Here is a 288358-nt window from a genome sequence, read left to right as displayed (position 1 = left end):
GCCCCCCTCCGCCGCGTTCCAGCCGGCTCCGAATTAAACACCAACTTCACCGGATTGATAGTCTGGTTCGGTTGGCGCGCATCCAGCGCGTCCGGCATTCTTGCGACGTGTCCGGCCCACCGGATTCGGCCAGCCTTGGCGACCTTCCGAATACTTGGCTTGCCGTAGAGTTGCGCCAGCTCGTGGTTCATCCTTCTCCTCCATACAGTGTTCTCACGCACGCCGCCAAAGATCGTCCTAAGCACTCGCCGTTCGAAAACTTCAAGCGCTTGCAGGTCCTCCTCGAGCATCGTCCACGTCTCGTGCCCGTAGAGAACGACGGGTCTTATCAGCGTTTCGTACATGGTACACTTTGTACGCCGGGAAAGGTGACCAGACCGTAAGGTCTTGTGGCGTCCGTAGTAGGCACGACTACCGGTGATGATGCGCCTCCGAATTTCTCTGCTGCAGTTGTTGTCCGACGTAACCAACGATCCGAGGTACACAAACTCCTCCACAACCTCGAACTCGTCACCGCCGATCGTCACGCTCGGTCCTATGCGAGTCCTAAGGGACTCGGTTCCTCCTGCCAGCAGATACTTCGTCTTCGCAACATTCACCTTCAATCCAACCTTCTCTGCTTCCCGCTTCAATTCGGTGTACCTCCTGGCCACCTCCTCGAACGTCCTGCCGACAATGTCCATGTAGTCGGCATAGCAGATGAACTGGCTGGATCGGTTGATAATCGTGCCCCGCATGTTGAAGCCCGCCCGCCTCATAACACCTTCAAGCCCAATGTTGAAACAGAGGCCGGAGATACCGTCGCCTTGTCGCAGTCCCTTGCGCGATTCGATCGGGTCGGACATCGCTCCCGAAATCTTCACGCTGCACCGCGCCCCGTCCATCGTCGATTTCACCAGTCTGATCAGCTTCCCGGGAAAGCCGTTCTCGTACATGATCTTCCTTAGCTCTTCGCGATCGACCGAGTCGTACGCGGCTTTGAAATCGATGAACAGGTGGTGCGTCGGGATTTGGTACTCGCGACATTTTTGGAGGATTTGGCGTAGCAAAAAGATTTGGTCCGTCGTCGATTTCCCCTCCACAAAACCGGCTTGGTACGGCCCAACGAAATCCTTTGCTCGCTCCGACAGACGACAGAAGATGATCTGAGACAGCACTTTGTAGGCCGCGTTGAGAATAGTGATGGCTCGATAGTTCTCACATTCCAACTTGTCCCCCTTCTTGTAGATCGGGCATATTACTCCCTCTTTCCACTCCTCCGGTAGCTGTTCTGTGTCCCAGACCTTGACTATCAGCCGGTGTAGACAGGCCGCCAGCTTGTCCGGGCCCATCTTGATGAGTTCAACACCGATACCATCCTTACCCGCTGCTTTGTTGTTCTTCAGCTTCTTGATGGCATCCTTAACTTCCCTCATCGTGGGTGCTGGCTCGTCCTCGCCGTCCACCATACCGCTGACGTCGTTTCTCCCGTCGCCCTGGTACTCCGCCTCTGGGCCGTTCAGGTGCCCGTCGAAGTGCTGCTTCCACCTTTCGATCACCTCACGCTCGTCCGTCAAGATTCCTCCGTCCTTATCCCGGCACATTTCGGCTCGCGGCATGAAGCCAGTCCGGGATTGACTGAGTTTCTTGTAGAACTTACGCGTTTCGTTGGAGCGATACAGCTGTTCCATGTCCTGGCACTCCAACTCTTCCAGGCGGCGCTTCTTGTCCCGAAAGAGATGGGTTTGCTGTCTTCGCAACTGTTTGTACGACTCCTTGTTCCCACGGGTGTTGTGCAGCAGCCACTTGTCCCGCGCTGCCTTCTTCTCGTCCCAAATCGCCTGACATTCCTCGTCGAACCAGCCGTTCCGTCGAACTCGGTCCACGTACCCGATGGCGCTCGATGCCGCTGCGTTGATGGCTGCTTCCATATGGCTCCAGCAGGCCTCCAGAGGGGCTTCGTCGAGCTCACCCTCGTCAGGCAACGCAGCTTCGAGTTCCCGCGCGTACTGGGTAGCGACCTCATGGTCCTTGAGTCGCTCCAGGTTATACCGCTGCGGGCGACGGTACCGGATCTTATTGACCTCGGACAGGCGTTGGCGCAGCTTTGCCACCACCAGGTAGTGGTCCGAGTCGATGTCAGCGCCACGGTAGGTTCTGACGTCGATTATGTCCGAGAAGTGCCGACCATCGATGAGAACATGGTCGATTTGCGTCTCCGTGTCGTTTGGTGATCTCCAGGTGTACTTGTATAGGGAGGTGTGCTGGAAGAAGGTACTACGTATGGCCATGTTTCGGGAGGTAGCGAAATCGATGAGTCGTAGGCCGTTCTCGTTCGTCTGCTGGTGAGCGCTGAACCTCCCAATAATCGGTCTAAACTCCTCCTCCTGGCCGACTTGAGCGACCGACTTGACAATGAACTAAAAAAATCTCAATGCATTTGACAATTGCTATTTTTTAATTAAAAAAAACTTTAAAAATTTTAATTTAATTAAATTATTATTTATAATAATTATTAATTATTTATTAATAATTAATTAAATTTTAATTTTTTAATTTTTGAAATTTTTTAATATTATTTTTAATTCTTGATTGCTTTAATCTTTGAGCTATCTAAAATACTGGGTAGCCCTGGCCATTCAAGTCGGGAATTTGTGATTTTTTGTCAAAAAGTCGGGTATCCTAAGCATACTCTTTGAAAATTATACAATTTTAATTCATTCAATTCTTCCTAAGGAACTAACATTAAATTTAAGGTTCCTTTCACTGTTTCAATCTACAGTAGTTGTTCGGTAACTGGGCGTTGTTTAACTAGGCGCTCGATAACTGGGCTGTAGCCCAGTTAAAAAGCAGACAAACGTAAAAAAAACCAAAGCCAAACCGAAATGACCGAGGGGTTAATAGATGCAAAAAACATGTTCAATAAATAAAATCAAAAACATTTTTCAAACTTTTATTTAATTTCAAGTCACAATTAAAGAAATATGAAAAATAATAGTTTTGTAAATACACAGCAAATTTTGGATTGCAATTTCATTAAAATAATTAACTGAATGCGATTCAGTAATCATCACTTTTGTTGAAATTCGGTAATGAACAAAAACATTGCGGAAAAATCATTAACTGCATATCCGTCAAACTGAAATGTCACTTATGACTTATTGTTTGGATGCTGCCAAGAGAAAATCCTGTTGTTGTGTTTTTTTTTAATTTTGTATTTTGATCTTTAGAAACCAAGGTAAGAAAAATGTTAAAAACAAATGCCTCGATGCTAACCACCTGATTTTTAGGGTTGGACGATTGATGAAATTAATGTATAAATAACAGTACTGGAAACATTTTCAATGACAAGCAAGATCAAATTTTGATAACTGAAATACCAGCAACGATTGCTGAATCTTCAGCAAATGATCTGTCAAACTGCCACAAGAAAATTACTGAATTTTCAACAAAATAATATGACGTTTCTTTTGCTGAAATTTCAGTTGTTTTGCCAACCATTTTACTGTAATTTCAGTAAATCATCTGTCAAAGTGACAAATAACAGTTAACTGAGAATTCAGTAAAATCCAAATTACTGAAACGTTTACTGAAATTTCAGTAGATGAAAATTCAGTAAAACTTTACTGAATTTCCGCCAAAAAATTTGGTGTGTAAATTTTATTAAATTTTATTTTTATATTTCATCAGGAAAATATTATGCATCGGTGGTCCCCTCGTTATTTTTCGTTCAGCCCAGTTAGCGAGCAGCATTCGGTGACTGAGCTATGCTCTCAGCCCAGTTACCGAACAAGTACTGTATTTGAGAATGAAGCGGTTATTGAGGATATTAAAATTAAAATATATTAATAAATATTGAATGCATTTGACACAGAAATTCATGATATTTTTTATGAAACAAAAGACATTTATTATTTTTGTATACCAAATAAGAGGTAACATCTGTCTTAAAACAAAGTTAATGAAAAACTAATATAAAAATAGAGCCTAATTTTAATGATTATGTCCAGCGTAAAATTATGATTTCGGTTATGATTATGATTTTTTTTTCAAATTGATCGAATGTCTGAAGAAAGATTTAAACTTCAGTTTGGAGTTGATTATTTTAAAATTTTCCAATTTCTAAAAAAAATTGTAGATAACTTTAAAAACTCCTAATAATTTTAAAATTATTGAATTTACCAATCCCTTGTTTTTCAAATGTTTCTGTTTTTCAATTTTATGATTTTTTCATTATTCAGTTTCTGATTTTGGTAATTTTCTACAAGTCTGAATTTTATTCTTTTTAATTTTTGGAATGTTTGAGTATTTTTAGTTTAAAATTACTTAATTTTTCAAATTTTAAATTTCTAAATTTCCAAACTATGATTTTTCTTAATTTTGGAAACATGAAATTTTTGGAAACAAGCTCGAACACAGAGATTTTTTTCGATCGTCATTCGTAATTTGTCGCTGGTAGATCGAGAAACCACGATCGAATGATCTCAATCTACTGTCGACAAATCACGACCTACCATTGACAAATTATGATCGCAATATTTCGATCGAGGGCAATAATCACCACAATTAATTTTCAATCCGGTAAACTGTGATGTTATCCTATCACAAGTATTCGAGTTAAGTTCAAAAAAGTTTAAGTTCGAGTAAGAGTTTTCAACAAGTGCAGACAAGCTGAGCTTTGTAGCACTCAAAGATTGCTAAATTCAATTTAATTGTAACTTCGTTGTGAAACCACTAACTTTTCCTGTCCTTTTGAAGTCACGAAATGGCCGAAATCGCAAAAAAGTGCTGTTAAGTCCATTACGCAACTCATTTGAAAAGGTGAACTTTTCAGAATGCTTTCAAATTTTTGATTATGAAAATCTAAATGTTTAGTTTATGCAACAAGTCGCAAAACGGAGATTTTTTCAGCACGAGGCGTACATTTATACGACAAGTGCTGAAAAAATCAAATTTCGCAACGAGATAAAACATTTGTTGCAATTCCGAAAAACACCCTTTGAATGGAATTGTAAGTCAAAATGTTCATGTATTTGGTCAAACCACCGTTCAAATCAAAACAATGTTGAATATTTTTACTTTTCGGAACAAGTGCTGAAAACGACGGAATTGCAAAAATCGTTAAAAAAGAATGAAAAACTGTGATAGAGGCAACGATTTATTTTTTCGGATGATCTGAATTTCCGAAGATTCAAAGCTCCGCATAACGTTTGTAAAATCCGTATTAAGCGGATGCAACAAATATTCTACACGAATGAAAATTTATTTTTAAGTCTTTGTGAAATTTGATGTCATATTAAAAGATTTCAATATTAGCTAGCAGTATTCGGTAACTGGGCCATGTTCTCTGTCCAGTTACCAAACAAGTACTGTACTACAGTTTTAGTCAGCCAGCATGGTTTATCGTGGAACTATCGTTTTCACAATAGTAATTCATCTTTTTTTATTATTATTTTTACTCTGAACAAACCAATAAACTCGTGATCTTTCAGAGACAGCAAGTTACAACCACTTTTGAGACGGGAAAAGCCATAAAACAGCCTTTATCGTAAAGAAATGCATTTTTAGTAGTGTTGAAACTTCGTAGCCTGGTAGAATGAAACTTCTCTGGAGTAACAAAAAACAACATTTTATCCGGTTTTACTTGCAAAAAGGTAGCCAAAATACACAAACCATAAAAAGTGCTCTCTTTCTCTCTGGTCGCTGAATTAACGAAATAAAGCTATTTTCGCTAGATGTATTAGACAAGTATAAAGGATAATCAAAAGTAACAAATATACCAACAAAAATAAACAGTAACCAGTTGAATAATGAAACAAGTGCACTAAACAAGTAAACAAGCAAAAGATCACTATTCTGAAAAAAGGCTCCGCTTCGAGAAAGAAAAGAATAAAACACCGTTTGAACTTTGATGTTACGCGAAAAGCTAAACTAACCCGCAGACGAAATAAGCCAAAAATCACACAAACTCACGTGAAAGAATTGCATCTTTTTTAAAACTATTTATTCTTAAACGCAAATGTTACACACATGACTGTCTGTACATAAATATACGACGAGAGCTCGGTTCGGGAACGCGCGCGCTCGTTCCCGGATCTCTGTGTACCAGCAAAAAAAATATACTTCTTATATTTAAACCAAAGCTAGAAAATTCAGTTTGATTTTCAGTTCGAAAGATCCTCAAACGTACTAACAAACACGGCCAGCAACCATCCAAAGTGGTCCCGCTGAAAAGAGACGCTGAAACAGAAGATTTAATCCTCCTCCTCACTGCTGTCGTCATCGTCGTCATCTGAAGAGTCGCCGTCCTCCTCGACAAACTTCCGGTTCGTGTTGCGCACCAGCCCGTCCGCGTCCAGATCGTCCTCGAGTTCGCGCTTTCGGGTGAATCGCTTGGGCCAAACGCCCTCCTTCTCGAACAGCTTGATGTGCTCGGCCGTCAGGATGCGGCAGATTTCCGCCTTGACCTTGTTGCCCTCCTCGATCGGTTCCACCAGCACAAAGTCACCCCGCTTGATCCAGACGTTTTTCCGGAACTTGACCGGCATCGACACGAGAAAGCGCTCCTCGTCGCCTTCCGCCGCCGATTCCACCTCGTGCAGGTTATTGCCCCGGCTGGCCACGATCCGGACGACGCTTTGGTTATCCTTTGGCACGTCGAACTCGTCCGCTTCCTGCTCCTTCAGGACGTGCTTGATTTTGGTCACTCGGGACATTTTGAGTTGGGCAAGTGCTGGAAATGCAAGAAAAATACTTTTAACTACGATTCCTATAGTATAGAATGAAAATTTTTACCTATGGTTTTATTTTTACTAGTTTTAACAAATGATTATCGTCGCTGATGGGTATATAAATCATCTAACAACTTTTATCGGAAAATCCAGCACCAAGTGCAAAAACACGCGAAATTTCGAACTTTTTGTTGACATCGGTCATTTGACACATACATGCGATATTTTTAGTTTTGCCCACCCTTCTTGCGATGTTTTCGATACACGTTGGAAAAGATCAACTCATTTAATTTATCGGTAAAGTAGGTTTCCCAAATATCACAAGCACATCTGACGTACGCAAATTGCGAACATCAATTTTTGTTGATAATTGGGTACTAAAGCCCTATGTCAAATTTTATGTACAACGGTTAAAAACACAATTAAAAACCATTTCTGATCACTTTTTTCATTTTAATGCAATTTTTTTTTACAAGACAACATTTTTTCGATGGATCAACTATGGTCCCCTTGGAATGCGCTGTCAAGTAGGAGCTTTTCTGTCAAGAAGGACCGCGAGGTTAATTTTTCAAAATTTATTTAAAAATCCATTTTAAACTCTTTGTGGTCGTACACAGGGTCATTGTACTCAGAAAAATAAGCTTTACCGCTGTAAACAATAATATCAGCAATCAATGCTTCATTTTAGGACCCAATTGGGTACTAAAGACCTAGTCAATTTTTATGTACAACGGTTAAAAACACGATTATCATTGTCACCGATCTCGGCAGACGGCGGCGGCAACGATCAACTCCTCCACGGGCTTCCCGGCGGCCGGTGACCAACGACACGCTTATGTGCAAGTTGCAGTTCTACGACGACAAGGAGACCAGCACGTAGTCGCTGCACAAGTTTTCCGAGACGTAGGCCTGCCTGACCGGATCGATGAATACACGAAGCTGTAGAAAAGCTGGAGAAAAGTGAACAACGTCATTGCCGCCCTGTGTAAATTTTGGTCCTGGAACGTAATCCTTGACCTCGATATCGCTGCACCACCCTACGCGAAGCAGCCTGCTGGAACCAGGAGAGATCGTAACCATTTTCCCCAAGGAACCAACATTGATTACCGTGACAAACTATCTTGCACGAAGCTTTGTTTTATAAAATATGAACCTGTCATTATATTTTTGTAATTATTATCAAATAATTCAATAAAAATGCCGTTTAGTTGTTTATCAATTATTTACTGCAATTAGTTTAATTACTAATTCAAAGAAAACCCCTGAAAACGCCCTTAAGTAGGCAACCTTTCAACCGGTGAAATATTTCCCCACGCTCGAACTCGACAAATCACGAAAATCATGATTTTGCCAGTTCGACCCACTTTACCAAAAAAAGTGTTATCCGAGTTGAACTCCAAAAATCATGATAATTACCATTTTTTTCTAGGGGGCGGACATATAGGTTAATAGATCATTAACACATTAATATAGATAGTTAAAGTATTGATATTTCGTTAATTTATTGACGCGAACTCACCTTTTTATTTTCACCATTTTGAAAAACCTTGGTTCCCACCCTAATTCTTTGAGCGTGTGAAAAAAATAAATGCGTGTGGGACGCCATTTTTGTTTCAATGTTGTTGTTGCGCACGGACAGTAAGGAAGTTTTGTAAAAATGTTTAGTGTTTTTTTCTTAAAATATGTAGTTTGAGTTTGATGATTCCCCTGAAACGGTAAGTAAATTTGTGTGCCAGCAAGGAAAAAAAATATATTCACGACAGTAGGTGTCGGAAACGACCTAGCCGGAGAAAATGCTGTCAAGTCGAACCGCTGCCATTCTCGTCACAGAACCAACCGCAATCCACTTTTTTTTCGTGCAGAATGCTGCGATAAAAAGTAGTGCAATTACTCAATACTTCTAGATTGATACTAAAATTTCGTCTTCAAGATCTGGTGGAATTTTATTTGATGCAGTTAATATTTTTTTTCTAAATTTTCAGGTTATGTTACGCTAGGTGTTGTAAGCTAAGATGCTCCCCGAAGTAGAAGTGGTGCAGGGACGCTTCTGGAGGGCCCTGGACGACAATCCCAACCTAGCCACGGACAGCGCCGGCCGGAAGATTCCGGGAATAACAAACCCGCAAATGATTGTTACGGGACCAACACCAGCAACAAACAGAACCAGCGATGGGTGTTTGAAAGCGGCCCGTTGAGAAAGAGCAGCTGCTTGTGGCCAAAGGAACCGTTGATGGCGTTGTCCATGAAGAGGACAAACACGAGCAGAGCGACTAGGGCAACATTGCCATCCTGTACCTGCTGCAGGGCATTCCAATCGGGCTGGCGGAGGCCATCCGATGATGTTGCAGAATCGCGGCGACAGCTACAAACAACAGGTCCGTGTTGGAGGTTGGGCCGGTGATGCGTCTTATCTCGATGGGGTTGATATTAGATGAGTTGGAGGTGTGGGAACGAGTCGAGATCCCAGAGTTCGAAGACGGTTCCGGAGGCGAGAATAAACGCGTGTTTTGCTTAGGGAAAACTAACAGCTAATGTTTATTACTTCTAGAGAAAACGTGGTTGAGAATGACAGTTCATCTGTGGTTGGCAGTGATGCCAGAAAGGCGCGGCGGTGCACCACATAGTCCCCTCCAGTTACGCCAGGAACCGAACGCGGTGTCCGGATGGCGTAACTTTCGTCCTTCCATCATCTTCGTCCGACTCCTGGTTGCAGACGTAGGCGGGCTTGATGCGGTCGATGGTAATCCTTCGTTTTTGGCCATTTATCAGGACATCCATGAACTTCTCGTGTCGTTCGATAACCTGGAAGGGTCCTTCGTACGGGTGCTGGAGAGGTCGTTTCACTGCGTCGATCCTTACAAACACACTTTTGCAGCTTCGCAGGTCTTTCGGGACGAAAACGGATCGTTTAGCGTGATGCGAGTTTTGGATCGGGCTGACTTGCTGCATGGTACGACACAGTTGCTTCGCAAACTCTGAGCGGCACATCTCCTTCGTTGATGGCTCCAAGAACTCACCGGGAATCCGTAGCGGCTGTCCGTAAGTCATCTCGGCGACAGAGCAATCGATATCTTCCCTGATCGCGGTACGTAAACCGAGTAAGACCAACGGAAGCTTCTCGCACCAATGTTTCGGGTCGACGCAGGTGAGCGATGTCTTCAGCGTGCGGTGGAAGCGTTCGATAAGACCGTTAGCTTCGGGATGGTATGCCGTAGTGCGGATCCGAAGAGCACCAAGAAGTCTCGTCAATTCCAGAAACAACTCGGATTCGAATTGGCGACCCTGATCCGTCGTGATTGTTTCCGGAACGCCAAAACGAGAAATCCACCCTCCACAAAACGCTTTGGCCACTGTTTCCGCTTGCATGTCCGGCAACGGTACTGCCTCAGGCCACCGGCTGTACCGGTCTATCATGGTTAGCAGATACCGGTTTCCATTTGAGATCGGCAGTGGTCCCACCAGGTCGATGTGTACGTGGCGAAAGCGGCTCTTGGGGAGATCGAACTCGTTGAGGGCAGCAGATGTGTGGCGATGAATCTTGGATCGCTGACAATCGTTACAGGACTTGACGAATCGGGCGACGTCCCGGTTCATTGATGGCCACACGTACCTTTCAGCAACCATCTTTCTCGTCGTTCGAACGCCCGGGTGAGAAAGGCCATGAATGCTGCGAAGAACTTGTAGTCTCAGCTTCTCTGGAACATACGGCCTAGCGTGTCCGGCTTCGGAGACGTCACAATACAAAGACTTGTCTGTATGTGAAGACGCCCTCTGCTGTAGATTCATCGACGAAGTTCGATCGGCCAACAGCTTCTGCAGTTCCGGGTCATCCTGCTGGGCTTGTGATAGCAGCTCAAAGTCCACTGTTGAAGGAGCTACAATCGCGTCGACTCTGGATAAGGCATCAGCAGCAGAGTTGTCCTTGCCACTGATGTGCCGAATATCTTTGGTAAAGCTCGAGATATACTGCAGATACCGTTCCTCGTGTGGAAGATGGTTAGAGTTCGAGTTGAGCGCGTACGTGAGCGGACGGTGATCAGTGTAGATGGTGAAATCTCTGCCTTCGAGGAGGTGCCGGAAGTACTTCACGGCCAGCTGCATCGCCGTCAGCTCGCGGCCGAAGACAGAATACTTCTTCTGGGAGGGCGAAAACTTCTGCGAGAAGAATCCCAACGGCTGCCAGGCTTCGTCGACATACTGTTGCAGCACCGCCCCCGCCGCGGTATCCGACGCGTCGATCATAAGACCCATCCGCTTGGAAGAGTCCGGGTAGCACAGTAGGGCTGCCGTTGCCAAACTCTCTTTGCACTTCGTGAATGCTGTTTCAGCTTCGGTTGTCCACTGAAGTTTTCGCGTGTCGTTTTTCTATTTCCAGGTATCAGCTCTTGCAGCGGCCGTTGCAGCGAGACGGCGTGTCGAATAAAACGTTTGTATCCGTTCAGTAGCGCCAAAAATCGTCGCAATTCCTTCACAGTAGCGGGACGGCAGTAATCGACGACGGCTTGGACTCTACCTGCTTGGGGCGTGATGCCAGATCCACTTATGTGATACCCCAGAAAGTCTACGTCGTTTTGAGCGAAGTTGCACTTATCCAGATTCAACACCAGGCCGTTCAGCTTGAGCCGTTCGAAGACAATCCTCACGTGCTGGCGGTGTTCTTCTTCGGTGGACGAGGCGATACAGATGTCGTCGACGAAGGCCACCACGAAATCAAGATCGCCGAAGATACGATGCATAAAGCGTTGAAATGTCTGGCTCGCGTTGCACAGTCCAAATTGCATCTTCGTGAACTCGAACAGCCCGAACGGAGTAATTACTGCTGTCTTGGGTACGTCGCTTTCCTCAACTGGTACGTAGTGGTACGCTCGTACCATGTCCAAGGTGGTGAAGATTTGTTTACCCAAGAAGTTGTTGAGTAAGTCGTGGATATGTGGCACGGGATATCGGTCTGGCACGGTGATCCGGTTCAAGCTCCTGTAGTCGCCGACAAACCGCCAGTCACCGTTCTTCTTTGGCACACAGTGGAGAGGGCTTGCCCAGCTGCTGTTCGACGGACGACAAATGCCAAGCTCCATCATGGTCTCAAACTCCTTCTTGGCGGCTTGTAGTTTGTCTGGCGGCATTCTGCGTGGTTTGCAAGCGACTGGCGGACCGGTGGTTTGGATGTGGTGCGTCACATCGTGCCGGACTTCGGTGCGCATCGTGGATGGGGCGGTGATTTCTCGGAACTCTGCAAGGAGATCCCGGAAAGGGTGATCAAGTGCGATAGTTGTGACGCCGTAGACTACAGATTCCGTCAAACCACAAACGGTGTGCAGTTTCGTATCTCCATCGATGAGGCGTCTGTTGCCGAGGTCCACGAGAAGGCCGAAATGTGCGAGGAAATCGGCACCAATAATTGCAGAGGTAACTTCCGCTTGCAAGAAATTCCACGAGAACTTTCGCCGTAACCCGAGGTCCGTGGCCACAAACTTGCTCCCGTACGTCCGTATTCTCGTTCCGTTTGCTGCGTGGAGTACGAATGGCGAGGGTCCTCGAGATTTTTCAGTCCTGGATGCTGGTATTATCGACACATCCGAGCCTGTGTCGATGAGAAACCGAACGCCCGAAGTTTTGTCGAAGATCTGTAGACGGCGGCTGGTTCTGATCCGCCCACCTCGTCGATTGCGGATGGGCGGGAAGTTAGTTTTTTGACTGGTGGAACTTGCACGGGCTTCGACAACGGTCAGCTTGGCTGCCGTACTTGCGATGATACCAGCAGATGGTGCTTTCATCGTCGCGTTTGCGGGAAACGGAACGCGGTCTTCTGCGATCAGGTCCTTGTGCCTTCATGCGCTGCAGCTCAGCTGTCAAGGCAGCGACTTGATCCGCCAGGCTTTCCTGCGAATCCGGTACGGCAAGGGTTTTGACAGCAGAAGTTTGTGGAACCAACTCCGTCATTTTATCGCCCATTTCCGCCAGCTTCGAGAGACTGCCATCGTTGATGCTGAGTACTCCACGGATGTTCGCCGGAAGTCGTTGTAAAAACAGCATTCTCAGCAGCGAGTCGTCGACCTTGAGTCCGGAAGCAAGCTCCTGCATCCTAGCCAAGAGGTGCGTGGGGCGGAGGTCTCCCAAGTCGCAAGAACCGAGCAGCTTTTCCATTTTTTCCTGTGCCGTTAGTTCGAAACGGGCGATGAGACGTTCCTTGATGGCGTTGTACTTTCCGGTCGCAGGAGGCTTCCTGACCAGGTCAGCTACGTGGCAGATTACTGTCTGGTCGATTTTGCAACGATGTGGTGAAACTTCGTCTCATCCTTGTTGACTCCGGCCAACACAAACTGGGATTCAGCTTGTGCAAACCACATCGCCGGATCTGACTTCCAGAAGTCCGGAAGTTTTACGGCGACGGCGGCGGAAGCAGCGGGAGCCTCGGTGAGGTTTTCGGTGGACATTTTAGCGTAACGTGAATTCGTCGGCGGTCACCAATGTGGGAACGAGTCGAGATCCCAGAGTTCGAAGACGGTTCCGGAGGCGAGAATAAACGCGTGTTTTGCTTAGGGAAAACTAACAGCTAATGTTTATTACTTCTAGAGAAAACGTGGTTGAGAATGACAGTTCATCTGTGGTTGGCAGTGATGCCAGAAAGGCGCGGCGGTGCACCACAGAGGCAATAACAATTGTTAAACATTTCAGGCCAAGTTCAGCAGTAAATATGAAGCTGCTGTGGGCGCCGATTGTCGACTCGCTGTACTGGTCGCGCTTTAGCCGGCGCAAGTCCTGGCTCATCCCGACGGAATACCTGATCGGGTTGTTTATGCTGATTCTCAGCTTGCGCGTGAACCGCTGGCTGGAAAACTCCGAGGGTGATGATGTGGCGTCCCACGTCGCGCCCAACATTCCCATCCTGATGGTGACCTTTACCGCGCTGAACTTCCCCGCCGCCACGTAGGACATTGCCGTGGGCGCTGACGATGCTGAAGCTATGCAATATAGGTCACGCGTCCACTTGCAACAGCGTTGGCCAAACGGCAAGATACTTCTTGGGCTACGTTGCGTTCATGGCGCTGGAATCAGCCGAGTTTTGCAACAGTTATCTTCGCTCGGAACCGGTGGATGAAGGCCTGGTGACGCTTCCAGGCTTCCTGTGGTTCTGGGGATTGGTGTTTCTGGTGACGACCATGTTGATAGCCCTGCTCGTCGTTCCCTTCAATCCGCTCCAGATCATCCTCCCGCTCGTCTTCAGCAAGTACACAACCGGCCCAAGACCCATGGAAGTCAATCTCAAAACATAGACGCAAGGGAATGGCCCTACCAAATCGCCCCAACGCTGCTCGCCGCGGCCGTCGTCTGGTTCACCCCGGCCATGATCTATGACCACCATGATCAGATCGCACTCTATGTTTGTTGCGGTGATGGCGTTCTTTGCGCGAATTAGCGACCCGGCCGTCGGCGAAACGTACATGACACTGCTCAACACGCTAAGCAATCTGGGCGGAAACTGGCCCATCATCGTGGTGCTGTGGATGGTCGACATGCTGTAGTAGCCGCTACTGCTGGTGAGGAGAGGAAGGAGGAACAGCCTACGGCCGGCAACCAGTGGCGACAGGGTAGTGGCCGGAGCCGGAGTACGCGTATGCGATGGTCCGTCGGCAGATGGGTTGGACCGATCTGGGACGAGTGAAGCCGTTGATGAACTTCTGGAGGATTTGCTAACGAAGCCGATTCAGCTGAAGAACATTACGACTCGGCAGCAAACCCTACCCGTAGCACAAGCTGCCCTAGACCGAGCGATCCCTCCGGTGCCGCCGATGCGACCACAACATGGCCAAATCCAAGTACAACCCCAGTTCGATCAAGTACTGCTCTGCAATGTTCGCCGCGTACCACGTTCCAGACGTTCGCTTTATCCGGTAACTCAAGCTCAACCAGAAGGTCATCAATCAATCCAACCATCAACGACATGACCATCACGATACTGGAACTGCTAACCGACGAGGAGGAACGTCTTATGATCGAAGAGCTCAAACTGTCCTCGGAGGCGAACTTGTCGGTCGCGGAGTTGATCTCGAGTACGAGTAGTTTGGCCTCCGAGCAGGCGGTACTGCTGGAGGACCCGCGGATGGTGCAGAACGCCAACGGAACGTTCAGCCTGCACTTTTTCAACCAGAACTGAAACCGACCGGTTAGCGAGATACTTTCCAACGAAACATCTATCGAGATCACGGTGATCAAATTGTTCACTGAATAGCAGGCGAAGAAAAAAGCCAAACGAAAACTTGAAAAAGAAACACAGATACGGATAATTTAATCAGTTTTATTCATAAATAAACTAATGTTTCCGCTTTTTATTAATTAGCTAATAAAAAAAAGGGGTGAGGAGGGGTATGTTTCCATGTGCATCCTGTAACAGGCCTTGAACACCTTGGCAAGAAAGCTAGCGATGATGGTTTCTTGGCCAGCGGACAAACTGCAACTTAGCCTAAGCTACACCGGAAGTCGTGATGAGGGAACTTCCCATGACTGCCTGTTCTTCCTGGCAGTATTCTTCAGATTACACATGTTGATGTGTAGTTCTGAGCGCTCGGGGTTCTGAAGACAGTTCCTCAGAAGCCACAGCAAAAGTCCAGCTGGGGATGCTGGAAAAAAAGGGGAGGAAATTGTGGGGGAACGAAATAAACATACTAGTTTTCCTTTTGCTCTATGGTCAGCTTGATGGGCTCCAACAGAAAGGCATCTGAAAGATGTTTTTGACCGCAGACGGCTCACGCAGAAGTGGTATACGAAGGTGCCGCTGGTTCCGGCCCTAATGTACGTCTTCTGGCACTGCACGATCCAAACAGCATAACTGTTGACCGTTCCGGATGCTTCCACCGTCCCCGTCCTCGTTTCTTGGTAGAAAAGTCTTCTCCTTAAAGCGGCCACCACCATTTCCCCGTCCACGTCTTTTGTAAAGATAGTTCTTCCTCCGACGGCTCAGGTTAAAATGGCACACATAGATTCCGTTGATTCCGGATCAGATCCGTTTTCAACTTTCTTTTTTCCCTTTTTTCTAAACCAAAACAAATCGTGGGTACATGTTATTGTTTATCAGCTGTCAAATTCAACCAAGATTTATAATACATGGTGGGAACGCTAGCTCAACTATTCGTCAGTCTATTGATAAAAATATCAAAACCCCCGTCAATAGATTAACGAATAATAAAAACATTAATTCTGTCCAACCCCTAGGGGTACATGTTATTGTTTATCAGCTGTCAAATTCAACCAAGATTTATAATACATGGTGGGAACGCTAGCTCAACTATTCGTCAGTCTATTGATAAAAATATCAAAACCCCCGTCAATAGATTAACGAATAATAAAAACATTAATTCTGTCCAACCCCTAGATTTTTTTGGTTTTATTTGGTAAGCGTGCACGTTGGAAAAGATCAACTCATTTAATTTATCGGTAAAGTAGGTTTCCCAAATATCACAAGCACATCTGCCGTACGCAAATTGCGAACATCAATTTTTGTTGATAATTGGGTACTAAAGACCTATGCCAATTTTTATGTACAACGGTTAAAAACACGATGAAAAACCATTTCTGACGAGATTTCTGATCACTTTTTTTCATTTTAATGCAAAAAAAATAATTGACAAGACAACATTTTTTCGATGGATGGTCGACTATGGTCCCCTTGGAACAAGCTCTCAAGTAGGAGCTTTTCTGTCAAGAAGGACCGTGAGGTTAATTTTTCCAAATTGATTTAAAAATCCACTTAAAACTTTTTGTGGTCGTACAAAGGGACATTGTACTCAGAAAAATAAGCTTTATCGTTGTAAACAATAATATCAGCAATCTAAGCTTTATTTTAGGACCAAATTGCGAACTTCAATTTTTGTTGGGTCTAAAACTCTATGTTAATTTTTATGTACAACGGTAAAAAAAACCATTTCTGATCATTTTTTTATCATTTTAATGCAAAAAAATAAGTTAGCAAGAAAACATTTTTTCAATGGATCAACAACACGATCAACAATGGTCCCCGTGGAACGAGCTGTCAAGTAGGACCTTTTATGTCCATAGTCATAGTCCATAGTTGATCCATCGAAAAAATGTTCCTTGGTCAATTTATTTTATTTATTTTTTTGCATTACCCAATTAACCGTGGGACTGTATATGGTAGCTTTAAATCCCCTCTATATCAACATATAAAGTATGCATACAGAGTCTCAAAACTTTATATTCACTTTATACGCATGGAGGTAAAATTTAGTGGCGACTGATGGTAGAGTTGATATAGAGTTATACCGCGGTAAAACGTCAAAATACTACCTTACCGACAGTATTTGAAATAGAAAAAAAAGCTTTGCGCGCAGCTCTCTCTCTCTTGGGAGAGTGCTTTTCACGCTGGGATGACGGTTTTTGAAAGCTTGTTTGCGTTTTTTTGCTGTGTTGTGCTTCATTCGAGATTCTAAACTGCGTGTTGATTTGATGTTCAGAGATGTTTCACCTAGATGCCCTGCGCCAACCGTCTCGCCCGTCCTGAAATATGTTTCACGTATGATTTTTGTCGATAGAGTCTTCCTTCAGGGAGTAGCATGAAAAAAGAATACACTAGCCAGTTTGAAACAAAGTACATATTTATTAATCAATACACTTCATACCTTTACAAGATATTGATAATCTTCACAATATTCATCGACGAACGGGCTAGGGCACGGAGCACCGATTGCGCACTCGGTCCCGGGGTCTTGGTGCAAGTTCCGCCGGCGGCACGCAGCTTCATGTGCAGCGAGGTGATTCCGAGGGACTTGCACTTTCCGCCTACGTACAAAGCGGCCACATAGCAGCGTAGGGCGAGCCTCGTCACGATCAGCCTTGACCTTCATGCCGCCGGTGCTCCAACAGATAGTTACTTGCCCAAAAGATCCGTAACGTGGACGAAGGTATAATTGAAGCTGGCGTAGACGTATGCCACTCCGAACACGATGTCGTCCGAGACCTGGACCTCCTCCAAACGATTTTTCCTGCATCAACAAAAATACCACCAAATACTGCCAAACTTTCTTTGCTCTCACCAATGTTGAGTTAGTGTTTTGAAACATTTGAAGAAATGTCAAAGTGTGATGTAACTTTAAAAGCTTACTTTACATTGATATATAAAGCTTACCATTAATGCTTTGAAACATTATTGAGCTAAATGCTTTGAAACTTTAATTGGCTGTTCTATATGTCATTATACAGTAGATAATAATGTTTCAAGCTACAAATGTTTCAAAACATTGGGAAAGACTATTTAAAGTGTCATAGCATCGTGAAAGTTTATTTAGAGTGGATTTAGAGTTTTGATTTAGTGCTTCTGGTTACTTGGGTAAAATGAATAAAAGTGGGCAGAAATGGTTTTCAATCGTGTTTTTGCTGTTGTACATAAAAAAAATACGTTGAGCTTTAGGACCCTACATACATTCAAAGTATGTTTACATGACAGCTGGACGTTTGTTTGCATCAGGTTTCCTATCTCTTTCTAGCAAAAAAAATTTGTCAGGCGACTTCTAGCTGGGTTTTTAACTGACTGCCCGATATGTCAGCCAACATACTTCGCAGGGCTGTGACAGCTACAGCTCGATCTTTGTTTGCATCAGGACACTGTGACGAGGAGTTCGTCATTTTTGAGTAAAATTATATTTTTTTCACTGGGCCTAGAAAGCCTTATATATCTGGTATATATCTGGAGTTTTTTTTTTTTTTTGAAAAGGTTCTATAAACCAAAGTGTAAACTAACAGGATATCGTTACCAAATAAATTACAATTTCCAGCTTTTTGAGTTTTTTTGAAACCGCCTTGAAAACACCCAAAAAGCAAAAATTCAAAATTTGGTTTCTTGGACCTTTTCAAAAAAAAAAAAATCCAGATATTCAGTTCATTCTGTTCAAAAGGTTCAAAATCTTCTAAATTCTCTCTTTGAATGATATTTTTTTTGTGAATGCATTCATGTCACATTGAATTAATTGGTCAGTGACTCAATATCCATTAACGTGTAGCAATTTTTCATCAACCTGAACTACTAATTCCACCGCAACGTGTGAAAGCTTCAGTCAAAATCGAACGCGCCAAAACTTCGCAGTAAACATTCCCGATTTTCCTGTTAATTCGCGTTCTGCCGCATCTCTCGCCGATTCATTCCATCTTTCCACTCACAAACCTAATAAAGATGGACTTTGAACCGCGTACGATCGTAAACGGTGCCCAGCTGAAGCACCACCCGGGCAAGGCGGTCAGCATCCACCTGTTTGTGGACCGCGCCGAAACGGACGGACGCAGCTTCACTGGCCGTTCCAGCGACGGGCTGAACATCCAGGTCGTGCTGTCCCAGCCGCTGAGCGAGCTGCTGCACGGCTGGGTCGAGGTCATCGGGATGGCCGGCTCCAACGAGAGCGTGCGGTGCAAGGAGGTTTGTTGCCCCGAGCGGGGGGAAATGCTAGGTTGAGGGAGTTTCTTTCTAATATGAATTGGATCTTTGCAGATTATCACCTACAAGGAGACGGAGGAGAGCGCGTTTGATGCGTTTGGCCACGACGCGCTTTGTACGTTTCTGGCCAACTGCAAAGACATCTTCCAAATGTCCTAGGTTAGTTCCAACAGCTCATTTCGTGATTGTATTTTTTTTTTGGCTACGACATCCGTTTAGTCAGACTTTGTATTCATTAAAACCATGTTAATTAAAGATCTTGAATATTTTGTAAATGCTTCCGAAAGCCCGCGGTCAACGCGAGATGTTTGGGGCCGATCTGGGAGTCGGCCATACAGGCGAACCGCACCTCTCCGTTGAACCGTTGTACCGTAATCGACACGCTCGTGTTGGACTGCGGCGGTCTAAAGTAGATAATGTCCTTGATGGTGTGGCCCAGCAGATTGCGACGTTCCGTTACGTTTGGGTTCTCGATTACCTCGGTCATGGTCACGGCGAATCGTCGCGAAAGGTAGTTCATCAGTAGTTTCATGACCACAACGGGAAGGGCGTTCGTTAGGAAGTCGTGTTTGAGCTGGGCGATCGTCAAAAAGTTCAAGATTATTTGCTTTTGTCGAATTTGAGCGATCGAGGTGCGGATCGATCGTAGAAGAGTCCGCTGGTCCAGACTCTCGATGGGGAGATTGAGCGAGATGAAGCCACTGTTTCCGGTGCGGTAGTTGGTTGTTCCCAGTAGGTAATCCTCCAACATGCAGCGGCCGCTGAGGTGCATCATCCGGGGGATTTTGCCGTCACCTTCATAGCAGAGGGCTTGCAGGGATTTTGATAAGATGGCCAGCAGGATCTCAGTTTCGTTTGGAGGGTGGTTGGAGTATCCTGTAAATAGGATTGGAAAAAAAACTTATAACCATTTTTTTTAACTATTTTGTTATTTAAAAAAATGTTGTTTTTTTTTTTATTTGTATTTTTAGATATTTTTATGTTTTCGTCATGTTTCATAAAATACAAATTTTGATGCATTACTCAAATTTTTTTATGTCTTTATTTTTTTTTAATTTTTCATGCTTTTATTTTTTTAAATTCTTAAAAATTTTAAATTTTTTTAATGTTTTTAAAACATATTTTTTTAAAGTTCTTGATTTTTCAACATTTTTGACACTTCCAAAAAAAAAATTTTTGAGTCCTTAAAATTTGCAAGAATTTTCCGCAAATTAAAAAAAATCAAGAACATATTTAAGAAATTTCAAAATTATAAAAAAATATAGTTTAGAAGTTTCTTAAATATGTTCTTGATTTTTTTAATTTGCTAAAAATTCTTGCAAATTTTTTAAATTAAAAAAAAAATCTTCTAAAAAAATATGTTTTGTAATTTTAAGATTATTAACAAAAATAAGTTTATAATTTGTTTTGTAATCCTTATAATTTTTTTTTAATTTGCTTGTTTTTTTTTAATTTTTAGATTAATTTTTTCTATATTTCTTAAATTTTTAAACACTTATAATGTTTTTTTTTGATTTACTGTTTATTTTTTAATTTTTAATGCTTTCTTCAAAATTAAAAAAAAAATTGTAAAATTTTTAGATTTTGTTTTTGTTTTTAGAAATTAGTAAGGCCGTTGCAAATATTTTTCAAAGTTTACAGACATTAAACATTCCTGACATTTTTAAAACTTTTAATTTTCTGGAAATTTTTAAAATGTGTAAGAATTTCAAACTCTAGATTTTTTTAGACGTTTTTGCATTTTTTTGATTTTTTTTTGCGTTGTTGATTTTGTTTTTTAATGGTTATTACAAATTTCGATCATAGTTTCTCAATCCACGATTGAGATTTATCGATCAAATTTCTATTGTAATTTATCGATGGTAAGTCGTAATTTGTCGATGATAGAACGAGATTTGGCGATGGTAGATCGAAATCTTACTACAGTCCAGAATCGATTGCACGATTATCCGAAGGTTTGTATGAGACTTATTTATTTTCCCAGTTTTAACACCAAGTTCAAGTTTGCGACCCCGTTTTCAGCCCAGCTTGGAAAACATCGAGACTTCAAGGACCATGTCGATCCGGCCCGGGGTGTGGAAGTTCAGGTCAGCCAGCTAGATGTCTGCAGGAATCGGCCAATCGGATGTGCTATTCGGACCAACTGAATCATCACGATTACCTTGAAGACGTCAACGTCAACCGTGAAGCTGTTGTACCGCCATTGGAGCTGGACCGTCATCGATTCCGCCGATGGGAACGTTTGCGATTTGTATTCAGCCGTTTTATCATCGTGTAATAAAGTTGACCTGCGTTCCATTGTCGAGCACCAGCCCGCATGGCACAGGTCTGTCCTTGTCGTCCAGAGTTGGACAAAAGCCGTCAGCAGCATGGCGGTTTTCATCGCCTGGATGTGGTTGATGGCCAGTGGGTTGAGGCACTGGTGGCTGGTTGACAAGATGGTGCAACGATCTGCAGGTTGACTGGTTTCAGCACAGGTCTTTCAACCGCGTTGTCGTGCAGCAATGTGTGGTGGCACTTTCCGCGTGTACTTGTACTTGCATTTCTTCCAGCTGTGGCCGTTATGGAGGCAGTTGAGACACAGATTCTTTCCCATTATCATCAGCGTTGAGCCACCGTGAGGTCAGCGAGGGTATCACATTTGTAGGTTAGATGGGACCCTCCTAAAATCTCGCAGCGGAAATCCGGGTTCGACGACACGGTCTCACTGCTCTCTAAGACTGAGATGCGGTTCTTCAGGAACTGAATACATAGCCTTGTCGTATTTCGGCACGATGCACGACGAACTGCGTCGACATTCCAAGAAACTCTTGCTTCAGGCTGATCACTGTCTCCACAAGCGCTCGATGTTCCATGTGGCTTTCTGGACCTTCAGCAGCCCGCGATGTGAATGTCAACCATTTTCCAGTTGTCTTCGTACCGTTCTTCGAGCAACTCCCAGGGGCCTTTGTAGGTGCTGTCCTCAATCGCCTTCTCGTTTAAAGTCCCTTTAGCCTAGCCAATAAGGGGCTCCTTCAGACGGTACAGCTTCATTCTGAGAGTTTCGTTTAAACGGTCCACGACGTCACGAAACATCGTCGTGAATCGCTTCCAGTTCTCGACTTTCCGCCGAACGTGGGTTTGTTTAGATTTAAAAATTAAAAAGTTTTATATCCCCTTAGATATACACACAAAATTAGGTAAAAACATGCAGAAGTTTAAAGTTTGACCAACCTAGTACAACGTTTTGTCCAGTAAATCGTGCCGAACTTTTTGCCACAAAGAGCTATAATTTTTTAAAGTTACATAAGGCCGTAGCAAATATTTTTCAAAGTTAATGTTCAAAAAATATTTGCAATGGTTTAACAAGATTTTGAAATATTTATGAATATTAAGATTTTTGGTTAACGTGGTGATTATTGCATTCGATCGTAATTTCTCGACTCACGATCGAGATTTCTCGATGGTAAGATTTCGACTTACCATCGACAAATCTCGATCTACCACGACTTACCACGAGAAATTAAGATTGTAATTTTACTGTTGAGAAATCTCGCTCGTGGATCGAGAAATTACGATCGTAATTTGTAATACCATTTTTTTTAAATATTTTTTATTTAAACGGCATTTTAATTTCAAAAATTTCAAAAATTTCAAAAAAATATAAAAATTTTAAAAATTTCAAAATTTTAATTTTTTGGAAAATTTCATTTTTTTTTTAAATTCAAAAAATTCTTCAATTTCAAAAAATCCAAAAATTTCCAAAACTTCAAATTTTTTAAAAATTTCAAGATTTTTTAAAAAAATATTTTTTTTTTAAATTTAAACATTTTAAAATCATCGAAGATTTTAAAAATTTCAAAAATTTTACAAATTTTAAAAACTTTGATAATTTTAGTATTTTTAAAATTTTTATTTTTTTAAGTTTAAAAAATTTCAACAATTTTATTTTTTTTTTAATTTCCCTCCGCACGGCTGGGACCTTGCCCCCATGGAAAGCATGGGACGGTCGGAGGGCTTGTAATGCACTTTACCAATACGGAAAGAGCAGGGGAGCATTTTTTCCCCATACTAGCGCCAGTCAAAGATGTTACACATTGATCTTGGCCGAGTGGTGTCTGGAAATATTAATAGTTCTTTATTAGTTATTTGAAGAATATTTACAGTGCCACAGTTTTGAAGAATAAATCCAGACGGAACCGAATGATCGAATGCTTCCTGTCGTCGAAAAATTCGGAACAACTGGAGCGTACCTAGCGGCCGGGTTGTGTAGCGTAATGGAACTCCGATTTCGATATGATGGTACCCACGGCGGAGCTGGTCAAAGGACAAGCAGGACAAACTCGTTACTGGCCAATTGCGACTTATGCTGGCGAAGGTGATCGAGGACATCTGACGGCGGTTGCGGAGTCGTCCTCTTTAAAGCTAAGTACTCATGCATGATAATCGTATTACAGGCCTGCCTTTTCTGGTCATGTTGAAGGTCACATAGTAAAAGTTGAGGGTCACATAGTAAAAGTCCGTTGGTGTGTGGATAGTGTACCCCGTTCGCTCGAGTTCCTTGGGGTCAGTTCTGTAGGTTTTAACAGTCTCGACAGTTAAAACCTACAGTACTGATTTTGGGAAGCTTGTGCGAATGGGGTTTTTAATGAACATTGGGGGCGGCGATTGAGCACGAAGTTTCGATTTAGCTTATTTACATCATTACACGATTACATACTCTCACAAACACAATCTCATTTTAACCTACCCAATCATGTCCTCAATCCCCGCTCCCATGGAGTGCGAGCGATCCGCATGTGATTGACACGACCATTACCGTTCCTTTACACAACCGGACTTGGACTGACTTGATCCTGGCTATCCCACCTCGATCCGCAAAAAAAAAAAAAAAAAGTTCAAGTTTGCGACCCCGTTTCAATAAAATTTAAATAGCAGATAGCCTATAAAATTATAAAATTAATTTTTCAATATTCGATTACTCGACTTGAATTTTTTACATGGCCTTCGTATAATCGAGTCTGGACTGTATCGAGAAATCTCGATCGTGAGTCGAAAAATTACGATTGAGTGCAATAATCATCACGCCGATCACGTTGAGCAAGCTAAAGGAACCGTTACGCTCAATGAAGCGCTGTTTTTGGAGTTCAAAACGTCACTCAACGGATAATGGTGGACGCTCTGGACGTCGTATCGCTGGCCAGAGGTAAATTCCCAAACACATGGAAGAACACGTTGGTAATTCCGATCCCAAGAGTTCCACATTTTAAGAAACATGAAGATCACAGACCAATCGACATGCTGCCGCTGTAAAGAAGGTCATGGAGACGATCGTGAAGGAACAACTGGGAAAGGCAGCTGAAAAACAGAAGTTTTGTTGGTATTACCTGCTTTCCGTCCAGTGCCTTGTTCCACCAACTTCAACTCATCCATCCGTATCTTCTCGGACCACGAGACTACTTTCCGCCCACAGAGCGAAACATTCTGTAGATAGTGCTCCGTGTTGTCGGATCGACGCTCAAACAGTTCTTCCGCGACCAACCTGGGTGCCGTATAAAGCAGCTTAATTCCGGTGAAACACTCTCCCAGTCCACCGTACAAAACCGGCACGTACTCCAGCAGGAATCCTGCGACGGTGTTTCGATTTATTTTTCCAATCAGCATGTAGATCCGCATGGCTTCCACTTCCCGGTAGATGTACCAGGGAACCATCAGGGTGATCGTGGCTCCGATCTTCCACAGCAGGAAGATCCACTCCTTCACCACGTTGATCGGATCGAGCGAGCTCAGAATCGCGTTCCAAATTGTACCCAGCGTCAAGTTCCGGCGCTGAATCTCCCGATCGATCAGTGACTTGAGATAGTCGATCTTGATCAGTGGATTCGCGGAAACCTTTGAATAACCGCGCACGAAATCAGACACGATCACAACCACGCCAATCAGTAGCATCGACAGCAGCTGCTGTATTCCCTTGATCTGCTTCTTCTCAATGTCAGGCGACTCGAGCGGATCGTGGTTGTACACAAATTCGTTCCACTTGTTGCTGATCGACGCGTTCAGATCGCGCCACATCTTTGGCAAATAAACGGGACCCCTCATCATGTTGGCGAAGATCGAGTTGCACCCGGAGAGGCTTCCCACAGTTTGAACCGCTCCCTGCTTCACATCGACCAGCAGTAAATCGGAGATCTTCAACCGCGTTTGCTCCTCCAACAGCAAGTGATGAACCCGGTACAGCAGGTAGTAATAAGGTGCCACACTGTCACACTCGGCGGCCACTCCACTCCCGTCCCGACCTCCGGGCGCCATCGGAATGCAAAAGATCTGCCACGGTGGAATCTCCGGCGGCATGTACTTGGAGATGAACTCGCTCACGTAGTCCTGCAGGTTCGCCTCCGTCAGCGGGCGGCCTCGGTGCAGCGTCGGCGCCAGAATGATGTGGTTGTCGATGTTGAAGTCCTTGGTCTTCTTGACGAACGCGTACTGGCCCCAGCACGAGATCAGCGGGAACTTTAACCGGCCAAAGCACAGCCGACCGTACTGATCGCGCCGGCTTAGCACCTGATCGATGAACTTGGCCTTGATCGCGTGGATGTCGCAGGATCCTGGAAGTTGAACTAAGTTAGTGTTGATAGGAAATAATAAGTATGTGGTTCCTTCGAAAACCTTCGATTTGGAGCAGCACGTGGAACACTCCGGGATTCCGGGACGTGTCAACCAGACTTCGGATGTTGTTGGTGCGGGCAAACTTCAGGTACGGGTAGCGATTCGCCAGGAATGCGATCCATAGTTTTCGGGTTGTTGAAACCGCTGGAAAGATGCAAGTTGGTGTTGGTTATACAAATCTCTGTTGCAAATAACATTCAAGAGGAAAACCAAACGTTTCACAAATCCAAATCAAATGGCGTTTTCTGGAGTTAGGTACAATCATTTTTTTTCGAAATGTTTCAAATCAAAATGACAAACTTCTTGACCGCGAGTACAGAAAGGTTGTCATCGGCGACTTAAACGCTCAAGTCGGTCAGGAGGAGGAGTTTAGACCGGTTATTGGGAGGTTCTGCGCTCACCAGCAGACGAACGAGAACGGCCTACGACTCATTGATTTCGCTACCTCCCGAAACATGGCCATACGTAGTACCTTTATCCGGCACAGCCTCCACTACAAGTACACCTGGAGATCACCAACCACGTCACGGAGACGCAAATCGACCATGTCCTCATCGATGGTCGGTACTTCTCGGACATAATCGACGTCAGAACTTGGTGGTGGCAAAGCTGCGTCAACGCCTGTCCGAGGTCAACAAGATCCGGTACCGTCGCCCGCAGCGGTATAATCCGGAGCGGCTCAAGGATCCTGAGGTCGCTAACCAGTACGCGCGGGAACTCGAAGCTGCCTTTCTTGACGAGGGTGAGCTCTCCGAATCATCTCTGGAGGCCTGTTGGATCCAGATGGAAGCAGCCATCAACGCAGTGGCATCGAGCGCCATTTAGGTACGTGGACCGAGTAAGACGAGGAATGTCAGCAATTTGGGACGAGAGCAAAGCAGCGTACGACTCGGTCGATCGCGAAGAGCTATGGAAGATCTTGCACGAGATCGGCTTTCCCGGGAAGCTGATCAGAATGGTGAAATCAACGATGGACCCAATCAAATCGCGCAAGGGACTGCGACAATGCGACGGTATCTCCGGCCTCTATTTCAACATTGGATTTGATGTTGTTATGAGGCGGGCGGGCTTCAACATGCGGGGCACGGTCGGCTATCAACCGGTTCAGCCAGTTCATCTGCTATGCCGACGACATGGACATTGTCAGCAGGACGTTCGAGGAGGTGGCCAGGAGGTACTCCGAATAAATGCGGAAAGCGGATAAGGTTGGATTGAAGGTGAATGTGGCAAAGACGAAGTATCTGCTGGCAGGAGAAACCGAGTCTCTTAGGGCTCGCATAGGACCGAGCGTGACGATCGACGGGGACGACTTCGAGGTCGTGGAGGAGTTTGTGTACCTCGGATCGTTGGTTACGTCGGACACAACTGCAGCAGAGAAATTCGCTTCGTCACTGGTAGTCGTGCCTACCATGGACTTCACAAGACCCGACGGTCTGGTCATGTACGAAACGGTGATAAGACCGGTCATCCTCTACGGGCACGAGACGTGGACGATGCGCGAGGAGGACCTGCACGGATGATCTTTGGCGGCGTACATGAGAACAATGTAGAACAATGAGGAGAAGGATGAACCACGAGCTGGCGCAACTCTACGGCAAGCCAAGAATCAGGCAATCAATCCGGTGAAGTTGGTGTTTAATTCGGAGCCGGTTGGAACGCGGCGGAGGGGGGCGCAACGTGCAAGGTGGTTGAACCAAGTGGAGGAAGATCTGGAAAGTGTGGGAGTTCCGCAGCGGAATTGAAATGTAGCAGCTTAAGACCGAGTCCGAGGTTGTACGAGCAGTAAAAGTAAGCCAGGGTTGTTACGGACGGCGCGTATCGCGCGGATCTGGCGCGGATTTGCTGGCTAATTTTGCTCAGGCGCGGATTTCGCGCGGATAGCAATTTTGATAAACAAGATAATTGAGAACACTTTCTAATTACAAAGGAAAATATTATTAGGAATTAAATTAATTCAATCTTTTTCGTTGAGTGCGAAAACATCAATTTCTAAGAAGTTGTTAATGAAGAAAATTTCTTCTAAAAATTATTGATGTTTTTTTTTTCTTAATACGCAGAGGCGACTCGTCCACCTGTTCAACCTGTTCATTGAACAGGTAGCCAATTTCAAGCGGATATTTTTTTTTATTTATGTGCCATGGTGCTTTTTTAACCAGCAACATAAAATTACAATTTTTGTTTGAATATACGTTAACAAAATCAACGCCCTATGTTCAGCAGCGCTGCATGCACCGAAAAAGCTTTGGCCCGCCACCCTTTACTCTTTTACTTCTCTTTACAACCCACCAATACCAAAGCGAGCCAGCCTAGCGGGCCACGCGCAAATGCTCGTCGCGTTCAACACCGACCCTTTGAACGTCGGGGAAAAAATCTCCATACAGAAAAAAATCAACACATGTAAAGAGCTTCCTATTCATACGCAGCGGCAGTATCGATGTGTTGGTAAATCTGGTTCAATCTGAGAGCGTGAACTGACAGCATTTTTGGGAGAGAGCGAAATGCCACCCCAACCCCAGCCGACTTAGCTCGCTCAGCTCTCCAGGGAGCTGCATGCAAAAGGTAAACAAGCCAGCGCGTTGACAGCACGTTGAGAGCATGAATAAATGAGAGAGCGCGAGAGCACGACAGATATTGCTCTATATTTGGCGCACTTTTAGGCATCAGGCTGTTTTGCGCAGACTGGTGATGGCTTGTTTTAGAACTGGAACGTTCAACTGCGCGCGTTGAACCTCTTCGATCTTCTTGGTTACTAGTGGATTCTTGCTCTACTGGAAAGTCATGTAATGTTAAGTTTAGATAGTGTGATTGATAGATTGAATTGAAACAATTGAAAGAAAAAAGTACTGTGCTTTTCCCAGCATTAAAATTAGAAGCATTAGGACACATTAGAAGAATTATGACAGTAGATCAGGGAAGGGTTTTAAGCACCTTGTTTTGCAAAATATCAAAGGTGCCGTACTACTGAGTAGATTCAACCATGATCGTTATTTTATTTTTCGGATGGTTCTATTTAAAGCGGATGCAGTCCTAAAAAGTTTAAGATTTGATGCCATTAAGGCCGATGCAATTATTTTTCAAAGTTTTTGTCCCTCGGCTCGGGCCGGGTTCGAGGGGGGGAAAAAAATAAAAAATAAAAATATTGAAATAACAAGCCATAGTTTCAACATTTGCACGGAAAAGTTGTTTTAAAATGCATTTACACTAGTTCAGTTGTTTTGCAATCATTATTTTTCAAAAAATATAAAATTTGACGAAAACCAAAATTTTTGCGAAAAAAAACTTTTTGCGATAATAAACATGGAAAATTTTCAAAAATTCAAATGATTTTTAAATCAACCGAAACATGCTAAAAATGATTCTAAGCGCAGAGGAATGCATTCAAAATTAATTTCAACTGATTGCACTTAAATTTTCATTGAAATATTAGAGTTTTTTTAAAAAAATATTTTTTTTGCCCCCAGATTTTTTGAGCCAACTTCGAAGGGGGGGGGGGACAAAAACTTAAAATAAAATTTGTACCAGCCTAAATGCTCCAAAAACGACTGTGTTTATTCAGACTGTAGTCCCGGTTCACTCTAGTTGTATATATTATTAGACCGATTCTTAGCGAAGCTACACCCAAAGTCACTTTTTTCAATTTCCAATTCGAATTTTTATATGAAAAATTTCATTTTTATTATGATTTGAAAATTACAGTGTTCTTTAAATACGTTTTCTTACCCCAAACGCCAAAAATATTGACCAAATAAGGTCTGCAAGCCCATGAATAGGAGAGGACATTTTTTTTCATAAAACTGCTCCTTTCGTTGTCCCGTCACGGAAAGAAATGGCTGGCAAAAACTCAAATTTCAACCAATTTGTTCAGTCCAAGGAGCAAAAGATTCGTTTTTCAATTTGTGATAATGTGTAGAAGAGCAAAAATTAAAAAATAATAAGCTAGCAAAACTGTAGCGATTTTCTTGGTGTGCCTTTTTAAAGTCCAGGTTTTCGATGTTGTCCCGTCACTCAAACGGAGATGTTTTTTTTTCTGAACATCCTGATGAATACTTTTAAAATTCAGTATAATATTCAATAACTTCCCTTTAATTTTGATAAGGATGGCAGAGCGATTGCTCTATTTTTCCACATTCCCCACGCTAATGATTAAGTCTTAAAAATACATTTTAACGAGATAAAAAAAGTCTTAAACATAATTTTAATTAATTATTTGCATAAACAGAAATTTATAATAGTATAAAAATAATAAAACGTAAAAATAAAAGCCATTCGAAAGAAAAAAGCTTTAAAAAAATGTTTTAACATTGAACAGGTACTTCATTCGGGCACGAGTCGCCTCTGTTAATACGAAACTTTAAAATAATCTTCACGGAGCGATTTTTTTAATGCATTGAGATCTGTTATATAAATTTAACATAACATTATAACTCATTATTTTTAAAACATCTGCTTAACAATTCAAATAAATACCAATTTTATTAAAATCAAAATAACAAAATTCGAAAAATTACAGAATTTTAAAAATTTGAAGCTGTGAAACTTTTTAGATTTTCTATGTTTTTTCAATATAAAAATTTAAATTTTTAAATTTTTGGTTCATTGAAAAAAATAAAAATTCGGTTGCCACTCTGATTCAGGTAGAATTGATTCTACTCCCAATTATCAACATGACGAAATCCACTTTGAATTATGAAATTATGAAATTATTAAATTATTAGATAATTAAATTATTAAATTATTAAATTATTAAATTATTAAATTATTGAATTATTAAATTATTAAATTATTAAATTATTAAATTATTAAATTATTAAATTATTAAATTATTAAATTATTAAATTATTAAATTATTAAATTATTAAATTATTAAATTATTAAATTATTAAATTATTAAATTATTAAATTATTAAATTATTAAATTATCAAATTAATAAATTATTAAATTATTAAATTATTAAATTATTAAATTATTAAATTATTGAATTATTAAATTATTAAATTATTAAATTATTAAATTATTAAATTCCTAAATTCTTAAATTCTTAAATTCTTGAATTCCTAGGTTCTTGAATGCTGCCGTTTTTGTTACCATCTTAGATTATAGAAAACCTGATAAAATTTGAAGTTTTTTTGGAGTTTTTTTTCGGTTAGAGAAATTTTGAGAAGAAGATGTAGGAAAATTTGCTTCGATTTTTCTAAGTGACGCTTTGGTAAGATCATCGAGTATGAACTGTATCTTAAATTTAAAACCTCAAGATCGACAATTTATTACAATTTTTAAATATTATTATTTTTTTTTAAGATTTCATTCAGTTTTTAGATCTGAATTTCTGAATGTTGAAATTTTTGATTTTTTTTGCCAAAATGTTTGTTTTGGCTTTTTCCTCTATTGTGTTTCATATGTTTATAGGACCCATTAATAAAAACTCTAGATTTTTTGGTAAAGGGCAACATTTAAAATGGGAATGGATCGCAGTAAGCCGGGCGTGCGGGCAAACGTGTTTTTTCTGCTGTCGTTTTTTTTTCTCTACGATCAGTTTTTAGAAAAAAAGTTTACAGAAGTATTTGAATCAACGCGGATTTTTGGATTAAGCCAGTGGTTTCGGCAATTGCGACGCTGGTTCCTGTGGATTTATAAGAAGCTCGTTTTTGGATCCTGGAAGAAGCACTGGCACGATGAACGCCATGAAGGCCACGATGGGTTATGTACCGGAATTCTTTATGTAAACTAATGTCAAAAACAAAAACAATGACTTTTATATCCCGCCGTTTGACTGGTGGATTGGGGTCATCCCGCCAAACAAATCCTAGTAAACTGGGGTTGCGATGGCCAAAATATACTTGTCAAATATTTTCTGTTTTTGTGTTGAACCACACGGTTCCACTCCGGCGTAGAAAGTTCAGATTAATCCTGTTTTTTTTTTTCAGCGTCAAGGCCGCTATTCTTGATGTCTGGCTCATCCCGGCATGGCTCTACGAGGCACGAGGACAAATCGCCCACTATCCGGAATGAGCGAAAAAGATAATAGGCGTAACCTAGGGCGTAGCTTACTACGGATGCCGCTCGTTCAAGGCAGGTGTGGTTGCCGATTTTGACGAGCCTGGCTACGAAGATCATGATATCGAGAAATCTCATTTCTTAGATTTTTTAGATCAGTTGTGTCTTTCTGTGACTAATAGTAGAGATTTATTAAAAGATCACGGTGTTTTTCATCTACTATGACATGAAATTACGCACCACCCAAGAAAACCCGTTATGAACAAGTCCAGTGAAATCATAAAAATATAAAAAAAACCTTCATTGAAGTAAAAAAACCGCACTTCTCTGTCTGAAACATAAATATTTTAGGGAATATAAATGTCTATTTCTTATTTCCTTCAACTGGCTGGATTCATCCAGTTCTGGTCGCTTAACCGATTTTCTTCGATTACAATTCAAACAATACACTTGAAACTTTTTTCATTTGTTTTAACATAATTTATTTTTTTGGATTTGATTGAAAATTATCAAATTGATTATTGCAATTGAAATAAAATTGTAACCATTTAATTAAAAGCATTCTTAGAATTTTCGGTAGGAGCAACGACAATCCACATCCCACTGAGAAATGTAACGCCCCGATCGGGACGTTACATTTCTCAGTGGGATAGGTGATTTTTGCGAAACTTCCGTCCGTTACGGCCGTAATTCCAGTTTCACTGATCCGACCATGGATAGTTGGATAGCTTGCGTTTTAATCCTGTCCAACGGTGGCCATCTCCTGCTTCAAGGGCAGTTGCTCAACGAAAAGTTCGCTGGTTCCGGCCAAAGAGGTTCATTGCCTGTGTAAATCTTCCATGGTCCGGCTAGTGGAAAATCTGTCTTCCTACCACAAGCCACGATGACCTGGACATCACGATCCGTGACGCTGAAAAAAAAAACAGGATTAATCTGAACTTTCTACGCCGGAGTGGAACCGTGTGGTTCAACACAAAAACAGAAAATATTTGACAAGTATATTTTGGCCATCGCAACCCCAGTTTACTAGGATTTGTTTGGCGGGATGACCCCAACCCACCAGTCAAACGGCGGGATATAAAAGTCATTGTTTTGGTTTTTGACATTAGTTTACATAAAGAATTGTCCGAACTACAAACCGGTGCAAGAGATTGCTTCAAGGGTGCGCGTTGCAAGCTGCTGCTCTTGGCCAAAGATCCGGACGGTGGACCCGCGACCAGACGCTGAACAAGGAACAAGCCCAAGGTTGGTTTCGTGGCGCACATGATTTCGACGACCATCGTCATCGTGGAAGAGTTTTTCGCCCATCTGGATGTGACGGAGAATATAAAAATACGGAAACGGTTGCCAGCTGCCTGGAGCTGTTGAATCTTGACTTGGTGAGATCTATCCATTTTATCTATCATTATTTGATAGATGATTTTATTCCCTTATTTTATATAATATTCTATTGATCATATCCATATTATCCCATTACCACCTTCCTTTTCTCCTATCCACATTTCCTCCCCCTCACCTCCCCCCCCCAATGACCCAAAATATTATTATCTGCCAAATTTACACTTACACACCACACCACAACTGTTTCGGAGCGTTTGGTACGGTATGTCCACGCATCCTTCCTCCCCTGATGATTCTATGAAATGTGATCCGTTCACAGAATCTGTCTCTGCGGTTAATGCAACGCAGTAGGCCTGGCCGCTTTAATTTTTGCTGTACATTTTCGGGGTAACTCGGATGTACTGTAATCATTAATATTGACAAGAAAGGACTTGAGGCGTAATCTTACCACAAGTTCTTCCAGGATGCTTTCTTCGGACTGGCTGCGCTTGTGTTCGATTAGATTAGATTAGAAAGGGCAACATTTAAAATGGCATCATCAGATAAAAAAACATAGGACAATTTTATGGTTGCTCATTTTGGATGTTCGATTAGAAAAAAAAATGGTTGACAAAATATTTTTTTTTAAGTTTTTGCAGAATCCATCGTTAAAAAAATAAAATAAAAAAGTCATTGATTTTTTTTTCAATATCTTAAATTTCTAGTATTCAAAAAGGAAAATGCATGAAACCATAAAAACGCTCCAAACAATATATTAGTAAAAAAAAGAAAATAAAAAATAATTGGTGGTCTGGAGAGGTCAGGGAAAAGTCAGGGAATTTTATTTTGGGATTTGGATCGACACCATGTAATATTGTTTCAGAAATGGCAAAAAAGGTTCCATTTGATACAGGTGGGATATGAATCCACAACTGATCAATGGTACTGATCCAAATGCCTTCTGTATTATTCTTTTTTCGTTTAAAATTTCATTCATTATGTTACTCTCTTATATGTTTGTCGCGATTTTTTTTTTATATGGCTCGGATTTCGCGCGGATTGGGTTTTGGGGTCGGCGCGGATCTGGCGCGGATTTTTTTTCGACTTTTCCGTAACAACCCTGTAAAAGTAAGCAAATCAAAATTGAAAATTTTAAAAGTTTTTCTTTGTTAGTTGCTCTCTGATTTTTGGGAAAATGTTGAGGGATGGGAGACAAAAAATTTAAATTAAGCTAACTGGATAGGAATTCCCAGCATGCTTAGTACAAGAAAGCACAGAGGCATCGATATATCAACGGTGCAATAGTTTCCACTTCACAGTATAATCACAATAATGAGTCATCTTCAAATCTTCTGTTAATACATTTTATTTCCTCTCAATCCAAAGCTCCAGCTGATCGTTATCACCGTGATACCCACGTGGCAGTTTCAAAGTCCCGCCAGACTCAGTCCCGTCTCCCGCTGTGGCGTAATGGCGCAATCACGCTTGTTTTGCTACATTTTCTCATGCATTATTGTGCAGTTGCACCTTTGCACCGAATCCCAACCAGAAACTCACTTGCATAACTGATAGCAAAGACCGGCAGGATCGCACAAAACGCCACGAAAAACAGGAAGGTCTTCACGGTTGACTTGGCCGAGGCCCACAAACCGCCACCCACGACCATGCTTTCTGCGGTTTGTTTTGACTGCGAGTTTCAAACACCGCGATTCTACTACAAACAAATAATAATTTAGCCACGCGCGCGCGCTCGACGTCGGAAAAATTAGAAATAGAAATGACAAATAAACGAAGCGCAAAGTTATGGCTTGAAACCGAACCGTTCCCGTCGAGCAATCGCTCGAAACTGACTGATAGGATGCTGCGGCCACCACCAGCAGGCAGGAATCCGCATCCTTATCAAGTTTTGACTGGAACATGCACCTTGAAATTTTAAATATTATGAAAAGCTTCTTCCTTTTTACGAAACTGATTGGGTCATTCACCGCCAAGAGGGGAAAAAAGTTTTTTATATTCGTTTTATTTGTGCCCTTTGTTCACACAAGAGCAGTCGTGGCCGAGCGGTTAAGGCGTCTGACTAGAAATCAGATTCCCTCTGGGAGCGTAGGTTCGAATCCTACCGACTGCGGTTTCTATTGTTTTTGTCTTATTAAAAATATTACCACTTTAGAACATTTTATAGTATTTTAATAATTATTGTGGTCGAAGGATCCGAAAAAAACTCTTCGAACATTACAAAATTTAGGAAAATATAAGAAAATAATAATAAATGGAAATGTTACTGACACAATCTCCGGGCTTAAGATACCAGTGGAAAAATGTTAAAACTTAATTTAATGAAAAAATAGATGTAATAATTAGATCCTGCATGGTTTCCAGCTTCTAAAACCAACTTTTTCAATGATTTATTAGCTTCCATTTGACGCAACTAAAATATCATGTTTTCAAGCACCTCAATCAACAAAAAACACCTCAAAACCACCTCCGGAAACCCAAAATATCATTGAGCGTTGAGAATTAACGTTACGTTACAACGTAAGCAGGACACCCTTTTTGTAAAAGTCTGCGTTGTAACGTCACGAAATGTATACTGCCGTTCTACGCATAATTGTCCCATGTCAGTTTTTGACGATTCTGACTTTTTATCATTTTTAAGTTCAGTTTTACGTATACTTTAAGAAAAACACATAAAATCTAGTGCTTTGTTCAGAAAATCATTGAAAACAACACCAAGTCTGTTTGTCCCATCGTTGAACTTCTACGCATAATTGTCCCGCCAAGTATTTTCAGTCACGAAATCATGAGTTTTACGTAGCATTTTGTCTTGTTTACCTGTTTACCTGTTTACCTGCAAGAGGATTACAAATAAGGGTAATATAATGTTAACCGGGGTGATTAGGGACATAAAGGGCGAATAGAGACCCACGGAAACACAGGAATCGATCGAAAAATTTCAATCGCGATTTTCTCATTTGCTCTTTTTTGAACATGGGACAATTGGGTCCTAAAATGAAGCTTAGATTGCTGATATTATTGTTCACAGCGATAAAGCTTATTTTTCTGAGTAAAATGACCCTTTGTACGACCATAAAGTGCTTAAAATGGATTTTTAAATCAATTTTGAAAAATTAGCCTCGCGGTCCTTCTTGACAGAAAAGCTCCTACTTGACAGGTCGTTCCAAGGGGACCATAGTTGATCCATCGAAAAAATGTTGTCTTGTCAAAAAAAAATTGCATTAAAATGAAAAAAAGTGATCAGAAATGGTTTTTAATCGTGTTTTTTACCGTTGTACATAAAAATTGGCATAGGGCTTTAGTACCCAATTATGCGTAGAACGGCAGTATAGAGGCTGCAAAAAACAGCAGGTTTATGGATGGTCCCATTAGCTCGTAGAACAAAAATCGAAACGTCAAATCCAAAACCCAAAGTTGGTTCTTATGGCAAATTTAACGTACTTTCAGAATCTGTACAAATATTATGTTTTTTTTTTACTTTGAAAAATATTTACATCGGCCTAAATCGAATAGCATTTCTGGAGTTTTTTTTTTGAAAAGGTCCTATAAACCAAATTTTCAATTTTTGCTTTTCGGGTGTTTTTAGAACCGCCATGAGTCAGGGGTATTCAAAAACACCCAAAAAGCAAAAAATAAAAATTTGGTTTATAGGACCTTTTCAAAAAAAAAGGCTTGGGTGAGTGTCTATTATAATTAAATAATGGCATCATAAGTGCGCTGACCACGAGGACGCGCTGTCTTGTTTTTGCATGCTTATTTTCATTTCTTTTGTGTCGATGTTTGTGTGCTTGGGTGAGTGGTTATTATAATTAAATAATGGCATCATTAGTGCGCTGACCGCGGGGACGCGCTGTCTTGTTTTTGCATGCTCATTTTCATTTCTTTTGTGTCGCTGTTTGTGTGCTTGGGTACGTGGTTATTAGGGTGGTCCAAATCCGGACTTTTTTGGGGCTACCCCCTGAAATCAAAGATTGACCCATCACTAGGCTAAATTCCAAATTTGAGCTCATTCTGACCACGGGAACCCCTCCCTCCAATCGCTTAAAGTTTGTATGGGAAAATTCGTCAAAATGTATGGAGAAAAGCAACTGTTTTACCTTTTTACCTGTGGAAGGCGCCATAATTATCCTATTCTTACCAATTCTCAAATGTAGAACCTTCATTATATTTAGAACAACTTTCCCGAAGACACCATATTTTTAGGATTTTTTCCCGCGAAGTTATTACCGCCCAAAACTGACCCTTTTTGCGCGGCCAGCTGTAAGGGGCTACCTAACAACGATGTTTATTTCCAATTCGTACACGCACGTGCTCTCTCTCAGGTTCAAATTCTCTCACGAGCTTGCTCGCCTGCCTGCCTGCATGTTTACCTACAAGCGCGCGCTCTGTTTCTCTGCTTGGACTTTTGTCGTCGTCGTCGTTTGCTATCCGCTGCGCTGCGTTTCTGGCATGTTTATTATGATTTGCAACTAAAATAGCAGGATTGTTTTGAGATATATTTAGCATATACATTCTTAAATTATGTCAAAAATAAAAAAAACTGCGCTAAAAAAAATGTTTAAAGAAAAGACAGCTTAGGCTCAGTTAACAAAATACAGCAAATGTAATGAGAACAAGGTTTGTTTGTTTTCCCAAGCATTACACGCAGTTTTTCGTATATGCTAAAGAAACATGATAATGATTCAATTGTTTTAAAAAAATCAGGTAATACAAATGTTGTTCCTTTAGGTAGTCTGCTTTAACAAAAATATACTTTAGTACAAATCAAGGCAATTTCACAATTATTGCTGCAAATTCTCATTCATACTCTTTAGAGAGTATGAATGAAAATTTGCAGCAATCATTGTAAAATTATTATTTAAATTTTTATTTTAGAGTTATTTTTTTATTCTTTCTGGAAATTTCTTTCTGTGTTCCTAGACCAGACCTAGCAACAAATATTGCAACTGTTTATCATTTTTTGTCAGTTTACCTGTACATTTTTCGATTCAGGAAACATCTCTTTCTGCACAATCGTTAACTACATTCAGATCAGTTTAAAAAAAATCTAAAGAAAATTCCTTCCTTTTTTATCTAAAAAAACAGCATGGTATTTCTTGTAACGAAAGCAGATAAATTAAAATCCAAAACGTTTGCAAATAGGTTTGGATCAGAACAGATGACGATTCATGGATGAACTAATTCATCAAATTTGTATTCTCTCTCACACGCTCTTATAACATGATATCTATTGTTGTGTTTTTTTTAGTTTTGTTGATCACATATTACATTGAATTTTATATCTCAAAACAAACCTGGTATTTTAGTTCAAAATTATAATAAACATGTCAAGAACACATCGCAGCGAATAGCAAACGAAAACGACGACGACGACAAAAGTCCAAGCAGAGAAACAGAGCGCGCGCTTGTAGGTAAACATGCAGGCAGGCAGGCGAGCAAGCTCGTGAGAGAGTTTGAACCTGAGAGAGAGCACGTGCGTGTACGAATTGGAAATAAACATCGTTGTTAGGTAGCCCCTTACAGCTGGCCGCGCAAAAAGGGTCAGTTTTGGGCGGTAATAACTTCGCGGGAAAAAATCCTAAAAATATGGTGTCTTCGGGAAAGTTGTTCTAAATATAATGAAGGTTCTACATTTGAGAATTGGTAAGAATCGGATAATTATGGCGCCTTCCACAGGTAAAAAGGTAAAACAGTTGCTTTTCTCCATACATTTTGACGAATTTTCCCATACAAACTTTAAGCGATTGGAGGGAGGGGTTCCCGTGGTCAGAATGAGCTCAAATTTGGAATTTAGCCTAGTGATGGGTCAATCTTTGATTTCAGGGGGTAGCCCCAAAAAAGTCCGGATTTGGACCACCCTAGTGGTTATTATATATAGGTGAAGGGATTTTATTAAAAGATCATTATATTGCATTATTATATTTAATTGATTATATAACCACACTATATTTCACACTTAACACATTATACAAAACACATATGAAACTGTAAACAGGAGCGTTTGTTACGGTATGTCCACGCATCCTTCCTCCCCTGTAGATTCTGTGAAATGTGCTCCGTTCACAGAATCTGTCTCTGCGGTTAATGCAACACAGTAGGCCTGGCCGCTTTAATTTATGCAATACATCTTCGGAGTTACTCAAGTGTACTGCAATAATTAATATTGACAAGAAAGAACTTGGGGCGTAATCTAAACCCAAGTTCTTCCAGGATGCTTTCTTTGGACTGGCTGCGCTTGTGTTCGATTAGATTAGATTAGATTAGATAGGACCTTTTCAAAACAAAAAAAAAACTCCAGATTTCTAGACTTGTTTTGATTGGGTCCTTTAAACAAATGCTTATAACTGTAAGCCCATACATCCAATTGAAATGTGGTCAAAGCCAAACTTATGGGAAATTAGACGAGCTTTCCGGTAAAAATATCGAGACTGAAAAATCAAGTCTGTCATATAGAACTTGCCGAAAACCATCGAATACCTATTTTTTCAACATTTTTATTTTTAAAACCGCTGTAACTTCACAAGGATTGAACTTAGGACAATGGTCAATATGTCGTGTTCGGTTATGAAAATATTGACGCTTAGAGCACTTTTCACAAAAAAACAGTTTCAGTAAATGATTTTTGTATTTTTTTAGGTTTCTATCCTGTATTTTTTTAGGTTTCTATCCTGCATTTTTCGTGAGTATTATTGTAACATCTTTGGCTATTTTCACAAAAACTTTGGCTCAACTTTAAATTTGACAACTTAAAGATCAAAAAATCTCATTAAAGTGGAGCGTTTTTTTCAGTGTATTTTTTCGGAAAGCCCGTCAATTTCCTACAAGATTGTCTTTGACCACTTTTTGATACGATGCAACGGCTTCGAGATACAGCAATATTTAAATTACGAAATACAAAAATATTTAAAACACTTACGCCCTTCTCAAATGCCATTATCTAGTGTAACTGGCTCCATATACACAAAAATGGCTTATATATGCCTAGGATAACATGTCTACAAAGTTTCATTGAAAGTGGAGAGGGTCGAGAAAAAAGTTCCTAAAAAATTCCTGTTTTGGGCTGGAATTGCTCTACGGCGTTATAATTAGGGGAGTTTGGGGTAATATGGACAGTGGGGGTAATTTGGACACCCCTTTAAAAATCACTTTTTCTTCGGATATAAAGTGAAAATGGCAATTTAAGTGATAAGGCTAGTACTAGTAATGGCCTAGGAGTATGGACAAATAAAAAAAGATGGAATAGGTTAAGTAGTTTTGGTATAATGTGTAAAAGTTTCCAAAGGCCGGTTGGCACTGCCTTAAATTCTAATATTTGAAGGTTAGGAAATAAGGTTTTGCAGGGGTTATATGGCAAAAAATTGGACAATTCTTGTTTAAGGGGGTTGCTTGGACGATGCCTGAGATATGTACGTATAAAAATTGTGCATTTTATTTATTTTTATCATCAAAAATTGCAATTTATGATAAAATATGCTATGGGGGTAATTTGGACATGGCTTGTGGGGTAATTTGGACATACCTGAAAGTCTACCTGTCAGGCAACAAAAATGTAACTTTCATGGTTGGATGAGTTTTTAGAGCAATTGAGATAAATTCAGAGGGATTTAATAAGTCAAAACAATCAAAAAGGAATGTGAGCAATGAGAACTTTCACAAACCCCTATTTTTAATTCAGATTAATTTATTCCAATATTCGAATTGATGAAAATCTGATTACTGTACATTTGGCGTTCAACAAGACTCTAATGTTGATTGCCTTTAATTAATTTCTTTGACTTTTCTAATTTCTATGCTGGTTTACAATAATATTTAAATTTGAAGGGCTACAGAATGTAAAATTAAAAAAAAAATGATATTTTCAGGCTAATCTAGGATCAATGTTTAAATCATTTCAGTATTAATGATTAAATTATGTATACTACACTGAACTATTTGTTATCTTCCTATTGAATTATAGTTCTATCACAAAATCATTATTTAAACCTTTGATGAAATATTGTGAGCAAAACAACATTTCAAAATATAAAGCAATTACAAAACCAGGTTGAAGGATAAAAATCATGCTCATAAAATCAAATGTTAAACTTATCCTTCAACATGTGTCCAAATTACCCCACAAAAGGTGTTCATATTACCCCACAAGGTATGTCCATATTACCCCACAAGGCATGTCCAAATTACCCCACAAGGCATGTCCAAATTACCCCATAGGGGTGTTCATATTACCCCCACACAAAAGTGTGGGGGTAATTTGGACACCTTTTAATTTTTGCGATAAAAATGGGTTTTTCATCAAAATTTATCGAAATGAATGACATTTTTCCATCAAATATGGTCTCTATTATCCTCTGGTGTCATCCACATTCCTTTAAAATATCCATACAGCCCGTGACAGAGCAATTTCCTTAGGGTGTCCAAATTACCCCACACTCCCCTACTATGAATAATAGCATCGTGTAAACTCAAAACAATAATAATGATTGTAATTATTTATAAATTTAAGCATCAGATGTGTACACAATAAAAAAATATCTGATCTGTCATCAACAGCTTACTGTCACATGCAGAAAAACTTCTAGTCTTTCGTCGTGCAGTCGTGGCCGAGTGGTTAAGGCGTCTGACTCGAAATCAGATTCCCTCTGGGAGCGTAGGTTCGAATCCTACCGGCTGCGAAGGAAATCTTTATTTTGTTTGCTCAATGATTGTACGTTGATACAGTAGTACTTTTAGGCTCTGAAAGGCATCATTCCCGATCGGCCATTTGGCGGCCATGTTTGTTAAAAAAAACATTCAAATCATGAATCAGAATGTTTCAATCAAAAAATGGGTTTCTTTGTGTTGTTTGTAGAAGCATTTTACATTTAGTGATAAGTTTTTCATTGTTTACTAAACCCTGATTTCAGAACCATCACTGACAGTCTTTATTGCCCCAAAAGTGAAAAACACCGTCTACCACCTTAATCAAACAACACGATGGCGTTAATTTTGACTCATTTGACGCTTAAACTTTTTACAAATCCAACAAAATGTTAAAAAATAGCCATGGTGGAAAGAATGTTGGGATCCAATATCCGTCCACCAGCAACATCCTCTAACGGCCAGACATGCCGCTTAGCGTTATCCGCAAAGATAATTCTTTGAAACGGATTGCGTTTGAGCAATTATATTCTAAAACAATACAATTTTTAATCAACAGGGGAGGAAGAAACAATTTAGAAGACTCATTAAGTCTCATTCATCAGCCGTTTTTGACTAGAGCAAATGTGTCGTAAAGCCGGGTTGTCAAAAACGATATGGCACTGTAATCCGAAATGTTCAAACTCATGACTAATTTAGATTTGAAAGTCATTTCGATTTCGATCTTAATTTTTAATAGATAAAACTGTCCGTTAAAAAAAAGGTAATTTTGTAGAGTGAGAAATAATGAACAATGTTTTTGTAATCTTTGAACAGAGAAACCGAAGATTTCTTTCTTTGTTAGTAAAGAAACTATTTTTCACGTCAGTTTAAACTTCTTGTTCATGTTAAGCTTTATTATCGAGACAAACAACAAAACCTCCAACTTACAACAACTCCTCACTGATTTCACTCTCCCTAATTCCAAACATGCCGGCCATCAGCACGCCGTGCGTCACCGCATTGGCCACCGTCACGCCCGCCGGGGGCATCAACGGACCGCTGTCCCCTTCGTAGATGAACGGCAGCCGTAGAATCCAGTACGCACTTTGGCTCAGCTTAATCGGCTCGGTCAGGCCTGTCGTGAAGGTGAGACAGTTCTGGGTGGTGCCTTGCAGGATTCGCACCTTTGGCTCGACAATCACATTTACCGGAGCCTTTGGCGTGACCACGTGGACTCGCATCAGCTGGGCAATGTTTGAGCTCCGGCAGGGACACGGGAAGTAGATGGGCATGTCGTTGAACACGACTTTGCTGCCACTGTCACGGACGATCGAGCCGGAACCACCGCGGAGGACGGTATCGGGACCGCTCATGATGAAGCGATGTCCGCGAAGACACTCGTACTCGACGCCGAGGAAGATTTTCAGGGTGAACGTGTTGCTCGATTCGCTGGACTTTGATTGGGAGGTGTTTTTCTTGCGGTTGCGGATTTTTTCGTAAGACGCGGCCCACGACTGGGCGTGTTCGAGACGGACGCTGACGTCCCACGGGAGCAGGAAGTTGGCGCCGGACAGGAAGCCACTTTGGACGTGCTCTGGGATGCCGCTGTTGTGAGTGTAGATCGAGCTGGGTCCAAGGCAGACCAGCGACCAGGACGGAAATTGGGGCAGCAAACCTGCGGGGCTGGCGGCGTGCAGCATTCCGGGGAGGTACTCCGTGGTCGAAGGTTGCCGCAGAATGGCTTTGTCTTCGGAATGTTCTCCAACCTTGATGACGATCTCGTTGACCGTTTCCTGCTCCAACGTTTCGTCCTCGTCTTCGCCTTGAGTGCCAAACTTTTGCGACTTGTTCTCTTCGTCCCGCTTTTCGTCCATGCTGAAGGTGAGATTCGATGCGCTGTCCTGGCTCTTTTGACTGCCCGACAGATGCGGTGAGTTGTCGTTCGTCATCGGCGGATGGGTGCTCGCGTCCGGCGTTCGGTTCGAGTGCTCAAACGACATCAGATTCGACAGATTCTTGTTGATAAACTCCGCCGCCCGGAAGTCGTTGCTGGACGGTTCAAACACGGGGAACTTTACCCTTTCGAGCACATTGCAGCTGCTACAACTCTTCGCTATGATCTGGTAAAAGTCGTAATTTCCCTGCCGGATCGTGTACGGATCTTCCCGGTGGCCCTGAGTCCGCCCGCAGTTACACGCCGAAACGAAGATCACCCCGCTGGAATGCTCCGTCGGATCTTTGACCTTGTGCTTGCCCAGCGCGCACGGATTCCCCCTCAAGCTGGGATACTCGCACTGCTGCTTGCCATTGAGCCAGATCGAGTCGCAATAGTCCTTCAGCTTCTGCTCGTGCCGCTCCACTTCCGGCCCGCGGGCGTAACGCGTAAACAGCTCGTGCGCCTGTTCGTACTTTTTCTCGTGGAACGTGCTGCTGTAGTGATGCGGCAGCATGTCCTTGTAGTTGACCATGGCCAGCTCGAGACCGTGCTCGCAGATTTCCGCGAAGAAGCGCTCGTCAATGTCGATGATTTTGTGGAAGTTTTGCAGGAATGCTTTCTGGAAAAAGTTTGTGATTTAGAAAGGTGTGATTTAATTTAAGCTCGATTTACACACATAATCTGGATCGTTGGTTTCGTAGCTTGAATTGCTTGGGTTTTCGATGAATATCTTGTGCAGCAACTTGAATCCTTCGTACCACGTTTTGAAGGTCGGAATCTGCAAAATAATCATCCTGTTAAATCTTCTGCACAAGTATAGTTCAGGTTACCCTACCACAAAGTGACCCCTTCCGCGATACTTTGAGGCGCTATCGTCGAACCCATGCTCGAACGCTTCGGCCACGTGCTCCTTCAACAGCGCAAGAATGCTCCGCTCCTTCTTCTCCGCCCGTTTGCTCTTGCCCACGCTCCACGCGGACATTCCGTAGCCATCGTACGGTCGTAGTCTACTCATCAGATCTTCGTCGTCGTCATTCTGTCCACCGGCAGGTTTGTTCAGATATTTCATCAGCAGATCGATCGAATCCGCCAGCGGATTCGACTTTGCGCGCTTATCACTGTTGTAAAAGACAAATTTCTTGCTTCTCGGAATCGAAAACAACGACATTGCGCTGTTGTTCGTAATTATGAACTCGTTGCGCAACATTTTGTAAATCTCCTCCTCGACGGAGCATTCCAATCCGTCCAGCTTCTCAACGTCCTCCGGCTTGATATTGCTGGTGCCCTCGAAGAAGAATATAAACCTCGGGCTGCACAAACGTGCCTCCTTGCCCATGTAATTGCCCAGATTCGAACTCTTCAACAGCTTAGGCAAAAACTTAAGCACATATTTCTCGCGAATAATTTTTAGCGATTTAAAAATCGAAAGATAACTCGTATCAAACACTGACGACGGTTCCACCAGCACAATCATGTGGCACACCTGAATCGCAAACAGCAACACCCGGGCAAACCGTGTCCTCACAGTGCTGTTGAAGTTGATAAAATTGTCCTGAATTCCCGTCTGAACCGCCTTCGCCAGCAAATCGGCCATAACGTGCTGGTCAAACGTCGTTTCAAAGTGCAAATACAGAATCTTGCCATCGTTCTCAAAGTAGAACTTGACGCGGCCATCGCGCGGGTCCGTGTCCGTCAGGGCCGGGTGAATCGTCAGCAGGTTGAACCCGACCAGTTTGTTACAATCCGGCGTGGAAGATTTTCCGATTATTCCGACCACAATGAGCTGCTGGTCATCTTTCATGAGGATTTTGCTGCAAAAGACGTTGTTCAGTATTGCGTAAAGTAAGCCCTTGTAAAACGTACCTCAAATCCTTAGGAATATCCGGAAATATAAAGCTATTAATTGGGTTCATTTTTCCCAGAAATTCAAAATGTGCCACCTCTCAAAATTTATCACGCACGCAGTTTATGAAGTTGTTTTTGCACGTTTATTTTGATCAGATTTTTCGTACGAAGGGGTTGGCGAGAAATGACGTTGTTTGATGATAGGGATGATAGTGAGGGTGGTAAACACAGTAAAATGGATTTACTCTAAAGAAGATGAATAACTTTTTCAGGCATCGATTAATCGATTAATTATCTTGGTAAAGGTTTTGTTAGTATTTTTAATAGTTAATTTCTGGAGTTTTTTTTTGGAAAGGTCCAATAAACCAAAATTCCAGTTATAGAGTTATCTACGTGCGCATGTATTGCGTGTACGTACACGAAAAAAAGTGAGGTTAAATTTTGTACCGACCAGCAAATCAAATGGTGTGCTAGTGTGCGTGAGAGCGGGCTTAGATAACTCTATTGTGAATGCAGACAAAAATCAAATTACGAGCGCATCTCCCAAGGCCACCACTCAACACTCGCGAAAGAATTTAATGGGATCCCGTTTAGAGTGTAGTATTTTTATGTTGTCATCTGTCACGAAAAAAAAACAACCGCTTCAAAACAATGGTGATTTTTGAAACATTTGGAACCGTTTTTTCTAGAAAGAGTACGTTTTTTAGCGTTTTTGATAAATCGAGCTTAAATTTGATAATAATACCAAAATTTTCGTTGATTTTCAGAATGGACAGTGCAGAGGAACAGTCGGAGATGGAGTACGATGATTATGAAGAGACGGAATACCTCCGGGATCTGGTTGACATTGATTATGATCCGTTTGCAGACGAACGCGTCGATGCCGAATCGACTGAGGACGACTCCGTCGAAGACGGAAACGGAAGGAAGGATGATCAAGGAGAGGAAGTTCAAGTAGAAGGGGAACCGTCGCAAAGTCGATCCCATGTTCTGGAAATCACCAGACCAGGCGGCGAGGACCTTTTCTCGCCAACACGATGAATGCGCGCTGGAATAAGCAGGTCGCCGACATCAAAATCGGTTTGTCTGCAGCTTTGAATTTGCTGCAAGGGGCGTTTAAGAAGATCGAGTTGCTGGAGGCAGAGAAAAAGGCAAGCACGGAGATTACGGCCGCGATGGAAACAGCAGTTCAGCCAGAAGAGAACGAGTTGAGCCAGCACCTGGCATCCCAAGTTACGGACAGACGGGATTCTGACCACGAATGAATGCTTCATTGTGATTTTATCACTTTTATACTCGAAATAAACTTTTTTTTCGTCGTATGGTAGGTCGTATGTTTATTATTCGCATCAATAATGGCAAAATATTCAAGCCGAATTTCTTCGGGTTCTGTTCCAAACCTTTTCCGGCAAGAAGTTCCTCCAGCATAGTATCCACAGTGCTCGAACCTTGGCTCGAACAGTTTTACGCACGGATAAATTCTGCTCCAAACTTCTTGTACAGAGTAGGTTGCGAACGACCGGAGATTGTTGGAGTTGTGTTTAATTTGTTTTTTTTCGGTAGATGACGGGTACCGGTAGACCAACATGGGCTACGACTACCTGGCGCTGAAGTCGCTGACGCTGCGCGGGTCGGTCGCCGGGAACCAGATTGGGGTGGGCAAGGAGAGTAACATCTACACTGTGGGGATGAGGAGGAGATCCTTTGTGCTTGAAGTTGCACCGGTTGAGACGGGTTTGCTTCCGGAACGTGAAGGAGAAGCGGAACTATTACGGGAAGCGGCACAAGATGAGTTGGTTGTATTTGAGGCGGATTTCGGCGACGCGGGAGTATGCGTACATGAAGGCGTTGTACGATCGCGGGTTTCCGGTGCCGCGTCCGGTGGACTTTAACCAACACTGCGTAATTATGGAGCTGGTTGATGGGTACCCGTTGACGAACTTTGCCGAGGTGGGCAATGTGGAGCAGTTGTACGATGATTTGAGAAACTTGATTGTGCGTTTGGGGAATTGCGGAGTTATTCACGGAGATTTCAACGAGTTCAACGTGATGATCACGGAGGAGGACCAGCGGCCGATCTTGATCTATTTTCCCCAGATGGTATCGACGTCGCTTCCGAACGCGGATATTTACTTTGATCGGATCGGGACATGCAGGGCGTTCGGGATCTGTTCCGGAAGAAATTTGGGTATGAAAGTGAAGAACATTTAGTTTAGCGATCTGGAGCGGGAGGATGAGCTGGACCGGGAGGTTCTCTGCTCTGGGTACGGATTTACGCAGGAGATGGAGGAGGATCTGCACAAGGAGTATCACCAGGAGGGAGGCATCGAGGAAGGAGGAAACTTATTTACGTACCGAAAACGAAAATCCAAAAGTCGAGCAACCAAAACAATCCCGAGAAACGTCAAATCAGATCGGCTACACGCTAACAGGGGAATATTCAAATTTAGCTTGACAGTTCGACAGAGAGACTGCGCAACAGATTTTTTGCGGAACAGATCTGTTGCGCACTTCGGTTTGGTGGAATAAAGACAATATTGCTTTTTGGGTGTTTTTGGATCTTTTGTTTGTTTATTGGACCTTTTCTAAAAACGTTGCTTAATCCACCTTTAGGTGGGTGGTGCCTTCTTTACATTCATAAAGTTACACAACAGAGCCTCAAAAAAGAGTATAAATAAGACTTATTTTTATCGAAATATCTGAGATCCGGCCTAAAAAAGTGTATAAATAACACTTAAGTGGTTATAACTTTTGATAGGGTTGTCAGATCTTCAACGTTTTAGGCTCATTGGAAAGGTATTTTGATTACCTATACAAATACAAGTCGCATGGTGGATCCGGACAACGTTTTCATCAAAATATTTGAGATCCGGCCTCCAAAAAGTGCATAAATAACACTTAAGTGATCATAACTTTTGATAGGATTGTCAGATCTTCAACGTTTTGGGCTCGTTGGAAAGGTCTTTTAAATACCTTTTAAAAAACGTATAGCATGACGGTTTTTTTTTTTTTACAAAAACCACCCTTTTTACAATCTTCCGGACTTTATTCGAAAACGTTTTTTAACATAACATTTGAAGTACTTTACTAAACATCATAATATTAACTAGGGTCTTGTGGGACCCCAAGACGGATCGAATGAGGCCAAAACGGTCGAAATCGGTTCAGCCAATCCGGAGATAATCGTGTGCATATTTTTCGGTGCACGGACCCACATCCAGACACACGCACAGACATTTGTACAGAATTTGATTCTGAGTCGATAGGTATACGTGAAGGTGGGTCTACGAGGTCTAATAAAGAAGTTTCGAGTGATTTTATACACTGAAAGCCCGACCATGGTAGTTTTAAGAAAATTTGCTAAAAATGCTGCTTATTAAATTAACTGTGACTTTTTGGTTAAAGTAAACGCAAATATGGTAAAATGCTGGGTGATGAATAGAGAGAATGCGTAACGTGATTTCCGAATGATCCCCACTGCTCCCCTCTAATTCAACTGCTCTACAGCTGTAAACATAAACAAAGTAGAAGGCTATGTTCAAGCTCAAGCGTGACATATTTTTTGCTGCTAAAGTGGCTTGTTTTGAAACACTTGATTTTACAGTTTTCGCTGAAAAAATAAGTGCTTTGCGCTTTTTTTGTTCGTAGACTAAACGATGGGTGGCCAAATGAGCCTATCTTTGTTATGACGTGACGAATAATTGCGTCAGAAGTGGGTGGAATTTTATTAATCTGAAGAGCAACCAAATGGGAGTTCCGAGATTTTGTATTTTTGAAGCGCAGTGATAATATCGGAGTAAGTTTATTCCGAGGTTTATTCAATATTATTTGGCTGGTGCCATTCATAGTTATTGATAATTCGTCGCTAACATTTCAAAAAAACGTCATAAACATAGGTTTTGCGTGAGACATAGCGCTTATTTAAATGTTAGCGACGAGTTATGACAAGCTCGATTTCAACCCTCTTTTTAACCCCTTCCCGCCCAGAGCAAAATCGAGATTTTTTACGGTTTTCACCATAACTCGTAACTGGGTCGACCAAATTGGATGAAATTTTAATAGTTATAAGCCAACAATCTATATTAACTAACGCAAGTTGAATCAGGTTGAATCATGGCTGCAGAAAAATTTAGTTTTGAAGACGAAAATTGCTACTCTGGAGTAACCATGGGCGTTAGAGGGTTTAAAATGTTTTGACTTCAAATATATCAAAAGCTCGACGCCTTCAACTTTTTTTTTCCTGACAAAATAAATTATAGATCAATTACAATACTTGCCACTCCTTAGTATCATTTTTCAAACAGTGAATTGGTTCCGCTTTGACAGTTCTAAATTGATGCCGCTTTGCGGACCACTATTCTGCACTCAGGTAAAATGTACCATGCTTCCACAAAATTGCATGGTAGCTAATGCGAAATCATTATCATTCTCTCCATAATCAAGGGTTAAAATTACCATACCGCTCTCGACATAGTAAAACTGACTGCGTTAATCAGTCAATCCAAGCACGGAATGTTTTTTGGACAGTTGAGTTGGAGAATTTGAACGGTGTGCGTCGCGGTCCTCGCGCAGGATTTTCGTTGCCGTTTCCGTCTTTGTTGTCCCCCCGATTGTGTGTGTATTTCGATCCGGGCGGTTTCGGGATGTTTGACAGTTGAGTTGGAGAATTTGAACGGTGTGCGTCGCGGTCCTCGCGCAAGATTTTCGTTGCCGTTTCCGTCTTTGTTGTCCCCTCGATTGTGCGTGTATTTCGATCCGGGCTGTTTCGCGTTTTCGCATTTTAGTTGGTTTTATCTTTCCACAGCCGGCTGTCTAAGATTAAATCATTTATGCTAAACTCAACACCAAACAACCGGGAATAGTCTCATCCGCATACTCCGACTGTTTGCCTTGAGAATGCATAATACATCACACCATTAAACAAAATTTATTGATTATTGGGTCGCATCATCATCCTCTATGTTGAATCCTGGCCATTACCCTTACCCACTAACAAAATCCCAAGTAGAATTAGTTTTCCGGCACACGTGGGGGTGTGGATATCGTATAGAACCCACCCTTGGTAGCAGCCTGTGCTAACTAACATTCCCGTCCCATTCCCTCGAGATCTACAAACTGACATGGCGGGCGCCGTTGGTGGCCAACGACTGTTTCCTATTCGCACCGGCTCTAGTTTTGATGATCGTGATGTTTTATCTTTTCAGCGCATTCATGCATGCTGTTCATAAGGGAAGCATCATTTGATCGTTGAAGCGTGTGACCGGTTGTGCTGATGGGATATTATGGTCCTGTTCAGCAACGGAGAAGGACAACCATGGGTGGTCTCTCATGCTCATGCTCATGCTCATGCTCATGCTCAATCCAAGCACGGAATGTTTTTAGCAAAAATACGTCGGTGTGTGTTCTCAATTTAACCCAACAATATGGTAGCAACTACCATGGTTGGGTTTTCAGTGTAGCCTTTCCTCATTGAGGTGAGGATGGCAAAAACTCCAGACTTTGAAATAGGTAGGTAAACTTACCCTTATTTTGAGTACCGCGTGTTTCTGTGAAAAAATGAGTAACTTTTCGTTGACGTGTGGTAAAAGTTTGCTGTCAAAACAAAAACTTGTTTTCGTGTTTTGTATCCAAAGTTCCTTGCTGATATCCTCAGATTTTTCAAGATTTTCCCGTAATTTTGACCTAGAATTTGATTCCATCCATCAGTATACAACATGGGATGTGATGGCGGAACCATTCCCCGGCGGGACGAGCTGGTCCGCATGAAGAAGAAACCAGAGCAGGTATGTGAACACAGTATAGACTTCCTGGTCCGTCACTAATCCGGAAACTTTCACTCCACCTCCGCAGAAAGACAAAGACGCCGAGCGGCAGTTCCGTTGGAAGCACTGCACCATCACGCAGGAACGTCTCCGCAAGCCAATCGTAATGTGTGGCCTCGGGCGGCTCTACTCGAAGCAGAACGTCATCGAGTGTCTGCTGGAGAAGGACAAAATGCCAGAGTCTTGCGCGCACATCAAATCGCTGAAGGACGTGAAGGATCTGAAATTGACCGCGAATCCGGCGTACGATTCCGATCGGGACGACAAGAGTGCCGAGTTTATTTGCGCCCTGATTGGGCTGGAAATGAGCGGCCAGTTCCGGTTCGTTGCCCTGTGGACGTGCGGCTGTGTGTTCTCGGAGCGCGCCCTGAAGGAGGTCAAGGACAAGACATGCTCGTCGGTAAGTTGAGTGGAAGTTGAATTAAATTGTATCTTTTAATAACTGAATGATTCTCTTTTAGTGCCAGACCCCTTTCTCCGAGCAGGACGTTGTTATCTTGAACGGATCGGACGAGGATGTTGACCTGATGAGGACCCGACTGGACGCGAGAGTGGCCCGGCTGAAGGCCGAGAAGAAAGCCAAAGCGGACAAGAAAGCTAAGGCAAAAGCAGAATCAACCGCCACTTCAACGGCTACCTCAACCGAGACCGCCACCAATCCGGACGCCGAACAACCCGGACCGTCGTCGAAGCCCTCGACCAGTGGAAAGCCGGGAGGCAGTTCATCTCTTAAGCCGATCATCCCCAACAAGCGGGCCCTCATCAGTGACAAAATTGGCGACGATCCCATGTTTAAAAAGTCCAAGCAGGATTACAGCGTGGCGAAGGATCCAAACGCCACGGACGTGTACAAGTCGCTGTTTACGACGCACGAAAGCGAAAAGGACCAGCAGCGCGCTCATTGGGTTACGTACAATCCGTTTTATAACTAAAGAAAGGCGTTTTATTACAACTGATTGAAATGTAACTGAATAATATAGAATATACTGGAATATCTTAATAAAAGTAAATTTATTAAAAGTACATACCAAGATGTGGGTTAAAGGAATAGTTTGTTTTTACTCAAAATCAATGAATGTCAAGTTCCTGCTAAAAAACAGCAATTCAATAAAAAGCGAATTCAATTCAAAACAATGTAAATGGGCCAATGCGAATCTGTAAACAAATAGTGTGTCCTGCTTACGTCATCGGATGTTTACACTAGGAGTGAGCAGAACGCTCTTTTTTCTTACAAACTCGCATTGGCTCGTTTACATTGTTTTGCTTGGTTTGTAAATTATGGTTCTGGCTTCTTGACGATTTTGCGATGACAATACAATTATTAACGCTATTTTTAACGAGAAACGAGATTTCCCCTGGCACCGGTTCCTCTGAACATACATTCATCCAAAGCGTCACTTTTAAGCGTTAAAAAAGGGGACATTTTGAACGCTTATATCTTTTTTCCCTGTGAATTAATCCAGATGGTTGGACCACCAATCGAAAGAGGAAGACTTCAGCTATTGTTTAACTACATAGATAGTCTGACTAAACATAGTTAAAGCACTTAAAACATGCAATCAAAATGAGTAATTTTTCAGTACAAATCGGACAGATGACCAATCAGAGCGAGCGTATGCATTCGAGACCGCGCCCCTTTTGTGCCGTTCTCCGGCTGTGCCGCTATTTAAGCAGAAAATTTCGCAAAAGCAAGTCACATTGGAACGAGCACTCGAACTGTGCACGTCGGACCGGCGCGGAGCAGCAGCAGCAGCGGCCAATAGAAGAAGAGGACCAGCAAACAGAAGGAAGAACCACCGGCAGCAGAAGGAGGAAATTCGAGCGAAGCGGACCGCGTTGAAGTCACTATGATGCGGCGGTTCTCATGAAAAATGGCCATTTCGACAGTGTTGGCCACAACCTGGAGTGGCCGGTGATCTCAAAGCAGGTTCCTCCGGGGCCCGGGGGAACTTTTACAGAACCATAAGAGTTGTGGCAATATGGGTATCAAAATTCATGGTTTTTGATACTGAACATGATAATGGCCATTTCGACAGTGTTGGCCACAACCTGGAGTGGCCGGTGCTATCAAAGAAGGTTCCCCCGGGGCCCGGAGGGCCTTTTACAGAACCATACGAGTTGTTGCAATATTGGTGTCAAAATTCATGGTTTTTGATACTGAACATGAAAATGGCCATTTCGACAGTGTTGGCCACAACCTGGAGTGGCCGGTGATCTCAAAGCAGGTTCCCCCGGGGCCCGGGGGAACTTTTACAGAACCATAAGAGTTGTGGCAATATGGGTATCAAAATGCATGGTTTTCGATACTGAACATGAAAATGGCCATTTCGACAGTGTTGGCCACAACCTGGAGTGGCCGGTGATCTCAAAGCAGGTTCCCCCGGGGCCCGGGGGAACTTTTACAGAACCATAAGAGTTGTGGCAATATGGGTATCAAAATTCATGGTTTTTGGTACTGAACATAATAATGGCCATTTCGACCGTGTTGGCCATAACCTGGAGTGGCCGCTGCCCTCAAAGAAGGTTCCCCCGGGGCCTGGGGGGACATTTCCAGAACCATACGAGTTGCTGCAATATGGGTATCAAAATTCATGATTTTTGATACTGTACATGAAAATTGACATTCCGACAGTAGTGGCCACAACCTGGAGTGGCCGGTGCCCTCGAAGCAGGTTCCCCCGGAGCCCGGAGGGTCTTTTACAGAACCATGCGAGTTTTGGCAATATTGGTATCGAAATTCCTGGTTTTTGATACTGAACATGATAATGGCCATTTCGACAGTGATGGCCAAAACCTGGAGTGGCCGGTGCCCTCAAAAAAGGTTCCCCCGAGATCTGGGAGGACATTTACAGAACCTTACGAGTTGTTGCAATATGGGTATCAAAATTCATGGTTTTTGATACTGAACATGAAAATTGACATTTCGACCGTAGTGGCCACAACCTGGAGTTGCCGGTGCCCTCATGGAAGGTTCACCTTGGGAGAACATTTATGACAATTTTGCCGACAAATCTACGAAACAAAATAAAATAATCTTATTCCAGATTACACTAGCAATACAAAAACTCATTCAAATTGTTTGGTCCTATGTCTTTCGGTTATGTCTCTGACATACCGTCTTGAACTTTTTTTATTAGGTCCTTTTCGGTACAGGGACCTGGTTAGGATCGAGTCGGCTATTGTAATTACACTGATCTTAAAGCTAAGAGTAATTACAGAGGATCTTGTGTGTAAATGTTAGTGGGAGGGGAGCCGATTACCCGCGGCCTACTCGGGGTTAGTAGGGAAGGGATTGATGTTAAAAGACAAGGCGTGGGAAGGGAAGGGGGATTGTGTAGGGGTCTTGGTTGGCTCTGCTGGCCTTTGTTTTTGTCCTCTGCCGCAACTCGGTGTCCAGCTGCTGGGGCGATCTTGCTCTTGAAGGCGAGTTATATTGTGAATGCAGACAAAAATCAAATTACGAGCGCATCTCCCAAGGCCACCACTCAACACTCGCGAAAGAATTTAATGGGATCCCGTTTAGAGTGTAGTATTTTTATGTTGTCATCTGTCACGAAAAAAAAACAACCGCTTCAAAACAATGGTGATTTTTGAAACATTTGGAACCGTTTTTTCTAGAAAGAGTACGTTTTTTAGCGTTTTTGATAAATCGAGCTTAAATTTGATAATAATACCAAAATTTTCGTTGATTTTCAGAATGGACAGTGCAGAGGAACAGTCGGAGATGGAGTACGATGATTATGAAGAGACGGAATACCTCCGGGATCTGGTTGACATTGATTATGATCCGTTTGCAGACGAACGCGTCGATGCCGAATCGACTGAGGACGACTCCGTCGAAGACGGAAACGGAAGGAAGGATGATCAAGGAGAGGAAGTTCAAGTAGAAGGGGAACCGTCGCAAAGTCGATCCCATGTTCTGGAAATCACCAGACCAGGCGGCGAGGACCTTTTCTCGCCAACACGATGAATGCGCGCTGGAATAAGCAGGTCGCCGACATCAAAATCGGTTTGTCTGCAGCTTTGAATTTGCTGCAAGGGGCGTTTAAGAAGATCGAGTTGCTGGAGGCAGAGAAAAGGCAAGCACGGAGATTACGGCCGCGATGGAAACAGCAGTTCAGCCAGAAGAGAACGAGTTGAGCCAGCACCTGGCATCCCAAGTTACGGACAGACGGGATTCTGACCACGAATGAATGCTTCATTGTGATTTTATCACTTTTATACTCGAAATAAACTTTTTTTTCGTCGTATGGTAGGTCGTATGTTTATTATTCGCATCAATAATGGCAAAATATTCAAGCCGAATTTCTTCGGGTTCTGTTCCAAACCTTTTCCGGCAAGAAGTTCCTCCAGCATAGTATCCACAGTGCTCGAACCTTGGCTCGAACAGTTTTACGCACGGATAAATTCTGCTCCAAACTTCTTGTACAGAGTAGGTTGCGAACGACCGGAGATTGTTGGAGTTGTGTTTAATTTGTTTTTTTTCGGTAGATGACGGGTACCGGTAGACCAACATGGGCTACGACTACCTGGCGCTGAAGTCGCTGACGCTGCGCGGGTCGGTCGCCGGGAACCAGATTGGGGTGGGCAAGGAGAGTAACATCTACACTGTGGGGGATGAGGAGGGAGATCCTTTGTGCTTGAAGTTGCACCGGTTGAGACGGGTTTGCTTCCGGAACGTGAAGGAGAAGCGGAACTATTACGGGAAGCGGCACAAGATGAGTTGGTTGTATTTGAGGCGGATTTCGGCGACGCGGGAGTATGCGTACATGAAGGCGTTGTACGATCGCGGGTTTCCGGTGCCGCGTCCGGTGGACTTTAACCAACACTGCGTAATTATGGAGCTGGTTGATGGGTACCCGTTGACGAACTTTGCCGAGGTGGGCAATGTGGAGCAGTTGTACGATGATTTGAGAAACTTGATTGTGCGTTTGGGGAATTGCGGAGTTATTCACGGAGATTTCAACGAGTTCAACGTGATGATCACGGAGGAGGACCAGCGGCCGATCTTGATCTATTTTCCCCAGATGGTATCGACGTCGCTTCCGAACGCGGATATTTACTTTGATCGGATCGGGACATGCAGGGCGTTCGGGATCTGTTCCGGAAGAAATTTGGGTATGAAAGTGAAGAACATTTAGTTTAGCGATCTGGAGCGGGAGGATGAGCTGGACCGGGAGGTTCTCTGCTCTGGGTACGGATTTACGCAGGAGATGGAGGAGGATCTGCACAAGGAGTATCACCAGGAGGGAGGCATCGAGGAAGGAGGAAACTTATTTACGTACCGAAAACGAAAATCCAAAAGTCGAGCAACCAAAACAATCCCGAGAAACGTCAAATCAGATCGGCTACACGCTAACAGGGGAATATTCAAATTTAGCTTGACAGTTCGACAGAGAGACTGCGCAACAGATTTTTTGCGGAACAGATCTGTTGCGCACTTCGGTTTGGTGGAATAAAGACAATACTAACTGAAGAAAAACTAAATGGATATTTTGGAATCTAAGAGGAACTGATAGATCGGATAGAGAACATCAAGGTCTAGTTGACATAACGCGTTTCGCATCGGGATTTCTGGTGGTCTTCCTCGGGCCCTGAGGGTATCTTTCAACTTAATTCTGTGAACATGGTGTTCTGGACACGCTCATACGAGATGGTCGATGTCCTGATAACCCTGCCCACAGTTGCATAAGTTCGTGTCACTCATGTTGATACGGTAAAGATGAGCCTTGGACGAGTAATGGTTCGACATAGTTTTATCCCTTATTCCCGAATCCCATATCCCCGAAAATCATTTCCCCGAAAATTCCACATTCCCGAAAATCATTTCCCCGAAAGTGCCATTTCCCCGAAAATCATTTTCCCGAAATTTCCACATCCTCGAAAATCATTTTCCCGAAAATTCCATATCCCCGAATGTCATTTACCTGAATGGCCATTTTACCGAATTGTCGTTTTCCCGAATTTACATATACCCGAATGGTTATTTCACCGAAAGTTGCATTTTCCCGAATGATATTAACTTAGATATAAACTAAATTGTTTTTTAGGGATATTTTTTACAAAAGTATTGTAGGAATCTAACCCTGGTCAACACGGGCTGACAGATCAACTATGGTTGACGTCTAGAGATGAGAAGAGTTAGTGAGTGACAATCAGCGTGTAACGCGGTCGGGCACGCGAGTGGTGGCGGCAATAAATATGATTATTAGCCGCCAGTGATTTGTTTTATTTTCAATCCGGGGTATTTACCTGGCTCAGTGACTACATTGGCGACGAGGAGAAAACATATTTTGGTAAGTAAATGCAATTTTATGTTTGGAACGGAAAAAGCAGGAAACATTTTTTATGGAGCAGGAGGAAGAGGAAGAGAAGGTAAGGGAGCCGGACTAAAGGTGTGTGTGTTGTTGTTTCATTGTGAAATGTCTGGTTTTTTCCGCGGAGTTAACGTGTTTGTATGTGTGCTGCACGGGCGCTCTCTCTAGAAATTTTGTTTTCATGATGCACGATCAAGGGGTTCAGATTCAAGTTGGTAATAAACAGATTACCCAAAATTGGGGTAGCGGAAGTGCAATGTTTACCTGATACACGATGCTGAGGTTCAATAGGAGTTTTGGTTAATGTTTAGTTACGGTAATTTAAAAAAAAATCAGCAAAGAGTGGTTTTAGCAAGAGTGTGCCACTTCAAGTTTTCGGCGCGGGTCTGGCTCGGTGCCAGAACTTTTGAGCTCCGAGCCAACTATTTTGCAAAATATGAGTACGTTTGTTGAGTGTGTAACATTTGACGTTTAGAATCGTCAGTCTCGTGGTTGACTGTTTTTCTTCATTAAAGTGATTTTGATGGATTCGGCCGTCGGAATAACCGTATTTAAAGAAATTTTACGTCGATTTTGGGCGGAAATTTACGGTTCTCGCGACATTTGGGCTGGCAAAATGTTACCTGTGGCCACCGCACCAAGTCGGGTTATAGACGATCGTTTCCCTGCGGTAAGAATCACGTACGAAATCGGCAACTAGTCCTAGAGGTGGTTACGGTGACCGTCCAGCGATTTTGCTATCCAATGAAACGCCGCAACCTCGGCCGCAACAGTTCCCCTTGTGGAAAGGGATGTTCTTCGTGGAGCATTCAATGTTATTTTTTACACCTTGCCTTTCATACCTCTAACAAATCGTTCCCAGATGGCTCAGCTCCTGAAGGCGTGTGGCCAGCCGTGTCTGTCTGTGTGCATAAGCTGAAACAAACCCTTTGGAATTACGGTCCCTTCCCGCCTTACCATCAGTCAGCTCACCGGGAAGACATTGGTCTCATGATTGGCAGTGGCGGAATGTCCCAGCCGGGTTCGTGCCAACAGCAGTACCATTTCTTGTGGGGGATATTTACGGACCTGATGGCATCAAACACAACAACCCCGTGTACTGCGTAGCTGTAGAGTTGACTGATGTAATCCCTGGACCAAACCTTCCAGAAATCCTGAACGGACCGACGCGTTCCCTGCAGACGAGTGATTCGGTTGAGCGGAGCGCTGGTGTAATCGGGTTCCGGAATCGAGAACATGGGTTCCCCGATTAGGAAGTGACCAGGAGTCAGGACACCCAGGTCGTCCGGATGATCTGTGAGAGGCGTGAGTTCAGGATGCTCTCGATGTGAACTACGGCGGTAGTCAACTCATCAACAACCGTGTCCTGCAGGACTCCAGCGAAGCCTTCATGACCAAAATCTGCAACATCAGCAACTACGGAAATGCAATATGGAAGGATTCCGGAAATGACGAACCATTTGTCCCATTTGTCATCTTATTGAATGAAGAAAAATAAAACAAACCCCTATAACCCCAACCCGCTTTATTCGTACAAGTGTTTAATCAGCGTTTCATACAGCTCGTAGGCTCCTGGATTTGACGCACTACAGAATCGACGTTGGTTGTGATTCAGGGGTCGAAACTCATATCAACCAATACCATCTTGAGCTGGAACCAAACAATTGCGAAGATGTCGAGTGACAGCCAGCTGTAGCAGCGGAGTTTTAAAATGCGTCTTGAGGCCGTTTGATGTCTATCGGATTCCGACAAGAATATCGAACCGGTAGCAGGAGATCTCTTTCCGGTTCAGTTGGAAAACCTAAAAAAAAGCAGATAATTTTATACATATTGAATCCCGAAAAACTTTTCCACGCCCGACTTACCACAGTCAAATATGGAATTGGCCATGATGGTCATCAGGTCCGTCATCGAGTGGTTAATTTCGCAATATTTGATGCTCTCGTAGCATAGTTCACCCTCGATGGCATCGACCTCGCTCCAGAACAGTCAGCTTCGCCTGACTGGCGGCAAGATTGCACTCCGTTCCGCTCAGACGACGCTGAAGGGTCGTGACGCCCGTAAGTTCCATCAGGAGGTCGTCTGTTTCGGGGAGGATTCGCTTCTTGTCCTCGATCCAAGAGATTGTCTCGCGGCATTCAATGTAGAAAGTCTGCATGCTGTGGGCAGATTTAAGGTCATCGCGTTTGCCCTCAGCCTGCTCGCGCAGCTTCGAATAAGCCTGGTTCTGCTTTGTGATTTTCTCCGAGTTCGGGTGTTAGCATTCATCAGCCGGCGAGCAAGTTGGTTGACAACGGCAACACGCGACGCGTTGGCGTTCATCGACCCTCGATGTCCTTGCCAGAAACCATGGTCTGGAGCATGCGTTCCTTTTCGCTGATCCATTGCTTGACGCCGTCGCTCTCGGAAAAGAGCCAGTACAAGCTGAGCGCATCGTGCAGACGCTGCTTTCGCAGTTTGGTCAGTTCCATGAGTTCCTTGTAGCGGGCATCAATGGCGGCGAGACGTTACTGGACCTTTTGCTGTTCCGGTTCGATCAGGGCTAGGTTCTTGGCTTGCGTGTGAAGCAGTTCGATTGTTTCGGTGTAGTTCTTCAGCTCATCGGCAACATGTTTGTGCTTTTTCAGCAAAATCTGCACGTTTTGCTCGTCACGGCCAACGTCTTCGGAAGACACGAGACGCAGTACATCCAGCATCTAGTTTCCGACATCATCAGCATCGGCAAACAGTTGGAAGTAGCCGACGACGTACTCAAGTCGCTTACTAGGGGTAACGTTGAGCTCAAGAAAGTTGCTTCACATAACCAGGATCTCCTGGAGTCGCTCGTCGATGCGATCAGCTAGGGTCACCCTAGCGAACTAGCTCGTCACGGACGGTGCTAACCGCTATCAGTTGCTGCTCGTGTGAGTTTATTTCCTTCTCGAGGGGCTTGTGTTTAAACAGCAGAAAACGACGGTGACGGTGGTCAAATCGTGACCAATCTCGTCGGTAGAAACAATGTTTCCTCTTTGATCCAGTTCTCTTCAATGACCATGTCCTGGTAGAACTACCACAGCTTGCAGCTCCTTTCCAGCCGGGAACGACACTCGACGGCCAGTTTGCAAAGTTCGGCGTTAGCATCCTCCAGACGCTGTACGCGATCAACAATGATGGCGCGATCAACAATGATGAGCCGGTTTGTAGCCTCCTTCTTCGTCTCCAGAGAGTGCTCCTGAAGTAGGTCTGGTAATCGTCGGTCAGCAGATGCTGCTTAATCTCTTCCATCGAGTCCAAATGGTCATCAGCTCCTGGAAGTTTTGCTGCCACTGGATGGAGAACTCCAAGCGCATTCGTCTAGCTCGTAGTAGTTCTAGCAGATAGTTCCACAGATACAGGACGTTCTTCGCGTAGCCGGAGCGATCAGACGGTTCGACTACTTGAAGCCACCACCGACACTGTTGTTGGCCGCTTCGAAAACGATTGATTGGGCGGTGGAACAAAGCCAAACAACTTTTATTGCTGATGGATAAAAATCAAGTATTTTAAACATTCTTTTTATGAACAGAAATGCAAAATTACCGTAACAACCAGAAAAAAAAACCGAATGCGAAAAATCGCACGAAAAAAACGTGGCTTTTGTTTTTGTTGACAGTGACAACTGTTTTGCGTTGCACGCTAAACTGATTTTAAAAAAAATACTAAATTTCAATCAAAGTTTCAAACAAAGTTCCACCAAAGTTCCAGCTCGGTGCTGGCTCTGAGCTCGAGGTGCCAGACCCGACGAAACCGAAGTGTCACCCCCCTAGGGTTTTAGGGTAGATTTCTTGGACGAACAGTGGAAAACCCAGTTAAAAATGTGGAAAATAATTATTGATGTTTAGTGCAGTGAATTTCTATTATGTATTGGTAAAAAGAATGGTGTGTGAATATTAACGGTAGGACTTGGGGGTGTAAGTATTTTCACCGTTGTGGTTTTTCGGATGTTTTGGCTGTGTGCCGATGGGGATGGCTTAGTGCCGGAGGTTGGCTTAGTGCCGGAGGTTGGCTTAGTGCCGGATATTGGCTTGAGGCCGGGGATGGCTTAGTGCCGGATATTGGCTTAGTGCCGGGGTTGGCTTAGTGCCGGAGGTTGGCTTAGTGCCGGAGGTTGGCTTAGTGCCGGAGGTTGGCTTAGTGCCGGAGGTTGGCTTAGTGCCGGATATTGGCTTAGTGCCGGGGGATGGCTTAGTGCCGGATATTGGCTTAGTGCCGGGGGTTGGCTTAGTGCCGGAGGTTGGCTTAGTGCCGGAGGTTGGCTTAGTGCCGGATATTGGCTTAGTGCCGGGGGTTGGCTTAGTGCCGGAGGTAGGCTTAGTACCGGATATTGGCTTGTGGATGAGAGATGGCTCGTGAATATCTGCTGTAAGGTCTGGGGGAGAAGAGGCTTGTGATTGTCCACTCATGCCTGGTGGAGAGATGGCTTGTGGATGATTACATGGAAGCCTGGTGAAAAGGAGGCTGGTGGATGTTCACTCATGCCTGGTGGAGAGATGGCTCGTGAATATCTGCTGTAAGGCCTGGGGGAGAAGAGGCTTGTGATTGTCCACTCATGCCTGGTGGAGAGATGGCTTGTGGATGATTACATGGAAGCCTGGTGAAGAGGAGGCTGGTGGATGTTCACTCATGCCTGGTGGAGAGATGGCTCGTGAATATCTGCTGTAAGACCTGGGGGAGAAGAGGCTTGTGATTGTCCACTCATACCTGGTGGAGAGATGGCTCGTGAATATCTGCTGTAAGGCCTGGGGGGAGAAGAGGCTTGTGATTGTCCACTCATGCCTGGTGGAGAGATGGCTTGTGGATGATTACATGGAAGCCTGGTAGAGAGGAGGCTGGTGGATGTTCACTCATGCCTGGTGGAAAGATGGCTCGTGAATATCTGCTGTAAGGCCTGGGGGAGAAGAGGCTTGTGATTGTCCACTCATGCCTGGTGGAGAGATGGCTTGTGGATGATTACATGGAAGCCTGGTGAAGAGAAGGCTGGTGGATGTTCACTCATGCCTGGCAGAGAGATGACTCGTGAATATCTGCTGTAAGGCCTGGGGGAAGAAGAGGCTTGTGATTGTTCACTCATGCCTACGGGAGAGATGGCTTGTTAATATTTAGGCCTGGGGTAGGGGCTGCAGGCTTGTGTATGATCATCGAAAGGTGAAGTTAGAAAGATTTTTATTCGTCAACATTGTAACATTGTCGTAAGTAACAGTGACTGTTAAAGTTAGGAATTCAAGGTACAAACTACAAGGATATTTTTAAGGAAGTTTAGTAGTGCCATTAGGGATCATTTTTGCACAAGTTAACAGTTGAAATGATTGAAAAGTAACAGGAAAGTTTGGGGTATTTGGTAATTCGTTTGGGTGCAGGCGTGGTCGAATGGTTACGCTGTTCGCGTTGTAAGCGGATGATCAGGGGTTCGTTTCCCATCTTCTATTGACTTCCATTCGGATGGGGAGTAAAAACGCTGGTCTTCGCCCTTAGTTGTTGTTAGGCCGTAGAGTAATTCCAGGCGTAGAAGTCGTCTCCCTGATATACGAACAAACAACACACCAAACCAAACCTGCTCCGGTAGAGTCGCTGGTCGGTGGCTGGACTTGCAATCCAAAGATCGTCAGATCGAATCCGTGGGTGGAAGGAGTAAAAAAGAGGTTTGGGTGCTCTTCCCATTCAAGCCTTCAGACTCCTAGGTGCGAGCAGAATCGTACAATAGGGGCCATAAAAGATCTAGGAACGTTAAAGTGGAAGGTTTGTTTTGTTAGTTGTTTTAATTCGTTAAGGTTATGTACTCATCAAACGTATCCAAGAGGCAAGATATTGTTTTCTAATAATGTAGAAGTTGTAAAGCCAAACTTTAACCTGCTCTTAAATACTATAACACAATCAGTGATTAAACCTACAAAATACTTTTTTTCTATTACTGAGTTTCATTAGCAACAGGTCACAGGAGGAGAGGTTTTGCCAGCACACGTAGTTCGTTCGGAGAGGTCTTACTGCGTTAGGCCGAATTCCGCGTGAACAACACACAGAGGAGAAGGATGAACCACGAGCTAGTGCAGCTCAACGGCAAACCGGGTTTTCAGAGAGTCACCTGGGATTACCGGATCCTTTGGGTAGTGCGCATGGCAAGAGAGCCAGGCGGGCGGGGTGCCGACCTGGACGGAGTGTGTGCGGCCCGGAGCCGAGTTGGCTGGCGGCTCACCTGGATACTGCTGATGAACTAAGGGATGTCCTTAAGATTTGAAGGAGGATGGTTGCAAGATAGGGTTCTGTTTGGGGGTGCGAAGTTGTCTTCGTATTCCAGAATGTCAGGTTGACGGACCCAATTCCGTTATAATTAGATTGTACAAATAGTTAGGAGTTGTGGTAAGTAATTTTGGAGACGCTGCTTTATGGGGTTGATTAAATGCTGGGGAATGTGTGAAGGAGTATTGATGCAGGGGGCTCTGATTGATAGGCACCGTGAAATTGTTAATAATCGGTAACTCCATAAGACAATAAATGAGAAATAATTTATATTCAATTCATGTTTATTAGTTACACTTATCATGAGTTTTGGAGATGCTTACAGCTAAAAAATAATTCAGATACAATCATTGGACGAAATAAGTTCAGTAATTTCAATCAATTAAGCGAGAGCAGATAAAACTGTTTAAAACAACTGCTACTTTTGCTAGGGGAGAAGAAAAAGGATAGGAAAGCTTAAGTTTATATCACAGACAATTTGTCAGTTAGTTAATGAAGGCTAAGACTTTAACTGCAGGGCATAGGTACTTTCCCATCAGCTCTTGCAGCGCAAAGAACTGCTCCAGCTTGTTTCGGCGAATAACTTATTTGAGCGACTGTTATTGTTTAAGATATAGAATTGTGAAACGATAGTTGAGGATTATCTTTATTCATTCAAATCTACCGGACTCAAAACAAAGGGAACAAAAAAACAAGTCATTTTTTAGAAAGAGGCTGAAACAAGTGTCTTATAAAATCTAATATTATTTGCATTGGAATCTATAAAAAAATACTATCTGAAAAATGCTGCGTACAAGATTTTAGACTCATTAATTTATTGAGTAAATTTGCTCAAATTATAGGAAAATAGGGAAATGCTTAGCATTCTATTAACTTTAAATTAAATTGTTTTAAGTGAAGGAGGAGGTAGTACTGGATCGAGTGGATAGCGGTTAACTGTAGTGAATTATGGATTATAATTACAAGATTAATAAATGTGACGGAGCAACAATTAAATTGAACAGCTAAGAAAGGACAAAACTTCATTGAGTGTAATGGCTTAGTTCAAAGTTCAAAGGACGTGACAAGAGATTATACTGTAAACATAAATGCTCGTTTGACTCAGCAAAAGATATAAGATTATAATACTATTGTTATCAACAAATACTAGATTAAAAATAAATCCACTCGTGTGTTCAGATCAGGGCAATTATGAGGACAATCTAGTTTGCTTATCTGTTAAATTATCAATTGTGAAGTATCTATCATTTTCAAGGAAGAGAGGGATGTAGGAATCTAACCCTGGTCAACACGGGCTGACAGATCAACTATGGTTGACGTCTAGAGATGAGAAGAGTTAGTGAGTGACAATCAGCGTGTAACGCGGTCGGGCACGCGAGTGGTGGCGGCAATAAATATGATTATTAGCCGCCAGTGATTTGTTTTATTTTCAATCCGGGGTATTTACCTGGCTCAGTGACTACAAGTATGACCTTAATATTAATTTCTCCCACGTGTGTTTTTAAATAAGAAAAGAAAAAAAAAAACAAATAACCGTAGAAGGCCATTCATAAACCACGCGGAAACTTCAAGAAAGCAGGGTTTGAGATCATCCACGTTTAATAAAAAAGATTTTTTTTGTATGGGCAATTTTCAGCAAAGCACATTTCCAAAACGGTATCCACATGGTAAGGATTGCACAGCAACGATATATTTAAGTGACGACTCGAAGCGCAGGAATCAGTTTTTTCTAGATTGTTGAATTACAAAATGCATTTTTTTTAAATATTTCATCACCGCCATATTGGGTTTAAAATTACTAAATCACTTTAAAGTAGTTTAGGGGTTATTACCCGTAGTGAACTTTTGACAAGGCCTTTGGATAACCGAGTCTGGACTGTATTTTGATTTTCAACTAAATGCAAAAAAAGCGAAATGATCAATGTATCAAATCGACGCTGTCGTGCTATCTTGTCGTTTGTCCCTTTTTGACGTTCCGAGAAAAAAGCGTGTTAGTGTTTGACCTTTAATAAACGAAAAATAGAGCACGCTATGTAAACAATAACAAACACTTTTTATTTGGCTGACCATTCTGTGAATTGTCCTGAAATTTGTTTGAATTTGGTTGCTGAGGTCCCGAGTTATAATTACAAACGTTCACGGTAGTCGGACATGTACGTGTGTCAAACGCATTCTAATCTGAAACCTCTTTGGCCAGTTGTCGCACTTACAGCAATTTTCAGAGTGTGTCAAGTTAGCACGAGACGACATTTTTCGGTTTTTATTGAATATCTCAGAATTGAAATCGAATTTTGGGTATCTATGTAGGTCAAAAGATGAGGCATTGTGAGCTGCACAAAATGGCTTTCTTAATTCAATTTGGCCCAAAATCGACGTACGACAAGTTAGCTCGACTGCGACGAAATGAGAAAAATAGGCAAATGTATTAATTCAATTCAATTCAATTCGGTTTTATTGGTGAATAATCAAGAAACAATAAGTGCTTTTGAGGTACATAACAGAGTTTTGGAGATCCTTTCAGCTGTGTGTCACATCATTATCCATTTTGGAACAATTATTGCTTGTAATTAAAGGTGTCACCAAGAGTAAGAAAAAATATAACAAAAAAACTTACTAAGATTGCAAGGGAAAGGGGATAGAAATAGAGAAAGCTTAGAACTAGATCACAGATTTTTATCCTTTATAGATGTGCTTGATCATCAGCTCCCCAAGGGCCAGGAATTGCTCCGCTTTGTTACGGCAGGTCCGAAACCGCGTCATCATCTCCCCTGCGAGAGCAAAGAACTCTGGTAGGGTAAAGAGATCTTCCCCGGTAACTTCTTGCTGGGCCGCATTGCCGCTACCGGCAGCGACCACGCTGGCGAACGATCGCCCCCATCCAGGAGGGAACGCTGAGCTGTCCGCTGGAACCGTACGATGACCAGCTGCCGGCACGGTTAGGCAAATGTATTAAGCGGCACGCAACTATTTAGATTTGTTCATTAGAAATATGTACCTGCTCAAGATGTTCTCCTTCTCTACATCATTTGTCATAGTCGGAGTTTTTGTTGGATTCGGCGAAGTCAGTTCTTTTTGAAAGTTGGAAAATATTCAAAATTTAAGTGAAGCTGGAATAAAACGCTCGTAAAAAACTCGGAATTTTTTGAACGTTCAATTGTGAACATGATACTTCATTGATCGCCACTTCCCCGAACCCGGTCAGGCGGGTATGCCCGTTGTCCAGAACCGCGCGCGTCATAGATTCATGGTTCGACATAAGGCAGGACATCGTTCTGATGAATCCACGCGTCAAGTCCATTCCCTTGAACCAGGCTTTTCTTTGCACCTTAGGTCGTATGGAATACATCCAACGGCCCTTGTGGTACGTTCGTTTAAAGAGCTGGTGCGGCACTGAGTGCCGCACTCGTCGGTGCCATTTTTGTTTCAATCGAACCTCATTTGTCAGTGTGCTTGGAACTCGCATGAAACTGAAAAAAATATCGAGTCCGCACTCGAGCTTTGTAGGGATTATGGGTTGCAGGATTGAATATGTAATTAATTATTAAATGAGTATTTAATATAAGATTGATATAATTAATAAATAACAGCTTAGAGCGCAACAAAAAGTGCGCACCTTCATGAATATTGCCTTGTTAGCTGACAGATTGCGGATTGAGTGCGAGAGCGCGCTAGCGAGCTGCGAGAGAGAACAACGAGCGAGAAAACAACGAGATGCGTGTGGCCGGCGAAAGAGAGAATGAAGATTGTCAAATCAGTTTTGTGGTTAATTTGTGTGGAATAAGACGTGTTATTTGTTAATTCCAGATTAAATTTTTAAAAGGTCCTATCTGCATAGGAAACTCATGACTCATATCCCAAGTAACCATCCTGCACTAAAAGAAATCATTAATAGGCTGTAAACCAGCATTCCACAGCTAATCTGCATTAAAACAGCTAGCCTTAGAGCAAATCAGCTCTAAAACAACTGCTCTAGCAAATGCTGAAATGCAGCTCATTTAATGCTGCTACCAGCAACACTGCCTAATATTTTCCCATTAAACTGGCAACACAGTTGAGATGTGAAAGAGAAAGAATGATGAAAACCAAAACAATATATCTCTGGCTCGCTCATCCCTCACGAAAATCAACCAGCTGAGGAAAAAACGGAACGGCTGTCGGTCGCAGCTGAGATTATCCAATTCCGATATTTTGCACGATTATTTTATGTTCAATGAGGTGAAATTGCGGCGAGAATTGCGGTGTTACCAAGGTGTAGCACAATAGAAAGGGAACCATCACTTCTGCTGGACAGATTTCTTAGACTAAGAGGATGGATGTTGGCATTTTGGGGGCCAGTTTGGTATCAAATGCAAACGGCAATTGCTTGGGATTCCACCGTAAGAACCACAATTTTTTTTTTAATTGCTTTCAAATGTTTCTCCGTTGAGAGTTGGTCATGCTGTTCCGGGGTTGCAAACACACCGTTGATGAATCTGTCCAAGTCCGTCGTTTGGCTTCCTTTTTATGATTAATTAGTCTCGAGAAAAAGTTAGCACATTCCAGTACGAAATGCAACTTACATATACAACTAAAACTGCGCCCGAATCCCACCGCCTATTTAGGCATGACGGCAAGCGTGCATGATTCGATCAACGAAAAACATCAACAACCCATGCCTGGCATCAAGTCTCCAACACCAAGCTTTTCATCAAATAAATTGTTCCCCCCTCTCAGCCAATTTCCTCCCATCAAGCTGTGTCGGTAAAGAAGTAAACAAACCGAAAATAGAACTGGGGTAGGAGGACGAGAGAGAAAGAGATGACAACATTTTTGCATCTCATATTTTTTGACGTTTTGCAGGGCCGGATCAAGAACAGTAGGGGCCTAGCTCTAAACCAGAAATATAAAGTCCAAACTCAGCTGCAAATCAGCTGTAAAAGCGCTTTTCCAGCAATTTCCAAAACAATTCAGCTGTTATTAATTGCAGGTAAAGCGCTGTTAGTGCTGAACAATTACTACTTTTAGTGCTGATTGGTTACTTGGGATGTTGTTTTGAAAATTTACTCAAGAATTGGGTACTAAAGCCCTGTGTCAATTTTTATGTACAACGGTAAAAAACACGATTAAAAACCATTTCTGATCCTTTTTTTTTCATTTTAACTCAAAAAAAAAATTGACTAGACAACATTTTTTCGATGGATCAACTATGGTCCCCTTGGAACGAGCTGTCAAGTAGGAACTTTTCTGTCAAGAAGGAACCGCGAGGTTATTTTTCAAAATTGATTTAAAAATCCATTTTAAACTTTTTGTAGTCGTACAAAGGGTCATTGTACTCAGAAAAATAAGTGTTATCGCTGTAAACAAAAATATCAGCAATCTAAGCTTAATTTTAGGACCCAATTGCAAAATATCTGTGTTTTTATTATAAAAGAAAGTCCCCGATCACGACAAGTTTCAGTTTCAAGATGGCGGCGAAACTCGTGCGGAACTAGCGCGAGTTTCTTCAAAGAAACACTTTGACAGCTCTGAGTGCGGCACTCAGTGCCGAACTAGCCATCAAACGAACGTACCATTGGTGTCATCGTTCCGTTGGTTTTGCCAATCCAGAAGCGCACGCTGCCTCATCATTAAATTTTCAAACTTTCCAAACACACAAATCTTTACCCTTCTTTATAAGACCAGTGTACACCGGGCTGAACATTTGCTTCAGTGTCCTATCCCCCAGACGCTCCTGTCAAAAACGTCTGAAAACAAAAAATGGGTGCGATTGCACACTGATGTGGAACGACCCGTTTTCAGGAATAAATATTTTTAAATTTTTGCTTTGATTTTTCTAGAATTTGTTTCATGTTTGGCTGGTAGACAGAAATAATTTGTCTTTGGAATTGACCTTCAAACTAAATAAATTTGTCATATAATTTGATTCTCCAAATCCGAGGGCTGCTGAACCAAGGGCAATTCAGTGAGAAACTCTGGGAGTAACTCTGAGTTTCTCCCGTTCCTCAGCTTGCTCCCGAGAATTTTCTATTCCCACCCGATTTCGATACCTTGGGATATGCGACCATGACAACGTCAAACAGATAGCAAAATATTTTGTTTATGTTTCTTCACAACACGCATCCGTCTGGCCAATTTTTTCGTGTTTTTCCTGGCGGCGGAATTAATCCGTACAGAATTGCCGAATGCAAGCCCATTTTCATCGATGGAAATCCAGGAGACGCTTATTCGGTGACCCCTGCTAAGCCTGAAAGAACCTGTGAGATCTGAGCTCGGACTTCTAGCAGGATGAAGCTTGAAGAAGTATACGGTGGCATCGAGAAGTGTGGGTTGTTGCTGGAACTTCTTGCTGCGGAATTTAACCGAGTGTTTGCATACGGCGGCCGTTGCTTCGAAGCTAACCGGAAGTACTAATCAACGGGCTCCTGAAGGATAACTGAAGTGTCTACCACATCGGAACGGAATCTGCGGATTTTTGTTTCGACTACGCTAATAATTGGGCATTTGGGAGGAATTGTCTAGAATTTTACAATTTTTATCTGATATTTATTTTAAATTCCAGTTCTGCCGTCATCTTCGCCTGCCTTGGCCAAGGTGCACCACAATTTCGATCCGTTGATGCAGAAGCTGCTCGATTAAATACAGAAGGCCTTAAGGGACAATTTCAAAGAAACGCTTCGAGAAAAACGTACTGGCAACCCGGAATTCCCTTCCTGGCCGATAGTGAACTTTTACGGGTTGCGCATGTTCAACGACGAGCTGGATAAGATGATGCGTTACTGCAATAGTGTGAAATTCCGCTCAAATTCAATTATACGTACTCAAATGTAATAAAAAATCAGTAAAATAAACGAATAAAGCAACGGGAATGATTGAAATAGAAGCGACCTGACCAGAGGGACTTGCAACATAGTCCCACATGTCTAACACAAGGGAGCTGGCCATTCTTATGTATTTCAGAAACGTTTGGCATAAAGTCTCTCCTGTTTGGCATCACTAGAGGGACCAGGGACCTCTACTTCGATAGCTTGGAGGTCCGCGGGGGCTTGGCGTTGGAGTTCTGGGCCGTTAAGAGGTAATGCTGTTTTGCTGGCAGAAGTGGCCTCCAGGCCGCTTTTCCTCTGGTTCCGGTCATCGCGTAGCCAAACGAAACACACCCGCGGTTTCATTAAACACGAAGTACACGATAACAATTTTATTTACAGCACTTAGACTAAACGATACAAGTTACACTAATGGAGTTAAAATACAGCGCGGCGCGGTCATCCTGACCGTTAGCCACTGCGGACCAGTGGAGACTGACTGATCAGATCAGTCCCTGAACAGTTGTTACCTCCGATCACCAACCAGCGGAGATTTCTGAGCCTTCGGCCCGTGTTGATGGATTCTACTATCCAAACCCTTTCCCTAAAGCCAACAGAGAATCCCCGAGAAATATGTAGAAGATAGTGTGGATAGAAGAGATCGCGCGTAACACTACACGGAGAAAAAAGAGTTCCCAAAATCGTGACCAAGCGTTCATGAAAATGGGAACCTCGAACAAAGTGTTCAAATTCCATGGTACGATTTTGAAAAACGTACCATGAAATTTGAACACTTTGTTCGAGGTTCCCATTTTCATGAACGCTTGTTCACGATTTTGGGAACTCTTTTTTTTTCGTGTACTACAACCTCATGCCCGTAAATCAGATGGAGAATCTATCCACTGCTTAACCATACTCCTACTCCGTCCAGAGTTAAAGTCCCGGTATGGCCAAGCTATCGAACACCGAGTAATATCCGAAGGTAGCATATAGATCAAACGCAGTTTGATTCCCTCGTGCTGTCTCTGAGCCTTGTTCATATCTAGAACTGAATGTCAAAATCAAACATCCAAACATTTTGAATCTCCCGAGACCCAAAACGAAAATCATTTCAGCTAGAGCCCAACGAATCTGTCTGGAGCTGGTGTAGATTAACCCGGTTTGGAGAAGCAAGATCTAATCATACGGGTCAGCGGGAGTTCAAGATGATGTGAATTCAGTATCGCACGGACGATACTTCCGGGAGGAAGCAGTTTCGGAGTAGAGTGTACTCATTAGTTTTGTTTTGGCTGATCCGACCGGATTGACCAGCAGAATATAAATCCAAGAGAACGGGACCTGCAGATGGTTAGATTTATCATGTTTTCGGATCTACATCACCAAATAAAAAAAAAGCGAATTTTCCAATTTTACCAGATTGTCAAACACTTTTCAAAACAAACAAACTCCTTGACAACACAAGGTTTCACTTTGTAGGTGGGAATAGTGAAAAACAACCGGAGTAACTCGGAGGAAAATTGAGTAGGGTATTTTAACCATTAGTGGACCCCCTAGTAGAGCCGAAGCACATTTTTCACAAATTTTCAATTTTTTAAGCACTTTTCCATAACCTTTTGTACAAAACAATGAAAACTGAAGTCTTTTGAACGATTTTGACTATTTGTTTCATCAGTTTATTTGTTTTTGAGCAGAAAAATAGCCATTTGAAAAAAAGTTTTTTTTTCCTGTTATGGACCCCCTTTTCCTATAGTGGACCCGGGTCCATAATCCGATTGTGGACCCGGGTCCACTATAGGCAATTTGTTATTTTTATACCAAATTTAACCGATATTTGATGTTTTGATGCATGGTGTAGGTCTAATGATAGATATAATGAATAAAAGATGGATTTTGTTCACTTTTCATCATAAACAAATTTGTTTTGTTAACAAATTTGGCTTTAAACAACAAAACAACCTAACAGACATTTAAACACATTTATTTCCAAAAAAGATCAGAGAACACGTTTCAAAAACCATTGTAAACATAAAAATAATTAAAAAAAGTAATTTTGATGCACATTTTTTCATATTGATTACATAAATGGTTGACCGAAACTAAAAATAGATTTGTTTACAGTAGCTGATAAAACCACGCATGTTTATTCAAAAAATGTTTTGTTCTTGATTTATTACTATAAGATATAATTTCAAACTGCAATTATGATGCTTAATTTAAGTTTAATTGACTATAGTTTTGATTAATTATAATTTTCTACGGCTTCAGCATTTTTGGTACTTTCAACATGAAACAGCTATATTTATACTCACAATGGAAAAAATATGCGTTAAGGTTGATTACAACAAGCATTTACTGTATGTTTAAGAGAAACTTTTGCTTAAATACCCAGTTTTCTTCATTTTTGAAGGTTTAATTAACAGGGGTCCACTTTTGGAAAAGTTTGGATTTTCGTTGTCCTATATTGGACCCCCCTAATTTTTGCTTGAAAATGAGCAGTTCTTCGCTTTATTTTAGTAAAGTTCCTTAAACTTACATTATTTCGGCTTGCTGAAGTTAAATAATCAGTCAAAAAATGATTGGATAGTTAATTCAATCATAAAATATAAAAGCAGTTTTGTTGTGAAAATGCTAGTGGCCATGGCTGATTTCAGATGTCGAACTCAAAACACTTATTTTGGTGAAAAGGACAATTCAATGTCAATCAACATTGTTTTAAATGATGCTGGACATGCCAAATAAAATATTTGCAGACAAAAACACGCTTGAAATTGTGATTTTATTGATTTTTTCATCAAAAACCCTTCAGAGGGTCCACTATAGGAAAGGGGTCCACTAATGGATAACGTACCCTAACTCTCGTTACTCTGGGCAAAATCGAGGAACTCTTTTACTCACTGAAATGCCCTTGTGCTGAACGAAAAGTTGACGAAAATCATGCGTTAAATATGGGTTAACATTAACAGCATAATCGCGCAATCCCCCCTCACCGTGCAAGCCAAACTTCCAAACAACACAAAGCGCAAGAAGAAGAAAACACACAGTTTTACTCATCGTCGTCGGCCAAAGGTGTCCATCGTCGTCAGTCCGGTTCAGTTTTTGTGCGTGATTTTTTTGTGCAAGAGTTCGATTCTCGATCGCTTCGATCTGTGGAAAAGTGCAGTGTTTTCCGGTTCGTGCGTGAATCTGTGTGAATACCTGGTGAAAATCCGGCCTCCCGAGGAAAAGGAATCAACTCCAGTTTAGTGGTAAGTTTGGATCGGAAAATTCCCGTTCTTTTTTCCGGCTGCTATCGGGGAGGGTGTTTTGTTGGCGTTATGCCACCACCCCGTCAACCGGTTCTGGTGTCCCTGGCCCTTGGCTAGTACGTCGTCGGTTCGATTTGTTTTGACGGCGGCCGGTTTTCACCTTGGAGTTGATTACGGTACACAGAGGCAGCACTCCTTTCCTCTGCGCCGGTCCTTCTTGGGGGGCAATTGCCGGAGGGGGTGGGAGAACCTACTCGACAAGATGGTAGTGAATGTGTGTGTGTGTGTGTCTCTGCAGAGCTCAGCTAATGATAAATCCAGGCGATGATTCAATCGCGTGAATCACCTGTGCCCAATTCATCAATGGAAATGGTCCTCTACGGACAGAATGGCAAATTTTGGCCGGTGGCCAATTGTTGTGGTCAGAAAATACATTTTAAACACAAAGAAGGGCTTCAAAAGCGAGTTTCATTCAGGTGACTCCCAAATTTCATTGACTCATCGAAACTATACAAAGTTTATTCGTGTTCCGGATGAATCGCGATCGAACCCCGAAATAGCCCACCGCCACCGACCTTTGTCCAACTGCGGCACTGACTCAGTGGGTGTGTGCCGGCGATACTATTCCAATCTATTTTTGCCATCGATCTCTGATTGAAATAGACCCAAAGAACCGGCCGCATCGTTCGCAACATCCCTCGTTGAAAGGTTCTTGACCTCGAAAAAAGTAATCGTGGAAGCGACCCCTCCCTGGGATTGGCCATCCAGTGCAATATGCCTTTGTTCCAGAGTGCATCCCGATGGAGAGAGAGAGAGAGAGAGCGCACACAAATTGCCACCATTACCAGGCAGCACCGGTCGTCGTTATCGTTTTGCTGAGCTCTTATCCTGGTTTTGTGCTTTTCCTTATCAATTGCTTTGGAGCGACGAAAAGAAGCGTGATTGCGAAGCGAGTTGAGTGAGTGTGTTGCACAAAATTGTCACCCAGCAGTAGCTAAGCAAGTTGATCGAATTTGGTTGACTAATCGGTTTGCAATTTAAATTGGAAATGTACAAGCTTTTGTAACATTTTTTTTACCAAATTGCAATAGATAAATCACCTTAACGGTAAATTACGAATCATGTGGATTTATGCTATAAAACGCGGCCCAAGCCAAATAAGTAATTTTAGAAAGATTTAAGATTCTTAAAAATTTCGTAAATTTAATTAAAATTAAGAAATTTAAGAAAAAAGTTTTAAGAGATTCAAGAAATTTTAAAAAATTAAAAAATAAGTTCATTTTTTTTGTTAAATTTAAGAAATTTAAAGAAAAATAGAAATAAAAAAATAAAAAAAAATAAAGGAATTGAAAAAAATAGAAATTGAGCTTGAAGATGATTAAGAAATTAAAAAAAAAGAATAAATTTCTTAAATGAGTCATTCTCCGCCAACTCACACAGCAGTTGCCCCGACCTCTCTTCGATTTGCGTGAAACTTTGCTCTTAGGGGTTATTTTGGTTCCTGATCACGAATCCGAGGTCCATTTTTCGACCCTGCAAAGTTAGAAAAAATATGTAATTTTAAAATTAATAATTTTGTTCTTAGTGAAAAAATTGACCCTTCTGGGTTATTTCAGATTCGAAAAGTACATTAAATTTCCCATAAAATGACATGTCTCACGATTTTTACAGTTGAGTAACGGGAAATGGCAGTGATTGTAAAACTATTTTTAACTTTTTTTTGATGAAAAATACGTTTTTTCGTAATTTTGAGTAAGCCATCAAATCGGGCCTTTAATTTTACACAAAAGTCCCTTTGACACCAAATTTCTATCTCTTCATGGTTGCGAGCTACAAATCACTGAAAAACGTGTCTTAGTAAAAAACCAGAAAAATGAATGGGGTCGTACCGCCCACCGTCACGAGATATCGAAAAATGGACCTCGGATTCGTGATCAGGAACCAAAATAACCCCTTAGAGCAACTTTTCCGATTTCGTGTGAGTTGGTGGAGAATTACCCAAATAAGAATTTAAGAAACTAAACAAATAAGAAATTAAGGAAACTAAAAAAAAATATTTGTTTTAGTATTTTCAGGATTTTTGGAAACTAAAAAAAAACTCAGATTGTTTAATCTATAGCTCATTGTTCAATTTGTTTAATTTTTGTCCCCAATCCCTCTCTCCTTCTTTTGATTTTGGCCAAAGTCAAGAGATTGGGAGAAATTAAGAAATACATACGATACAAAATTTAAAAACATAAAAATATGTATCTCTTAGAATTTTCTCAGAATTTCCGAGAGCATTGACAATTGGGGGAATGATTTCTGAAACGAAAACCCAAATTAAATCGAAAAAACGCATTAAAATCTACCAAATTTTGTCTTTAACATCTTTTTAAATTTTATAATCTTCTAGTCAATACAGTTTTACTAAAGTTAAATCGTACCAAATTGCTATAGGACATAGTTTATTTGAAAAGATTATTTAGCTTTTCGCTTGCCTGGAAGCAAAAAAAAAATCAAATTAAAAATGTTTTGATGTTTTTTGTTGTTGCTGTACAGTGTGGTGCCCAACTCGTAAAGGTGGCTCATTTTTCCCTCTGACTCATTTTGTTTCTTCTCTACCCTTTAAATTTACTCAATGATGGTGAAACGGCATTGATTACTTCGAAGTTGTTAGTCAGCATTCCATAGCTCACAAAACAACAGTTTTGCACGTATTGGAATTTTAACAAGTGAATAGGGTATATGGCCCTATTTTGGACCTACTATGCAAAGCATCAACATAATTCGCATTTTTCTCAAACAAAGTGTAGTATTGGAAATTGAAAATAATTTAACCATTTCATTAAAATAAGCATTTCAAGCACTAGCGTGCACAGGGTGGGGCAACATGGGGCAACAGCCCCACCAAATTTGTTCTAAATTTGGTCAGGGGCACGCTAGTGATTTCAAGTAAAACATTTTTTGGATGCTTTTTGAACATATTGAAGAATGTATTTTGGAGGCATCGCTGCACCTTTTTTTGGACTCACACTCTGATTGGTTGAAATTTTGACAACACGAATTGCGGCGTGCAGCCGCAAAACGCACACTTAAAAAAATCGGTTTGATAAACCAAAGGGCCTATCCACGATTATAATTTGGAAAGAAAATATTCCAGAAATCAAATAATAATGAACAATGGATTTCAAGTGTGCAAATATTTGGTGTGCAGTTATGATTTGCAAGGGTGGAGAATTTGGTGCTAAGTGTGCAATATGTCTCAAATCATAAAATTCATGAAGTTAACATCGCATTAGCTGGTGCAATGATGATGAGCAGGTGCAAAATGTGTAATGCTGGAGATACAGAAATACTTCAGATACTTCAGAACAAGATACAATGAACAATCATCGCAATATGTTGATCAAATTAATTTAATTTATTTGTGTTTCTAATATCTAAATAATGTAAAAGTGTAACCAACGCTGTCAATTGTGAAAAAAATGCGTTATATCTGTATTTTTTCAATTATATAAATTATATTATACAAAATCAGTCAGCCATCACGATCTCTAACACATATTTGTTTTTTTTTCTCTCTTAATCAAATCAAATTTTCTTTGTTTTCCAGTAAAGAGCAGATGACAATTCAAAGCATTTTTTAGTTTTATAATTCGTAAATTGATCGAGAACTGATCGAAAAATTGATTTGTTTACACCTAGCGCTTGGGATCTTTTTAAAACTAACCCGAGATTGTTTAAATTAAATTCATACAACCTTTTCAAATACCACTCGTAAGCAATGTTGACAGCGCCTGTCTCGGTGACAGTTGACGATTTAATGAACTAGGCCCTTTAGGGTTTTCAATCGTTTCCACTTCAATTCCAATAGGGTTGATAGTTTGCATTTTATGAAGCAAAAATTAAAAACATATGCAGCCAAGGGGATGCTAAAGGCCGCCATCTTGGGTGATTGAGATTGATAACGCGTGCAAACTACGCACAGTGAAAACAATTTTTGTTAAAATAATTACTGTAGTCAAATTACGTAGTAGTTAAGTTAAACGTTTCATGTGATAAAAGTACAACTTTAGTACACCCAAAGGAAAAATATATCTCATAACCTGCAACATTGGATTTGCTGCAGAAAATGTCACATTTTATAACATTTTTTGCAGCAAGCCCGTAGAACATTTTTGTCCGCGTGTAAAAATTTCAGCGATCTGCAGTTCTCACCAACACATATAATGCTGGCCCGTCCCCGAGCAACACTCCAAAGAGAAGCATATGTTAGTGCTCTTTCACTCTCTTTTACCAAGCGTCCATGGCGCGGTGGCAGCGTGTCGGATCAATAACCAAGAAGTTGGTGGTTTAATCCTCGTTCTGCTAAGTGTTTTTTTTTGTAAAATACAACCAAAAAGCCGTCGGTAATGTTGATAATTGTCGGTAACGGGCAAAAATGTCATACTCCTATATCGCAAAAAATGCATGAGGACAGATTTCATGCAGATTCTGATATACTTTCATGCCGCCATGCATCACAATCATGCGACTGCCAGTTGGGTGTAGTTTATTTTGCAAATAAATTGATACAAATCACCTCAGAAACATACATTAACTTTCAAACGTACATTACGGTAAAATTTTACATAAAAACAATAATTACTTTATTACCATTTTATGCCTGCAGTGTTTGTACTTTTTCTACAGTGCGCAGTTGCTTTGTTTTGGTTTCGTAACGAACAGCTTTTCTTTTGTGCTGGCGCCGTAATTGACAGCTCCCTTTTGTTCTGGTGCCGAAGTTGACAGCTTGTGTTGGCTGCGGGCGAGCTGCCTGTAGTGAGATATAGATGTCGCCCCCTGTATGCAGCTAAATTGGTGATAATCATGTTAAGACAAAAATAAATCAACATCAGTTTATATTTTGGGATACTTTGCAATCGTTCCTAAAAATCATCCAAATCTCTATCATCAATTTGCATTTTCATCGTTTAAAAGACATATTTTCATTGTTTCTGTTTATCATTTGCTTTTCAAAGCTTAGATTTTTTTTTCAAATAGTTACAATAAAGAAATGCAATCCCTGGGCCTTGTCAAGTCAAGGGGCATGATTTGATCCTAGTGCATTAGTTAAAATTTGGGTATAAATTCTTTTTTATAAGCACTATGGACACCACTTCATGCTACGAGAACTCGCTTTGCCGCAGCCCCAGGGCTTAAGCGTTGACCGATAAGCTGTCTTCGTGAACTAGGTAGTTCTCCGATAGTGAAAATATCACAATTGCACAAGACACCGCTGCTTCTGTGACTTTTTCACTATCACAATGTGGGATTTAGGTCGGGACTTCAGGATAGTACAATTGATTTGTTGCTTAGCATTAGCATTTAAATTAGATCTGTATCCTTTCCAAATCTTTTTGATGTTAAATTTAGTTGCAATTATTAAGTTAGAGTAATGCTGTCAATAAACTTTGATTGATGTAGAATACTAGGCATTCTTTTATGTCAAATTGTCCATAGAGTCTCGATCAATCAATAATGTAATGATATCGGACAAAATTCGTTGATCTGTTGAACTAACGGTTTTCGGATTATGGTTGTATCGACCATTGTTGCGAATCGAGGAACTACGGATCTTTTGACGTAAATGGTCATTTCTTTTTCAAATCGCGATTCTGTCCTATTTGTATATCAGTTCATAAATTTTTATTGTTTTTGATAAAAGTAGTACTACAACAGTTAAAGGAATGTTTAGTTTTGAACATTAAGTTCAGAGGATTTTAGATTAAAGTTTAGATTTTCAATCCAAAGTAGTTAGCAAATGAATAGTTGGACTTAAATGAATAGTTGAATAAGTTGGACTTATAAATAACACACCACTGTGCATTTATTCTAGAGTCAGATCCATACAGCGTCAGTGTTTATTTGGTCGAAGTGTACTAATTCATTGGCAGATTTGATTCTAGTTGTAATGTACGACAAGACTACTGACGGACGTGACAGGACGAGGGCCCAGTTTAGAGGTTTCAACATCAACGATGTGCGGCTGGACCACCCTCCCAAAAAAAAAAAAAAAAAAAAAAAAGAAATGCAATCCAAAATATCATTTTTTTTTATTTGATTTTAATAAAATATCGAAATAAATTGGTAAACAAAACTGGCAACACCTGGAGCCAGACCGACTCGAGGCTCGAGCCAAAATTCTCAGTGGGATGTGTAGCCTTGAACCGATGGCAAAGTAGCTCCAAAAACTGATCCAACGCGGTTGATTTGAAAAAATATTTTGATTTTTTTCCGATAATAGAAAAAAAAAAACATAAAAGAATTAAATAAACAACACTTACATTGCTCGGAAACCGGACGAAATTGCTTGGTGTCAGTGCAAAACAGAAAAAAAATCTTCAATGTGTCGCGAGCCAAATCTGATAAGCAACGAGGTCAGAGTTTTTGGACCTAATCAATGTGCTAGGAAAATGGTAGGAAATACTAATGGCATTGGAAAAAGTGGCTGAAAAAGCGGAAATATTCAAAAATGTTAACATTTTTGTAAGAGGTAAGCTACAACACGATCCTGCTTACACTTTCTGTTCGTTAGATTCAGTAAATTCCTACTGTAAATGCCTGAACTACCTCGATTAATAAAAATAGGTCCAAAATAGGTACTAGGTCCAAAATAGGGTCATATACCCTATCCCAGACGAACAATTTATTGCTGTATTGTTTTCAAATTTTGTACTGAGACTGTTATTGGATGATTCTGTAAAAAATATTAAGGGCTCAACACGCAACTTGATTTATTGATTTCTTGGACATCGCATCTGTATGGAATAAGAAGATTCCAAATACGAGGAACCATTAAATTGATTGTCATGAAGGATGTGACATACCGAAACTCGGCAAACGGGCATCTTATTTATCTTACTAATTGCCACGGTAACTCAATACATCCACAGGACGCGTCTTTGTCCTTTCCCCTTGGTTGAGGCAGGCAGGGTTAAGCATGGAGTGGCATCGATAAAACCATTACCTTCCATTATCCATAAAAGGCAGCAAAAATACACACTCACACTCAAACATATCTTGTTCGTTTCGCGATTGGGCTTTGCTGCGAATCAGACTGGTCGTCATGTTATGTGTATATGACACACATTTCCTTTCATACAAAGTCGAAGGCTTAACCACCAAACCAGCGAGATGAAGCCAGCAATCTGAAACAAGACAGCCATTTATGGAAACGAAACGAACTTACATTGCTGGACATTAAATGTTGCTGGTAGAGGTACTTGCTGAAACCTTCTCCGGATATGAGCTGCAACTGATCGAGTCGATAAGATCGGTTTAGGCAGTTCTTCAACCAGATCCAGAATTAATTTTCTTTTACATAAATTGCGTGCTTCCGACCAAACCTGTTTTCTCTAATCCATTATTCAACGGACCTGCTGTTTCACTATATATTTCTTTGAAGTTCTGTTTTGTTCGTCAAATTCTGGCGGAAAATTATATGCAGCTCAACGCAACTCAAACCAACTTTAATAATTCTTGTTGCGTGTTTTTTTTCGTGCAGAAATTCATCGAAAAAAGAAGAAGAGCTACTTGCACGTGTACCATCCTTTTGTGTCTTATTTTATTCTCTGTTTGTTGCCTCGGTAACTTGTCATAATTGGGGCGATCTTAATGAGCTTCCTCACCCATCCCTACCGCCACCGTAAAGCAGGCGCATTCAAAGTTTGAGTGCGTAAAAGAACATAAAGTGGGCGCTAGAAAGGAATCTCGCAGCTCATTAAAGTGGACAGTGATAAAAGGAAGGTAGTTTCAAAGGAAAAGTTCTGCCAGCAGCGTAGGTCACGATTTATTTGTTTTTTTTTTTTTTTTAATGGAGTGAAATAAAAAAAAGCTCGATTCAGACTAGGACAGTTGATGCCTTTTATGCGTCTTGAGGTCATATGAGTCCCTTTTTAGATTGTTTTGTAAAGTACTTCAAAGGTTATGCATAACAAGTCCGGAAGAAACTCTCTGGTTGTTGATCTTCGATATCTCAATATTCCCTCAGTAAGAATAAAAATTCACTCAAATATATTTAGCTGTAAACATAAACAAAGAAGAAGGATAAGTTCAAGCTCAACCCGAGCAGACGGAAATAACTTGGGAAGGTCATGAAATTTTTTGAACAAAATCGTTTACAATTTTCTGGATTTAGATGCATTTTTTTCAAAATCGACAACGACAAATCAGTAAGCTTAGTACAAGAGCACATAGGCATCTGTATATGATTTAAGAGATGTCGTCAACAAAGATTTTACGGATTTGCTCATAAGATTTCTATCTGTGCATGTTGTTTCAAAAACAAAACCAATGTACTTTTTTCCATAGCACCTTATCTACAAAGAAAACTAACGCAAACTCTTGCGAAAACAATCGTCAAGTTTTCAAACGCAAATCAGGGAGTAGAAAATAATACTTAAAAATAGAAAATTAAATTCTTAAATTTTCAAATTCTTAAATTCTTAAATTCCTAAATTCTTAAATTCTTAAATTCTTAAATTCTTAAATTCTTAAATTCTTAAATTCTTAAATTCATAAATTCTTAAATTCTTAAATTCTTAAATTCTTAAATTCTTAAATTCTTAAATTCTTAAATTCTTAAATTCTTAAATTCTTAAATTCTTAAATTCTTAAATTCTTAAATTCTTAAATTCTTAAATTCTTAAATTCTTAAATTCTTAAATTCTTAAATTCTTAAATTCTTAAATTCTTAAATTCTTAAATTCTTAAATTCTTAAATTCTTAAATTCTTAAATTCTTTAATTCTTTAATTCTTTAATTCTTTAATTCTTAAATTCTTAAATTCTTAAATTCTTTAATTCTTAAATTCTTAAATTCTTAAATTCTTAAATTCTTAAATTCTTTAATTCTTAAATTCTTAAATTCTTAAATTCCTAAATTCTTAAATTCTTAAATTCTTAAATTCTTAAATTATTAAATTCTTAAATTCTTAAATTCTTAAATTCTTAAATTCTTAAATTCTTAAATTCTTAAATTCTTAAATTCTTAAATTCTTAAATTCTTAAATTCTTAAATTCTTAAATTCTTAAATTCTTAAATTCTTAAATTCTTAAATTCTTAAATTCTTAAATTCTTAAATTCTTAAATTCTTAAATTCTTGAATTCTTAAATTCTTAAATTCTTAAATTCTTAAATTCTTAAATTCTTAAATTCTTAAATTCTTAAATTCTTAAATTCTTAAATTCTTAAATTCTTAAATTCTTAAATTCTTAAATTCTTAAATTCTTAAATTCTTAAATTCTTAAATTCTTAAATTCTTAAATTCTTAAATTCTTAAATTCTTAAATTCTTAAATTCTTAAATTCTTAAATTCTTAAATTCTTAAATTCTTAAATTCTTAAATTCTTAAATTCTTAAATTCTTAAATTCTTAAATTCTTAAATTCTTAAATTCTTAAATTCTTAAATTCTTAAATTCTTAAATTCTTAAATTCTTAAATTCTTAAATTCTTAAATTCTTAAATTCTTAAATTCTTAAATTCTTAAATTCTTAAATTCTTAAATTCTTAAATTCTTAAATTCTTAAATTCTAAAATTCTTAAATTCTTAAATTCTTAAATTCTTAAATTCTTAAATTCTTAAATTCTTAAATTCTTATGTTCTTAAATTCTTAAATTTAAATTCTTAAATTGTTAAATTCTTAAAAAATAATTGATGTATCATAATTTTGAAATTTTCGATTTTTTTAAACATTGAATTTTATTGTGATTTCTAAATTTCTGATTGTTTAAATTTCTGCTTTTGATTTCTTAACATTTTCAAGCCATTTTTTTTATACCACAGTTAAACCTCTTTTTATGCGTTGCGTTACGTTTTTCTAATTTGTAAATTTCTCTAGAACGACACAACATTTTTGCAAACTTTTAAAAGCAATTTGTAGGTTGTAGGTTCAGATCTACAAAACGCTTTTTGAAGCTTTCAAAAATAAAGAGAGGTTTCTCTGTATTATTTTTTTTTTTGATTTTGGAATATTGAATTTGGTGTATCTGTTATTTTCTTCTAAATTGCAGATTTGAAAATGGATGTTTTTTTAAATGTGTATTTGTATTCTTAAATTTCTGAAGTTCTAAATTTTTGCTTTTTACTTTTGTTTTTATTTTTAGAATATTTGTATTGTTCAATTTCTAAGAATCTGATTATTTTTATTACTGACTGTTACTTCTAGAAAATAACTAAGAATATGCCAATGAGAATAAATTCGCCTTCCAAACATATGAAAAATTCCCCCTAATTAACATTCTCAAATACGTTTTAATAAATTATATATTTCTAAAAAAATGGATTACGGATGAAAAAAATCCGTATCACATCGTAATACAATTTTTAAAATTCATGATATACAAGAACCATAAACATCTAATCGCCACTCTTACCTATCGATTTCGGAAAACAACCGTGCCCCCACATTTGAACTAGTCGGCGCCCCTGCGTCGAGCATCATTTTGATTGAGTGTTGAATGATAGTGCGAATTATCGAATAATAAATTGATTTGAGTTGTATAACGTGTATTTTCTTTGACGGTGGAAGACGGTGTTCGTGATCGGGTGAAACATCATCAGATGAGATTCTCGTGTTGTGCAATCACGTATGTGAAGCACTTCCCAAACAGGCGAGGCGGCACGGGCTCAGGAACCAGCGAAATCTACTGAAAATAGCATGATCAATATCCCAAACAATGCACCTCAGAGCAACGTAGAATGTAAACAATCCGAAATTAGAAATGGCTGGAAGGAGAAAAGGAAGAGAGAGAGAGAGAGAGCATTTTTTTTGCTCGCTTTTTTGACATTTTTCAGGTGTGGGACACTAATAGTAGGGGCCCTGCACTAAAACAGAAATATTAAGTCCAAATTCAGCTGCAAATCCGCTGTAAAAGCGCTTTTGATGCAGATGTGAAAACACTTTAGCTTTTACCCGCAGCTGGAAATGCGCTGTTGGTGCTATACAGTGACCTAAATTTAGTGCTGAATGGTTACTTGGGTAGAAAAAAACACGACACTTTAAATGAAAAATTTTGTTCTAAATGAAAAAATACCCTTCTGGGTTAATGTAGTTCGAAAGGTACATTAAATTTCACTTAAAATGACAAGTTCTAAAATTTGTACAGTTGAGTAACGAAAAATGGCAGTTTTTAAAACCTTTTTAGTGTTTTTTTTTTCGAAGAAAAATACGTTTTTTTTTCGGAATTCTGATCCAATTTGACATATGGGTCATTCCACCCGAAGCGGAACAGCACTTGAAAATTACCATCTCCGATTCTGCTCAAATTTGGCAGAGCTGTTGAGACTATCAAAACATGCAAAAATCCCGAATTTCATCCAAATCGGACCACCCCCTCCATTTTTGAACCCTCCCAAAAAATCTACTTTTTGGCGATTTTTGAGCAAAACCCCTATCTTCAAACGACGATAACTCAGGAACCGCAAATCTTAGAGGGTCGGTCTTAGACTCAATTTTGAAGGAAATTGGACGTAGAATCCATTTCCGTGGTCAAAATTTAGATTAAAATATGTTTTCTACCTGTATTGCGCAATTGAAAACTTTAAATGACCGTATCTAAAAACAGCCCTATTTATTTTTTAAATTTGACCTCACCATCGTATTCCCCGGCCAATTTTACATAAGAATCACTTATCGACAGAAAGAAATATGTTTCGTTCCAGAGATATCGAATTTTAAAGTTTTGAGTATTTGAGATTACCTAAATTAGCTATATTCGCCGCATCTGCTAGAAGCACTTGGGCGCGTTGATCAATAATTACTACCTGGTGTTCTGTATGATGAATTATTTTTATTTTTTTATACGATTTTGAGATAATTAATCCCTTGAACAATCTTTTTTTTGTTTAAGAATTATTTATTGGGTAATTTTAAATGCATTGTTTTTGCTGATCTCTGTGTCTTTGAACCATATTAAGTAAATTTTGAACTTTTAATATTTATTTGCAAATGCTACAGCGTTTTTACAATATAATTATATCATTTTCATATCATTAGGAAAAATATGAAAATAATATAATTTCATATTTTTCCTAATTCCTAATTTAAAGCAAGAATAAATGTAGAGCTGGCTGTAGTAGATGAAATAATTCTCATGGGTTGCCATGTGCGGTAGCGAAATAGTGCCATTCAGCAAAAACTTCAAAATCTGCCATACGGTTTGAAAGATTGATCATATAAAACCGATTTTTAATATTGTGAGCCAGTTTCATCTGAATAATTGATAATTTTTTTTTCAATTCTGATATATTTAATTTCAAAAACAAAAACATATTTTTCTGATACATGTGGACACAGCTGCATCGTCTTCCAAGATTTCGAAATGATTGACAAACGAAAAAAAAATCAAAAACAAGAAACCAACACAACTGAATTTGATCTTAATCAGATCATAAATCAAATTAAACTTTGTGATTTTCTCACATTTTTCAGTTTTATACTTTGGCGTCATCCATAAAGTATGTCACGCTCTAGGGGGGGAGGGAGGGTCTGAGCAAGTGTGACATTGAGTGTTGTAAGTATAGGAAAAGTGTGACAAAGGGGGGGAGGGGGGTAAATTTTGGCTGATTTTAGCGTGACGTACTTTATGGATGAAGCCTTTCTTTTTTTTTCCAGAAATCCTCCTCCTTAATCATGCTTCACGAGAGTTTAATTCATGTTAATTCATAATATTTAACACGATAATGTATCGTACACTTTTTCTTAAGAAGTGTTACTTACAAGATCAATTGCAATTTCCTGCTAGCTCTGTGTGAATTCCATTCTGCCCTGTATTGCGTGTCATTCTTGCTCTGTCCTGTGGGCTAGCACATAAATGCACCGTATACTTTTTTTTTAATTTAAGATTATACAGCAGTTTCCTACTAATTAACTAATGATTATTTGGGATGAAATCTTATTTCAATAAATAAACAGGTAGCAGTTATTGATCAACGCTCCCGAGTGCTTCTAGCATATGCGGCGAGTGTAGCTAATTTAGGTAATCACAAATACTCAAAACTTTAAAATTCGATATCTCTGGAACGAAACATATTCCTTTCTGTCGATAAGTGATTCTTATGTAAAATTGGCCGGGTAATAGGATGGTGTGGTCAAATTTAAAAAATAAATAGGGCTGTTTTGAGATATGACCATTTAAAGTTTTCAATTGCGCAATACAGGTAGAAAACATATTTTAATCTAAATTTTGATCACGGAAATGGATTCTACGTCCAATTTCCTTCAAAATTGAGTCTAAGACCGACCCTCTAAGATTTGCGGTTCCTGAGTTATCGTCGTTTGAAGATAGGGGTTTTGCTCAAAAATCGCCAAAAAGTCGATTTTTTGGGAGGGTACAAAAATGGAGGGGGTGGTCCGATTTGGATGAAATTCGGGATTTTTGCATGTTTTGATAGTCTCAACAGCTCTGCCAAATTTGAGCAGAATCGGAGATGGTAATTTTCAAATTTGCATTTTTTCTTGCACACTTCAGTTGGAATGACCCATATTCCTTTTGACACAAAATTTCTATCTCATCACCGTTTCAGGCTGCAACTTAGGCCGATGCAAATATTTAAAAAAGTTTTTGTCCCTCGGCCCTGGCCGAGGTCAAGGGGGCAAAAAATAAAAAAATATAAAAATTTAAATAACAAGCCATAGTCTTCACATTTAAATGAAAAAAGTGTTTTAAAATACATTTTACACTAGTTCAGTTGTTTTGCAATCTCTAGTTTTCAAAAAATCTAAGATCTGACAAAAATAAAAATTGTATCGAAAAAAAAGATTTTGCATCGAAAATTTTCAAAAAATTTTATGATTTTTTAATAAACCCAAACATGCTAAAAATGATTTTAAACGCAGAAGAATGTATTTTAATTTGATTTCAGCTGGTTGCACTTGAATTTTCATTGAAATTTTGAAGTTTATTGTAAAAATATTTTTTTTGCCCCCTGATTTTTCGGGCCAATTTTGAAGGGGCTGACGAAAACTTTTTAAAATATTTGTACCAGCCTTATTGAAAAACATCTCTTTTTCGCATGTTCAAAAATGAAAGGGGTCGTACCGCCCTTTCGTCACGAGATATCAAAAAACGGACCTCGGATTCGTGATCAGGGACAAAAATTACACCTTGTGTGGGTTGGCGGAGAATTACCCATAAGTATTTGTTGTTCTGAATGACTGGGAAAAGTGCTAAATTAAGATATAGTTGTTTAAAGCACTTGAGGAATATTCGTGTGTGCATTTGTTTATTTATATTTATTTTACCAGAGTGTAGAGATGGGCTTTTTTGAGCGAACCGTTCTTATGAACCGGCTCAAGCTAAAGAACGAATGAGCGACCGCTCAGAAAAAATGAGCGGCGGTTCATTTTGTGAACCGGTTCTTTTCAAAGAACCGTCAAATCAAAGAGCGAGTCGAAGAACGAACCGAACGAGAGCGAATGAGCGAGAGCGAATGAACGGAAAGAACGAAAGGAGAGCTTGATAAGCGTCGCTCGCGCCGTCGTCGACGTCGTCGAACGGCGTCGTTTTCGCTCACTCTTTCGTTATTTCGCTCTCGCTCATTCGCTCTCGTTCGGTTCGTTCTTCCACGCGCTGGTGGTGACGGTGCTGTGGAGAAAAGAGGGGAAACTAGGTTCTTTTTTTTTTTTTTTTTCCTTTGGGGGGTAAGGCTAAGACGGAAACTAGGTTCTCACCGGTCGCCTCATATTCCAACATTTTGGCGCACTTTATGCTTGTTGCTAGCCCGTATCGGAGCGCCTGTGATTTTGGATCAGCTGACTGTCGCCCGATGTTGGGGGATAATTATCAAAACGATAATTCAGCTAACTTTTCATTACTTTTTACTTGTTACAATTGAAAGCAATAATTTGGTTGAAAATATTCACTTCTGAAATAAAAACTCAAGTTTGTTTACCTCTCTATGAAAAAAGTTTTCGATAGTTGTGGATTTCAGAGATCAATGTTTTTCTTTTTTTCATATAAAACGTTTATATTTGAAATGCTTTCCAAAAAAGGATAAAGCAAATCGACGGTTTTCTATGTTTTATGAACGATCTCCAATCTGTTTTATGCGATGAAAACATATATTTTTGAATTATCAATCAACAAAAATCATACGAAGTGTGACACTCATGGACACTCCATTGGTCGTTTGAAAAAAAAGAAATCTAAATATCTTGAGCACATGTTTCAGTTCATTCCAGTCTATTTTCTGACTTTGAGCGAAATGAGCGAATGAGCCGTTCAAAAGAGCCGCTCATTTAAATGAGCGAACGAAAATGAGCGGCTCACAGAAATGAGCGGTTTTGCCCACCACTACCAGAGTGTATATTGTGTACCGATGATGCAACTTACATTCTTTATCAGTATCACCCTACCTTACGTCACACTCAAACGGAAAGGTTACTTATGTAGCGTCATTTCATTTGAAAGAAAGTGAAATGTTTTTCTCTCGCTTTTATCCTAACTAATTGTTCCATACGGGTGCACCTCTAACCTTGTTGCACAATGACGCCGTTCGTTTACCCCCGGCGGGTGATGATGTCGAGCCTCATGTGTTATTCATCCTGACGAGGAAAAGTTCGCCCCATAAATTAAGTCGCTGTTGGATGTATGAAAATTTAATTTCTATGCACTCCTTCACCTTGCTGGTGGTGGTGTTAGTAGTGCCACATACTATCCTGCTCCTGGATTCCCCGTTCCAGATGTTTGCTGCTGGTGGCTGCAGTCATTGAATTGCTTACCCATTCACATCTATCAGCCGAAAACGGACGACCCCACCTTCAACTTGGAGGGAGCACGACTGCGACGGCGCTTTCCCATAAAACGAGCCGAGTCGCAACATAATTTATGGTGTGCTTCTCATTCTGGCATTCCGAGTCCTGGAAAGAAGAGAGTATTTTACGGTTAGACTTCCACGTTCATTGTACTGAACTTTCATCAGAATCAGAATGAAGTTGCTATGCATGGAATGGGTGAGCAAACTGAATGCCGGCCGGTATTTTGGAGATATTTTTAGAAATCGATTGTATTTCACCCTGCCTGACTGACTGGCTGGTGTCGGCTGGCCAAATTAAGATTTTCGCAGGTTTCTTATTTACATCCGTTTTCACACGCCCTTATCGATTTCGGTTTGCTGCTACACGTGCACACCACGCCGTTTTCCCCGGCCAAGACACCATGTCGTCGGGCCGTGTCTTCGGTAACCAGCCGACGACGACACGTTCCCGGAGATGGTTCGGCATCGTGGAGGAGAAAAACGAGTACCGGTTGGAAGTCGGTCGTTGGAGTGTCAATGTTGCCAGTTTTGCTTTTTTTGTCGCTGGTTGAGGTTGACATTTGTTCTAATTTCTCTTTTTTCCTTCTTTTTTCAGGTGAGTTTTCGATTTTTGAAAATGCAGGCGGTAAAATCAGAATGCAAAATCCTGTTTCGAAACACCGTGACGGGTAATTATAGAATAATCACAAAATCCTTGTTTTATATAAAACCATAATATTGTTTGTGACATAGATCTCGACAGTAATAAAAGTAACATCTTAAACATAACCTGAATCCCATAATATTCCGAAATTTATTCCGTCTAAGTCCAATGCACTCAAACCATTTTCGCGTTCTCAAAATCTCCTTAAGCCCTATCCGAACCACTGAACTGCACCTAAACTGTCAAATAACGTCCATAGTTGCGCAAAACGGGGTTAGCTCGATTTCAGGAAATTTCTCTTTAAACATCTCCAACATTTTCACACATTTGCGGGCAACCTAGGCACTTTTTAAAAACGTAAAAAACTTTAGATGAATTAATCTCGAAAACGGTGAACATAGTCACAATGTTTATCTAGTTCTTTCCGATTAATTTTGCAGTAAATTCTGTATTGCCCTAGACTATACCTCTACGCATATTTTATAATTTAAAAGATAATGAGCAATTCTCTACGAAATCGGTCTTTTTTCTTCAATTTTAATTTTTGTATTTTTTAATCCGGCTGAAACTTTTTTGGTGCCTTCGGTATGCCCAAAGAAGCCATTTTGCATCATTAGTTTGTCCATATAATTTTCCATACAAATTCGGCAGCTGTCCATACAAAAATGATGTTCAAAAATCTGTATCTTTTGAAGGAATTTTTGATCGATTTGGTGTCTTCGGCAAAGTTGTAGGTATGGATACGGACTACACTGGAAAAATAATACACGGTAAAAAAATTTGGTGATTTTTTATTTAAGTTTTATCACTAAAACTTGATTTACAAAAACACTATTTTTAATTTTTTTATTTTTGATATGTTTTAGAAGACATAAAATGCCAACTTTTCAGAAATTTCCAGGTTGTGCAAAAATCACTGACCGAGTTATGAATTTTTAATCAATACTGATTTTTCAAAAATCGAAATTTTGGTCGTAAAAATTTTCAACTTCATTTTCGATGTAAAATCAAATTTGCAATCAAAAAGTACTTTACTCAAATTTTGATAAAGTGCACCGTTTTCAAGTTATAGCCATATTTAAGTGACTTTTTGAAAATAGTCGCAGTTTTCATTTTTAAATTAGTGCACATGTTTGCCCAGTTTTGAAAAAATATTTTGAAAAGCTGAGAAAATTCTCTATATTTTGCTTATTCGGACTATGTTGATACGACCTTTAGTTGCTGAGATATTGCAATGAAAAGGTTTAAAAACAGGAAAATTGATGTTTTCTAAGTTTCACCCAAACAACCCACCATTTTCTATCGTCAATATCTCAGCAACTAATGGTCCGATTTTCAATGTTAATATATGAAACATTTGTGAAATTTTCCGATCTCTTCGAAAAATATTTTTGGAATTTTCAAATCAAGACTAACATTTCACAAAGGCCAAACATTCAATATTACGCCCTTTTAAAATGTTTGTCTTGATTTGAAAATTCCAAAAATATTTTTTCGAAAAGATCGGAAAATTTCACAATTGTTTCATATATTAACATTGAAAATCGGACCATTAGTTGCTGAGATATTGACGATAGAAAATGGTGGGTTGTTTGGGTGAAACTTAGAAAACATCAATTTTCCTGTTTTTAAACCTTTTCATTGCAATATCTCAGCAACTAAAGGTCGTATCAACATAGTCCGAATAAGCAAAATATAGAGAATTTTCTCAGCTTTTCAAAAATATTTTTTTCAAAACTGGGCAAACATGTGCACTAATTTAAAAAAATGAAAAACTGCGACTATTTTCAAAAAAGTCACTTAAATATGGCTATAACTTGAAAACGGTGCACTTTATCAAAATTTTAGTAAAGTACTTTTTGATTGCAAATTTGATTTTACATCGAAAATGAAGTTGAAAATTTTACGACCAAAATTTCGATTTTTGAAAAATCAGTATTGATTAAAAATTCATAACTCGGTCAGTGATTTTTGCACAACCTGAAATTTCTGAAAAGTTGGCATTTTATGCCTTCTAAAACATATCAAAAATAAAAAAATTAAAAATAGTGTTTTTTTGTAAATCAAGTTTTAGTGATAAAGTTAAATAAAAAATCACCAAATTTTTTTACCGTGTATTATTTTTTCCAGTGTAGTCCGTATCCATACCTACAACTTTGCCGAAGACACCAAATCGATCAAAAATTCCTTCAAAAGATACAGATTTTTGAATTTTCATACATCATTTTTGTATGGACAGCTGCCGAATTTGTATGGAAAATTATATGGACAAACTAATGATGCAAAATGGCTTCTTTGGGCATACCGAAGGCACCAAAAAAGTTTCAGTCGGATTAAAAAATACAAAAAAAATCGAATGACCGAAATCCTAGAGAACTGCTCAATGTTATTTAATATTATATGGGTCATTCCATCTAAAGCGGAACAGCATTTGAAAATTACCCTCTTCGATCCTGCTCAAATTTGGCAGGGCTGTTGATACTATCAAAACATGCAAAAATCCCGAATTTCATCCAAATCGGACCACCCCCTCCATTTTTGTACCTCCCCAAAAAATCGACTTTTTGGCGATTTTTGACCAAACCTCCTAGTTTCAAACGACGATAACTCAGGAACCACAAATCTTAGAGGGTCAGTCTTTGACTCAATTTTGAAGGAAATTGGACGTAAAATCCATTTCCGTGATCAAAATTTTGATTAATTTATTTTTTCTACCTGTATTGCGCAATTGAAAACTTTAAACGACCGTATCTCAAAACACCCCAACTTATTTTTTTAATTTGACCTCACCATCGTATTCCCCGGCCAATTTTACATAAGAATCACTTATCGACAAAAATGAATATGTTTCGTTCCAGAGATATCAAATTTTAAAGTTTTGTGTTTTCTAGATTACCTACATTAGCTTCATTCGCCGCATCTGCTAGAAGCACACATGCGGGCTGATCAATAACTGCTACCTGGCCATTTATTGAAATAATATTTCATCATAAATAATCATTATAAAATTGGACAAAAATTGACTGGATACCACTGTAGGAAACTGGAGTTGAATCACAAATGTTTATCTGCTCAAAAAAAATGAATGAAGTGAATTTCTGTGCTAACCCATAGGACAGAGCAATAACGCGCACAGTAAAGGGCAGAATTGGATTCCAACGGAGCGAGCAGTAAAATGCAATTAATCTTGTTAGTAACACTGAACAATAAGTGCACGATACATTATTGAGTAAAAAATATGAACTAAAATTAATAAAATTTGTTGATACGTTGTACTCTAGTGAAGGATGATCACAAGGAGCAGGAAAAGGATTTCTAGAAAGTATAAAACTGAAAATTTCTCCGATCGGGCTCAAATTTTTTCTGGGTTCCTTGGCCAAAATAATTAGACCCGTATTTTTTTTATTTGGCCATTAGGGCGACCAAGATCTTGCTAAAGTGGTTCGAAAAATGGCAATTTTCGTCATTTTTCGCAAAATTCACTTTTTTCAAAAAATTATATCCCCGCGCCATTTCATCCGATTTTAGGTGTCTTAGACGCAAAAGAAAGGTAATGAGTTTGGCTATTTGAGAAAAATAGTAAGGGTTCGATCCCAGAAGGTCCCGGTGGCAAATTTTGAGACGAGATTTGTCTGACCACGCCTTCCGTCGGACGGGAAGTAAATGTTGGCCCCGGACTAACCTAAAAAGGTTAGGTCGTTAGCTCAGTCCAGGTGTAGGAGTCGTCTCCCTGGGTCCTGTCCTGGTGGAGTCGCTGGTAGGCAGTTGGACTCACAATCCAAAGGTCGTCAGTTCGAATCCCGGGGTGGATGGAAGCTAAGGTGTAAAAAGAGGTTTGTAATTGCCTCAACAATCAAGCCTTCGGACATCTAGTTTCGAGTAGGAATCTCGCAATCGAGAACGCCAAGGCAATGCTGTAGAGCGAATAATTTGATTTGATTTGAGTAAGAAGTTCCAAAAATCTAGCTTAACTGTTGAAAAAGTCGTATGAAAACATAAAATGGCGTTTTGACCGTGTCTGGACCAAAGAGCCTATGTCTGAAAATATTTTTATCGGATTCCTCGGAAAATTTCACATAAACTATCAAAAAAATTGGCGATGTCGAACCGTACGTTTCCGAGATATGATTTTTTGAAAATAAAAACTACGTTTTTTGACGCGCCACGCGCAAAAACAGAAAAATGACGAAATCGGCAAAAAATCAACTTTTTTCACTAAAACTGCGATAACTTAAAAAAATCAGCGTTGACCTATACATGTCTGGGTGTCAAAATTTTCGTAATTGAAAGACGCAACTTTTCGTACCCAGATATGGTCATCGCTGAAATTTTTAAGTTATCGCAGTTTTAGTGAAAAAAGTTGATTTTTTGTCGATTTCGTCATTTTCCTGTTTTTGCGCGTGGCGCGTCGAAAAACTCAGTTTTTATTTTCAAAAAATCATATCTTGGAAACGTACGGTGCGACATCGCCAATTTTTTGATATGTTATGTGAAATTTTCCGAGGAATTCGATAAAAAAATAGTGAAAATGAGCAAATTGAACGAAACTAGGAGCGAGGAATACTAGAATTTCTAGGTTTTAGCTATATGAATAAATATTTGCGTAAAATTATAAAAATATAAATTAAATTTATCATCTCCCAGAATACCAGGAAGCAGTTATAGATCATCCCGCCTGTGTGCTTCTAGCAGATGTGGCGAATGAAGCTGATGTAGGTTATCTCGAAAACACAAAACTTTTAAATTAGATATCTCTGGAACGAAACATATTCATTTTTGTCGATAAGTGATTCTTATGTAAAATTGGTCGGGGAACACGATGGTGAGGTCAAATAAAAAAAATAAGTTGGGGTGTTTTGAGATACGGCCGTTTAAAGTTTTCAATTGCGCAATCAGTGTTGCAAAAGAGTGATAGAAAAGCTATCAATAGATTATCTCTGCACCAAAAATATCCGAGAGTATAGCGGCCGTCACTATAGCTTGTGAGATCTCTTCTTGTGTCTCGTGATTCCCAGCGATGTCATTCTCTCTCTATCACTCCTTCCCTTTTCCTCGACTATGCGCTCTCACCGCTGAGTCTCTCAACCTCTCCGAAAAATGCAATGAGAGAACGCGAGATGGCGATTATGAGCCGACCACGCATGACGCCCCTTCAAACTGCGTTTGCAAAATTGGTTTTGTGGCGGCTTTTGTGGTTAAACGCTGTTGCGGTAGGATGATCGTGGAAGCGAGAATGAGAGAGAAAAGGAAAATGTCAATCGCGAGTGGATAAACACAAAAACGTGTTCGGCTATATTCGGCGCTGAGAGTTTCAATGAAGAGAGAAGAGCAGTTGTATTTGAGGCATTAATATTCAGGCGATATAATTGTAGTTGCTGAGAGGTGATATTTTGATATTTTAACAACCCTGTGCGCAATACAGGTAGAAAAAATAAATTAATCAAAATTTTGATCACGGAAATGGATTCTTCGTCCAATTTCCTTCACAATTGAGTCAAAGACTGACCCTCTAAGATTTGTGGTTCCTGAGTTATCGTCGTTTGAAAATAGGAGGTTTGGTCAAAAATCGCCAAAAAGTCGATTTTTTGGGGAGGTACAAAAATGGAGGGGGTGGTCCGATTTGGATGAAATTCGGGATTTTTGCATGTTTTGATAGTATCAACAGCCCTGCCAAATTTGAGCAGGATCGAAGAGGGTAATTTTCAATTTTGCACTTTTTCGTGCACAGTTGAGATGGAATGACCCATATTGTAGAAATATGAAAAACAAGCAAAAAAGGGGCTGTAAAACATGAAAAAAATCTATAGGCAAAAATTAATGATGGGAGGTGGTAGAATAAGCCAACTAGATAAATGCAAACAAAAAAACTACAAACGAAACAAAAAAAAAGTTGCTCATAACGACCTATTGAACACGCGAAAAATGAAATTCGAGCAAATACGAAAAAATGGGCCCTTAGAGGGGGTTAAGTTGTACAGATTTGGTCTGTTGGACAAAGTTGTGGAGCATTAAATTTCCTATGACTATCTAACTTTTAAGAGTATTTGAATGAAAACAGCAACTCGACGTCGTCGTGCTATCTTGTCGCACCCGCCATTTTGGTGTTCCGAGAAAAACGCGTTTAAATGTTTGACCTTGATTGAACAAAAACGAGAGCACGCAATGTAAACAATAACAAACACGTTTTGTTTGGCTGACCATTCTGTGCATTGTCCCGAAGTTTGGTTGAAGTTGGTTGCTGGAGTCCCGAGTTATACATACAAATGTTTACGGTAGTCTAGCTTGTACGTGCGTCAAACGCATCCTGACCTGAAATCCCTTTAGCTTTTTGTCGCACTTACATCAATTTTCAGGGAGTGACAAGATAGCACGACAAGATTGAATCTACTTTTATATGAAAAGTGACAAAAATTTTCGGAGCTTTTTTGGTTTTCATTGAATATCTTAGGATTGAAATCGAACTTTGGGGATCAGTAAAGGTCAAAAGATGTGGCATTGTGAGATGCACAAAATGGCGTTCATAACTCAATTTGGCCCAAAATGCACGTACGACAAGTTAGCACGACGGCGACGAACTGCTGATAGAATCGTAGAAAGACTATTTTAATATTTTTTATGCTTATTCTGTACAAACTTCAACCCGAATATCAATGGGTAAACGTTGACAAGCTCATATTTTGTTCAGTGGCTTTAAACAGGCCAGGGATTAAAATTCAGCTTGTAAAATTTCCAAATAACAGTCCACGTGATTTATGGTTGGCCACTTGATTTAAATCTACAACGGCTACAACTTTGCCGAAGACTTGATGAACAGAAATTCCGTTCTCAAGATACAGATTTACGTATATTTATAATACAGTCGACTCTCTGGCTGTCGATCTTCTCGATATCAATATTGCTCCAGCTGTCAATAAATGTTTCAGTCCTTTCAAGTAGCATGCTTTGATTTTTCGTTCTATAATTTGATACCTCCCGCTTTCGACGGTCTCTTCGATGTCGACAACGAGAGAGTCCACTGTAGATACGATTTATGCATGCTTGTCAAATTGGATGCAACCCACAAATGTCGTAGCAGGATTTTTTTTTAAAGATTTCCAATCAATTTACAATTATTTTTTTTCTCCTAAATTTTTACATCTTTTCTGTAATCCTAAAATACAATATTTCTCGTTTTTTTAAAGCTCCTATAACTATTGTGTTTCATATGTTTATACTGCCCATATTCGCATAAATGTCTCATATGCAAAAACAGCAAGCTGAGAAAAACGCTAAACAAGTTTGCCCCACACATAAGGCTACGTGTTAAGTTATCACGAAAAAACTGGATTTCCTCTTGATTTCTAGAACAAAGTACTGTTTTGTAGGCTTTTCTGAAAGATCTCACGATTTTGGATCAAACTCTGCATCAATAACTCAAAGACGATGAAAATGCATATGGGACATTTATGCGAGCAGGGGCAGTATATAGGACCTTTAAAAAAAACTCTAATTTTATAAAAAAGATCAAAAAACCTTTTTGTTATTTAAACATTCATAAAAAACGTTATGTACTCTTCAAAATTTATAATCGATTTTACAAGTTTTTTTTAATTTAAATTATAATTTGTGACATTTTTTTTCGTCCCACAAGTTCTGGAGGATTTGTAATTTGATGAAAACGGAATCGACGTAACACCTTATAATGTGGCCCTCTTAAACCTTGCGGTTTCGTCAACGGATCCACAGGCGTGTATCGTTCTTTTTGCGACAAGACTCCGCCTCCCGGGTCTCCTAAGTGTGAAGGTATGGCACGGGAAGAGGGCACCGAAAACCTATATTTACAATTAGAATTTTTTGCGTCCGATTCGAACCGGCGACCTCTGGATTGTGAGTCCAGTGCGTGGTCCGATTGATCCACACAGGCAGACAAGTAATTTGATGAAGAGAGACAAAATCTTGAAAAAAAATCTTTGGCCTTTAATATTCAAAGTAGGTATAATGTTCTCTCAAATTTAACAATGGGCTCTCCTGAAATTTTAAACGGCAAGTTTTCATTGAGGTTAAAGTCAGAATTGTAACATTGTAGTTTTTGACGTCAGTTTGTCTAAGTTTTGATTGTTAGCTATTAAAATTTAAATTTTTTATTTTAAAATATGTTTTTTCTCTGCCATTTTTATACAGATGGATAACTTTATATGTATGCAAATTAGCTTAATTTTTTCTTATATAATCTTATCAAGATTCATTAGCATTGTTTGTAGATGGGTTAGTTTTTTGTTTTTTTTTTATTAATTAGTAGCGACCCCTTTGGATTGCTACTTTGTCTTGTCTTTATCGTAGTAATACAACTTTACTTATTTAAAAACTATTTCAAAACGCGAGACACTTCCAATGAAAATCGTAATTTTAATAGATGGATCAACACCAGTTTGATGTTTTTGATCATTTGAAAATTATTAATAATTTTAGTTCAAACTTTCGCGCCAATGCGATTTGTAAAGATTCGCTGGACGGCGGTTGGACTCGCAATTTAAAGGTTATTATTATTTCGAATTCCGAGGTAGAAGGGTCTTGGCGTAAAAAGAGGTTCGTGGAGAGCCGTTCAAGCCTTCGGACACCTACACGGAGAAAAAAGAGTTCCCAAAATCGTGAACAAGCGTTCATGAAAATGAGAACCACGAACAAAGTGTTCAAATTTCATGGCACGTTTTTCAAAATCATCAAAATCTTTTGTATTTCTAGTAAGGCTGGATCTTGTTCGAAAACTGTTCATGATATTTTGTGGTACCTTTTTTTCTTAAATACATTAAAAATTTGCTTATTGTTTTCACTTGTTGATATGCCATTCTACACCCAAACGGCGGTCGCATGATTGTGATGCATGGCGGCATGAAAGTATATCAGCATGAAAACTGTCCTCATGCATTTTTTGCGATATAGCGGTATGACATTTTTGCCCGTTATCGACAATTATCGACGTTACCGACGGCTTTTTGGTTGTATTTCACAAAAAAAAAAACCTTAACAGAACGAGGATTGAACCACCAACTTCTTGGTTATTGGTCCGACACGCTACCACCGCGCCATGGACGCTTGATGAAATGAGAGTGAAAGAACACCAACATATTCTTCTCTTTGGTGTGTTGCTCTTGGACGGGCCAGCTTTATATGTGTTGGTGAAAACTGCAGATCGCTGAAATGTTTACACGCGGGCAAAAATGATCTACGGGCTTGCTGCAAAAATTGTTATAAAATGTGACATTTTCTGCAGCAAATCCACTGTTGCAGATTTTGAGATATATATTTCCTTTGGGTGTAGCTATGCACTTATTTAATATGTGTTTGAAATCGCAACTACTTGATTTGTTATAGAAAGGCATGCCAGGTAAAAAAGATTATTAAAGTTTAAATTCACATGAAACAAAAACTCGGAAATTGTCATATCCAGCAGCCCTGTTGGAATCTCCCCTCAAATAGAGACCCAGCTTTCCGAACCATTCAAATAAGAAAGAACCTTCGAACTCGCCATTTCTCCGCCAGAATTATACCGCCATTCATTTTCACTCTCTGCTGCTCCTGCTAGTCTCTGGAAGAGAGAGAAGAACTTTCCCCTTATAACAGCAGCCCCAGCAGCACCAAGGCAATATCATGAATGAGAACAACACTGGGGAAATCTGACAAAGCGCACGAAAACGCGCGAGATTTTCCCGACCCGAACGCGCGTCGACCCCGACCAGAGATAACCCAAACTTCGGCCATCTCACACACTGCATGCTGCCTCGCAGAATCCAGTCGAGTTTGGAGATTCGCACCCGCCAGCAGCTTTGTCCGGAAAGCTCCTCCGCCACGTGACGGTCGGGCACAGCGCGCGCGTTTGTGGTTGTGTCTGTGTGTGTGTGTGTAGTTGGTTGTTGGTGGGCCTGTGTTCTAGTTTTCTCCCTTTATGGGCCTCCCCCTGGTACCCAGCATCCATCTCCTCCCCCCGTTTGAGACAACGAATCCAGGCTGGTTCCGGAGGAGTAGCAGCAGCAGCAGCATTCCTGCCGGGATTGTAGCAGATTTTTCCCATTCCCAAGTCGACCTCAGACTTGTTTTTCCCGTGAAAGAAGGAATTTAAGAGGAAAAGAAGAGGGGGAAAAAAGTGAACAAGAAGGAATTTGAGTTTATCAAATATTAAACGAAATCGCTGTTGCTGTTGGTGGGTTGGTTCGGGTGTGGAGACCACCGAAATCTGGTTTGGCCTGGTTGTGATTTGTGGAAAAGCAAAATTTTTCCCGCTCTCGGAATTGTTGAAAGAAAAAAGTTGTTTGGAAAATTCTAAGCATTTGAGGCGAAGAAAACGTGCGCGACTTCCCGCTTGAAGAGATTTATTCGTTGTCTAAGCTGTTATTACGTGACCTGTTTCAAATTAGCACTCATTGACTGCAAGAGGAAAAAAGATCGTCAGGATTTGCGACGACTTCCGGTTGGAGAGCGAAAACGAGTTTTCCGCGGGTGTCCTGGTATGATATAGAAAATAAAAATGGTGATGGTGCGTTTGAACAATATGGACTAAAGCTGGACTGCCCGGGAACACTATGTGCTTTGCAAATGCTTTGGTAATGGGTTTTTAGGTTTTGGGATATCTGGCGATTGAAGGGATGCACATATTTCTAGAAATTATGTCACGTTTTGTTATTCCTATCTTGTTTTAGATTATCATTTTTATTTTTAAAACTTTCTACGCTTATTTGAACATTTGCTTCTAGAAGAACCGATTTAGTAAAATTTAATTGAATTTGGAGGACAAAAAAAAATAAAAAAGTTTAAAAATTGAATTAACGAGCCATGGTTTTAACATCAGAATGAACATAACATAAAAATGTAGTTTACACCTGCCCAGTTGTTTTGCAATCATTAGTTTCCAAAATACCTAAGTATTGACGAAAATTTATTTTTTTGCAAAAAAAAAGTTTATGCGGTGCTGTACATTGGAATTTCATAAAAATTCAAAATACTTTTAATCCAGCCCAAACATGCTAAATATAATTATCAATGCAGAAAAACTTCTAATTTCATTAAAATTTTGAAGATTTTTGAAAAAAATATTTTTTTTGCCCTCTGATTTTTTGGACCAATTTTGATGGTTGGGCGACATAAACTTTGAAAAATATTTGCAACAGCCTAACTTTTGAGTGAATTTTCTGATCAGAACCATTGAGAAAAAAATAGGCACATGGAATAAAAATTTGCTGATTTTTTTAACTAACTTTTTTTTTACAAAAACTCAATTTCCCAAAATACGTATTTTTTTTATTTTCGAGACTTTTTTATATGTTCTAGAGGACAAAAACTCACAACTTTTGAGCCATAGTATGTTAAAAAAATCTGCCGTCAAATATATATTTTTTAAATAGTGATTTTCGGAAAAAATCGAAATTTCATTAAAAAATAGACCTAATTTTTTATGTAAAATTGAAGTTGCAAGCGAAAAGTACTCTAGGGGAGTGTGGGGTAATTTGGACACCCTAAGGAAATTGCTCTGTTACGGGTTCTTTGGATATTTTAAAGGAATGTGGATGACACCAGAGGATAATAGAGACCATATTTGATGGGAAAATGTCATTCATTTCGATTAATTTTGATGAAAAACCCATTTTTATCGCAAAAGTTAAAAGGTGTCCAAATTACCCCCACATTTTTGTGTGGGGGTAATATGAACACCCCTATGGGGTAATTTGGACATGCCTTGTGGGGTAATTTGGACATGCCTTGTGGGGTAATATGGACATACCTTGTGGGGTAATATGAACACTAGGGTGTAATATCAAAATCGATTTTCCAGCACAGCATTATTTTAGTTCCTTTTGGGGTCCTAAACAACTCCCCAAAGTTTGGGAACGATTGGTTAAGTCCTCACTTTGCGCAAAGCGAATCAATTTTCCATACAAATTTGTATGGGAAAAATCATTTTTTTGAATTTTGGTATTTAAAAAATCCAAGTTTCACGCTATACTAAAACCGGATTCATATTCGGATGCTCTAGAATGTGCTCTAATTTTCCCGAAGAGTATGGTGCTAACTTGCTCCTGAAAGAAGATACAGCGTCTCAAAACTCGTCTAAAACGTGTTTTCGATCAAAAAACACGTTTTAGACGAGTTTTGAACACGCTGTATCTTTTTATAGGAGCAAGTTAGCACCATACTCTCTTCGGGAAAGTTGTAGAGCACATTCCAGAGCATCCGAATATGAATGCGGTTTTGATATAGCGTAAAACGTGGATTTTTTAAATATCATAATTCAAAAAAATGATTTTTCCCATACAAATTTGTATGGAAAATTGAATCGCTTTGCGCAAAGTGGGGACTAAACCAATCGTTACCAAACTTTGGGGAGTTCATAAGGACTCTATAAGGAACCAAAAAGTTGCTGTGCTAGTTAAATTTGGACAACTTTATTTTTTTCCATACAACCATATTACACCCTAATGAACACCTTTTGTGGGGTAATTTGGACACATGTTGAAGAATAAGTTTAACATTTGATTTTTTGAGCATGTTTTTTATCCTTCAACCTGGTTTTGTAATTGCTTTATATTTTGAAGTGTTGCTCACAATATTTCATCAAAGGTTTAAATAATGATTTTGTGATAGAACTATAATTCAATAGGAAGATAACAAATAGTTCAGTGTAGTATACATAATTTAATCATTAATACTGAAATGATTTAAACATTGATTCTGGATCAGGCACTCTATACTTGTTTTTAGTGATTAAGGTATCGTTTATATTTATATAAATCAATCTTTATATAGAATTTATTAGCCTGAAAATATCATTTTTTTTTAATTTTACATTCTGTAGCCCTTCAAATTTAAATATTATTGTAAACCAGCATAGAAATTAGAAATGTCAAAGAAATTAATTAAAAGCAATCAACATAAGAGTCTTGTTGAACGCCAAATGTATAGTAATCAGATTTTCATCAATTCGAATATTGGAATAAATTTATCTAAATTAAAAAATAGGGGTTTTGTGAAAGTTCTCATTGCTCACATTCATTTTTGATTGTTTTGACATATTAAATCCCGCTAAATTTATCTAAATCCCTTTAAAAACTCATCCAACCATGAAAGTCACTTTTTTGTTGCCTGACAGGTAGACTTTCAGGTATGTCCAAATTACCCCACAAGACATGTTCAAATTACCCCCATAGCATATTCTATCATAAATAGCGATTTTTGATGATAAAAATGGATAAAATGCACAATTTTTATACGTAGGGTAGAGTAGTCATCAATGAGACACGGGGAACAATGATAAAATGGCTCTCACAAGTCGAAGTTTCAACCAATCAGGCTCATATTTGGGGGAAAGGTGTGTCTACTGGATAAACGTCTGCCATATTAGTGGCTTTGGTTATGGACGCTCCCTTGAAAAGTTATTCATAAATGTTTGATTCTGGGGTGTAAAAGTAAATTATGGACAAAAATTACTTTTTCGCTCGTAGGCTGCCATTTACACCAAAACTAATATTTCTTCAAATTTCTTTCGACGTTCCATAGGGATTAAGTTGGGCTACAATGTCCTTTCATTAGATTTGGCCAAAATTTAGAATAAACTCAGAATCCAGGGCTGTCTCATTGTTCCCCACTCATTTCAGCCCATGGGTAACAATGAGACACTTTGATTTTTCTTCAATAAACTTTTCAAAATCGATGGAAATCTTTCAAAACATGAATTAAAAGTGATTTTTGGCATATTTATAGAGTTTAAACTTCATTAAACCAAAAATACAAAGTTATTTGGTATTAATATATGGATTTTACAAAATTGAAATACTTTTTAGTGTAACTTTTGTTATTAAAAGTTTCATGTTGGCAAAATTGCTCTAAAATGTTCAAGGCAAGTCACCTGCAATGGAACAATACAAAAACATGATGTTATGCTAGAAAAATGTTGATTTTCGTAGAGTGTCTCATTGTTCCCCACCTGTCTCATTGTTCCTGCCAAGTGCGTCTACAATGAGACAGTTGAATAACTCTGGCTGTAGATGTCGGATCGATCTCATATTTTTGTCAATGTTAGAACACATTAAAAGAATGATAATGCAACTGAAAGCTCATTAAAACATGCTGATGAAAAAATTAGAAAAATCGTTGAAAGTTGAAAACCAAAAGTGTCTCATTGATGACTACCCTACCCTACATATCTTAGGCGTCGTCCAAGCATCCCCCTTAAACAAAAAATGTCCACTTTTTTGCCATATAACTCCTGCAAAACCTTATTTCCTAACCTTCAAATATTAGAATTTAAGGCAGTGCCAACCGGCCTTTGGAAACTTTCACATATTATACCAAAACTACTTAACCTATTCCAACTTTTTTGGTTTGTCCATACTCCTAGGCCATTACTAGTACTAGCCTTATCACTTAAATTACCGTTTTCACTTCATATTCGAAGAAAACGTGATTTTTAAAGGGGTGTCCAAATTACCCCCACTGTCCATATTACCCCAAACTCCCCTACACATTTTTTAATAAAGGGCTCCGTTTCCGAAAGTTTGATTTTAGCGAAATATTTTCCATTAATCTCAAAAAAATATATATATATTTTTGGGGCGTAATATTGAATGCTTGGCCTCTTTAAAATGTTAGTCTCGATTTAAAAAAAATAATATTTTATCGAAAAATTCCGAAAGTTTCACAAATGTTTCATGTTTTATAACATTGAATATCGGAACATTAGTTGCTGAGATATCGGCATTAGAAAATGGTGGGTTGCAGAGGTTCAATGTTCAATGTTCAGCTTAAGATTTTAAAAGATTATAATGATGGGAAAATGATCCTTACGACCATACGACAATTATAGGCTAGATTTGGAAATTTTCATTTTATGACCCATCAGGCCTGAAACAAATTTGACCAATAACAAACTTTGTTATTATCACGTTCATAAATTGTATTTAAAGTCGAATTGGATGCAGACACGTACTTATTATAACATTTTAAATGAAAATTCAATATTTTTTTAAGTCAACAAATCTGTTTATGAAAAGACATTAATTTTGTGGCTTTAAAAACCTAAAAATTGGGTATTTTAAAATACATAGGAGAAGTTTTGTTTTTCCTGAAACAAAAAGTATTTTAAAATGGCTTCCTCAACAAAGGAATGATGAAAAGTTGCATAAAATTGGTAATGCAGAGTCGATCATCCGAAACTTCGATGATCGAGCGAAAATCAAATTATTCGAAACCTCGATTGACCGAAGCCTTAATTATCCGAGGGTTTAAACTTCAAATAATCGAATCTAGTAAATATTAGTTTCTTAAGTCCCTCATTCATATTGGCCGCCAGTTTGGATAACATGTTCAGATATTTATTTTTATCATTTTCGGGATCATACTTGAGCTCAATGATCCAGAGGTTTGATAATCCGGGGTATTTTGTCAAGAACCTGGCATTATCGAGTCGGGCTTTAAATGAAAATCTTAAATAATTTTACTTTGTAAACTAGATAGCACAAGTAACTTATTATCATGGATATTTCATTTAAAGTTTCCCGATCAGTTTCCGTTACAATTTATACGTGCTACTCAGCGAAAAACTCACGATGTCATTTTCCTAATGACACTGCAAAATACATCGCTTTCATCTAAAAAAAATGAGCAAATCACCTTAACGGTGTACACTGGCTGAACGACCTTTTCAACCCTCCTCCACGCGGGCCTCGTCGCATCGAATTAACGTCAACCGGCGAGGTTTTTTTCGGGAAAACTTTTCGGCGTAACTTTTTAATGAGCCTCCTCGTCTCACGCAAATGTTCACGCGTTTATTAATCGCATAAATCCACGCTTTGCCGGCAATCTGTAGAGCGTACGCGGCTGAAGGAGATAAATATTAAACTTTTGAATTTTGGCAGATGTTTTGAAGTTTAAATATTTATAGTGAAAGAACCCAATTTCAATGTTTTTCAAACGGAAATGCCCCAAATAATTTAATTGAAATTGCAAAATGCTGAGTGCATTCTTGGCTGACGTAATGACGTTATTGAATTATTGGGTCAGAGGCTTTATTTGAGTTGTTTTTTTTTTTTGCATTGGGATAAAGAGAGTGAATTGACAGAAAATCGTTACCTCCCATTTGGCAAACATTAATCAGCTTAATCATGACGTGAAAAAAAAACTCAACCCAACCCCAGAGTTGAAGGGTGGGAAAAGGCACACGTGGCGCCAGGAGCTCTTTTGAGTATGTATCATTTTTTTTTGTTGATTCCATACTAAATAGAATAACTAAAAATAGTTAACATCTATTGGTTTGCTTAAATATAAATTTCAATCTAATCGTTCTGACTAAAATTTAAAAAGAAATGAGAATCCCAAATAAATCTGATGAAAATTGTTTCTCTTCAATCATAATGCTGTTTTCGCATGGAATTGCTTCATATTATGTATCAACCAACATGCCACACATTTCTGGGAAGGTAAGCGTTTATCGTGTTCCATCCCAATCTCACTCGAAATTGCCACAGGCAGTGTTCGGGCTGATGACGTAAATGCATTGACACGATGGCAAAGTTCTGAAATTTCGTACATGTTGAATTTCCATTGTTTGCGATGCCATTCATGAACTTTCAAGTGCTTAATTGAGGGTTATTGGTTTTGTTCCGAATCGATTGTCCTTTGTATCATGTTGTTTCGTTTGGAAAATCCGTAAAAAAATAATTCAAATTATAACCGCTAAAAATTTAATAGAAATGAAGGTGGTATTCTACTAGGGTAATTCTCCGCCAACTCACACAGCAGTTGCCCCGACCCCTCTTCGATTTGCGTGAAACTTTGATAATGACGGAGGGCAGTGACCCCTTCCATTTTTGAACATGCGAAAAAAGAGGTGTTTTTCAATCATTTGCAGCCTGAAACGGTGATGATATCGAAATTTGGTGTCAAAGGGGCTTTTATGTAAAATTAGACGCCCGATTTGATGGTGTACTCAAAATTCCGAAAAAACGTATTTTTCATCGAAAAAAACACTAAAAAAGTTTTAAAAATTCTCCCATTTTCCGTTACTCGACTGTAAAAAAATTGGAACATGTTATTTTATGGGAAATTTAATGTACTTTTCGAATCTACATTGACCCAGAAGGGTCATTTTTTCATTTAGAACAAAATTTTTCATTTTAAAATTTCGTGTTTTTTCTAACTTTGCAGGGTTATTTTTTAGAGTGTAACAATGTTCTACAAAGTTGTAGAGCAGACAATTACAAAAAATTGATATATAGACATAAGGGGTTTGCTTATAAACATCACGAGTTATCGCGATTTTACGAAAAAAGTTTTAAAAAGTTGGTCGTCATCGATCATGGCCGTTCATAGTCACCCGCGACAGACACGGACGACGAAACAAAGAGAAACGCAAAAGTAACTTTTTCAAAACTTTTTTCGTAAAATCGCGATAACTCGTGATGTTTGTAAGCAAACCCTTATGTCTATATATCAAAATTTTGTAATTGTCTGCTCTACAACTTTGTAGAACATTGTTACACTCTAAAAATAACCCTGCAAAGTTAGAAAAACACGAAATTTTAAAATGAAAAATTTTGTTCTAAATGAAAAAATGACCCTTCTGGGTCAATGTAGATTCGAAAAGTACATTAAATTTCCCATAAAATAACATGTTCCAAAAATTTTTACAGTCGAGTAACGGAAAATGGGAGAATTTTCAAAACTTTTTAAGTGTTTTTTTCGATGAAAAATACGTTTTTCCGGAATTCTGAGTACGCCATCAAATCGGGCGTCTAATTTTACATAAAAGTCCCTTTGACACCAAATTTCTATCTCATCACCGTGTCAGGCTGCAAATTATTGAAAAACTCCTCTTTTTTCGCATGTTCAAAAATGGAAGGGGTCGTACCGCCCCTCCGTCACGAGATATCAAAAAACGGACCTCGGATTCGTGATCAGGGACAAAAGTTACCCCTAAGGACAAAGTTTCACGCAAATCGAAGAGGGGTCGGGGCAACTTTTCCCGATTTCGTGTGAGTTGGTAGAGAATTACCCACTACGGATAACTTGGAATAATGTAATACCCCCTTGAGTAAATGAGCAGTTCTCTAGGATTTCGGTCATTCGATTTTTTTTGTATTTTTTAATCCGACTGAAACTTTTTTTGGTGCCTTCGGTATGCCCAAAGAAGCCATTTTGCATCATTAGTTTGTCCATATAATTTTCCATACAAATTCGGCAGCTGTCCATACAAAAATGATGTATGAAAATTCAAAAATCTGTATCTTTTGAAGGAATTTTTGATCGATTTGGTGTCTTCGGCAAAGTTGTAGGTATGGATACGGACTACACTGGAAAAAATAATACACGGTAAAAAAATTGGTGATTTTTTATTTAACTTTTATCACTAAAACTTGATTTACAAAAAAACACTATTTTTAATTTTTTTATTTTTGATATGTTTTAGAAGGCATAAAATGCCAACTTTTCAGAAATTTCAGGTTGTGCAAAATCACTGACCGAGTTATGAATTTTTAATCAATACTGATTTTTCAAAAATCGAAATTTTGGTCGTAAAATTTTTCAACTTCATTTTTCGATGTAAAATCAAATTTGCAATCAAAAGTACTTTACTCAAATTTTGATAAAGTGCACCGTTTTCAAGTTATAGCCATATTTAAGTGACTTTTTGAAAATAGTCGCAGTTTTCATTTTTAAATTAGTGCACATGTTTGCCCAGTTTTGAAAAAATATTTTTGAAAAGCTGAGAAAATTCTCTATATTTTGCTTATTTGGACTTTGTTGATACGACCTTTAGTTGCTGAGATATTGCAATGCAAAGGTTTAAAAACAGGAAAATTGATGTTTTCTAAGTTTCACCCAAACAACCCACCATTTTCTATCGTCAATATCTCAGCAACTAATGGTCCGATTTTCAATGTTAATATATGAAACATTTGTGAAATTTTCCGATCTCTTCGAAAAAAATATTTTTGGAATTTTCAAATCAAGACTAACATTTCACAAAGGCCAAACATTCAATATTACGCCCTTTTAAAATGTTTGTCTTGATTTGAAAATTCCAAAAATATTTTTTTCGAAAAGATCGGAAAATTTCACAATTGTTTCATATATTAACATTGAAAATCGGACCATTAGTTGCTGAGATATTGACGATAGAAAATGGTGGGTTGTTTGGGTGAAACTTAGAAAACATCAATTTTCCTGTTTTTAAACCTTTGCATTGCAATATCTCAGCAACTAAAGGTCGTATCAACATAGTCCGAATAAGCAAAATATAGAGAATTTTCTCAGCTTTTCAAAAATATTTTTTTCAAAACTGGGCAAACATGTGCACTAATTTAAAAAAATGAAAAACTGCGACTATTTTCAAAAAAGTCACTTAAATATGGCTATAACTTGAAAACGGTGCACTTTATCAAAATTTGAGTAAAGTACTTTTTGATTGCAAATTTGATTTTACATCGAAAATGAAGTTGAAAATTTTACGACCAAAATTTCGATTTTTGAAAAATCAGTATTGATTAAAAAATTCATAACTCGGTCAGTGATTTTTGCACAACCTGGAAATTTCTGAAAAGTTGGCATTTTATGTCTTCTAAAACATATCAAAAAATAAAAAAATTAAAAATAGTGTTTTTTGTAAATCAAGTTTTAGTGATAAAAGTTAAATAAAAATCACCAAATTTTTTTACCGTGTATTATTTTTCCAGTGTAGTCCGTATCCATACCTACAACTTTGCCGAAGACACCAAATCGATCAAAAAATTCCTTCAAAAGATACAGATTTTTGAATTTTCATACATCATTTTGGTATGGACAGCTGCCGAATTTGTATGGAAAATTATATGGACAAACTAATGATGCAAAATGGCTTCTTTGGGCATACCGAAGGCACCAAAAAAGTTTCAGCCGGATTAAAAAATACAAAAATTAAAATTGAAGAAAAAAGACCGATTTCGTAGAGAATTGCTCAAATATTTTATTAGCTACAAATAAAGTTGAGTTCATGACAAAGGGAGAAAAAAATAATAGTGTCTGGTCCAATTTTTCTACATTGCAATCATACTTTCCGAATTAAATTCAATTATTTTCCTTTCGTGTCATTCCCAGAGAGTACGCACAAAAAAGTAAATTCAATTTCCTAATTCACATGCTAATTATCCTGAAACATCCAAACCACTCTCGCCTTCCGTTTGCGCTCTATTAAGCCTCAGCTAAAAAAAATAAAACAGAGGACGGCGGTGGTGGTATGCTAATTCAGCAAATGTATTTCCGGCTCAATGAGCACGGCCACCCACCATGGAATAGAATCAACAGTTTGCTCGATTCAGCGCCAGGCCCTCGGAAATTGCCTCGGCAAATATTGGACGGCACTTTTGGGGGGAAATTTGTATTAGACTTTTCCTCAGAAAAAAAATCACTTTATCCTATTTTTTTAAGGAAAAAAAAAACCAGAAATTTTATAATTATTGAACAAAAATTTCAAAGAAGAATTTCACAATTTGTGTTTTTTTTTCACTGTGCTTCCAATGATTCCTTAACACAATTGGGAAAAAGTGTGGAACGTTGTTTTTCACCATCAGTGCAACACGGCGCTAGAAGCTCGAAGCTTGACGAAATATAAATCCACTTGACCTAATTTCACGCCAGTTTGTTTCCGCTCTTTTGCTTCTTCCGGCACTGGCGGAACCTGAACTCGGTGCAGTTGTGGTGGGTCGCTACGATGGAGAATCTTTTTTACCATCGGTTAAACCCGAAGAGCAAGGCGTGTTGTGGTTAAATTTTGAAATTACAATTTCATATCAGTTGCGGGAAGCTGAATTTGTGTTTAAAATTGCATCACGTTGCATGTGGTGGAATTTTAGGAGTGATGAACCACACGGAAAACATTTTTTTGAATTTCGGAAACATTAGTTAACACAATTTCTAATTGAATGTGTATCTACAAGGAAATTAATTTCGAACGAGAGCGTTAATTGAAACTCAAACTTTTCCTTCCATTTACATTTCGTACATGAGCATGAGCATGAGCATGGTTGACTGCCAATGAGCTGCTACTCCGTTATTGACAGATCAGCTGAAGTTAAACAATGAATCAAAAATGATCAGTGGGAGCCAACCATCCGTTCACTGTTTAACCCCTGAAGACCCCGACTTTATTAGTCAATACCGGTGCCATCCAAAGAAGCCTGCAGTTCAACAAAAGGGAGGAATGTTAGTCCGATAGTTGAAGTTGCAGACTCATCAAGCACATAGTTTTTCGCTATATACTTGTTGATACCGCTTGAGACCGTTGAATCCACAGCATCTCCTTCAAGCATCACGTGATTATTATTTTTTTTTTTTTGGTTAGTAGGATAAGGTATTGGCTTTTCGATGCCTCCCGAGCTTTGACGCTATGGGGAGGACTTTCATAACAAACCCGTCGGCGAGCCTTCCGAGCAACGATGCTATGGGAAGGTCTTTCTAGTTAACACACAAAATCACTCACACACAGTTATTTTGCTCCACTATTAACTCGACTATCCAAATTGTCAGCGCGTCTTTCAATCATTATATAGAAATGGCCTTTTCACCGCAAAAAAATAAAACCTTATTCGAAAAATTTAAGCACAATCCGCCCGACGCCGTGCCTTCCGATCAACGATGATATAGGAAGGGCTTTGAAAATCACAAACAATTAATTAAGTTTACAAAAGCACAAAAAAAACCAATTACTCAACGAAAAGGACAAAAATAATTCAGTAAGGCAAGCGCGTGGCCTCACCGCCCGCAATCGACTGAAGTACTAAACACAATTAACACCCTGTTACTTTGGAACACAATTAATACGACAAACTCAACCGGCGGCGTGCCCTTCGATCAATGATGATAAAGCAAGGACTGATATTATTATTGCTAGCAAGAAACACACACAATTCACGACAAAAGGCATACAACAAAAATCACTTTTCACTCCGAATATTTTTTACGACCACGCGCTCCCAAACTTTTCCTTCCATTTACATTTCGTACAGCTGACAAACAACCAAAATCTCAGAAAAGCATAATTAGAAATTTGTTTCAACATTCCTCCTCGAAAATTTCGTACAATTGCAAACATTCCACTCAAAAAACGCTTTGGCGAAGTCCAACTTTTACCTTTCTCACTTTTCGGAAAATAAGAGTATGTAAAATTTCGCGTGGCAAGTGAAAAACCTCCCAACAAATGGTACATTTCCCACCCATCGGGCATTTGGTGGGCCCAGTCACGTGTTGGTGGACGTGGAAAAGGTCAACGTGAAAGGCCAAAATGTGAGCTGGTCCTTTTTGTGCCATTTAGAACCACCTGTCCCGTAAGGAAAAGAGAGAACTTTGAAATGGGCGTTGGACAACAGAACAAAAATGTAAATTTTGGAACACGATTGTTTTGGGGCCATGTTTGTCTTTTTTTTATTCGGGAGCGGTTATTTGCTCTTGTTTGGATGTTTTGGAAATTAAACCCTTGTCATTTAAGTTAACTAAAATGTATTTAGAGGAGCATATGTTTGGGATAGTCTATAACGAAATTATTAAAATATTTGTCTATTTATTCAGTGAAACCGAATATTTCCCAAGTAACATTTTCAAACCAACTAGCCATCACCTTATTTTATTGAGGTTTTATGGTAGCATCTTGATAGCTTAATAGCTTTATTTCGGCATTCACCCCAACTAATAAGCAAAAGCTAAATAATAGGTTCTAGCAAAGGTTAACCCTCTACAACCCAACCCCGCTTTTATACGGACTTCGATTACAAAATATATATATATTTCAACCAATGATTGATCTTTAAAAAGTATGGGAAAGAATAACTCTTAAAATTATAGAAAATTTAAAAAAGTAAAAAGTAAAACTTCTAACTTGTTTTATGTGACTTTGGCCAATGTTTTTAAAATATCATTTTATTAGGGGTCAAATTTGCCGGCGTTTTTACTAACACTTCCTATATTTTAAGAAAAATAAGTATGCAGTATTTTTTCTAGTGTCCCAGACTATGCCTCTACATTTTTTTTGCAATTTAGATAATAATGGTGCCATTTTTTCTTAAAATGTGAAAAACAAACAAAAAATTTAAAAAAGTGGCTGTAAAAAATGAACAAATTAGTTAGGAAAAATGTAATGATAGGAGGTGGTAGAATAGGACAAAAACTACCAAAAACAAACATAAACTAAACAAGATAAAAAATAAAATACTAAACATGATACTAGAAACACATAAAACAAGAGAAGTAAACTTTTCCGTAGAACAAAAGTTGCTCAAAATGACAGGAAAAATAAAAAATTCGAAAAAACGTTACTTAATCCACCTTTAACTTCTCAAAAAAGTGTTTAAATTACACTTAATTTATGAAACTATCTGAGATCCGGCCTCAAAAAAAGTGTATATCCTATAACTATTGATAGGGTTATCAGATTTTCAATCTTGTGGACTCTTTGGAACGATATCTTGATAACCCATCCAACAATAGGTCGCATGGTAGATCCGGACAACGTTTTCATCATAATATAAGGGGTAGGATTTCAAGTGTGCAAATATTTGGTGTGCAGATATTATTTTCAAGGGTGGATAATTTGGTGCAAAGTGTGCAATACAGACATACACACGCACAGACATTTGTTCAGAATTTGATTCTAAGTCGATAGGTATACGTGAAGGTGGGTCTATGAGGTCGAGTGAAGAAGTTCATTTTTTGAGTGATTTTATAGCCCTTTCTCATTGAGGTGAGGAAGGCAAAACAATTGGACAGTAGAGGGTTAATGCCTCGAACATAAAATCTGGTTAAAATAAAAGCCAACTGGCTTTCAATACGGTTTTATAAAAGTTTTTAGAGAGTCTAGATGGCCATGCCATATACCTAACGGTTTTATGGCATGCTTCCTTAAAACCAAGGGTGTTGTAGGCATGCAAAAATCTCACTCGTTTTCCATAAGCTCCAAAAAGAGCATTAAACAAGGCCAAATAGCAATGCTTAAATATGGCACTAAACGCGTGGTCTGATTAAATATGATTGAACGCCATCTTGGCAAAAAAAAAAATAAATAAAATTTTAATAAATAGAGTGAAGATTTTATTTGAATTTCTGAGTGACGATTTATTTTATTGAAATGGTTAGACCCTTCAAGGCCTGATGAGTCATATTTTCCCATAAATCATATAATTCTTAAACATCATTTTTCCATTATTACATTTAAAAACATATTTAATTCAAAATTCAGGCCTGAAAGTATTCAACAGAATTGTATCGTTCTTTTCAAAAATAAAGAAACAAACAATCACTGAAATCCAATCTTCAAACAAAGATTAGAATCATGAATTTATCACGCAGTTTGAAAATGTTTATTTCAACCTTTTCACGAATTAAAATTTTCAGTTTTGTCTGTTTCCAATCCGTGGAACAAAATTTTAAGAAAGTTCTAATGCAATCAATGTCCCGTACTTATTCACTACCACTGCCAAATAATGATGCTTAAAAAACGTTTGAGAAGATAAATGTCTGTTTTTAGTTTATTCATCAAAATAACTTTAAAATTAGGCTGGAATTAAAATTTCTGGTGACTTCTTGGTTTTTGCTTTCCCATGAACTGCTGTTTATTTTATTTTCTTTATACAAAACATAAACCTGACTTCAAACCTAAGCATTTGCATACATATTCCTCGCGTAACACAAGCAACAGTTGATAAATACTTCTTGATTACAGCCATCGATAGTGAGTGCTACAGCTAACTTTGTGATATACTTAGAAAAGAAATTGTTAAACTAGTCAATCTTAGCATCGAATCGAAACTGAATCGAATCTGTTAATTAAATACCTACAATTGTTGAGTGCGTTAACACTGTTGATCTCACGAGAGCTCATTAAGTTGACTGTTGTGTTGAAACGAAGAAAAACAAGTCAATCATCATGTTCTCGTGCTGCCGCTGCGTGAATCCCAAATCGCCAAAGTACAAAAAGAAGGGCGCCAAGGACGACGAGGACGATGATTCGTCCGTCGTTCAGGATGCCCCCTGCCAGGACAAGAACCACGGTGGAGCCGGTGGCGAGTCAAGTGAGGAGGAAATCAAGGTGGAAATAATCGAAACCGAGGACTCTAAAGAATCCACTGCTAGTCCTCCACCGGCGGCCTCAGATGGCACTGGGACAGGTTCTGGGACGTCAACGTCAACGGCGACGGCATCGCCGGCCAAAGTGGTTCCAACGGAGAACGAAGCCAATCAGAGCCAGCAGCAACCTGTTGCGGTAGATAGCCCCAAGGATTCACCGGCCAAGGCCGCCACGCCACAAGCAGAAGAAACAGTTGACGAATCTGCGCCGGAGAACGTGGTGATTCCGACGACCGTCGCCGAAGTGGAGCAAGCCAACGAGGACGACACAACTTCAGCTAAAGTTGCAGATGTTACACCGGTTGAAGAGTCTGTCATCACTGCCAGCGACGACCTGCCCGAGGAGCAGGAGGAGGTCGCGGAAGAGAGTGAATCGTGCGAGTTGAAAAATGAAGAAAATAATGTAATAATGGAGCACGCCGTCGTGGAGGATGCCACAAATGAGTGTCCGGAGGAGAAAGAGGAAGAACCGAGCAGCGGCAACAGCAACGGCGGTGATAAGAAGCAAGAGCCGGAACAGGAACAAAAAGTCCGTGAATGCGATGGAAATGGTAAGAGGATCTGGCTATCAGCTCTTGACGGTGAGAGCTCTTGAGCTCTTTTGCTGCTGCTGCTACTATCGTCGTTGTCGCAATGCTACTGATATTCGGTCGAAATGCTATCAACTGCACTATGCATTTGTCTGGTTCGCTGTCCGACGATGTTGGGGGTGACTCCTAAAAAAGTTCAAACAGAGAAAAAAAAAACTTGGAGACTCCACCCAAAATATGTCTTCATCATCTAGCATTCATAATGCTGGTGACTTTACAGTTTCATCCATAACAACCCCTTATCGTTGTCATACGATGGCATTCCTAAAAGTTTGTGAGGATATTGGGAGGGCGAAATTGTTATTGCTTGTTTGAAGAATGTTATTATGTGGCCAAATGGACATTCTTTGGAATTCTTCACCTAATGAAAGAAAGTTGTTGAAAAGTGCACAACCTGTTAATAAAAAAAGGGTTTTACACGGAGAAAAAAGAGTTCTCAAAATCGTGAACATGCGTTCCTGAAATTGGGAACCACGAACAAAGTGTTCAAATCCCATGGTACGTCCCATTTTCATGAACACATGTTCACGATTTTGGAAACTATTTTTTCTCCGTGTATAACAATATTTCATAAAATAAAAATAACTGATTTTAGGAATATCTACCTATTCTAATCATGTTTCTATGTTCGGCCTATCAGCACTTTTAACGTGAATTACAGCTTCTAAACAGTAATTTCTTCTGTCTCAAATTAACAAATTGATCAAATAAAAGTTCACAATCAACTTCGCTTCGTTGATTTCCCGGAAAAAGTTGTTTTGATGCGAAAAATTGCAAAAGTTTTTTACAATGGGAGCAATTTTCTGGAACTTCAGCGATAATTGTTTGTCTTTTTGATTTGAATGAAACATTACTGTACTGTACTTTTTATATTACCAAAGAAGACATTTTGCATCATTAGTTTGTCCATATAATTTTCCATACAAATTTGGCAGCTGTCCATACAAAAATGATATGTGAAAATTCAAAATTCTGTATCTTTTGATGGAATTTTCTGATCGATTTGGTGTCTTCGGCAAAGTTGTAGGTATGGATATGGACTACACTGAAAAAAAATTATACACGTTAAAAAAATTGGTGATTTTTTATTTCACTATTTGTCACTAAAACTTGATTTGCAAAAATGCCAACTTTTCAGAAATTTCCAGAATGGGCAAAAAATCTTTGAACGAGTTATGATTTTTTGAATCAATACAGATTTTTTCAAAAATTCGAAATACTGGTCGCAAAAATCTTTCAACTTCATTTTTCGATGTAAAATAGGATTTGCAATCAAAAAGTGCTTTGATGAATTTTTGATAAAGTGCACCGTTTTCATGTTATAGCCATTTTTAGGTAACTTTTTTGAAAATAGTCGCAGTTTTTCATTTTTTAAAATTGGTGCCCATGTTTGCCCACATTTGAAAAAATATTTTTGAAAAGCTGAGAAAATTCTCTATATTGTGCTTTTTCGGACTTTGTTGATACGACCCATAGTTGCTGAGATATTGCCATGCAAAGGTTAAAAAACAAGAAAATTGATGTTTTCTAAGTCTCACCCAAACAGTCCACCATTTTTTAATGTTGATATCTCAGCAACTAATGGTCCGATTTACAATGTTAATATATGAAACATTTGTGAAATTTTCCGATCTTTTCGAAAAAAATATTTTCAAAAATTTAAAATCAAGACTAACATTTCAATCGAGCCAAACATTTAATATTACGCCCATTTGAAATGTTAGTCTTGATTTAAATTTTTTTTAATATTTTTTTCAAAAAGACCGAAAAATTTCACGAATGTTTCATGTTTTAACATTGTAAATCGGACCTATAGTTGCTGAGATATCGACATTAGAAAATGGTGGGTTGTTTGGGTGAGACTTAGAAAACATCAATTTTCCTGTTTTTTAACCTTTGCATGGCAATATCTCAGCAACTATGGGTCGTATCAACAAAGTCCGAAAAAGCACAATATAGAGAATTTTCTCAGCTTTTCAAAAATATTTTTTTCAACGGTGGGCAAACATGGACACCAATTTTAAAAAATGAAAAACTGCGACTATTTTCAAAAAAGTTACTTAAAAATGGCTATAACTTGAAAACGGTGCACTTAATCAAAAATTCACTTAAGTACTTTTTGATTGCAAATTACATTTTACATCGAAAAATGAAGTTGAAAAAATTTTTGCCCATTCTGGAAATTTCTGAAAAGTTGGCATTTTATTTCCTCTAAAACATATCAAAAAATACAAAAATCAAAAATAGTGTTTTTTGCAAATCAAGTTTTAGTGACAAATAGTGAAATAAAAAATCACCTAAATTTTTTTTACCGTGTATAATTTTTTTTCAGTGTAGTCCATATCCATACCTACAACTTTGCCGGAGACACCAAATCGATCAGAAAATTCCATCAAAAGATACAGAATTTTGAATTTTCACATATCATTTTTGCATGGACAGCTGCCAAATTTGTATGGAAAATTATATGGACAAACTAATGATGCAAAATGGCTTCTTTGGGCATACCGAAGGCACCAAAAGAGTTTCAGCCGGATTAAAAAATACAAAAAAAATCGAATGATCGAAATCTCAGAGAATTGCTCAGCTACCAATACAAAAAGGCGATTAAATCATTCAAAAAATCTAAATCTGATCGATTCGTTGTCAAAGTTGCAGGTAAAGCTTAGATAACAGAACAAAATTCACCCGCTTTTTCAAAAGTCGACTTTTCTCATAAAACACTAATTGCGCAAAATAACTAAATTTGATAATTCTAATTCTTGGATTTGTTCTAGATTTCAAAAAATGCCATCTTCTGAGCTATGAATCAAGTTGGTTGGCAGTGATGCCAATTTTTCGAAAATTTCAATATTCTGAAATCAAGAAATCTGTGAAAACGAGGTGATTTTCAGGCCAAATTTGTTAAGCCTCCCGAAAAAAATATTTTCAAAAGCACACGATTAAGGGGTTGAAACATAGAAAAAAAATGCTTTATTTTTTTTTGTCTGCCATATAACTTTGTAGAACCATGGTACACTCTAAAAAGTAATCCTGCAAAGTTTGCAAAGCAAAAACCACGTAATTTTAAATTGAAAATTGTTGTTTTAAACAACTTTCAACAATCCAGAGATTCGAATAGTAGGTAATTGCAAATATATTTTAAGTTTATGTCCTTTGACTCTGGCCAAAGTTGAGGAAGGGGAGAAAAAAAAAATATAAAAATTGAAATTGCAAGCCATGGTATTAAAATTTCAATGAAAAAAATGTTTTGAAATGCATTTTAGACCTGCCCAGTTGTTTTCTAAATATCTAAGAATTGACGATTTTTTTCGCCGAAAAAAAAACTTTTTGCAATACTGTACAAGGGAATTTTATGAAAACATTTAAAGATCCCAAACATGATAAATATGATTTTAACCGAAGGGAAATACATTTCGAATTGTTTCCAGTTGATTAGACTTTCTCTTCCATTGAAATTTGTGTTTTGTGGACATTTTTTTGCCCCTCGATTTTTTGGATCGATTATGAATACTAATAAACTTTGAAAAATATTTGCAACAGCCTAACCGGAAATGACAGCAATGTTAAACCTATTTTGAACTTTTTTCTGAATTTTGAATTCCGTTTTTTCGGATTTTTGAATACGCCATGCCATCTAATCGGGCGTCCAATTTTACGCAAAGGATGTTTGACACCAAATTTCTATCTCCACACAGTTTTGAGCTACAAATCACTTAAAAATGAAAGAGGTCGAGCTGTAGAAAAATGGACATTCAACATCGAACCTCAATTGAAAAATAAGCAAGAAATTTTTCGAAAATTCAGAAAAACATCCATTTCCAAGAAAATTGAACGTGGAATCGATTGATGCAGTCCATTTTTTAAATTTTAAAATGATTAGTGTTCGGATGGGTGAACCAGATTTTTGTAGTAGCCGAAGTTTTTGTTGTTCAGCAACTCAAACTAAAAGGTTTTGTTTATTTAGTAATAGTAAATTGATTTCCTTAGGCTTACTTACAAGAAGTGGTTTCCCGATCCACTTTTCTTCCTTTTCTGGCACGAGAATATTGCAAACTGGTCCAATATTGGACTGGTTACCTTAGCTCTTCCAGGTCCTGTTGGTGTGTTATGTTTGGGTAAGTTACTTATAATTTTAGTGTTTTTCTTCTGTTTTAGGTACTCACGGACTCCGGATTGGTCCTTAGACAGGTAAGTGACCTTTCAAAGGTGTTTCACAGGTGAACTCTAGTTACTGCAGGTAAGAATTACAATGGTAAGTATCGGGTAAGTTTCTCTTTTGTTTCTACCTACGGCTATAACTAACGTTCCAGTTTGTTATCCTGCTCACAGAGACCAACTTTCCTTATTTTAACAGTAATTGAATGATTTAACTAAACTTGCAAAAATGCACTTCCTCACTGCAATGTTTACATTGGGTTTTTACATCATTCTCTTCTATCTTTGCTTCCGTTCGATTCGGACCGTGACAGCTCGCGCGAACCGGGGAGTGGCCGCCTGCTCTGGCTACAGATGTTGCACGGTGTGTCGCAACACCCCAGCCCGTAACATCCGGTGTTTGTGTCGATAATCCGGATTTTACCAGAGAACCAACACGGCAACATCGACTTCTCGGCGCAGCCACTTCCTGATCATCCTGATGATCCATTTGCTGGACAGCACCAACTTCTCTCGTAACGACTTTTGGAGATTGTAGATCGTTTACTTCCATTTGCCGCTTCACCTCATATTCGCCACGGCACCCGATATGTTTGGGTTTTCGTTTGGACTTCTTATTTTTCTTTGTTAATTTCTCCACTTTTTTCTGCACTTCATCCATTCCGTCTATGCTAACATGATGTGAAGCTTTAGCACTGTCAAGTTTTGCCAAGCTTGTCTCCAGCGACCCATACACCGACCACCCCAGCTTGCAATGGACGGCGACCGGCTCTTGATCTGCGCCCGTTCTAACTTCAACAGGTGCAAATGCGTGAATGTTGTTGAGTCCGATCAGCAACTTCGGCTGTCCGTCATAGGACTGGATTGGCAGACCCCGTAAGTGTTGGTATTTGACGGCCAGCTCATCGAGGTCAACTTTTTGACAAGGCAGCATCAGATCTTGTACCGTACGAACTGCTTGCAGTTCCAGCAGAGCATCCGCTGTCCCTCCTACACCTGATACCAGCAGATTCATTCTCCGGGACTGTTTCTCCGCGTGTTGGTAACCAGCTGTCCACCTGATCGTCAGCTGCTCAGGAACACCGCTGAGTCCTATTTGGTCGGCCAACTTCTGGTCAATCAGAGAGACTGAGGATCCTTCATCTAGAAACGCTAGCACCGCATGCGATCGCCCACCGCAGTGAAGTTGAACCGGAATCATCCGGAACGTGACATCAGTTTCTGCGCAAATGTGTGCGTTGACCCCGACAGCATTTTCGATCGGATGCATAAGCGGATGGTGGGGCTCTCTGCAGTCGCTCACGTTGCAGCGGAACTTGAACCAGCATTGGCCACCGTGATCGTTGAGACACCTGTTGCACAGTCGTTCTTCAGTCACCATCTGCAGACGTTCGGCGTACCTCAGCTTCTTGAAGTTTCCGCAGTCACGCAGGCGATGCTCCGAGCTGTGACACATCTTGCAAGGTGCCAACCTTCTTTGATCCCCAGCTCCTGGATCTTCTTCTTCGTTGACATGACGCCGCGCTTCAACCACTTCTCTAGTTTCGTTCGTAAGCTGCTTTTCCGTCAAGTAGTCAAGTATGACGTTCGCCTCGCAGGCTTCTTCTACGATCTCCATAATGAAATCCGTGAACGTTCGTAACGTCACCTCTCTGGAACGTTTCTTGAAACGGATCCACTGACGTTTCTCAGGATCCGGCAGCTTGTCAACCAGGTCCTGAATCAACAACGGGTTTATCAGATGCTGATTGAGATCAGCCGCTTCGATGTGCTCACACATCTGCTCGACAGCATTTCCGAACGGGATGAAACTGGACAGCTTGTCGGACCTTGGTGGCTGTAGACTCCGTACCTTGTCCAAATGGGCCTGCAGCAGTTGTTCCGGACGGCCAAACAGCATGCGCAGCTTCGCGATTGCTTTCGGGAGAGATTTCGGGAGAACCAGTTGGCCGCTTACCATCTCCAGAGCGTATCCCGTCAGAGATTCCTGAAGCCGGACGAGATTTTCGACGTCGGAGTACCCGCAAGCAGCATTGGAAGCTTGAAAAGCTCCGTAGAACAGTGGCCACTCCTCTGGCTTACCCGAGAACTTAGGCAGTTTCTGCGTAAGGCCGTTTCTTGCTGCCAGCTGTGCCTTTGTTGGACCGGAACTCTGCTGCCCCAGCCCGTGTTTGCTCCCATTTGTCTTGTTTTGATTCCCCTGCCCATCGCCATCGCTTGTATTGCCGTTTTCATCTGCATCTCCTGCCGGTCCCTGTGTCTTTCCTGATCCGGTGGCGGTTTTCAGGTTTTCTAGCTTCCGATCCAGGTCCGCCATCTTTGCTTCAAACGACTTTCTTCTGGCTTCTTTGCGGGCCAGTTCTTGCGATTTGGCCTGCAGCATACGTTCCTGCAAAGCAGTTTCTACTTCCTCATCTTCAGCGCGCATCTTCTCTTCTTCTTCTAGCTTCTTCATATCCAGTTCGCGCAGCATTTTCCTCTCCTTCTGTTTCAGAAGCAAATCAATTTTCTGGGCAGCTTCCAGGTTCTTTATTTTCTCCGCCAAGGCCAGCAGCTTTTCTTCCTCGATCAAGCCGGCAATCTGGCAGATTTGCTCCTCGCAGAACCATTTTCCACCTTGGGTTGCCACTTCACCTCCCACGCACTGGATGTGGAACCGACGATTGCAGTTACCGCAGCTGACAGTATGTTCGCCAGGGGCAATTTTCTCCTTGCAGGTTCCACACGAAGCTAGCGCCGAACCCAGAGCATCATCATCAGTGCCAGACATCTTGTGACACCGTGTGTCACTTCTTTTTGAGTTTGTTCGGATGGGTGAACCAGATTTTTGTAGTAGCCGAAGTTTTTGTTGTTCAGCAACTCAAACTAAAAGGTTTTGTTTATTTAGTAATAGTAAATTGATTTCCTTAGGCTTACTTACAAGAAGTGGTTTCCCGATCCACTTTTCTTCCTTTTCTGGCACGAGAATATTGCAAACTGGTCCAATATTGGACTGGTTACCTTAGCTCTTCCAGGTCCTGTTGGTGTGTTATGTTTGGGTAAGTTACTTATAATTTTAGTGTTTTTCTTCTGTTTTAGGTACTCACGGACTCCGGATTGGTCCTTAGACAGGTAAGTGACCTTTCAAAGGTGTTTCACAGGTGAACTCTAGTTACTGCAGGTAAGAATTACAATGGTAAGTATCGGGTAAGTTTCTCTTTTGTTTCTACCTACGGCTATAACTAACGTTCCAGTTTGTTATCCTGCTCACAGAGACCAACTTTCCTTATTTTAACAGTAATTGAATGATTTAACTAAACTTGCAAAAATGCACTTCCTCACTGCAATGTTTACATTGGGTTTTTACATCATTCTCTTCTATCTTTGCTTCCGTTCGATTCGGACCGTGACAGCTCGCGCGAACCGGGGAGTGGCCGCCTGCTCTGGCTACAGATGTTGCACGGTGTGTCGCAACAATTAGTGTATGTTGCGCAAATCAAAATGTGTTGCTTTATTTTGACACACCATTCGCATTTTTCTATCATTTTTTTTCTAATTTTGGAAAATGTTTTCCTTTTGGTTTACAAGATTTATAAATAAGAAAAATATAAAAATAGGTTTGGTTGGCTTTTCGGTCTTTTGAAAAATCAAAAAAGTGATTTATTTATTTTTCTGCCGACGTTTCGTTTCGGAGATTTATGGATACAAAATATTAATTTCAATTTAGCACTTTTTTGAGTACGATTGAGGTGAAATGGCCATTACACAAGAATCATCAACAATCTATACGTTGTTATGCTAAAAGTAGTCCAATTGCAAATATATTGCGTACTGAATGAATTGAGTGTACTTAAAGGACTTTAAAACGAGTAACGCAATTTTCTTTTCTGAGAAATAAAGCTTTTGAGAAATCATAAAAGTTTCATTTGCAAACAAGTTGTTTCGATGAGTTTATTTTTTTTCCCACGAATTTCCTATTCTATCCCAAACTTTTTCCCATCTAAAATCACTCAAGCTGAGACTAACATAAAACTAAATCACCCAAAAAACTGAGAAAAACCAAAGCCCACACAACATGATGAAAGCAAGAAGATTAATTCATTTCCTGTGAGCCACCGGTTTTCCGCTTCGGTTGGCCTTATGACGCAACAACCTCTAGCCACTAAATAGAATTAGTCGGCTTGGCTTATTTTTTGTCCCGGTAATGGCTTTCTGCTCCTCGTGTCGTCCCTGCCGCTGCTATCCCGTTAATGGTTGTGTGAAAACATCTTTTCTAGTATTAAGTGAAGCCAAAAGGACGACAACAATCCTATTCTCGGGTTGTATAGGAAGAAGCAGATAACCTTTTCTTCCAACTACAAAAGCTTCTCACTTTTCTTCACACACACAAGCGAAACAGGATTGAACTTTTGGCTTTTTGCCGCCACCTCGCAGAACAGACCAGACCAGATCGCTCAAAATGCCTTCGTTTGTGTTATTTTCACCACCCTCTCTTCTCACGGTTTTTCTCGGGAAGATGAAACGAAGCGATGTTTTTGGGGGAGAGATTTTTATCCCTTTTTGGTTAAATTCGATTGAAGTTTGATTTCGGTTGAATAACAACAACAACCAACACAATGCTTTCAATCGATTTCCACTTTGGCTGGGAGGGAGGAGCTTTTTTGGTGGAGGGGCAGGGTGGCCACTTGACCTGGGAAATAAAAAAAAATGTAAAGATCAAATTTAATGCACTTTTGATCATAATTTCTATTTTGCGAGACCATTTCTCATCATTTTGGTGCCATACACATCCACACGCAAATTCAGAGGTTAACTGTTTAACGAAAGTTGCCATCAATATCTTTTCACTTGCGCTAACGTTTTCAAAGCGCTTAAGATATGGAATTGCTTCCAACTACCGACATCATGTTCTTTTGAACGTTAGTTAGTCACTCACTTGAAAAATAATCCCGAAAAATGTAAATAACTAGCAAGCACCATCAAAAAAACAAACGCGCTAAGTCTTTTGACGTTTCAATTTTGACTACCCATTCCAATCGAAAGCTGAAGAAAACCGAGCGAGGAGCGAAGGCAATTAAAGAACAAAGGGTGGCCACCAACACCACCAACATGCTGGTGCAGCGCCTGTTGGAGTGAGCAAGTGCTGCCAGGAAACTTTCGCTATGAATGCTGTGAGTGTTCGCTTAAAATTTCATCAATTTTGGCAGCACTAAGCAGACCCAAAAGAGCGCTGGAAGAAAAAAAAAGAACTAAGCTGAAAATAGAAAAATGGGCGTGGCCCAGTGCACTCGATTGATTAGAATGCATTTTTGAAATATTTTTTTTAAATGCTTGTAAAAGGAATAGCATAATTTTTAATAAAAGTGAGAATAAACAGAAATGTTCACAAAAAGTTGCTCTACTCGTTGATGTACTTGGTTTTAGTGAATTTCAAGGAACAATCCAGATTATCCAGCATCATTCAAACACGACTGTTTATTAGGCTTAAAATGGGCATATTTCCCCTAGTTGGCAAAAAAAACATGTAAAAATTTGGAAAGGGTGTACACAGTAAAAAATTATGGAAATTTGTAAGGTATAATTTTGGCAGATTGAATATTAACTCTTTTATGATGCAATTTTTCCTCACTTTAGACTGAAACAGTGACATTACACGAGAAAAATGGTAAAATTACACATTTTCAGAGGTGAAATTACACAAAAAATTTACCCCTTCCCAGATGTAATATTACCATGTTTTTTAACTGTGTGTTATAACATTCAACTTTTAAAGGGTTACATACATGTAGGAAATCACAAAATTTTATATTAAATTATATTTGTAAATCCACTCAAAAGATGATATTCAATCACTCCTGAAAGTTTCATGAAGATATTTCATGATTAAACTGAGTAACAGACGATTAAAGCTCAATATTTTGCCATGCGCAAAGCGGACTGTCAAACTTTGTGAGCGCATTTCTCTGAACACCGAGTTGATTTACGGGTACCACGATATCTCGAGATGGGATGGACCAATTTGTCTGGGGTAAAGACTCTCAAGTCATATTCCGTGTGCATGACGAAGCCTAATTTTAAAATTTGCTGTTTAACCCTCTAACGCCCATGGTTACTCCAGAGCACCACCAATTTTTGTCTTCAAAATTTAATTTCAACCTGCGTTAGTTTATACAGAATGTTAGCTTATAATCATTAAAATTTCATCCAATTTGGTCGATCCATGGACTGCAGTTACAAATAATGGGGAAAAACCCAGAAAATATCGATTTTGCTCTGGGCGGGAAGGGGTTAAGAAAATACAAAAATCTAAAACTGAAAATTTTTCATATGAAAATCAAAAACAAACATTTTTATCTTTTTTTAAAATAAACTTTTTGAAAATCGGCCTTCGTCATGCACACAGAACCGGTTTAACGAGTCTTCAACAAAATGTTGAGCCGATTTGGTCAAAGCAGTGTTGAGATATCGTGGCACCCGTTTTTGAAATGCTAACTTCAAATATCTATAACTCGGTAATGATACAACCAAATGTCTTCAAATTTGTTTTGTTAATAGATGCAAATGTATATTTTAATGCCTTGAACACAATTGAGCATGAGCATGAGCATGAGAGACCACCCATGGTTGTCCTTCTCCGTTGCTGAACAGGACCGTAATATCCCATCAGCACAACCGGTCACACGTTTCAACGATCAAATGATGTTTCCCTTATCAACAGCATGCATGAATGCGCTGAAAAGATAAAACATCACGATCATCAAAACTAGAGTCGGTGCGAACAGGAAACAGTCGTTGGCCACCAACGGCGCCCGCCATGTCAGTTTGTAGATCTCGAGGGGATGGGACGGGAATGTTAGTTAGCACAGGCTGCTACCAAGGGTGGGTTCTATACGATATCCACACCCCGCGTGTGCCGGAAAACTACTTCTACTTGGGATTTTGTTAGTGGGAAAGGGTAATGGCCAGGATTCATCATAGAGGATGATGATGTGGCCCAATAATCAATGAATTTCGTTAAATAAGGTGATGTATTATGTATTCTCAAGGCAAACAATGCGGATGAGACCATTCCCGGTTATTTGGTGTTGAGTTTAGCATAAATGATTCAATCTTAGACAGCCGGCTGTGGAAAGATAGAATCAAAATTATGTGTGTTTAAAAGGTGAAATATTAAACTCAGCGTTACATATTTACGTAGAGTTGACCTGAGACTATTTATACTTTTAAATTATTATAATATGAGCGACCAATAAATGACTGATAAGTTATGATGTTATCTGAAGGACTTGAACAATCACGTTGAAACAAGATTTGTCGCCACGATTCGCGAAAAACGAATAGTCGAATTGAATGATAATTTATATTTGGCTAACGCAATTTAAAACGAATCTTCCCGTAAAACAATTACAAATCATAGAACAAAGAAACCCGGCTGTGATGTGTATCAAATACATCACTAACGAGAAAAACACACTGACGACGATCGACGAAACCGGAACGCGAAAAAAAAAATGCGTCCCGACGGACAGGCACCGCGAAACGGACTGGCTCAGCTCTCCTGTCATCGTGACAACCAGAGCTAGCCGCACCTTCACACACACACGCACGCACTCACCCGAAATACACACCGACGACGATCGCCGAAACCGGAACGCGAAAAAAAAATGCGTCCCGACGGACAGGCACCGCGAAACGGACTGGCTCAGCTCTGCTGTCATCGTGACAACCAGAGCTAGCCGCACCTTCACACACACGCGCACGCACTCACCCGAAATACACACCGACGACGATCGACGAAACCGGAACGCGAAAAAAAAAATAAAAATGCGTCCCGACGGACAGACACCGCAAAACGGACTCTTTAATGCCTTGAACACAATTTTGAAAAAAAGTTTAGGTGTGTGCCAACTTCTGACATTTTTGCTGATTTACATGTATGTAACCCCTTAAATTGGATCGTTGGATTAGAGATTTTTTTTCCAAGAGTCAGCAAATTTTTGGAAAAATTAAAGCAGGAAAATATTTTTGCTTAGAACATCCATACAATTCAGCCCTAAAATGGAAGGCGATAAGTCAAATTTGAATCACCCAGTTTGATGGAAAATGCGATAAAAAGTCGAAATTTGAAATCAGTGATCAATTGGACACCCTGGATGGGAAGCCCTTGGGTAAGCTTTTTCATTTTAAAAGCCTGTCATGCTGGTAAAGAAAACAGACCGGGCACAATCTGGAACCGTCATCCGTCACGGCCACGGACTTTCTTTGGGGATAGGTTTAAATCGCTCTCTTTTCTGTGAAGGACTGCTGCTGAACGGGATGTTGTTTTCGGGTGGGGAACGCAACTGGCTTTTGATTAATATTTAATGAAATTACCCCAGCCTACTGCTGTGGACTTTCGGTGTTTTCAATAAAACACAGCGACCAACATAAACGGTTTGATGATTGCTCTTACTCTCAAGAGACTAGTCACTAGAGTGAGTTTGGTAGCATTTTCGACGAGTTCGGTAGCATTGCGTGCGATAAAAAAGAGGACGAAGGTCGGCTAGAAGAGCAATAAAATTCTCTATTTCAGATGAATCGCAATCGTCGGATTCGGGGCCACCGTCCGAAATTGAAATCCTCCCGGGGACGGGGACGATGGCCGCCACGTCCGCACAGAATGAACCGGAAGCTCAATCGGATAAGGTTGGGCAAGAAAATGAAGAGGAGGACGACGATGACGACGGTGGCAATGAAGAGGACGAAAATTGTGGGCAACGGTCGGAACGAACCCTCCGGCTGAGAAGTGACACGAGCAACAGTCAGGCGACCATCGAGGAAACAATCGACATTCAAAATTATTTGCCAAAGCAGGGCGAAAGTGAAGAGGATGCGTCCCCAAATGGGCTGATGGACACTGGTGATAGCGGAAACAATGAGCTGTGTAGTGACGACAATCATGTGCCTAAAACTGCCCCCGATAAAAGTTACTCTCCGGAACAACAACCTGCCAGCCGGAATGGGTCCGTTTCGGAAGAACCGACCAGCGTCCGCAGCAGTCGGCCCAGCGTTACGGAGTCCATCGAAAACGGTCAACTGCCAACGAGCCGAAAGGAGTCGGCCAACAGCGACGACACGACGATCCGGACGCAGCTTTCGTTCCGCGAGAGTTGTCTCTCGCGGCGTTCGTCGTCCAAGTCATCGATCAAGAAGAAGGTGGCGTACAACGACAGTACCGAAATCATTCCACCGCCGGAGTATTCGCCGGCGGTAAACGACGAAGAGGACGAGGTATTTTCCGACTCGATAGCACCGAAGCTGCCCCGTGGGAACATGTGCGCTCCGTACGCCACCAAGCGGGGGTCGATTCCCGGGCTGGTGGCCCTGCCGGATTGGTTCGCCGAGGACCGCTTGATGATGTTGGTATTCGTTGGGTTTTATCAGATACTTGCATGAACTTGTTCATCATCCTGTTTGCATCTCTGTAGAGTCTCTTATGTTATTCGAAAAGTACACTTCGTTTTATGTAACGAGCGCAATAGACTGGTTCAAAGTAAGATTCTTAATGGACTTGACTGCCAAACAAGTTTTGGTAAAGTTTATCCTGTTTTCTCGTCTACCAGCATGATGTGGAAAATCGTGCCACCAAGTAGTATTTTTGAACACCTAAACAATTTTTTACGACTATGAACCTAAATTAATAAAATAATATTGAATATTGAAGCATAGATTATACACGGAGAAAAAAGAGTTCCCAAAATCGTGAACAAGCGTTCATGAAAATGGGAACCTCGAACAAAGTGTTCAAATTTCATGGTACGTTTTTCAAAATCGTACCATGGGATTTGAACACTTTGTTCGAGGTTCCCATTTTCATGAACGCTTGTTCACGATTTTGGGAACTCTTTTTTCTCCGTGTATGAATTCCAACAGATTTTTTTTATATTGAGATATGAACATAACACACACGAACGAAGCAGCGTTTCGCAAAGGCACTCAGTCATTTGACTCTCACCACCTCTCTCATTCGCGCAGAACTCGTTCGTTTGAATTCTACCGAAATTCCGATCACGACAAGTTTAACGACTGTAGATACTGGTTCTGCTTTTTGTTGGCTGTGACAGTCGGGGCAAATGAAACACCGTTTTTTCAAAATTACTCGACGTTTCGACTCTCTGGTTTGAGTCTTCTTCAGGAGGATTTCGTGTCAGACAGTGTCCCAAGTCCGAAATGCTTACACAAAGCTTGGTCGGGGTGGCTTTGTGTAAGCATTTCGGACTTGGGACACTGTCTGACACGAAATCCTCCTGAAGAAGACTCAAACCAGAGAGTCGAAACGTCGAGTAATTTTGAAAAAACGGTGTTTCATTTGCCCCGACTGTCACAGCCAACAAAAAGCAGAAATTCCGATCAACTTACCCATGACTGCATTCAAATGATTGCTGTCACCACGTAACAAGCAAGAAAGGAAGAAAAAAAAAAGAGAAAGAGCATGTGCCTTCGCGTCGCGCGGCGTGCATTCGTTTCAACTTCGTGTGCGTTACTGTCAGTCTCTTCGTAGTGACGATCATAACAGACCTTTAGCGATCGAGTCGTTGATGAAAGCTAACTGATTAGCTCTTTCAAATTGCGGTAAATCACTGTCAATACTAAGACTATGAGGCTTTAAATTGATAAGCTGAAAAAAAATTAAGGCCTTGGTCTTTTTTTTGCTCAAGTTCAGTCTTTTAGCTTTTGCTCAAAATTTTAAAAGTTTCAAAATATAAATTACACAGTGACAAGATTTAGTCTTAAGGTGGAATTCTACTACAGGAAATCATTGTTTGCAAACTTTTAAAAAACACTTTTTTGACAGTTTACGTGTTTCCTATTTCGGTATTTCATTAAGGAGATATTAGACTATGACAAACAAACAAGCTCGCACTTTTTGACAGTTTGTCAGTTTGCCTGCTTTGTTTGTTTGCCTGTTTTTGTTTGCAGGAACGTCAACCTGCACTCATTTTGCTTTGTTTGAATTTTGAGAGTTTGGCAAACAGTCAAACACCAAAAATGCGAGTTTGTTTGTTTGTCATAGTCTAATACCTCATTTACCACACAGTCAATCTGTTTCCTCAACTACAACAACGCAGAGATAGAAATCCAACAAGCAATTTTCTAACATATATTGTAAACATTGCGTTGTTACCAAAATCATCAAAAAAAATCTCACTTCAGGCGATTTTTTTCAAAATCCTTGTTTCGAAGCCTTTTTTACAAAAATTTACAGTCTATTCCAATTTAAAAAAAAAAAATCATCAACATTCAAGTTTTTAAACAAATTTACGTTGAAGAGCAATTCGAGAAAGATTCAAACTTTGAACCAGTCTAGAAAGTTTGTTTGCTCCAGATATTTTAGTTTCTATTATAATCACATTCTGACGAGTCCCGCATCTGTGCTCCATCTTACCTGCTGCTGCTATTGGTTGAGTAAGGCTTTGTCACCCTTTTTGTCACCGTCGAGCGAGAAAAACTTCAATCATACCATTTTGTTACCTTTTTCCCCCTTGAAAAGTGGAGGGTGCTCCACCTGCGAGACTGTATAACAAGATTTTATTTTTACCCCATTGTCGTGCCAAAAGGTGTAAAATCTGTTTATAAAGTGATGGAAAAGACCCTGCGGAAATTCCCCCGGGGTATTGAATTTCCTCATTGTGAAACTAGCAGAATGTACACGGTCTGCTGCCAGCCAGCCTGCCAGCATCCATTGTGGAACGAAGGTCGAACCTGGCCTGCAGAAAGAGGAAGGTTTCTACGCCTAATCCAACGAAGCATAAATATTTACGGTAAAGTGTTTGCCGGCGCTCACGCCGGGAGAGGTAAGCTTACCTGCCGACCGAAGATGATTAGTGAGTTATTCCAAGTCTAGCGGAGCTTTTGGGAAGTTCTTATGAGCGAAAAAATAAGGTTTCGTTATGAAAAATCCTTAAAAGAAAATTAAATTTGATCACATCGAAAACTTTTTCGAGGAAAACACAAAAAACGGTATAACGAAGGAAAAATATTTCAAGCCCGGATTAACCCAGAATGAATTGCACTTCACTGGAGGCGGACGTTCTGGATCAACGCCAGTCGACGGCACTCAGCCCGGCTTTAAGAAAGTAATGTGTATCTTGGTTTGAGGTGCTGCGTTCTCCGGCAGAGTTCTTTAAGGCCGTTTATTCGTTCAAAGCTCATCCATTTGTGGTTTCGTGTGAAGCCCCACGCTGGCTGTTTTGACGTGGTTAATTCACTAAAGTTTGCTTGAGACGGGAAGAGTCTTTTGAAGATGGAGAAACCATAAAAAATGGTTATGCTCCATGGTATCCTTCGTTTTCGGAATTTTTCAATTAAAATGTTATAAACTGAAAAGAAATGATTTTGACAATTTGAGAAAAAATATTAACAGAATTAAAAAAAAGTCTATCCAATGTTATGTCTAGAATTTAATAATTTTATATTGCATCGCAAGTTTTTCTATACAAGTATTCATACAATCTTTGCATTCTAGCCGAACAATACAAAATGGGCAGTGGGCATGTGAATATTCAAAAGTCTGTACCTTAAGAGGCAGTATTTGTAAAAATTGCCCGGTTTGTTCTAGAGGTCGTATCGAGGTGCTCCGATTTGGATGAAACTTTCAGCGTTTGTTTGTCTATGCATGAGATGAACTCATGCCAAATATGAGTCCTCTACGACAAAGGGAAGTGGGGTAAAACGGGCTTTGAAGTTTGAGGTCAAAAAAATACAAAAAATCTTAAAATTGCTCGCATTTCCGTAAAACTTCATCAATTCCAACTCTCTTAGATGCATTCGAAAGGTCTTTTGAAGCACTTCAAAATGTGCCATAGACATCCAGGATTGGTTTGACTTTTTCTCTTAGCTTTTGCAAATAACTGTCAAAAATAGATTTTTTCAAAACCTTAATATCTTTTTCCAACAGCCTCCAACACCCATACTCCTATAGGTCAAAAGATAGGCAATTTCATGGACTATAAGCCTATGGTATTAACTTTTTGGCCAATCGCAGTTTTTCTCATAGTTTTTCGATTTTTCTACAACAAACAATTTACAACGCTAGTTTTTATCCTGTTGGCCTCCATAGCGGCACTTTTTGGTCTCAATTTTGTCATATTCGGAATCCTCGGACAATTTCACGTAAGTTAAAAGTATTGAAATTGTAACTTTGATTTAAAAAATAATTAAATAAAACATTTTTGAAAAAAGAAATAGATTTTATTTACCCTATGATCAATACGTCAAATGCTGTATCAAGTAGGCGAAAACCTGTTTTACCCCTAATCCAACAAATTGTTAAAAAATATTTTAATTCATTCTAAATGGCAATTTTTCCAATCAAATTTACAACTCCAATACTTCTAATTTACGTGAAATTGTCCGAGGATTCCGAATATAACAAAATTGAGACCAAAAAGTGCCGTTATGGAGGCCTACAGGGCAAAAACTAACGTTGTAAAATGTTTGTTGCAGAAAAATCGAAAAACTATGAGAAAAACTGCGATTGGCCAAAAAGTTATTTCCATAGGCTTATATTCCATGAAATTGCCTATCTTTTGACCTATAGGAGTATGGGTGTTGGAGGCTGTTGGAAAAAGATATTAAGGTTTTGAAAAAATCTATTTTTGACAGTTATTTGCAAAAGCTAAGAGAAAAAGTCAAACCAATCCTGGATGTCTATGGCACATTTTGAAGTGCTTCAAAAGACCTTTCGAATGCATCTAAGAGAGTTGGAATTGATGAAGTTTTACGGAAATGCGAGCAATTTTAAGATTTTTTGTATTTTTTTGACCTCAAACTTCAAAGCCCGTTTTACCCCACTTCCCTTTGTCGTAGAGGACTCATATTTGGCATGAGTTCATCTCATGCATAGACAAACAAACGCTGAAAGTTTCATCCAAATCGGAGCACCTCGATACGACCTGTTACACATTGGTGAAAAACTCCTTCTTAAGAATTGATTTCTGATCGATTTGGTGTCTAGAGCAATGTTTAGGTTATTATAAAGACCTTTCAGATAGAAGAAGGTTCATGAAACGAAACAAATCCCTGCTTCTTATTTTACTTTGCATTTTAATAAAAATTGAGTTCTCGAAATAAGTGTTTTAAAATTTTTGATTTTTTTATGTGATTTGTGGGAAACCTTTTGCACTAGTGTTTAGTAGTGAAACCCTGGTACCAAAGTTATTTTTTGTAAAAAATGATGTTTTTTAGATAGTGCTGAAAATGTGGTCATTTAAAAAAAATAATTTCTGATCAGGTTGGTGTCTTCTGCAAAGTTGTAGATAAGGGAAACTTGGAATAAAACGGTTACACTCTAAAAAATTGTTTTTAACACTAAAATTCAAACAACAATGGAAAAGGACTTAAGGCATTTTTGTGCAAATTTTACTAAAATTTTTACACTTTTCCTCTTTTCCAATCTTTTGCAAAAAGTTAAAAAATAGAGCACTATTTTAAAAATCAAAGGGAACGGCGAACTTTTACAAACATTTCACAAATTAATTTTCTATTGCAAATTCGCTTTTTTATCGAAATTTGCGTCGACAATAATATTTGGCAAGATTTCGATTTTTGGAAAATCACTATTTTTTTTTTGAAAATGTTGGGAAATTAGGAGGAAAAATTATGTTGCCAGCTATATCAATTTTTGAGGAAAAATCTTCTAGGGGAAAGTGAGACAAGAGGAACAACCGCTCGTGTTGCCGTTTGGTCAAACGGGCAATTTTTGTCTTGCCCAATATAGTCATCCTGCCACACTTTCGCCTACAATCATTTGAAAACTTTTTTGAGAATACATTTCATTTTTATTTATATTTATTTTTTTGGATTTTTTTGGAATCATTTTTTTGACGATTTTTTTTCATAGGAAATTTAACAAAAATCAAAATGTTGTTAAACTAACCTTAATATGTATAAGTCATTCCATGTCAACTGAGTACACTTTTGGACTCGACCTTCACCGATTTGGACCGAACTTAGAGGGAACGTTCATTTCTGGAGTTTTTTTTTTGAAAAGGTCGAATAAACCAAATTTCCAGTTTTTGCTTTTTGGCTGTTTTTGAAACCGCTGTGAGCCAGGCGTAAAATCAAATTTTTTTCAGTAAAATCGCTGTATCTTGCCAATAGTTCATTTTAGTTTGAAGTCTACATTGATTATTATGTAAAATTGTCCGGGGAACACGATGGTGTTAAAATAAAACAAATAAAAATATAAGGAAATGATCAAAACTGAAATTTAATATTAATACGTTAATATATAATAATAGTGGGCATTTAAGGGTTAAAATTTTATTTTAATCAAATTCCTTGGACAAATTTCTATAAAATGCAACCTGTAGAAAGTCTTTTGCTCAAATAGTTGCAAAGTTATGATTAAAAGAAAAAAAAAGTTTTTTAGAAAATCGTCAAAAAAGAGGGCGGTGCCAAAAATAGAGAGATTGTCCAATCAGCACCAAACTTGGGATTTCTGTTAACTATCAATAGATGAACGTTCTCTCCAAGTTTGGTCCAAATCGGTGAAGGTCGAGTCCAAAAGTGTACTCAGTTGACCTGGAATGACCCGTATATGATCTGATTATAAACGTGAAAAATGTATTCCAAATTGTTTTCAGTTGATGCAAAATTTTTGCACGTGAAATGACTTTTTTGATATTTTCAAAAAAAATATATAGGGGAAATTCTCGTATGTTTGGCAGGTCCATCCAATTTGATGATTTTCACTATTCAAACAACTAATTTTGCAAAACTTTTGATAGATACTTGCTTGCTCACTTCTTATTGAGCTGTTTATTACTCGAGTTCAGTTGAAAACGCTTTAAATAAGCTTTAATTGAATGACAAAATTCAGACCTGCCAACATAAGAGCCACGCTGGAATTAGATGCTGTTCCTCTACTTTGGGAAAAAAAGAATAATGTTTCTTAAGTGTAATATTTTTTTTAATATTTTTTTTAATAGTTTTAATCAAAATCTTCAACTTTGCCGAAGACATCAAATGGAACAGTAACTCCTTTCCAAAATACAGTTTTTTTTTTCAAATATTAAAATGATTCCATGCATGATTGCCAAATAGAAAAAAAATACAAATAAAATCAATTCCCGGTATTTGTGGAAAATTGCTCAATTGATAAAACACCTGTGTGAATTGGGCCGGAATTGCCCTTTTGAACGAAAGCTATTGCAATGGTCCCCAACAGACGACACCAGCTGATTTATAATTCATGGAATCTAAAGTGTTTCGTTTCGTTCATCTCTGTTGGCTTAGGTAGCCTGATGAATAAAGTATTTTACGAGCTTGAGCCAATTTATTGACGAAATTTTAATCTTCTAATCGATCAAGATTATCGCAACTCTCAACATTGATTGAGTTTTTTTTTTACAATGTTTCCTCTTCCAAACTAAACTAATTAAATCTCTTCAATATAACCCTGATTGCTTCGAGTCACGCACAACTCGATCATTGAAATTCGAAACTTTTGAACGATGCATTTTACGAGCACACACACAAGGGAGACTATTATTTTATGTGTTCTGCTACAGCGCAAAATTGCTCAACCATCTCCTACTAGGACATGCTCTATCGACGTCGACTAAAAAGCAGCCAGCAGGGAGGAGGATGCAGGGACGAGCATCAGAAAGTGTATCATTCTTTCGTTTTTTAGTTCGTTGAGCTCTCTGGTTGAGCTGTCATTATCATCCTCTTCACTTTATGCCTCCATCACCTCCATCGGATGCTTTGTGGAAATCACTCACTCACCTCGCTCACTCATCGCCATCATCAACACTGTTCGATTCTGATCGATTACACTGGATGGCAGAAAAATTGTGGGTGGTTTGCGAATGGGAATTTTACGAAAGTTACTGATGTAATTTGTTCTTGCGATGTCGTCATACTTTGTAGAAATAAATTTTGTTATTTTTTTGGAAATAACTACATTTTAAGTTTTTAAAAAGGGCAGTAACCATGCGTCTCCACCATTTTCATGAACTTTATTTTACAAAATATAACGACAAATAGAACAAACTTTCCTGAGATATTGTTGTAAAATTTCCAAATACCATAGATTTTTTTTCGACTAGTGTTCTCGACTATCAGATGTCTGAACGATATCGAATTTCTTCTCGTGCTCGAGACACGTGCATGTTACACTTGACGGTATTAACGACGATGTGGTGTACAACGTGTGTGTCCGTTTTTTGTGTGTGTATGTTACACAGTTGTCAGAACTCAATACAGATTTGCAAACCGCACTTTTTTTCTCTCTCTTCTTGTTCCTCACCGTTTCCCCACAATTACACTCCAACCACCCCACTTGAAAAACCACCCCGTAATGCACCATGAACCATGAAAACAAAACAAAAAAAACGAAAGGGAGGAGGGTGGCATCATGGAGCCACCCACCACGCCAATCGGCCGGGACGAGCTGGCCCTGCGGCGGCACCGGTTCTTCTCGGAGCTCCTGAGTGCGGCCCACGCCGCCGTCGAGCACCGGGTGCGCTTCGATCCGCTGGGACCGATCGTGGCCAAGGACGACGAGGATCTCGAGGAGGAAGCGTACGGAAGACCAGGTTCGGAATCTCTGCCACAGTTGAACCTTGATGGTTTGACGCTTTTAAGTTGGATTCTTTTTAATTTATGAAAATAGTTTTTTGTACTTACCTATACCTATACCTTCAACAATTATTCAAGCTCGTTGAAACTCAAGTTTTCGAAAAAAAAACAAATCTTTTAAGGAATTTTCAGTGAAATTCGAAAGAGTCATCCACAAACGACGTAGTATTTTAGATGAGGAAAAGGGAACAAAGGCTTTGTGACGATTCATATGAAATCATTGGATTTTGTATAAGAAAAATGCTGCAAGAAGTGAGGAAGGGGGGGGATCTAAAATACTTTAAAATTACGCTACGTCATTTCTGGATGGCTTTCTAAATGTTGCATCTAAAACCTTTCAAGGTTATGTTTTGATTAAATTTATTGTAGATGAGTGTAATTTAATAAGTTTGTTATTTTTTGCTAAGTTTTGTTTCACTTAAATTTAGGTGAATTTCCTCGGATCGAAGTCAAACTATCGTGGTTTGACTGTACGTCAGTAGTTCAATTCACTCTAGTTTTGAGTTCGTTTTTCCATCTCTTTAGTTTTCCAACTCGTGCTCATATAGCATCTCTTTACTCCTCAAAAACATGGTTTAGTATTTGCCGTTTAGTTGTTGTTGAGTTATCCGACGCCCTCGAGGGGAAGGAAAACGGATCAACTTTTCCATCCACCTCAAGGGAGCAACACGAAAGGAGAAAGGGGGCCTCAAGGAGAACTTGTTGCATAATTAATTTCATGCGGAGATGTGCTCTAGCAAGCGAACAAAAACCATCCTAATTAGAACCATCAAGTTAAATCACTTTCGGAAAACGGGTTTTCCCACGCAGATTTTCCCCACTGCTGTCGTTATCAGATTACAACCTACCCGTTGAGATGGGAGGGTGGGAGAAAGAAAAACAATTGTGCGGGTTTACGTAATTGTTATTTCTTTCCTGGAATGGCACTCATTGACACCTTGAGTTCTGGAGGACTTTGGGTTTTGTTAACACTGGAACGCCCAACGCATGTCCAACTTACACGGACGCCCAAGCCTCCCAAAAAAGGTGGAACGGTAACTTCAACTCGCTGGTTCTCGGGCTTAACTCAACCAATCAAGATGATTCTTCTTTCCAGTGATTTGTTAGGATGTCTAGATGATTCTAGAACTTTGCAGAACTTAATTTGATCAAATCTGTAATTTTTGCGATCAAAAACATCGTTCCACCTTTTTTTAAAAGACTACCTCTGCGGAATTTTCGGCGAATTTTTTTTTACACGCGAAAAAAAAAGTTGGAACGATGTTTTTGATCGCAAAAATTACAGATTTGATCAAATTAAGTTCTGCAAAGTTCTAAAATCATCTAGACATCCTAACAAATCACTGGAAAGAAGAATCATCTTGATTGGTTGAGTTAGGCCCGAGAACCAGCGAGTTGAAGTTACCGTTCCAACTTTTTTGGAGCCTTGGGCGTTGGAATGTTAATGTAGCAAAATGTTTTGTAGAATTTTGCAGTTTGATGGTTGATTCAACAAATATTTTGTTGTTTTTTGCATACCGCATTTACTAAAAAAAATGTTCATCTGTTTGCATGAAACTGTATGTTTGTTGACCTTCGCAATGAGGCCAACGCGTATCCTCTTTGAGGCTATACTATAGAAAGTGTTGTCAGAAAAACTGCAATGGAACGTTTACGTTTTGCAGGGAAAATGGTATAAATTCTGTAAATTTATTTAGAATGATTATTATTTTATAATTAAACAGTGTACACGGAGAAAAAATAGTTCCTAAAATCGTGAACAAGCGTTCATGAAAATGGGAACCACGAACAAAGTGTTCAAATTTCATGGTACGTTTTTTAAAATCGTACCATGGGATTTGAACACTTTGTTCGAGGTTCCTATTTTCATGAACGCTTGTTCACGATTTTAGGAACTCTTTTTTCTCCGTGTAGGTAGAATACATAAATAAATTCAATAAACTAAAACAGAAAACGGGATAAAGCATAAAAAATAATTAGAATATGCAGGACTTTTTATCAACCTGTTCGACAGATTTGAAAAAAAGGTCGAAAAATTCGTAACTCAAACATATGAGAATATCTGTAAAAAAATGTGTTTTAGTATCATTTTTGTGAATTGGAACATTTTCTTTTTAAACTAAAGTTTTTGTGAGTGTTTCCTTACATACATTCAAATAATTTACGCCCTTCTCAAATGTAATTTTTCAGGAAAAAAAATTGCTTTTGCCAAAGATAACATGTCTAGAAGTACCAGAAAAAATCCTGATTTTGACTGGAATTGCTCTTTATTCAAGGTCCATTAACTACTAAACTCGCAAGCTCGAGAAAAAGGGGGAATTTCCATACAAATTCCCCCCTTTTCTCGAGCTAAGGAGTTTAGGTGCTATTTTGTTTTACTTTTTGGATGTTTTTTAAAACGGAAATGAGTCAGTGGTATTAAAAAATAATAAAAAAGCTAAAAATAAGTTCAAAAAAAAAACAAACTACCTACAGTTTTTTGTCTTTAACATACAGGCACCGCCTTTGAAGAAAATAGCATCCCTCTACACGAATCTATGAAATTTCCCCGAAACCCATATTACCGAAGGGACATTTCCTCGAATGCCACTTCCCCGAAAAGACACTTTCCCTAATAGTCATTTCCCCGAATTTCATTTACCCGAATGGGCCACAATCCCGAATGCCACTTACCCGATTAGTCATATCCCTGAATAGTCATTTCCCTGAATGCCATTTCCCCGAACGCGGTCAAGCGGAAATGCCCTCGGAGCGCGCGTGCTCCTGGGCACCGGGCATTTTCGCTTGACCGCGTTTGGGGAAATAGCATTTTATAAGAAAAAAATTGATGGCAATTTTTATCACATCAAACTACATATAATATTTCTTGAAAGGTTCGTGTTGGCCTTGAATGATCAACTTTCTTTTTGGTTTCATACAGAACAGACGGTACTATTCATTTGAAATACAATGAATATTGTTACAAACTTTTTTTTTATATATATTCTCAAAACAAATATGTTTTTCTTATAGACATGATAATAATAATGCAATAGAAATTTTGTTATTTTTCATGATTCAAAAAACATACCGTGCAATTTTCGTAGTACAGAACCCCGTTCACACTGATCATTTTATTCACATTGCTGGTTTGGGATTTGGCGAAAAGTATAATCAACACAAACTTTAAATAAAATTTGTACCAGCTTTATGTACCTATTTGTGCGATTTTTTGGGTTCTTGAACAAAATTCGAAAAAAGACAAATTTCTTTGCAAATTTCTCAAAAAACTACATCTTATTATGCTGTTGAATACAAATGTTAATTGAACAAAAAAATCTAGTACAGTCCAGACTCGATTATCCGAAGGCCTCAGACAAATTTCACTTCGGATAATCAAAACTTCGGATAATCGAATCACGAAAAAAAAAAACAAATATTTTTCGATGCCTATTTTTTTATTGTCGAGCTCAAGTATGACCCCTAAACTACGTCAAAGTGATTTAAAACATTTAAATCCAAGATGGCGGCCAATATGGCGGTGTTGAAATATTGAAAAAATGAATTTTATTATTTAAAAGGCAATCAACTATTGAAATTTGACTAAAATGGGGTTGCAGAACTCAAATTTGATGTTTAAAGCAAGAAAAAGAAAAAAAACGAAATAAAAAATTTGATCGTGACTCGATAATCCTAAGTCCCATACAAACCTTCGAATAATCGAACTTCAGATATTCGAAACTTCGAATAATCGAGGCTTCGGATAATCGAGTCTGGACTGTAATTGGGTCCTAAAATTAAGCTTAAATTTGTGATAGTATTGTTCACAACAATAAAGCTTATTTTTCTATGTACAATGAACCTTTGAACGACCGCAAAGGATTTAAAATGGATTTTCAATTAAATTTTTAAAAATTCACTTTATGCCCTTCTTGGCAGAAAAGCTCCTACTTGACAGCTCGTTCCAAGGGGACCATAGTTGATCCATCGAAAAAATGTTGTCTTGTTAAAAAAAAAATTTGCATAAAAATGAAAAAAAAAAACGTTATCAGAAATGGTTTTAATCGTGTTTCTTACCGTTGTTCATAAAAAAATACAAAGGGTTTTATTTACTACCCAATTTACAACATTTAATCAACAGCATGCCCGAAAATGATGATTAGGGGATATGAAAATTCGGGAAAATTTAAATTTAAATAAACGGCAATTGGCGTAAGTGTCACTTCGGGGAAATGGTATTCGGGGAAATGTCATTCGGGGAAATGGCCGATTAGGGGAAATGATATTCGGGGATGTTGCTGATTAGGGGAAGTGGTATTCGGAAATGTGGCCAATTGGGGGAAATGATTTTCGGGGAAATGTCATTCGGGGAAATGAGCTAGACCCCTCTACACGGCTGTTTCGTGGCGATCAGATCGGGTCATTTGAGGTTATGTTGAAAATCACTCTTTTTGGTAGCCGTTTAGCTTTTTTTTCTTAACTTTTCAATTACTAAATGAAACTGAACAACTTTCAATACAAAATTGTAGGACCTGAAACTGAACCGAGTGGACCACATCTGAACAAAATTCGTTCTGCCAAAGCCGAGAAAATCAAGTGCATATTTTTGATCAACATCCCCACACACGCACAGACATTTGTTCAGAATTTGATTCTGAGCAGATAAGTAGAAGTGATGTTGGGCGTAGGAGGTCAACATAAAAAGTTCATGTTACAAGTGATTTTATAGTCTTTCCTCAGTAAGTCGACTCCCGATGCTTTTCTTCCTCGAAATCCTCTCTACCTCGAATTATTCTCTTCCTCGATAGTTCCTCTCATATACAATAAAGATAGGCATGATAGCTTGTTCATTTTTCGTCGTGTGTGTTAGGTGTTTATAATGATGCATATTAAATTATAATTGAATCCATGTCAGTTATGTTTATTCAACACCCAAGCTCACAAGCGAGTTCGAACCAACACAGCTGGGGATGTACTGTTTTGTGGTTTATTGTTTCAACTTCAATTTGTGCAAAACATTTGCTAGGTAAACATTTCCCATCGATGCCATCGACATCAATATAAACATTGCGGAAAAAGTATGATCCCAGAGGGGGAAGAAGAACGGGTATATCAATTTACTTCACCTCGCTTGACTGACACTAATTAAACACGAAAGGATAAATAAACGCATCGATCCCGCAATTATGTGGCTCGCAAATTCAACCAGATGATTCCACCTCTGATGATGTGATGCTGTGGGGGGGGGGGGTTGTTAATTCGATTAAGGTGGATTACGTACCGCTCTCATTGAATCATAAATTAGCCCGGTGACACGGCAGAGGAGAGTTTGGTCGACGAATGGATGAAACATTGATGACATCTCGTTTGCCACCTGGTGCCAAAATAGGTCCTCTGGAATAACCTGTGCGTGGGACTATCGAGAGGACACACGTGCTTCAAGGTTACGGGATTTCAAGGGCCTCCTCTCGTTAACGATTTCAAGCGCTTAATCCAGGCTGGCAAAAGAGTGCCGTGGAAAAGGTTAAAAATAAAACACTTCTTCCATTCATAACACTTTCCCAACTAGCACAAATAAACAACACACGCCGTGGTCGAAATAAAATTTATATTTAGCTGACGGCTTCATCGTTAGCCGTTACCTTGCTGCTGTTGGGGTAAAATTCTAGTTCAACTAGCAGCCACTTCTCCATGGAAAACGACACAAAACTAGGTCAGTGTTGAAAAGTTTTTCCCAGAACGTTGACTCAATCGTTTGTTTTGCTCCCTCCTTTGCGCTTCGTGCGAGTAAACAAAAAAGTTAGCTCAACAGTTTGCATAAATTTCGTTTGACGAAGGGATCATCGTCATCATCATTCAACGACGTGTTGACAAAAACTAATCAAATGTGTCAACGCGACCGGACCCGTTGATCGGGTATTGATAAAAGTGTCAGGCTGGGTTTTGATATCAGTTGGATGGTTCGATTTTTTTTTTACAAACTCATACTCGCACAAATGCCGGCAATTTTTGTTGCAGCTGTGGAGTTGAGCGAAAAAAAAAATGCGATGAATTTACACATTTGCCACACTTGTGTGTGCTATCATCGCAGATGGTCGTGCCCGAGCGCAATGCAAAACTAATTTGGAAAATTGGATGATTTCAAAACATCAAATTCTGATTTAAAACTTATTTTACTCATACCTATCTGTGGTTTGGCTAGTAAATTAAAAAATTGAAATAACTGGCATACTCATCATTATAAAAAATAACAGTGATGAAGACTTTTTGACAAGCTTGCCACCAGTCTGGTTGGGTCGCAAAATTTTTCGCGTCCGTCGCAGTGTGTTTTTCGTTTTTTTCGCGTGCGTGTGTGCGTGTGAAGGTGCGGCTGGCTTTGACTGTCCCGATGACAGTTAGCCAGTTCGATTTGCGATGCCTTTTCGTTGGGTCGCAAAATTTTTCGCGTCCGTCGCAGTGTGTTTTTCGTTTTTTTTCGCGTGCGTGTGTGCGTGTGAAGGTGCGGCTGGCTTTGACTGTCCCGATGACAGTCAGTTCGATTTGCGATGCCTTTTCGTCGGGTCGGTAAATTTTTCGCGTCCGTTGTCGATGTGCAACAACAACAAAACCCTATCATACCATTTCATCTCGATACATCGTAACTCGTCGTTCGCAAAGTTAATCAGTACCTCACTAAACATCAATCATTCAAAACTCGTGAAATCATCTCAAGTTAAAAATTACACTGTTTAACCCTTCAGTTTTAATTACAAATGATTTTGGTTCTATCTTTCCACAGCCGGCTGTCTAAGACTAGACCATTTCATTTAAAATTTAACAACAGATAAACGGGAAATGTCTCATCCGCAGCCTCCGATTGCTTGCCTTGAGAATAATACAACATACCTTTCAACAAACACTATGATTTTGGGTCGCATCATCATCTTCTATGATGAATCCTGACCAAACACCCTATCCTACTAACAAGTTTTCAGGTTCCTGGCGCTCGTGGGGTGTAAGCACAGAGTAAATCAGCTGCCCTAGTAGCAACCTGCGCTAACTAACATTCCCGTCCCTTAAAATCGAGGTCTACAAACTGACATGGCGGGCGCCGTTGGTGGCCAATGACTGTTACCTATTCGCAACTGATCTAGCTTTAGCAATCATGGTGTTTTATCTTTTCAGCGCATTCATACATGCTGTTGATAAGGGAAACACCACTAGATCGTCGAAGCCTATAATCAGTAGTGCTGAAAGGATATTACGGTTCTGTTCAGCAACGGAGGGGAAACCATGGGTGATCTCTCATGCTCATGCTCATGCTCATTATAAAAAATAACAGTGATGAAGTTTTGGAGCTTTGGAGATCTTTTCTCTCCCAGAAAGTAGTATGTATAATAATCCACCAATCGAGAAATTAAAAGTGCAACATGGAGTTAAATTTTCTGTCAAGCTGATGTGAAGTTTTCCATGACAGCTGGGAAAGCTTAACTCCATTTTACCGGCTCACATCTCTCTTTTTAATTTCTCGATAGAGTTATCCTGAGTTATCTAAGCCCGCTCTCACGCACACTAGTACACCATTTGTTTTGCTGGATGGTACAAATTTTTACCTCAATCTTTTTCATGTACGTACACGCAATACATGCGCACGTAAATAACTCTATAGAAACATAAAATATGACCAAAAATCGATATTTTGAAATTTTGGCACAATTCTGAGGAGACGAAAAAATACCAAACATATTGAGTTGGCAGCCCTGCCATCGAGAGCAGAGGCTAGTGGTGTGCGGTCCGCGGAATTTGAATTTAGTCGGTTGTTTTTATAGTAAATCGCGTGAAAAGTAGTGAAAAGGCGAATGCACAAACTGTAAAACCTCTATAATAAAAACAAACAAACGACGCTTGGTCAAGGGTTTGACAGTTCATCGCGGCGGCTTCGCTCTTGCAGTTGTATTAGTGTGATGTGGGCTAGCTCGTTCTAAGGGTGGTATTCAACTTGTTAGAAAAATCAAATAGTGCGAAAGAAATAAAAGCAGTTTGCCAAGGAATATTTTTGGAAGTGTCATCAAGCAGCGCTCAAGCAATTTCATCTGCTACTGGAGAAGGTGTTGCAGATGGAGAAGAAATACTTGGAAGATCAGCAAAGCTTGGTGGGCGGTCTGCGATCGGTTGAGGTTGGTCGGGGAACGTGGATATCGTGCTGAAGCAGCAGCTAACCAAGAATTGCCAGCATATTTGTACGCCAGGATGTGAGTCGTGTTGGCAGGAATAGGATCAAGCTGCTAATGATAGAGGCTCGTGAGCACAGCTGGAATTCCGGATGCATACGACCAAAATATGGGACAACTCCCGGGTGCTTAGGACTACCAGAAACTTGGTGAGATCTATCCAAACTAAAAAATTTCACATTTTACCTACTTTTCAACAACTATTAAATGCGCGCTGATCCCTGTTTTGCCTGATGCGATTGGAAGTTTAAAGATAGGTCGAGGACCCGTCTGGTTCTTGTACTATGTTTAGGCGGGGCCAGACAATGCCCAATGGCCTCGAAATTGGGCCGCTAGGATCTCTGCCAATCTGAAATGGGTCATTGGAAACAGCGCGAGGGCTGTCATCACCTAATACCCGGGACTTGGGGTGGGCAAAAAAAGAGCGAGCCGCTCAAAGAGCCGGTTCACTGAAAAGAGCGAACGAACCGTGGCTCACAAAAAAAAGAACGACGGTTCTTTTTTAAACTCCAGTCTTTTGAAAGAACCGTTTCAAGATGGCATGTTTTTTGACATAAATATATTTTTTTGAATTTCAAAAAAAAAAATAGTATTAAATTTGTTTTTGAGAATTGGAAATGCAATTTCAAATATTTCAGTACCTTGAAAAATTAATCCCAAAAGTAAATGATTTGTTAAAATATTACCAAAAATCTACTGAGTAGTTTAGAGATTTTATCGATAAAATCAGAATGTAGAAAAAAATCACAGAATATTTTCTCCAAGTAAAATATTAGCATTATTTCAATTCATGTAGAAATAAATACAATTTTAAGATTAATAATTAATTTTTCCGGCATCCTAGATTTAAGTTTGGATGCCATTCTATAACTCGAATGAAAGACCTATGGTTTCAATGGCATCTTCTCGTTTTCAGTTAGATTTTTTAATCAAATAATTTATTAAAGTCCAACGTGAAATAACTTATAAAATCACACGATTCTTAAAAAAACCTTTTCATCAAAATTTTGAAAAAGATCGAAAGAGCCATTCAAAAGAGCGTGGAGGAGGGAAACATTGAGTGTTTCCCTTTCACACCTTAAGGGAGCGTTCTTTTATTACGTAACGCAAAATTTTGGAGTTTTTGACCCTCCCCCCCCCCTCTCATAAAAAAATTTTCATACAAATTTAAAAAAAATGTATGGAGCGTAACACGGCATCCGACCCCCCTCCCCCCAACTGCGTTACGCGTAATAAAAGAACGCTCCCTTATGTCAATGTCCATCGAAGAAAGCGGTGCAATGTTAACGTTTGTTCATAGGACCTTATCAAAAACCTTACACCCATCCGGCGGTCGCATGATTGTGATACATGGCGGCATGAAAGTATATCAGAATCTACATGAAATCTGTCCTCATGCATTTTTTGCGATGCAGGGGTATGGCATTTTTGCCCGTTACCGACAATTATCGTCATTACCGACGACAGATTGTTTGTATTGCAGAAAAAAAATCTTAACAGAACGAGGATTGAACCATCAACTTCTAGGTTACTGATCCGATACGCTACCACCACGCCATGGACGCTTGATGAATTGTGAGGGACAGAGCGCGAATATATTGTTCTCTCTAGAGTGTTGCTTGAGGACGCGCCAGCATTATATGTGTTGGTGAGAACTGCACATCGCTAACATGTTTACACGCGGGCAAAATTGAGCTATGAGCTTGCTGCAAAAACTGTTATAAAATGTAACATTTTCTGTAGCAAATCCACTGTTGCAGATTTTAAGCTATATATTTCCTTTGGGTGTATCCAGATTTGAAACATGTTTAATAAATTACTAAACGTATTTTTTTTTGCTATTCTAAAAGCAGAAAAATGCTGCTAAATTTGTTTGCAGTAAAATTTTTATAAGACATTTATGTTTGATTTTATTCAATCATATTATTTTGTCCTATGGAAGCGTTCTTTTATAACCTGACGCAAAAAAGGATTTCTGACAAAATTTCCATACATTAAAAAAAATGTAGCGTAGCTGCGTTACGTAAAAAAAGAACGTCCCCTTTGATTTGTTGGGCTAATTCTGACATAAATTTTGAAAAATATTTGCAACAGCCATACTTACATTTTATAAAATACCGTATTTTTGAAATGCTAAAAATTTGATAATACGCAATATTGCCAATCAATTTTATTTAAAATAAAAACTTTCTTAACTGCTCTTAAAAGACTAGATCGCGTTATGCCGTTCCGCTTCCAACATATTCTCGTAATAGTCAAGGCACGAAATCAAAAAAGGTGCTCATTTTTCGTGTCTAGAAGCAAATCGTGTAACAGGCCATTTTTTTATGGATCTAGACAAAATCGACCCTCCTGAATCCGAATCTGCCTGTTGATTTTCCCGATTCTCAAAGGGAACCGAGATATTCAAAATGGCGTCCAATATGGCGGCTGAATGGAAAAATCACAATAAAAGGATTTTTAAGTTCAATCAACTACTCAAATTTAACTAAATTAGGGTCGCTAAACTCGAATATGACCCCTAGAATACTTCAAAGTACTCAGGGAATGTGCAATCCAAGATGGCGGCCAATATGGCGAAGTTAGAATATTGGAAATGTTTATACAGAAATGTAACAGGCAATCAACAGGTCAAATATAGCTAATTTGGGGTCGCTGAACTCGAATATGACCCCTAGAATACTCCAAAGTACTCAGGGAATGTGCAATCCAAGATGGCGGCCAAAATGGCGAAGTTAGAGTATTGGAAATGTTTATACAGAAATGTAACAGGCTATCAACAGGTCAAACTTAACTAATTTGGGGTCGCTGAACTCAAATATGATCCCAAAAATACTCCAAAGTACTCAGGGAATGTGCAATCCAAGATGGCGGCCAATATGGCGAAGTTAGAGTATTGGAAATGTTTATACAGAAATGTAACAGGCAATCAACAGGTCAAATTTAACTCATTTGGGGTCGCTGAACACAAATATGATCCCAAAAATACTCCAAAGTACTCAGGGAATCTGCAATCCAAGATGGCGGCCAATATGGCGAAGTTAGAATATTGGAAATGTTTATACAGAAATGTAACAGGCAATCAACAGGTCAAATTTAACTAATTTGGGGTCGCTGAACTCGAATATGACCCCTAGAATACTCCAAAGTACTCAGGGAATGTGCAATCCAAGATGGCGGCCAATATGGCGAAGTTAGAGTATTGGAAATGTTTATACAGAAATGTAACAGGCTATCAACAGGTCAAATTTAACTAATTTGGGGTCGCTAAACTCCAATATTACCCCTAGAATACTCCAAAGTACTTAGGGAATGTGCAATCCAAGATGGCGGCCAATATGGCGAAATTAGAATATTAGAAATGTTTATACAGAAATGTAACAGGCTATCAACAGGTCAAATTTAACTAATTTGGGGTCGAAACGAAACTATTGGCACTACGCCCCCCGGGGCATGGCCTTCCTCTAACGTGGGATTTCTGCTCCAGCGCCTCTGACGAGACAGGAGAAACCGGGACCGACGTTTTACTTCACCATCCGATAGAAGCTCAGTGGATAAGGCGGGAATCGAACCCGCGTCTCATAGCATCATCGGGATCGGCAGCCGAAGCCGCTACCCCTGCGCCACGAGACCCACCCCCAATTTGGGGTCGCTGAACTCAAATATGACCCCTAGAATACTCCAAAGTACTCAGGGAATGTGCAATCCAAGATGGCGGCCAATATGGCTTAGTTAGAATATTGGAAATGTTTCCCTGAGTGCTTTGGAGTATTCTAGGGGTCATATTCGAGTTCAACGACCCCAAATTAATTAAATTTGACCTGTTGATTGCCTGTTACATTTCTGTATAAACATTTCTAATATTCTAACTTCGCCATATTGGCCGCCATCTTGGATTGCACATTCCCTGAGTACTTTGGAGTATTTTTAGGATCATATTTGAGTTCAGCGACCCCAAATTAGTTAAATTTGACCTGTTGATTGCCTGTTACATTTCTGTATAAACATTTCCAATATTATAACTTCGCCATATTGGCCGCCATCTTGAATTGCACATTCCCTGGAGTATTTTAGGAGTCATATTCGAGTTCAGCGACCCCAAATTAATTAAATTTGACCTGTTGATTGCCTGTTACACTTCTGTATAAACATTTCCAATATTCTAACTTCGCCATATTGGCAGCCATCTTGGATTGCACATTCCCTGAATACTTTGGAGTATTGTAGGGGTCATATTTGAGTTCAGCGACCCCAAATTAGTTAACATTTCTGTATAAACATTTCCAATATTCTAACTTCGCCATATTGGCCGCCATCTTGGATTGCACATTCCCTGAGTACTTTGGAGTATTCTAGGGGTCATATTAGAGTTCAGCGACTCCAAATTAGTTAAATTTGACCTGTTGATTGCCTGTTACATTTCTGTATAAACATTTCCAATATTCTAACTTCGCCATATTGGCCGCCATTTTGGATTGCACATTCCCTGAGTACTTCGGAGTATTCTAGGGATCATATTTATGTTCAGCGACCCCAAATTAGTTAAATTTGACCTGTTGATTGCCTGTTACATTTCTGTATAAACATTTCCAATATTCTAACTTCGCCATATTGGCCGCCATCTTGGATTGCACATTCCCTGAGTACTTCGGAGTATTCTAGGGATCATATTTATGTTCAGCGACCCCAAATTAGTTAAATTTGACCTGTTGATTGCCTGTTACATTTCTGTATAAACATTTCCAATATTCTAACTTCGCCATATTGGCCGCCATCTTGGATTGCACATTCCCTGAATACTTTGGAGTATTCTAGGGGTCATATTCGAGTTCAGTGACCCCAAATTAGTTAAATTTGACCTGTTGATTGCCTGTTACATTTCTGTATAAACATTTCCAATATTCTAACTTCGCCATATTGGCCGCCATCTTGGATTGCACATTCCCTGAGTACTTCGGAGTATTCTAGAGATCATATTTATGTTCAGCGACCCCAAATTAGTTAAATTTGACCTGTTGATTGCCTGTTACATTTCTGTATAAACATTTCCAATATTCTAACTTCGCCATATTGGCCGCCATCTTGGATTGCACATTCCCTGAGTACTTCGGAGTATTCTAGAGATCATATTTATGTTCAGCGACCCCAAATTAGTTAAATTTGACCTGTTGATTGCCTGTTACATTTCTGTATAAACATTTCCAATATTCTAACTTCGCCATATTGGCCGCCATCTTGGATTGCACATTCCCTGAATACTTTGGAGTATTCGAGGGGTCATATTCGAGTTCAGCGACCCCAAATTAGTTAAATTTGACCTGTTGATTGCCTGTTACATTTCTGTATAAACATTTCCAATATTCTAACTTCGCCATATTGGCCGCCATCTTGGATTGCACATTCCCTGAGTACTTTGGAGAATTCTAGGGGTCATATTCGAGTTCAGCGACCCCAAATTAGTTAAATTTGACCTGTTGATTGCCTGTTACATTTCTGTATAAACATTTCCAATACTCTAACTTCGCCATATTGGCCGCCATCTTGGATTGCACATTCCCTGAATACTTTGGAGTATTCTAGGGGTCATATTCGAGTTCAGCGACCCCAAATTAGTTAAATTTGACCTGTTGATTGCCTGTTACATTTCTGTATAAACATTTCCAATACTCTAACTTCGCCATATTGGCCGCCATCTTGAATTTCACATTCCCTAAATACTTTGGAGTATTTTTGGGATCATATTTGTGTTCAGCGACCCCAAATGAGTTAAATTTGACCTGTTGATTGCCTGTTACATTTCTGTATAAACATTTCCAATACTCTAACTTCGCCATATTGGCCGCCATCTTGGATTGCACATTCCCTGAGTACTTTGGAGTATTTTTGGGATCATATTTGAGTTCAGCGACCCCAAATTAGTTAAGTTTGACCTGTTGATAGCCTGTTACATTTCTGTATAAACATTTCCAATACTCTAACTTCGCCATTTTGGCCGCCATCTTGGATTGCACATTCCCTGAGTACTTTGGAGTATTCTAGGGGTCATATTCGAGTTCAGCGACCCCAAATTAGCTATATTTGACCTGTTGATTGCCTGTTACATTTCTGTATAAACATTTCCAATATTCTATCTTCGCCATATTGGCCGCCATCTTGGATTGCACATTCCCTGAGTACTTTGAAGTATTCTAGGGATCATATTCGAGTTCAGCGACCCCAAATTAGTTAAATTTGAGTAGTTGATTGAACTTAAAAATCCTTTTATTGTGATTTTTCCATTCAGCCGCCATATTGGACGCCATCTTGAATATCTCGGTTCCCTTTGAGAATCGGGAAAATCAACAGGCAGATTCGGATTCAGCAGGGTCGATTTTGTCTAGATCCATAAAAAACTGGCCTGTTACACGATTTGCTTCTTGCATCGCTATTTTCGGGTTTTGTGCCTTGACTATAACGCAGTGGTAAAGAGTTAAACTCTTACCCAAAGCATCGCGGTTCCAAACGCGATGTGACCATTTGATTTTTTTTGCACTCATTGCTTGTTATGCATTTTCATATGATCTTAAAATAGCCCAACTGTAAACATAGCAGGACCCGAGGTCACATTGAATGTCGGAGCGGCTTTTTTTTATCAATTTGCAGATGCTCTATTTATTGTTTCGCTCTCTAATGGATGAGTTCAAAAGATCCAATCCTGGAGATGATTCACTCCCGCTTCGCAATCGGGTCAGGAGTTTACTTTAGACACGTTTTCTGCGTCGTCGCCCGTCACCGTCGTCTAGTCGCAACGCGTGGTTTACTCTTGCCCGAGCTCTCTACGTCTTAGTATACCGTATTACACATAGTACGGCACTAAACACATCCCATGCCATCCCATCACAACACATCATCATCATCATCGTAGTCGCTTGTATTACACACTAACTAACTTCAGAGTATAGCAGCAGCTCATCCCAAGAATAGTGTGTGTCGCACCACACGTCCGACGTCCGACAAATACACCGAGAATCGGGTTCTATCGCGCGATTCAGAGTGCATTCTTCAGGTCAATTTCATAAATTTTAGAGCCGCGGTGGTCGGAACGGAACTGCTCGTGCGGATTTGGGTTCCAAAAAACGAGTGTGGGAAATTGTTTCTCAAATTTTTCGCGGAAGAAATTCAAAATTTCCCTCCTCATGAGTGTGTCAGTGGTGTAAAGGTTTTTTTTTGCTCGCTCTTTCGGCCGTGTGGTGGGGGTGACCGAAATTCGCGGATGGGTCATTCGCTGAGTGTCTGCTTCGGGCGTACGTTAGTCATAAACGATGTGAAGAACTGTGCCAATCCAGGTAATTCCCGAAGGGGGAGGGGGGACGTGTGCGAGGGGTGCGTGATAAGCGGATTAAGTGTGTAACATCAGTCAGTTTTTTTTGGACGGTTCCAGCTGATGATGTATTAGTTAGTTCAGTGTGTCATTTTTCGTTATTTTTTTGTTTCGTCATAATTTAGAACTCCCTCGCTCACTGTTTTTTTTTTCACGTGGACGAAGACGACGATGATGGACTGAGTTGAGTTGGGTTGGGTTGGGTCTAGTCGGGTTTGAAAGCCGAAAAATAAGGGAGACAAAATACACATAAAAAATATTTATCGCGAAAAAGTTATTTCCAACAACTCAAACGAAAGCCGTGTGTGTAGGTGCAGAAGGCGTGAGTATTTTCAAGGGACATAAAGAATGAAAAAGAGTGGATCAGTAGGATGTGTTTGTGAAGAAAACTGACCACCAACTGGTACTATCTCTCTTTCTCGTGCGGGTGGAGAGCATTTTTTTCTGGGTTACATATCAACAAATTTAGTTTATGGTAATTTAATTACATACAGAATTTAGACTAATTCAAATTAGCAAAAAAAAAACGTTTGGAATATTTTTGCAAAGTAATAAAAATAATAAGGTCAAACCCCTAACAAAAAGCAACCACAAATTTCATCCGTCTGACGCAAAAAATCAGCTTGATCCTAAATAGCTATTAGCGATGATTTTTTTTTTTTTTGAGCCATAACAATTTTTTTCAACACTTCAAATTTACCTAGAATTTCCCGAGGATTCCGAATACGTCAGAATTGAGCCCAAATAGTGCCGTCTTGTTGGCATACAGTGCAAATGAAAATGGCATTGAATTTTTTTTTTTTAGGAAAATCGTCAAACTTTGAGAAAAACTTAGATTGGCCAAATAGTTAGAACCGTAGGTTTATAGTCCACGAAATTCAATAACTTTTGACACAAGGGATTAAGGGTGTTGGAGGTTGTTGTAAAAAGGTAATAAGGCTTTCTAGGCGCAGTAAAAAAAAATATAATTTAACCCAAAAATGACGAACTTCTCGTCACAGTGTCCTGATGCAAACAATAACAATGATCGAGCTCGAGCTGTCACAGCCCTGCGAAGTATGTTAGCTGTCATATCGGGTGGTCAGTCGAAAAACCCAGCTAGAAGTCGCCTGACAAAACACTTTTGCTAGAAAGAGATAGGAAACCTGATGCAAACAATCGTCCAGCTGTAATGTAAACATACTTTGAATGTATTGGTAAATTTCTGACTAGAAAGCCGATTATAAGTCGTCATTAACTTAGGCCGTTGCAAATATTTTTTAAAGTTTATGTCAAGTCGAGGGGGGGTCAAAAAAATAAAAAAATATAAAAATTGAAATTACAAGCCTAGGTTTCAACATTTGGATGAAAAAAAGTGTTTTAAAATTCATTTTGCAGGCGTACAGTTGCTTTCCAATCATTAGTTTTGAAAATATCGAGGTATTGACGGAATTTTTTTTCGCGGAAAAAAAACTTTTTGTGGGACTGTGCATTTGTATTTCATGAAAATTTAAAATGTTTTCAAAGGAGTTCAAACATGCTAAATATGATACAGGCCAAGTTTGAAGGGGGGGAGGGGGGGGGGGCGACATAAGCTTTGAAAAATATTTGCAACGGCCAAAAAATGGTGAAGATATGTTTTCGATAATCTGAGATACGATTTTTTGAAAATAAAAACGTTTTTTTGAAAATAAAAACGGGTTTTTTGACGCGCCACGCGCAAAACTGGAAAATTGAATAATACGGAAAAAATCTACTTTTTTTAATAAAAATGCGATAACTTGAACATTTCAGCGATGACCTTTAAATGTTAGGGTACCAAAAGTTGCGTATTTCAATTACGAAAATGTTGGTACCCTAACATGTATAGGTCATCGCAGAAAAGTACAAGTTATCGCAGCTTTAGTGAAATAAGTCGATTTTTTCCCGTTTTCGTCATTTTCCCATTTTTGCGCGTGGCGCGTCGAAAAACTCAGTTTTTATTTTCAAAAAATCGTATAAAAAACATAACTTCACCATTTTTTGGTATGTTATGTGAAATTTTCCAAGGATCCGATTTCAGGCATGGCTCTTTGGTCCCAAGACCTTCAAATCAGCATTTTAATTTTTCATACGACCTTTTCAAATGTTAAGCTAGATTTTTGAAACTTTTTACTCAAATAGCCAAACTAATCACCTTTTGCGTCTAGGACAGCTAAAATCGGATAAAATGGCGCGGAGTTGTGATTTTTTGAAAAATGTGGTTTTTGCGATAAATGACGAAAATTACATTTTTTTGGACCATCCTAACACGGCGTATGTCACCCTGATGGCCAAACAAAAAAATACGGGTCTAATTATTTCGGCCAAAGAACGAAGAACTTTATTTTCGAATCATGCTGTTTTCGTGGGGAATTGCTGTATACACAACTGGTAAAACCTCTGCTTTTTCAGGAAAGGATAACATGCAAACCTATTGTGGGATGTTGTTGTACCTTACGAAAAATTAGAAACATCTCATTCGACCTGAAAATTTCACATAAAAATCTAACTTTTTTTAAAACCATTGTTGACCTTGGAATTTGCTGGTTGCAGTCATTATTTTGTTGAAAATATGCACTTCTGGGTAGAACCCAACGTTTAAATCCGTAAGAAAAAAGTGTTTCGAATTTGTGGATTTCATGGGTCAATGTTTTTTTTCAGAATTTTTACATTAAACATTATTATCACAAGAATAGCTTGAAAATGAAAGTAAAAGCGAATAATTATGTTCAATTTATCGATTTTCTATGTTTTTTTTTAACATTAGTCGATCTATAAACTGTTCTGAATATGAGGGATGACTGTAATCTGATCATAATATTTATCATTTCTGACAGATATCGTCCTAACCTCTCCACCACTCGCCAAGAGGTTGCTGTGTCTTATCCCTCACCATGTCCAAATCCATGATAGAGCTTTCAGATCAAAGAGCAAAAAATAAACAATCTTGGTTTTGGACATAGGTGCTCACATAATTGGCAAATACAATTTTAAAATAATATTGAATTTGATTTAAATAACTGCTTTTTGGCCGCAATGTCTTTTTTACGGCTAAAAATTATTAAATATTTTGCGTTCTGTGAACAAGCATTCAAAAAAAGCAGTTTAGAGTTTTATTCGCCCACTTTAATTTATGATCGGCCGCGATAGAATATGGGTCAAAACCTTGTTTACATTTTAAACCTTTGTTTGCATTTCAAACCAGATTTTAAATAGTCCTTGCGAATGGAGTATAATAATTATTATTTTTTTCAAATTCTACACGCAGAAAAATGTTTTGTAGAATCAGCCTGTACGAGGTTTGAATCAACAAAAAATTTGTTGAATATTGTGGATTTAGCTCGTAGCTGGATTTTCTGGCATCTTCTCACGGTCATTGGAAACGGTCTTGGATAGACCTAGGGGTTCCCAGTTGGAGTGAAAAAGTTCAATTTATAGAAAAATTATGGATTATAATTTTGATTTTTTATCAATTCTCCGACATCAGGAATAATTGTTTGAACAGGCTCGCATTTTTTTTAATCGATCGGAAAAATATTATTTTTCTTGAAAAACTTTCATTTTTAATCACATAACCACCTCTAATTCTGGCTCGATGCCGCCATCATGCGACCGCGTGCTCCGTTTGTTTGTCAACAAAGCTGCAGCTGGATGGTGAGACGAAGTGAGGGGGGAGAGATTTTGACATTTTTATGCCCGCATCTGGCCCGCCGCCTATTACGTCGGTCGTTGAGCCGACGGTCATTTTCAACGACCGAGTCCAGCTAGGAACTGATCGTACAATATAATCAACAACAAAAAACTGCGTTGAAACAAACCTTGCTTTTCTCAATTCCACAAAAGTCTTTTGTTGTTTTGAAAAAGCTACTTTGACGTTTAGCGTTGATTCAACAAAAATCATGATTTTCAAATTAACGAAACGTTTTGTTGATTCAAATATGCTTTATTTTTCTGCGTGTGTGTGTGTGGTCCAATCCAATATCTGCCAACCGGTAGCGAAATTATGGGAAAGTATAATTTGTACCAGACTTTGTATATGCCGAATTGCTGATACATCTTATCTCAGTCCCGGGTATTAGGTGGTGATAGCCCTCGCGCTGCTTCCAACGACCCGTTTCAGAATGACAGAGCTCCCTTGCGGACCAATTCCGAGGTCGCTGGGCATTGTTCGGCCCCGCCTGAACATAGAAGCAAGCATCTGAAGGAAACTCGATCTATATTTAGACTTCCAATCCCGTCAGGCAAATCAGGGATCAGCGCGTATTTAATATGAGAAGATAACATGTTTCAACACTACGGATCAATTCACTGCTAGAGTGTAAACCTTCTGATGGCTGACTGCTTAGCGTCCCTGACCACCAATCCAAAGTTGTGAGTTCGAATCTCACCTGATTCTGTTTCGTTTTTGTTTATATTCAAAGTTCCAATTCCTGATTCCAAATTTCAAAGGTACCGACCGGGATTTGATCCCTGAACCTCTTCTGCTTATGCTTTATTTTTCTGCGTGTACTTAAAAATCTAGAGGAGCGGGTAATGCTCAGAATCTTCACATGACAAAATCTCACCGCCTGCTTCATCGAATTTACATCACTTGTTAGCTCACTGTTTGATAAATGTGGTTATCAAAACTATGTTTCTGCCAATTAATTTGAGTGTTTTGGCAGACTTTGCAGATATAAACACATTTTTTTTTTATCAAAATCAACAAGAATAATTCACTAGTTTTGAGGTTGTGTCGTCGTATGCTTAAAGCTTTCCTTTTTAACTGTGCCATCCGAATTATTATCCGCTTTAATATATTTTTCCACAACTTCCTTATCGCCCTGCAAACAGCAAACCAGTTTAGTTTTTCCAGTAATAAAAAAAGCAAGTGAAAAGGGATAGCAAAACTCGATACGCAAACACGACACTTTTCCGTCCGTCCGTCCATGTTTGTGCTGGTTATTCGTGTGTAATCTGTTTACACAGCTACTTCCAGTTATATGACCATTCCAAGTGCGGTGGTGGCGATGGTCACCCGAGTAAACATCCCCAAAAGACGAAGTAGAACGAGTGCGCAATCCTTTTGTTGAAGGTGATGGTCTCCGCACGTGGGCCATAATTAGGGTAGTAAAGGGATTAGTTTGGCTGGGATTGTGTGTGTGTTTTCATATGGTCATTAGTATAAGATTAGGGGGGTTTGGTACGTTTCATGTGTTGGTGTAATTATGTTTCAGTTATTAACGTGACATTGTTTTTGAACCACTTTCTCATATCCTTAGATATCTTCCAGGTTTAAAGGTTGAATGATCTGCAACTTTAAAGGTTAAACAAATTTCAGCATCCTACACTGTTATGACTACATTTCCACCGAATTAAGCTCAGATTCATGGTGGTAGAAATCTGAGCAGAATCTCATTTCGTCCCACACGCTCGTCCTTTTGAAATGTTATCTAAATGTTTGCTGTTTTTGTGAGTCAGCACAGAACAAAATGCTAATGCAAGGACTTGTGTGGTTCACATTACACCAAAAATTTCCCCGTCACTCGGTGTTTCGTGATCAAAAAATGTTATTCTGATTACTTTATCGTTTCGTGAAAGTTTTTCTCAAGCTTTTTCTAACAATTGATTTCTTGATTTCTCCCCAGATTGTGATCCCGACTTCAAACCCTCGTCATCCCGTGAGCTCGAGCACCTGATTGACCGTCTGGAGCGAATAGTTGACCGCCTGGAACGTACCGTGTCGGCACGGGAACTCGAAGAAACGCGTCGCATCCTGAAAGACGTTTGTAACGCCGGCAAGCAGGTTGTAGGCACGTCCGGAAGCAACACCGAGGAGAACAACACCACCGGAACCGGCACCGAGGAGGACGACAAACTGCTCGACTCCAACTGTTCGGCCAACGACAACGATCTGCCCACGGTTCTTCCCTCAACGCCACCCCCGTCGGCATCGTACCTGCACCAACAGCTGGACAGTCTCGAGGCGACCTTGTTCCCCGAACTCACTCCGACAACCGCCGCCAAGGAAGAAGACGACGTTCTGCCAACGGTCCTCGCGCAAGTAGTACTAGATAACACAAATAATAGCCCTAGCAATAGTAACGATCAACGGCACCACCATTCAGTATTAGAACCGGATTTTCCCCCACCGCCGCCCGTTTTCTGCAACGAACCACCTCCTCCCCCAAGGACGTCGACAATGAGTGTGAACGCGTACGAGGACATTCTGCTCGGCTCGCTGGCCAACTTCCTGGCGCTGTCGGCCAAGATCGGTGGCGATGTGGCCGCGCAGGCCGACCTGGTCAAGCAGGCGTTTGAGTAAGTTTCGGTTTTATTACTAGTAGCATAGACAAACAGACGGAAATTTATATTTACCTCCACCAATGAAAAATTGCACGATCAATTGGAATGTCCCATGTCATATTTTTATCAATAAGCCTACAACTTCAATGTTATTCATGCCCAAATTTGCGCAAAGATCTGACACACATGCCTGTAATGTTGAAAGTAATCGCCTTAGTGCCTCAAAAATCGTCATTTTTGAAAAATACTTTTTAACCTTCTCCCGGGGAGATATTTACCGAACCATACGATTTTTCCCGTGTTCAGGAGGTAATTTTGAGCAACTTTTGCTCTACGAAAAACTTTACGTCTTTTGTTTTATTTTTAGTTTTTTAATTTGCATTTATCATGTTTAGTTAATGTTTGTTATTGGTTGTGCACGTTTTTCACATTTTCAGCTATAGAATGATACAATTAGTCTGGGACAACAATTACTGCATACTTCTTTTTACTTAAAATTTAAGAAATGTTAGTAAAAAATACAGCCAAAGTTGACCCCTAAAAAATTACATTTTTGAAAACATTGGCAAAGTCACATAAAACAATCCTAACTTCCAACCCTAAAATTTACGGAATTTTTAAGAGTTATTCTTTCCAATGCCTTTTGCCTTCCTCACCTCACTGAGGCAAGGCTATAAAATCACTTGAAAAATGAACTTCTTAAATACACCTCCTAGATATACCTTCACGTATACCTATCGACTCAGAAACAAATTCTGAACAAATGTATGTGAGGATGTGTGTAGACACGATTTTTTTCCACACGATTTTCTCAGAACTGACTGAACCGAATTTGGCCGAATCCGCCTTATTCTGTTCGTTTTGGGGTCCCCTAAGACCCTTTTAAATTTTATTCTGTTTAGTGAAGTACTTTTAAAGTTATGCCATTGAAAAGTTTTTTTGTAGATACAAAAAAGGGTGATTTTTTGCATAACCCTAAAAGGCCGGGTCTTTTTGTTTACGTGCGAGAGTCGCGCCAGATGCGAAACGCCTGGTTGCCATATTGCTTCAAATGAGAGTCTGCATGTTTTCTGGAAAAGTCTGTATCAGGTATATTTTTTCATAAACTTATTTTCATTATTACTTTGTAAATGTGAGGAAGGCACCACCCACCTAATGGTGGATTAACAAACGTTTTAAATATCAAACATTAGTTGAAAAATTGATTTTTGGCGAATTTTCAGATCGAAGCCCGTCTACCCACTGAGAATTTTAGCTCGAGCCTCGACTCGATTCATGTGTAACATAACTATCTTTTTGGGAGATTAGCCAGAGACCGAACTACTTCAGTTGAGTGTTTGCAATAGAATGAATTTTATTTTGGACTGTCGTTCCATTACACCTCCGACTCCCCTATTCGTAGTCTACTGTGATCTGATCTTCGTCGTCTTCCATTACTCCTCCTCGACGTGATCCGGTAGTAGACCGATTTCTTCACGCAGCATCTTGATCCGCAGGTTCTGCAACGGCTTCGTAAGAATATCTGCCAACATCTTCTCAGTCGGGCAGTACTGCAGATCGATCATCTTCTTCTCTTTCAGGTCGCGAACGTAGAAGTATCGGGTTTCGATGTGCTTCGTCCGCTTCTCAATCTGGTTGCCTTCTGCAGCTTTGATTGTCCTCGTAGATCGGCACAGCTCGGTTGATCTTGATCCCGAACTCACCCAGCAGCATCTGCATCCAGATCAGCTCCTTGCATCCTTCAGTCAGCGCCACCAGTTCAGCTTCCGTTGATGACAGCGCTACACAGCTCTGCTTCCGGGAACCCCAGCTGACGAGTCCGCCGCCAAAACGCACCAGATATCCAGAGTTAGATTTCCGGTCCCGGTGGTCGCCTGCCCAGTCTGCATCCACGTACATCTCCAGTCCTGCACCGGTAGATCCCAAGTGCAGTTTGTGATCGCTCGTCCCCTTCAGATAGCGTAGCACTCGCTTTGCCTCTTGCCAATCCAGCTGCGTCGGACGACTCGACTTCTGAGCAAGAATCGATGTGCTAACGGCAATGTCCGGTCGGGTGTGAACAGCTACGTACAGCAGACCTCCGATCAAGCTCAAATAATCGGTGTTGTTGGGTAGCTGATCGTTCTCCTCCTTCTGATGTAGGTAGGCTGGATCCAAGGGAATCTTCGATTTCTTGGCATCCTCCAGACCGAATCGACTTGCCATCTTGTTCATGTACTTCTGCTGGTTCAACTTGAATCCATCGGCCGCTCGCTCAACTTCCATTCCCAGGAAATGCTTCAGATCTCCGAGGTTCGTAACGGTGAAGTGCTGTTGCAGGCCGTTGAATATAGCTTCAAACTCCTCCTCAGTCTCGGCAGCGATCACCATGTCGTCCACGTAGATGATGATGTACGCTGTCGACCTTCCGGTCTTCCGAACGTAGAGGCACGGATCAGCCTTCGCCTGGCTGAAGCCCAGTTGCTTGAAAACTGCGTCGATCTTGTGGTTCCACACTCGAGCGGATTGTTTGAGCCCGTACAGACTCTTCTTCAATCGACACACAGTAAATATTGACGTCTCCGGTTGTGTATCCTGCAGGCTGCTTCATGTAGATGGTCTCCTCCAACTTGCCATGAAGGTACGCTGTCTTGACGTCCACGTGCTTTGCCACCATCTTCCGACGGCTAGCGATTGTCAGCAGGATCCGGAACGTTTCTTGTCTGACCACAGGTGCGAAAACTTCGTCGAAGTCCACGCCAAACTTCTGGGTGAAGCCCTGTGCCACGAGTCTGGCCTTGTGCCGCACGATGTTGCCCTTCTCGTCCTCCTTGGTCTTGAACGCATTTACATCCGATCGCCTTGCGATCCGGGGCAGCTGGACCAGCTCCCACGTGCCGTTCTCCATGAGTGATCGGTACTCATCGTCCATCGCGTCCTTCCACAGCTTCGCATCGCCACGTTTCATCGCCTCTGCCGGTGTAACGGGATCTCGACCCTTCGTGGACTGACGTCTGGCTGCAAGTCCAACTAGTGTATCGTCCGAGTTCTCGTCTCCACTTGTTTCCGAGTCCGAAACGATCTCGTCATATCCAGAGTTGGCTGTGAATGATGGAAATGACAGGCCTTTGCTCGACAGAATAAAATCTTTGAACTTACCTGGAAGACTGCGCTCCCGACCGCTGCGCAACAACGCCGGTGACCCAGGCGGATGTAATGGTCGCGAGGGGAGCGCATTAGTTGAAAAATTGATTTTTGGCGAATTTTCAGATCGAAGCCCGTCTACCCACTGAGAATTTTGGCTCGAGCCTCGACTCGATTCATGTGTAACATAACTATCAGCACCTTTTTATAACATTGGAAATTGAACCAATAGTTTTCAAGGTGTGCCGAATTGTAGAAGTGTAATAATTTGACAAGCAGACTTTATATTGTTTTTAATGAGTTTCCGAACAAAGTACACTCAAACCCCGATGGTTTGACATCAACTGTTGTCAAACGGCTTTTTAGTTAGACGCCACTTTTACACAGAGTTCACAAACACTACCAAACGTTTGTTCTTATAGTGTGCGCGAGAGCCGTGTAAAAAGTGACAGTTCGTCATTTTTTAGTTTGACTTTGACCAACCAACGGGGTACAAACTAAAAAAGTGTCAAACGAAAAAGTGACCAACCAGTGTATAGATTTCATACAAAGTAAACTTAAAAATGTAAATAATGTCAAAATCGTCAAATATTTTTGTGGGAGGGTCATCAAATATTTTGTGACTGAAAAAAAACATATTTCGGTAAAAATAACCTAAACACCTCAACTAAAAAAGTGCTGAGTTTGGAATTCCTATATTTTTTTTTTTGCTGAACGTTGCCATGTTTCTCTCCTATAGCTGGGTGAGGAAAAGAAAAGGAATGTTTCAAAATCTACGACAAGCCCAGCCAGTTTCCTAAAACAGGTAATAGACTATAACAAACAAACAAACATACTCGCAAACTTGTTTGCGGCAAGCTTACTTAAACAACCAAACAACAACAAAAACTTTTTTGTTTGTTTGTCTTAGTCTAATACCCGCTTAGGTTAATGGATTGTAGATAGCCGTTACTGAATCCTTTTCCAACGAACAAAGAATTTGTATGACGTTGATTCATAGTTGCAACCGAAAGCATCTAAAACGGTTAAACAATTCCAAAGATAAAGGCTTCCAAAGTTGAGGGTTCAAAATGGACTTTTTTTTGGAAATCCGGATTTGGGAAGGTCAGGTGGTTAGAAGTAAATTTGGCCGATTGCATCGTAAAGTGCATCTGGAATGACCCGAGGGACAGGAGTGTATGTTTTTTTTTTATACGGGTACTTCCGGTATCCGGAAATGGATCATATTTTCACAAAAGTTGTATGTTGATTATAAATAAAGTCTGAAAATTTAAGAATTCATTTCGTTCCTGAGATATTCTTGATTGAATATTGCGTTCTGACAGGCTCAAAGAACAGCGCCGGGTTAATATTAGTCGGTGTTACTCACATACTTCCCTCTTCTCTTGCAGTGTGCAATTCGCGTTCGTGCGCACCGCCGCCGACTCGGCCGCCCCGGCCACCGCCGACCTGCAGAACCTGCTGAAGCCAACGTCGGACCAGATCTCCGCCATCCAGAGCTACCGCGAGAAGCACCGCACGTCTCCGTTCTTCAACCACCTGTCCGCCATCAGCGAGAGCATCCCCGCCCTCGGATGGGTCTGCGTGGCGCCCACTCCCGGACCGTACGTCAAGGAGATGAACGACGCCGGCCAGTTCTACACGAACCGTGTGCTCAAGGACTGGAAGGAGAAGGACTCGACGCACGTTGAGTGGGCCCGGGCGTGGGTCCAGACGCTGACCGAACTTCAGGCGTTCATCAAGCAGCACCACACGACCGGACTGGTGTGGGCTGGCAAGAACAAAGCGACCGCCGGAGGTGCTGGAGCTCCTCCACCACCACCACCATGCGGTCTGCCGCCACCACCGCCGGTCATGCCGATGGCCGATCTGTCCATCGCGGGGGGCGCCGGCGACGATCGGAATGCGCTGTTTGCTCAAATCAACCAGGGCGCGGACATCACCAAGGGTGAGTTCTTATGACGCCTTAGATATTCCACGATTCTACAACCCGCCCACTCTCTTCCGCAGGACTTAAAAAGGTCACGTCCGACATGCAGACCCACAAGAACCCCGGCCTGCGCTCCGGACCGGCCCCGTACAAGGCACCATCGAGTATTAGCAACGGCTCAGCGACGAAGGCCGTGGCAGCCCCGGCGGCCAAACCACCGACGTTTGTTCGCGACGGCAAGAAGTGGCTCATCGAGTACCAGAAGGGCAACACCGGCCTCCTGGTCGAGGACGCCGAGATGAACAATGTGGTAAGTGGAGACGCGGTTCGCTCCTCTCGGACCATCTTTTTACGAGTTATTCTACTGCTTCCACAGGTGTACATGTTCCGTTGCGAGAACTCGACCCTCCAGATCAAGGGGAAAATCAACAGCGTTGTGATGGACTCGTGCAAGAAGTGCTCGCTCGTCTTCGACAGTCTGGTCGCGTCGGCCGAGTTTGTCAACTGCCAGAGCGTTCAGATGCAGGTAAGTGGAGGCAGAGTTCCCTCCTCTACAGGTTCAAGATTGTAATCATTTTTTGTTTATTTCTGGGACAGGTCCTCGGCAAGGTTCCCACCATCTCCATCGACAAGACGGACGGGTGCCAGATGTATCTGTCGGCGGACTCGCTCGCCGTGGAGATCGTCAGCTCCAAGTCGTCCGAGATGAACGTGATGATCCCGAAGGGCACGAACGGTGATTATGTAAGTATAACATAAATTTAAAATTTAAATAAAAAAAAAAATTTCCAAACACCTTCAAAAATTTCTCTCTCATTTTCCAGACGGAACAACCCATCCCGGAGCAGTTCAAGACGTTGATCAAGGGCCAAAGCTTGAACACCACCTGCGTGGAGAGTCTTGGTTAAATCGCCGCCGGTGGAAAGTTTTTTACAAATTTTCTAGCGCGCAAAGCAAGAGAGAGAGAAAAACAAGCAACTAAATCAATATCATTTAAAACAAAAAAGAGTAAAAGAAGCAAACAAAATGCGAGTAATTAAACTAAGAACCAACAGTTAAGTAAATTTTATACAACAGAAACAAGTAAACAAAAACAAAGCTCACTAACATTTACGCAACTCATCTTTGACGCTGTCGCTAGTCATTTCTTGGTTCCGGTTCGACGTCGAAAATATGCGCGCGTTCGTTTCCTCTTTGTTTCAATTTCAGTCAGTCAGTTCAGCTGTCGTCTTCCCCGTGTCTTTCTTTTCCCCATCCCCATCAGCCAGTCAGTGAGATTCGCATTAACATTAGATAAAATAAAATTTTGCATGCATTTAACACAGTCGGTCCCAACTCACATATAATATATTGCGAAAGTTTGTACCAAAACAACAGTAGTTATGAATCACACATGTAACCCGTTGATGTCCTATTAAAATTGACAAATTATCTGGAGATAAAAGAGACAGAAAGTGCTTCAAAACTCTGTTCTATTAGGCAATGTTGAAAATTATCTTTGCGAACAAAAAACACGCCTCAATTTCTTTTTTTCAAAAACAATCGCAAACCCTCACAAGAAAAAGGGGTTCACTGCTTGCACAACTGTTCGTCCTTCATAAAGCAAAATAGTGAAATGAATTTAATAGCAGTATCGAAACCCAACAAATAAAAAGCAACAACACACAAACACATTCATACGTACCCATAAACTAACCCGGTTTTTAAAGCAGTGAGTGAAGGTTAAGAGTAAGTTGGAAAAGAAGAAAAGAGAGAAACTCAAAAGAAGAAGAAAAAGAAAAAAAGTGCAGTGCAAAATCGAGGCATGTGTTTTACGACGAAAAATCTAAGCAAATAAATTATGGAAGAGTTTTTTGAAACTGATTTGTATTTTAAAAAGCAGTAAACTACCTACAAAATACATAACGGAATAAAACAAACTGGTCGGAACTACCTCAATAATTCGAAAAATTCCCGTAATTAGTGCCCTTAAAACGTTACTTATCCCACCTTATTTTTTAAACTTCATCATCCCGGTACGAGAATCGAACTCACGACCTCTGGATTGGAAACCCAGCACGCACATTCTAAGTGGTATGGCTAAATGCTCTTCATTTTTATTGTATTTTCTGTTTTATTATTAACTGATCATATTTATTTTATTTACTTCAAATTTCAAATTTTACATTTTTGGATTGAATAGAATACATTTTAGAAAAAAACAAAAACAAAAATCACTTTAACCTTCACCCGTTGATACTGGTTGGTTTTCCCTCGGTTGCTGACTGAAGCCTGGAGGTGTTGTATTCTCTGCAACTTTTTGCCGCTGATTCAACGGCAATGGCTGCAGATTTGGAACCACTCGAGCAGGTCCCGCTCCTGGCGACGCCAAAGCAGGAAAATGAAAGTGGTGGTGTTTTGCGACAATTTGGTTGGTGCCTCGTCGTCGCTTGCTGCCGAATTTTCACAAACTCAGCTCGTTTTGGGCAGCTTCGATTCTTGGTCGAATGGTAGCCGCCGGAATTGAAGCATTTCGCTTCGATGTTCTCGTTGATTGTTTCGCAAGCTTGGGTTTGTGCTCACCTCCGCAGGTTGCACAACGACTTTTGATGAAACAGTTCCTTCCACCATGTCCAAACTGCAAACAACTTCGAACTGCTTTCAGCTCAGACGGCGTTGTACATCCTTTCTCGAGATGAACCAGGTACAGTTGATCACGAAAGATTAGTGTGATGAAAATGGGTATATTTCCTCTACATCAACTTTTGATTACATTTTTGTCAAAGATTTCGCAGGCCAAGGATTGATACCTAAGAGCATGCAATGGCACTGACCTTGTTGCGTGCTCTTCGGTTGACGTCCACGTAAGGAACATCCTGGAAGGAGCGTAACTAACTACATCCGTAGTTCTGTTAGATCATCCGAATTATCTTGATCAGAACAGTATAGCTCTGGTTCCTTGCGAGTGTCCTATTTTCTTACCTCCACGTTGGCTTGGTTTTCATGATGACCTAGCTGGTGGCCTGTGGAAACGGATCGTAAACCTTTGACCACCGCGGGTCAGAGTCGAGACGGCTAAAAGAAAGGGGCGCGACAATGTGGGAAAGGGAAGTAATTTGTGATTGTAGACGGTATTGTTTTGATTCGCAGTATGTTGAGTCAACTGCTGTGGATGTACCTGAAACATCGCACAACGGGGTTTCTCTTCTCTTCATTCTCAGCTACCACCTATCTTCTATTTTTATTTTGCTCTTCTGATTCCCAATTCTTCACTGATTCTTCTATTTAATATCCAACATTTGATTTTAATTTTACTAACTTTTGATTCTCTTATCTCTCAAAGCTTTTCCACTCTTTTCTATCAATTGATACTGCTGTAACAAACTTTGTTTTGTTTTTTTTTCCTTAAAAATATATTTTTTTTAATGTCTATTTATCATTCGCCTAATCTTTTTTGATTTTATTGCGAATTTATTTATTTCAATAATTTTTTATCTGTCCTATAAATTATCATTACTATAATCTAAGCTTGTTTTGTATCTCTATTTATTAACTATTGTCTAATTTTACATCTAATACATCTAGCTTATCATTTTTATTCTTCAAAATACGCTCATCATTCTCTTACTATTGATACTTGATTTTTATAAAATAAATTCTCTTTTACTGTCTATTGTTTTCAATCTTCACCCTTTTTTTCAAAAAAGTGAGGTTTGAGCCCTTACTCAATTTATGGAATGGTTAAAGGATTAACACAAATATTACTATTGTATTTTTGGTAAACTTTTATAACATGCTTAGGACCAAAAATTGTAACAAAACACCGCGACAAAAGAAATAGCAACAGATAAACACGATTCAACATTAGGCAAGATTTCAGGAGAAAACAATACACAGTAAAAAACAATTAGTTTTTGAATTCAAACTAAAAATAAAACAGTTTTTGTTTTAATGAAAGTTGATAGGCACACTATAAATGGTTAGGCGCTTATACTTACATCAAACCCTACTTAATGTACCACCCCCGGCCGAGTTAAAATGCGTAACCGGAAAAGAAGGTGTGCATGCCTGGCACGAACACTCAAAGCGTGTTCTAGCGTGCTGCTCGTACTGACTCAGATCAAGGGTGAGATGTAGGTGTAAGGGCAGTGCGTGTTCGTCGCGAACCTAGTGCATAAGATCGGTCAAGGCCCGTTCTTACACTGAAAATTGCGAATTGCGAATAAACAAATGAAGAAAAACATAAAACAAAAGAAGTAGGAAAGGTTTTTCGTAAAAGATTAAAGAATGTAATATCTGCATATAAAAAAAAGAAGACATTCGTCCTAAGAGTTACAAACTTTATTGTTTCTCATGTTATTCGCTCCCAATCACATCAGTTCTGTTCCTAGCAGACGACGACGACGACGACGATGTTGTTCGGTTGGATTTCGGTCTGAAATGTTATTTTATGTCTCTTTGTTTCACTTTCACTCACAACTTGTGCAACTGGAACACTCTACGGATTGCCTAAGTTAAAGCTTGGCGGCTCGTCCCGCAACGTGAGATTTTTATCTGTTTCTGTTGGTTAAAAACTAGGAATTGTGAAGAAGAAATGCACGGTGAAGAAGTTTTGCGTAAAACGGCTACTCTCTACTGCGCTCTAGTGCTTAATGGAATTTAGTCTTTGTGGAGGTGCTGCTCCTTCTCCTTGATGATGGAAAAGTCCAGCCGCATCCAGATGATGACGAGCACGAAGAGAACGTACAAGAAGCCGACCACGAGCAGCGGTTCCTGCAGCATCATTACGCGGCTAAAGTTGTACTTAAGGTTAAAGTCACCGATGTGGTTTTCGACGACGTTTTTCTTGCTGAACGAGATCACCGGCCGGCCGAACGTGTCCAGGTAGGTGTAGTGGAGCGTGTCGGGGTTGCGCGTGACCGAATACGGCGCGATTAGCTTCACGTTGGTGGAACCCTCCGGCAGGATGATCTTGGTGGTTACTTCGTCCACGACCATGTCGTCAAAGATGTGATCGACGACGCGCATCTTGAGCAGGAAGTTGTCTCCGTTCTGGAACAGATACTCGAAGCTCGGGACGTTGTAACCTAGGGTGTAGTGTGTCTTCCAGCCGCCGAATAGGGGGAAGCGTGGGCGCAGATCCAGCTCGACCGAGTCCTTCAGGACGCGCATCGCCGACGTGCTGATGTTTCCGTTGGTGTCCCGGTAGTAGACGCCGGTGGCGGACGCCGGCAGTAGGGTTTTGTACGATTTGACGCAGGCCTGGTTGGGGCGGGAATCCTTCTGGTAGTCGTAGCGCGAGAAGGCACCCTTGAGGGCGGCCCCCGAGTGGACAATGTCGATGGTTTCCTCGACGGCAATGTTGCCCCAGTGGGACACTTCGATGACGCGCTCGAGCCGGGTGACGGTCATGAAGGGGGTGTAATTCTCGAAGTGGACGGTGATGGGTTCGGTGGAGAAGGCTGGATTGTGGGTGGGGGAGAGAAGGGAGAATTTAGTTGGATTATCGATTTTCTCCGAAAGGGACACAAACAAACTAGTTCTTATCTAACACCATTCTTACCCGCAACATTATCGTAAGGTCCGTACGTGACGGTTGTGTCCGAGTGCACCGCCGGCTTGAACTGGGTGTAGCTTTCGACGTTCCGCGAGCTCAGGTGGACCGTGGTCTTTTGCGTGACGGTCTTGAACGGCGAGTAGACGTACGCGTTGCCAAAGTACTGCACCAGCTGGCGTTCCGTCTGGGCGATCGACGTCGGGTACGGCCGCAGCGACTTGGTGAACACGGTCTCGATGTACACGACCGGGTTGGCGACGCCGGCCGCCGGTGGCAGCGTCATCGAGAAAGTGGCCCCCTTCGGCGAAGCGGTTTCCACCAGTTTCAGCTCCTTCTTGGCGGAATCCTTGGCGGAGATGAAGGCCAGCAGCTCGCGCTCGTCATTCGGCACGATAAACAGATAGCTGGTGATGGGCTTCTTGCTCTTGTGCTCGAGCGTAATTTTGTAGGAAATTTTCACGAGCTGCGAGGTGAGATCGATGGTGCGGTCAACATTTTTGTTTTCGATTTCCACGTCGATGGCGGCCGCGGCACACCCCAAAGTGGCGAGAATCGCTGCCAGCGCGAGCACCGCTCGTGCCATGTTGCTGCCAGAGGGCGGAAGATGCACTACCTTAACCGGAAAACGGACAAAACGCACGCACTGGAACCGTACTTTTCCCCTTTTCGGAAGCTTGCGCCGGCGAAAAAAGAAGCTGTGGAAGGGAGGGACACGCAGTCAGACTGTGTGAGCTGCAAGCCGACACCGCACGAATGACAACTGAAAAACATTGACGTGTACGAACCGACGCAGCCGCAAGGGGACGTTCGTGGGTTACGCAACGCGTGTTTTGGTTAAACATCGCAACGCGATGAAATATGATGACGTTTGCGTACGCAGCCAAAACATTGTTTTGGTTTGCGCCGCGGTGTGACTTCAGAGAGAATCAAAACACGTGAAATTGGAACCGGATCGGAACGTTTTAGTGCGTTAGAAAAGATGCCCGAAGCGATGGAACGGTTGCCGGAAAAGCCTCGAATCTACTTGGAAGAGTACAAGCTGAAGCAGGACGCGAACGATTATGGGCTGGCGGACGATTTCTGGGACTTTGAGCGGTTCAAGAGGCAGCTGCAGATTGTGGTCGTGCGGTACGAGGAAAACGAGCTGGAATTCGACATGATCGGAGTGAGTCCGGCGATTGCGAACGCGTTCCGGCGGTTGATGCTGAGCGAGGTGCCGAGTATGGCCATCGAGAAGGTGCACATCTACAACAACACTTCGATCATCCAGGACGAGGTGCTCGCGCACCGGCTTGGGTTGATTCCGTTGAAGGCGGATCCGCGGCTGTTTGAGTATAAAACCAACGAGGGCGATGCGGCCAACGCGCAGGACACGCTGGAGTTTGAGCTGAAGGTCAAGTGTACCAAGAAGAACAAAGAATCGACCGAGGTGACCAACAACGACAGCATGTACAAGAATCACAGCATCTATTCCGGCCAGATCAAGTGGGTTCCGGTGGGCAACCAGGCGTCCATCTACAAGGAAGCCGACGTGGGACCGATCGACGACGACATCCTGATCAGTCGAATGCGACCTGGCCACGAGTTCGACATCAAACTGTTCGCCGTGAAGGGAGTCGGCAAGGATCACGCCAAGTTCTCGCCGGTGGCCACCGCTTCGTACCGGCTGCTGCCGGAGATCCACCTGAAGCGACCGGTCGTCGGAAACCAAGCGCTGCTGCTGCAAAAGTGCTTTTCGCCTGGGGTGATCGAAATCGACAAGGACGACCAAGCGTACGTGAAGGACGCCCGGTACGACAGCTGCAGCCGGAACGTGTACCGGTATCCGCAGCTGGCGGACAGTGTCACGATGAGTCGCGTCCGGAACCACTTTATCTTCAACGTGGAGTCGCTCGGGGCGCTCAAACCGGACGTGATCTTCGTCGAAGCCGCAAAAGTGCTCAAGAAGAAGTGCAAGATGTTTTTGGATGAAATTAAAGGAAACTAAAGCGTTGGTTTGAAATAATTTTGGTTTATTTCTACGATGACTGTCTTGGCCGGAATAACCTGCTACTGAGAAGATTCTATAACCTCGATTACGCCAAAATCTATTCCAGATCTTCCCTCCCCAACGCTGCTCACTTCCTCCACATTCATCCCATTATCCGGTTGAACTCCTGCGGAACAACGAGTTCGCATGTGCGACTTCAGCGTCGCCTGCTGCCGGAAGTTCTGCTTACAAACCTGGCACTGCCAAGGTTTCTCCTGCGTGTGGATCAATCGATGGCTTTTAAGCACCTTGCTATGGCCAAAACGCAACCCGCAGAACTCACACTCATACGGTCGTTCCGAAGTGTGCGCGTTCCGGAAGTGGACCGCCAGATGACTCTGGGTTTTATAACTCTTTTCACACTCTTTGCACTTGAACGGCTTCAAATTTGTGTGCGACCTCTCGTGAATTTTAAGCTCCGCCGCCGTTTTAAACTTCTTTGCACAACTCAAACACCCAAACCGTTTCACCCCTTCGTGAACCCTCGTCACGTGATTCCTCAACATAATCTCGTTCTTGAACCGCTTCCCACACTCCCCGCACTCAAACGGCATCTCCGTCGAGTGGCACGACATGTGACTCTTCAGCCCGTGCGCCCGCACGAACGACTTCCCGCACAGGTCGCAAACGAACCGCCGCGGGCCGTCCTGATGGCACTTCCGGTGCAGCGTCAGCGAGGTCGCAAACTTGTAACTCTTGCCGCACTCTTGGCAGGTGAACTTTTTCCCCTCCACGTGCTTCAACATGTGACGACGCAGCGCCCGAGCGTTATTAAATTCACCGTTGCAAATCTTGCAAACTTCCGCCTTCAACCCCTGATGAGTGCGCCAGTGCGCTTCAAATCGCTCCATACTGCGGAACTGCATCGGACATTGAGTGCAGGCGATATCGCGACCACTCTTAATCTCGTACACCTCAACGGAGGAGACCTGCTCATCGGGCGAGAAAACCGCGTCGGAACAACCATCCTCAACCGCAACTTCCGCATTTTCAATCCGCACCAAGGAAGGCTCCTCAACCGTTTCCGGAACTTCCTCCTTTTCAATGCTGCTCGTCGCGCCGATTATTTCGAGCTGCTCGTGGCCAAGCCGGAAACTGAGCAGCTCGTTCGTTTCCCAGCACTGCTGGCGAAATTTGGCCCAAGCGGAACACTTTCCGTAGCAGGTGCTGCAGATGTGCTTTGGGAGTTTTGGTTCATCGGAGGAAATCTACAAACAAAATAGCTTTTTGAAAAACTTATCTTACAATTTCAAACTGTGCCGAACTCACCTGGATTCTAACGCAGTCCTCAAACAGCAGGACGGTGGGGTCGTCAAGAAGTTGCAAGGTTTCTTCATCGTTCGATAAGCAGCCCCGGCACCGGTTGGAAAAGTCCATCATTAAATGCGGAAAATCCGGATTACATCCCTGAAAGAAAGCAGTCGCAAGTTGTGGTTCAAAACAAAACAAAGTAATTTTATGGCTGCGTACCTTTTCCTAACCCTTAAATCGACGCCAACATTTCAAAAAGCATCATGTACAAACCATGCGTTTTGAGAAAAACGCATTTGAATGTTGAGCATCCATTTTCAATTCCCATTTTAATATAAAAGCAAAAAAAGATGTTCTAATGATAACAAACGAAGAAAAACGTTGCTTTTATTGATACTTGATCATCCAAATTCAATAAAACATTATTTCCGTAATTTTATTTGAGAAAAACAAACATAACTCCTTTTGAAATCACCAACGTCTATATCACCACAGACAAACAGACGTAAATCATTGAACAAATTTAACGAAAATCCATCAATCACAAAAAAAATGGAAAAAGGTTAGCTAGTAGCTCGATCTGGTGGGCAATACTAGCATTAAGCATCACTGTATATGAGAATTGGTTAGTGTGTGAGTGAACGCGGTCACTCTTGTTGTAGTGAGAGGAGGGAGATTTGTTTACTAACATTTACATTTGTTTACCAACATGTGAGAAGAATGCAAGAAGTTCAAATTCTTAACTCACGCAGACGGTCCACGTCCGCGTCCGATTGCGGCCATGCACTAGGTAAATCTTGCCGAGGAAACATTCGTGTAGGCTGCAGAGGTTGATGGAAAGATGCACCAGTTTGAGGGTGGTTTGGGTATTACTGCGCTGTTTGTGAACAATGCCCACAAATTGGCCATGAGTTTAAATAATAAATTTCTTGGCGTGAGGTTAAGCTACCTTCTCGGCAAGCAATTTAGTCCACTTGCAAGCAACCAAATAATCGTATGAGACCAGGTTGACCTTGTTGTCGACGGTCTATACCTACATCTTCAACCTTACCAGTGGCCAGTTTCTGCCATCCAGCTTTCCTGGAGACCAACATCGGCGATTCGGCGTTGAACGTGAAAAATCATTTATCATATGCGCACAGCCTGCTGCTTAGTTTTAAGTGACCGTAAACGACTTGCACTTTTGAGTTTTTCATATCGTAATGAGCCCTTTAGATGTTTAACATTCCGCTGCAATTCACGATTGTGGCGGCTTTTCATGTTGTACAATTGTTTGTAGTTTGTTGGGCCGAAGTCATCATAAAGAGTGGGGTCACGAGGTGGCTCCGCGTGGTCTCGTTTGATGATATCAACACGGTTCGGAGATTGCGGGGATGGCCATACGATGCTGTAAACGATCGACTCTTCACGAGAAACGCTGTTCGGTAGACTCGTGCTCGAAGTCGGCCGGGTCGCGCAATTGCCATCGCTGGACACCGGTTCATCCATGACGGCCGGATTTGAGGACCACGACGGAGTTAAGATTATCACGGTCTCTTGCGTGCTCGAAGTCGGCCGGGCCGCGCAATTGTCATCGCTGGATACCGCGTCATTCACGAAGGCCGGATTTGAGGACCACGACGGAGTAAAGATTCTCGCGGTCTCTTGCGTCCTCGAAGTCGGCCGGGTCGCGCAACTGCCATCGCTGGACATCGCGTCATTCACGAAGGCCGAATTTGAGAACCACGACGGAGTCAAGATTCTCGCGGTCTCTTGCGTGCTCGAGGTTGGCGAGGCGATTCCGGTGGACACTGCATTGCCTAACCCATTCACCTGGTCAAGTTGGGGTACACCATCTATAATGTAGACCAAATTCAGTTTCTAATTGCATTCATTCAAGATCTAGTTGAAATTTACCAACGCCGACGGATGAAATAACAAAATCAGCTGAATGGGACGGCGTCTCGTTGTTGGAATTGCCTAAGAATCTTCCGATGTTCAGAACACCGGAATCGTTACTCGTAGCTTCCGGCATTTCTTCGTCCAGTGGCTCGTGTCGGTCTAGGAGTAGACTTCCGCAGTTCGCATCCGGCATATCTTCATCCTGTAGCTCGTGTTTTGTGATAAAACTTTCAAACCAATCCGGCGTCTCTTCTTCTAATGGTTCGGCCGGGAAGGATTGAGGATTATCTAAATGCTCAACAGACCATTCAGCGGAATCCACACCCGGAGGCGGGTCCGGATCCAAAAATTCCACCGACCAATCTTCTCCAAACTGGTCCATCCTCACACTCAAGTAGCAGCAGAAAAAAAAACAAAACTTTTGGCGCGCTACCTGAAACTTTTGGCGCGCTAGCTTAAACGTCATTTGAAAGTATGCCTTGATTGCAGCGCCATCCTATTCTGGTGGATAATCCGAGAACTAAGTTTAAATTCAAATCAGCCGTTATATTCCTGATTGATGGAATTAAAAAGAGATTTACGTCTGTTTGTCTGTGATATCACCCTGCTGTCATTGAGGGGGCGCTTTGTTATGATTCGTTTTTCTTCGCCGAATGTACATGGTGCTTTGTTCATGTTGCTTTTTTTTCGTCACGAGGTTCATGTAGTCTTTTGTTTGACAGGTTGACAGGGCTATATAAACAGGGACTGCCTAGGGGCTGGTCAGATAGGTTAGTATACTATAAACAAATTAAAATAGATTATGATACTTGGTCAACGCATCGACGTTTCGTTAATATATTGACGAAATCCCATCATAATCTAGGAACCTTGATATGTTGAAATGTCAGATGAAATCAAACCAAAACAAAAAATCTGAAATTCGCGACGTCGTGCAAGGGTACCAAAACTCCTAGGAATCGGCAACCTTCAAGCCGGGTGTTGGCAGCGATTACGGCTGATAACGGTCCTGCGGCCGCAACTACCGTTTTGAGTTTCACCATCATCCTCGCCATCATCGTTAGTTCCGTATTCCAAGCCACCGCGGTCATCTAGGCCGGAAGGGGACCACTGTAAGACCAATCGCCACCTTGATAGCCGGCCTCGGTACCTGCACGGAAATAGTTCTGGCGGTTGTAATGACGCGATGGCTCGTCATGACGGCACTCATCAGATCTTCCTCTTCCGTTTGTTAAAGAAAATTCTTATGGCTTAATCAACAATATTCTTCTATTAGTCAATCCCCTCGGAGGAACGATTTTCCCGGAGGAGGCGATTGCAATCTTTAGTCTGCCATCTGGTGACTAATCCAGAATACTTATTGAACCGATCGCCACCCCGCTTATGTCCCGAAAAAATTACTTCTTGCATCAACATCGCAAAGCTTGACCGAGCGATGGCTAGCGGAAGCTCCGTTCATCCTAGAACCGATCTCCACCTTGTTCGCCTACTTTGGCCCCGTTTCTTTCCACACCCCGTCTCTGATGTCATCTCTCCTGCGGGAAGATACGCAAAGAGAAGAACCATACTTCGGATATGATCGCGGTTCTTTATCTGGTGACCGCTTGCAGTATCTTCGTTAGCATCCGCCGTCAGCTGGTCTGTGGGATTTGAAGAGGGATGCTTCGGAACCGGTTTCTTTCAGAAATATCTTCCTCTTGTGCTTTCAGACGCCGTTGCCATGTCGGCTCATAGTCCACCATCTCATCGGACTGTCAAGTCCTCCGGAAAGCATTTCTTCCCGGTCGCTCAGTCATCTACCAAGATGGAGAAATCTAAACCTAAACTCGACCTCTCGTTCGGCAGTACTGGACACACCGGTCAAAACAGAGCATTCCTGATTTTCAGCGCTGCAAGAGGAAGAGTTCGCTCATCCGTGATTGAGAGATGGTCGAACTGAAGCCGGAACATGCCGGAACCGTTATAAAATCTATGTTCCGATCGCCTACACCTTGGGGTTTCAATTTACTTTTATCCGCCAAAATCATACTGTTATTGTTTACCATCTGTCAACTCAAGGTTGAAAAGTAAACGGTGGGAATGACTAAACACAAGCCACATCATAGATCTAATTGGTTTGTATTTCAACATCAATCCAAATCACAATCAAATGCAATTGTTTGGGCGATCGACTTTTTGGTATTTTTTGACACGTTATTTTCATTCGGGTGGCTCAAGCTTTTCAAATGTTTTGACCATGAATTTGTCCCACTACCATAAACTCTAGAGTTTTTTTTGAAAAGGTCCAATAAACCAAATTTCCAGTTTTTGCTTTTAAGGTGTTTTTGAAACCGCCTTGAGTCAGGGGTATTAAAAAACACCCAAAAAGCAAAAACTGAAAATTTGGTTTATTGGACCTTTTCAAAAAAAAGTTCCAGAACTATTCAAAGTGATGAGGAAAACACTTGAAATTGATCTTAAGATCTACCCCAAATCAGGCACTTTTCAAAGTCAACGTGATTTTCCAATTGAATTGATTGTGTTTCACTGATTGATTTTAGCGCGACTTTTATCGAAGGCTAGAAGCGAGGCTAGAACGAGTAGCACAAAAATCTCTCCCATTTTCAACTGGCCGGCCGGCGCAGTGGTAGCGTGCACGACTAGCAAGTGAGAACTTGTATATCGCTTGAACGTTTTATTTTTCAATACCATTTAAAGTTCAAGTGTTTGGCTATTGAAATTATTTCATGGCAATCACCGAAATTTCAAGAGTTTTGCGATTGATATTTGAGTTCCCTGTACAGCAGGGTCAGATCATGTGCGAAACACTTAGATGCGCTGTGGGAGTTTTGCTCAGTGATGATCAATTTCAAGTGTTTTCCTCATCACTTGAATAGTTCAAGACAGTGGGACAAATTCATGCACAAAACATTTGAAAAGCTTGAGCCACCCGCATTTGAATGTGATTTGGATTGATGTTGAAACACAAACCAATTAGATCTATAGAGTTATCTAAGTCCGATCTCAAGCACACTATCACTCTATCATGAAAAAGACGCCATGTACAATTGCCGACGAAAAAAGAATCATAACACAACTCCTCCTCTACTAGCAAAAAGCGCCATGTACATTCAGCGAAAAAAAAAACGAATCATAACAGCAGGGTGATATAGACGTTGGTGATTCCAGAAGAAGTTATGTTTGTTTTTCTTAAATATAATGACGGAAATAATGTTTTATTGAATATGAATGATCAAGTATCAATAAAAGCATCGCTTCTTTTGCTTTCATATTAAAAGGGGAATTGAAAAATGATGCTCAACATTCAAATGCGTTTTTCTCAAAACATACGAGTACTTTTGGTCATTTGATTAGGTTAACCGCTGTGGATTATCTTGAAATAATCTGTCAGAAATCCACCAAATCATCTACCACATTGATCGCACAAAAAACGGTGGCAGAAAAGTATCCACCGGTAGATGCTTTGGTGGATTTTTAACAGTTCGAATTATTTCAAGAAAATCCACCGCGGTTAACCAAATCAAATTAACAAAACTGGAGTTTTTTTTGAAAAGGTCCAATAAACCAAATTTCCAGTTTTTGCTTTTTGGGTGTTTTTGAAACCGCCTTGAGTCAGGGATATTAAAAAACACTCAAAAAGCAAAAACTGAAAATTTGTTTTATTGGACCTTTTCAAAAAAAAAAAAAACTTCAGAAAAGTACTATGGATACCCAGACACGGATTTTTCTGGCAGAATTGGTTTTACTAGAATCCTGCTAGAATCATTCTAGCAGGCTTGTCAGAACTCTGTAAGAATTTTGCTAGAATATTCTGACAGAGCGAAATTTGCTAGAATTTTGTAAGAATAATGTAAGAACATTCTGGCAGCGCTAAATCTGTCCAAAATGACGTCATTTTCGCCAAACCACATCGTGACCGCCATCTTGTCTAGTAACTTGTGTTAAAAGTTGCCATCGGAAGAAAATTTAACGTCGGCGCCGTTCCGTTGGTCGCCTGGCCACTCAGAATATGGTAAGCAACGTATTAATAGATTGGTTACTTGTGAGCTATCCTGATACCTCGATTTCGTTTCCACAGGCGCGGGACCCCATGCACAAACCTGGAAGGCTCGATCAACTTTAAGAAAACCAAGAACCACATGGCCCACGGGGAAGCTTCAAAGCAAGCACCGTCAATTCCGGCGGCCGCTAATTGGACATCGTCTAAGACGGCACTTTTCCCGGATCCCGATTACCTACCAAGAGCACCGGGTTCGGTTCGTAACTCGGAATCGCGGACATTCTACAGATATGGGTCGAAGAAAATGATTAATTTAAGATTAAGAGACTTAAGTGTAAATTAAAAGTGTGTGTACAATAAATTGATGTAGATTGTTTTGTGTTGTTTATTTAAATTGAATATTTTTAAAATGATTGATTACAGAATATATCTGCCATTTGCTTCTTACAAAATTCTAGCAGGATTCTAGCAGGTTTTTTTGTCGTCTCATTATATCAAAATTCTTACAGAATTCTAGCAGGAGACCTGTCAGAATAGTTCTAGCAAAATTCTAGCAGGATTCTAACAGAACCGGTTGATTTCGCCGGCTCCTGCTAGAACCGGTTATTGCATTTTAGCTAGAATTCTTTGAGAATTCTTGCAAAGTTCTGGCAGGATGATGGCACAGTTCTAGTAAGAACATTTTCGCTCTGCTAGATTTCTGTAAGAATCCTGTGAGAACGCCGTGACTGGGTAGTACATGATGCTTATTGAAATGTTGTCGTCGAAATTTATCTTATTTTTTTTCAGTGTCGATCACGCACGCAGCCAAAACAAATAACATCGCAAGTGCTCAAGGGGTCGCTCGATGCACTGTGCTGCGTGATGTGACTCAATGATTACATACAAATATTTCAATCTGCAAAATCAACTCGCCCCCCGTTGAAGTTTATGGATTACGTGCGTGACAGCGGCCACCGTAAAGGAAGACGTAAACAAAACTGACTCCCGTTCCGTCGGAACAATCCGGATTATCCCGCGACCATGGACGTAACAACACAACACTACAACAAGGACGAGTACGTGGAAACGGCTTCCGGCAACAAGGTCAGCCGGCAGACGATCCTGTGCGGGTCGCAAAATATCATCCTCCACGGTAAGGTGATTGTGCAGAGTGGAGCTATAATCCGGGGAGATTTGGCTGCCGTTCGGACGGGTCGATACTGTGTTATTTCCAAGGGTTCGGTGGTGCGCCCGCCGTACAAGCAGTTCAGCAAGGGTGTGGCGTTCTTTCCGCTGCAGATCGGGGACCATGTTTACATTGGCGAGGGGGCCATCGTGTCGGCAGCTCAAATCGGATCTTACGTTTACATCGGGAAAAATGCTATCGTGGTAAGAATTGCTGATTTTATATGGTTAACAAATAGGTGTTAATTAAGCTTGTTTTTCAGGGACGACGGTGCATGCTGAAGGACAACTGTATTATTGAGGATGGTGCAATTCTTCCGCCGGAAACTACCGTGGCCAGTTACATGCGATACACGGTAGACGGGAAGATTGAAGGTGGCCAGGGAAATCCGGATTTTGTTCCGCACGCGATGCAGGACTTGATGATTGAATACACCAAATCTTATTACGAAAATTTCATTCCCGCAAGCGGAGCTTGACGTAGAATTTAAACAAATATTTAACATACTATTTATTAACCAATTTGAAAATATATACCCAATCCTTATGCTTCTTAATAAAAAGCTCCTTAAATAAAACATATATTTTACAGCCGATTTAAAAGTTTATTTATCAAAGAAAATCTTCCATTATTACATATTTGTCTTACAATCGGAGCATTCCGCAATAAATCCAGGCAAAATGAGTGTGTTATTGAATAGGTAGTGAGAAAGTGTCCAGTTATTTTTCATGTCCCCGCGCAGCAACCCATGAGATGGAACGTTAATCAGTGAAACAACACAAGCAACATTGACGCAGTTATGGCAGCCATGTTAGCTTCCCAGGTGACAGCCTACTGCTGCTGCTACTACTTTTTGCCGGATTTTTTGATGCCTCCTACGCCCAGAGGACCTCCCTTTGCGGCTTTCGCCTTGGCATCCTCCATAGCCTTCTGTTGTGCCTTTTGCTTGGCCTGGAAGCAGAACAAAGTTTTACTCACGATAGTCCACCTGCAGAAGGCGCTAACTCACCTTGAAAGCGGCATCGTCTTCGTCCATATCTTTCGAGTCCTTCTTGGGCTGCTTCAGTGGCTTCTTCTTGCCTCCTTCGCGTCCGGACATTTTCTAGTAAGATGAAGCGAAACAATTCTGTTAAATTTTAATGATTTCGCAGGGTTTTGCTGGTTAAACTTACGATGGATAAATTTACAACGTGAGGGTTTAAGATTTTATAAAGAAATGCGAGCTCGAGCTCATATGGTTTTCAGACTTGACAGATCCGTCAGTTGCATGCACGGTCAGCTGGAAACTCAAAATCAAGTTCAGATCTCGAACTGAAAATTAGTGGTTTTTTGAACTTGATTTTGAGTGGATTTTTTTTTACTCAAAACGATGATTCAAAAGCTGAACCTGCGTTTGAGTAGTTTGGACTTGGGGAAAAAATAATTCAAATAAATAATACACGGAGAAAAAAGAGTTCTCAAAATCGTGAACAAGCGTTCATGAAATTCGGAACCACGAACAAAGTGTTCAAATTTCATGGTACGTTTTTCAAAATCGTACCATGGAATTTGAACACTTTGTTCGTGGTTCCGAATTTCATGAACGCTTGTTCACGATTTTGAGAACTCTTTTTTCTCCGTGTAGATTTGATCTTGTTAGCTGCTTAGTTATTTTTTCTCTCAGTTCAAGGTAAGGTACGCTGAAATAAATATCATGATAAATGCTGTTAGTTTTGCATATAGATTATTGCAGTATGCCTCTGTATTTGACCAGTACCCAAGTAACCATCTACACTCAAAGTAAAAAGTATACTTTTTTCAAGTTCTCCCGTCGTCACCCTTTAAAAGGGTATCGAAAATGTCAGGGCCCCGGCGATGGCCTGATATGAGCTACCGAACAACATTGGCAATATGGCGTCGTTTTTTTACAAACATGGGATTGCTTGTGGAGGAACCGAAAAATTTACTTTTTTGTAAAAAAATCTATAACCATTGTGCAATAACATTAAGTCTTCCAAAACAGACAAAATTTCGTTAAATTCCAGACCAGAATTTGTTTTATTATTATTTTTCAATTTAAACCTCTTTTATCGCGATTCTGATTAAGATTGCACATCAAATCATCGTGCCTTTAATGTATCTTTAGTTTTCACATCGATTCGCTGTAGATTCGTGTTTAAATTTTGAAATTTAGCATAAATTAAAATAAGTTGCAAAATTCCCAACTTCAACCATGTGCAACAATTTCCACATCACCCATGTGGGAAACCGATAATGGGGTAATTGGGTCCTAAAATGAAGCTTAGATTGCTGATATTATTGTTTACAGCGATAAAGCTTATTTTTCTGAGTACAATAACCCTTTGTACGACCACAAAGAGTTTAAAATGGATATTTAAATCAATTTTGAAAAATTAATCTCGCGGTCCTTCTTGACAGAAAAGCTCCTACTTGACAGCTCGTTCCAAGGGAACCACAGTTGATCCATCGAAAAAATGTTGTCTCGTCAAAAAAAAAAATTGCATTAAAATGAAAAAAAGTGATCAGAAATGGTTTTTAATCGTGTTTTTAACCGTTGTACATAAAAATTGACTTAGGGTTTTAGTACCCAATTCATGCGTTCCAAACTGTCAAAATTCCAAAACGTCATTGCCAATCTTCGGTTCGCTGCTTTTGTTCGTGTTTGAAGTTTTGGGCCGAGACTCTGGAAAATGTACTGAATTTGACATACCCTTTTGAAAGGGTGACGCCGGGTGAACTTTAAAAAAGGATAGAAAGTATCCTTTTTGAGGATTAAAAGTACCCTTTTGAGGGATACTTCTGACTTTGAGTGTAGCACTAAAAGAAATCATAAATGAGCTGCTAAACAGCATTCACCAGCTAATCAGTGATAAAACAGCTACGGTGATTGCAAATTGGCTGTAAAACAACTTCTCTGATAATAGCTGGAATAGAGCTGATTTGATGCTGCTACTACACGGAGAATCAGCATTACACTTTTTGCAGTTCGATTTTACACCACCGACTAGTTTCAACTAGAGACCCTAAATAGGGAGACTGGTCTAAGCTGGCTAAATCGATCTGGCAACGTATGTTTTGAGCTTGGCAACACTGATAAGTTTTGCTGGGCGTAAAGGCAAATGCTCGTTTGGATACGTCAAACTAGAGATCCTAAATAGGGAGACTGGTCGAAGTGAATTTGACGTACCCAAACAGACACGAGTTTGACGTATCCAAACGAGCATTTGCCTTTACGCCCAGCAAAACTTATCAGTGTTGCCAAGCTCAAAACATACGTTGCCAGATCGATTTAGCCAGCTTAGACCAGTCTCCCTATTTAGGGTCTCTACGTCAAACTCGTGTCTGTTTGGGTACGTCAAATTCACTTCGACCAGTCTCCCTATTTAGGATCTCTACACAGAAAAAAAAATTCGGGTAAATTTACATCATTTATGATGTACCAAAAGTGCACGTCATTAATGATGCAAATTTACATCAAATTCATTTGAAATTTAAATGCCATCCAACGTAAACTTATCGAACAAAATTGGTCCCAAAACATGTAAATTTCCGATGAAATTAACGTAAATTCACAAGAAGGAAAATTTTTTTTTGCTCCGTTGAATCTAGAATCTGATGTAATTTTCAAAAGCTTTCGTAAATACCAGTCCAGAAAAATTAAATTTTGGCTTCATTTTTGATTAAAATAAGTTTTCTAGAATGATCTGTATGAAAAATAACCTTTCTGTGACGTGATATTAAAAGCGTTTCAAAATTACATCAAACAATAGATTCGACGGAGCAATACACAAAACTGTTTAAAAATGGGTGATTTGCAAAAAAATAGAGTGTGGGGGTAGAAAGTGATAACTACAATGCGGAATGTACTCACCTGTAAATAACTGTTTAGGCAAACCTTTATATTAGCGGTGGGAGGTCAGCAGAAGGATTTGAGCGGTCTTCTGCCAGGCGCTACTCTTGTAGTGGTTGGCAGTCTTGATGAGCTACTCTTTTCCAGTGTCCAGAGTCCTGAGGGGCTTTGTTGACACTGGCGGCTGTAACAGCAGTGCGTCCTTTAGGTCAGCTTCGAGCGATTGTAGCCGTTGCTTGACAGACGATTACAGCATTGATAAAATTCTCAGGATCGGAATGTTCAATCTCCATCAGATCCGGTGGCTCGTGGGAGTTCTACTGGACAGCATTTTGACTATCGCTGCGAAACAATTGCCCTGGGAGTAAAAGCGGGACGTTTATATATAAGAAAACAAAAAAAATAAATTCAATACTTACACCTGAACAAATTTGTTCACACACTCGATCTTGAGTATGGAATTTGATGTTGTTTTTGTTTCCACTGCATTTAACGGGCTTGTCCAGCTTGGCCGATAAGTTTGAACCCACCTACTCTTTTTAGACGGCTTCAACGACGATCACCTTGGCCCGGGCAGCAACACACATCCGATTGTCGTCACTGACTAATGTGTCCATCGTGAAAAATGGGACGGCTTAGACGATTCCAGATCGACGTTCTGATCCCGTGTAAACAGATTGCATGAGATGTTATTGTTTTTATTCTAACCGGATGGTACTTGTCCTGGAACAGGTGGTGCTGGAACTTTCCTTTTCTTTTAATTATGCCGTTGGCGGAACCATCTATCGTCGAAACAAAAACACAACGAGCAGTGGGAAGGGTACTGAAATCGGCACCTGCTCCAAAAATCAGCTTCTTGCGTTTTACACACGGTTTAATTGCTGCGCAGCTCAGATTTGGATTTGGAATCTGCAGTGGTGGATCGCTGATTCCTCGAAATTTGTGCACCAGTTGGCGAGTTCAACAGCAACGAAAATATCGGCGAAGAAAAACCAACAAGCGAACCACGGACGGCCTTTATTTACAATTTTTGACGTTTAGCGTGAGAAAAAATCAGTTGTCGGAGTCAGCGCTGCCAGATTAGGAGATTTTTTCTGCAAAAACATATTTATATAGACATTTTTTTATAGAAAAGTCTGTAACGAATATATATAAAAGAAATATACTAGAGTATTGCCAATTTTTCACCTAATTCGACGCACAGCCAAGAAATATATTCTTGTAGTTTTTATGAAAAGTCAATAAACCAAATTTCCAGTTTTTGCTTTTGGGTGTTTTTAAAACCGCCTTGAGTCAGGGGTATTAAAAAACACCCAAAAAGCAAAAACTGAAACTTTGGTATATTGGACCGATCGATTTGAAGCAAAGCTTTCGGACTCGCTTTCGGGTGTGAGTCTTAGACAGTTTTTTTCTGCTGTAGTTTGAGGTGTGCACATTTGTGAAGAGCTTTCCACAACTTGCTCGATTGTCTAAAAATCGTTGCAATCTGCAATACTTTTTCCCAAAACAGCCAATGTCTCATGGGTTTTCCTATGTACATAGAATCTTTTGAAAAAATAAGCGAGAATAAAATCATAAAATAATGTTTAAGTCAAATGTTTACATGATGTGTGATTAAATTCCAGTATGGAAGCTGGTAACTTTTTAATAAAATTCTGATAAGTTTAAAATGCAATATGAATCGATAATTTTATAAACAACAATAGTTTTAAAGAATTCTAGGCAAAATTGTGAGTTTTAAACAATTTTACCTAAAATTTATATGTATATTGTTAAATAGCTTATAAACTTAGTTAATTAAACATAAACATTGTGTTTTTGGGGCAGTGCGTGGCCGAATGGTTACGCTGTCCGCTTTGTAGGCGGATGATTCTGGGTTCGATTCCCATCTGCTCCAACCTTCCATCGGATGCGGAAGTAAAATGTCGGTCCCGGCCTTGGTTGTTAGGCCGTTAAGTCATTCCAGGTGTAGGAGTCGTCTCCATGCCATAAGTACAAATAACACACCAAACCAAGCCTACTCCGGTGGAATCGCTGGCGGCGGTTGGACTCACAATCCAAAGGTCGTCAGTTCAAACACTGGGGTGGAAGGTTCCTTGCAGTAAAAGAGGTTTGGGTGCCCTACCCATTCAAGCCTTCGGACTCCTAGGTTCGAGCAGAAACATGCAATAGAGACCAAAAAAAAAAAAAAAAGACACGGGGTCGTTAATGTGGATGGTTTGATTTTGATTGTGTTTTTCCCCTAAAAACCTTAGTGATGGTACATTTGACCGCATTTGACTTAATAATAAAATTCGAACACCTTAAATCTGATTTTAACAAGCAAAACTATGACTATCAAAGTAACCCCGGAATTCGAATTAAGATTTTTTTAAGCAAATGTTTTTTTTAATGCTTTGAATTGTTCATCTGCACGACCTTTCAATTGACGACTTTGAATGCAATTTTCTGAAAAAAAACAATGAAGTTTTGATTAGTTTCAGAGAAAAAATCAAATAAGTGCCGGAGGTCGCTATAGCTGTTACGACGTATTGCAAATTTAAAACTAACCAGAGATTTATATGATTTTTTTTTTGATTTTGATAAAATTCCTCCTTCCTTCCTCTAGCGTTAACCGGACACTCTTTGCAAGAAACTCATAACGGCCCTTTTGCATTGTTTTGCTAGAATAATTTCCAACTCCGACAGCCTATGGCATGTACCTTGGAAAGTTTGCAGCCTTGCCACTGTCATGGTTGTCAAGTGACAGGTCTCGAAATGAGGGCCGGACATTTCAAAGAGGCATATCCAAGTGTGGTGAATTAATGCGTCTCGCTCGCACTTTAAGATAACTTACGTTCAAAAGAGTGAGATGCGCTATTTATTTGTACTGCGGATTAGTGTTTTCGTCGCGAAAGAAACGATCTGAAATTTTTGAGAAGAGGTGAAATATTTTTGGAAAAAAGGTTTTTCTGTGTCTTTCTTGCCGTCTTAAAAAAACAAATTTGGTTTACCACTGGACGAGCCAGGAAACTTCTTCCCGCAAGACGTTCCGGGCGCCGGGTGGATCACTCAAAGGTCATCACTTCCTGCTGGAGACCATGGACAATTTCTGCAGAACATCTTAGAGTAAGAAAAATCACGGATGGTGTTTTTGGCTGGATAGCAGGTGAGCATTCCTAGACCTCGTTAGGTAGAAGAGGCACAGAACCAAAAAGTGTATTCCTGGCCTTTACCAGACAACCGGAGCATCCGCTTAAAGGTTCGGCCATTCGGATGCTTATTTCAAGACAGTTAGTTGATTTTTTTTAATTTATGTAAATAACATCTATTCGTGAAACTTACCGGCCCATCGAAGCCGTTGTAACGCAGCTGGAAGTCGAAGAGTTCCGCAAATGAGATTACTTCGAACGGGAACGCTTCCGGCCAAAAAGTGCCGGCTTGGTCACTGGAGGGCAGTATTCATATACATCATGCAACTTGTGTTCATAAGGAAAAAATGTTTTGTTTATTTTTGTAATTGTAACATTTTCTGCAAAAAAGTAAAACTTTTCAATTTCCGGCCTTTTAAAGTCGACTTGACAAAACCTTGTTAAATCTTTATCAAAACTATCATAAAGTGCACTTTAGCAACATAAGTGATCAATAATTACTATAATTTACAGTAAAAGTTAGCATTTGCCTTAAAACCTTCCCGCACCTTCGCTCACAATCGTCAACAATAATGAACTGTCACATGAACAAACAACTTTTACGTTAAGCAAATTTTACATTAAGTTATCATTTACATAAGTTTCAGAAATTAAAATTTCCCAGCTGACAACAAATCAGAGCTTTTTACATGCCAAACAAGCATTACGTTTAATCTCACTTTACATGAAGGCTCTTTAAGTGCAATATAACTTTTTAAATTGAGTCTCAAATTTACATTGAGGATGTTTACGTTCAAAACATCCATTCAGTGCCGTGTAAATTTACATTTTTTTTTCTGTGTAGTCCGAACTGCAAAAGGTGTAACTTTTGGACTTAGAAAAATTTTGAAGAATCTGCGGAATCATTTCACCCGCTGTCAAATCGGGACTTAGCGAAATTTGGATGCTGGTAGCAAGAGGTGTTGAAGGTAAGTTCTGCTCGGATTTGCAAACAGCTGCCGGAAAAGGCTAGATTCTGGTTCTCTCAAACTGAATAATAATTAAACGGTTTAGTAAGTTAAGAGAGCCTGTGGAATAATTGCTTTCAAATCATAATAAATTCATCCTGAATCCGCAAAAAAATGTTTTGAAAAATATAGAGAAAGTTCCTAGTAGCATGGTCGATTGGAATATGATCCTTTTACATAGGATTTGTGCATTTAACTTAACAACAAAACTGCTTATGTAGCTCTGAAAACAAACGTGGACTTCCATACCTCATTTGGCCGTGAGGACAAGGTCTTAGGATTCATCGAACATCATCAACATCCAGCACCACATCGGCACCACCGCGAGTTCAAGCAAATAATTCAACTTCCCCTCTCAGTCAGCTGAGTCGGCAAAGTAGCAAACAACCTAAAAATAGAATTGAGAGAATCAGGGGAGAGAGATGGAAAGAGACATTTTTTGACATTTTGCAGGGGTGGAACAACAACAGTAGGGGCCCAGCTGTAAAACAGAAATATAAAGTCCAAAACCAGCTGCAAATCTGCTGTAAAAGTGCCTTTGGTGCAGATGTCGAAACATTTTCGCTTTTATCCGCAGCTGTGAATGCGCTGTTAGTGCTGAACAGTGACTTTATTTAGTGCTGATTGGTTACTTAGGTATATGCGCTGCACATAAAATGTGTGAGCACTGTATATAAGTGGATACAAAATTGAAATATGCTAACGCATATAGAATGTATGTTCACGGTTCATAAGCAGTAGGGGGAGAGGGGGTAATATGCACCCCCTAAGGGAAAACTGTGATTTCTCAACCATTACAGCATTACTGTGGAAGAATTTTGTTCGATGTTCTAAAACAACTATTATTCTTCGTCATTCATGTGAAAAAAGTCTAAAGAAACCTCAAAATTGTTTGAAAATATCAAATTACTAAAAACATTTTTGATTCATTTCAAACAACCATGCGGGGCAATATGCACCGCAACATTGGGGCGAAATGCACTACAACAATGGGGCAAAATGCACCACAACATGGGGCAAAATGCACCGGGTAAAAGCAGTTTTCACTAGTCACCACTAGATGACACCGCTGTTTTTACAAAGGAGCTTCCCAGCGGTGCATTTTGCCCCGACCACGCTTTTTACAGAAAATTCAAATAAAAATGCATTTCATATATCTACAGAATAATGAAAATTATGGCAAAAACTATACACCTCAACACTTACAATATCAATAAATGCTTTTTATATTGTCCAAAAATCATATTGAAAGTTCAATAAAGATTAGATCAAAACACAACATTTTAAAGTTTTGCAAATAACTTTGGCTGTTTTTATCCTACCATGCTCAAACTTTTCCATCATAGTTTTACAATGTTAAGCTTTCAATTTCTATGATTTTTTCCAGGGAAATTCTTCCAAATATCGAGAAAAGCAGGGGGTGCATTTTGCCCGGGGGTGCATATTACACCCTCTCCCCCTATAAGGCTAGTACGCTGATCGGAAGGAAAGGGGTCAAAAAATGGCTTTACGAACAGCAGAACAAAGGAGAGGGAGTGATTTCTTGGGGCTTTTCTTCACCCTCTCTGGCTTGCTTTAGCTGCCGCTGTTGGCCATTTTATTTTTTTCTTGACCGGTTTCTTCCGAAGTGCGTATACCGCTATATGCAATGCTCACAGATTGGATAATTTTGCTAAATGTATCCACATACAGCATTTATGTGCAGCGCTCATGACTTTTAATAAATTTTTGGATGATTTTTAATTGTTTTGCATTTTATATTTATGTACTGCTTTTTTGTTGAATTCTGGTTTAATTTTCCTTTCTGATAATAATAAATAACAAGTTTTGAATTATTTTTAACTTTTATTCAAATACTTGTTTCTTCTCAGGGTTACGCTTCGTAGTCTGAGGAATCGGGTACGATTATAGAGTTATCTAAGCCCGATCTCACGCACACTAGCACGCCGTTTGTTTTGCTGGCCGGTACAAAATTTAACCTCAATCTTTTTCGTGTACGTACACGCAATACATGCGCACGTAGATAACTCTATTGAATTTGGGAAGTTGCGCCGGGGCCGGAAGCAGTCTGCGAGCCTCCAAGCATGACACAGATACGTTTTCTAATTACCTCGGCGGCTTGTGGGTCAAACAGTTGGTCAGCACATGGAAGGTTGCCTTTCACGCGCCGGAGGAACATCTTCTGCCGGTTCTGCCGTTTCCGGAAGGGCGACCTCTTTAGAGATCTGGTTCGCTTAGAACGGCACGAACTCTCGCTGAAAATTTCGGCTCTGGGCTTGCCTTTTAATCTTCGACCCTTTGATCTTTGTTTCCGGCGTCAAGTGGTGCACTGCTCACTCAAAATTCAAATTCAAATTTGGTATGAAACTGGTTCAGGTTCAGCAAATCCCCTTTCAAATGAGCTCAAGAGATCTCAAATCCATAATATGGTCTCTGAGAAACCCCCTACCACAAAATTGAGCACTTTTTTACCACACACGGACGTCACGCGGGCTCTACGGTAAATTGATCCCCAAAATTCGGATATTGGAGATAGACCAATTCTGTCAACGTCAATCGATCGGGCGTCGAAAATCGATCGTCCATGTTTTTTGCAAATTTTTCCAATTAATATTTCTCGAGAATTGATTAAATGGAGAAGCTTGATTTTGAGTCGGAGCCAAAAGCAAACACTATACCTTTTTTTAGTCAAAAAAAAAAAAAAAAATCAAATTATTCGCTCTACAGCATTGCCTTGGCGTTCTCGATGGCGAGATTCCTACTCGAAACTAGGTGTCCGAAGGTTTGATTGTTGAGGCAATTGCAAACCTCTTTTTACACCTAAGTTTCCATCCACCCCGGGATACGAACTGACGACCATTGGATTGTTAGTCCAACTGCCTACCAGCGACTCCACCGAGGCAGGACCCAGGGAGACGACTCCTACTGCTGGAATGAGCTATCGACCTAACCTCTAGATTAGACCGGGGCCAACATTTACTTCCCCATCCGACGGAAGGCGTGGTCAGACAAATCTCGTCTCAAAAAATGCCACCGAGCCGACTGGGTGAGAGGAAACCACGCTTACCCCTACACCACGGTCCCGGATAATGTAAAATACCTTGTAAAATACCTAAAAAAATCTACAAAAGAACTGATGTTTGCCTTAAAAATGGGGAAATTGTCATCAAGATACAATCAAACTTCCACTTGTGTTCCAATTGATCCTCTTTTATTCTTACATCTAAGTTACAATCTTCTTTTAATGTCACATTTATAATACTTAATTATACAATACACGAAAAGTTTCTTCTTTATGCCACTGAATTTCAAGAATGCATCAGAAATCATTCCCACATCGATAAAATTTAGGATAATTTCACAGCAAAATAAATAACTTAAAACGATGCTTCCGCTAATGATTTTTATCTGTTGCTGCTGCGTTTTAAGCTAGTTTATATGCCTTCGTTAAGTGTTGGCCAGTCTTAAACTCTAATCAATTCTTCATAGAATGCTACATTTTGTAAGGGTACGACTTGTGTTCCTCCGTTAAAAAAAATCTGCTCCATACGAAGCCAATTTGTCTTATGTGCGTCCTTGGACTGACTACTATACTCTCTAGCTAAAATGGTTTTTTTTTATCCTAAGATTAAGGTAAGTCACTTGGCCACGACGTCTTCTTCACTTTGCTCGATTAAATTACGTTGTAATGTTGGGGGTGCGGTGAAGTTTGATAATTCTGCGTTTTACGATTTAATATCACAAGAGGTTCATCACGTTATCGTTGCACACGTGGTGGTCGCTTTTTTTCGATTGAGGATTGGCTTCCGGTTTAGAACCGGCTTAATGAGTTGTTTTTAGTAGGTTAATGTGTGAGGTGTGTGTGTGGGAGTGCGCGCATCCGTCTCTACCAGTTGGAAATTTCACGGGTACGCTCCAGCGGGGGTTTTCTACAAAGGACAAACAAAACATGTAGCCTGGTGGCGAAAAATCTCCACTACTGGAGTGAGCTAATTACGGCAGCATTCTGGAGAGTGCGACTTTGTGAAGGGACTGGGAATGGGCCGCTGCGGCGGACGCGATACTCGAGTTGGAGTCCTGCGAGATTGTGCGCTGAATTCCGCGCGGGGGCGTCTGCTGGGAGCGTCGGAACGGGTAGCGCCACGGAGACTTAGGAACGTCGTGCTGGAAGCCTCGATTCTCGATGCCCATCTTGTCGTTTGACTGGTCACGTGTTTTCGACGATAAACGGCTAAAACGAGGAAAGAACTTTGTAGGTTTCAAGCACAAAATTTACAAAAAGGTAGTTCTCTCACCGCAAGATTCGCGATCCCAGTCCCGGGGGATCTTCAAGTCCTTTGCTGTTCCGTTTGCGGTACCGGACATCGTGAGATTCTTCCAATATCACGTGTCTGTCGTAGGGAGTATCATAATAGACCTGAAAGAAAGAAAAGACAGATTGATGGACCTCACCCACAGACCTGGGCCGGCCATGGGACGGTGTATTAACCTCTAGAATCGTTGAAAAGCGGTGGGGCCACACCAAGTCGATGATGGATATTACCAGTCCAACCGACAAGCACAGGATACCTACAATATAGAAATTTATTGTTTGTTTCTAGCATTGAATCCCACATTAAGTACGGAAGGCAATCCAACATTTCCAGCCAAATAGAATATACAAATGTTAACGAATTCCGAGAGCATATACCTTATTAAGTGAGTTTAAATTACAAATTAATTATTGGTTTCATTTAGTAATAGACTAGAATATTTTATCTTGAAATGTTGCTAAATGCTAAACATTATATTCCTCGCCAACACTGCCAGTACTACGGGTCGGAATAAGGAGAAATTTATTTGCAGTCCAGACTCGATTATCCTTAGGCCTTGGCGAAATTTCACTTCGGATAATTGAAACTCCGGATAAATGAGTTAATTTTTTTTTGCTGTCCTTTTGTTGAGATTAACTATGACTCCTAAATTGTTCTAAAGTGATTTGGAATTTTGAAATCGATTATGGCGATGATGACATATTGAATAATATTCATTTTTTAATTAAAAAGGCAATCAACCAGTCAAATTTGATTAAAACGGGGTTGCAGAACTCAATTTTGATGTTTATAGTAAGAAAATAAAAAAAATGAATTATTTTTTTTGTTAGATTATCCGAAATCCCATACAAACCTCCGGTTAATCAAACTTTGGATAATCGAGGCTTCGAGTCTGGTTGTTTCTTAATTTCAACACTTCAAACAAGAATGCTACCTAAATATTGTCTTGGTACTAATGGCAAAACAAAACAGCTGAAACGCCATTGCAAATTTCATTTCAAGCTGCCCCCCCCTCTCTTCACAATTTCCCTTACATATCAGGGGGCAAAAAGATATAAAAATACATTTTCATTGGAAAATCTATTTAAAACTGTGTAGTTTTTATCAAACAAAGACTATTGAATAATATTCATAACTGTAATCAACTGTAACTGTAAAACTTGAAAATTGATTTTTAGTGATTTTTTAGGTCGCATAGAGACGGAGTTGTGTTATAGAGGGAAAAGCTTGGTAAAAGAAACATTCAAGTTTTAAGCTTTCTGGAGTCTTAAAGAAGCCCTTAAGGGTCAACGGGGGTCACACAAAAAAAGTTTTGTGAAGGCATGAAGGACAAATCATTGCCTAAAATCTTTTAAAGGCTGAATATATTCAGCTCAACCGATTCAGGGTTCAATTTATTTAATATACAGTAGTTGTTCGGTAACTGGGCTGAAAACGTAGCCCAGTCACCGAATGTTGCTCGTTAACTGGGCTGAACAAAAAATAACGAGGGGACCACCGATGCATAATATTTTCCAGATGAAGTATAAAAATAAAAGTAACTCAAATTTATTTACAATGCTTACTTTTCATATTTCTTTATTTGTACAGTCATCCCACATATTCGGAACACCCACAAATTCGGAACACTTTTTTGATAATTTGTCAATAGCATGCCAAAAGTAGCTTTTCTGTCGACCTTACTATTTTTAGAACCTTCATTTGGACATTATCTTGCTACTTCACTAGTAAAAGTAGTACTTTTTGAACAAAAAACTTCATTCCACGACTATTTTGTCCAGAGCAGCAAAACACTGTCACCAAATGGCCTGTTTCATAATTGTGGGATGTTATTGTGCCTCCCACTATTGTGGAACACCTGAATTTAACTGAAATTTTCACAAAAAAGTTATCAAACCATGTATAAAACATCAGTAAGCTAGAGTTTCATTGGTTTCAGTGTGAGAAGTCATTATTTGGTAAGAAATATGTACTCCTGGAGAGATCCAAAGTTTGTTAACATTCGTAAGAAAAAAGTGTTCCGAATTTGTGGATTTCAAGGGTCAAAGTAATTCTTCAAAAACTTCATATAAAAGTTAAAATTTGCAGATGTTCAATACAGCATTCGAAAGATCGCAAGAAAAGCTTTCAAATGAAGGTAAAAGTGAATAATTAAGTTCAATTATCGATTTGCTATGATTTTTTGAACAATGGCCGATCTGGAAACCGTTCCGAATATGTGGGATGGCTGTAACTTGAAATTAAATAAAAGTTTGAAAAAAGTTTTTTTTTATTTATTGAATATGATTTTTACCCCTCGGTTTTGGTTTGTTTTGGTTTTTGACGTTTGTCTGCTTTTTAATTGGGCTACGGCCCAGTTATCGAGCGCCCAGTTAAAAAGCAACCCAGTTAAACAACGCCCAGTTACCGAACAACTACTGTAATCATATAGAAAGACTTCTACACTAAACTAATTTTGAACACAACGCTGTCCCAAACCCCATACGAAACCAGAGATCTGCTGTTTGTCTGCCGTGGTTTGGTCCTATTTTTGAATTGGGAACCTGAAAAAGTCAAGCTGGAGTGTTGGTTATTAGGAGGAAACAACATAACAAAAAGATATCGTTCGGATTGACGATGTCTCACAAACATCCCCAATCCGGCACGACAATCAGGCTCTTTCTGCCGTCTCAAAGTCAATGTTCCACCTGCGACCAGCACAAGCCAGAAGCACCAGCTCAGTCGGAAGCTGATGCGTCCTCCCTCGATGAAGATGGTGAGGGGCCGCTTCGGCAGCATCATGCTGTACCCGATGCTGGCCCCGATCAACAGGGCACCGGTCAGAGTCATCGTGTAGGCACCGTAGCGGGGAACCGCCACCAGAAGCAGGTTCATCAGCAGCCACGAGGCAAATGCGGCCCTGCGAACAAGGAACAAGAATTGATTAAAACGCGACCGAGTGGCACATGGCTTCGTGCCGAACTTCATCCAGAACTTGCCATAGCAGTATGCTGGCGTAATATCCGGCGGCTCGGTACTGGCCACCCCACGCGAATCCTTCCTGGCCCAAGCTGAAGTACTCGGCGACGGTCAGAATCGGGTAGGGCAGTCCCCGTTGGAGGGCATTCCGGTACGAGTTGCCCATGTCGTTGGCCTGGTTCCAGCTGAACTGCTCGTTAAAGTCAATGTCCGGCGCGGACCAGTTGCCCACGGGCAGGGCCACCAGGGTGATGTTGATGTGCATCAGGCCGATGTGGGCGCCAAGCCGGGCCGGGAGCTTTTCCCGTGAAAACGCCTTGTACGGCGCCACGATGGTCGATTGCGCCACGTGCCATGCCGAACCGAGACGGGCCACTGTGGAGTGAGAATTAAGGGAAATGTAGAAGGTAAATGATGATTGCTGCAAAGTTATTTAAAAATGTTGGAACTGATTCTTACCAAGAATTACAAGTCCTACAAATAAGCTGAGCGTAACCGTTGTGAATGTTGTGAATTTCTGTAATGGTAAAACGAGAAAACAATATTTAAAAGGAGGTTATAAACATATAAGTATCACTTCAACATTAAAACACATTAAACATAGCAGTTTCCCCGACCCCTCGATTTTTGTTAAACTTTGCTATTAATCAAAATTTCACTAAAGAGCAACTCTCTTGGTTATTTTTTCAAAATTTTAATTTTTGTATTTTGTGATCCGAATGAAACTTTTTTGGTGCCTTCGGTATGCTCAAAGAAGCCGTTTTGCATCATTAGTTTGTCCATATAATTTTCCTAACAAATTTATCAGCTGTCCATACAAAAACGATGTATGAAAATTCAAAAATCTGTATCTTTTGAAGGAATTTTTTGATCGATTTGGTGTCTTCAGCAAAGTTGTAGGTATGGATATGGACTACACTGAAAAAAATGATACACGGTAAAATTTTTTTTGATGATTTTTAATTTCACTTTTTGTCACTAAAACTGGATTTGCAAAAAAACACAATTTTTATTTATTTTTTATTTTTTTATATGTTTTAGAGGGCATAAAATGCCAACTTTTCAGAAATTTCCAGGTTGTGCGAAAAATCTTTGAGCGAGTTATGATTTTTTTAATCAATACTGATTTTTTCAAAAAATCGAAAAATTGGAATTCGGAACAGTTTAAAGATCAGCCAATGTTCAAAAAATCATAGTAAATCAATGATTGAACTTAATGATTCGCTTTTACCTTCATTTGAATGCTTTTCTTGCGATCTTTCGAATGCTGTATCGAACAACTGCAAATTTTAATTTTTATATCAAGTTTTTGAAGAAAAACTTTGACCCTTGAAATCCACAAGTTTGGAACACTTTTTTCTTACGGTTGTAAACATACTCTCTCCATGAGTACATAAGTTTTACAAAATAATGACTTCACGAACGAAAACCAACGAAACTCATGCTTAGTTATGTTTTATGAATGGTCTGATAACTTTTTTTGTAAAAATATCATTAAAATTCAGGTGTTCCTTAACTGTGGGAGGCACAATAACATTCCACAATTGTGAAACAGGCTATTTGGAGGCAGTGTTTTGCTGCTCTGGATAAAATAGTCTTGAAAAGAGTTTTTTTTTATTCAAAAAGTACTACTTTTACCCGTGAAATAGCAAGAGAATGTCCAAATGAAGGTCCTAAAAATAGTAGGGTCGACAGAAAAGCTGCATTTGGCATGTTATTGACAAATTACCACAAAAGTGTTCCGAATTTGTGGGTGTTCCGAATATGTGGGATGACTGCACTTCAGTGAAATTTTAATAAAGTGTACCGTTTTCAAGTCAAATCCATTTTTAAGTGACTTTTTTGAAAATAGTCGAAGTTTTTCATTTTTTAAAATTAGTGAACATGTTTGCCCACTTTTCAAAAAATAAAAATAAAACATATTAAGTCAAGACTAACATTTCAAAAGGGCTAAATATTCAATATTACGCCCTTTTAAAATGTTAGTCTTGGTTTATAAATTTTGAAATTATTTTTTTCGAAAAGATCGGAAAATTTCACGAATGTTTCATATTTTAACATGGTAAATCGGACCATTAGTTGCTGAGATATCGACATTAGAAAATGGTAGGTTGCAGTGTTGCAAATGAGTGATAAAAAAGCTATCAATAGATTATCTCTGCTCCAAAAATATCTGAGAGTATAGTGGCCGTCACTATAGCTTGTGAGATCTCTTCTTATGCCTCGTGATTCCCAGCGATGTCATTCTCTCTCTATCACTCTTTCCCTTTTCCTCGACTATGCCCTCTCACCCTATAGTCTCTCAATCTCTCCGAAAACTGCAATGAGAGAACGCGAGAAGGTGATTAGGTGCCGACCACGCATGACGTCCCGTTAAACTGCGTTTGCGAAATTGGTTTTGGGTCGGCTTTTGTGGTTAAACGCTGTTGTGGTAGGATGAACGTGGAAGCGGGAATTGGAGAGAAAAGGAAAATGTCAATCGCGAGTGGGTAAACACGAAAACGTGTTCGGCTATGTTCGGCGCTGAGAGTTTCAATGAAGAGAGAAGAGCAGTTATATTTGAGGCATGAATATTCAGGCGGGATAATTGTAGTTGATGAGAGCTGATATTTTGATATTTTAACAACCCTGGTAGGTTGTTTGGGTGAGACTTAGAAAACATAAATTTTCCTGTTTTTAAACACTTGCATGGCAATATCTCAGCAACTAAGGGTCGTTTTAACAAAATTTTAAGCCGCAAAATATAGAGAATTTTCTTAGCTTTTCAAAAATATTTTTTTCTAAAGTGGGCAAACATGCACACTAATTTTAAAAAATGAAAAACTGCGACTACATTAAAAAAAATACCTAAAAATGAATTTAACTTAAAAACGGTGCACTTTATTAAAATTTCACTACAGTACTTTTTGATTGCAAATTTGATTTTACATTGAAAAATGAAGTTGAAAAATTTTTGCGACCTATATTTCGATTCGATTAAAAATCAGTATTGATTAAAAAATTCATAACTGAGTAAAAGAATTTTTGCACAACCTGGAAATTTCTGAAAAGTTGGCATTTTATGTCCTCTAAAACATATAAAAAATAAAAAAAAATAAAAATTGTGTTTTTTTTGCAAATCAAGTGACAAAAAGTTAAATAAAAAATCACAATTTTTTTACCGTGTATCATTTTTTGCAGTGTAGTCCGTATCCATACCTAAAACTTTGCAGAAGACACCAAATCGATCAAAAAATTCCTTCAAAAGATACAGATTTTTGAATTTTCATGCATCGTTTTTGTATGGACAGCTGTCAAATTTGTATGGAAAATTATATGGACAAACTAATGATGCAAAATGACTTCTTTGGGCATACTGAAGGCATCAAAAAAGTTTCAGTCGGATTAAAAAATACAAAAAAAAAATCGAATGACCGAAATCTGAGAGAACTGTTCTAAAGTACTTTTTAGAGCGTCCAATTTCCCGGGGTTACAAAATTCCCGGGAAACGGGAAATTTTTAACAAATTTCCCGGGAAATCCCGGGAATTCCCGGGAAATTTGAAATTTATCGAAAATTGATCTTATCCTGCTTCTGATTGATATTTTGCAACAAAATTGTATAGAACTGCAACTTTAATGTTCAAAATGAGTGTAGGGCTCAATTAATGGCTTGACTGCTTATAAAAATCATACAACTTTGTTAAAAAAATTCTTATTATATCAATTGATTTTTTTTTTGTTAAGAAGTATTATTTTTTTAAATAAAATTTTGAATCAGTGAGTAAAAGCCATGCTTCTTAACCATAAAAATGCTTTTAAATTTGTCTCTGTTACCATTTCAAAGGAATATGTTTAAGAATAACGTTGACTCATAAAACAAACAAAAAAATAAAAGCATGCAGAAATTATGTTTTTCATGGCAAATAACTTTTTCTAGACCATAATTTTATAAACAAAACTCATTTTAAGGATTTTTGGGCAAAATTTTGACTTTTTATCAATTTCACCAAAAATTTATAGGTATATTGTTAAAAAACTTATAAACTATGTTGAGTAAAATTTACACATTGATTTTCTTTTTCTTCTTAACAACTTATCAGCAACCTTAGTGATTGTGTAAAATTTGAACACATTAAATCTGATTTTAACAACAAATATTTTGTACAAAGTCACCCCAATATGCTAAATACAATTTTCAACGCCACTAGTTTTCAAATACTATTGAAAAACATTTTTTTCCAACAATAGTGCATGGACCTTGTGTGGCCTACCCCAGTACATGTTTTACAAAATAATAATCTTGAAACAAACCTTACCAGTTGGAAAATAAAAATAAAAATAGAATGAAATCCTATCAGTGATACCCCGTTTTTCTTATAAGTTCAATATGCACAGTAGATTAAAATTAATAAAATTAAGTTAGGTTCTCTCATTAATATTTTTTTCAAATTAAAAAAAATAGGACCAAAAAGTAAGGAAAATGTATACTTCCGCTTAAATTTCGGGAATTCCCGGGAAATTAAAAAATTTACCGGGAAGCGGGAAATAATGTTTTTCGGGAAATCCCGGGAATTCCCGGGAATTTTTTTCCCGGGACGGGAAATTGGACGCTCTAGTACTTTTTGATTGCGAATTCGAATTTACATCGAAAAATGAAGTTTAAAAATTTTTCGACCAATATTTCGTTTTTTTTTTTTACAAAATTAGTATTGATCGAATTCGTGAACATAATTCACGATTTAGGGAAATAACTTTTGCCGTGTGATACATTTTTTTTTATGTTTTTGTCACCACCCCTTATATAGGGCCGAAAAATCAAGGGATAAAAGTAAAAAAAAATCTCGAGATCCTGGGAAATTTTTGAAACAGTAACTTTTTGCTTTCGTTATATTTTCAAAATGTTTTTCAAGCTTAACTTCATAGGATTAGCTCAATAATAATCTCAGCAAGGACGACAGTTTTTAAAAATGAAAATGAAGTTAATGATGACGTTTTGCTATACTTAACAAACACTACAAGATGCTTTAACCCGATTTTGGAAACTCGCTTCCGTTTCCCGGATATCGCAATACACACCTTTGGCATATACCAATTTATCATCAAAATGATTGTGCACACTTGTGACACGTCATACATATTGTTGGAAAATGTGGAAAATTTCATTCTATCATTCATAGTTGGGTAATTCTCTACCAACTCACACGAAATCGGGAAAAGTTGCCCCGACCCCTCTTCGATTTGCGTGAAACTTTGTCCTAAGGGGTAACTTTTGTCCCTGATCACGAATCCGAGGTCCGTTTTTTGATATCTCGTGACGGAGGGGCGGTACGACCCCTTCCATTTTTGAACATGCGAAAAAAGAGGTGTTTTTCAATAATTTGCAGCCTGAAACGGTGATGAGATAGAAATTTGGCATCAAAGGGACTTTTATGTAAAATTAGACGCCCGATTTGATGACGTACTCAGAATTCCGAAAAAACGTATTTTTCATCGAAAAAAACAATAAAAAAGTTTTAAAAATTCTCCCATTTTCCGTTACTCGACTGTAAAATTTTGGAACATGTCATTTTATGCGAAATTTAATGTACTTTTCGAATCTACATTGTCCCAGAAGGGTCATTTTTCATTTAGAACAAAATTTTTCATTTTAAAATTTCGTGTTTTTCTAACTTTGCAGGGTTATTTTTAGAGTGTAACAATGTTCTACAAAGTTGTAGAGCAGACAATTACAAAAATTTTGATATATAGACATTAGGGGTTTGCTTATAAACATCACAAGTTATCGCGATTTTACGAAAAAAGTTTTGAAAAAGTTACTTTTGCGTTTCTCTTTGTTTCGTCGTCCGTGTCTGTCGCGGGTGACCATGAACGGCCATGATCGATGACGACCAACTTTTTAAAACTTTTTTCGTAAAATCGTGATAACTTGTGATGTTTATAAGCAAACCCCTTATGTATATATATCAAAATTTTTGTAATTGTCTGCTCTGTAACTTTGTACATTGTTACAAAAAATAACCCTGCAAAGTTAGAAAAACACGAAATTTTAAAATGAAAAATTTTGTTCTAAATGAAAAATGACCCTTCTGGGACAATGTAGATTCGAAAAGTACATTAAATTTCCCATAAAATGACATGTTCCAAAATTTTTACAGTCGAGTAACGGAAAATGGGAGAATTTTTAAAACTTTTTAGTGTTTTTTCGATGAAAATACGTTTTTCGGAATTCTGATTACGCCATCAAATCGGGCGTCTAATTTTACATAAAAGTCCCTTTGACACCAAATTTCTATCTCATCACCGTTTCAGGCTGCAAATTATTGAAAAACACCTCTTTTTTCGCATGTGCAAAAATGGAAGGGGTCGTACCGCCCCTCCGTCACGAGATATCAAAAAACGGACCTCGGATTCGTGATCAGGGACAAAAGTTACCCCTTAGGACAAAGTTTCACGCAAATCGAAGAGGGGTCGGGGCAACTGCTGTGTGAGTTGGCGGAGAATTACCCAGTTCTGATATTATTTACCAACAAACTTTAAAAATCGATTTTCTCGAAAAGTACTAAATGGTCGTTGTCACAAGATAGCACATAACTGACGACATGGTGAGTTATTGAATAGCAGTGGAGTTTGGTTAGGGTGCCCCATCTAATTCCTTTAACAATCAATGTCAAAAATCAAATTATCCACTCACTTTCACGACCCCCGGGTCTTTTGTGGTCTCTATTGCACGTTTCTGCTCGAACCTAGGAGTCCGAAGGCTTGAATGGGGAGAGCACCCAAACCTATTTTTACTCCAAGGAACCTTCTACTCCAGGGTTCGAACTGACGACCTTTGGATTGCGAGTCCAACCGCCGCCAGCGATTCCACCGGAGCAGGCTTGGTTTGGTGCGTTGTTTGTATTTATAGCGTGGAGACTTAACAACATCCAATGCCGGGACCGACGTTTTACTTCCCCATCCAATGGAAGGTTGGAGCAGATGGGAATCGAACCCATGATCTTCCGCTTACTAAGCGGACAGCTTAAACGATTAATGAGTACTACATAAATGCCGTGTCATTCAACCCTTACTGCCATCACGGAGAGCGTCTAATTTCCCGTCCCGGGAAAAAAATTCCCGGGAATTCCCGGGATTTCCCGAAAAAAAATATTTCCCGTTTCCCGGGAAATTTGTAAATTTCCCGGGAATTCCCGAAATTGAAGTATACATTTTCTTAAATTTTTGGAATTATTATTTGAAAATGCTCTGAAAAAATAATAAATGAACAAACTCAATATGATTTTGTTCAAAATGTATTGTTTGGTTTATATATAATTAATAAGATTATCAAAATTATGATATCAGAATTATTTCTGATAATATTAATTTTTGAAGCAACTGGGAATAGATCTTGCTTAATGAGTATGAAATTATAACAATTAGGTAAGCTTTTAATAGATTGATGTTATTTCATCAAAACAATATTAACTCCTTACCTCCAAATTAAAATTGAGATTTTTTTACGTTTCTATTTACCATGATCAAATGAGATGAAAATCGAATCTGTGCAAAAAGTATTGAGCAATTCTCTACGAAATCGGTCTTTTTTCTTCAATTTTAATTTTTGTATTTTTTAATCCGACTGAAACTTTTTTGGTGCCTTCGGTATGCCCAAAGAAGCCATTTTGCATCATTAGTTTGTCCATATAATTTTCCATACAAATTTGGCAGCTTTCCATACAAAAATGATGTATGAAAATTCAAAAATCTGTATCTTTTGAAGGAATTTTTGATCGATTTGGTGTCTTCGGCAAAGTTGTAGGTATGGATACGGACTACACTGGAAAAAATAATACACGGTAAAAAAATTTGGTGATTTTTTATTTAACTTTTATCACTAAAACTTGATTTACAAAAAACACTATTTTTAATTTTTTTATTTTTGATATGTTTTAGAGGACATAAAATGCCAACTTTTCAGAAATTTCCAGGTTGTGCAAAAAATCATTGACCGAGTTATGAATTTTTTAATCAATACTGATTTTTTCAAAAAATCGAAATTTTGGTCGTAAAATTTTTCAACTTCATTTTTCGATGTAAAATCAAATTTGCAATCAAAAAGTACTTTAGTGAAATTTTGATAAAGTGCACCGTTTTCAAGTTATAGCCATATTTAAGTGACTTTTTTGAAAATAGTCGCAGTTTTTTATTTTTTAAAATTAGTGCACATGTTTGCCCAGTTTTGAAAAAAATATTTTTGAAAAGCTGAGAAAATTCTCTATATTTTGCTTATTCGGACTTTGTTGATACGACCTTTAGTTGCTGAGATATTGCAATGCAAAGGTTTAAAACAGGAAAATTGATGTTTTCTAAGTTTCACCCAAACAACCCACCATTTTCTATCGTCAATATCTCAGCAACTAATGGTCCGATTTTCAATGTTAATATATGAAACAATTGTGAAATTTTCCGATCTCTTCGAAAAAAATATTTTCAAAATTTTCAAATCAAGACTAACATTTTAAAAGGGCGTAATATTGAAAAAATGAAATGTTTCATCGGGAAATTTCTGAGATATCTCCATTTTAAGTTTTTTGGTTTTAAATTACTTTATTATTTATTGGAAACTTTATACTAACAGTTCAAAAAACTTATCAAATGATGTGTCTCATGAGTCATTTACTTATCAAAATGTTTGCACATTTTGATGAGTAAGACAAGAAACAACTTTGTAGAAGGTTGCAAACCGCTAAACATTTTGAAAATTATGTTTTGCCTAAGTTTTTGAATATAGGGGAAAGTGGGGCAAGTGTAACAAGCTAAGGAAATGCTCGTTATAACCCACTGAAAAGTTAAAAAATCTGTCGGATTTTATTATAATCATCTTATTCTAGGTCTTGACTAAGACTTTGTTTAAACAAGTTTTTAAAAAATCCTGTTTTTTAATGTGAAAAATTGATTTTAAAATTTTTGATTTTCCGTACGTTCTACTCAACTAGTGGGGCAAGACGAGCAACCCGTTGGGGCAAGAGGAACAATGCATGAAAAAATATGGTAATTTGCTAACAATTGAACTGTTATTACTTAGATACATCAGATTAGAATGTATTTGAATGGTTTCTTCCATTTTTAGATTAAATAATAATATTTTACTTAAAATTTTATCGTTTTTACGAAAAAAAATACTACTTCGATGATAAATAGTAAATTTTCATAATATCACTATACTTTGTATGTACAATTTTTTTTAACGATTGTTTATCAGTTTTTAAGTACTTTCATGTATTTATTTCCCAATAAAATATGTTGTTGCAGCAATTCGTAATTTTTTCCATACTAAAAATCCATATGGTACACTTGCCCCACCTGAACAAGATTTTTAAAAGCTCTCAACAAAAATAACCAAAAGTTAAATCATACTTTGTAATAGGTGCATGTCATTTGTAGGGACACTACTAATCTAGGAAAAATAGCATTTTGATAAAATGAGCCTTAAAACGAACCCTAAGCCTTATTTTGTACTTTCCAAATATTATAAGAAAACAAAGGTTTCGAAAAAAACTTCATTAAATCTTATGCTCCGTGGCGTTTACGTCATTTTGGCGGTTATGTGGTAGTAGAATCAGCTAATTGCATTGCTAGCAACAAATCCTCATACTGGAAATAATCAAAATTGTACAAATTACGGCCGTAGGAGCGATTGTTCCTCTTGCCCCATATGGTCGTCTTGCCCCACCTTCCCCTATGGGATTTATTCAGAAATTAAAATCATAAATCAGTGTAAAAATGTATTTTTTACAAGAATTACTTGATAATTACATATTTTTTGTGTACAAAAAATACGTGTCTACTCTGATTTAGCTTGTTCAACCGAAATTTTGGCAGGTTTGTGATTGTTTTTGGTATTATTGAATTTTAATGAATAAATTTGATATTTTCTTAAGCAAACATTAACCAGGAACATAAATACAAATATGATTTGAAATCGAAAATGTACTACATATTACTGTAGCAAGCTTCAAAAGTCATATTCTCATGAGTATAAATTAAAGATAAAATTTTATAAAATGTTTTCTGTAGAAAATGCACTTAAAAGTTGCAATAAAACTCGAGTCTTCCAATTCTGAAAACACCGACACAAACATTTATTTTTGTTTGAATAAAAATTAAATAGTTTTTTAACAAAAAAAATCTAACAGTAACTTTTTTTCCAAACTGTTTGAACAAAAATCAAGACATATACATATATTTTTTTAAGATGAGATTGAAGATAAGAGTCTTGTAAACTTCTAAAATATTGATAATTCCTTGATCATTTAATACAAAAAAAACTGAAACAATCATTTCATACTAATGAAAAGTATTTCTCCTAAAGCTAGCAAAAGTAATTTTCCGAATAATTTCATGTTATACAATACATGTTTTGTATCCATGCAACTAGTTAGTGTTTGATTAAGAAAATATAATATTTATTCATAAAAATCTTGTAATACCCTATCAATCTCAAACCTGTAGAAATTTCGGTTGTATCAGCTAATTCCAAGCTGAATCAGAGCAGACCGGTGTTATTTGTACACAACAATTATGTAATAATCTATTTGTTCTTGTAAAAATAATATTTCGATACGATTTTATTATTCTATTATTTGAATAACTCCAACATATTCAAAAAATCTGTTAAAACTTAATTTTCAAAATGTTTAGCGGTTTGCAATCTTCTACAAAGTTGTTTCTTGTCTTATTTTGCACATTTTGGTCAGTAAAATACACATGAAACACATCATTTGACAAGTATCCTGGACTGTTATTTAAAAGTTTCCAATAAATGATCAAAGATTTTAAAAGAAAATACTTTAAATAGAGATATCTCAGAAATTTCCCGATGAAACATTTCGCTCTTAGAAGCATTGGAAAGCTGAGAAAATTTCCTATAAGACACTTTTGAAAGTAGTGATGACTATTTTTTCTCCTTAAGGTTGCCCAGAAAACACGCCGTGAACATTGTTTCAGTTTCACAGAGGCAAGTTTGAAATTTCTCATAAAAAAATACCAAAATTCATTTTCCTGTAGTTGAATGATTTTTTACATGCAGTCAAGCTGTTAATAGATCTTCACACTTATTTTTACCATTTTTAACATTGTCCTTTACAAATTTGATGCATAATATCAATTATAACCAAGATCATAGCAATTTTCATAAAAAATTAAATTTCCCGGGAATTCCCGGGATTTCCCGGGAAATTGGCTGAAAATTTCCCGTTTCCCGGGAAATTTGTAACCCCGGGAAATTGGACGCTCTACCATCACGCAAAGTGGCGCTTTGGTTCAACCCTCGTTTGACCATGTTTCGTTTTCTCGTGAGACAACCAGGGAGTTGGTTGAGGATCTTTTGCCATGATATTTGAATCGCTCTTCTCGTCGTGCTTCAGCTCCCCCCCCCCAAACTCCACAGTCAGCCTGCAGTAGTATAGTAATGAGTCCGGCTAATAGAGGAGTACAACACCTTCCCCACTTGCAGAAGAGAGAAGACTTATGCAATTTCTGATGGTCATTTAATGGGCTGGTGCTGCCGCCGACTTACCTGCTTTCGAACGCCGGGGAAGATGACCAGAAATGCCAGATAGATAGTGGCGAACATGACGCAGACGGCCACAATCGAGACATCGCCGGTGACCGGGGTTCGGTTCGAGAACGAGTACAGAGTGGGGGCTCCATCGTCTCGGAACGCGTCGAACCAACCCTTCATCGCGAGGGGAAGGTCGGACCTTAACTACGGGGGTGGAATCTGCGAATGTGGGGTGGAAAAAAGATAGAGAGAAGGAGAAAGAAAATATGTTATTAGTATAAATAGCGGCTGGCAGCGGTGCTACTAACCTAGAGAGTGAAAATTGTATGGAGGCAACGTAACAATAAAATTGGATAGGTAGCTCAACTATTGAATGATTTTTTTTTGAAATTAATTCAATAGAGTAGTACGGGACAAAAGGGCGCATTAGCCATTATTTTATTTTATTTTTTATTTATTTTGTACATAAAAAGCTCATATTCAGATTTTTGACTAGTTTACAATGGGTTCATGAAATAGTGTTCATGAGCAATTCTCTACCAAAACCGGAAATGGATTTTATTTGTATTTTTTTATTTAGCTCAAACTTTGTGGGGGCCTTCCCTATGACCAAATAAGCTATTTTGCGTCATTGGTTCACCCATACAAGTCTCCATACAATTTTGGCAGCTGTCCATAGAAAAATGGTATGTAAATATTCAAACAGTTGTAACTTTTGAGTGAATTTTCTGATCAATTTGGTGTCTTCGGCAAAGTTGTAGGTATTGTTGAGAACTATTGAGAAAAAATAATAGGTACACGGAAAAAAAACTTTTTTTCACTAAAACTCAATTTCCCAAAATACGTATTTTTTGATTTTCGAGATTTTTTGATATGTTTTAGGGGACAAAAATCCGCAACTTTTGAGCCATAGAGAAACATGGTCAAAAAATCTGCCGCCGAGTTATGAATTTTTGAAAAAATAGTGATTTTTGGAAAAAGTCGAAGTTTCATGCAAAAACAAGTTTGACATTATATTTTAATGTAAAATTGAATTTGCAATTGAAAAGTACTTTACAGATTTTTTGATAAAGGGCTCCGTTTTCAAGATATAGTCACCAAAAGTTTGATTTTAGCGAAATATTTTTCAATTTAAAAAAATAGTGACCATGAGTGACCATTTCTAAAAATATATTTTTTGAAAAGTTCAGAAGATTTTCTATAAAATTGTCTAAGAGACATTGAAGATTGGACCTCTGGTTGCTGAAATACAGCGGCTTAAAGAAAAATAAACACGAAAATTGAAGTTTAGTCTTACCCAAACAGCCCACCATTTTCTTATGACGATATCTCAGCAATTAATGGTCCGATTTTCAATGTTAATACATGAAACATTCGTGAAATTTTCCGATCTTTTCGAAAAAAAATATTTTTTAAATCAAGACTAACATTTTAAAAGGGCCAAACATTGAATATTACGCCCATTTAAAATGATAGTCTTGATTTAAAATTTTCAAAATATTTTTTCGAAATTTCACGAATGTTTCATGTATTAACATTGAAAATCGGACCATTAGTTGCTGAGATATCGTCATTAGAAAATGGTGTGTTTTTTTGGTGAGATTTTGAAAACTTCAATTTTCGTGTTTTTTTTCTTAAAGCGGCTCTATCTCAGCAATCCGAGGTCCAATCTTCAATGTTTCTTAGACAATTTTATAGCAAATTTTCTGAACTTTAAAAAAAATTTAGAAATGGTCACTCATGGTCACTATTTTTAAAAATTTAAAAACTGCAAAGATTTCGCTAAAATCAAACTTTCGGTGGCTATATCTTGAAAACGGAGCCCTTTATCAAAAAATCTGTAAAGTACTTTTCGATTGCAAATTCAATTTTGCATTAAAAAATAATGTCACACTTGTTTTTGCATGAAACTTCGATTTTTTCCAAAAATCACTATTTTTTCAAAAATTCATAACTCGGCGGCAGATTTTTTGACCATGTTTCTCTAATGCTCAAAAGTTGCCGATTTTTGTCCCTTAAAACATATAAAAAATCTCGAAAATCAAAAAATACGTATTTTGGGAAATTGAGTTTTGGTGAAAAAAAAGTTGATAAAAAAATCTGCAATTTTTTTTCCGTGTACCTATTTGTTTCTCAAAAGTCCTCAACAATACCTACAACTTTGCCGAAGACAACAAATTGATCAGAATATTCACTCAAAAGTTACAGCTGTTTGAATATTTACATACCATTTTTGTATGGACAGCTGCCAAAATTATATGGAGACTTTTATGGGTGAACCAATGACGCAAAATAGCTTATTTGGTCATAGGGAAGGCCCCCACAAAGTTTGAGTTAAATAAAAAATACAAAAAATAAAAATGGTCGAAATCGGCCGATTTCGTAGAGAGTTGCTCTCATTTCAGTTCATGAAAAAAATTGTCAATACAAAAAAACTTTTTTGTATGGATCGTGGACAATCGCACTAACTTCATTTTTCTTCTAAAATATTTCTTGAAAATAAGGTCAAAACTTCACACAAAAATGATAATTCACGTTGCTTTTGTGATTTAGATAAATTCTAGTACCGCGTTTTGAAGGAAAATGATAAGGGTACCTTTTGTAGATCGAATCCGAAATATTTTGTAATCACCGGTGACCGATGTTACGTAAATATTCACAAATCTGCACATTTTGAAGAATTTTCTGATTGATTTAGTGCTTTCGCAAAGTTGCAGATATGAGAACTATTCAGAAAAACGTTATTTAACCCACCTTTAGGTGGTTGGTGCCTTCCTCTCATTTCGTCAGCTGTGTGCTATCTTGTGACATAGAACATTTTGGCCGAAAATGAGTTAATAATGACGTTTTGCTATACTTAACAAACACTACAAGATGTTCTAACTCGATTTTGGAAACTCGCTTCCGTTTCCCGAATATCGCAATACACACTTGTGACATAGACCAATTTATCATCAAAATGATCGTGCACACTTGTGACACGTCAAACATGTTGTTGGAAAATGTGGAAAATTTTTCTTGTTTTTCACAAATTTATGTTGATAAACATTTTCTGAAGGCAATGCAATCTTTTGTTTTTGAAAATATACTGATTAAGTCGGTTAATCTATTGATTTAAGCCTATTTTAGTTTGTATGGGAATTCTGTGCACACTTGTGACACGTAGTACAATTTTACTTTCGAAACACACTTGTGACACGTGCTTTTCAGATTTTTGTTTACATTATTTACTGTATCTTTTAACTGGTGTAACCAGATTAGTTGAAACTTGGAGCGTTTGTTAAGCGATAGTATACGAACCGATTGCTTCAAAAAGTTTGGCTCTATCATTCATAGTTTTGAAATTAGTTACCAACAAACTTTAAAAATCGATTTTCTCGAAAAGTACTAAATGGTCGTTGTCACAAGATAGCACACAACTGACGATTTGTAGAGTGATTCCAACCCCCCTAAAGTGTCCACATTGTTTTTGGATCTCCGCTAACGTGATCGCAGCACCTAAGACAGGGGTGCTCAAAGTTTTTGGAGGCCGGGCCAAATTTGAGGCTCAAATGAGCTTGCGGGCCAAACATACAAAATAAGATTTTATAAACAAAAATTGAAGTTTTTTAGACTACAAAATACATTGATAAGCTGACATTTGTTTTTTTTTTTTATTTTCTGTTATTTTTTCAGTATTTCCCTTAATTAAAAAAAAAAACGAAAAAACAAAGTGGCCGTTTTATCAAGGTGTTGATTTTATTGAAAAAAAAAATAACAAAAAGTTTTTAGCTGAATATACATTTGTTTTCAATATTTTTTTTTTATATTTTGAAACTGGTGACATGTAATCTGCATAATTTTTCGACTTGGTTTAGGGTCCCATACGGTGCTATTGAATTGTTTGAAGTTTCGATAAGTAAGTTAGAAGTTTCGATAAGTGAAGTTAGAAGTAATTTTGATTTAAAAAAATAATTAAATAAAACATTTTTGAAAAAAAATCGATTTTATTTACCCTATGATAAATACGTCAAATGCTGTATCAAGTAGGCGAAAACCTGTTTTACCCCTAATCCAACAAATTGTTAAAAAATATTTTAATTCATTCTAAATGGCATTTTTTCGAATCAAATTTACAACTCCAATACTTCTAATTTACGTGAAATTGTCCGAGGATTCCGAATATGACAAAATTGAGACCAAAAAATGCTGCTATGGAGGCCTACAGGACAAAAACTAACATTGTAAAATGTTTGTTGTAGAAAAATCGAAAAACTATGAGAAAAACTGCGATTGGCCAAAAAGTTAATACCATAGGCTTATAGTCCATGAAATTGCCTATCTTTTGACCTAAAGGAGTATGGGTGTTGGAAAAACATATTAAGGTTTTAAAAAAATCCATTTTTGACAGTAATTTGCAAAAGCTAAGAGAAAAAGTCAAACCAATCCTGGATGTCTATGGCACATTTTAAAGTGCTTCAAAAGACCTTTCGAATGCATCTAAGAGAGTTGGAATTGATGAATTTTTACGGAAATGCGACCAATTTTAAGATTTTTTATGTTTTTTTGACCTCAAACTTCAAAGCCCGTTTTACCCCACTTCCCTTTGTCGTAGAGGGCTCATATTTGGCATGAGTTCATCTCATGCATAGACAAACAAACGCTGAAAGTTTCATCCAAATCGGAGTACCTCGATACGACCTGTTACACATTGGTGAAAAACTCGCTCTTAAATTTCCGTTGATATTTTGAAGTTTAAAAAAAAATGTCCATGATTTTGCGAGCCAATTTTTAATAAAAGGAGGGATGTTGAAAAAAGCTTTGTAAAATACTTGCAAAAGCCTCATTCCTCCGATTTCAACATTTTGTCTGCCTTAATTCTGAAAACCAGAATTTCCAAAAATGTTTGATGAAAGTTTTGACGATATTTACTAGCTTCAATCACATTAAAATTTGTGAAACTGTATCCTAAAATGGGGATAAAAACATTATTAAATCATTTGTTTTTTTGTCAGCAAAAAAAAAGTTTCGCCTAATAAAATCACTTTATAAGCGATTAACGGGCCATTTTACATGATTATTCAAAACGGGTCCGCGGGCCACAAAAAATCACCTCGCGGGCCACGTTTGGCCCGCGGGCCATACTTTGGTCACCCCTGACCTAAGAGGTCCTAATAAAAATAAGTGATGAGTAAAAAAACAGACTACCTACAGACTTTTTGTCAAGACTATACAGACACTGCTTTTGAGGAAAATGGCATCCCTCAACACGGCTTTTTCATGGCGATCAGTGCACATGTTTGCCCACCTTTGAAAAATATGTTTGAAGAGCTGAGAAAATTTTCTATATTTTGCTTTATTGAACTTTTTTGATACGACCCTTAGTTACTGAGATATTGCCACACAAAGGTTAAAAAAAAACAGGAAAATTGATGTTTTCTAAGTCTCACCCAAACAACCCACCATTTTCTAATGTCGATATCTCAGCAACTAATGGTCCGATTTACAATGTAAAACTATGAAACATTCGTGAAATTTTCCGATCTATTCAAAACAATATTTTCAAAAATTTAAAATCAAGACTAACATTTCAAAAGGTCGTAATATTGAATGTTTGGCCAGTTTGAAATGTTAGTCTTGATTTTAAATTTTTGAAAATATTTTTTTCGAAAAAATCGGAAAATTTCACCAATGTTTCATATTTTAACATTGTTGTTGTTGTTTATTTTATTAACGTGACTTTAACCTAGATGTCTGCCTGTGTGGATCAATCGGACCGTGCACTGGACTCACAATCCAGAGGTCGCCGGTTCGAATCCCGGGGCGGACGAAAAAATTCTAAGTGTAAATATAGGTATTCGGTGCCCTCTCCCCGTGCCCATACCTTCACACTTAGGAGACCCGGGAGGCGGAGTCTTGTCGCAAAAAGAACGATACACGCCTGTGGATCCGTTGACGAAACCGCATGGTTTAAGAGGGCCACATTATAAGGTGTTACGTCGATTCCGTTTTTTAACCTAGAGAGGTCATTCGTCACATTGTTAATCGGACCATTAGTTGCTCAGATATCGACATTAGAAAATGGTGGGTTGTTTGGGTGAGACTTAGAAAACATAATTTTTTTGTATGATGCAAAATGGCTTCTTTGGGCATACCGAAGGCACCAAAAAAGTTTCAGCTGGATTAAAAAATACAAAAATTAAAATTAAAGAAAAAAGACTGATTCCGTAGAGAACTGTTCAGATGCTTATAATAACGCAAAAAGGCGTCATCCATAAAGTATGTCACGCAAAAATCGGCCAAAAATGACGCCTAAACCGTATTCAGCTTGTGGAGCAGGGGGTCATTTTTTTGAGGCACCCTACCCCATACGCATAACTATGCTTTAATAACCCGAATAAAAAAAGTTTATTTCCAAATTATAGTGTTTGATAAATCGAGGAATAACTCGTTTCACAAGTCTTGCAATGCCATGGGCCACATACAAGATCTGCCATTTCTTCCACATACATTTTTTTGGTATGATTTCATGGTATTTTACCATCCATTTTAGTCCCTGTTATTTGCCCAAGTAAAACAATGAAATTAAAAAAAAAGAACCAAATTTCTAAATTCTAGGAATTTTGCTTCCTTTTCTTATTGAGTAATCCAAAAAACCAAAATTTTACCAAACAAGGAAAGAAGCCACAATTCCTAGAATTTAGGAATTTGGTACTTTTTTTTTATTTAACTGTACCAAAATGTGGCATTTCTGTGTTAATTACCCCTGCTCGGGAATCGTGGAATAGAACATTTCCAGAGAGACTCTTCAACATTTCCATCGCGCGTGTACCCTCTAAGTGGTCAGGAAAGTTAAAGTGGGTAACTTATCTCCTGCCATTATGAATATGTTCCCCTGACACTCTGACAGTCATCCGAAACAAGTAGTGGCGTATGTGAGTGTGTGTTTGGAGCTTGAATAATTTATCGATGGTAATTTGGCGGTAATTACAGGTGTTAGATTATGATTTGCTGGCAGGCCCCTGCAAACTTACGGCAGCAGTTTTGTGGGGCTGTAATTGATGCTGAGAAGTGGCATTTTGTGTGTGTGTGTGAGGAGCACATGCTTACGCACGGTGAAGATCTTTCGAATAAATTAAGGAAAAAAGGCATTATTAGTGCCGGCGAGCTCTCTTGAAAACGGTTTATGCAATAGTCGCGGTTTTTCTGTGGCCAAGGCAGCAGCAGCCAGCGGAGAATCGCGTTTGACCAAACTTAACATAAAACACCAAGATAAAAATGGTAGCTTTTTCGCGTAGAAAAGAAGCCTTTTTTCAGTGGGCTTCAAGATGTGCTCGGGGAGGTTACTCCGCGGAGGTTTGTTTCGTCAGAAGGTGCTTCTTTCTTGGCACTTTGAATGAAGAGTGTGCTTGAATGAACGCTGTCATGTTGTGAGCAAAACAATCAATGTAGCTGAACAATAGATTTCTTTTTTGTTTTATGTTTGGGTTGCAATGCAATGTCTTGCTAAGGAGACTTCGATATATTACAACAGTGTTTAACGATTTTGTTATTTAGATAATGCATATAGAGGGGTGTTGAGTCTGATAGATTTGACCAATCCAAATTAAATAAAAATACAACGTCTGGCAGGAAAATCCTTTCTATCAGGATTTTTGAAGAAAAAAGTTTTATTTATGCTGCTTATTTTTTTTTGCATATTCACTTGGGCCCTAAAATTATGTTATATATTTTTAGAAAGGTATTTGAAAGACCTTTCTGACGAGTTAAACAAATAGTACTAGATCTGACAAGCCTATTGAGAGCTTTTTCTTCCGAATTCTGAAGCATTCCGTTGAACACGCTACCGGTCTTGCTAGCCACTTGTTTGTCACAGGTCTAAGATCAGGAGGCACTTGTCTAACAAATTAATTACATTTGAAATATTTGCACAAAATTGCACAACCCCTTAACCGAAACAGAACATGGAACAAAACTCCAACTTGTTGGTCAATTAGCCACGATTTGCACCCTTTTCCCAATGTGTGTTTGTGGTATACCTGATTCTATTCAGCACTGCCGAAGGTCCCTTCACATTCCCGGAGTGGTGGCCATGTGCCATAAATTAGCTCAATATCCAGCACCGGACCCGACCACGGAAACTCTCCGCTCTAGAAGGGTCGAAGATTCCGCTTCCTAGACTTCAGCTGCTGCCGGGTAATGTATTTTGCTTTAAATTGCATTCAATGCAAATTTACGACTCCCAGGGCACGTGTCCCGGCACAAACTGAATGGGGCTGTGGAAATGAGAGTAAACGGTGGTAGCAATTTGAGTGGGATAGGTCTAATCGATTTTGCATTTCGTTGCAATTACTCAAACACTTGGGTGAAGCTATAGGGTGCAAAACGATTGAACGCGCGTGTGGTGGGTGCTTTTAAGCTGGGAGCTCATGAACTACGAGAACGTATTAAATTTTGAGAAGATTTTTTAATTACCTTAATGGCTGCTGCAAGTCCTTTGGTATAATCTGTAACAAAGAAACGAAATAAAAATGTTTTATTAGAAACATGTTTCAAAAAGAAGCTTGATCATTTTTCTTTAAAAATGATATTCAAAAAAGGCTACAAAAATAAAACATCAAAATTCACTTTTTACAATCTAAAGATCAGCAGCAGCTGCTAGAGAGATGGTGCAATTTTCAACCATTTGCAGAGGATAAAGATCTGCATCAGCCGCGGCAGCATCGAATTGCACATGTTCATTTAATAACAACTAAAGAACCGCTTGAAAGGCCGGCATTTGCTGGATTGCTAGCAGCCACTGACCGGTGTCATAGGTCAAATGTATTGCTAAACTTGACTATTTTTTCTTTCTCGTAGGTCAACCAATTGCAAGCGTTTAGCTCGAGACGATTTTCCCAGCGAGTTGTTTCGAGCATTCAGAGATTGCAGAGAGATTTTTTCTGTTTTTGCATTTTTGCCTTCCTCACTGAGGAAAGGCTATAATCCTGCTCTAAAATTGAACTTTTTATTTAAAGCTCGAAAACCCACCTTGATGTATACATTAGGGTGGGTACGGATTTTGAAAAGTTCTCAGATCAAGTTCTGGTGTGGTTCCCCTTGTAAGGCATAAGGGCATAAGGGAAAATGAACCATGAGTAAAGTACTCTCGGTAATTTCGGGATTTATCCTCTCCGTCCGCACACAGTACCATTTTACTACCGAATCGTGCTCTTTATCCTCTCGTATGCCGATGCCCAGTTCTGGGTGTACCCAAAGGGACTCTCACACCAAATTTCAGCTCATTTGGATGAAAACTGGCTTGTCTCAAGCGGGTTCAAGTTTACATGGAAATTACCATAGGAAATTTTGAATTTTCGTTCATTCGCTCCTACAGGCCTGGGGAAAACATGTAGAAACTTCTAGGATGGCCAGAAATGTGCGGAATCGTCTGGAGAACAACTTTTCCTAAGAGACCAGGTCTTCGTTCAACCCCCATAGAGCTCAACGGCAATACATCCGGGGTTTTCGGAACCAACGGTTTTCCCCAGAAAATCATCAAATTTTCCTTGATGAACACCGCGACGCCACATGTCAAACAGCTACCACGTGGACTAGCATCGCCTATAAAAAATTACTTTTAATTACTTTTTGAGCCATAGAATTATCATTCATGGTGATCAGGATACTATTTAGCTGTATTCTGAACCTCCAAATAAGAAGAAAAAAAAACTGTTATGGTGCAAATTTTACATTCACATGGTAGCTGTTTGACATGTGGCGTCGCGGTGTTCATCAAGCATTCATAGCATGCTAAGGAAATTTCCATGTAAACTTGAACCCGCTTGAGACAAGCCAGTTTTCATCCAAATGAGCTGAAATTTGGTGCGAGAGTCCCTTTGGGTATGCCTTACAAGGGGAACCACACCAGAACTTGATCTAAGAACTTTTCAAAATCCGTACCCACCCTAGTATACATATCGACTCAGAATCGAAAACTGAACAAATGTCTGTGTGTATGTGTGTATATGTATGTGACCAATAATGTCACTCAGCTTTCTCAGCACTTGCTGCACCGATTTTGACCAAACTAGTCGCATTCGACTTGGTTTAGGGTCCCATACGGTGCTATCGAATTGTTTGATGTTTCGATAAGTAGTTCAAAAGTTATGTATAAAAATGTGTTTTCGCATATTTTCGAAGGTTGAATAAATGGCAGTAAACTGAACCAAACATCATCATGTTTTACATCATTAGTTAGGTAATTGAAGACCTTTCCAACGAATCCAAAACATTGATAATCTGGCCACCCTGTCTCGAGTTATAATCACTTAAGTTATATTTATGTACTTTTTTGTAGCCGGATCTCACTTAAATGTATGTAAACAATGTCCGAATCCATCGTCCGACCCATCGTTGGTTAGGTAATCGAAAGACCTTTCCAACGTGTCTAAAACATTGAAGATCTAGCAACCCTGTCTCAAGCTATGGCCACTTAAGATGCCACTTATGAGCCCTTGAGTGATATGTGTGTTTTTTGTATTCCGGACGAAATTTGTGTCCAAACCCATCATATCACATATCACTCATTGTTGGAAAAGAGTGAGGAAGGCGCCAACCACATAGGTGGAATCCATCGTCCGACCCATCGTTGGTTAGGTAATCGAAAGACCTTTCCAACGTGTCTAAAACATTGAAGATCTAGCAACCCTGTCTCAAGCTATGACCACTTAAGATGCCACTTATGAGCCCTTGAGTGATATGTGTGTTTTTTGTATTCCGGAACTTAACGAAATAAGACGAAATTTGTGTCCAAACCCATCATACCACATATCATCCATTGTAGGAAAAGAGTGAGGAAGGCATCAACCACATAGGTGGATTAAGTTATTTTTTTCATTAAAAGTCCAACTATCATATTTCATGGCGTGGCGAGCTGTGAACTCCGTTCCGTTGATATGATATGTTTTAAATGTGGTTTTCGTGAAAATCGTTTGAAACGCCATTTTTACCACCCTTTTTTGGATGGGACCACCCTAATCGTTAAACAAAAAAAATAAAAATAAAAATAAATACAGGAATTATTATTTTGTCCACGAAATTTGGGCCAAATCGGAGCACTTTTGACCGGGATCATGCTGGTTTGACGTGGAATCGCTGTTCAAAATTACAATTATAAAAAAAACTGAGTTCAATGTGAATTAGAAATTAAAATTAGCAAAATAAGCTCTTTTACCGAATCATCTGAACTTGAAGGTTCCTTGAAGCAATACTTTAGCCCACACTTATGCAAAGAAGCCGTAACGATCCGTGAAGCGCAGAATTCAATGTCAGTGACCCTTGCGTAAGAGATCACCGCATGTTTTGCTGTGTCCGATCGGCTGCTGCTGCTGGCCTCAGGCGATACCATTTTGGTTGTTTGTATATATTTCTGCGCCCACTGGCGACGGTTTTGATTCGGAGGACATGCCCGTTTAGCAAGGAAATTACTTGTTTGAGTTCCTTGATTAAAAATGTAGTAAAGATGCTGTTGAATTTTGATAAAATGTTTGATCAGTTTAAAAAAAAACAGAAACTTTGATTCCTGATCCCCATAATTATGATGAAGGAATCATAAGATCATCATTTGATGACACTCTTAAGCGAAATGACCCATTTCATAATAAGCTTCTATTTACTTGAGTTCTCATAATATTTTTTTTTGTAATTATACGAACCTTGCGAAATATGTTTGCATAACAACCATATCTTAAAAAAAATGTTTCGTACATCCTTCTCCTAAGTTACGCTGTCACGCAGCATTCGAAGGTGATCAAGCGGCGCGTTGATCGATCGTTTGGCACCGGACATCAGGAAATGTCAGGTCGGCCATCAGCAAAGCCACCGTGCGGCGTGTCTCCTCCACTAGGGATCAATTTATCAGCTGCTGGTTTGAGCGGTTTGCGACGGCTTCTCAAAACTTGTGTACACGCACATCTCCTCGCGCTACCCTTCTACTAGTGCCCCTACAAACTATTGATGCAACGCACTGTGGTAGATTTAGTGAAGAATTTAGGCGATACAAAAACTTAATTTCTTTAATATTATTTTGAAGTTTTATTAAATTTTAACATTTCAATGTGGTTTAAATATTAACTATAGCACAGTGAAATCTTGGATCACCTATGTCTTCTAGTATAACTACAGGTCAATAAAATCACCAGAATATTTCAATGGAGACGCACGGTGGCCCAATTCCCAACGACTTTCTTCACCGTAACCAAACACCACAATCCAGTGTGCGATCGACGTGACTAGTTCCAGCGACGGTCACCAACACTGGCAAGCGTACGATCAAAGTGTGGGCAGCACAAACAGGTAGAATGACCGCGTTCATGTGCCACTTGGTGGCAGCGACATTCGCCAAGGCTCTTTGTTTTCTTACGTCGTCGCCGTCGTCATCGTCGTCATCGATGACTGATTCGCGATCTGGCCGACGACGGGGTTTCCTCTTTGGTCAGCTGTTTCGCACCGGAATCACTGTCGATAATGATCGGCAAAGGAAAACGGAGCGGTTTTGGATTGGGTTATTCTGGTTTGATAATCCCGGTAAGCCGGTGTCGGTTGAGTCAGGTGGTTAACGTGATCAATTCTATCTCGTTGAGTGGTATTTCCGCTTTGTTTTTTTTGCACTAGATTAAATTCTTATAAAAAAATGTGTGCTCATAAAATGTCCTTGTTTCCCGAAGCTTGATTCCGTCTAGCAGTGTTACGTTACATTGCATAACAGCCTTCCCCTCTTCGATGAAAGAGATATCTCCGAGATAAGTCGCGGGGAACAAAATAACCCCTTGTGGAAGTGATCATTAAAGCGAACCGGTTCGAAAGTGAAATTGCCTTCGATGCACGTGCTAAGCTGCGATACTGTGTATAAACAGTTGGCTATTGAGTGTCTAAGCTTTAGCAGCTATAGTATAGTAAGTAACCGGTATGTGCGTGGTACAGTCATCATTACTAGCATTTCCTCGTTTTGTTTACTGCCAGTTAGTTAACCGCAACGTGCGCGTGAGTCGTTGTAGAACTTGAAGGTTAAGTGCACACTTTACGTCTCGCCGAGAAGGGAAGAAGTTAGATTGTATCTAGATTTGCGTGGATACGGTATATTTAATTTTATCAAAACTTGTGAGTACCGGCAGTGTCGGTGACATTGGGTCATTCGCAGGCTATTCTCAATGAAATTTCTTTCTGTTAAAAGGGATGCATAGGGGACATCTTAAGATGACATAGCTGAAAAACTCTCGTTCCTAGAAAAAATCATTTCATTTGGCAGCTGTCTAAAGTTGAGGTGGATTGTGTTTTAGACCAAGAATGACCTCTCGAAAAATCAACTTTTTTATATTATTTAAAATGCTCGAAAAGTACCCAACTGTTTGAAAATCTCTACTTCAAACATAGTAGCATGTCAATACGATTTTCTCCAACAATAAACTGGATGACTTGTATTGACCCTATCTTTGTATTTAAGCATCATTTTAGTTTTATTTGGGTTAATTTTGAAACGATTGGCATTTAAGGTATATAGTTCATCAAATTCCACAATTTTTGGAAAAAAGTTGGTATACTATCTAATAAAAAATCTTAGTTAAAAAGTTTTTGATGTTATTTAAAATGTTTTTGATGTTATTTAAAATGTTTTTGTTATTAAGAAACTACGAGAGGTGTATCGTTTTTTGAGTAATAGTCACCTCCACTGACGGTAACTTTATACCCGGAAAAAATCTACTACATCCGTGCGGCGGTATATCAGATTCTGCATGAAATCTGTCCTCATGCATTTTTTGCGGTGCTGTTTGTTGGTATTGAGAAAAAAATCTTGACAGAACGAGGATTGAACCATCAACTTCTTGGTTGTTGATCCGACACGCTATGGGCGCTTGATTAATTGTGAGGGAAAGAGCACCAATATATTCTTCTCATTGAAGTGATGCTCGGGGACGCGCCAGTATTATACAGTCATCCCACATATTCTGAACACCCACAAATTCGGAACACTTTTGTGGTAATTTGGCAATAACATGCCAAATGCAGCTTTTCTGTCGACCCTACTATTTGTTAGGACCTTCATTTTGACATTCTCTTGCTATTTCACTGGTAAAAGTAGTACTTTTTGAACAAAAAATTTCTTTTCAAGACTATTTTATCCAGAGCAGCAAAACAATGCCTCCAAATTGCCTGTTTCATAATTGTGGGATATTATTGTGCCTCCCACAATTGTGGAACACCTGAATTTAACTGATATTTTTACAAAAAAAGTTATCAGACCTTTCATAAAACATAACTAAGCATGAGTTTCGTTGGTTTCAGTGCCTGAAGTCATTATTTTGTAAAAATTAACATCTCATGGAGAGAACCAAAGTTTGTTTACATCCGTAAGAAAAAAGTGTTCCGAATTTGTGGATTTCAAGGGTCAAAGTTTTTCTTCAAAAACTTGATATAAAAGTTAAAATTTGCAGTTGTTCGATACATCATCTGACAGATCGCAAGAAAAGCTTTCAAATGAAGGTAAAAGCGAATCATTAAGTTAATGATTTTCAATGATTTTCAATGATTCAATGATTTTCTATAATTTTTTGAACATTGGCCGATCTGTAAACTGTTCCGAATATGAGGGATGACTGTATGTGTTGGTGAGAATTGCAGATCGTTGACATGTTCAAATGATCTACGAGCTTGCTGCAAAAAATGTTATAAAATGTAACATTTTCTGCAGCGAATCCACTATTGCAGATTTTGATATATATTCTTCCTTTGGGTGTACTTTGGTACTTTATACATAAAAACATCTTAATTAATGTTTGATACAGAAAAATCAAGCATTTTAGAAGAGAGACATAAGCTTTTATTGAAATACAAATATCAAGAAATTGGATTTTGCGTCCCAAAATTAATGGAAAATTAAGTTTTTTCGTTGTACTATAAATCTCTCTACGGTTTTGCAAATCGACATGCATTCCTTAGGGCAAAAGAAGTTATTTAAGATTTTAAATTTTTCATGTAAATTGGCGGACTGACAATTAAAAATGAGTTTACTGTAGTCTTTAACTTGAGAGTTAATTTTTTTATGAGCGCGTGTGACGGAGATTCTTGGAGGAAAAATAAAAAGATTAGGAAAACTCAAAATGTAAAAATAAAAACTGGAAAACCTCAGGCCCCTACAAAGTATGAGCCAAATCAAAAATACAAATAAAATCCATTTCCGGTTTAGGTAGAGAATTGCTCTCTTGTTTTTGAGTCACATTTCAGGTTATAGATGTTAATTATTTTTAAATTTCTCGATTTCTGAATGCTCAAAATTTGGAATTACTAATTTCTTTTTGCTTAAAATTTTTTCGTTTTTCGATTTTTGACTTAATTTGGCAAAACTTCAAAATTTCTAAATATTTTGATTTTTCTTTATGCAGCTTTTAAATTGAATTAAAAAATTTTAGAATCCATGATTTTTAAAATTTTTATTTCTTCGATTTTTTTTCTGTTCAGAAATATTTAGGTACCGTAAACCAGGGTGACTTTGATAGGATTGCAATTTGTTTTTTGAATATTTTTCAACAGGTAAGGTTTTACTCAAGATTATTATTTTCAAAACATGTACTGGGGCAGGCCACACAAAGTCCATGCACTATTGTGGAAAAAAAAGTTTTTTCAATAGTGTTTAGAAAAACAGTTACGTTAAAAATTCTTAGTTTAAATTCCGGGGTGACTTTGACAGTCATAGTTTTTGTTGTTAAAATCATATTTAAGATGTTCAAACTTTATGTGTACGTTAAATGTACCATCACTGAAGTTGCTGGTATTGTTTTTAAGAAAAAAAAATTAATGTTTATATTTATATACAGCCATTCCACGTCAAACAGGAAGTCTCCAAATTAAAAGTGCTCCGATTTGGCTCAAATTTGGAGTGGGGGTTCTTTGGCCCAAATAATTAGACCCGTATTTTTTTGTTCGGCGATTAGGGTGGTCCTATCCGAAATAGGGTGATCCAAAAAATTGCGTTTTTCGTCGATTTTCGCAAAAAACCACATTTTTTAAAAAATCATATCTCCGGAACGGCTGAACCAATTTTGGAGCGCCACAATTTGAAAGAAAGGTTATTAGTTGGGTTTTTTAGGAAAAATATGTTGAGGTCCAAAAAAACTAGCTGAATATTTGAAAAGGTCATATGAAAATTTCATTTGCCGATTTCAAGGTCTCGGGACCAAAGAGCCTATTTCTGAAAATATTTTTCCCTGATTCCTTGTAATATTTTACATAACATATCAAAAAATTGCGAATATCCATTAACACGTTTCGGAGATATGATTTTTTGAACATAAAAACTGGGTTTTTCGACGCGCCGCGCGCAAAAACTGAAAAATAACGAAAACGGGTAAAAATCAACTTTTTTCACTAAAACTGCGATAACTTGAAAATTTCAGCGATGATCTATATATGTTAGGGTACCAAAAGTTGCGCCTCTCAATTATGAAAATTTTGGTACCTAAACATATATAGGTCGTCGCTGAAATTTTTGAGTTATCACAGTTTTAGTGAAAAAGTTGATTTTTACCCGTTTTCGTCATTTTTCAGTTTTTGCGTCGGAAAACCCAGTTTTTATGTTCAAAAAATCATATCTCCGAAACGTGTTAATGGATATTCGCAATTTTTCGATATGTTATGTAAAATATTACAAGGAATCAGGGAAAAATATTTTCAGACATAGGCTCTTTGGTCCCGAGACCTTGAAATCGGCAAATGAAATTTTCATAGGACCTTTTCAAATATTTAGCTAGTTTTTTTGGACCTCAACATATTTTTCCTTAAAAACCCAACTTATAACCTTTCTTTCGAATTGTGGCGCTCCAAAATTGGTTCAGCCGTTCCGGAGATATGATTTTTTGAAAAATGTGGTTTTTGCGAAAATCGACGAAAAACGCAATTTTTTGGATCACCCTATTTCGGATAGGACCACCCTAATCGCCAAACAAAAAATACGGGTCTAATTATTTGGGCCAAAGAACCCCCACTCCAAATTTGAGCCAAATCGGAGCAGTTTTGATTTGGAGACTTCCTGTTTGACGTGGAATGGCTGTATATTTAAGTTTATGAGCTTTTTAACAAAATAAATATAAATTTTAGGTAAAATTGTTAAAAAGTCGGTATGTTGCCTGAAATTTGTAAAAACTAGTTTTTTTTATAAAATTATCGATTTATATTGCATTTTATACTGAATTCGAAGCACTAATCACAAGTTTTCGCATTTTACATGAACTTTATTCAACTGAAATTGCCTATAAATTTGGAGATTTTTTTAAATTGTGTTTCAAAAACACATATTATTTATTATTTACAAACTTATTTTACCTTCTCCTAGTGGAAAATTGTCCAAAGAATCCTAAAATGCATTCCGTTTTCCGATTCAAAATCATGTTCATTGAGAAAATCATGACACTTTGAGAAGTTTAAAATAATTACTTTCATCAACATTTTCTTAACTATAGTTAACTAACTTTTTAAAGTTTCCAAAATTGTATGAAAAGTTCTTTTTGAGGTTCTTTGAACACTTCTCTACCATAGTCAGAATGATTCTAAACAATTCCGTATGTATTTTAATTATACGCTTCATTTTGCGGAAAAATCGCGAACCTATCAAAGTCACCCCGTTTTACGGTACTCGGAAAACATCCTGATTTTTGTACATGTGCAGCACCTTTAAATAAAAGTTATGAAAAACCGTATAATGTTGAAAACACATTTAATTGTTATTTTCAATATATGGTTTATTTCAAATAGATTTTACTTGATTTTGATTTGTAAATCGAATTTCGGATAATCGTGTCTTGACTGCATTTATGTTTTCTGAACTCACTAAAATTAATAAAAAAATCTCAAGTCGAAATTTTGGTTGATTCTAAAAAAATGGTTTTTGTGATTTTTTTTGTATTGTAGGGGAAATTCTCGTGTGTTTGGCAGGTTAAGCACTCGCACCTAACTCCATACAATTAGCTGATTTTCACTATTTAAACAACTTATTTTGTAAAACTGTTAATAGAAACTTACTTGCTCACTTCCTATTGAGCTATTTACCACTCGATTTCAATTGAAAACGTTTTTTTATGAGCTGTAATTGAACGTCAAAGTGCTGATATGGCAACATTAGAGGCACGCTGGAGTTAGATGCTGTTTCCCTATATGTAATGCGATTTTTAAAGACGAATAAATAATGAAAATTATTTTTTTGTGCATACAACTCGAGTTAGCAAAGTTATAGATAAGAAACCAAAAACAAAAAATCAATAATTTACCGAAGCCTTATAATTACAGCAGTTGTTCGGTAACTGGGCGTTGTTTAACTGGGCTGCTTTTTTAATGGGCCGTAGCCCAGTTAAAAAGCAGACAAACGTCAAAAAGCCGAGGGGTTAATGGATGCAATAATCAAGTTCAATAAATAAAAATACTGTTTTCAAACTTTTATTTAATTTCAAGTCACAATTAAAGAAATATGGAAAGTAAGCATTGTAACTGCATTTGAGTAACTTTTATGTTAATATTTCATCAGGAAAATATTATGCATCGGTGGTCCCCTCGTTATTTTTCGTTCAGCCCAGTTAGCGAGCAGCATTCGGTAACAGGGCTACGTTCTCAGCCCAGTTACCGAACAAATAAAAAAAAGCAATCCACTTTAACGATTCCCGGGTCTTTTGTGGGCTCTGTTGCAAGTTTCTGCTCATTTCTAGGCGTCCGAAGGTTATGTGTGGTGAGTCACCCAAACCTCTTTTACGCAAATGCACCGACGTTTTACTTCCCCATCCGATAGAAGGCCAGGAGGATAAGGCGGAAATCGAACCTGCGCCCCATAGCAACTTAGGGATCGGCAGCCGAAGCCGCTAACCAGCGCACCACGAGGCCCTCTACCGAACAAATACTGTATCCTAAAACTTAACCTTTTATGAGTAATGACAGGTTTAAACCGTAATTGAGTCTGCACTTCATTTCACTAAGATTGAGAAAAGCTGACAAGGAAATTAAAAGAAAAGAATGTATATGTGACACTAATGCGATCATTCCCACCGCGCCACGCCACGAAGCAGACTCATTAGGTGAGGTAAGCACATGTTCTTTATAGTACTTAGTGATCACTTAAGCCTGCGCGTTCTACACTACGCGCGATCAACCAAGTGTCACACACGAGTACCGGCTTTTGGCTCCGACCAACGGAGATATGCGGATGTGGCCAACTGGTGATCGGCAGTAGCACATCGAAGGAAACTGCATGGATTAGATTAGTTGGTTGGTTATAACTCCACGGTTACCGTCGTCGTTTGTCAGCAGCGATTGGAGCACCTGATAATCAGGGTGGAAGAGCGTACGTATGTGGGGTGAGTTGGCGCGTTTTCTTCCACCGGCTTCAAGTTCTAGACTTGGTCTCTACGCTACACACTCACACACACATGAGTGACACTGTACTGACAGTAAGCGGTACATTATAAAATAAAGGAAACGATTGTCGTAAAATAATCACAGCTCAGCTGGTCTGACTAAGTCATAGTCGAAGGCTGGTAGTATAGCAACGCCGCACCGCGATGTGAAGCAGAAATGTGTCAATTAAAATTGTTGTCATCGTAATTTCACGTACGCCTAGCCCCAAGACGTTTGGACGCTTCGCTATAGGCTCCCTGCATGGCTTTTGTAAAAGGCTGGTTTATTTACATTTAATGACGTTGTGAACAACCTGCTACCTGGTGGCGAGTCGCGAGGTTGATCGACTTACTGATTTGCAGGGTTCGCAGCTGCTGCTCAGTGGTAATTTGAAGGTAGCAGCACGGGAGTATATGATTAACCTTCGGCTAATCGGATGATTATTCAGATTAATTGACTTTGAAAGGCAAGGACGTTCCGCATGGGCGGAATGGGGGAGTAGTTATGTTTACATTGCCTAGTACTGATTAGTTGATTTTTTATGTTATGCACAGGATTAAGAATCGCTGATTTAGTTGAATCAATCTTATTTGAGTGTGTCTGAATTTCAATCTTTAAATAAATCTTGGTTGTAAATGTGGAACAAGTTCAAGAATATTGCATATCAATGAAACAAATTCCGACATCCAATCCAATCGAAAGACTTGAACGCCGAAACAATTCAATTGGACACGAACCCCTCACACTACTCACGTCAGAACGAAACAATGACTCACTTGGCGTTTGCATAACCGTGTACTGAATGCATTGTTCAAGAGGGAGGAAATGGAATATGTTTGATTTATGAGATTGGAATAATATTCCGTTTGTTTTTAGCAGTTGGGTAATTCTCCGCCAACTCACACAGCAGTTGCCCCGACCCCTCTTCGATTTGCGTGAAACTTTGTCCTAAGGGGTAACTTTTGTCCCTGATCACGAATCCGAGGTCCGTTTTTTGATATCTCGTGACGGAGGGGCGGTACGACCCCTTCCATTTTTGCACATGCGAAAAAAGAGGTGTTTTTCAATAATTTGCAGCCTGAAACGGTGATGAGATAGAAATTTGGTGTCAAAGGGACTTTTATGTAAAATTAGACGCCCGATTTGATGGCGTAATCAGAATTCCGAAAAAACGTATTTTCATCGAAAAAACACTAAAAAGTTTTAAAATTCTCCCATTTTCCGTTACTCGACTGTAAAATTTTGGAACATGTCATTTTATGGGAAATTTAATGTACTTTTCGAATCTACATTGTCCCAGAAGGGTCATTTTTCATTTAGAACAAAATTTTTCATTTTAAAATTTCGTGTTTTTCTAACTTTGCAGGGTTATTTTTAGAGTGTAACAATGTTCTACAAAGTTGTAGAGCAGACAATTACAAAAATTTTGATATATATACATAAGGGGTTTGCTTATAAACATCACAAGTTATCACGATTTTACGAAAAAAAGTTTTAAAAAGTTGGTCGTCATCGATCATGGCCGTTCATGGTCACCCGCGACAGACACGGACGACGAAACAAAGAGAAACGCAAAAAGTAACTTTTTCAAAACTTTTTTTCGTAAAATCGCGATAACTTGTGATGTTTATAAGCAAACCCCTAATGTCTATATATCAAAATTTTTGTAATTGTCTGCTCTACAACTTTGTAGACCATTGTTACACTCTAAAAAATAACCCTGCAAAGTTAGAAAAAACACGAAATTTTAAAATGAAAATTTTGTTCTAAATGAAAAAATGACCCTTCTGGGACAATGTAGATTCGAAAAGTACATTAAATTTCCCATAAAATGACATGTTCCAAAATTTTTTACAGTCGAGTAACGGAAAATGGGAGAATTTTTAAAACTTTTTTATTGTTTTTTTCGATGAAAAATACGTTTTTTCGGAATTCTGAGTACGTCATCAAATCGGGCGTCTAATTTTACATAAAAGTCCCTTTGATGCCAAATTTCTATCTCATCACCGTTTCAGGGCGCATGTTCAAAAATGGAAGGGGTCGTACCGCCCCTCCGTCACGAGATATCAAAAAACGGACCTCGGATTCGTGATCAGGGACAAAAGTTACCCCTTAGGACAAAGTTTCACGCAAATCGAAGAGGGGTCGGGGCAACTTTTCCCGATTTCGTGTGAGTTGGTAGAGAATTACCCAGTTGATTTATCTGATCATGGGAAAGAATACAGACAATTAGATGAAAAGGGTCAGCTGTGCGGAACGAATTGGAAATGAGATTGCAAAAATAGGGAAAAATCATGTATTTCCATCTGACATCCAATGCTGCCTCCTAAGAACATCGATGCCAAGATATACAGTCCAACAAGATTTTGCGTTGGTTTCGTGATAAGAGCTTGTGATGATACTCTACCTTCCCTTTACTGAGCAATCGAATACGGAGGGAAAAGATCACCAGTTGTGTAGGTCTGAGCCGGGATTTGAACGCCAATCTACCGCTTACGAGGTGGAAGCGTTACCACTAGGCTACGTGGCTCGGTCAAAGAACAACGATTTAGTATTCTCCTTCTTTAAAATATTCTCCAAAAATAAATTTCCGATCTGATCGCCTTATTTTTCACAAGTTGAAACACGACTTGTTGCTAAACGAAATAAAAATGCTCTCAAGATTACAACATTGAAAAATGAGTCGATGATATTTTAAAAGGCTGTACATTGCTTGCGCTGACATATCCGAGATTTTCGATCGTCCATAAAACGAGTTACAGCAAGAGATTGCGATTGATTTTCGTATAAACAATGTTGAACATAATTCGAGGCAATAACAACAATGTCAGGCGACCAACAAACGTTTAACACAACATTGCTTGCTGTTGCTGGTTGAGGCAGTTAACGTACCCTTAATTGCGCAAAGTACCCACTTCTCCCGGCAGTGGTCTGACTCAACCTCCCACACGATCCGTTCGTCACAAGGGTGCTGCTGCTGCTGCTGCTGCTTGATGAATACCGTTCAATTAGAGTGCGATTTATGCTCCGCGTGGTAAGATTCCTCGAAAAGGGCACTTTTTTTTACGGCGGGACTTCGAGATGACTAAACGAAGCAGTCAATTGTCATCGCGCGCACTCGGAATGGGGCAATAAAATCTACGGATTGAAGGAAAAGGAGCACTAAGATCTAAGGGCTTTAGCAGCAAACACGAGTCGTTTGGTTAGACCTGCTAGTGGTCCTACTAGAGGATTTTGTTATGTTTTATGGCCCTCCAATTTAATTTGCTTTGAGCTGTAGAAGAAATATTTGATCTTTGGATTTGACTTATCTAATAGAGTTTTATCTGATGAAATGAATAAAAGTATTAAATAAGATAACTTTTAGGTAGATGTTAATATTGCGCATTGTTTCTTTTTCATGTTTTTTTTTTAATTTTTACCAAAAATTCCACTAAGTTGAAATAATTCCAGACAATTGAGTACTAAAGACCTATGTAAATTTGTATGTACAACGGTAAAAAACACGATTAAAAACCATTTCTGATCACATTTTTTTTTTCATTTTAACGAGCTGTCAAGTAGGACCTTTTCTGTCAAGAAGGGCCGTGAAGTTTATTTTTAAAAATTGAATTAAAATTCCATTTTAAAGCCTTTGCGGTCGTTCAAAGGGTCATTGTACTCACAAAAATAAGCTTTATCGTTGTGAGCAATAATATCACAAATTCAAGCTTAATTTTAGGACCCAATTGAAAAAAACGGCACTGGTAATTTAATACTTTTTTTTTCATTTGAACAATTCTCCACGAAATCCGCCGCATTCATATCTTGGAGAGGAATTTAATGATCGATTTGGTGCTTGAAAAAAAATTACCCTTTTGGGTTATTGCAGATTCGAAAAGCATATTCAATTTCCAATAAAATGACATGTCCCAAAAAAAATACAGTTGAGTAACTTTTGAAACTATATTGTACTTTTTAATGATTTTTTTTTCAAATATGGCAAAGTTTTTGACCATCTCTAGAAATCATATGAAAAATTAAAAAAAAACGGAATCAGCGATTTTTTTAGAAAAAATAAAATGTTTCTTTAAAAGTCGACAAAAAAATCCGTATAAAGTCCAGACTCGATTATCCGAAGGCCTTATTATATTTTTTTTGTTGGCTTATTTTTGTTTGTTGAGCTTTAGTATGATTTCTAAACTACTCTAGGTGATTTAGAATTTTTAAATCCATGATGGCGGCCAAAATGGCGGTGATGAAATATTGTTTTTGCAATTCCGTCGTGAAACTACTTACTTTTCCTGTTATTCTTGAACGACGAAATAGCCTACTTTTCTCTACCAAAAATAACAGAATCTAATAGCCACACTTTTCAAAATAAATGCTGAAAAGTTCTACTTTTCAGCACTGAAATGGGAGCTGAAAAGTTGAACTTTTCAGCACTTGTTTCGAAAAGAAACACTTTTCAAATTTTTTGTGATTCAAACGATTTATTGACAAAATACATGAAAATTTGACATAAATGACTCATGATCGAGATTTCTCGATCGTAATATTACGATCGTAATTTGTCGATGGTAAGTCGTAATTTGTCGATGGTAGATTGAGATCATTCGATCGAAATTTCTCGATCTACCATCGACAAATTACGACTGACGATCGAGAAAATCTCAATATGGGTTCAAAGCTCGAAAAATTTATAATTTTTACAAAATTTCTAAAATATCTAAAAAGTTCAAAAGTTTTACCAAATTTCAGAATTCAAAAATTTGAAAAATTTCAAAAATTTCAAAAAATTCAAAAATTTTGAAATTTTTAAAATTTCCAAAATTTCAAAAAATTTTAAAAAATTTAAAAATTTCAAAAGTTTCAAAAATTTCAAAAAATTTAAAAGTTTTAAAAAAATTTGAAAATTTTAATAAAATTTCTAAAATTTCTAAAAAAATCTAAAATTTAAAAAAAAATTGAAATTTTTTAAATTTCTAAGAGTCTTAAAAATTTTAAAAATTTCAAAAATACATAAACTATTATTTTTTTTTAAATTTTATATACAACAATTTATTATTGCGGGCGTTAATCATTAGAGTTCACGCGCGATGGTACGACCGCAAGATAATGGTCGCATGACAGCCGCATGACAACCGCAGAACAAATTTCTGGCAGTTGTCAAAGGTTGCCTTGAGTTTTCAGCTGACTTTTTGGAAAATATTCAAAACAAACCAAGTTGACAGTCAAATCAATACAGAAATTCAGTTCAACTCGCTGATTTTTACACTGCGGTAGTTAGTTGGAAATAATCTCTTGTCATTCACAGCGATGGAGAAACGTTATTTTATCTCGCAATAAGCAATATTTAAATTTGATTAAAAAGAAGTCGCAGAACTTGAATTAGATGTTAAAAATAAGAAAATAAAAAAAAAATACAAAAAAATTATTAGATTATCCGAAGTCTTATACAAACCTTTCGATAATCGAACTAAGGATAATCGAGGCTTTGGATAATCAAGTCTGGACTGGACCTATTTTTTCTTAAAAGTCCTCATAAATAACTACAATTTTGCCTAGGACATCAAATCGATCAGAAAATTCTTTTCTAGTATACAGATTTTTTAATATTTACGTACCATGTAATACTTGACTTCTAAGTTTGCGCCGCATAAAAAATATAAATAAAACCGATTTCTAGAACTCGGGGAGAATTGCTTCAGTTTAACCCTAACAGCACAAAATTTAAAAACTTATTTAATCCACCTATGTGGTTGATGCCTTCCTCACTTTTTACCAACAATGGGTAATATGAGTGGTATGGACACAAATTTCAGCTATTTTTTTAAATCCAGAAAAAGTACATAGATATAACTTAAGTGGTCATAACTCGAGACAGGGTTGCCAGATCTTCAAAGTTTTGGACTCGTTGAAAAGGTCTTTCAATTACCTAACCAACGATGGGTTGGATGATGGATCCGAACATCGATTTTTTTGGATTTTTTTAAAGCCTTAATATCTTTTTGCAACAGCCTCCAACACCCATACTCCTATAGGTCGATAGTTAGGGAATTTCGTGGACTATAAGCCTACGGTATTAACTTTTTGGCCAATCGCAATGTTTTCATAGTTTTTCGATTTTTCTATAACAAACATTTTACAACGTTCGTTTTTGCCCTGTAGGCTTCCATAGAGGCACTTTTTGGTCTCAATTTTGTCATATTCGGAATCCTCGGAAAATTTCACGTTAATTAGAAGTATTGGAGTCGTAAATTTGATTGGAAAAAATGCCATGAATGAATTAAAATATTTGGAGGCTGTTGCAAAAAGATATTAAGGTTTTAAAAAAATCCATTTTGAGCAGTAATTCGCAAAAGATATGAGAAAAAAATAAACCAATTCTGGATGTCTATGGCACATTTTAAAGGGTTTCAAAAGACCTTTCGAATGCATCTAAGAGAGTTGGAATTGATGAAGTTTTACGGAAATGCGAACAATGTTAAGATTTTTTATGTTTTTTCGACCTCAAACTTCAAATCCCGTTTTACCCCACTTCTCTTTGTCGTAGAGGGCTCATATTTGGCATGAGTTCATCTCATGTATAGACAAACAAACGCTGAATGTTTCATCCAAATCGGAGCAGCTCGATACGACCTGTTACACATTGCATTGGTGAAAAACTCGCTCTTAACAAAAGCTAAACTAAAAAGTATTAAAATTTTGTTAAATCCATATATTTTACCAAATAGCTTTATATTTTTGGTGAAATGAAGTTCAATCACTTCCAATTCAAGTTTTGAAAGATTTCCATAGATTTTGAAAAGTTTAATGAAGAAAAATCAAAGTGTCTCATTGTTACCCATGGGTCAAAAAGAGTGGGGAACAATGAGACAGCCCTGGATTCTGGGTATATTCTAAATTTTGGTCAAACCTAATGAAAGGACATTGTAGCCCAACTCATGCCCTGTGAAATGTCGAAAGAAATTTGGAGAAACATTAGTTTTTGTGGTAATGGCAGCCTATGAGCGAAAATGTATTTTTTGTCCATGATTTGCTTTTACACCCCAGAATCAAACATGTATGAATAACTTTGCAAGTAGAGCGTCCAATTTTCCCGGGTTTTGAATTTCCCGAGAAACGGGAAAAATATTTTTTGAATCCCGGGAATTCCCGGGATCCCGGGAAATTTTTGCAGCAGTCGTAAAATCTATGTTTTCATTATATTTGTTACGTTTTTCTAGCTTAAATCATAGAATTAGCTCAAAACTGTTAATGGTGATAAGCTACACTTCAATCTGAACATGGACAGCAGTCTTTAGATAGTGTAAAACACAATTTAAAAAATGTGTTCTTTGATGTGCTTTGGAATTTAATTGAACCAGAATTTTGAATATATTTCTTTTATTTTTTTATGTATATAATATAACTACAAAAGCTTATACAATTTCATTGAAAGTGTCTAAAACAACAAGAAATAAAATTATACCAGACAATGTAACACTTTGGATAAGTTTCGAATTTTATGTTTTATATCTAAAAACATATTTTAAAAATTATCTTTAAGTCACTACCAATCAACTACCAACTGGGGATAATCGGGACTACAGTCTGAATAGGTACAGGAGATTTTAGAGCAATAAATTTGGAAATTTGTGTACTAATTGTTTTGATCTGTTCCTGTTGTAATCGAAATCAATCAAAACAATCAGAACATTATTCAAAAACAAATTAGCTTAAACAGCTGTCTTAATTCGTTACTTTTTCCTGATTTGCTTCAGATGCCGGTTTATGATGAAAAGTTAAATAATTTTTAAAATATTATGCTTTTTTCAAGTTTAAAGTCATAAATGAACGTGAATATAATAATAAGTCTTTTTTTAAATAAATAAAATTTAGTAGAAAATATCTAAGGCGCAAAGCATTTTGCGGATCTGTAAACAAAAATTTTAACAATTTTCCCTGCCAAATTAATGTTGTCATATGCCGAATAAAAATTTTAATGCTTTAAAATTCTTATCGATTACTAATTTCCATAACCAAATCTGAATTCTTAGACCAAAATTTGATATGTTTTCAATTTCGGGAATTCCCGGGACAAAATATGAAAAATCCCGGGATTCGGGAATTCCCGGTTTTGGAAAAATCCCGGGATTTTTGTCCCGGGAATTCCCGGGATGGACGCACTATTTGCAAGGGAGCTTCCACAACCAAAGCCACTATTATGGCACACGTGTATCTAGTATGCACACCTTTCCCTCAAATATGAGCCTGATTGATTGAAACTACGTCTTGTGAGAGCAATTTTATCATTGTTCCCCGTTCTCATTGATGACTACTCTTACCCTACTATTAAAAGTTTTTAAACGATATTTAGTTAAAAGGAAAAGCTCTAAAATCATTGAATACATATTAAACATTTAAAACATTTTTTATGCAGGAAGAAAAGTCATTCAAAGCTAGAAATAAAAAAAAATGTTTTGTTTGCATAAATATCTATTTTAACGTGGTTCGCTCCTTAATTTGTTTAGGCAATTGATCTTAGTTTGCACAACATAACAATACCAACATAATGCCAAACCCTGCTGCAACGAGTTGCATAAGAAGCCGAAACCAAACCGAAAACCATGACTCCGCGCGGATCGTCAATCAATCGAAGCGCCGCCTAATTTCAGCGCACAGTTTGAGACATCCATCAATAGGCCCTTTTTGTGTGAGATGTGAAAGGTTATGCTCAGCGTGAAACATCCCCAAGCGTGCCTAAAACCTCCCTATTCTTTTGCTTCACAGTTTTTTCTCTCTGCAACGGAGTTAAGTAATTAGTGGTTTTTTGGGGTTGAAAATGAGCCGGTCATGAACCACGATTCGGAGCGTCCCTGAAACGTTGGACAACATCTTAAAGTGTGAAAGATTGCATGTATCACGATCGTTGTTGTTATCACAATGCAGACATATTTTCGAGCATCACAAGCTTAGTGCCTCTTCTATGTAAAATCAAAAGTCTGGGTTTTTGACCCCCTTTTTAACGTTAACAAATAATTGCTACACTTATTATCACGCTCCAATTTTGGAAAAGGAAATATTTGTTCAGCACCTTGGTCTCGACCAAGCAAATCGATTGCAAGTGGTTGTTGGTTGTTGTTATAAAATATTAAATGGTGTGCCGTTCGCATAATAGTCGATAAAAACGTCACGCTGTTGGTCGTTAAATAAAACACTGTTCTCTACTTTTAATTAAATTTGACTCAATTGCGTTGGTCCTATTAAGTACCACCTCTCGCTAAAATGCTGGCAGCTCATCGCAGAACTGCGTTAACCTTCAATTAGCCAAAATATGGTTTGTGTTGGATTCATTTACTCTGGTAAACGCCATACGACCAGTTGACGGATAATCAGCAATGTTTCGCCATGCGAACGAAGACGAAATGAGTGCAAAATTATCAACTTTGAAATCCCCGTGGCAAAAAACTCACTCAGAAAAAATATAAAGCTCTAGGTTCAACAAAATTCTTTCTTTAAAATATTAAAAAAAAGGTGCATCTTCATATAACATTAAATTATTATCCTTTTTTACAGTGTTTTCCTCTGGTGTGGAATACCGCACCATGAAGAGAGGGTCAGAAAATAAACCCCAAAAGCGTTGCGCGCCAAAAGTCACGGAAAACAAGGGGCGAAAATGTGCTAACTTATAAATTAAATCGTTGTCACGATCACTGTGAAGCAAGCAAGAAACTGAAAACACACACAACAAGAACATCAACCTCTCCTACACTTTTCAGTGTCGGCTTTCCGAAAACATTGCCGCAGCTCTTGCCTGTGTAAAGGATGATTGGTCACGATTACTTGGAAGTGCTTCGTCACAGATCGAGTGTTTGGGTTGTGACTAGAGCTTGAGAGGCTTGAAATTTGCTCAAAGGCATCCTTTGTACAAATTTTAGTTAAGTACAAATTAATACAAAAACAATTTTAAGCTGCACTTTTCTCGCTTTGCATAATTTATTGGGGACATATAATTGAACAACATTTTTATTTAATGGCTTGTTGATAACCGACAGCCAATAAAAAAGATTTATTTACAGCAGAATTGTTGCCCCCCCGTACGACTTGATATTTATTTTTTAATCAACAAAATGGTTAAAAATAAACTGCAACAATGTTGCCAAAGACACATAAATTTGTCCTGCAGATGACGCGAGTTTCGACGGTTAATGTTCCATCCCAGATGGTGTGGGCAGCAATGAACACTTGAAGAACGTCAGTAATTTTTTACAACCAACACAATAGCGTTAAAATTGAGAAAATTCTCTAAAAATTTCCCGAAGAAAGTATAGTGGAGAAAATCAACTCGCGACAAAATTTTGAGGCTAGGAATTTTGACAGGTACGATTTTCATAAAGTAGGTATTTGCCTCCTTTTCTTTCCAAAAGAAAAATGGGGACAGTGTATCTGTCAATCTTGATCCTGTCAAAAGATACAGCGTCCTACTGGTCTAAAACGTTTTTTTTTTGCCCGGAAATCACGTTGTAGACCAGTAATATTGAATGTTTTTTCCCTTTTGAAATGTTAGTCTTGATTCAAAAAATATTGTTTTCGAAAAGATCGGAAAATTTTAGGAATGTTTTATATTTTAACATAGAGAGTCCGACCATTAGTTGCTGAGATGTCGACATTAGAAAATAGAAAGTTGTTGGGGTCTCAGCAACCCGCGGACCAATCTTTAATGTCTCTTAGGCAATTTTATAGCAAATTTTCTGAACGTTTCAAACAAAATATTTTCAGAAATGTCCACTCATTGCCACTATTTTGAATAATCTTAAAACTGCAAACATTTTGCTGACATTAAACTTTCGGTGGCTATATTTAAAAAGGGCCCCTGTATCAAAAAATCTAGAAAGTACGTTTCGATTGCAAATTCAATTTTACATAAAAAATTAGATAAAAAAAAATGTTTTATGAATTTTCGATTTTATTAAAAAATCTTTTTTTTAATTCATAACTTGGCGGCAGAATTTTGGTCCATACTTTTCTATGGCTCAAAAGTTGCGGATTTTTGTTCCCTAAAACAGATCACAAATATCTCGAAAATAAAAAAATACGTATTTTGGGAAATTGATTTTTTGTGAGTTAATAAAAGTAAATTACATAAGGCTGGTACAAATTTTATTTAAAGTTTTTGTCACCCCCTCCCCCCACCTTTAAAATTGGCCAGAAAAATCAGGGGGCAAATAAATTTTTTTTTTCAGAAAACTTAAAAATTTGAACTCAAATTAAAGTACATTAAGAGCAACTTTCTCTGAAATCGGACGATTTCGACAATTTTTATTTTTGTATTTATTTATTTGGCTCAAACTTTGTGGGGTCTTCCCTATGACTTAATGAGCTATTTTGTGGTATTGGTTCACCCATACAATTTTGACTGCTGTCCATACAAAAATGGTACGTACATATTCAAACTGCTGTAACTTTTGAATGAATTTTCTGATCACTTAAAGTGACTGTATCTCAGCAACCAGAGGTCCAATCTTTAATGACTCTTAGACAATTTTAAGGCAAATTTTCTGAATTAAAAAAAATATTTTTAGAAATGGTCACTCATGGTCACTATTTTTAAAAATAAAAAAACTGCAAATATTTTGCTAAAATCAAACTTTCGGTGGGTATATCTTGAAAACAGAGCCCTTTATCAAAAAAAAAAAACTGTTGAGTACTTTTCGATTGCAAATTTCATTTTACATTAAAAAATTACGTCAAGTTTGTTTTTGTATAAAATTTCTATTTTTTTCCAAAAATCATTTTTTTTTCAAAAATTCATAACTCGGCGGCAGATTTTTTGACCATGTTTCTCTATGGCTCAAAAGTTGCAGGTTTTTGTCCCCTTAAGCATGTCAAAAAATCTCGAAAATAAAAAAAAAAGTATTTTGGGAAATTGAGTTTTTGTGAAAAAAAAGTTAATTTAAAAAATCTGCAATTTTTTTTCCGTGTACCATTTTTTCTGAATAGTCCTCAACAATACCTACAACTTTGCCGAAGACACCAAAATTGATCAGAAAATTCACTCAAAAGTAACAGCTGTTGCAATATTTACGTACCATTTTTCTATGGACGGCAGTCAAAATTGTATGGAGACTTGTATGGGCGAATCAATGACTTATTTAGTTATAGGAAAGGCCCTCACAAAGTTTGAGCCAAATAAAAAAAAACACGAATAAAATCCATTTCCGGTTTTGGTAGCGAATTGCTCAAAAGCTGAAATCAATTTAAAATGCATACCCCTGCGTTAAACATAATTTTTTGCATGTTTGGGTTGATTTTAAAATCTCTTGAATTTTTGAAAATTTTCGATGTTTATTATCGCAAAAAGTTTTTTTTCGCTGTCATTTTTGCTTCCGTCAATTTTTTTTTACCAAAAATTGCAAAACAAGTGAACTAGTGTAAAATAAATTTTGAAACATTTTTCCATGCAAGTGTTGAAACTATGGCTTGTTTTTTCAGCATTTATATATATTTTTATTTTAATGCCTTTTTTCCTGGCTATCCTATCTCAATTTTGTGATTATTGAATACTTTTTTTTGCTGCTGGATAGCAACAACCACATAGGAGGATACAGTTTTTTTTTTGTATATATCTATTGTATTTTTTTCGAAATTTATTTCACCTCAATTTAACTTTCAATCTTCCTCACATCAAAGCTTTATCCATCGTTAAGATTGTATTGGAACCAAGTGCTACATGCCTGTTAGCTCGCTATTGCACCACTTTGTAAGGTACTCTCATGCTCCACTGCCGACCTGGTGCGAGACAAGCCGTCACCGGGGGATGGTGTTGTGCAAAAAAAATAGTTAAAAACCGAAAACATTTCTCTCCATCCGCCGCAGTTTGATCGCATGGCATCGCAGCGCTTGTTTGTCTCGGGGATTCTTGAGCTGTCTGTCGATCTTCTAAGTTGTAAGTAGACGCTAGGGTGTCTTCAAATAAAGGGTAATTATTCCTTTTCCAGTTTAATGATTCTTGGCTGTAATTAGTCGCATCAGTGGAATGAAGAAAAAAAAAATAAAAAAATCTGTTAATAGCAAAAGAAAACTAAGTAATATCAAAATGTATTGAACGCTTTTTATATTTTACAAATAAGACGCACCATTTTTTTAAGTATCGAGCACCCTATTAAATGAGGCTAAGCGAAGAGAATGGGAACCATTTGAGAAATTTGTGTTTGTCTTGTCAGTTGATTGCAGTAATAGAGTTGTCAACATGAGAAGCATTGTGGTTGGGCAATTCATTTGATGTTTTGTGGTGTTGAACAATGAACGTTGTTGATGTGCTTAAATTAGATCGGAGCTCTTAATAAGCATGAAATTTGCATCAGACGCAACAACTTTGGCATCCTATATTTTATCAGAGTTATGGAATTGGCGTTATAATGTACGTTCTGTATCTTTGAGCAAACAAATCGTTTTTAATAATAGTTATGTGTTCTGATTTCATTTTGTACAATAACCACAGCTAAGTTTTTAACTCAACCTGGTTAAATGTCAAAAACTTAGTCAAGCAGAACTAAGACTTCTACAGTTACAAAATGATCTGTGTTCTCAAATATTAGTAACCCCTCAACCATACGTAAATAAACACATGAACCGGCAGGCAGGTAAGTGCAATTAATCAATTACCATAAAAATACCGCCACATCTTCACGCCTCCAACCGTAAACCACGATCAATCAATAACCGCCAACCCCCAAACCACCAACCCAGTCCGCTGATCGATCGTTCCATGGTTTTACGCATCAACGCATTCACTTTTGTATGGCAACTTTTTCGCTACCTCTTTTCCCCCCAGCAATTCTGTCTCTTTTCTGACCGGGTCTTGCAAATTACTGCCGCTTGTGTCTGTTTAATAAATGAACGGTGCAAAAACATTAATGAACCTATTAATTTCCAATTAGATCGATTTACCCCCGTTCGCAATTCCGATCTTGTGTTTTCGGCGGTTTTTATTTTGCGCGTAGATTTGAACTCCGAGAACCTCGGCGCACTTGTTTACGCCGGAATTCGACGGGATCTTTAAACAGCTGGGGTGATTTAAATGATTTTGCAAATAGGTCCAAAATCTGTGCAAAACTGCAGCGAAACCCCCGCAGTCAGTGTGTGGAAGACGACGTGCAATTAATGCCGGCTGCCAGTTTGCTGCCAAATTGAGCCAATTCATCGAAGCTAATTGGATGATGGAGCGACGAAACGGTCCGGTCTTCGACTGCGAACGTCGTCAATTCACATGCAGGTTCACAGAACCTCTTCTGCGCTTGGAAGATTCTATCGCAGGGTTTTGATCGACACTGTGGCTGCAATGACGTTCGTTGGAAATGTGGAGCGGTTTTTTGGTTCCCACGAAAAACTGCTACGAAAAAGAGGCTGGGAGATTTTAAAGGCATCACGAATCAGATGAGAACTCAATGATTTCTTTGTCATGTTGAAAAATGCTTAGCAAATGTGTGACCAAAGTAAAGTGTAATGATCTCAGTATATGACTTCTACAAATATTTAAGAAACTATAGTATTTTTTCTTTTCTTCAAAATAGAAGATTTGATCCAATCTTAGAATTGTAATTTTGTCAAGCACGTAGCAATTCAGGGTAAAGACACTTTTAGAGCTTTAAAAAACGAACATTTTTATTTTTTGACAAGTCAATTTGGACTTAAGGGTAAAATGATGCATTTTTGAAACTTAAATATCTCGAAAAAGCGCAGGCCAAATTTTAAGCGCCACATTGCATTTGAAAGGGGAAATTTAGCACTACAAACGCTAAACTATTGGACAATTTGGGTCATATCTGAGGGCAGATTCGGTTTCAACGGGCAAAATTACATGAAAAACTAACTTAATCCACCTGTGTGGTTGATGCCTTCCTCACTTTTTACCAACAATGGGTAATATGAGTGGTTTGGACACATTTTTCAGCTATTTTTTTAGGTCCAGAAAAATAAGTACACAGATATAACTTAAGTTGTCATAACTCGAGACAGGGTTGCCAGATTTTCTATTATGTGGACTCGTTTGAAAGGTCTCTTGATTACCTAACCAACGATGGGTCGGATGATGTATCTGGACATCGTTTACATACATTTAAGTGAGATACGGCTTCAAAAAAGTACATAAATATCACTTAAGTGGTCATAACTCGAGACAGGGTTGCCAGATCTTCAATGTTGTGGACTCGTTGGAAAGGTCTCTTGATTATCTAATCAACGATGGGTTGGATGATGGATCCGGACATCGTTTACATGCATTTAAGTCAGACTCGGCTTCAAAAAAGTACATAAATATCACTTAAGTGGTCATAACTCAAGACAGGGTTGCCAGATCTTCAATGTTGTCGACTCGTTGGAAAGGTCTCTTGATTATCTAATCAACGATGGGTCGGATGATGGATCTGGACATCGTTTACATACATTTAAGTGAGATACGGCTTCAAAAAAGTACATAAATATCACTTAAGTGGTCATAACTCGAGACAGGGTTGCCAGATCTTCAATGTTGTGGACTCGTTGGAAAGGTCTCTTGATTATCTAATCAACGATGGGTTGGATGATGGATCCGGACATCGTTTACATGCATTTAAGTTAGACCCGGCTTCGAAAAAGTACATAAATATCACTTAAGTGGTCATAACTCGAGACAGGGTTGCCAGATCTTCGATGTTGTGGACTCGTTGGAAAGGTCTCTTGATAACCTAACCAACAATGGGTCGGATGATGGATCTGGACATCGTTTACATACATTTAAGTGAGACCCGGCTTCAAAAAAGTACATAAATATCACTTAAGTGGTCATAACTCGAGACAGGGTTGCCAGATCTTCGATGTTGTGGACTCGTTGGAAAGGTCTCTTGATAACCTAACCAACAATGGGTCGGATGATGGATCTGGACATCGTTTACATACATTTAAGTGAGATACGGCTTCAAAAAAGTACATAAATATCACTTAAGTGGTCATAACTCGAGACAGGGTTGCCAGATCTTCAATGTTGTGGACTCGTTGGAAAGGTCTCTTGATTATCTAATCAACGATGGGTTGGATAATGGATCCGGACATGGTTTACATGCATTTAAGTTAGACCCGGCTTCAAAAAAGTACATAAATATCACTTAAGTGGTCATAACTCGAGACAGGGTTGCCAGATCTTCGATGTTGTGGACTCGTTGGAAAGGTCTCTTGATAACCTAACCAACAATGGGTCGGATGATGGATCTGGACATCGTTTACATACATTTAAGTGAGACCCGGCTTCAAAAAAGTACATAAATATCACTTAAGTGGTCATAACTCGAGACAGGGTTGCCAGATCTTCGATGTTGTGGACTCGTTGGAAAGATCTCTTGATAACCTAACCAACGATGGGTCGGATGATGGATCTGGACATCGTTTACATACATTTAAGTGAGATACGGCTTCAAAAAAGTACATAAATATCACTTAAGTGGTCATAACTCGAGACAGGGTTGCCAGATCTTCAATGTTGTCGACTCGTTGGAAAGGTCTCTTGATTATCTAATCAACGATGGGTCAGATGATGGATCTGGACATCGTTTACATACATTTAAGTGAGATACGGCTTCAAAAAAGTACATAAATATCACTTAAGTAGTCATAACTCGAGACAGGGTTGCCAGATCTTCAATGTTGTGGACTTGTTGGAAAGGTCTCTTGATTATCTAATCAACGATGGGTTGGATGATGGATCCGGACATCGTTTACATGCATTTAAGTTAGACCCGGCTTCGAAAAAGTACATAAATATCACTTAAGTGGTCATAACTCGAGACAGGGTTGCCAGATCTTCGATGTTGTGGACTCGTTGGAAAGGTCTCTTGATAACCTAACCAACGATGGGTCGGATGATGGATCTGGACATCGTTTACATACATTTAAGTGAGACCCGGCTTCAAAAAAGTACATAAATATCACTTAAGTGGTCATAACTCGAGACAGGGTTGCCAGATCTTCGATGTTGTGGACTCGTTGGAAAGGTCTCTTGATAACCTAACCAACAATGGGTCGGATGATGGATCTGGACATCGTTTACATACATTTAAGTTAGACCCGGCTTCAAAAAAGTACATAAATATCACTTAAGTGGTCATAACTCGAGACAGGGTTGCCAGATCTTCGATGTTGTGGACTCGTTGGAAAGGTCTCTTGATTATCTAATCAACGATGGGTTGGATGATGGATCCGGACATCGTTTACATGCATTTAAGTTAGACCCGGCTTCAAAAAAGTACATAAATATCACTTAAGTGGTCATAACTCGAGACAGGGTTGCCAGATCTTCGATGTTTTGGACTCGTTGGAAAGGTCTCTTGATTATCTAAATAACGATGGGTCGGATGATGGATCCGGACATCGTTTACATGCATTTAAGTTAGAACCGGCTTCAAAAAAGTACATAAATATCACTTAAGTGGTCATAACTCGAGACAGGGTTGCCAGATCTTCGATGTTTAGGACTCGTTGGAAAGGTATCTTGATTATCTAAATAACGATGGGTCGGATGATGGATCCGGACATCGTTTACATGCATTTAAGTTAGACCCGGCTTCAAAAAAGTACATAAATATCACTTAAGTGGTCATAACTCGAGACAGGTTTGCCAGATCTTCGATGTTGTGGACTCGTTGGAAAGGTCTCTTGATAACCTAACCAACGATGGGTCGGATGATGGATCTGGACATCGTTTACATACATTTAAGTGAGATCCGGCTTTAAAAAAGTACATAAATATCACTTAAGTGGTCATAACTCGAGACAGGGTTGCCAGATCTTCGATGTTGTGGACTCGTTGGAAAGGTCTCTTGATTACCTAACCAACGATGGGTCGGATGATGGATCCGGACATCGTTTACATGCATATAATTGAGATCCGGATATATGTGAAAACACATTTTTATACATAACTTTTGAACTACTTATCGAAACTTCAAACAATTCAATAGCGATGTATGGGACCCTAAACCAAGTCGAATGCAACTGATTCGATCAAAATCGGTTCAGCCAGTGCTGAGAAAACTTGGCAAGATTTTTGAACACATACATACATACACACACACACACATACACACACACAGACATTTGTTCAGTTTTCGATTCTGAGTCGATATGTATATATGAAGGTGGGTCTTCGAGCTTTTAATAAAAAGTTCATTTTTAGAGCAGGATTATAGCCTTACCTCAGTGAGGAAGGCAAAACCATATAGTTGGATAATATTCGAATTTCGTTAGGGTGGTCCCATACACTTTTCCCTTGAAAATTAGACTTTTTCGCTTTTTCGAGATATTTAAGTTTTAAAAATACATGATTTAGTAATTTTTGACCCACAAATTCAAATTGACTTGTCAAAAAATAAAAATGTTCGTTTTTCATAGCTCTAAAAGTGTCTAAAACATCACTTTTCTCTAAAACTTTACCCTGAATTGCTACGTCTTCGGCAAAGTTGTAGGTATTGTTGAGGACTTTTGAGAAAAAATAGGTACACGGGAAAAAAATTGCAGATTATTTTATCAACATTTTTTTATTTACTCGAGATTTTTTGATATGTTTTAGGGGACAAAAATCCGAATTTTTTGAAAATACAGTGATTTTTGGAAAAAATCGAAGTTTCATGCAAAAACAAGTTTGACATTATGTTTAACCCTCTACTGCCCAAATTTTTTTTTCGAAAATATTTATTTTTCTCGTGTTCAGGAGGTCATTTTGAGCAACTTTTGTTCTACGAAAAACTTTACTTCTCTTGTTTTATGTTTTTCTTGTTTTATTTTTAGTATTTTAATTTGCATTTATCTTGTTTAGTTTATGTTTGTTTTTGGTAGTATTTGGCATATTCTATCACCTAATATAATTACATTTTGCCTATCTAATTTTTTCACGTTTTTACAGTCACTTTTTCAATTTTTTGTATGTTTTTCACATTTTCTGCTATAGAATGGCACCATCATCATTTAAATTGCAAAACATTGCGTAGAGGCCTAGTCTGGGACACTACAAAAATTACTGCATACTTCTGTTTACTGAAAATATAGAAAATGTTAGTAAAAAACTCAGCCAAAGTTCACCCCTAAAAAAATTACATTTTTAAAAACATTGGCAAAGTCACATAAAACAAGTTAAACTTCCAACCCATAAATTTTCTAAAATTTTAAGAGTTCTTCTTTCCAATGCTTTTAAAAGATCAAAAATCGGTTGGAAAATTGATTTTTGGCGATTTTTTAGATCGAAGCCCGTCTAAAGGCGGGGTTAGGTTGTAGAGGGTTAATGCAAAATTGAATTTGCAATCGAAAAGTACTTTACAGATTTTTTGATAAAAGGCTCCGTTTTCAAGATATAGCCACCGAAAGTTTGATTTTAGCGAAATATATCTGGAGTTTTTTTGAAAAGGTCCAATAAACCAAATTTTCAGTTTTTGCTTTCTGGGTGTTTTTTGATACCCTTGACTCAAGGCGGTTTGAAAAACACCCAAAAAGCAAAAACTGGAAATTTGGTTCATTGGACCTTTTCAAAAAAAAAAAAAAAAAAATTCGAGGTATGCAGTTTTTTAATTTTTAAAAATAATGACCATATGTTACCATTTCTAAAAATATTTTTTTGAGAAGTTCAGAAAATTTGCTATAAAATTGCCTGAGACATTGAAGATGAGACCTCGGGTTGCTGAGATAGAGCCGCTTTAAGAAAAAGAAACACGAAAATTGAAGTTTTCTTAATCTCACTAAAATAACCCACCATTTTCTAATGACGATATCTCAGCAACTTATGGTCCGATTACCAATGTTAATACATGAAACATTCGTGAAATTTTCCGATCTTTTCGAAAAAAAAAATTTGAAAATTTTTAAATCAAGACTAACATTTTAAAAGGGCCAAACATTGAATATTACGCCCCCCAAACTCGGCAGTTTTTTTGACCATGTTTCTCTATGGCTCAAAAGTTGCGGATTTTTGTCCCCTAAAACATATCAGAAAATCAAAAAATGCGTATTTCGGGAAATTGAGTTTTGGTAAAAAAAGTTGATTAAAAAATCTGCAATTTTTTTTCCGTGTACCTATTTTTTCTCAAAAATCCTCAACAATGCCTACAACTTTGCCGAAGACACCAAATTGATCAGAAAATTCACTCAAAAGTTACAGCTGTTTGAATATTTACATACCATTTTTGTATGGACAGCAGACAGCAGTTGTATGGAGACTTGTATGGATAAACCAATCACACAAAATAGTTTATTTGGTCATAGGGAAGGCCCCCACAAAGTTTGAGCCAAATAAAAAAATACAAATAAAATCCATTTCCGGTTTTGGTAGAGAATAGCTCACGTACAAAAAACTGATTATTGAAGGTTCACTCAGATGCTTTCTCTTAATTTGGTCGTATAAGGCGTTGAATGCGAGATAAAATTCTGGTGTCTTCGATAAAGTTGCTCGAATTGGCATGCCCAACAACTTTCTAGATGACAATAAAATTCCCAAAAATATTCCCGAATAGTTAGAAAATCATCCTAATCGTGCACCACTCTAATTTTCAACCAAACCAAAAGTTGCCCTTTTCTATTTTCAACAACTCTTCTGGAGACACCAAAGCTCCAAAACGTCACCATTTTTCGAAAAACCATTTTCCACTTAATTTTGCGATCTGGACCACAGTGCAATTTAGGGAAAATGTTGCTATGAAAAATTGGTTTGGGACCATTCATAAACCACGTGGACACTTTTTTGGTAATCTCGAACCCCCCCCCCTCGTGGACAATTGTCCTTACAAAAAAAATATTTTTTGTATGGAGCATGGACAATCGCCATACCCCCCCCTAAAGTGTCCACGTGGTTTATGTATAGTCCCTTTCAATGATAAACTTTTGAGATAATGATGTCGTAAACCGTTAAAAACTCATTTTTATCAAATTTCACCGACAGATTCTCTGACATCTTTACTGACAGTGCTCAAATTAAAAAAAAAAGTTTAAAAAACTTTGCCACTTTTGGAAATATATCAGTAAAATACATGATATTTGTCGAAAGTAAATGCAGTGTTGCAGGTTTTTTTGTGACTCTAAATCAGCCCATCACATCCGCATCTCTAGTCAACAACTGATATGTTTGCTTTACTTTTTCTGTGCTTTTGACTTGCTGTTTGAAGTTAGAACTTTATAGTAAAAATCTAAAGCAATTTGAAACAATTTATCAGGAAATAATGATATAAATTCAAGGAAAACATGGTAAAAATAACAAATTATAAACAAATTGATCTGGAAAACGTCGAATACGAAAAGAAAAGAATTGATCAAGGGTTGCAGATTATGTGAAAAATATAAATAATAACAAGGGTTTCTTTCGATAAAAAAAAAATGTTTGGGATAAAAACGCAAAATAAAAAGAATTAATATTTTCCAAAAAACAAAAGTGGGTGTGTTTTTCATGCATGCCCTATTGCATTGAAATGTTGAAATTTTGGCTTGTTATTTAAATTTTTTTTTAATTGTTGGCCCCCTGCTATTTTGCTCAATTTTTTTCAAGGTTATGGATGTTTGAAAAAAGAAGTTTTTTTTGGAAAATTGTCGAAAGTCGCAAAACATTGGGACGGGGCCAAAAAAAGGGGTGGTCCAATTTGGTTCAAATCGGGATTCTTACATGATTTGATAGTATGACCCATATGCAAAATGTTTTTTCTTGACTCAAGAAATGCATGGACAAAGTTTCATATAAGTATAATCTAAGAATACAAATAATTTACACCACAGTCAAGAAGCGCTAAACGCATCAAAGCATAAAACTATTATTTGCGTATCCAAGTAGATGCTAATTTTATTTGCGCGGAAAAGGTGCAAACCATTTTATTCCTACCTCACACATTAAACCGTGAGCTCCATCAAAAGGACTATGATTACAGTCGTTTTTTTGCAAGGTTTGCACAACTGAACGGTTGGTTTATGTGTTTATGGTACGAAAAGTTTTTAACATCATCATGCAACATTAAACGAAACATTTTAAATGGGACCGCACCATTCGCACAAAAGTTCAACTTTTAGCACCTTACATAATTTTCCCATTAAGAATTTGAACTTGGGTGATCCGAAAAAATGAAAATCCCAAATGGGTAATGACCATTCTTTTCGGTGCCGCCGAATGACCGCAAAGTCAGTTCAAAAAGGGCCATTTGGTGTGCCTGATGTGCGCAATTACCGACCCCGCACATTGCATTGCATACACGTGCGCCAAAGTTCATTCAGAATGGGTTGACCTTAGAGAACAGCTGTGAGATGCTGCTGCTGAGGTATATTGCACTGCACTGCTCTGGGCAGTGATTGATGGAAATTGTAGGTTCGGTGTGGGTTCGTGAGGGTTTTCCAAGTTTTGAATTTGGTTTTTTTGACGCATTTCGCTCAAGGTAAACTTCTTTACGGAGTTTGTTCTGAGGAACAAAAAGGTGATTTTTGTTCAACATTATTTTTCACAAGAATCCATCTCTTGGGGTTTTTGGCCTAGAATATTGCCGTTCACGTGAATTTTTGAACCAGTGATTTTAATCAAATTAAATTCAAATAAAAAACTTAAAACAAATTGTGTTGCAGTTGTTTGTAATGGCTCTGATTGCTAAAATTTTCCCGTTCACTCGTGAGCACAAATCGGACGCGACGCAAATCTGCTCTAAACAAACTTTCGTTTTCTCTAGGATTGTACTTCTTAGCATATTAATGACCAATAAAACTCAAACTTTGTAATGCTTTTATTGATTGTATTTTGGAGGAAAACTTTTGTTTCTATTGATAAAATAGTCTTGAAAAGCAGTATTTTGTTTATTTAGTAAGATAGGCAAATAGATCACTTTATGCTATTGAAAGAGCAATAGTAGGACCTAAACAAGGTCGTTAAAAAATTGCCGAAAAAAGTAGTATTTTGCATCCTGTTGATCAAGGTTGTTAAAATATCAAAATATCAGCTCTCAGCAACTACAATTATCCGCCTGAATATTCATGCCTCAAATACAACTGCTCTTCTTTCCTTCTATCCTCTTAGCGCCGAACATAGCCGAACACGTTTTCATGTTTACACACTCGCGATTGACATTTTCCTTTTCTCTCTCATTCCCGCTTTCACGATCATCCAACCGCAACAGCGTTTAACCACAAAAGACGCCCCAAAACCAGTTTCATGAACGCAGTTTAACGGGACGTCATGCGTGGTCGGCTCCTAATCGCCATCTCGCGTTCTCTCATTGCAGTTTTTGGAGAGATTGAGAGACTCAGCAGTGAGAGCGCATAGTCGAGGAAAAGGGGAGTAGCGATAGAGAGAGAATGACATCGCTGGGAATCACGAGACACAAGAAGGGATCTCACAAGCTATAGTGACACCCCTGGCTCGATTCCACTGCAGGCTTCTTGGGAGGGCGCCGGTATTGACTAATAAAGAACGGATCTGCAGTGGTGAAACAGTGAACGATAATTGGCTCCCCTGATCATTTTTGATTCTTTGTTTAACTTTAGCTGATCTGTCAATAACGGAATCTAATAATGCAAAGCCACGGTGGTGTCTTAAAATATGGTGTCTTCGGGTAAGTTGTTTCAAATTTATTGAAGATCCAACATCTGAGAAATGATAAGGATCGGACAACTATCACTCCCTCCTAAGGTAGGAAACTGAAAAAGTTACTTTTCCCCATATTTTTTTTAGGATTTCCCCCATAAAAAATCAAGCGCTTACAGGGAGGGGTTATGGGTCAATCTTTGATTTCAGGGGAATCCACCAGGGGTACTAGTATTTGGACCACCCTATTGTCCATACTAAGTAAAGTGGGTTGAATTATTCCTTCTAGAAACATCTTATTTCGCAACATTTTGCCAAGTAAACTGTCCATCAAACTGCAGCACGGTGGAGGATGGATGTTCTATTCTACTCGTTTGCAAGTCACGCGAGTTTACAATCACACTCGGAGAGGGTGGGATGAATATGCTAAGCTCTCTGTGTGCTAATTGAATGGCGCCAGCAAGTTTACGCCGGACCGAAAACTACCGGGTCTTGCGAGTTGGACGTCGGTGTGTCGTGGTTTATGGCAGCATTTACGCGGCACGACTCGAATTACAGGGTTTCAGCCAGGTCGACGCCATCCACACCGGCCGTATAGAACATTTATCATTTGGTCGTGAATTTGCCCAGCATGTGGTTTTACTACCGAGAGACGGTTGCTAATACTGGGTTTAGAACTAAACTAAACTACGGTAATAGCGTCAATTTGGTATGGTTTTAATAAATGTATTCTTTTGATTTCAAGAATTCTCGATCGGATCAAGCTTGCCAACTTTGAAATATTTTGTTATAAAGAGCTCTTGAACAACTTGATTCGGTCGCTCAAACAGCACACAAAATCTCATTAAACCTGCCATAGTTAAATGCCACGGCAGTGAAGCAATCGCCTTCCTCGAACGCCTCCACGCTCCGGTCGGTCCCTCTTGTGGCCTATTATTAGCCTCAAGAGTGTCCACAATGGTTGGCCCCACAGTCACACGAGAAGATGCCATTTTTGCGCTGTTTGTGGCCGTTGAATAATCTGCCATTGTCATCGAAGTGGAGGGCCTCCCATGGACCGCGTCGTTTTTCTTTGTTTGTATTATATTATTCATACTTTTAATCATCTTTCGCGGGCTTAATCGCGAAGATGTTGGACGTCTATGATGAGCTACCCAGCAATGGACGGACGGACGGAACGAAACTCAAACGGATAGTGGTCCCCTACCTTGAGCTGTCCATTGTGTGGCGGCGGTCTCATCCGCTTCATAGCACAGACTTCCTCTAGCACGTCGGAAAAGAAGGTAGACAGACCAATTGACGGAATTGGCCGATTTGAAGACCGACTTGTTGTCCGCTGCAGGTCGTCGACCATTGTGGCTCGACTTTGCTCAGCAAACAGTGATAGACGAAGCAGTGGCGATGGTTAAACTTTACGAAAGCCTTGCCGAATTAATTTGGCAAAGAAGGTGGTGTGTAGGTGGTGACCGCAATCAAATACTTGTTTTAACGTTAGTTCCGTTGCGCGATACTTTGAGGCTCGTTCAAGGACACTGTGGATTGTTTATAATTTATAGGTTTTATAACTCAATTTGAAAGCTTTTTTATGGTGAGACTGCAGTTTTGATAATAAGAGTAACAAGCAATTCCAGCTTAAATCAGGAATTTTTCTGGTACTTTTGTACCCAACCCTTTCCGATTTCAATGAAACTTGACATGTCATCCTAGGCCTATATAAGCCATTTTTGTGTATATGGAGCCAATTGTACTCGAAAATAACATTTGAGAAGGGCGTAAGTTATTTAAATATTTTTGTATTTTGCAATTTAAAAATTACTGTATCTCGAAGCCGTTGCGTCGTATCAAAAAGTGGTCAAAGACAAACTTGTAGGAAATTGTTACAAAAAGACTGACGAAAAATGCAGGATGGTATGTCTCTCCTGAAAAAATACAAAAATCAATTACTTAAACTGTTTTTTTTGGAAAGTGGTCTAAACGTCAAAACTTTCGAAAACCGATAATGGGAATCGATTTTCCAGACAATTTTACATAAATGTATCCATATTTACCATTGTCTTATCTCCAATCCTTGGAAGATACAGTGGATTTAAAAGTAAAAATGTTGAAAAACTAGGTTTTTTCTATATGACAGACTTGATTTTTCAGTCTCGTAAATATTTTTACCGAAAAGCTCGTCCGATTTCCCATTAGTTTGACTTTGACAGTATTTCAATTGGATGTATGGGCTTACATATATAAGCTAAATTAAATTGCTCATAACTGAAAATAAAAAAAAAATTTCAGTGTGGTAGAAACCTGGATAGTAAATTAGCACACGAAAATATTAAAACGAGTCAAATTGAAAAGCTGTCAAAGGCAAACTTATGGGAAATCGGACGAGCTTTTCGGTAAAAATATTTACAAGACTGAAAAATCAAGTCTGTCATATAAAAAATGCCAAAAACCACCAAAAAGCCTACTTTTTCAACATTTTTATTTTTAAAACCGCTGTATCTTCCCAAGGATTGGACATAGGACAATGGTCAATATGGAGACTTTTATGTAAAATTATCTGGGGAATCGATTCCCACTATCGGGTTTCGAAAGTTTTGGCGTTTAGACCACTTTTCAAAAAAAAAAAATAGTTTTAGTAATTGATTTTTTTTAGGAGACACATACCATCCTGCATTTTTCGTCGGTCTTTTTGTAACTTCTTAGGCTATTTCCTCAAAAATTCTGAACGAAAAAAATCGTGACGTCACCTTAAAATTTGACTATTAAACTTAAAAATCAAAAAATCTCATAGAAGTGGCGTGTATTTTTCTTTTAGTGTATTTTTTTCTAGAAAGCTCACCCAATTTTTCACAATTTTGTCATTCGCCACTTTTTGATACGATGCAACGGCTTCGAAATACAGTAATTATTAAATTGCAAAACACAAAAATATTTAAATAACTTTCACCCTTCTCAAATGTTACATTCGAGTACAATTGGTTCCATATATACCAAAATGGCTTATATAGGCCTAGGATAACATGTCTACAATATTTCATTGAAATCGGAGAGGGTCGGGTATAAAAGTACCAGAAAAATTCCTGATTTGAGCTAAAATTGCTCGAACATCACAACAATTCAATTTATTTTTAACTTGTTAAAACTACTCATATATTTTTTTTAGAGCCAGTAGATTGTAGATTCTGGTCGCTTTGTTCTTAAGGTCGTATTTAAGTGCTCCGATTAAAATTAAACTTTCAGCGTTTGTTTGTCTATAAATGAGATGAACTCATGCCAAATATGAGCCCTCTACATTCTGCGTTTTAACCTTGTTATGCTCAATAATGTATAATTTAAAAATAACATAAGGGTTCGATGCAATGAATCTGACCTTTTTAGTTAAAAAATAAACATAACCTAGTGCATCTGCCAGAATGTGTCATTGAAGGCGCAGCACGCTCGTTAATTGTTGTCATAATTAATGTACTTGTAGTCGAAAAGTCAATATCACATTAAAGCAAACCATATAAATTGTGACCTCCTCCTCCAAAGCAGAACCAGCTTGTTACCTCTTAAATTGATTAGTCTCGCCGGTGGGATGCCTACGTGCGGCAACGTGCATACAGAGGATGAACTCTAATTACAACAGCGAAACCCACTTAGTCAGCGTATAATTTTATAAGGAACTGTTGTATCGCATCGCATAACTGCCAAAGGTTGTCTTTGGCTCCGCCACGTACCGCCCCGCGTTCAATATGAATGCATAATTAATTTTATTGCGGCTTAAGCCGCGGCCACTAACTAACACCTCACCTAAGCATTGGACGGAAGACCTGCGAGCCTACAGAGAGGGTAGGTACGCGTCAAGTGCAGGCAGATGACCAACATCGCGTGGCGTTGGTACAATTGCAGGAAACTTGCTAAACGGCACGTAACCTTTAAATGATGTAAAAACGTGTTTTGCATACTGTGCTTAAACGATGCTGCATCCTTTATTTAGTGGCGTGTTTGGCATTTTAGAGGGAGATGATTTATCTTCTGTCATAAGAACGGATTAGCTGAAGAGTCTGTTAGGTTGGAAAAATGCTAGCATTATTTTTCAGATAAGTACTGGAAAATATGCCTAGAAAACCATCTAACCAGATTATGACGGATCAAAACTAAATGGACCCTCCTAAATCAGAGTAGTGTGGTCACCTAGCCGGATTCCTTAAGAGAAGCAATATACTCAAGATGGGGGCCAATATTGACGCTGAACCTGATTATAACCTCTAGAATTGTTCAGAATATAACATAACTCAATATTTTTGAAATTGATGACAGTAAACACGTCAGTTTAAGCTTTTAGTATGTTAGATTTGATACGCTCCAATCGTCAGAATTGAATTTTAGTGGATTTTCTACCAATAAATAAAATTGTAAATTTCGTGTACAGATTCTATACATTCGAAAAAAAAATACATAAAAGAGCAAAAAATTTCACAAAAGTTTAATTTTTTAACAGTGAAATTTGAACCAATAATTGCCGAAATATCGAAAGTTGGAATTTAGTAGATTTTTGTCCAAAAATCACAATTTTCAAAAATATATATGGGTAATTCTCCGCCAACTCACACAGCAGTTGCCCCGACCCCTCTTCGATTTGCGTGAAACTTTGTCCTAAGGGGTAACTTTTGTTCCTGATCACGAATCCGAGGTCCGTTTTTTGATATCTCGTGACGGAGGGGCGGTACGACCCCTTCCATTTTTGAACATGCGAAAAAAGAGGTGTTTTTCAATAATTTGCAGCCTGAAACGGTGATGAGATAGAAATTTGGTGTCAAAGGGACTTTTATGTAAAATTAGACGCCCGATTTGATGGCGTACTCAGAATTCCGAAAAAACGTATTTTTCATCGAAAAAAACACTAAAAAAGTTTTAAAAATTCTCCCATTTTCCGTTACTCGACTGTAAAAAATTTTGAAACATGTCATTTTATGGGAAATTTAATGTACTTTTCGAATCTACATTGTCCCAGAAGGGTCATTTTTCATTTAGAACAAAATTTTTCATTTTAAAATTTCGTGTTTTTCTAACTTTGCAGGGTTATTTTTTAGAGTGTAACAATGTTCTACAAAGTTGTAGAGCAGACAATTACAAAAATTTTAATATATATACATAAGGGTTTTGCTTATAAACATCACAAGTTATCACGATTTTACGAAAAAAAGTTTTAAAAAAGTTGGTCGTCATCGATCATGGCCGTTCATGGTCACCCGCGACAGACACGGACGACGAAACAAAGAGAAACGCAAAAAGTAACTTTTTCAAAACTTTTTTTCGTAAAATCGCGATAACTTGTGATGTTTATAAGCAAACCCCTTATGTCTATATATCAAATTTTTTGTAATTGTCTGCTCTACAACTTTGTAGAACATTGTTACACTCTAAAAAATAACCCTGCAAAGTTAGAAAAAACACGAAATTTTAAAATGAAAAATTTCGGAATTCTGAGTACGCCATCAAATCGGGCGTCTAATTTTACATAAAAGTCCTTTTGACACCAAATTTCTATCTCATCACCGTTTCAGGCTGCAAATTATTGAAAAACACCTCTTTTTTCGCATGTTCAAAAATGGAAGGGGTCGTACCGCCCCTCCGTCACGAGATATCAAAAAACGGACCTCGGATTCGTGATCAGGGACAAAAGTTACCCCTTAGGACAAAGTTTCACGCAAATCGAAGAGGGGTCGGGGCAACTTTTCCCGATTTCGTGTGAGTTGGTAGAGAATTACCCATATCTCTGATTCCAGAAATTGCACCATCTTAAACTGTGCAGTACAACGGGACTTAATGCGTGGTCGGCCCTAAATCGACCTCTCTCTTCCTTTCACTGTGGTTTTCGACTGAAAGACTCAGCGGTGAGATCACGTAGTCGAGGAAAAGAGGAGGAGTGAGAGAATGAGAATGCCATTGCTCACGAGACAAAGGAAGAGATTTTGCAAGCAACAGTGACGGACTCTCTGATATTTTGGTGTTGGAATCATCGAATGATTGTTTTTTTTTCCATCAATTATTTGCAACACTGCTTGCGACCGATCAATGTTGACTGATTTGGGGATGCTGAACACAATTATTAACGTCCCCAGTGTAATCCACGATAGCGTCCTGTAACAGACTTGCAAGCGATCAATTCTGACAAATTTGGGACGAGAAGGCTCTATCTTTGAACATTTTTTTTTTCAAATCTTGAAATCCAATATAATTTTTATTTTGATTTCTTTGCACTCAAATTTCAAACCTTTTAATCGTTCAATAGGGTGGCTCGAAGTTTGTATGAAAAATCTTCAAAAATTGTCCAATTCATTCAGAGCAGCTGATGCCCGATTAAAGTGGGAAATACTTTATCGATGACGCAATTGTCTTAGTTTTAAACTACTGTTCAATGTCTAAGTGTTTGATACTGAATCTTTTCAATTGAAGTTTGACTTAAAGAAGACTCAAAGTCTCAAAATGATTCGAAATCTGGACACTTAATAGCATACCATATTTGTTAATGCTGGCAAAAAATCTTGTAATTAGTTGGAAATTTAGAAGTACATATCATTAGGATGTAGTATAAACAGTAAAATTTTTAAAAAATGGATGCAAAATATGTCTTTTCTAACCATTGTTTATCAGAATTTTAAATTGAAAAATGAGTTGTTGTGCTTCTAAATCCAGACACATATGAGCAATTCTCTGAGATTTCGGTCATTCGATTTTTTTTGTATTTTTTAATCCGGCTAAAACTTTTTTGCTGCCTTCGGTATGCCCAAAGAAGCCATTTTGCATCATTAGTTTGTCCATATAATTTTCCATACAAATTTGGCAGCTGTCCATACAAAAATGATATGTGAAAATTCAAAAATCTGTATCTTTTGAAGGAATTTTTTGATCGATTTGGTGTCTTCGGCAAAGTTGTAGGTATGGATATGGACTACACTGTAAAAAAATGATACACGGTAAAAAAAAATTTGGTGATTTTTTATTTAACTTTTTGTCACTAAAAGTTGATTTGCAAAAAAACACTATTTTTAATTTTTCATTTTTGATATGTTTTAGAGGACATAAAATGCCAACTTTTCAGAAATTTCAGAATGGGCAAAAATCATTAACCGAGTTATGATTTTTAGAATCAATACAGATTTTTCAAAAATCGAAATATTGGTCGCAAAATTTTTCAACTTCATTTTCGATGTAAAATCGAATTTGCAATCAAAAGTACCTTAGTGATTTTTGATAAAGTGCACCGTTTTCAAGTTATAACCATTTTTAGGTAACTTTTTGAAAATAGTCGCAGTTTTCATTTTTAAAATTAGTGCCCATGTTTGCCCACCTTTGAAAAAATATTTTGAAAAGCTGAGAAAATTTTCTATATTTTTCTTTATTGAACTTTGTTGATACGACCCATAGTTGCTGAGATATTGCCATGCAAAGGTTAAAAACAGGAAAATTGATGTTTTCTAAGTCTCACCCAAACAACCCACCATTTTCTAATGTCGATATCTCAGCAACTATAAATCCGATTTACAATGTTAAAACATGAAACTTTCGTAAAATTTTCCGATCTTTTCGAAAAAAAATATTTTCAAAATTTTGAAATCAAGACTAACATTTCAAACGGGCCAAACATTCAATATTACGCCCATTTGAAATGTTAGTCTTGATTTTAAATTTTTGAAAATATTTTTTTCGAAAAGATCGGAAAATTTCACGAATGTTTTATATATTAACATTGAAAATCGGACCATTACTTGCTGAGATATCGACATTAAAAAATTGTGGGTTGTTTGGGTGAGACTTAGAAAACATCAATTTTCCTGTTTTTTAACCTTTGCATGGCAATATCTCAGCAACTATGGGTCGTATCAACAAAGTTCAATAAAGAAAAATATAGAGAATTTTCTCAGCTTTTCAAAAATATTTTTTTCAAAGGTGGGCAAACATGGGCACTAATTTTAAAAAATGAAAACTGCGACTATTTTCAAAAGTTACCTAAAAATGGTTATAACTTGAAAACGGTGCACTTTATCAAAAATCACTAAAGTACTTTTGATTGCAAATTCGATTTTACATCGAAAATGAAGTTGAAAAATTTTGCGACCAATATTTCGATTTTTGAAAAATCTGTATTTATTCAAAAAATCATAACTCGGTCAATGATTTTTTGCCCATTCTGTAAATTTCTGAAAAGTTGGAATTTTATGTCCTCTAAAACATATCAAAAAATGAAAAAAATTAAAAATAGTGTTTTTTTGCAAATCAAGTTTTAGTGACAAAAAGTTAAATAAAAAATCACCAAATTTTTTTACCGTGTATCATTTTTTCAGTGTAGTCCATATCCATACCTACAACTTTGCCGAAGACACCAAATCGATCAAAAATTCCTTCAAAAGATACAGATTTTTGAATTTTCACATATCATTTTTGTATGGACAGCTGCCAAATTTGTATGGAAAATTATATGGACAAACTAATGATGCAAAATGGCTTCTTTGGGCATACCGAAGGCACCAAAAAAGTTTCAGCCGGATTAAAAAATACAAAAATTAAAATTAAAGAAAAAAGACCGATTCCGTAGAGAACTGCTCATATGGAAGCTGATTCGAAATCCGGACACTCGTTTTTAAAATTTTAGTGAAAGGCATCCTTTAGGTCTCAAATAAGCTGTTAGTATCAAAATAATCGATATTTTGTATAAAAATTTAAAGGAAATCAGATCCATAAATTTCTGCTTTGCCTTCACGGACGACTATGAAATATTTCAGAGAAATGTTTCACATTTTTGGTTAACTCGTAGTTTTTTTTTGTTGCCCAATGGGCATTGAGTTAAGTTCACTGCGACCACCTGAGAAGGCTATCTTTTGTGATGTACCCTGGTTACTGTCCATACTACAAATTACTCGTATCCATTGGATCGGAAGACGAGGGGTTATTTTGCAGACATGGTTTATCCCAATTCGGCGCAATACAGTCGATGAACTGTATGACCTTCTTGGGATGGGTGTGGTGCCATACATCGTACGGCGTAAGAAGTTGCGATCCAAGGAACCGCAGCCTTCGAGACACAAGTGCTCCGCAGAAGCAGAGTAAATGTGCCGAGCTTTCCAGCTCAGTTAAACAAAAACGACAGAGGTTGTTAGGCCACCTGCCGATTTTGTGCAGGTGATATCTGGCAGGACAATGTCCTGTTAGAAGCCCTGCGAGTATTCGTAGTTCCCTACGGTTTAAGCCAAGAAGTTTCCTGGCAATTGAAGGACTTGGAGTGATAAAAGTTTTAGCTTGTCTCAATCCTCGCATCTCGCCCCAGATTGAAGCGATTTGCAATTGTCCCCAATTAGTTATTTCTTGCTTCACGGCACTTTTTGAGATTCCAAGTTGCATTGTTAATTTGATTTTGGTTAACCACGGTAACTTTTCTTGAACTAATTTGTTGACGTCGAACTGTCAAAAATTGATCGCTGTGGATATTTTTCTACCAAAGTTTTTTGTGTGATCAATGTGGTAAATGCTTTTGTGGATTTTTGACAGTTCGAAATATTTCAAGAAAATTTACCGCGGTTAACCGAAATCAAAATAACATTGCTACTAATATTTTTATTTTATTTCATTGTTTCAATGCCAAAACCAGCGCTGAAACAAATTTGAAACGAAAGTTGATGTTAGAATTCATAAAATAACACACTTTTGACAATTATTATACGAACTTATATCCTATTAATTGATAAAACAAGAAGAGGTGTCCGGGAATTTTCATGTCTTCAAGTTTTCTAGTCTTAATGTCTTCAAGTCTCAATGTCTTCTCCTAGTTTTCTCGTCCACAAGTCGTCATGACTTCTTGTATTATATTATTTAATTCTAAAATCTTCAATCCACCTCGATTTGAGTCTCCAAGTCTTTAAGCCTTCTGGTTTACAGGTCTGTTAGTTTTCAGATCTTGAAGAGAGTGATAATACAATCACAATCACAAATAAAGGTCCGATAAGTTCATCAAGATCATTGCCAAAACATGCGGAACACAAAACGTCACCCCACAGATCAACAACCTTGCACCCCCATTCACCCTCAAAACAACAAAACTTCCACTTGTTCAAGTCACCAAAATCCAACGTTTTATGCCGGGAGACTTGAACGCACGCCACAGCGACGAACGTGCGGGCAGCAACAGCAACAGTTGATGGATATCTCCAAAACAGGCAGCCGCAGCCCAAACCAGCAGGGAGACAGACACCCCTCAGCTGCCAAAGCCCCATTCATGTGGGGGCCTTATAATAATTCATGCAACGGTGACGACGACGATGACGACAACGACAACGACGTCGCCAGCTAGGTATCTCAGCATCAGAAACACATCCGGGTTCACCGCAATGACGACGTTCAAGTCGATTCGGTTGGCGAGTTGCTCTGTTTCTTGTTTACTTATCGTTTTATTTGAGTATTTTGGAGGAGTTTTAAGTTGGAGTTCTGAACTTGGAATAATTTAGTAAGAACCGTATTTAAAAGTTTCGTTTATCTTTCTTCTTCGACCATTTAAACAGACTTTATGCAATATTGAGAGAAACCTAGAAAATTCAGTAACCTAGTTTCATTTTCAGTAAGCTCATCAAATTGAAAGTTATCCACGCCTATTGCTTATTACTGATAGGCTTGCAAAAAGTAGTGCAACACACCAACACAAAAGCAATTTAAAACGATCAAAAATCACCGAAAAGCTCTCACACTTACCGTTTCCAATGCAATCTCACACAGTCGGTCTGATCTCTAAGCTGTGTTGTGGATGCTGCCTGCTCCGACTATTTGTTGTCGTAATTCCTCCTCAACGGAGATGCTCTTTTTTCTGTTGCAACTTTTTTTTCACCGTGACACACTCACACAATCACAGTTCACACGATTCTTCCTCACTTGCAGCAACAATTGCGATAACTCCCCCCTCGGTTGTAGCAGTAGTGGTAGGACAGGTATATTACTTCACTCTAACAAAAAACACCACACACAAACAACACTCCGACGAAAGACGAAAAAAAAACTTTGCTTATTATTTAATCAAGCTCTTCGGTTAGTTGTTTCGTTTGTGTGTAAAACTGCTTCTATCCGGCGGCGCCCAACGCGGTTGGTTGAGGTTCAAGTTGTTGGCACTGATGCTGACGATGATGAACTCCTGCTTCGGCCGAACTGCACAAAATATTTTGCGGAACGACGACGACGCACTGGGAACAAGTTGAATGCTGTGTAGAACGAGCAGAGAATTAATGATGAGTTTTTCGACTTTACTACGTGTTGGAAGTCTTTTGAGCGAGAGGAATCGAAACGGTTCTGCGGTTTAACGTATTTTGACGAAGAACTTTGTCTTACTCCACTAACTGTAGACCCTGAAGATCCTCTGTAATTTCTATTAGCAGTAAGTAAAATGTACCGTCAACTGGGGTGAATCGGGACACATGGGGTGAATTGGAACAGCTGTTTTAACAATGTTGTAGCCTAATATTTTGATATTTTTGAGTGGTTTCGGGTGCACCAGATTCAAAGCAACAAATTGTGTACACCCATTTACAAATTCCCAATTACAAGCCCCAATTCGTCCAGATGACGGTAATTACAAAATACAACTAGGTCCTAACCAGGTCCCAGTAAGGACTTAATAAAATTAATGTTATGAAGAAAGAAAAAAAACCTTTTCTTAGGGTTCTAAACGAAGTAGCAATGTTTTAGCCCAATATTTTGGTATTTATGAGTGATTTGTATTAGACCAGATTCAGAGCAACAAAATGTGTGCATTCATTTCCAAATTTGAAGCGTTTAAGTGCTCTTAAACGTGCTGTCCCTATTCAGATTGAAGTCCCGATTCGCCCCAGTTGACGGTATCTAAATTTCTTCGTCATGATGGTTATCCTTGTAGAATTAACAATGCACTTTTTAGTTATTGAACATATTTTTGAATTTCAAACAGAAAGTGCGATGCTAAAAACATTTTGATATGTTGTTGATTGAAAACATTGTATGCTACTTTTTTTGGCAAAAGAAAAAAAATCATGCTCAACTTTCAATATTTTGAAGCAAGCAGATATGCTACTACTGAAAATTTTGCAAAATACCAATGAATTTATGGAAATATTTTTTTCTAAGGTTTTATGTCTTTTTCCGAACTGTGGTCCAAAAATTCAAAATTTGCTAAAAGCCTTCAAGTGTTCCAATTGAAGAAGGGGGGGGGGGCAAAAGCTTGAGAATAATTTGCAATGGCCTAATTGGTTTCAGATAAAATTAAAAAAAGTGCGGACAAAATCCAAGTTGCTGTGCAAGGATCAATATGACTTCATATACTTTTTAAGTTCATATTTTCTCTAAATTTATGCATGTCTTTCAAAAAATACTTTTTAGAACATTTATTTTTTTTTTTTTACAAGTTTTCAAATAATACAATAATTTATGGCAAATTAAGAACATTTTTTTGAATTAATTTTTTTTTTGAATTAAATATACTTTATTGAATCTTTCTTATAATAATTACATTTGGTTTACATAATAAGTGGTCAGCTGTGGCTCTTCAGCTTTAGTTTGCTTTTCGTGATTTAAACACTGTTCATTTTCTTAACTTTAAAAGTATATGATTTATCATTTTTGTAACACTAGGTACAATGAGGAAAAAAATGTTAAGAAAACATAACCTAACCTAAAACTAACTTAAACTTACAATAAACTAAACCAATCCTTGAATCAAGGGGTATTCAGATATAGCACATTTTTCCCTGAATTTCAAACATTTTTCTTGAATCTTCTGATCCAACATTTTAACTTCTGCTAATTCATGAACCTCACTTGATCTTGTCCAGCCAGGAACATTCAAAACCATTTTGAGTACCTTGTTTTGGACACGCTGGAGCTTCAATTTATGAGTTCTAGCGCAACACTCCCAAACAGGTACTGCATACTCAATAACGGGGTAAATTATTTGTTTGTAAACTGCTAGCTTATTTTTCAAAGATAACTTTGATTTTCTGTTAATTAAAGGATACAAACACCTGATGAGAATGCTGCACTTGTTCAATATTTTGTCAACATGCTGTCGAAACAAAAGTTTCGAGTCAAGTATGAGACCTAAATAGACAACTTCCTTTGACCAGGGTATCGAAACATCATTCATTTTAATCAAAACATCATCCTTTGGGACAAATCGGGCCGATTTGGAAAGTGGAAAAATGATGGTTTGAGTTTTGGCTGCATTTATGCGAATTTTCCAGTCGCCAAAGTATTCGGAAAGAACGTCAAGACCCTTCTGAAGACGGCCAACTAAATATCTGGTTATTTTACCCTTATAAATAACGGCAGTGTCATCAGCAAAAAGTGACAACACACCATTACCAGGAAGAGTAGGCAAATCAGATGTAAAAATATTGTACAGAAGTGGGCCAAGAATACTTCCTTGGGGAACCCCAGCATCAATGTTGAATAATCCAGAAGCAATCCCATTCAGAAAAACCTTGAACGATCTCTCCGAAAGATAGTGCTGGATAATTTTGATAAGATACATTGGAAAACCGTATAAATACAGTTTATGTATCAAACCATCATGCCAAACATTGTCAAAAGCCTTCTCAACATCCAACAAAGCCATAGCAGTTGATTTAGACTCAAGCTTGTTCTGCTTGATGATTTTAGTTACTCTCGTAAGCTGATGAGCAGTATTATGCCCTTTCGGAAGCCAAACTGCTCATTCAAAATTATATTATTATCGTTGGTAAAATCCAAAAGCCTTGAATAGATGACCTTCTCAAAGAGTTTGGACAGACTACTCAAAAGACTAATGGGACGATAACTTGTTGGCGATGTTGGATCTTTTGAGGCTTCAAAATTGGTATGACTTTGCCCAGTTTCCAATTGGTAGGGAAGTAACCAAGTTGCAAACATTTATTGAAAATATTGGCTAGATGTTGAAAGAACTGATCACTCTGTTTTTTCAACACTAGATTAAAATGTTATCAAAGCCTGGAGCTTTCATATTTTTCATTTGTTTAACTGCAACTTTGACTTCCTCACCAGAAACATGGGAATCTGCAGGAAATTCAAAGGTAGAGTTATTAATTGTTGAAATACTATTGGCAACTGATGTTTCTTTACGGCTGGTCATGGAAGCGCCAAGATTATGTGAACTAACAAAATGAAGCCCAAGTGCATTTGCCTTTTCCTCGGATGTAATCAAAGGAGAATCCTCAACAATAAGAGGAGGAATAGGCTTTGGTTTGTTTTTAAGAACTTTTGAAAGTTTCCAAAATGGTTTTGAATAATTCCCAAGCTGGCTTACATGTTTTGAAAATTCTTGATTTCTGATATTGTCAAGTCGGTCTTGTATGATTTTGTTCAAATTGTTCACTGAAATCTTTTGTCATAGTCCCCAGTCCGTTGATATTGTCTCCTATAAACATTCCTAAGTCTAATCAAGTGTTTAGTATCTACGTCAATATCAGTTACCTTAAAATTAACAGGAACCTCCCGAACGTTGGCAGCCTCTGCTTGGTTGATAGCCTGCTGGATCACCTCCAGCGAACGATCAATATCAGCAGAAGTTTCCGGGTGTTGATCATAGTCGATGTTGCTGTCTACCACTTGCTGAAACTGCTGCCAGTCAACGTTGTGGTAATCTTTCCGGGTTGGTTGCCGCTGCGGAGTAACGGAAGCTCCAACCTCCACAACCACCGGATAGTGATCAGAACTCAACTCTTCAAACACCTCAGGATGAGCCACGTTCTCAGCCATATTGGTAATGAAGAAGTCGATGATTGAGTGATTCCCAGACCGAGCCACCCTCGTTGGACGATCTGGACTCACAACGTTGTAGTATCCGTTTTGCAGATCGTTGTGCAGAATCACTCCGTTCCGATTCCTCCTGCTGTTGCCCCAAACTTCATGCTTCGCGTTGAGGTCACCAGCGATGATGTACTTTGCGCTCCGCCGTGTCAGCTTCTGGATATCGCTCTTCAGTTTTGCTGCTGAACCATCTCTGGAATTCACCTGACGTGGGCAGTATGCAGCAATGAAGAGTACTGGGCCAACCGAAGTGGGAATTTCCACCCCAACGGCCTCGATGATGTCCAGCTTAAAGTGTGGCAGCCGGCGTGGCTTGAGATCACGATGAACAGCGACAAGCACACCTCCTCCTCCAGAGGTGGTCCTATCGAGCTGCGTCGCGATCTTGTAGTTTTGCAGATAAACTTTTTCACCGGGCTTCAGATGAGTTTCCGTGATGGCAGCTACGTCGATCTCCTTCTCGCGAAGAAAATCCACCAGCTCTAAATTCTTCCTCCTAATGGAGCAAGCGTTCCAATTCAGCAGCTTGAGGGACCTACGATCCATACTGGATGACGAACGAGGTCAGCACTTCAATCTGCTGGGTCTTGGTTTTGCATCCACGCAGTGCAGCGGACATCTGTTTGAAAATATTGAGGAGTTCGGTTGAGGTGTAAAGATCATTACCATTTTCCTCAACTGCTGGTTCTTGGGTTGGTCTTGGCTCCTGGCTGAAGCCCGGTGGTGGCGGTCTCGGCTCCTGGCTGGAACCCGGCCGTGGATGATTCATCTCAGCTCTCTTCCTGGGATCCAACGGCAACGGTGCCAAGTTCGGGACCTGGCGTCGCGGTTGAAGAGGTGGAAAATTTTGCTCCACCAGGGCTGGAGGAGTTCTACGACGCTGAGGCTGATTCTTCGTCGATGCTTGCTGCCGAATTTTCACGAACTCAGCTCTCTTGGGGCACTTTCGGTCGGTTGACGAGTGCTCACCGTTGCAGTTGAGGCACTTCACCAGCGAATCTTGGATGCACTGGGATGTGATGTGCGCATCGGTACCACATTTGGCGCAACGACGCTTCAGGTGGCAGTTCTTACCTCCGTGCCCGAAGCCCAGGCAGTTGAAGCATTGTGTGACGTCACGATGCACTGGTCGGTATCGCTCCCACGACACGATAATGTTGAAAACCGCTCGAATTGCCTTCAGCTCAGGAAGCGTCGTCGATCCCTTAGCCAAATGCAGCAGGTAGAGCTGGTCACGGTACTTGATGTCTTTGTTGCGTCGGCTCATTTTGTGCACGGCCAACACATCCAGTTTCAAAACTTTTAGCTCGGCAGCTAATTCCTCCACTGGCATGTCGTACAGACCTCTGACGACGATTTTGTACGGCTTATCCATGACGACATCATGGGTAAAGTACTCCGCCTCGTTTTCGGTCAAGTAATCCTTGACCAGTTGATAGTGCTGCCTGGATTGCACCAGCACCTTAAATCCGTCCTGACACAGACGAATGTTGCCTAGGACTTTCCCAGACTTGATGAGTTCAACCAGCCCCGCTCGAAAGTCGATCGTTGCTGCTGATTGCCGCACATAAAAAGGAGGCAGTTTCTCCTTTCGCTGTTTCACTTCATTCTCCTTTGCTTCCGCTACCTGGTCCTCGTCAGGCAGTCCAGCGAACTTGTTGTTCTTCAATAGCTGCTCCTCGTGCGACGAAGAGTTCTCCTCCTCCTCATCCATCGGTACAGTACCGTCGCTCTTTTTCGTCTTTTTGCTGTTCGATGTCACTTCCAAAAGCACCTTCCTCTTGGAAATCCCCGGTTTTTGGCCATCAGTTGAGGCCTCAACCTTCCTTTTGGAAATTCCCACTTTTTTGCCTGCTTGAGCCGCAGGTAGGGCAATATTGCCGGCGTTTTGCGCCGGGACGCGACGAGTCATGTTGATTCAGACAACCTTCACCAACGAATGCTCGGATAACAATGAGAACATTTTTTTTAAATATTGTTCATTACAATATTCTTCGATGTGCAGATAATTGATTGCAAATTTACAGCAAAATTTCTTGAATCCGCAAAATTCTAAAAGAATGTTAAAGATTGTTATTCAAAACTGCAGTATAAGAAAATTTTGAAAAAAATAGCTATATTATTTTTTAAACCTTGTAAAACTAATTAAAATATGCATGAACAAATGCTTATAACAAAAGATTAATGAGAAAAAGATTTTGTATATCTTGATTATAAGTGAAGGTTTTTCGTCAATTGGTTTCAAATACAATACACATGGATAGAAATCCTGTAAGCAAATCCGGTAACTTTGTGTTGTCGATTATCAATAAATGTAAAAAAGCTCTAAATGAAATTTGCCTGAATTTTGTTGCAAAGATTCTCTTTTGCTGAAATTTATGAAAATAAACAACATTTTGTTTTGCTGATTTTACTTTTAGGATTTGCTTCGTATAAGAGATATTTTAGCAAAATCATTTTCAAAAATCTCAGTAAAATTTAAATAGCTGAATCATAATTTAGCTGACGAATATTCTGCATAATTTCAAATCATTTAACCAATATTTTTTTAAATATATAATATGTGTGAAGGGTTTTATTTGTATCTGAAACAACTGCTTACTTTTAAGACACTTTTCTGTGTATAATTAAGCTTAGGGAGCGTTTTTTATTACATTACGCAAAATTTGAGATTTTTCGATTTCGATTTTTTAACCGTGATTAATCACTAGCCCTAATCATTACAAACATATGACGAAATCCAGTAGGCAATCTGTTGAAAGTATCGTTTTCAAGCAAAGCGAAAAATACCAACATTGTACAAAAATATACAAAATAACTCTGTCAATTTCTCACAAAACCATAATCTTTTTGCATGAATTGAAAGCTTAAACATTCAACTATGTTTGGCTGATAAGGGTATTTCATCAGATAAACTCTTCGAATCATGCCAAGCGTTTTAAAAAAATATTTTAAACCGGCATTTTTGAAATGTTGGGGGTAATTTGATCCCCCTTTCAACATTTTGAAGAAATCTTAAGGAAAATGTTTTTTATTCATCCAAACTTTTAACTTTCTATGAGTTGCAGCAATTTCACATTAAACCTGTACGTTTGTGTTCAAAATATAACAAGTTTAGCATGCAAAATATTTAAAAACTTAAAATTTTCTTTTTAAGACCAAAATTGAGCATGTTTACAAAAGCTGGTAATTTTTGCTTACAAAATTTTTGAAAAATGCAGTAGGTTATGTACAACTATACTAAAGGAAACTATGTACGAAAACCCAGCCCAATTATTTAATCTTGAGGCTGATTCCAGTGACTGTAAAAATGCAGGGATCAAGTCTCCCTAAACGCACATTTTTAAACAATTGATTGTAAAAATAGTATGACGATAAATTTAACGTCAAATACGTAAGGGTTTTGGAGTTGATAAGTTTATCAAACAATTCATGTGTAAACAATATTTTTTCGAATAATTTTTGAGTGTTTTCTATACTTAAAAAATCTCTTGGAAGTTTTTTGGAGCACTTTTTAGAAAAATGTGTGTAACTCTATCTAAACATTTTTTATTTTTTTCTTTGTTTTCTGCAATGAGTTTTAGTCAATTTCGCACAACTTTCTAGAACAAAGCTAATTGTTTTACCCACATGCTGACGAGATACAGGCTTGGGATCAAGTGTCCCCGGGGATCAAGTCTCCCCACTCTCCCCTAATCAACTTACAGCTGAGATAGAGTGATGCATCATGGAAAGTTCAAAAAAGTATCTATTAGATAAAGTAAAAATAAATTGGTCTTAGCAAGTCGTTGTATATGTGTATGTGAAATTTTACTTATTAAATAATAAATTTCTGTTAAAGCAAGCGTAGAAACGATTTTAATTAAGCATGTAAATTTCACTTCTTTGTACTGTTTTGCTTCAATTTTGAATTCTCTTTTAAGACAAGTTGATTTACCAAATTTTCGATTTTTGCTTTTTGGGTGTTGGATCCGCATTTAGTTAGGGTTATTCAAAAGGAACCCAAAAAACAGAAAAAAAGAAAGATTTTTTTTGTTATCTTAAAAAAAAACAAGGATAAAAAAATGTTAGTAAGTTATGTTCAACTGGTTTTCAAAAAACTACTTCATCGAATAATGCTTGTTGTGATAATTGTTCACCAGTTTGTCCCCATTTCCATCACATTTTCCCGTGCCTTTCTCCGGTTTTCCTCATTCAGTACTAGTTTCTTCTCCCACAATAGTAAAACAAACACCAAACCACATGCCCCGTTTGTTCACGTGCGCGCGCCACCAATTATTCGCTGCTCGTCACATTTACGTAACACAAACTCTCTATGCATGTGCTCTGCGCTAATTCTGGTGGTTCCAACAACAACAACAACAACACACAAAACTCGTCTCGTCTCTTCACATCGTCTGCAGCAAATTGCGATTGCATCAACACTTTTCTCTCTTTCGCGTCTTTGCCCGTCACAACACTCTTCTCTTCTTCTCTTCTTATCTGCAGCCAGCAGCACTTTAACTCTTTTCACTTTCTTTCGCGACTCTCTCACTCTTCACGCGCACGTGTGTTCCTCTCTTTTTCTTCTCCGCTCTTCTTTCTCTCGCCGTTCGTTCCGCTGCACCACGCACGCTCGCGTGTCTCTTCTTCTGTGCTGCTGTGTTTGCCGGCACATTTTCACCCCCTTTTTCCTTCAGTGTTGTTGTTGCTGTTGCTTCTGTTTCTGGTTTCTGTGCAGTTGTGTGTGTGTGTGTTGTTGTTGTTACTTCATCGCGATCACGCGGAGGAGCAGCGCTTTAAAGTTGCGCCTTTGGCGAAAGAAATGGCTCTCACTTTCTACCGCGAGCCGCCGCAGGCTGCTAGGGCACTTGGGCAAGGCACAGATAAGCGGACTTGGAATGTTGGAAAAATACAACAATTACTTTTTTACCGCTGTTTTGTGTTTGTTATTTGTCGATCTTAATTTAACTTGTCAGCATAAACAAAAAATAATTCAAGGATTCTTATTAAAATCATTTTTCAAGATTTCAACTTTAATTTGGATTTATATCATCAAAATCTTAGCAGTTTCGATAGTGTTATTTTGATAAAAAATAATTTCGAAGATGGTTGATTTTTAAAAGTATGAAAATATTCTTATTTTTTTAAACTTCAAGTACGCCCACAGATTTGGTGATTTTGCATTAAAGTTTATGTCCCTTAACTCTGGCCAAAGTCGAGGGGCGGGGTGCTGTTCTTTGAATTGAAGTTCAAAAAAAATAAATAATAATAAATAAAATTATTTTAGTTGATTGATTAGGCATCTGTTTCCATAAAATTTTGAAGTTTTTGGAAAAAATATTTTATATAAATTTAAAATATATCTTTGCCTCTTGATTTTTCGGGCCGATTTTGAAGGGTGACCTTTGAAAAATATTGGCAACGTGCTTATAGGAAGCATGAAAGATTTGATATGTTCACAAAAGACTCAATTGGCCCCTAAAATGAGGCTTAGATTGCTGATATTATTGTTTACAGCGATAATGCTTATTTTTCTGAGTACAACGACCCTTAGTACGACCACAAAGAGTTTAAAATGGATTTTTAAATCAATTTTGAAAAATTAATCTAACCTTCTTGACAGAAAAGTTGCTACTTGACGGCTCGTTCCAAGGGTACCATATTTGATCCATCGAAAAAATGTTGTCTTGTCAATATTTTTTTGCATTAAAATGAAAAAAAAAGATCAGAAATGGGTTTTAATCGTGTTTTTTACAGTTGTACAAAACAGTTGTTAACACATTTTTGCTTATACTTAGAACTTTAGCACACCAAATTTCCATTTGCAAAAAAAAAAAAAAAATAAATAAAGGAAAGATACCCAAGGGTAAAATGGGTGTTAATACTTGAAAAGTCAGCATTTCTGTCAAAATTAATCCTTTTCAGAATTTCATTTAAATTATATCTTTTGCTCCAAAATTTGCAAAATAAGTTAAGTTTAAAAATATTCAAGAATGTAGGCATTTTTAAATGTATTCTTGCAATTGATATGAAAACATTAGTTTACCATTTTATCTCCATTTTTTTGTTAGTAATCATCAATCTTTAATGTTTCAAATTATGATTCACATGACCATTCTAATGTTATTCCTAAACATATTTCATAACTGGTCCAGCTTAGCAGCAACTCAGCAACCTAATGATTTTTAAATTAACTCAAATGTGCAAATAATGATTCTGCACGCAGGCGAAAACATATTTTTTACCCCAGATTTGCAAAAAGTCCTTATTTGGTTTTGCTGAATATCTTTCGTCTGAAAGAGAAAAAAAGTTAATTTAATTTCATGTGTTTAGTGTCAGAAAGAGAAAAGAGAAAAAAATGATAATATTTTTTTTCGATTTCCAACAAACACCAACAAACCCAAGTGTAATTTTAAGAATGTTAAAAATAGTATAAGAGTATAAATTTAAACGAGAAACAGATGAGTAGTGTGTCAAAAAGAGAAAAAGGGGCATTTTAATTAGAGTGTAATATTTATTTCAGACTTTTCAACACTATGTACGTGCAAATAAATAAGAATAATGTTTTTACTCACATTTGATAAAATTAATTCTCGCTTTCTTTTCCGAAAGGTCATATGTAAATAGGAAAACCATGGCGCATTGGTTGTTTTGAAAAAGTAATCTAGAATCAATAATTTACAACAAATTTAATAAAAACAATTTTTTCACATCATCTCATTCATCCGTAGATTTCGCTTTTGTGAAAAATGCGCGAAATAGAACAAAGTACGGCAAAATGATTTCGATCAGATTTTGTAAAGATTTTGTCAAATTTGAGTCTACTCAGCAATCAACTGGTATTGAATTTTTTGTAAGTTTTTAACACTGTATCATAGCGTTTTCTACATTTTAGTAGATAAGAGAAATTTGAACTGAACTCTCTCTGAATAAGTTATAATTTTGACAACCTTCTATTCAATTGAGTTCGTCAGAATTCGAGTGATTTTTTTTGAATTTTCAAATTAGGTGTCATCCATAAAGTATATCACGCTCTAGGAGGGGGGGGGGGGGTCTGAGAAAGTGTGACATTGCTTGTTATAAGTATAGGAAAAACGTGACAAAGGGGGAAGGGATTTACGGCTGATTTTAGCGTAACGTACTGTATGGATGAATCCTCAGCGTAGTCTTTAATTTTGAAACTTATTTCTGTGTTAGATTTGTTTGGATGAAATTTAATAGAAAATAACTGATATTTTGTAGACCTCTCAGCATCAATTATTGAGTTTTTTTATCTTATAAAAATTAAAGTATCTTTTCTTTTCAAAAAACACTATGAAATCGCAATTTTTCTTCTATTTGTCTCTGATCAACGCTTGTTTTCGTTTGGGGTGTGCACGGAAAGAAGCAGCGGAAAGTGAGATTGTGAGATGAACCGGGGAAGAAGGGTGGCGAAGGAAAGAAAATAAATAAGAGTTAGGTAATGGCGATGGATTCGCGCGCGCGCCCGTGCACACACGCTGCTGCTATTACTTCACTATTACATCGCGTGGGGCCTCGGCACTGGGGCAGTAGTTTTAGGGACATTTGGAAATTCACTGGGGCGTTGAGCAACCAATTTCACGCCAAACAGACTGTCCGACTGTGTATGATGGTATGATTCAGTGGCGACCACCACGGTGGAGCACATCTCCATTTTGGTTGGTCTGCTGTGCAATACTATGGCAGACGTTTCGATTCCTATTGTTCTCGACTCATCACGATCATTTTGTAAAACTAATTTGAATAGCACTCACAAACTTCTTCCCTCACTCCAGCACGTTTCACCCTGAAAATCCCGAACCGCTTTTCTTTAAAAAAAAATCCCAAAAACAGTCTTCCCGATCGGACCGATCCCGGATTCCCACCTCCAAAGTCCTCAATATCCGGAACGAAAATAAAAACGCGGTCGCGGAACAACACCGAATTCGCTACCGACACGTACGAATGTTCTTTGTAAACTGATCGAACACACAAAAGAGAGCGCCGCGCTGAGCTGCTTTGTATGGTGAGTTGAGCTGAGCGGGACGACGACGACGACGACGATCGGATCGCGATCCTCTGCTACTCATACTCTGACGACGACGACGACGATCAAAAGGGGGCTTCTATTGCGACGACGAACGAGATTCAAAACAGAGTGTCGACGACTACGTCAGAGTGGATCAGTATGCGGAAAAACAGAGACTCGACTTCTCGGGCTAAGCAAACTCCCCGCGGCGGCGAGTACATACTACAACTCTTGGATACTGGTTTTGGTGTGTTGTGGCATTACGGAGTTGTTACGGCGAATGGAAGGATCGAGAGATACCGTCGGAGACATACGACACGGGCCTAGCGCGTGGTTGTTATGGTGGTGTGGGTGCGGTGGTGGTTGTTTAAGGATCACATTTGATTTTGACTTTTTTAATGTTATTATCCGAAAAGGAATATTCCTAACTTTGTTAACAAACATAAAATTGTAAATGATCTGATGTTTAAAGCAACTCACATAGACAATTTACTTGACCGAAACGAAAGATTAAACACTAAGTCAAATTAAGTGTATTCAATGCATGCATATATTGGCTATGATTAGTCATAATGCCTTTTACGACCGTAGCCATTTTCGCTTAACCTGCAGAGGAAAAGATTTTCTTTATTAAAAAAACAAGCGTCCACATAGAACATTTTGAAAGAACGCCATTCAATGGAAACGCATGGTACTTTTAAGATTTTCAGAACACATTCATGGCTGGAATCTTTGGACACAAAGAAATGTACATTTTTGCCTTCCTCACTGAGGTAAGGCTATAATCCTGCTCTAAAAATGAACTTTTTATCAAAAGCTCGAAGACCCACCTTCATATATACATATCGACTCAGAATCGAAAACTGAACAAATGTCTGTGTGTGTGTGTGTATGTGTGTGTGTGTGTATGTGTGTGTGTGTATGTATGTATGTGTTCAAAAATCTTGCCAAGTTTTCTCAGCACTGGCTGAACCAATTTTGATCGAACTAGTTGCATTTGACTTGGTTTAGGGTCCCATACATCGCTATTGAATTGTTTGAAGTTTCGATAAGTAGTTCAAAAGTTATGTATAAAAATGTGTTTTCACATATATCCGGATCTCAATTATATGCATGTAAACGATGTCCGGATCCATCATCTGACCCCTCGTTGGTTAGGTAATCAAGAGACCTTTCTAACGAGTCCACAACATCGAAGATCTGGCAACCCTGTCTCGAGTTATGACCACTTAAGTGATATTTATGTACTTTTTTGAAGCCGGGTCTCATCCGATCGTCGTCGTCGTCGTCGTCCCGCTCAGCTCAACTCACCATACAAAGCAGCTCAGCGCGGCGCTTTTGGTAAAAAGTGAGGAAGGCATCAACCACACAGGTGGATTAAGTTAGTTTTTTTTTTTAAATTTTGCACTTTTGTTGTCATTAAAACTCAAATATTATGGCTTAACGGTATGGTGGATGCAAATTATTATAAATCGAGATGACCCATAGGACATTTATTAGGATGGCTCGAGATGATCGATTTTGCAGAACATGTTTTGCCTTCCTCACTGAGGTAAGGCTATAATCCTGCTCGAAAAATGAGCTTATATGCATGAAAACTATGTCCGGATCCATCATCCAACCCATCGTTGGTTAGGTACTCAAAAGACCTTTCCAACGAGTCCAAAACATTGAAGATCTGGCAACCCTGTCTCGAGTTACGACCACTTAAGTGATATTTATGTACTTTTTTGAAGCTGCATCTCACTTAAATGTATGTAAACGAAGTCCGAATCCATCATCCGACCCATCGTTGGTTAGGTTATCAAAATACCTTTCCAATGAGTCCAAAACATTGAAGATCTGGCAACCCTGTCTCGAGATATGAACACTTAAGTGATATTAATGTACTTTTATGAAGTCGGATCTCACTTAAATGTATGTAAACTATGTCCGGATCCATCATCCGACCCATCGTTGGTTAGGTAATTGAAAGGCTTTTCCAATGAGTCAAAAACATTGAAGATCTGGCAACCCTGTCTCGAGTTATGACCACTTAAGTGATATTTATGTACTTTTTTTTAAGCCGGATCTCACTTAAATGTATGTAAACTATGTCCGGATCCACCATTCAACCCATCGTTGGTTAGGTTATCAAAAGACCTTTCCAACAAGTTTAAAACATTGATGATCTGGCAACCCTGTCTCGAGGTATGGCCACTTAAGTGATATTTATGTACTTTTTTATTCTGGATCTTAAAAATAGATGAAATTTTTGTACAATTCCATCATATCAGCAATTGTTGGTAATAAGTGAGGAAGGCTCCAACCACATAGGTGGATTAAGTTAGTTTTTTTTCGCAGTAATTTTGAGTTTTGACCCAGAAGGAGGGTAACCGTATAAATTAGAGCAACACATGTCTCATGGTGAGAAACATTGGAAAGTGATAAACATTGAATAAAGAAGTTGATTAGCGAAAAAATTGTGCACTGTATTCCGCCGGGGAATTGAACCCCGTTCTATCTCATACCGTGAGAACGCATCACCGATCTGCCAACGGAACCAAACCACCGTGCTGAGAGGCGACCTCTTAGAACGTGATCTGTTTCTACTGGGTAATCGTATGACATTTGTTCCATGTCTCCGACGCAACCATAACACCAATTCTTTTGCTCTTGTATTATGTCAATTTCTCTCTCTTTCCAGTGGCTCTCCGAGATCCTTGTGGATCAAGTATATTTTTAGAAGCATTTGTGTCGTTGTTCATTAGGGTCATTGGGTGAATACTGAACACCTCGACATGGAACAAATGTCATACGATTACCCAGTAGAAACAGATCACGTTCTAAGAGGTCGCCTCTCAGCACGGTGGTTTGGTTCCGTTGGCAGATCGGTGATGCGTTCTCACGGTATGAGATAGAACGGGGTTCAATTCCCCGGCGGAATACAGTAGTTTTTTTTAAATATTTTGTTTTATTTTACCCATATCTCTAGCACTGTTAGATTGAAACATAATTTCAGAGTGGCATTTGTAGGGTCAAAGAATTCTGTAAATTTCCTATTCAAGTCTCAAAAGCCACTAAGTTTACCGTTTCTAAAATTTCAATTTCAGGTATATCTGCAAATGGGGTATAAACTTTGAAATATATTTGCACAAAAAAAAAACAAACAGTTGCCCCAAATATATTTTATGTATTTTTAAAAGAAATATTCCAACCACCCTCAGTACCAATTAATATCAGGATACACTTCAAAAAATTCCAGAGAGCAAGATATTCGCTCATCGTTGTTTGTATTGGTTTTCGTGAGAGAGCACTAACGATCAACCAACCAAGTCAGTGAGCCCCTCGGGGTGCGGATGATGGAGCTTTTTTCCGCGTTGCATGTGGCCTGTTCGGGCAAACAAAGTTTACTGGCAGCAGCAGGTCGTGATCGTTGAGTCTTTTTCAGCTCATTTTTTTTTGCTCTCTTCTCGCTGACCGCTGGTAATGTCACAGTCCTCTCACGAAAGGGTGAATGGGAGAGTGGCAACGGAAATGCAGAAACCGAATGAATGGTGGCCAAGTTGAAGGCAGTGCAACTGCAACTTTTGCTTCCTGATTGCACGTGGCTTTGGGATTGCCAGGATATTGTGGGAGGGGAGGGAATGGTTTGTTGATGCGATCGTTACGTGAGACCCGTGTATTAACTCATAAACGTTGGAGCACCTTAATAGTTCCGCACAATTGTACAGTTGTGGTAATATAAAAAAAATCAACCACATAGGTACTTAATACGGTTGAGGTTTAACTGAAATAAATAAAGTCTCGTCAATATTACATCGAAAATAATTAGTTCCGTTTTCCACAAACTAATCAAATCAGCAGCAGTAGCAGCGGCTGGAAACCTTCATTTAGATTCATGACCCTCTAGTCAGCTATACTCAGCGCAGTTCAGTCATATTTCACTCGCACTCTCGTGCTAGAGTCTCGACCAATCGATACCTGCTGATGATCGTGTTGCTGCCCATCCGACGAAAGATACAAACTTCGTTGAGGAAAAAAAAAACCGTTTAATTTACGTCAAAGCCTCCCCGAACAGATTTAAAAGTCAATCCTAAATAGCTCACAGAGCTTCCATTATTATTAGTTTTACAATATAAAAATGAAATGCGATTCCGAGCTCGGGCAGGCAATAGTACTTTGGAGCAGACACGTGAATCCACCACCCTCCACCCCTACCGAGAGGGTTAGATTAATTTATGATTCTGACTAACCTCACGAATCGTTTGCTCATTCATACCGCACCGGTCGGCGTAATGTTCGCCAAGATTGAGGGGAGTCGTAGTGTGGGGGGCATTACAGACACACTTCCTTTAAAAGGTGTTGTATCGAATGTCGCGCGTGATACTGAATTCCTCAGCCCCAGAGAACCGGTAGCGTTATATTGAGTCGAGTGGAGGTCGGGAGGTTCCGTCCGGATACGATACGTTATATCTGCGAGTGCACATCTCTCGTTTTGAAGTGGCTGTTGGCGGATTAGCAGATCTCATATACATATGGTTTTGCCACTACTAGACTTACTGCAGCTGTTGACAGCCGCCGCTTAGCAGCTGAAGTGAATCTTGAACTAATAGCTCCCAGGAATGTCGAAGCACCGATTAAGCTTAACAATTTATCACGACGACCTTCACCGAGGGTTGTCGTTGACGAAGTGCTGTGGTCGGAGTCGTTCAAGTATGGGCTAATGAGGACAGAATTTAGCATGCAATATTAGTTAATGCAGTTGAGATTAGCGTGAATCCATAACTAACAGTTACAATTGAGAGCTGTATCAAGCTCAAGGATTGCAGAAAAAGTTATTTTAAGCCTTCAATGGTTTTGTTTGTTTGCTCTACATCATAATGGTGGTTTCTATTGCTGGATTCCTACTCGAAACTAGGTGTCTGAAGGCTCTAAATTGTAAGGCAATCCGAACCTATTTTTACACCTGACTCATCCACCCTCTGACGACCTTTGGATTGTGAGTCCAACTGCCAACCATCGACTCCCAAGAAGCAGGTTTATAGCTTTTTCAGGGAGATGACTTCTACACTTGAACAGAACTACCATTTGGATTGTTGGTTGAATATTACCACTTTTTGAGTAATTTTATCTAGAATAATGTATAAAAAATGTAAAAAAATGTAATAATTCAACAGAATCGGATGAAAATTTCCCCATTTCCTGATGTAAAATAACACATTTTATTTGACACAAAATCTGTCACCATTCCTTGTTTCTTTACTATGTTTGTGATAACTACTTTGGCGAAAACTTAAAAACGATTTGAACACACTAACAGTTTTCTGTAACGTTGTCAGTCAGTATAACTCTTTGTAACAACTAAAACGAAAAAGAAACTTCACGAAGACCGTATTACAAAACTGTCCCTCTTCTCACAAATGTCCTACAGGTTAGTGTGGAGAGACTTGAGCCGGATTGTTAAACAGATACTGGAAATTTTCTGAAATATTTTGGAATCCTATCTAATATCCTCTTGTTTGTGTCCAAAACAGATTTTTGAAAAATGTGATTTTTGCGAAAATCGACGAAAATCGTATTTTTTTGGACCACCCTAACAATACGTAGGTCACCCTAATAGCCAAACAAAAAATATGGGTCTTGTTATTTCGGCCAAAACCCCCAGAAAAATGTTGAGCCCGATCGGACAACTATTTTTCAAACATGCTGTTTTCGTGTGGAATTGCTAAATAATAGAGCGTCCAATTTCCAGGGGTTACAAATTTCCCGGGAAACGGGAAACTTTCAACCAATTTCCCGGGAAATCCTGGGAATTCCCGAGAAATTTAAAATTTATAAAAAATTGTTTTGATTTTGGTTCTGATAATATTTTGCTACAAAATTGTATAGGATTTGACTTTAATGGTTAAAATAAGTTGTTAAGTCGCGGGGGGATGCCGAACCGGGCACCAGTTCCGTGAGCGGAGTAGCGGAATAAAAACACATATTTTCCACTTGCTACAGAACTGTAAATGTTTATTCTAATAATTAATCATATTCACAGTTCACAATAATCTAAGACAACTTACAAATTCGGTGTTTTATCACAGCTGACCTGTGCAGCTGCGCCCGTGCTCCCGCTAACTCAATTTTATTTGTTCCTTTTCTGACTTCTTAGCGACAGCACGGGCACCATAAAAACAAAACAAACACTGACACTACGCTACTCAGGGGGTTGCTTCGGCGCCGTAATAGGGACGCGCTCCAACGCTACATAAGTCTTAAGATCAATTGTCAGCTTGACTGCATGTAAAAAATCATACAACTACAAGAAAATTTATATTTTTCCGATTTTATATGTTCAAATGGTACGATAAATTAAAAAAATATCTCAGGTATTTTTTGATGAGAAGTATTTTTTTATCACAGTTTTTTGAAAGTGAGTAAAATGAATCCATACTCCACAATCATACAATTTATTTTTAACCTGTCTCCGTGATCAGTTTGAGAGAGTGTGTTTTGACACATAAAGTTAAAATAAAAAAAAACATGCAGAAGTTATGTTTTTTATGACAAATTACTTTTCTAAAACAAATCTTACTGGTTTCAGCCCTCGAACAAAATGGCTTTTAGTTTTCCTTAAAATCTTAGTTCTCGTGTTTGTTTTACTTCAAACCACTCAAAGTTTCAAGTTTAAAAAAAATGTGTTTTTTGGGCACCTCTCGAACAACACAAAGTAGTTTTTCAATGATTTGGTTATGGTTTTTTAATGTCACATGATTTTCAGGTTTATAATTGACTTCGGTTGAAACTTTTCCACAGCACATAAACATGATTTAAATTCTACGATAAATCAACAACATTTTACAATCAGTCTTCCATTTTTTCCAATTAAACCCTTTTACACCCATTTTTGCACCAAGCTCCATTATTCTTTCAAATTGTTATTTCTTTTAAACTAGGTATTAAACGAATCAACGTATTTCTTCATGCACAAACCTATTTGAAATATTCAACGATACCTATTCGATTTCATCTCATTAGATCATGGTAAACCAAAAAAATCAATTTTACTTTGGCGGTATGGGTTAATATACTTTTTAATTAAATAACACCAATTATTCTTTAAAAAGCTTACCAAAATCAAATAGTTGATTTCTATTAGGCAAGATCTATTTCCAGTTGCTTCAGAAATAAATCTTGATATCAACATTTCTGATCATCTGGTTAATTCTATATGGACTAAGCATTAAATTTATTTGAACAAGCATTTTCAAGAAATGGTTCCAAAAGTTAAGAAAATTTATACTTCCGCTTGAACTTCGGGATTCCCGGGAAATTTACAAATTTTCCGGGAAATGGGAAATATTTTTTTCGGGAAATTCCGGGAATTCCCGGGACGGGAAATTGGACGCTCTACTGAATAACTATATAATCTTCAATCTTTTCAAAAATATATAAAATTAAATAGAAAATATTTAAAGCTCTAAACATTTGTTGGATCTGTAAACTAAAATTTAGACAATTTTCTCTTATAAGCAAAATGAATGCTGATATAAGTTGAATACATTTTTTAATGCTATAAAATTCTTTTCGCTGACATAAACGATAAGGGTGTAGAAAGTAGTTTTGAATAGCAAATAAATGATATTTTTCCTAAAACGGTGAAAACGGTGTAATTTATCAAATAATGTGTAAAGTCATTATCGATTGCAAACTTGATGTTGCATCTGAAAATGATGTATGAAAGTTGGCTTGACAATTTTTTTTCCGGAAATGGCAATGTTCTTAACTCCGGTACCAGATTTTGCACCATCTTAAACGAGTATTGATGATTTGGAAGAGGAATTCGTCGCTCTCAGGAAGGAATGTGGTGAGCAAATGGAGGCTGTTCACCACCGGGTGAACTCCGTCGAGTTCGGATTACAACAAACTGCTGAAGATGTTGCTAGGCTGGAACGGGCGTCGGAGCTGATAATCTCTGGGATTCCTTATCAACAGACCGAGAACCTTCCTCAGTTCTTCCAAAACATTGCTACTGTGCTCGGTTATGACCAACCTCCGATTGTTGACCTGCAACGACTGGCCAAGTTACCCATTGCAGCCGGATCTGCTCCACCAATACTGTGCCAATTTGCACTGCGAAACGTACGTAACGATTTCTACCGTCGCTACATGACCAACCGGGACCTGACGTTACGACACATTGGTTTTGATGCTGACAAAAGGATTTTCATGAACGAGAACCTCACGAAGCTGGCCCGGGAGATTCGCAGTCAAGCTCTGAGGATGAAAAAAGCTGGAATCTTTGCTCAAGTGTTCACAAGGAATGGTGCTGTGTACGTGAAACGCCAGGGTCAACCAACATCGGAGCTGGTGCAGTGTGTTCAACAATTGTCGCTGCAAAAGTAAACCCTTTCCTCAAAGTTCTTCATCTCCTTCCCAAGCTTATCCTTTGATTCCATTCCTTTTCTCCTTTGATTCCTTCCTCCTGAAAGTCAACAACATCAAAGATAAACCCTTTCAAAAAGTTATTCTTTATCCCTCCACGATCATCCTTTGATTCCGATCCCTTTCGATCCTGTGTCTCCTCCATCCGTCCTGAAAGTCATGCTGGTTCGTGTCGATGATGCCTTCTGCTGGACTGTAACGCTGTCGATGCTGATTTGGTTACTGAAGTTGCTGTTATGGAAATGCTGTTGGTGCTGTTCGTGTCATGGGATGGCTGTGGTCAGGTCGAGACTGGAACATGGTACAAATAGAAACGTGTGTGCTTGCTAACTTTACTGCTGCCGATATTTGTTTTGATCAAATTCTGATTTTTTTTTCCTATATTATGGCTCGTACAAAAAAGTTTTCTAAAACCTATTTAGTTAGTTTTAAGTTATGGTTCTCTTTATTAAGCTATGGTTCAATTGGTGTAGGTTTGGTGGGCGGCTTTTGTTTGAAATTTAGCGCGTTCCCCACTAATAATGTTTGATTCTTCTAATGACGACGCCTCTGCAAATTACTTGATTCCAAGAGCTGTAATGAATGCTTGTTTGGTGAATGACAAGCTGAATATATGCCATATCAACGTTCAGAGCCTCTGTGCTCGCCGTTTTTCCAAATTTGAAGAACTCAAACTAAACTTTATTACAAGCAAAGTGGATATTATCTGTTTAACAGAAACCTGGTTGGATGATTCCATAACTGATGCAACTATTGAAATACAAGGTTACAACTTAGTTAGACAAAACCGTAATCGGCACGGTGGGGGTGTATGTGTATACTTTAAGCAAAATATTAGCTGTAAAATTCTTAAGAAATCTCTTGGTGCAATTTCTACCAATGGTCGTTATGAAACTGATTTTCTGTTACTTGAAATGCAATTTAATGGAAATCGTTTTGTTTTAGCTGTGTACTACAACCCGCCACAAAGTGATTGTTCTTACCTACTTCGCACCCACATTGAACAATTTTGTTTAAAATATGAAAATTCATTTTTTATTGGCGATTTTAACACTGATATTCGGAAAAATACTAGAAAAACTAATGATTTTATAGATACAATCGCTAGTATGTCGTTTTCTTGTGTCAATTTTGAACCTACTTTTTTCTACAATGATGGTTGCTCTCTTCTTGATCTTTTATTGACAAATTCACCAGAATTGATACTCAAATTTAATCAAGTATCCATGCCCGGAATATCGGCTCATGATCTAGTGTTTGCTACTTTGGATTTTGAAAAACGTGTTGACCTAGACGGTTATTGGTATCGTGATTACAATAATTTTAACAATCATGCTTTCGAAAATGCATTATCGCGTCTTAGCATTAATGAATTTCTTAGCATCGATGATTCTGACATTCTTCTCAATACTTTGAACAATCATATGTTTATCTTACATGAACAAGCTTTTCCAGTAAAATTCAAGAAGTCATTTTATAAATCTTGGTTTAACCCAGATATTGAAAGAGCTATAATCAACAGAGACATTGCTTATAATGCTTACAAAAGATCAAAATCACCAGAACATCGCACCAATTACAACCGTCTTAGAAATGTTGTGAATTATTTAACTAAAACTGCCAAACGTGATCACGATCGACAACGTATCAACTTAAATGTTCCAGTTAGACAAATGTGGAAAAACATAAAAAAATTAGGAGTCTCTAAAAGTAAAAACAATAACATTGATAGCACCCATTCAGCGGAAGAAGTTAATAATTATTTTGCGTCTAATTATAGTGAAAGAAGATCGTCTAGTATTCACTATTCTCATTCAACAGATAGTTTCCATTTTAGGCAAATCCACAGTTATGAAATAGTGGATGCAGTTTACTCAATCAAGTCTAATGCTGCTGGTCTTGACAATCTTCCGATTTCATTTCTAAAAGTTGTTCTTCCCTTTCTACTGCCATTTTTTGAACATCTCTTTAATACTATCGTAAAAACATCCAATTTTCCAGCACTTTGGAAACGTGTTAAATGTATGTATGTATGTATGTATGATCCCCATACCCGCAGGCAACTTGGTCCTGGAACACATGTGAGCGCTAGGTGAACAATTCGATCATCTTTTACTCCGTAATCTGTACACCCACGTGCATAAGTTTTTTTGCACGAATTTTAGTGCTACAAATACCGGCGCAAAGAATAAAAAGAAACCCCTTTCCCCTCCCCAAGCACCGGAAATTTGTAGCGGGTGTAGGGACACTTTGTATAGACGCCCTTGCTCCCATCACGTCACTGAGGGTATGGAGCGACGAGAAATTAATAAGCATGCCCCCCTAGTCGAACCTTCATTAGAGAAGCAGGCAATCCACAACTCACAGCGAACGACCAAAGGAACACCCTACCGCGTATATAGTAATATTGGCGTGGTTTGTCTTTACTGAAGTGTATGGATGTTAGAGTGAATGAAAGTGTCAATTGGAAATAAAAATGGAAAGCTCTCACCAAATACGAAGAATCTTGGATACAGCTCAATTTCGATCGCCTCGCAACATGACACTTGAAACTTCACAAATCTTGAATTCCTGCCTTGATCAGCAGAACCTCCGGCAGCAGTCTTTGTACTGCACGAATGACTGCAAGCGACCCAAAACTTTAAAGTGGCTGGATGATGAACGCCACCCACATCTGCTTCGACAATTCTTGAAAGACGTGGAACCACAGGAACGCTTAAGCTTATGGCCTCTTCGTGAGGTTAACAAGCTCCTATCTTGATGCTGCTGACATCTCCTTCCGGTGGAGCAACTTTTCCGAGTCGTGGAAGACGTATTTCAAAAATTTCACAAAATATTCTGCTTGTCACATCCATCAATGTCTTGAAACGGAAATAGGAACGAGATCTCCAGATTTTGCGAAACTTTTCACTTTTGAAGACAATTAGAAAGGTTAAAAAATGACAGCAATCAAAAACGCGTCCGACCACGGGCACAGATTGCTTCGATCACAACAGCACTTTGGAAACGTGTTAAAGTGATTAAAATATACAAAAAGAGTGGATCTTCAGAAATTACCAATTTAAGACCAATAAGTTTGCTATGCACCCTCTCAAAAGTTTTCGAAAAAGTAATAAAAGACCAAATTTCACATTACATTACTGAAATGAATTTCTTACATGCCTTGCAATCTGGGTTTAGAAAAAATCATAGCACAGAAACAGCACTAATGAAAGTTCACGATGATATTGCGTTATCTGTTGATAAAAATGTGTCGCTGTTCTTCTGCTGATTGATTTTGCCAAAGCATTCGATCGCGTTTCTCATGTTAAGCTTTTGAATAAACTTATTTCTTTGTACAATTTCTCAAATGCTGCTACGAAATTGTTAAAAAGTTACTTAACAGAACGTTACCAGGCAGTTTTTTGAACGGTATTTTATCATCATTTATCCTTTGTGAGTCTGGAGTTCCACAGGGCTCTATTCTTGGACCATTACTATTTTCTCTGTTTATAAATGATTTGCCAAACGTTTTAAAATATTGCTCAGTACATCTTTTTGCGGATGATGTGCAAATTTATTTCTGTTCTGATCAAAACTTTAACATTCCTGATATTTGTTCGAAGATAAATTTCGACTTGAATCAAATTCATACTTGATCTGAGTCTAATTTATTATCAATAAATCCTGCTAAAACTAAAGCGTTACTAATTACTAAACTTAAAACGAAACCTGATTTTCCTAACTTGATCATGAATGGCGCACAAATCTGTTTCGTCAACGAAGCAATCAATCTTTTCCTGATTTTCAGAGATAATTTAGAATGGGATCTTCAAATCAAATCTCAATGCCGAAAAATATACATATCTTTGAAGCAACTTACTCTAACAACGAAACATCTTGATGTTAATACTAAACTTAAGTTATTTAGATCGCTGATTTTTCCACACTTTATCTATACCGATTTTATTTACTCTAATGCCAACGGTATGCATATTGATAGGTTTGTTTATTGTTTATTCGTCAAGCTTATGTAGACTACTTACAATTTTCTTACATACTAGATATTATTTCTATTGTACAGATTTTTTCGTAGTTCCGGTTTAGACATGTCGAAATGTATGTACTGTGAATTTTCATTATAAAAGCGCATCATTTGATTTAATGGCGAATTTTTAAATAATTTGTCGTGTATGCAGTTATTCTAAAAAGTTGTGAATGTCTAAGAGTACGGCTTGGTTCATGAATACTATTGCGTATTACTGAAAATAATGCTGCTGACTGTATGCGTTGAGAAATAATGTCGTTGATGAAAGAGAGCATGGCAAATTTACGACGTTCTTGTAATGATTGTATGTTTATGAGCATGCAGCGTGCTTCATACGATGGGAGAGGAAATGCAGTCCAGTTAAGTTTACGTAGTGCGTACAGTAAGAATTGTTTTTGGACAGATTCAATACGTGCTTGGTGTACGGCATAGTATGGATTCCAGACGATACTACAGTATTCCAAGAGTGGCCTGACATACGTTATATAGAGTAATTTAATAGTATGCGGGTCCTGGAAGTTGAATGCAAAGCGCTTTATAAAGCCTAATGTACTTTTTGCCTTGTTTATTATTGTGTTATAGTGTTCTACAAAAGTTAGTTGGGAGTCTAGGATAACACCTAGATCACGTACTACTTTGCATTTTTCTACTGGTTGGTTTCCTAATAATACTGTTATGTTTGGTGTTTCATGTTTTCTGCTGAAGGCAATGGAATTACATTTCTTTACATTCAATTGGAGTAGGCTTTTACTACACCATGTGTAGAAAAGATTAATCTCGTTTTGGAATACATGACTGTCATTGGCATTTCCTATTTCCATATACAATTTCATGTCGTCTGCATATACAAGTACGTTAATTTTTTAAGAATGAAGGAAATGTCGTTTACATACAAGATGAAAAGAAGAGGTCCTAGATGGGATCCTTGCGGAACCCCAGAGGTGACGTGAATTGATTCCGATAGTACATTTTGGAAGCGAACAATTTGTTCGCGCTTAGTCAAATATGACTTAAGCCATTCCAAAAGATTCGGTTGAATTCCAATTTTCTGCAGTTTGAAGAGTAATAATGGTATGTCGATTCTGTCAAATGCCTTACTAAAGTCTGTGTAAATTGCTTCTACGAAATTGCGATTATGCATTGCATTCAGTGTAAAATTTACAAATTCTAAAAGGTTGGTGCTAGTAGAGCGGCCTTTAAAAAGCCGTTCTGTTTACATGTGATGCGGTTTTTACTTGCTGAAAGATTTTTTCATTTATAATAGATTCGAAAAGTTTTGGAATGCAAGACAAAAGGGCAATTCCGCGATAATTACGTATGTCTGATTTTGGGCCTGACTTGAAAATAGGCACCAAAAAAGACTTTTTCCATGTTTGTGGGAATTTTCCAGTATTTATTGACATGTTGAAAAGATGATGCAGTGGATATGTCAATTCTTCTGCAAGGTTCTTTAGGAATGCAGGTGCTATTCCGTCGGGTCCTGGTCCTTTTGATGAGTCTAAGTCCTTCAATGCCTGGCGTACTTCCGTTTCTGACAAAGAATTGACTGAGACGTCATTTGGAAATTCCGGTATATAAGAAAAGTAGTCGCGGTCGCGGTCTTCTTCGGAAAATGAGGTGTATACTTCTTTGAAAAATTTTGAAAAAAGATTGCAAATTTCTTTTGAGTTACTGCCTACATTTTCGTCCAGTTGCATTTGCGATGGGAAGTTACTACTTTTGGATTTTACGTAATTAAAGAAATTTTTCGGGCATGATTTGACTTCAGATTCGACTTTACTATTATATTCTTCGTTGGCAGAATTGAGTGCCGAAAAAAAATGGTCGGAAATATTCAGATAATTCAGAAGATTTGTGTCATTTGTATTGTTTCTGTATAGTTTGTAGGCTTTTTGTTTTCTATTTTTAAATTTCTTAGTTGTGGAGTGAACCACACTGGGTATTTATTGCCTGTGTTATTACGTCGTCTTCTTCTAGTAGGTACGGTTTCAGATGTTATAGTGTTAATTTCCGTATAGAATTTTCCTACTAATTCGTCGACATTTCCTTCATTATTAAATAAATTTTGCCAGTCAATTGCAAGTAGTTTACGTTTGGCTTCTACAAAGTTTGTTTTATTGTATTCCAGGACTTCTTCATATTCCCAGTCAATGGGCAAAGTGTTTTTATGGACATAAATAGAATATTCAATTGCTGTTATGTTTTCTTAACATTTTTTTTTTTTCCTCATTGTACCCAGTGGTACAAAAATGATAAATCATATACTTTTAAAGTTATGAAAATGAACAGCGTTTAAATCACGAAAAGCAAACTAAAGCTGAAGAGCCACAGCTGACCACTTATCATGTAAACCAAATGTAATTATTATAAGAAAGATTCAATAAAGTATATTTAATTCAAAAAAAAAAAAAAAAAATTCAATTGCTGTATGGAAGACTTCATTCTTCCAAAGGGGGGTTACAGATTCTTGTACATGAAAGTCTTCAATACAGTTAGTGAATAAAAGGTCTAAAAATGAATTTCTTTGGTTTTTTACATGATTGATTTGGAAAAGTCCATAATTTGCAATATTATCAAAGAGAAAATGCAAAGTTTCATTTTCCCCAATGACTGGGAGAAGAATTGCTTCATTTTCTTGGTCAGATATAAATTCGACTTTGCTTTGATTAAAGTCGCCATAAATGTGAAGTTTTACTTCCGGTTCCATTTTGATGTTATGATTTCTACTGTTTTAAAGAATAGTTCATACGACTGTTTATTTGCATGGTCCGGCGGAAAGTATACTGATGCAAAATGTGTACTTGGCCTGCAATAGTGGCTTTGGCCCAGACTTGTT

At 38.8% G+C, this 288358-nt stretch overlaps 14 protein-coding genes, 3 long non-coding RNA genes, 2 other non-coding genes and 4 pseudogenes across 26 annotated transcripts; 11 read left to right on the top strand and 12 right to left on the bottom strand.

Annotated features, from left to right (window-relative positions):
- Positions 1-5961: 5961 nt before the first annotated feature.
- Positions 5962-6939, bottom strand: LOC6034161 (probable RNA-binding protein EIF1AD). Its single transcript, XM_038257225.1, has 2 exons — positions 6775-6939; positions 5962-6712 (listed from the first exon to the last, which is right to left on the bottom strand). The coding sequence occupies exon 2, from the start codon at positions 6693-6695 to the stop codon at positions 6234-6236; it is 462 nt and encodes a 153-aa protein (XP_038113153.1). The 5' UTR covers positions 6696-6712; positions 6775-6939; the 3' UTR covers positions 5962-6233.
- Positions 6940-12392: 5453 nt separating this feature from the next.
- LOC119766300 lies at positions 12393-13144 on the bottom strand. The gene is made up of 2 exons (XM_038250762.1): positions 13016-13144; positions 12393-12965 (listed from the first exon to the last, which is right to left on the bottom strand). Exons 1-2 carry the CDS (start codon positions 13142-13144, stop codon positions 12393-12395), a joined length of 702 nt encoding a protein of 233 aa, XP_038106690.1.
- Positions 13145-13381: 237 nt separating this feature from the next.
- Positions 13382-14305, top strand: LOC119766840 (annotated as a pseudogene).
- A 2997-nt stretch (positions 14306-17302) lies between these two features.
- Positions 17303-18861, bottom strand: LOC6039514 (annotated as a pseudogene).
- On the top strand, positions 18742-19404 carry LOC6034160. Its single transcript, XM_001844464.2, has 2 exons — positions 18742-19131; positions 19204-19404. The coding sequence occupies exons 1-2, from the start codon at positions 18892-18894 to the stop codon at positions 19306-19308; spliced, it is 345 nt and encodes a 114-aa protein (XP_001844516.1). The 5' UTR covers positions 18742-18891; the 3' UTR covers positions 19309-19404.
- Positions 19310-34939, bottom strand: LOC6034159. The gene is made up of 4 exons (XM_038252915.1): positions 34667-34939; positions 25795-25938; positions 24516-25733; positions 19310-20025 (listed from the first exon to the last, which is right to left on the bottom strand). The coding sequence occupies exons 1-4, from the start codon at positions 34773-34775 to the stop codon at positions 19400-19402; spliced, it is 2097 nt and encodes a 698-aa protein (XP_038108843.1). The 5' UTR covers positions 34776-34939; the 3' UTR covers positions 19310-19399.
- Positions 34940-35155: 216 nt separating this feature from the next.
- Positions 35156-35237, top strand: Trnas-aga. The gene has a single exon. It is a non-coding gene; the product is annotated as a tRNA-Ser (tRNA).
- Positions 35238-41714: 6477 nt separating this feature from the next.
- On the top strand, positions 41715-41796 carry Trnas-cga. The gene has a single exon. It is a non-coding gene; the product is annotated as a tRNA-Ser (tRNA).
- An 826-nt stretch (positions 41797-42622) lies between these two features.
- On the bottom strand, positions 42623-45711 carry LOC6034156 (protein SMG8). Its single transcript, XM_001844462.2, has 4 exons — positions 45543-45711; positions 44515-45490; positions 44356-44457; positions 42623-44298 (listed from the first exon to the last, which is right to left on the bottom strand). Exons 1-4 carry the CDS (start codon positions 45590-45592, stop codon positions 42688-42690), a joined length of 2739 nt encoding a protein of 912 aa, XP_001844514.2. The 5' UTR covers positions 45593-45711; the 3' UTR covers positions 42623-42687.
- A 1134-nt stretch (positions 45712-46845) lies between these two features.
- Positions 46846-48053, top strand: LOC6039064 (annotated as a pseudogene).
- A 3046-nt stretch (positions 48054-51099) lies between these two features.
- On the top strand, positions 51100-52369 carry LOC6034155 (replication termination factor 2). Its single transcript, XM_038257639.1, has 3 exons — positions 51100-51307; positions 51375-51746; positions 51808-52369. The coding sequence occupies exons 1-3, from the start codon at positions 51239-51241 to the stop codon at positions 52276-52278; spliced, it is 912 nt and encodes a 303-aa protein (XP_038113567.1). The 5' UTR covers positions 51100-51238; the 3' UTR covers positions 52279-52369.
- Positions 52370-55595: 3226 nt separating this feature from the next.
- Positions 55596-56805, top strand: LOC6041946 (annotated as a pseudogene).
- A 619-nt stretch (positions 56806-57424) lies between these two features.
- Positions 57425-65332, top strand: LOC119767504. The gene is made up of 2 exons (XR_005277551.1): positions 57425-57642; positions 63595-65332. It is a non-coding gene; the product is annotated as an uncharacterized LOC119767504 (long non-coding RNA).
- Positions 65333-100130: 34798 nt separating this feature from the next.
- On the top strand, positions 100131-166635 carry LOC6034152 (adenylyl cyclase-associated protein 1). 6 transcript variants are annotated; one of them, XM_038258347.1, is made up of 10 exons: positions 100131-100845; positions 115074-116028; positions 128777-129602; positions 137590-137786; positions 159006-159678; positions 164178-164734; positions 164797-165026; positions 165093-165242; positions 165314-165460; positions 165541-166635. In XM_038258347.1, the coding sequence occupies exons 2-10, from the start codon at positions 115278-115280 to the stop codon at positions 165622-165624; spliced, it is 3615 nt and encodes a 1204-aa protein (XP_038114275.1). In that variant the 5' UTR covers positions 100131-100845; positions 115074-115277; the 3' UTR covers positions 165625-166635. The 6 variants fall into 6 exon arrangements, with proteins under 6 accessions (XP_038114275.1, XP_038114276.1, XP_038114277.1 ...); XM_038258348.1 differs by having other exon boundaries at positions 100131-100874; XM_038258349.1 differs by lacking the exon at positions 100131-100845 and adding an exon at positions 100927-100941.
- LOC119768041 lies at positions 120025-120602 on the bottom strand. Its single transcript, XR_005277870.1, has 3 exons — positions 120361-120602; positions 120234-120301; positions 120025-120164 (listed from the first exon to the last, which is right to left on the bottom strand). It is a non-coding gene; the product is annotated as an uncharacterized LOC119768041 (long non-coding RNA).
- On the bottom strand, positions 123069-123629 carry LOC119768042. The gene is made up of 3 exons (XR_005277871.1): positions 123439-123629; positions 123312-123379; positions 123069-123242 (listed from the first exon to the last, which is right to left on the bottom strand). It is a non-coding gene; the product is annotated as an uncharacterized LOC119768042 (long non-coding RNA).
- Positions 166636-169017: 2382 nt separating the features above from the next.
- On the bottom strand, positions 169018-171023 carry LOC6034151 (dolichyl-diphosphooligosaccharide--protein glycosyltransferase subunit 1). The gene is made up of 2 exons (XM_001844458.2): positions 170259-171023; positions 169018-170157 (listed from the first exon to the last, which is right to left on the bottom strand). Exons 1-2 carry the CDS (start codon positions 170833-170835, stop codon positions 169355-169357), a joined length of 1380 nt encoding a protein of 459 aa, XP_001844510.1. The 5' UTR covers positions 170836-171023; the 3' UTR covers positions 169018-169354.
- A 64-nt stretch (positions 171024-171087) lies between these two features.
- On the top strand, positions 171088-172257 carry LOC6034150 (DNA-directed RNA polymerases I and III subunit RPAC1). The gene has a single exon (XM_001844457.2). The coding sequence runs from the start codon at positions 171232-171234 to the stop codon at positions 172237-172239; it is 1008 nt and encodes a 335-aa protein (XP_001844509.2). The 5' UTR covers positions 171088-171231; the 3' UTR covers positions 172240-172257.
- Positions 172244-173717, bottom strand: LOC6034149 (zinc finger protein 501). Its single transcript, XM_038253267.1, has 2 exons — positions 173551-173717; positions 172244-173489 (listed from the first exon to the last, which is right to left on the bottom strand). Exons 1-2 carry the CDS (start codon positions 173659-173661, stop codon positions 172302-172304), a joined length of 1299 nt encoding a protein of 432 aa, XP_038109195.1. The 5' UTR covers positions 173662-173717; the 3' UTR covers positions 172244-172301.
- Positions 173718-174688: 971 nt separating this feature from the next.
- Positions 174689-175993, bottom strand: LOC119766299 (uncharacterized serine-rich protein C215.13-like). Its single transcript, XM_038250760.1, has 3 exons — positions 175429-175993; positions 174757-175367; positions 174689-174712 (listed from the first exon to the last, which is right to left on the bottom strand). Exons 1-3 carry the CDS (start codon positions 175877-175879, stop codon positions 174689-174691), a joined length of 1086 nt encoding a protein of 361 aa, XP_038106688.1. The 5' UTR covers positions 175880-175993.
- Positions 175994-180244: 4251 nt separating this feature from the next.
- On the top strand, positions 180245-181158 carry LOC6034148 (dynactin subunit 5). Its single transcript, XM_001844455.2, has 2 exons — positions 180245-180784; positions 180844-181158. The coding sequence occupies exons 1-2, from the start codon at positions 180437-180439 to the stop codon at positions 181057-181059; spliced, it is 564 nt and encodes a 187-aa protein (XP_001844507.1). The 5' UTR covers positions 180245-180436; the 3' UTR covers positions 181060-181158.
- Positions 181159-181164: 6 nt separating this feature from the next.
- LOC6034147 (translation machinery-associated protein 7 homolog) lies at positions 181165-181855 on the bottom strand. Its single transcript, XM_001844454.2, has 3 exons — positions 181754-181855; positions 181591-181683; positions 181165-181532 (listed from the first exon to the last, which is right to left on the bottom strand). The coding sequence occupies exons 2-3, from the start codon at positions 181678-181680 to the stop codon at positions 181428-181430; spliced, it is 195 nt and encodes a 64-aa protein (XP_001844506.1). The 5' UTR covers positions 181681-181683; positions 181754-181855; the 3' UTR covers positions 181165-181427.
- A 9903-nt stretch (positions 181856-191758) lies between these two features.
- On the bottom strand, positions 191759-273046 carry LOC6034145 (dual oxidase maturation factor 1). Of its 3 annotated transcripts, XM_038254344.1 has the most exons (12): positions 272830-273046; positions 260999-261498; positions 215821-215852; positions 215385-215621; positions 207382-207585; positions 196300-196357; positions 195861-196215; positions 195570-195781; positions 193059-193138; positions 192865-192986; positions 192567-192800; positions 191759-192498 (listed from the first exon to the last, which is right to left on the bottom strand). In XM_038254344.1, the coding sequence occupies exons 5-12, from the start codon at positions 207544-207546 to the stop codon at positions 192456-192458; spliced, it is 1269 nt and encodes a 422-aa protein (XP_038110272.1). In that variant the 5' UTR covers positions 207547-207585; positions 215385-215621; positions 215821-215852; positions 260999-261498; positions 272830-273046; the 3' UTR covers positions 191759-192455. The 3 variants fall into 3 exon arrangements, with proteins under 3 accessions (XP_038110272.1, XP_038110271.1, XP_038110273.1); XM_038254343.1 differs by lacking the exon at positions 215385-215621; XM_038254345.1 differs by lacking the exons at positions 215385-215621; positions 215821-215852.
- Positions 273047-288358: the final 15312 nt, after the last annotated feature.

The sequence above is a fragment of the Culex quinquefasciatus genome, chromosome 2 (assembly GCF_015732765.1).
Source record: "Culex quinquefasciatus strain JHB chromosome 2, VPISU_Cqui_1.0_pri_paternal, whole genome shotgun sequence".
In the NCBI taxonomy this organism is placed as follows: domain Eukaryota; kingdom Metazoa; phylum Arthropoda; class Insecta; order Diptera; family Culicidae; genus Culex; species Culex quinquefasciatus.
This window is presented reverse-complemented; position numbering and strand designations above follow the sequence as displayed.

Coding starts and splice junctions, on each gene's coding strand:
- LOC6034161 (XM_038257225.1), bottom strand. CDS start 6,695: ATGTCCCGAGTGACCAAAATCAAGCACGTCCTGAAGGAGCAGGAAGCG.
- LOC119766300 (XM_038250762.1), bottom strand. CDS start 13,144: ATGTCCACCGAAAACCTCACCGAGGCTCCCGCTGCTTCCGCCGCCGTC. Junction 12,966..13,015: donor CCCAGTTTGTGTTGGCCGGA/GTCAACAAGGAT, acceptor AAAATCGACCAG/ACAGTAATCTGCCACGTAGC.
- LOC6034160 (XM_001844464.2), top strand. CDS start 18,892: ATGGACTTTGAACCGCGTACGATCGTAAACGGTGCCCAGCTGAAGCAC. Junction 19,132..19,203: donor AGAGCGTGCGGTGCAAGGAG/GTTTGTTGCCCC, acceptor GGATCTTTGCAG/ATTATCACCTACAAGGAGAC.
- LOC6034159 (XM_038252915.1), bottom strand. CDS start 34,775: ATGGTCGTGGGTGGCGGTTTGTGGGCCTCGGCCAAGTCAACCGTGAAG. Junction 25,939..34,666: donor CTTTGCTATCAGTTATGCAA/GTGAGTTTCTGG, acceptor GCATCTTTCCAG/CGGTTTCAACAACCCGAAAA. Junction 20,026..24,515: donor AGGCACTGGACGGAAAGCAG/GTAATACCAACA, acceptor TCCTATTTACAG/GATACTCCAACCACCCTCCA.
- LOC6034156 (XM_001844462.2), bottom strand. CDS start 45,592: ATGAACCCAATTAATAGCTTTATATTTCCGGATATTCCTAAGGATTTG. Junction 45,491..45,542: donor GATATTCCTAAGGATTTGAG/GTACGTTTTACA, acceptor CGTCTTTTGCAG/CAAAATCCTCATGAAAGATG. Junction 44,299..44,355: donor AAACCAACGATCCAGATTAT/GTGTGTAAATCG, acceptor AACTTTTTCCAG/AAAGCATTCCTGCAAAACTT.
- LOC6034155 (XM_038257639.1), top strand. CDS start 51,239: ATGGGATGTGATGGCGGAACCATTCCCCGGCGGGACGAGCTGGTCCGC. Junction 51,308..51,374: donor TGAAGAAGAAACCAGAGCAG/GTATGTGAACAC, acceptor CCACCTCCGCAG/AAAGACAAAGACGCCGAGCG. Junction 51,747..51,807: donor AGGACAAGACATGCTCGTCG/GTAAGTTGAGTG, acceptor ATTCTCTTTTAG/TGCCAGACCCCTTTCTCCGA.
- LOC6034152 (XM_038258347.1), top strand. CDS start 115,278: ATGTTCTCGTGCTGCCGCTGCGTGAATCCCAAATCGCCAAAGTACAAA. Junction 159,679..164,177: donor CTGGTCAAGCAGGCGTTTGA/GTAAGTTTCGGT, acceptor CTTCTCTTGCAG/TGTGCAATTCGCGTTCGTGC. Junction 165,461..165,540: donor AGGGCACGAACGGTGATTAT/GTAAGTATAACA, acceptor CTCATTTTCCAG/ACGGAACAACCCATCCCGGA.
- LOC6034151 (XM_001844458.2), bottom strand. CDS start 170,835: ATGGCACGAGCGGTGCTCGCGCTGGCAGCGATTCTCGCCACTTTGGGG. Junction 170,158..170,258: donor ACCTTACGATAATGTTGCGG/GTAAGAATGGTG, acceptor CCCACAATCCAG/CCTTCTCCACCGAACCCATC.
- LOC6034150 (XM_001844457.2), top strand. CDS start 171,232: ATGCCCGAAGCGATGGAACGGTTGCCGGAAAAGCCTCGAATCTACTTG.
- LOC6034149 (XM_038253267.1), bottom strand. CDS start 173,661: ATGATGGACTTTTCCAACCGGTGCCGGGGCTGCTTATCGAACGATGAA. Junction 173,490..173,550: donor AGGACTGCGTTAGAATCCAG/GTGAGTTCGGCA, acceptor TTTTGTTTGTAG/ATTTCCTCCGATGAACCAAA.
- LOC119766299 (XM_038250760.1), bottom strand. CDS start 175,879: ATGACGTTTAAGCTAGCGCGCCAAAAGTTTCAGGTAGCGCGCCAAAAG. Junction 175,368..175,428: donor TATTTCATCCGTCGGCGTTG/GTAAATTTCAAC, acceptor TCTACATTATAG/ATGGTGTACCCCAACTTGAC. Junction 174,713..174,756: donor ATCGTGAATTGCAGCGGAAT/GTTAAACATCTA, acceptor AAAACTCAAAAG/TGCAAGTCGTTTACGGTCAC.
- LOC6034148 (XM_001844455.2), top strand. CDS start 180,437: ATGGACGTAACAACACAACACTACAACAAGGACGAGTACGTGGAAACG. Junction 180,785..180,843: donor TCGGGAAAAATGCTATCGTG/GTAAGAATTGCT, acceptor CTTGTTTTTCAG/GGACGACGGTGCATGCTGAA.
- LOC6034147 (XM_001844454.2), bottom strand. CDS start 181,680: ATGTCCGGACGCGAAGGAGGCAAGAAGAAGCCACTGAAGCAGCCCAAG. Junction 181,533..181,590: donor AAGACGATGCCGCTTTCAAG/GTGAGTTAGCGC, acceptor TTCTGCTTCCAG/GCCAAGCAAAAGGCACAACA.
- LOC6034145 (XM_038254344.1), bottom strand. CDS start 207,546: ATGAAGGGTTGGTTCGACGCGTTCCGAGACGATGGAGCCCCCACTCTG. Junction 193,139..195,569: donor CTGGCTTGTGCTGGTCGCAG/GTGGAACATTGA, acceptor TCTATATTGTAG/GTATCCTGTGCTTGTCGGTT. Junction 192,499..192,566: donor GCACTCTCCAGAATGCTGCC/GTAATTAGCTCA, acceptor TGTCCTTTGTAG/AAAACCCCCGCTGGAGCGTA.